Genomic DNA, 288,358 nt, shown 5'->3' on the forward strand with positions numbered 1-288,358 from the left:
AAATGAGAGTTATACCAAGCCATAATTACAGTATGTTGGCAACGATTTTAAAAACCTCCGCAGCAAGAAACGCCAAAGTTCTATACTTAAAGGCTATTGAAATTGTTGCCAATACCAACTTGGCTTCATTTGACTATACATATTATAATTAAGAGTTTTGAATGATTCACGGTTATTTTCATTAGACTTATATTGACCGGGATATAGACCGTGATTACCTTTTTGATTTTTTTTTTTTTTTTTTTTTTTGCGTCGAAATATCGGGAGCTCGACAAAAATCAAAAAGGTAATCACGGTCTATATCCCGGTCAATATAAGTCATATTATAATTAATTATCAGATTAAAAAGAATTATAAGTGGACACTGGAAATCACGGTAGACGATTTGTAAACAATAAAAATAAATGAAATACGTTTAAGTAAGAACACCTATGTACTTCATTTCAGATATTTATTTCGCATTTATAAGTTATAACTCCTATAATTAGATGTAAACTAACGCACCTACCCTTCTGTGGAGCCACTGTACTAGGGCGGCGCTCTAGAATTCACCGTTGTTCGTGAAAGGGAACCGAAAACACTTTGCACAATAAACATAATTTATAATGAATTAAAAAGGGGATACTTATTTCACTAGGTATTTTGTAATAATTATAATCATAGTAGGTACATGTGTTTTAAGATTTTGCAACTTGTACAATATCTGGATGCCAAAACCGAGTACTTAGCGAGGTATAAATTTCAATGATGTACCGTAAGCCTTCACCACTTGCACTTTCTAAATTAAATTTTACATGGTTTGTATACAATCCACCATCGACAACAGCTACGCTTCCTGTTTTGTCGGGAGACAGATCTTGACACGCAATTCCCGTGATGTTGGTGCCTTCTGGATACACAAGCTCTTCCGTTTTCTGTCGTTTCAAGAATATTATTCCATGTTTTTTCACTTCCACGTAAGACATTCTTGCACCGAAGTCGGTCCCCAAGAACAAATCATGGCCTAGTATAAAATAACAGTAAAAAATAATAACTTGAATTGCACAGACGTAAGCGCGTAAATGCATTTTAATAAAAGACGTTTAAATTGTGTCAAAGTTATCGAGTAACTGATAATGGGTCGAATTAAAAGAGTAGGCCAATTCGCGTAAACAATAAACAACTAATAAGGTCAGGTTTACCAAAATATTATGATATTAATTTGCAAACTGGATTGCCACTCGCACTTGATCGCAATCCGCGTATTATAGCGAACTTAGTTCTCTGTCACTTTAAGTACGCCTTAGTCCGTTTTCATATTATCCGATCCGATATCGGATGTCGGACGGACTTCAATGGATAAAATCCAAGATGGCGCCTGTAATGTATGGGATATCGGTCCGACATCCGATATCGGATCGGATAATGTGAAAACGCACTTAATAGTGCTAACGATCGCACCTCACCAAGGTCATCTTCATACTATCCTGTAAGACAGAGTGAGGAAGAGTTTTGTTTCTCGATCTCATTTACGTGACAAAAAAACCGGCCAAGTGCGAGTCGGGCTCGCGCAATAATAAACTTATTATGTCAATTTATACACCTGGTGTGCGGACGTTTGATAAAAAAAAAATTTTCATCCCTCAGTTACATGTATGGGGGCCCCACCCCCAATACTATTTAGTGTCATAATTTTGTAGCGGTTCATACAACACATATTCCCATCAAATTTCATCACTGTAGTACTTATAGTTTCCGAGTCCACAGACGGACAGACGGACAGACGGACAGACGGACAGACGGACATAAAATATTGGTTTTGGCTACGACTTTTTGAAGCTAAATGGGAGTCAAGTCTTTTAAAAAACAAGTCCTAAGGGCTCCCAAGAACAATTTTCATAATTATTCTCCACCAATGAATAAAGAATAAATGAGAAATAGTTGAAAAGAGGATCACTAGGATTACCCTTAACAATTCGTACCTACTGTTATTATCAGCATTGCAAGCGTTTAAGACGCAACAGGAGGGGTCAATTTTCCATACAAACGCTCTCGACTATTTCCTCCCTGGTTTTTGAAGCTAGGGCAATGGCAATAGCAAAAAGGTACAAAAGAAACCCTTATGGCACCGCTCTGTCCGTCTGTTACATTACTAAATATCTCGAGAAGTACTTATGTTATCGTTATGAAATTTGGAATTGTTATGATCATTGTTAACCTCTACAAATTGAAGGTATTTTTTTTAAATTAATTAATATTAATTATAGAAAATGACCAAAATGAAAGGGGCAAACTGTAAATGTCAAGTGGGGTATCGTTAGAAAGAGCTCAAATTGTACATATCAAAACAATTTTTTTATTATAATTTTTTTGTAGTGGAGAAAAAAAGAATTATAAAGGAAAATGTGTCAAAAAAATACCGTCCCCTTATCTCCAAAGTTTACCAACGAAAAATTATTAAAATTTTACGAAACATTGATTTTATGCTAAATGTTACAGGAAAAATAAAATTGTGTCTGTAATTTGGAAACTTTTTTTTTTATTAAAAAATACTTTTCAGATTTTAACTTTCAATTTAATTACTCTTGCGGATGTATAATTGTATATCGTACTTCAAATTATTACAAGAATTTACTTTAAAAAATCTCTGTTCTGAACTTAAATGCATGCTTTTCTTACAAAAATACCAAAGTCACTATGAGTGTGCCGTTCAGGTTTGAGGAGTTTGGTTCTGGCCATCATCAGCAGTTCCACTGCACCAAATGTCACTGTTCTGGACGAAAGTGCATGCTGTTCTTATAAAAATACCAAAGTCACTATAAGTATGCCGTTCAGATTTGAGGAGTTCGGTTCTGACCATCATCAGAAATTCCACTGCACCAAATGTCACTGTTCTGGATGAAAGTGCATGCTGTTCTTATAAAAATGGCAAAGTCACTATAAGCGTGCCGTTCAGATTTGAGGAGTTTGGTTCTGGCCATCATCAGCAGTTCCACTGCACCAAATGTCACTGTTCTGAACGAAAGTGCATGATGTTCTTATAAAAATACCAAAGTCACTATAAGCGTGCCGTTCAGATTTGAGGAGTTCGGTTCTGACCATCATCAGAAATTCCACTGCACCAAATGTCACTGTTCTGGACGAAAGTGCATGCTGTTCTTATAATAAGCGCGTTACAAAACACGGAGAAACTAAAAAGCCAAAAATAATAAACCTTTCAATTCAGATTTCTTATCGTATTGCAATAAGCTAAACATCCAAATTATAAACAAATCAATTATTTTTGTAGTCGGTACCAGACCTGTTCGTCGCCTTGCTATTGCCTGTTTGACCCACCCAACCATACACAGGCTGGTACCGACTCCAAAAATAATTGAATTGTTTATAATTTGGATGTTTAGCTTTTATTGCAATACGATAAGAAATCTGAATTGAAAGGTTTATTATTTTTGGCTTTTTAGTTTCTCCGTGTTTTGTAACGCGCTTATTTTTGAAGGCGGTTTTATTTTTTGTTAAAAAGTTTATTTATTTGTTGATTTTTAGTGGTTCCTAGTGATATTATATGTATCAGTCCGAATACATGTACAGTAGTGAAAGAATTATCCTTTAACTCCTAACCATTGAGGAGTTGACCTTCCATCATCAGCTCAGTTGATTTTTAGTGGTTCCTAGTGATATTATATGTATCAGTCCGAATACATGTACAGTAGTGAAATAATTATCCTTAAACTCCTAACCATTGAGGAGTTGACCTTCCATCATCAGCTCAGCCACATAAAATTATTACCATCAGACGTAAATACTGGTGTACCTTTGAAAAATATACTAAAAACATTACATGTGCCTATAACATTTGAAGAGTTCCCTCGATTTCTCCAGGATCCCATCATCAGACCCTGACTTGGTGCCAATGGGACCATCTCGGGGTTATACCGGTTCGATCAAAAAAAAAATTTTGAAAATCGGTCCACGATTCTCGGAGATATCGAGTAACATACATACAAAAAAATAATAAAAAAAAAAACATTCAGTCGAATTGAGAACCTCCTCCTTTTTTGAAGTCGGTTAAAAATGGCAAAGTCACTATAAGCGTGCCGTTCAGATTTGAGGAGTTTGGTTCTGGCCATCATCAGCAGTTCCACTGCACCAAATGTCACTGTTCTGGACGAAAGTGCATGCTGTTCTTATAAAAATACCAAAGTCACTATAAGCGTGCCGTTCAGATTTGAGGAGTTCGGTTCTGACCATCATCAGAAATTCCACTGCACCAAATGTCACTGTTCTGTACGAAAGTGCATGCTGTTCGTATAAAAATACCCAAGTCACTATAAGCGTGCCGTTCAGATTTGAAGAGTTCCGTTCTGGCCATCATCAGCAGTTCCACTGCACCAAATGTCACTGTTCCGTACCTAAATGCATGCTGTTCCTTTATTAACACAAAAATCACCATATGTATGCCTTTCAGATTTGAGGAGTTCCCTCGATTTCTCCAGGATCCCATCATCAGAACTGGGTTCTGAGAAAAATGGGACCAATCTGTATGTATATACATTCAATCAAAAAAAAAATTTTCAAAATCGGTCCAGGAACGACGGAGATATCGAGGAACAAACATAAAAAATAAAAAAAAATAAAAACATACAGACGACTTGATAACCGTCCTTCTTGAGATATGAGGCGACGGTTAAAAACCAACATACATTACAGGTCGCGAAAATTAGTTATCGAATTCACCGAGAGATGGCGGTATACCTATACTTCTAGTCAAGTCTTTAAAGTTAAATGATTATTTTAACTATTGAAAGTTTGTACGGACACGGAACCCTCGGTGGGCGAGTCCGACTCGCACTTGGCCGGTTTTTTAATTATGGCCCAATAAAAGGTGTGATATTCAAAATTGGTAACAATTAGCCAAAAAAACTAAACACAGTTTATTTATCTGTTATTCACATTCTCAAATTTCGCTCCGATTGATTAAGTTTTGGAGGAGGAAACAGTCGAGAGCGGAACCTCGATTTTAAAGATTCGTATTCCAATATCTTTTCACTGAGTTGTTTTTAATAGATATTTCTTTTCGATAAATCTAGTTAATAACATGAGTGTATTTAAACAAAATTCCCATATTTAAATAAAATCCCTTTCCATTTTAGCATTTTCGCTCCTGTTCGATCTTAAATACTTAATTATAAAGAAAAGATAGGAGTTTAAAATAATATTTTATTCTGTTATTGGCGTGTTACTACGCATTTGACTAATTATGTACAGTACCTATTATACTTTTCTTAATTGCATTGTTATCGTGTTCTAGTCATCTAGTACATTTCGGAGACCGTTACATCACAGCCTAGCTGCCTACTACTAGATACATTAGGTATTCAGTGCCGACCCAAACATTAAAAAAAAACATTTATTTTCGTAAAACGTAGTGATTCAATACTCTTTGTATTCATGTACTTACCAAAAAAAAAATTTTTTTTTCCCACCAGACGGAGTTTGAGTAAGTATTACCTAAATGAGTTGAACGTGACGTCACTTAACTCGAATTTTTATTTTATTTTTATTATAGTTACATAATTATTAGAAAATATAATAGTGCGAATTCAAATTTAGCTGATATGACTAAAAAGAAAATAGGTAGGTAGTTGTGTCCAAAATCATAAATCCGCTTTGTCTACACTGTAAAGAAAGAAAGAAGTGTTTTTAAGAATTTTTCAAGAAGGAAAAGCGGCAAATTTAGAAAGTACCTATAAGCACGAAAGTTTACGGTTCCATAGAAAATTTCAATTTTGCCTCTTTCCTAGTGACAAACTTGTTTGATCCAAGTTGACATGACCGGATATAAAATTGGCGATTCTTTTTACTTTACTGATTGATTGATTATATATTTGGTAGATATACTTTCTTATCTGTGGCAGGCTCTAGGTAGTTTAATAAAAAATAACTCTATGGTGCAGCCACATAAACTGCGTGCGCTGGCCGGTAATAAAAAAACTTAATAAGCTTTCCGATCGTCTTTGTCCCAGTATTGATTATATTTATTTAATGTTACTGATTTACATGTGATAACAATTGAATGTTATATACTAAGGGTTGCTTCCATTAAAACTGTTCCTATATTTATGTAAGTATAGTAGGCACCGATTGTACTCGTTTAAAATTAACCCGGCACTTTTTTTGAGGTTACTAGTTTTTTTTTAAATAAGTGAGGCTTGGAATTAGGTTTTTGATCGAAATTTAAGCACGCCTGTTTTGTTGCTCTTCTTCTTTTCTTTTATTCAAGACGCTTGCTGGATGTTTGGTGTTGGCGGGTGTCACGGTGAGCATGTGATGTCAAAAACTGTGTTACTGTTACCCGATGCTAATAAATAATAATTCACCTTCAGCTCCGTGGATGAAGATCAAGTTAAGGATGTAAAGGTCAGTGAAGATGTTTTTATTCGTTTAAACCTTTAGGCTCACGTACTGTTGGAATAAGACTCTGGTGCCTTAATAATCCTGTGGGTAAATTGGAAACTTCGCACTGCTGTAACTCCTAAATTAGTAGGTTTTTCAAAAATTGTATTCTATAAGAGATGCTTATTTTAATTTTTTTTTCAATTTTTCATGTTTTTCAATTAACAAACTATCAAAAATGAGAAAAAAATTGACAAAAAATATTCTGTCCTAAAATCGGCCCCCTTTTGCTATATACCCCAACTCTAGCTAGCCGTAGGTATACATGGGCATTAACATTGAAACCAAGTAGGTATCTAAGTGCGTTTCACATTATCCGATCCGATATCGGATGTCGGATCGATATCCCATACATTACAGGCGCCATTTTGGATTTTTTCTATTGAAATCCTTCCGACATCCGATATCGGATCGGATAATGTGAAAACGGCCTAATACTCAAGCATAGTTTTATAATATGAAAGATCGTCCTTTTACTAATCGTTTTATGCAGTAACAATGTCGTTTACGGAGGATTTAAAAGCCGTAACAATTAAGTAGGTAGTTCAAAACTTCTCGCTTCTCAAGCAGACAGGTAAAGTTGTTAAGAACTCTGGTACAATGCGAAGCTCCGAGTTCTTTGTTGCGCTTTAGAAGTAACTATAAAATAAGAACACCATGCAACTGACACAACTTATAGCCTCTAAGTGGCAAAGTTAACTTAGATCGTAACTTTGGCTTACTATCCTGTGTACACTGAGAGAAAATACAATATTCAGTTTTCATGATCGTTCAACAAGTTTTTTGGTTAAAATAGCGCCTACGTGCTCTTTGGTTAAAACAACAAGCTACTTGTCATTTGAATCGGCAATATATTTGAATCAACAAGTCGATTTTATAAAAACAATCTGACACATATTGTTTTAAACATACGTTTGGCTGATTCAAACGGATAAACCGCAACAAGTCGAACTTGTTAAATTCACAATGCAAATTTCTCTCAGTGTACGTAGCCGAATGCACAAACGCTCACGAAACGCTTACAATAATATGTCTTTCGTAGCTATCTACCTCTATCGCACTTGCGTAGTGGCGCGACAGAGTCGTCGGAGAAAAACCATTCGGCTACGGGGCCTGGGTGCGCAGCCGAATGGCACAAACGCTCACGAAACGAAACGCTCGTAGATATCTAGGTATCTCTATCGCTCTTGCCTATTGGTGCGACAGAGCCAAGCTACCTTTCGCGGCGTTTCGTTTTCGTTTCGCGTCGGAGAAATGTCATTCGGCTACGGCACCAGGTAAAAACATACACAAATAATAATAATATATTAATACTGACGACCGGTCTGGCGCAGTCGGTAGTAACCCTGCTTGCTAAGCCGTGGTCCTGGGTTCGAATCCGGGTAAGGGCATTGATTTGTGTGATGTTCACAGATAATTTCTGAGTCATGGATGTTTTCTATGTATACATGTAAGTATGTATTTATCTATATAAGTAAGTATATCATCGCCTAGCACCCATAGTACAAGCTTTGCTTAGTTTTGGGCTAGGTTGATCTGTGTAACGTGTCCCTCAATATTTATAAAAAAAACAAATGTAGCGATAGCGATAGCGATACGGATACGGATAATATGGGTATCGTTAGAGGGATACGGATAATCGGTCGGCGGTCTCTTACAATCAATGTGCTCTAAGATGATCGTTGTTTGCTTGCTTAAAGATTACGTTTGCGATAAGTATAAGCTAAATGTAAAAAATTTTAAGGGATAATAGAAAAAAGTACTTTTTACCCACCGATCATAGTGTCGAAATACGGGCTATGTGGGATGTTTATAAAGGTTTCCCCAGCGTATATAGAATTACCTACGCTATGGTCGATGTGTAATATTTCTACAATCATTGCAAGCAAAAGTATTATGTGCAATCGAAATAATCGCAGATAAATATACCTACAGAGAAACCTAAGGATCCAAATGAAAATCTTAATGAATACTTTTATTACGCGGGCGAAGCCGCGGGTAAAAGCTAGTATACATATATATTATACATAATACATATAAAAACCGGCCAAGAGCGTGTCGGGCCACGCTCAATGTAGGGTTCCGTAGTTTTTCGTATTTTTCTCAAAAACTACTGAACCTATCAAGTTCAAAATAATTTTCCTAGAAAGTCTTTATAAAGTTGTACTTTTGTGATTTTTTTCATATTTTTTAAACATATGGTTCAAAAGTTAGAGGGGGGGGGGACGCACTTTTTTTCCTTTAGGAGCGATTATTTCCGAAAATATTAATATTATCAAAAAACGATCTTAGTAAACCCTAATTTATTTTTAAATACCTATCCAACAATATATCACACGTTGGGGTTGGAATAAAAAATATCAGCCCCCACTTTACATGTAGGGGGTACCCTAATAAAACATTTTTTTTCCATTTTTTATTTTTGCACTTTGTTGGCGTGATTGATATACATATTGGTACCAAATTTCAGCTTTCTAGTGCTAACGGTTACTGAGATTATCCGCGGACGGACGGACGGACGGACGGACAGACAGACATGGCGAAACTATAAGGGTTCCTAGTTGACTACGGAACCCTAAAAATCAGATGAAACTTACAAGTCAATAACAACTACAATTTTCATTACCTACCTATTATTACCTTGATATTATTTAAAGGAGAAAGGGCCAACAGTGGCTATATATATGCATGTAATTATTAGAGAGCGGATTTCATGTAGCGATTTAAATATTAATATGGATATGACTAATGCAATTATTATTTTATTTCATTTTATTTTCTTTATTGGGGAAAAAAACAGATACAGACCAATAATATTTATACAGACAAGTTATAAAATCTTACTTATAGCCTACATCCTAACACAATTCCCACTAGGAGGTATGACAGTAGTTTTAGGGACAGTATTGTGATCGGAACTAATTAACAAACTTATACTAAGACTTGAACTTAACTTATAAAGCTACATAGATTGTTACCAACAGAAAAATATTAAGAAACAAATTAAGAAGTTAGTTACACAATATTATTGAATATTCTGGAGGCTTAGAACTATAATAATGAGCTTACTAAACGCTTAAATCGTATTTTAGTGTTATTGAAAATGTCAACCGAGACCAGGCGTTTGTTGTAGTTATCACACATCCTACGAAGCGGAGCTCGCACCCCAGCGTTAGTGGAAGTCATTGGAACCGCGAATAGGGACTGGTTTCGTGTCCTGTGGTTAGAAGCGCGAAAACTAATAGCTTCTAATAGCTCCGCACAGTTATAATGCCCTGTACATATATTGTACAGCACTGCAGCATCTTGTGCGTTACGTCTGCTTGCGAGCGTCTTCATATTGTACCTATCCAGAAGCTTTGCATAAGACAATGTTGTACGTTCGAGTCTGTAGTGAAGGGCCCTAAGGAAACGCTTCTGTACCGCTTCTACCGCATTTATGTAGACGGCGTAATGTGGGTTCCATACCTCTGATGCATACTCGAGGTACGGGCGCACAAGAGCATTAAAATACATGTCATGTGGTTTATAATAAGGTCTTACAATCTATTATATTACATCGCACACCACAAACTTCGCTGAATAATATTTAAAGAAATCTTTTTTTTTCTAAATAAAGGAGTTTGTAGGTATACAGGAAGCAAATTATTTTCATTTTTCTATTATTTGAGTCGTGAATTAAATAGAAGTTTTTACTGTGAAATGCGCAGAAGAAATATTAAAGAACAAGAACTTAAATAAATAAACTATTTAAAAAATTAACAAACATTTTATTATTTATTATCATCATAATGTTTGCTCAATATTCACAAAAGCATCCAAAAAGGGGTTTACTTTTATGTTCCGGTATTTTTTTTGTGTGCAGAAAAAATAATAAATTATGCGAGTCATATCCATATTAATATTTAAATCGCTTCCAGAGATCCGCTCTCTAATAATTATTATACTTATATCCTTTTCTTAGCTTAACTAACGTATCTATACTATCTATGTATTTTGAATATTTTGATTCCTTGAAATTGATTAAGGGTCGCTTGCACCAAGCCGTCTGTCACAGTTCAAGCGTTAACTGTGGTTGAGTTGAGTTGAGAACTGATGGGCCTAAGTTATAAATAGGTTTGCATTCTACTTCATACTCGTATAACTACCCATGTCGGTGATGCAAATTAATAATTTCACGCATATTAGGCAAAACGCGAATTCCCGTGCACCAATTGCGCCCTTACGTAGTAATTCAGTATTTGTGACATTATCTGGGTAAAGGGACCTTATTGTCGATGGCGCTTTCGGCGTTATGAGCGATGTTCGTGTACAAATACGACGCCGCGGGACGTAAGCGCCATAAAGTCCCTTTACCCAGGTACGTCACATTTTTCCATTCTTTACTTCTGTGGCATAGTCATTAGTCATTACCAGTGATCTCACAGTCAGGATTTCTGTTCGTAGGCGCTTTCGCTGCTAACCCATTTCTCCATGTTTTTCGGGTAGGTACCTTTGTAATGTTCAACAATTATATACTTAATAATAATAATAAGTCCAGTAAGTACCTAGACTTGGCTCACGAGATAACCGCCATGTGGGATGTTGATTCAACGATCATTGTCCCTATAGTCGTTTCAACGAACGGTCTCATAGCGAAGAGTCTCGACCAACATCTTAAGAGACTCTCGCTAGGTGGCTGGATCAAGGGCCAGATGCAGAAGGCGGTGATCTTGGACACAGCGCGGATAGTCCGACGGTTCCTCTCTCTGCAGACCTAACCACCGGCAGCTTGGGCCCTGCCCCGCTGCTGGCGGCACCCTAGGTTAGGTTTTTTATAATGTGTTTATATATTTTGTATTGTTTTGTATGTGGTTTTGTATTTTACTTTTCTAATCATATTATAAAACCTAGCCTAAGAATTAAAATGAATAAAGAGGAATAATAAGTCTAAAAAATATCTAAATTGGAAATAACTCTGTCCTAGTGTCCAATTGACTATTGGACAGAGTACCTACCGATACCTACTACCTACCCCTATTATTTGTACTAATAATTCTCTCTTCAGGCTCTCTTTCCATAAATTGATTTTCCTTGCTCATATAAAAGCGTCGTCGCACTAAAAATATTCGGTCATTTAAATGAACATGATTTAATTCAGCGATAAAGAGAAGTACCCTGTTTGGTATAAAAATTCACTCTACATAACAGGTAGCCTTCAAACATATTTCATTCAAATGAGACAAATCTCAGCAAGATCACAAGCTTACAATATTTCTGCAAAATATGTTCAGAAAGGTCAATGACATTCTGTAAAAAATATCATGCCTCCCATGGTTTCTTTTTCATTCGAGATTTTTCTAGAGCCCCTATTTCGCGGGACTAATCGAGCGTGAACTTATTCCGTCGCGCAGGTGAAATACGATGTGAATTATACGAAAATTATACAGAACAGAGGAGCTGTAAAAGAAATGCCTTTTTATTTTTATTTTACTCGCATTGATAGTACGAATAGGATTTAAGAAGATTATTTTTTGTCCCAAAATTCAATTGGAAGGAACTGCCGCATATGTTACTATTTGTACATGTAAGTATACTCTGTCAACCAAGTCTGTCAGTAAATAAGAACAAAGAAATCTATATGCATCCTTTTCTTTAGGGTGCCAAAGAAAAGGATACCTATAGTTTTCTTAGTTCTTATTTACTGACAGACTTGTTTGACAGAATATGTATAATTTATTTTTAGGGTTCCGTAATAGTCAACTAGGAACCCTTATAGTTTCGCCATGTCTGTCTGTCGGTCCGTCCGTCCGTCCGAGAATAATCTCGGTGACCGTTAGCACTAGAAAGCTGAAATTCGGTACCAATATGTACAATGTAGGTACATCAATCACGCCGACAAAGTGGTAAAATAAAAAGTGGAATAAAATGTTTTGTTAGGGTACCCCCCCCCCCCCCCCCCATACATGTAATGTGTAAAGTGGGGACTGATATTTTTTTTCATTCCAACCTCAACGTGTGATATATTGTTGGATAGGTATTTAAAAATGAATAAGTGTTTACTAAAATAATTTTTTGATAATATTAATATTTTCGGAAATAATCACTCCTAAAGGAAAAAAAAGTGTCCCCCCCCTCTAACTTTCGAACCATATATTTAAAAAATATGAAAAAATTTACAAAAATAGAGCTTTATAAAATAGAGCTTTATAATTAAAGCTGTTACTTTCTAGAAAAATTGTTTGGAACTTGATAGGTTCAGCAGTTTTTGAGAAAAATACGAGAAACTACAGAACCCCACACTGAGCGTGGCCCGACACGCTCTTGGCCGGTTTTTAAGTTTTAGTTTTGCTCTATTGAAGTAAGAACTTTTGGTCACCATTATTATTATACATATACTCTGTACTAAATATTTATCATCCAAATCGATAGAAATTATTGTCTACCCGCGACTAAATCTGTATAGATTGTACAGTACATGTAATTATAAATTTATACATAAAATTATATGTGTACCTACCTATACTCTGTCAAACAAGTCTGTCACTAAATAAGAACAAAGGAAACTATAGGTATCCTTTTCTCTAGCACCCTAAAGAAAAGGATGCGTATAGTTTTCTTTGTTCTTATTTACTGACAGACTTGTTTGACAGAGTATATATTATATCCTATCTTATCCATACACCGGTCGTTTCCTGTGACGAGCACATGAGCAAATAATACCATTTGTAATGAATTCCTCTAGGTCTGCGTCTGGAATTCAATCCTTTATTTTGTTTGTAAACATAACATTTAACACAAAGTCTAAAAGTTCTTTCGTTAATACTAGTACATTTACTGTTAGTCCCCAGAGAAGCTTAGCCAGGATTAACGCGATCCTACCGGCTTTCCAAACTCTTACAAGAAGCTAGAAATTAGGGCACCTAGTCTTAAAGCACTAAGCTAAGACACTGCACATGAATGTACGGAGGAAACCAGACACCCACTTACTCGACTGGGCGATTTTAGTAAGTACTAGTAGTATACTCTACTACGTCTACTACATATAAGTACCTACCTACCTTTAAGAGGATACGGTAGCGAAAATGCTAAAATGGAAAGGAGCCCGCCCCCCTTTCAACTTGGGAATTTTAGTTAAATAGCCAAGTGTTATTAACTAGATTTATCGAAAAAAAAATTGTCCATTAAGAACAACTCTTTGAGAATCTGAATAACAATGAGATAATCTAGTTATGTCGGACGGACCGTTTAGCATCATTGTTATTGTTACCAATCTTGAGTATCACACCTTTTTTTGCGCCACAATGAAAAAGGCCGTTTTTGGAAATTTTTGATTGGCTCTAGAGTCTTTAAAAAGCAGTAAGTATATCAAAAAAATCAAAACGGTCCGACACAGATATAACAAAAAAAAAACCGCCTTCAAAAATAAGCGCGTTACAAAACACGGAGAAACTAAAAAGCAAAAAATAATAAACCTTTGAATTCAGATTTCTTATCGTATTGCAATAATCTAAACATCCAAATTATAAACAAATCAATTATTTTTGTAGTCGGTACCAGACCTGTTCGTCGCCTTGTTATTGCCTGTTTGCCCCACCCAACCATACACAGGCTGGTACCGACTCCAAAAATAATTGATTTGTTTATAATTTGGATGTTTAGATTATTGCAATACGATAAGAAATCTGAATTCAAAGGTTTATTATTTTTTGCTTTTTAGTTTCTCCGTGTTTTGTAACGCGCTTATTTTTGAAGGCGGTTTTTTTTTTGTTAAAAAGTTAATTTATTTGTTGATTTTTAGTGGTTCCTAGTGATATTATATGTATCAGTCCGAATATATGTACAGTAGTGAAAGAATTATCCTTTAACTCCTAACCATTGAGGAGTTGACCTTCCATCATCAGCTCAGCCACATAAAATTACTACCGTCAGGCGTAAATACTGGTGTACCTTTGAAAAATACACTAAAAACATTACATGTGCCTATAACATTTGAAGAGTTCCCTCGATTTCTCCAAGATCCCATCATCAGACCCTGACTTGGTGCCAATGGGACCATCTCGGGGTTATACCCGTTCGATCAAAAAAAAAATTTTGAAAATCGGTCCACGATTCTCGGAGATATCGAGTAACATACATACAAAAAAAAAATAAAAAAAAAAATTCAGTCGAATTGAGAACCTCCTCCTTTTTTGAAGTCGGTTAAAAAATAATAACAATATGTGTTGAAAAAATCATTGCTCTATCTTCAAAAACCAGGGAGGAAATAGTCGAGAGCGTTTGTATGGAGAATTGACCCCTACCGTATCGTCTTAAGTACTACATCTCACCTAAATAGCTGTCTTATTTTAGTACCTCAGCCACCACTCAGTCACGCACACAGAGTGCTAAGCTTAATGTAGGTACCTATATTCTAAATATCTAAATAATATAATTTAGGCCTCTGCAGACGTTGCAAAACAAATCGCATGCGATTTTAGGAGGCTTAAAAAAATGGATTGATGGATCAAAAGCCGTTATACCTAAATAACATAACTTGTAACAAATGCCACTATACTATGACTCAGAAGGTGCCATGATACATATTGAGTTTGTCTCTAGAATTTCGTGTAGCAAAAAATAGGTAAGCCGAAGACTGTTGAACCCCGTTGGGAGAGACATCGAGTGCTCCCGAGTTTTGAATAAAAATACCTCTATTGCCATTATCGCGATTTGTTTTATTTTATTCATAAAAAAACATCGTTTTGGGGTTCCGTCATATCGAGTGATGATATAGTGTAACCTTCATAGTAAAAAATACTGAAAATAAATATTCTACCTTCGTCATTTACTTACTAACTTCAATAGTTAATTCATACTTTCTGTTCTGTTTCATGATTAATTAATTTTAAGACCTAAAAGCAAACGGGTAAGAAAATGGTTAGTCCAAAAACATGCTTATTTTTCAGCTGACGAGTATTTTATTGTCTTTGAATTTATCATAATTATTCATACCGGTTAAGTACCTTTTTTTCATTACACTGTTTTTGCAAATTGACGAACTCTGACTTTTTTTTTTTTTTTAGCTAGGTTCAGCCCTTATTTTGTAAGCAGCAGGCATATTGCATACAAGATTTTGTACTCTTATTTGAGATATATTTTATTTGCTACAATCTGTCATGCCCAGAACACTAAACATTAATTTAAATGCCTAGACATGTTTCAATTCGTGAGAAAAAATATTAGTAGAAAACAGACGCTAAAACTTAATAATAAAGTTTTCCTAAGCCCATGAATGCCGTAAATTAGGTTTCATAGGCATCGCCTTAAAATTTTACAAGTGCCCATTTAGTTTATTGTGACATTGCACATTTTAGCTTAACAATTTAACAACGGCAGTTTTAAATTTGTCCCGAACGTAATTACTTTTTGCGCATAGCAAAGCCTTTATGTGATCTAGCAACTGGATCGATACTGGATGACAGTTCGATTATCCAATCAGAATCAGCTGTCAACAAGGGTGTTGCCAGAATACAAATATGCACAATTTTCAGAATATTTAATTATTTAGAATTAACAATTTAAATGTAATTAATAAATCAGAAAATAGTCACTTTATTGTTGGAAAATTATATGGAATTTTGTGCACTAGGATTTTCAGTTGGTTGAAATTTATTTCTGCAGAGGACTGCTGAGGTGGTCATTTTAGATGTTATCCCCAAGCCTCTCAAGGTCGTTAGGGCTCCTGAGATCATTTCCTGCACTTGCTAGCTGTCTCCGGTCCTGTTCAGGCCTCCAGTGCCTGCTTTTATTTATCGAGTTTCATCTTCGATCCAAAAAGTGATCAGATTGATGGAGTGCTGGCGGTCAATCCTTGTGTAGCCTAAGGGCATTCTGGAGGAATATTTTCCCACCATGAATTGTAAGTAGAATATTATGGGTGTATCAGGTTGATCACATTATTGATCCTTGCCTCAGTTTAATTTGACCACGTGTGTCTATTTCCAGTCTTCTGGTGGACTATGTGGAGGGAAGGGTCGTCAGAGCTGAGAAAATGAGCTCTCTCAAGTTCCAGCTGGTAAGGAAATCAGAATAGTAATTGTCCACATTTAATAGGTTAGACCACATTCACTTTTCTAATGATGTCTTGTTTTCCTTTTCAGCTGACTGGGAATTAAAACTATATTTACAATTACAATTACCACTAAATCTGTGTTTAGGCCTACTCCAGGTTATACTGGTTATACAGACATTCAAGTAATGTCTTCTTTATAAAGGGGGCCGGTTTGTCCGGCAACTCCAATTTTACCACAAGCGTCGAATGGTGCGATAGCTTGCTTCCGGGGTCGAGCCTATCCAGGCGAAGAAGATGCGCTCAACTTGCTGATGCGTCGGTTGCGGTGGTGCTTCATTGTGTCACAGCGCCTGGGGCGACCAGCTTCAGCTCGCAGAAGGAGGGCTTACACATTGTATTAGCGGTAACTTCTGGCTTGAAGGTTGGTGCCATTTTCTTTCTTCCTGGAAGGCAAGATTACTTAGTTTAGTTAAGAAGAATTCCTATTATCTATGTTGGCACTGATAACTAGGTACTAACAGAACTTAGGAACGCTTGTAAATCATTTAGAATTGAACTATTGCACGGCCCAGCTCTACCGTCTGGCAATACATATTAAGGTGCTAGCTTAAGCTTAGAATAATGATTTACTGGCTATAACTTGCTTTGTGTCCGTTAGACAATAAAATAGTGTGTCACAATCTAACCGTTTTCTTTCCACCCAATTAGAGACCTGAAATCTTGAGGAAATCGTAGTGCACCTTATTAAGTACTTTTTTTGCTTTTTTTTCGTGGCGGACGATCCGCCAAAGTTTTAAGACTCATTTTGTGTAAATTTATTGTCTGGTGCTTTCCCATACTTTCCCCCTTGCCGGGCTGGGAAAAGCGACCATGACATTGGCGCCCAACGTGGGGTTGCAGACTGTCTCAATTTGATTTTGATATTGAGCACAGGAAGGGCTCCGACAATGTCGTACCTGACGCGTTATCCAGGCTCATGAAGGTTGACGCCGTGGACCAGGTGAATCCTAGCGACGTGGTCGATGATTGGTATGACAGGACATTTAAGGGTTGTGAAACGTTTCCGGCAAATTTCCCAAACTATTGTATAAGGGGAGGGAAATTGTACCGTTTAAGTAAAAATAAGTACAATCTTTTGCGAGAATTTGACTGGAAGGAGGTAGTGCGTAAGGGTGATAGGAAGGCTATTTTACATGCCAATCATTGCGAACCGACCGCGGCTCATTTTGGAGTTTTTAAGACTCACAGGCGGTTGTCGTTGACATACTTTTGGCCAGGTATGTACAAAGACGTCGTCGACTTTGTGAAGGCCTGCGATACCTGTGCAGCCTATAAACATTCACAGAAGTCGACTCCGGGTCTGATGGGACAGCCAAAAGTATGTGATCGACCAATGTTAGTTTTGAGCATTGACTTGGTAGGTCCTCTTCCGCGCTCTCGTGCAGGATTTACTTATTTGTTTGTGGTCACGTGTTGCTTCTCAAAGTATACGCTTCTGTTTCCGCTTCGCCGCGCAACCAGCGCGTTGGTGGCGAAGACTTTTGAGCATCATGTGATTTTAAAGCATGGTGTACCCGAAACCGTAATTACTGATAACGGAGTACAGTTTACGGGATCGGAGTTTAGGCAATTGATGAAGCGTTACAACGTACCTAAAGTCTTTTACGGGCCTCGATATACTCCTCAGGTAAACTTGGTGGAGCGTTATAATAAAACGGTCATGACAGCGGTAGCTTCGTATGTAGAGGAGAACCATAGAACTTGGGATGAAAAACTGCACCAAATTCAGTTTGCAATAAACAGTGCGGTGAATGAAACCACACACGAGTCTCCTTTCTTTTTAGTACATGCGAGGGAACCGGTGATCAACGGATCGTTTTACAAAGATGTCGATAAAGATTACGAACCAGGTATGCCTAGGGAGGAATATGCGGGTAATTTCGGGATACTGAAGGATATTTTCCATCAGGTTAGGTTACGGTTGTTGAAAGCACACGAGACAAATGCTAGGTACTATAATTTGAGAAGACGTCCTGAACAATTTTCAGTAGGCGATCTAGTTTGGAAACGTAATTACGTGCAGAGTGATGCACAGAATTTTAGGATGGCGAAACTCGCCCCTAAATATGTTAAGTGTAGAGTAAAGGCAGTATTGTCGCCTTTAGTCTACGAGTTAGAAAATTTAGATGGTCACTGTATAGGATCATGGCACATTAAAGACCTGAAGGGAAAGGTAACAGCTACCGGTTAAGTGATCGGTGGACGTGCGGCCCGGGGTACAGGGTACTCCTCGCCGCACCGCCACCGTTGACGAACCAACGGAGCTTGTACTGGATAGTATGGTTGTATTTTAGCAATAGTGTTAAATATTGCAAAGTCATATTTAATCACCAACTGCTAGTGACGTGGCGAACAGGTACGGCTGTTTCACCACTCAGTATGTAAGAGGAAGTATGCAACGAATTGAGAGAGATGTATGAATGGTGCTATGCAACCATATAGCTCAACTTTGGTCTGGAGCGAAGTCTTTAATGTGAACAATTTTGCTGTCGTGCGTAGTCACGCAGAATTTTGTGGTTATCGTGCTTGTTATTTTTTGTGTAGCCAATACTCTGCAGTGTCCCGTGCATGTGTGGATTGGCGGTTTAGTTTTTTTTGATGTGATAGGGAGAGGGTTTATTTTGAGGTATGGCAGGGCGCGCACTGCATACCACGGACGTTGGTTGGCGTTTCGTTGTGTTGGATTTGGTCCGGTTTATGTTCCTCTCAGCTCACGGTAACAGGCACGTAACACTTTTGGTTCAGCTAACTGGGTTTAGCTGATGTATAATTTAGTAATTTGAAATATAAATTTTTGGTTTAGCTAATTAGGATTAGCAATTATGTAATTTAGGAATTTGGAATGAGATTTCGTTTTAAGGCACTCTAGTTTATCGAGTAAACTAGCAGTAGGAATTGCATGATTTTAATTTCGCCCGGTCTAGTAGAGTTGTTTTTAAGAATGCTGATCATCGGTCCTGGCGCGGTTGGTTTTGCGTTTTTCCAGCGCAACCGTGAAGTTGTGCTGGTAAAACCAAGGATATGGTTACTGGTTTGTTGGTTCATTTGGCAGTGGGGAATTTTCCGAATGGTTCGGATGCCACACTGGTTTTAGTGTTGCGTGGGTTCGAAATAATATAAAATTCAAAATTTAAGGATGTTTTAGAGGGATGGTTTTTTGGTATGGTTTTGTGAGGTTGTAAGTTTTGGCATTTCTTTTGGCAATATTTCGTAACCTGCGGCATCACAGGTTTACTTTTGTGTGTTTCTCCCATACTCGGTATGGTCGAGGTGTGTTCGTTTTTTTTTCTTATTTTTTCATTTCTTTTGTGACACATTGTTAGTTTAGTCGCTGAGGACAGCGAGCGTTTTACCCTTGGTAAAACGCTACAGCAGGGAGAGGGGTATTGTGACATTGCACATTTTAGCTTAACAATTTAACAACGGCAGTTTTAAATTTGTCCCGAACGTAATTACTTTTTGCGCATAGCAAAGCCTTTATGTGATCTAGCAACTGGATCGATACTGGATGACAGTTCGATTATCCAATCAGAATCAGCTGTCAACAAAGGGTGTTGCCAGAATACAAATATGCACAATTTTCAGAATATTTAATTATTTAGAATTAACAATTTAAATGTAATTAATAAATCAGAAAATAGTCACTTTATTGTTGGAAAATTATATGGAATTTTGTGCACTAGGATTTTCAGTTGGTTGAAATTTATTTCTGCAGAGGACTGCTGAGGTGGTCATTTTAGATGTTATCCCCAAGCCTCTCAAGGTCGTTAGGGCTCCTGAGATCATTTCCTGCACTTGCTAGCTGTCTCCGGTCCTGTTCAGGCCTCCAGTGCCTGCTTTTATTTATCGAGTTTCATCTTCGATCCAAAAAGTGATCAGATTGATGGAGTGCTGGCGGTCAATCCTTGTGTAGCCTAAGGGCATTCTGGAGGAATATTTTCCCACCATGAATTGTAAGTAGAATATTATGGGTGTATCAGGTTGATCACATTATTGATCCTTGCCTCAGTTTAATTTGACCACGTGTGTCTATTTCCAGTCTTCTGGTGGACTATGTGGAGGGAAGGGTCGTCAGAGCTGAGAAAATGAGCTCTCTCAAGTTCCAGCTGGTAAGGAAATCAGAATAGTAATTGTCCACATTTAATAGGTTAGACCACATTCACTTTTCTAATGATGTCTTGTTTTCCTTTTCAGCTGACTGGGAATTAAAACTATATTTACAATTACAATTACCACTAAATCTGTGTTTAGGCCTACTCCAGGTTATACTGGTTATACAGACATTCAAGTAATGTCTTCTTTATAAAGGGGGCCGGTTTGTCCGGCAACTCCAATTTTACCACAAGCGTCGAATGGTGCGATAGCTTGCTTCCGGGGTCGAGCCTATCCAGGCGAAGAAGATGCGCTCAACTTGCTGATGCGTCGGTTGCGGTGGTGCTTCATTGTGTCACAGCGCCTGGGGCGACCAGCTTCAGCTCGCAGAAGGAGGGCTTACACATTGTATTAGCGGTAACTTCTGGCTTGAAGGTTGGTGCCATTTTCTTTCTTCCTGGAAGGCAAGATTACTTAGTTTAGTTAAGAAGAATTCCTATTATCTATGTTGGCACTGATAACTAGGTACTAACAGAACTTAGGAACGCTTGTAAATCATTTAGAATTGAACTATTGCACGGCCCAGCTACTGGGGACGCTATTGCACAACACCCTGCATTTTATGATTAAGCACTGAGACTTGGCACAGGTTGTTCCTTGGGTGGCCCTGAGTAGATAAAGATCGGGAGGCATTGAGAGCCCCCTTAATTTAGGAGGGAAGAGGGGGAAGGCTGGCGCCGCCGCGCTTCCTTTGAAACCATATTTCTCTAAAACTATACAAAATAGGGCATGCGATATATCATTTTCGGATAAATGAAGAACGAAGAATTCATTTTTGGCACAAAAAAAATGTATTTTAGAACAAAAATATAAAATAAAATGGGAAAATCTGAAAACGAGATTTTTTTTTATACATATTATTGCACATTTTATGAAAACTGTAATGGTTTTTTCTAAATAAAAAATATCATTTAATAGCTACATTTATCTAGTTTTAGAAAATGTATAATTTGTTATAGAAATATATTATAGGACGAGTGATAAAAAATAACTTACATCGCCCGATAGGGTGATTTGAATGCTCATTTCAATAAGTTTTGTCAATGATTTCAGGTATAATCACTATTTTTAACACACGAAAGCCGTAATCATTGTAGTTTATGGCTATTTTAGTGATTAATGTACTTAGAATAAAAAAAAATACAAAAATTTTAAAAAATATTAAAAATGTGATAAATTTTTTTAACATTATCCTATTTTGTTCTTTCTACACAATATATATCTAAAAGCAATAAATATCAACAAAAAGCCACATTTATACAGTTTATAAAAATATATAGTTTGTTATATAAATATATTACGAAACGCGAGATAAAAAATAATGAAAATGAAAATTTTAATGTACGGGTCAGCTTGCATTATTCGATGAGGTGAGGTAAAGGTACTACCCGCTATGCAGTGGAGTTCGTCTAGTAATACAGAAATATACTTATTCTAATAACGTTTACACATGTAAGTATATCACGACCCAGTACAGAAAATTGTAAAAGTCCTATAATATAGTTTATTTTGATTGTAAAATAAAATTGCATGTGACTTATATTGCAAAAAAAATGTCTTAATCACGTTCTCCTCTCCTAAAGCAGTTCTGCATGCATAGGCTTGAAGATTTTTTAGTTTACTAGCAGAATTTAGTTACTTCCTTTGGGCCCCCTTAAATCGGTTTTACCCATCCATAAAAGATAAAATAAAAATCGTCATATTCTTCCTTTCAGTATCAATGACAGTTAGTTATTGCGCAATAGTGCCATAAAAAATAAACTGGATTCGTATTAGCATTAATGATTTTTGAACTAAGACATTGCTTTTGTACAAAGGAGAACCTCAAAAAATGGTCTGACTAGACGAAAACATGTGTATCGGGGCTAGTACTCAAGGCTCTCAAAAAGTGTAGCTATTTTGAGTTATTCAAATAAAACAACATGAATAGTCTGAATTTAATTATGTATATATCACAACATCCACTGCATAAGCACATCAGCTCCGAACATTTAATTTAAAAAGTCTTTTTTTACGGTTGCACCTTACGCGGAACTGTTTTTTTACACCTGCATCCGACAATTTCGAGGCATATTTCTGCAGCAACAGGCAACGTTGCGGGCAAGTAGGCTCCCAAATCCCAATTGTTACAGACTTTCGTCCAGCCACAAGTAGCAAATAATGGCAAATTTTGAATTGGGTTTAGTTGACCCCATACATGGACACCTTGATATACCTATAACCCTTACAAAAATGGTGTAAGGCAGCTTTTGTCGGTGAAATGCTGTTAATTTGGCGGTCTTTTTTGGTTAATAACTATTTTCGGCACTCGTTAACCAAAGTACATGACGCAGATCTGGAATAATAAATATGTCAAGTAAGAATTATCCATAAATTATGCAAATCATATAGATAACTACTATTTCACAAGATGTATGTATTAGGATCAGATGTATATATGTGACCTATCATATCAATCGATCATTTCATGTAATATAAATAGTTAAATTCAGACTATATAGGAGTATGTTGTTTAATTTGAAGTACTCTAAATAACTACACTTTTTGAGAGCTTTGAGTACCTTTACCTCACCTCATCGAATCATACAAGCTGACCCGTACCGTACATCAAGGTCGCCCTGCCACGTCACTTTCATTATTTTTTATCTCGCGTTTCGTAATATATTTATGTAACAAACTATATATTTTTATAAACTACATAAATGTGGCTTTTTATTCATATTTATTGCTTTTAGATATACATTGTATAGAAAGAACAAAATAGGATAATGTTATAAAAAAGTTATCACATTTATTTTTTTAATTTTTGTATTTTTTTTATTTTAAGTACATTAATCACAAAAATAGCCATAAAAGACAATGATTACGGCTTTCGTGTGTTAAATAGTGATTATACCTGAAATCATTGACAAAACTTATTGAAATGAGCATTCAAATCACCCTATCGGGCGATGTAAATTATTTTTTATCACTCGTCGTATAATATATTTCTAGAACAAATTATACATTTTCTTAAACAAGATAAATGTAGCTATTAAATAATATTTTTTATTTAGAAAAAACCATTACAGTTTTCATAAAATGTGCAATAATATGTATAAAAAAAAAATCTTGTTTTCAGATTTTCCCATTTTATTTTGTATTTTTGTTCTAAAATACATTTTTTTGTTCCAAAAATGAATTCCTCGTCCTTCATTTATCCGAAAATGATATATCGCATGCCCTATTTTGTATAGTTTTAGAGAAATATGGTTTCAAAGGAAGCGCGGAGGCGCCAGCCTTCCCCCCCTCCTCCCTCCTAAATTAAGGGGGGCTCTCGATGCCTCCCGATCTTTATCTACTCAGGGCCACCCAATGAACAACTGTGCCAAGTCTCAGTGCTTAATCATAAAATGCAGGGTTCCCATACAAGACATAGCAATAGCGTCCCCAGTAAGCTCTACCGTCTGGCAATACATATTAAGGTGCTATCTTAAGCTTAGAATAATGATTTACTGGCTATAACTTGCTTTGTGTCCGTTAGACAATAAAATAGTGTGTCACAATCTAACCGTTTTCTTTCCACCCAATTAGAGACCTGAAATCTTGAGGAAATCGTAGTGCACCTTATTAAGTACTTTTTTTGCTTTTTTTTCGTGGCGGACGATCCGCCAAAGTTTTAAGACTCATTTTGTGTAAATTTATTGTCTGGTGCTTTCCCATACTTTCCCCCTTGCCGGGCTGGGAAAAGCGACCATGACATTTATACCTTTCTTATATACTCAGTTAAAAATGATAGATAATGACAAACAATTATTACCAAAGTATTAAGACATGGAATTATATTCAGATATCTACTTAAATGATGTAGGTACTTACTGATTACCATTAGTGTTGAATTTTGAATCATGCAGAATGACCAATCATTTAAACCTGAAATTGTCAATCGAAAAGTGATATTAGCTTATTACAAATATTCTTAATTTCGTAATTAATTTACCTTTCACAATAAGACGCAATAACCTTTACTTCTTTACAAACTTTATAAACCAACTCAATTACTTCGGTTGACTATTGTACAAGGAAAACGAAGTATAGAATTCTATGATTAAGCCAAAAGTACCTACTGCTTTATACGCACTCTCAACTCTTTCCACATGTTCATTTTTAGTCCCATTTTAGATATATTTAAGTGCAATATTACTTCATGGCAAACGGAGAAATTGTTCATTTTAGGTTTGTTTGTTTTTAGATGATGGTATCTAAGTATAGGTACGAAATGATTTTGTATAGCAGTGCGTGCATGACTGTGTATGCATTTCTTAACATAGAAATGTCATTGTTCACAGATAACTGAATCTGGCAAAGGAGACTGTTGACTGCTCGTATCCATAACAAAATTGAGATCATATTCGTAACCAGTTATTCGTAATCAGTCAGTTTGCGGGAAAAAACCACGGTCACAACACGCGAGACTCGTAAAGGCTCAGAATACTCGGTGTCATGGTTGTGAAGATTTATAACACCTTTCCGAAATAGGTATTTCCGTAACAGAACCCAGCTACTGAGACAATATTTGTAAGTACGAGTAAACTTAAGAAAATGCTAATTGGGTTAGCTTGTTACATTTAGTGAATTTATGGGAAGGTACTGATGTCCCAATTTTTTTATCTGGATTAACCGCATGTAAAACGACTAGTAAATAAAGAACGTACCCGATTTTACAAAGTCTCATTAGTAATAAGAAATGGTACTCGGGATAAAATATACCTAAATAAATCTAAGGAATTGTAATTTAGCATTTAATCAAGTGACACATACTGATACAGTATACTGAGTGAAATGTACGCCCTATAAGAAATATGCTGAATAGTAAGGTTATTGTATTGTGTACTGAAATATCCATAGGTGCAACGTACTGATTATTATTGTGCTGTATAATATTTTTAAATTCACATAAAACGCCCAATTGAAAAAATTTCCAATACGTGAAACAATGATTAAACCATACCAATAAATCAGACTTTTAACACCAGTCTTTTTCTTTATGATGGAATTACGACGGTTTGCTTTTATACATTAATAACGGAAATATGCGAATAAATTATTGAATCGGAAATCCGTTTATGAATACAAATGAATTTAAAATGAGCTATTGTATTCAATTGCGGTTCTATGCAGTTTAAAGGAATGTTTTCTGAAATTGTAACATTATTATACTTAATGAATGAGAGCTACTTTATACTTATAGCCTAGGATTTAGTTTTCCTTAAAAGAGAGCCATATGTCATCGTGAATAGTTTGGGATTATCTGGCTGTGACAGACGAACATGACTGATCAAACGGTTCTGTTTTTTCGTTCTAGCTACGGAATCCTAAAAACCGGCCAAGAGCGTGTCGGGCCACGCTCAGTGTAGGGTTCCGTAGTTTTCCGTATTTTTCTCAAAAACTACTGAACCTATCAAGTTCAAAATAATTTTCCTAGAAAGTCTTTATAAAGTTCTACTTTATAAAGACTTTCTAGTGTGATTTTTTTCATATTTTTTAAACATATGGTTCAAAAGTTAGAGGGGGGGGGACGCACTTTTTTTTCCTTTAGGAGCGATTATTTCTGAAACTATTAATATTATCAAAAAACGATCTTAGTAAACCCTTATTCATTTTTAAATACCTATCCAACAATATATCACACGTTGGGGTTGGAATGAAAAAAAATATCAGCCCCCACTTTACATGTAGGGGGGGTACCCTAATAAAACATTTTTTTCCATTTTTTATTTTTGCACTTTGTTGCCGTGAGTGGTATACATATTGGTACCAAATTTCAGCTTTCTAGTGCTAACGGTTACTGAGATTATCCGCGGACGGACGGACGGACGGACGGACGGACGGACGGACGGACGGACGGACGGACGGACGGACGGACGGACGGACGGACGGACGGACGGACAGACAGACATGGCGAAACTATAAGGGTTCCTAGTTGACTACGGAACCCTAAAAACTGCTACCCCTAAAAGTACCTGCTCTAAAATAATTTCATACAAAACATGAATATCGAGTTGAATCAAATTTCCAACTATTTAGAGACAAGCTGAACTAGATATGTTCTATTTGATTACATGTTATATGCTTGGAAGTTATACTTACGAGTAATTTAACTACGTATGTCTTTGTATAAGTATATTTATAACGAGGTGAGGCTCTTTAAGAAGCGGGTTACGGGTTACCTGCCATCAACTGTGCTCTTTGTGATTTTGAAAACACTACTACAGTGTTTACGTAAGTAGTTAAGTACAGTGTAATCTGGATGTAAGTTTCAATCAAAAACTTTTCATAACCATTTTTACCTTTTTTTGTTCCCTTAGGGTAGAACCAAAAATATAAATTAAATAACTTTTCTTATATTTTACTATATGTATTACCTTTTCATGAAGTTTTCAAGTTCCTTACTTGAAATAAAATGTGATCTCCATACAAACTTTCATCCCCATTTTAACCCTCCAGGGCTGACAATTTTAAAATTAGTTCTTATCTTCTTTAAGACCTTACCCCACATGTTATCAGTAACATAACATTAGGTACTTGTAGTTGTTCACTATAATCGAAACACTGATTTTTGTACGAAGTCACAAGTGTAAAGGCCATTAAGATGATCACAAATTTTTTTAATATTTATACACTCATATTTACAAATCAACAACTATACATTATATTCTCGCCAAACTGCAAAGGTTTGATGGCGAGATTATTCTACATACTTATTAAATATTTACAGTTAAATCACTTTTTCAAAACACGCTTACAAAGACGGGGCACCATATTACTTCAAACAAGCACGCGTCTCCAACTAGTGCGTTATCATCAGCAATCTGGTTAATTTTGCGTAAACAATTTTCAGCACAGAAATGATTTATGTACGCCCGCGTTACAAATGACTAGGATAGGATGTGCACAGACTACACATAGCAATCAGACTTTTCATAGATGATTTTCAAAAATAAAATAAAAGTAAAAATAAAATTGTAAGCCAAAACATTATTTTCGCCACCAGTAAAATATACCTACCCATAATGTACTCATATTATATTTAGTTAAAGCACAACGACTAAAACAACAATTACAATTAAATATCTTACTTTTAGGGCGACCATAGATATAAATCATTCTCAAAATAATCTTCTGTGGACAGTCAATTAAAATTCACCCGAGAAAATTGAAGAGAAAATCATTTATGTCTGAAAGAAATGTTATTAAAAGTTACAGCGACCGAAATCTCAAAGTGGTTCTTTCTAAATCTCAAGGCCATCTTATTGTTAGGTGAAAATCCCTACTTTACTTTTACAAGCTTTTGCAATATCGCAACGATCCTTAAAACAAAGAAAATGAAAACCATTTCATGGAATTGTAATTTTAAATTTATCTTAGAGCATTCAAATCAGCCGCAATATAAAATTCTAATACACTGTCTCTTAATCGTTGTAGTATTTGTCTATAAACTAAGAAAGAGAGATTAGGTGCCTACTAATTTGTCTGCCCATACCCTGTTCTCTAAAATTTAATTATAGGAGAATTATACGCGTACAGATTTGGTTCGGGCCAAAGCTAATTACACTGGAAGCGGTTTAGCTACGCCGATATAACGAACCCGAAATTCAAGAGAACCTGTAATTACAATCTTATGTTCCTATGGTCTGTTTTTAGGAACTCCGAGCGTTGTAACTGGCGAGAGCGGAACGGATTTTATAGTAGGTAAAACTAGCTTTTTCCCGCGGCTTCGCTTCGGCGAAATGCTTCATATAAACGACCACCCCCATTTCGCGGAAGTGGGGGGTTAGGAAGAGACAAAAAGTAGCCTATGTCACTCTTCATCTCTTCAACTATCTCCACTTAAAAAAATCACAATTCTTCACTCCGTTTTGCCATGAAAGATGAACAAACAAACAGACACACACACTTTCCTATTTATAATGTAAGTATGAATACAAGCGAACACTGTCAGTGATTTTGTATGTAAAATCTCTAATACGTATACGATGCATAAATGCATATTGTTCAGAACGTACTAATTCGAAGGGTAAAAAGCGATGCTTTTCCGCACACAGTGCGTGTATAAATTTTAATACTACCTACTTTTAGTACTTTTCTGCACGTACAAACTACCGCTAATAAAGAATTTTGCTGTACCGTCTTTTTTGCTTTTGTCACATATTCTTCATACTTTCGTTAGTTCGTTAGTATTTATTACGAGTAGATATGTTTGACCAATATTTGTGGTTTGTTTTTCTCTTACTCCGATTCATGTGTTATTCGTCCTATCATCCAAGTTCATAATATATGAAATTAGGTCTATAAAAACATAGATCCTGCCATTTATGTCACGAGAATCATTTACAATTCCAAAGATGACTAATTACGTTTTAATAAAATCGTTATCCTGGTCACGAAATCCAATATTAAAAATCCTCAAAGAAATTCCAGGCATTACAAACCGTTTGCTTTACAAGGGTAAAAGCCGATGTGAAAAAAGTTGGCCTCAGAATGTGCCCGCATGACGGTTTTGCGTTGAAATAAAATTAATTACAGTAATTAGAAACGCAGAGTCCGACATGAGCCAGGCCCCGTAGCCGAATGGCATTTCTCCGACGCCAAACGAAAGCGATACGCCGCTGGCTCTGTCGCGCCAATACGCAAGCGCGATAGAGATAGATATCTACTAGCGCCTCGTTTCGTGAGCGTTTCGTGAGCGTTAGTGCCATTCGGCTAGCCACCCTGAGCTTAATATTTAATAGGTGCGAAAATGTCGTGCACATCTGAGTCGCTAATTTTATTCAAAAACATTACGTTTCGTTTTCGAATAAATTGCTTTACATAAGCTGTTTCTAGAATGTCCCGATTGGCACGCTGTTTTATCTCGAAATGTTTAATGCAAATGAAAAACAAGAAAACAAACTAACTTATAATTAACTTTAGTTACCTTAACACACTATGTACTTTGTTTAGTATCTACACTCAAAGTGGAAATACAGACACCGACCCTGAAGATCTTCTTGGACTACGGTCAGACTAAGTTTTTATTTCAACTTTAAAGCAAATAGACGCACACTTTGGATAACACCCGTCATGTATAACAAAAAATATTTTTTTTTACATATTTTTTAAACCTTCGTAACTCATGACTGACACGACTGACTGAGCAGTTTAGCGTGAGACGCAGGGTGAAATGGCGTCACACGTAATAGTGCTGGTGTTGCCAAATTATTATTCTGGCATTAATTGCCATTGGCGCCAGGGGTGAGACTAGTATTAACATACTCAACCTTTTTTCAAGCCAATGAGCTGAAACTATTGTTGAAGTTGATCGAACACCAAATATCTTTCCCAGTATTTGATTTCGCTCTTGTACTTTTTGAGAAAAATCCATTCGAGAATATGCTCGTTGCTCTTTTATCGACTATCGTTTCATGTCACTTTTAATTAACTACTAGCTGTAAATAAAGTGACGACCATACCTTTGTAACAAAGGGCTACAAAATTCCAGCTTTCCAGCAAGCACGTAGAATAACAAGCCTAAAAGGGGATGGGTCATAGGTATTAGTCATATAAAATGAACCTGAAAACGCGAGCGTAGCGTGTGAAATTTTTTCCAGTGATGCTGATGGCCTGATAGCGCAATTTGATAAACGTCCAAGATTTGAGGTTTTTATACAGGATGAGACCGTTTTCGGTCGCTATACGACTTAATGACCCGGAGTCCAAAGTTTAAAGTTAAGTTTTAATTAGTGTAGTAATTTACTCGTTTTTAGGGTTCCGTAGTCAACTAGGAACCCTTATAGTTTCGCCATGTCTGTCGGTGCGTCCGTCCGTCCGTCCGTCCGCGGATAATCTCAGTAACCGTAAGCACTAGAAAGCTGAAATTTGGTACCAATATGTATAATCAATCACGCCAACAAAGTGCAAAAACAAAAAATGGAAAAAAATGTTTTATTAGGGTACCCCCCCTACATGTAGGTAAAGTGGGGGCTGATATTTTTTTTCATTCCAACCTCAACGTGTGATATATTGTTGGATAGGTATTTAAAAATGAATAAGGGTTTACTAAGATCGTTTTTTGATAATATTAATATTTTTGGAAATAATCACTCCTAAAGGAAAAAAAGTGCGTCCCCCCCTCTTACTTTTGAACCATATGTTTAAAAAATATGAAAAAAATCACAAAAGTAGAACTATATAAAGAATTTCTAGGAAAATTGTTTTGAACTTGATAGGTTAAGTAGTTTTTGAGAAAAATACGGAAAACTACGGAACCCTACACTGAGCGTGGCCCGACACGCTCTTGGCCGGTTTTTTTATAATTCGAAGGATTTATCAATTTTTCATGTTACTACTCGTAGTAACATGAAAAATTTAGCGATAAAGCTTAAATTAACTACGCCTGGTCTGAGGCTATTTTATTTACTGGCTCATATATATGTCGCAGGGAAATGGCCAAAACAGAGATCTGATCAAATCTCTAAGGGATATGATCAAATCACGCAGGATGTCAAAATGGCGAATCCATTTCATCATTTCTCTGGAAGGGCTCGGGATTCTGAGACCTATTTTAGAAAAAAAAGTTTTTGAATCTTTTTTCGCGAAAATACGCAATCATCACATAAGACTCAAACATTATTCAATGCTTACAGTCAAGTTTACTTAGCAATTATTTACAAATATAGAGAAACTCATACATATATTACAAGCTGTGTCAGAATAATCATAATCTATTGGATTTTCGCATTTCGTTTTCCCCTTGGAGTGGATGGTAAATATTCCAGAATGTTCCATCGCTTGTCGTAAATTAAGTTGGATGTTTGTATATATTTAGGACTTTACGATCCGACTAGAACAGGAAATCAAGTAAAGAAATTGCTTAGCAAATAACAAGCAAAAACGAGTATATTTAAAAATTAATATGATTTAAATAATTCATCATCATCCTCCTTGCGTTATCCCGGCATTTGCCACGGCTCATGGGAGCCTGGGGTCCGCTTTGACAACTAATCCCAAGATTTGGCATAGGCACTAGTTTTACGAAAGCGACTGCCATCTGACCTCGAACCTCCAACTCGAAGGGTAACTATACCTTATTGGAATTAGTCCGGTTTCCTCACGATGTTTTCCTTCACTGAAAAGCGACTGGAAAATATCAAATGACATTTCGCACATAAGTTCCTAACAACTTACCGCTAGGCTATCAGCGCTTCATAATATGATTTCAATAATTATCAGTCAGAAAAGAACGAAAATTAGTAAGTATATTAAATTGTAAATATTAAAATTAAAGATGTTGCTGCTCGTAAAATTAAATGAAATAGGAAAGGTTTCCAATTATGTTTATAATTATAACCTAATAATAGGCTACTAGACTCGTATCGAATTTAGCACATCAAGTTATTGTTTTCTGTAGTATTTTACTTAAGAAATCAATATTTATAGCTTGCGGGCATTAAAAGTGCGTGATGACTGCGTATTTTTAATTAAAGATGTATGTTTTTTTTAATTATGGACTCCGAAAACGGTGTTGGCCAATGGAGTGACGTCACATAATTCAAATCAACTATGGAAATTAGAGGTATTAATCTAATCTCCATAGAAGCAACCTCTATTGTATTAAAATTCATAGTCGTTGCTCGGCTGTGACAATGTCAAATATTTTTTTCTAAATCGACTTACGTCATGTCATAGATATTCTATAGATTAATATGGCTGATGTTGTTTTTGCCTGATCACGTAAAAGTAAACTTTAAATTATTTTTTTGCGGGTTTTTCAGTCGTAATAAAATATGGTACTATTTTTGTTCGTTTAATTAGACAGTAATTAATAATATAAGACATACTTTGAAAAAGGGTCAAGTAGCCTACTATTGACATGGTGTAACACGAGGAATCCGCACCTATAGGTAATTTTAACAGCATGTATCCCTGATCACATTTTGAGACTAAAATGTCAGATAAACTTTTTAGGGTTCCGTAGTCAACTAGAAACCCTTATAGTTTCGCCATGTCTGTCTGTCCGTCCGTCCATCCGCGGATAATCTCAGTGACCGTTAGGACTGGAAAGCTGACCAATATGTATATCAATCACGCCGACGAAGTGCGAAAATAAAAAGTGGATTTTTTTTTATAGAAGTTTACTAAAATCATTTTTGATTATGCTCATATTTTCGGAAATAATCGCTCCTGAAGTAAAAAAATGAGTCCCCCCCCTTATAACTTTTGAACCATAAGTTTAAAAATATGAAAAAAATCACAAAAGTAGAATTTTATAAAGACTTTCTAGGAAAATATTTTGAACTTGATAGGTTGAACAATTTCGGAAAAAAATACGGGAAACTACGGAACCCTACACTGAGCGTGGCCCGACACGCTCTTGGCCATTTTTTTTCGCCCAGATTTGCCTAGTCAATTTTTTAATTTCCTCGGCCTCAGAAATGCGTTACAAATTATAGTACGCCACTGACAAATAAATAGGCTAGTTTCCTTTTTTTTCGGGGCTCGTTGGGCTAGTCAAATCAGAATTAGATAATGTATTAAAAAGGGACGGATATATGCCAGTTATTTCTCTTTTTGGTAGGGTGGAGGTTTCTTACAAATGACACGCGAATTTTTTCAAAACTAGTGTTGCTAGCCCGAACTGTCAAAACGATTTGACAAATAAATAGGCTAGTTTCCTACTAGTCAAATCGGCTTCTTTTTAAGAACTGTCAAAACGATTTGCTAATATGGAACTACTATGAAATACTGAGAAAGTGACGTCACGGTCAATTCATTTACTTTAAATCTTTCTCTTTGACTTATTAAATAGAAATTATGTGTAAACATAACTACTGTCCATGTTTTTCTTCTAATTATGTGGTGCTTTATTTTGTGCACTGCATAAAATATTTTATTTTAAGTATAGGAAACTAGCCTATTAACAACCTGCCTGATGGTAAGCAGTCTCCGTAACCTATGGACGCCCGCAACTCCCGTTTACACTTTGTTTCACGTTTAACTCTGGCAACTTTACTCACCTACATAATATAAAAGCACCTAACTTTTTCGAACCAGAGCTTTGGTTAAACAATTTGAGGAGTGCCTTAGCTTCTCCAATATCAGATTAAAATAAACTTAAGATAACAGTACTTATATTCTAGTCTTTTAGACAACAAAATTCGGAAACAAAAATTTTAAGAGAAAATTATACGAAAGGAAGAAATACCTCTACAATGGATTTCTGTAGAAAGTGAGCTACAAAATGAACAATATAATTAAGAGAAGAAATTAACTGCTCAGCGTCAATGACTTCCATAATTGTATGTACAAGTAATTCAGTTTATTTAAGCGTTACCTACTAACACTTTTTGGAACCGTTGAGTGAATGATGGCAGTTCCTAGCCATCTCATTAGTATCTGCACGGGTAGCATGGTCGCGCGATAGACGATAAAATATCAGGCCGTTCCTATCGTACTATTAGTAAGTGCGACAGGGACGGCCAGATATTTTATCATTTATCGCGCGACCATACTTGCCTGCCTGGACTGCATCACAAATGGAAACAGGATCTCTTATAACTTAAGGAACTTTCAAGCAGTAAATTCATTAAAAAAATGTAAAAACAATTCCAAACATTTGTCCCTATCGCTCTATCAACTACAACATAAATTAATTTACCTACTCAATTATACGTACACAATAATAGTAGATTGATTCTCTTAAACGACACATAGAGGGTTTTTAATCAATACCAGAATTAAAAATATGATCACGAATCCTTTGGAAATGTGTCATGATCATATTTCATTATCAGTGCTAGTCGTTGCACATCACAGTTTAATTTGTGAGTCTATATTAAGAGTAGTCGATGGTGCCAAGGGGAGTCGGAAACTCGTCTTTAACAAGTTGTCCAAGGTGTCAGATGCAGCTGCTTCCTGACGTCACGCGAAATTAGTACAAATGGAAAACTTTTCTAAATTAAGACATATACACGTGTATTCCAAAAATAACTCTGGACTACTTCACAATAACCGCTTTCACGATTTCAACTTTCACGATTTTTTTGACATAATTATAACTGCAAACGGGACTTGATGATATTTTTAACCGCCGCCTCAAATCTCAAGGAAGGTGGTTCTCAATTCGTCTGTACGTTGTTTTAATGTTTGTTCCTTGATATCTCCGTCGTTACTGCACCGATTTCGAATTTTTTTTTATTGAATGTATATGCATTATGCATATTAGTCCCATTTCCATCAGAACCCGGTTCTGATAATGGGATCCTGGAGAAATCGAGGGAACTCCTCAAATCTGAAAGGTATACCTATCAGCATACATTTACGTACGGAACAGTGACATTTGGTGCAGTGGAACTGCTGATGAAGATCATAACGGAACTCCTTAAATCTGAACGGCACGCTTATAATGACTTTGGTATTTTTATAAGAACAGCTGAAAGGTATACCTATGGTGATTTTTGTGTATTTATAAAAACAGCTTGCGTTCAAATGTGATGAACGCATCACATTTGGTGCAATGGAACTTCTGATGATGATCAGAACGGAACTTCTCAAACCTGAACGGCACATTTATACGACTTTCGTATTTTTATAAGAACAGCATGCATTTAAGTTCGGAACAGTGACATTTATTTATTTGTTAGGAGATTTGTTCTCTTTGTTACGCTTACATATTGACTTTTAAAGTCAAATTTTGTCAAGCTCACTTTCTTATAATCGGATTTCGATTTATGAGGAATTGAGGAAACTCCTCAAACCTTAACGGTATACATATATTCATTTGTGTTTCCACCAAATAATCAAAGATTTACATTACAAGCAGTTTTAAAAAATACCTACACATTTCTACATAATCCAACATTCGCAAGTTCGCAACCAGAACCCCAAAACCGGCGGTTTTTTTTCTTAAAAATTATCTCTGAAACGTTCGTTTCGTACCTATTTGTCAAATCAGTTCAGTCTACGCCCGTACTTCTTGTACTGATTTATGTTTTGAATATGCCTTCTAGGGGTTCTATAAATCTCATTTTTAGGGTTCCGTACCAAAAAGGTACAAAAGGAACCCTATGGCGCCGCTCTGTCCATCCATCTGTCTGTCTGTCTGTCTGTCTGTCTTATTATTAAATATCTCGAGAACTACTTATGCTATCGCTTTGAAATTTGGAATACTTATGAACATCATTAACCTTTACAAATTGAAAGTATAATTTTTTTTTAATTTATTAATATTAATTACAGAAAATGGCCAAAATGAAAGGGGGGGCAAACTGAAAATTTCAATTTGTAGAGGTTAATTAAATTTTATAATATTTTGGTTGTGGTTAGTTAGGTTAGGTTAATTAAAAATTTACAAAGGACAGCATGCATGGCTATAACGGGTGCGTTCAGAACGACGCCAACAGCAGCATTGGAGGTACTATTGGATCTCCCGCCGCTACATCGAGTGATACAGTCTGAGGCACTGAAATCGCTACACCGGCTGGCTTTAATTTAACAGGCCTCTGGAGCGATAGCATGCCGAAGACTTAACACACAAGCATGGAATACAACAATTCTATGGGAAGGCTGATGAGTATGGGCTGCGACAAAATGCAACCGAAATTAATCTTCCACAAAAACTTCAAAACCAAAGTCCATACTAGAGCCGAATGGAAGGAGGCACCCACCCCTGATGACAACACCATCATCTGGTATACAGACGGGTCCAAGATGGCATCTGGTACGGGCGCAGGCATTTATGCAAATGACTACAGAGGTAGTATCAGCATGGGCAATTATGCCACGGTCTTTCAAGCCGAGACATATGCAATAATTGCCTGTGTACATGAGAATATAGACAAATCCAAGGTAAGACTATCTATATACTCAGCGACAGTCTAGCGGCACTCAAAGCCTTCACATCGCCCAGAGTTGCCTCTAAACTGGTATTAAACGGCATCCAAGCTCTTAACAAGCTTGGAAGGCAAAACAAGGTGCAACTGGTATGGATACCGGGGCACGAAGGCTTCATTGGCAATGAAAACGCTGATGAACTTGCCAAGGCCGGATCTGAAGACAACTTCATAGGTCCGGAACCTTATGTGGGTCTTTCACAAGGAACCATCAGAACGGCTATGAAAGACCAAACAAAGGCTAGTCACCAAAAAGAGTGGGATGCCCTGGTTGGTCTGAATCATAATCATAATCATAATCATAATCTTTATTTGCTTTTTAAAAAGTGTTAACATAATAGGTGTTACATAATTTTTGTGTCCCAACTTTTTAGCCGGTTTTGACAGCATGCAAAATATATTAGGTACTACCTACTAACTAAAATTACATTAAATTCCCTTAATTACTTACATATTAAACTATTCTATTATAATACATATGTACAATATTTACAGCGTAAGGTTCTCTATATTACTTTCAACAAATTCCTTTACCGAGTAGTACATTTTTACCATCAGCCATTTGAATAACATTTTTTTAAATTTAATATATGGTAGGTCTGTTATATCCTGTGGTAGCTTATTGTAGATAGTGACACACATAGAGTAGCAGTTACTTTTGAAAGCAGCAGTTCTTTGCTGTTTAGGTACAACAAGTCTGTTGGTATTCCTAGTATTTCTAGGGAATACTTCCTTGGCTGTCTTGAACAAGTTCATATTCAATTTGACAAATTTACATGCTTCAAAAATATAGAGACAAGGTAGAGGCAGTACATTTAATTCGGAGAATAGAGGTTTACAGGATGTCATCTGGCATACTCCGCATATGGCACGAATACATTTTTTTTGGCAGATGAAAGCCCTTTGTACATCAACCCCATTCCCCCACACAATCAGTCCATATCGAAGCACGGACTCCACGTAGCCGTGATAGGCCATCAGGGCCGTTTTTTTATCTGTTGTTGTGCGTAGTCTATGCATGACAAAAACAAACCTGTTTATTTTATTACATACATGTTCGATATGTCCATTCCATTTTAAATCTGCGTTAACAATTAAGCCCAAGAATTTTATAAGATTATCATTTTTCAAGGTATGTCCATTATAATTAATATTCAATGTCAAATTATTAAAATTCATATAATTAGTTTTAGATATATTTATTAGCATATTGTTATATTGCATCCAGTTAATTACTTCAGTTATAGTGTTGTTTACATTACATTCATGATTAGTTACAGTTTCAGTCGATGCTGATGATCGAGATGTCGTCAGCAAACAGAATACATTTGTGAGACGTCACCTCCGGCAAATCATTGATATACATTAAAAACAGCAGTGGACCTAGGACACTACCTTGAGGAACTCCAAAGCGATTGAATTTATAATCAGATTTAAATACTTCGGTTTCCTGTAGGCCATTCACGCGCTTAACTTCTACACATTGCTGTCTGTTTTCCAGATAAGATCTTATCCATTGCAATGCTGGCCCTCTAATGCCGTAACTCTCTAATTTGGCCAAAAGTAAGTCATGGGCAACAAAGTCAAATGCTTTGGACATGTCGAAAAATAGGACAGTAGTAAGACTGCTGTCATCGCGGTGAGTAGAAATCTCGCGTATCATGTTAAAAACTGCGAGTGTAGTAGACTTACATTTTTGGAAACCGTGCTGTTCTGGTGCAATAGCGTTAAATTTATGAAAGAATTCACTTAGCCTTAAATACATTGCTTTCTCAAATAATTTAGATATAATAGGAAGGATCGTAATTGGGCGGTAATTTCCAATATCTTGCCTTTCGCCATTTTTAAAAATTGGAATGACAGTGGCCTTTTTTAATTTGGATGGAAATATTCCTGACTCTAGGGAACAGTTAATCAAATATGTTAGGATAGGAGCTAGTTCACTACAGCATTTTTTGATAATACATGTGGCCATACCATCATACCCTTCTGTTTTAGAATTCTTAAGGGAGGCAATAATTTTTTGGACCTCTATTTCACTAAAAGGTTTTAGAAATATAGAATTCATTACTTTATTACCATTAAGCGTGTTCGAGGTTTTATAATTTAGCTTATTCGAGGCTTCAATAAAAAAATTATTAAAAGTGTTAGCGATATTAATGGGATCGGTGATAGTAAGATTGTTAAATTTAATGGTATCATTCAAAGCTCTTTATGCAGAGGGTAGACTCTGGATGGAGCAAAAACTAGGGTAGCTAGGCAAAAGACAACTCCAAATTATAACGGGGGTGTTCACAGGCCATTACGGGGTCAAAGGAATTTTGGCCAAGATGGGACACGCCGACAACACTGATTGTCGCATGTGTGGTGAAGAGGAAGAGACCGTCAGACATTTAATGTGTGAATGTCACGCCCTCGCCAGACAAAGAATGAAGAACTTTGGAGCAGGCTACCTGGCACCGAAGGATTTCAGAGAGCTACCCATGAGCCTCATCATCCGATACGTGGAGATGGTCGAGAAGCTCCGGAATAGCTGAAGGATCTTAGGATCGTAGGGGGTAATTGCACAAAAGATCCCGATGGGTCGAAGTGTATCCGTAAGGGCCCCCGCAGTTTTAAGATAAGATAAGATAATTAAAAATTTTATAATATTTTGGTTGTGGAAAAAAATGTTTTTTGAAGGAAAATGTAAAAAAAATACCGTTCCCCCCCCTTATCTCCGAAGTTTACCAAAATAAATTTATGAAATTTTCACCAAAAATGGCTATTATAATGAATATTACAGGAAAAAAAAATCGTATACGTATCTTGAAAACTTTTTTTTTATTTATAAAAAACCTTTCAGATTTACATTTTCAATTTCAACACCCTTGCGGGTGTTTATTGCACCTGTATTTTTCAACAAAATAACAATGAAATTACCTGCTTTAAAATAAAATCAAAATGGTTAAAATCGGTTCGCGCAATAAACAATTATCCCATAAAAATCATCTTCCATACTAGCTCGCGCGCATTAGTTTACTCAATTTGCCGATAGATGTCGCTGTACGTTGAACGCTCATTTTTCCTACATCGCGTTTTTCCTGATATAATGAGGTTGGTTCAGGAGCGTACTTGCGACATGTCGTAAGTCGTAAACTAAGTATTGAAGTCGAATAGTCTTGATTTTATTTGGACGTTGTCTAACAATAAAATTGTATATTCAAATATTACTTGTTATGTGGGAAATTGAGTCTTGAGAGATTTAGTCAAGTCTGTAGAGTTCTATGAATAACATTTTGATGATTCATCTATTGTAAGCTCGGTGAGCGAGTCCGACTCGCACTTGACCGGTTTTTTATGATAAAGGAAGCAAACGAGCAGACGGATTGCATGTGTGGTACCTAAACAGTTACCACCGCAACATTAGAACAGTTGGAAGTGCGCTGGCGCCGTTTAATTGAGTACCTACACTCTTTCCTCGCTTACATTTGAGTTACATTTCAACTTAGTTCTAAAATGCCAATCCGTAGGATCATCTTTTTCCTTAGTGCATACCAAAGAGGATCGAGTATTATAGAGAGTTACTGTCAGAGTAAAATGTGTAATCACAGTGCATAGACTGCCATCTCTCGACACAAGCTTAAAACTTTTGAACCTCAGTTTTGACAATTTGGCCCATATTGTTAGCTTGATGTGTGTTAAAATGTCATATACAGTGAAACTTGGATAAGTGAGACTTCAAGGGACGACAAAATTTATCTCACTTAAAGAGGTATTCCACTTATTCAGGGTCTCAGTTAGATAGGTATAATATAAAGTTTGTCTCACTTACAGAGGGTATCACTAATAGAGGCCAGAATAGGGGGATGTGTCAGTTATAGAGGTGATAAGGTGTTTTTCATATAGTTATTATTAGTTGCATGCTAAAAGAAAAGGTAAATAAGCCTTGTCTTTAAATAATATACATAAGACTTTAATGTCATTGTGTCATAGAAATTTTATACTATGAAAGTTATTTTTTTTTTATAAATAATTTTTATGTTACAAAACGAAATTTTAGTTTTAATTACTTAAAATAACCAAGAAAACCCTTAAACTCACCTAAACACAAAGAATCAATCGCGTAATTTACAGATGGGCCAAGAATTATTAAAAATATGGAAATAGATTTTCAATAGTGTCCAAGTTATAGAGGTCATAGATTGACTGTATCTCAGATACAGAGGTAAATTTCTATAAAATTCTTAACAAACAATTAAGTGAATATAAATTTCAAATATAGTCTCAGTAACAGAGGTAAAATACACATTACACACTCTGTCTCACTAATAGAGGGAAATGTGACAAAAAATCGAAAAGGCTAATCTCAGTTATAGATGTCTGTTTTGTCTCACTAACAGAGGTAAATAGGTGCGAAAGTGTCGGGACCGCAACTTGGGTCCCAGCTCAAGAGGTTTCTCACTTATCCAGGTCCCACTTAACCAGGTTTCACTGTATTAATAATAGCGCCATCTCTTTGGTGCATACAAAGGTTTCTTAAAGGTGGTGGTGATTTACTTTTTAATATGATTGAAACGCATAAACGCATTGAAACATTGCATATAGGTACGCAGAAATGCACTGTTAAAATTGCCCTAGTCCTATATATTATTTAAAAGAATCCTTTCACATGCTCGTTTTTCAATTCCACACTCGCCGTTAAAATATTACCATTGGTTGGTGGTTGGTGGTTGGTTGGGTTTGGTGGTTTCATGTTAAAGAAATGATACGTCAATGCTGATTCATTGAGTGTGAAGGACTTTCTTATATTTCACAGTTCACACACACAGAATGTGTGTAAATTTGTGGAATACGCCGTATTGCATTACGGTTCCTCGTATTTCGGTTCCACGTTGATCAGCCGTTTTGCACGTTTGTAAAACACGAATTGATATTGACGTACTTTTATTGAAGCCGATATAATTGAACTTGGTTTAAATACGAAGACTATCTGGTGCACTAGTTTTTCATTACAGTCATGTTATGTCTATGATAGTGGCCATGGGTTTGTAATTAATTTTAACACTTAGGTATACATGCTTTCTAGCTTTTACGTTCGTTTTTTTTGCGGCAGGTGTAAACTATTTAAAAAGTTTAATTAAATAACCATATCTCTTAAAGATTTTACTGAAGCAATTAGCTTACCAAGTTACTTATAACAGTTTAAAACTTAAATTTAATTAGTCGTATTTAAAACACAGCGAAGTAATTAATTCGATATCGCTGTAAGTTGGTTATAATAACTTGGTCAACTAATAATTACAATAGGACCAAGTTCGGAATACAATAACAAGGGCCCACTAAAAACAACGTATCACACGCAAAAAGCAGTTCAATAAAACTTGTACGTCTAATTTCCTTCTAATAAGTTCCGCCATTCGCCACAGGGGGCGCCACGGACACTACGCACAGTCGTAGCGCGATCGCCGCAGCCGGGCCACGTAACGCCGCTACGCCGTAGTACGTTTACGTAGTTCACGTTAAACTCTTTAACGTTACCGACTTTGTTGTGATTGTGAGTGGGTGTATACTGTGGGATTTTAGTGGTCTGTGAGTGGTTTTAACTGTTTAGTGAGTGTGCGAATGTTTGGACTCGGTAAGTCGACCAATTTTCATATTTAAACTTTATATAAAACTTTCTGCTATTCTTCAAAGTGTTATTTATGAAATTTGGATTTTTATAACTTAGTTTTGGAGTCTTAAAAAGGACTAAAGTATGAAAGAAATATTAAAGAGAGTTAGTGACAATGATAGGTGTTTATATATGTGAGTTGTGATTAGTTTAAAAAATCTAGTTCTAGATTATAAGATAATCTATCTATGCTATGCCCTAACAGGGTGTCATGTAACGTGTACCCATTTTTATGTATACTTATGTGAAAGCATGAATAAATGAATATGAATATGAATATCTTTTTTCTTAGTCATGGGAGACTCGAGAAAACATTTATAAATTACATGTCAATATTTTAAATGCACTGGTAGGTAATTATAAATTATTAATAATTTTCTTAGTCATTAAATTAAACTATAATTATATACGCTATCTATCATTCGATAGAAAAATCACTCATTTACCTACTTTTTGAATAAAATAACTGTGATATTGGTGGTAATTGACAATGAAAAGCCGAAAGCTAGTGGCCTTAAAAACGTTTTTCCACCGAGGCGGCGTTGAGGCGGGCGTGACTAAATTGAAATTGGATATAGTAAAGTTGGCGACCAAACTATTATTATCACGGATGGGATGACATTTTTCGCTCCATTTCCATTATTTTTACCGTGAAAATTTTAGAGGGTATGATTATAATTTTGAGTACAAGGAGGGTGCGGTCTGTTAGGGTTGGTAACGTGCTTGTAACCCCTCTGGCGTTACAGACGTTGAAGGGTTACAGAGACTGATTATGATTATCAAAAGACAGTTTGCGGCCGCGTTTGTTGAGCGTATTAAGGATTCAAGTAAAGGAAAAAAAAGTATAAGTGCGGCACATACGAGGGACGTTCAAAAAGTAATGAGAATGGATATGTTCCTGTATCTTGATTTAATTTTTCTTAACTTGTCCATGTAGCAGTACTCATTAAAGTGAAATTGCATAATTCAAATTTTTACTACTTTCATTTGTTTTTCTTTGATATGTAAATAATTGACACAAGGGGGGGGATGAAAATTGTCAGTAAAATAAGAGCATGTTTACATGAATATTTGACATGTCGTGAGTTCATTTCTGACATGAATATCAAAAATAATCATACTTTAAATTAAGCTGGGTTTATCCATGTTCACGATTTTTACAGATTATCACGAAAATTGAGAATATAGATTGGAAACAAAATTACATTAGTATTAAAGAAGAACATACAATTATTTTAATATTAAAAAAATGATTGGTTACAATAAGAACATTTTAAACAAACAAATAATAATGTTTTTGGCCTTCAAAATGACAGTCGACAGGGCCGAACCCTCAAATTGCCGAGGGTGCTGCTCAAGTTAGTGTATTTAAAGCTACAAGTGACATACCTAATATTGAAGGTAATATAAGGATCATTAATATTTTATACCCAACCCTTAAATAAAATTGTAAAATAATCGCTACTCTGAAGTATAATGAAGTGAAGTGCTTACTGACATGGTATTTAGACTATCGTTAAGATTTTAATTTTTAAAGGGGGCAAAAAAAATAATTTAAAAAATTAAATATGTAAATAAATCACAAAAGAGTTACTTTTAATTATAAAAATATAAGGATACTTACATTCTTATGTTTTAATACTCATTATCATTACTTATTGAACGCCCCTCGTATGAGTAGCTTTTATCATCACTCAAAATAATGGTTTGAAATTTAATTTCAGTTTAATAAACTAGGCTTTAAAAATACACAATAAATGAAAAATAATCCCAGCTAGGAAGAAAGCAAATTTTCGAATTGGTGCCGCGAACAATACATACATACATACAATCACGCCTGTATCCCATAGAGAGTTAGGCAGAGCACATGAAACTAAAAGCCAAAGCTGTGCTACTCTTGGCAAAATAAGGGGTTGAAAGAAAACGAAACTGTGACATTGCAGTGACAGGTGGCCACTGGCCAGCCTCTCGCCTACGCCACAATTTAACCCATATCCCACGGTCGCCTTCTACGACACCCACGGGAAGAAAGGGGGTGGTGAAATTCTTTGCCACATAGGCAACAATAGTTTTTACTTATACATGTATGCGATCCCTACCTTCGAATCGTCAGCTTTTTCCTGCGCGTAAAATCTTGAGCTACTTATAATTATTTGACCCTGAATTGATCAGTATCAGCACAAACTACTATCGATAGCTGAAAATAGAACTAAATTAGAATTACAAAAGGTTTATTTGGCCCGGGTTCATCTTATCAGCCTTGAAAGGGATCAGTGCTGTATAAGTATGATTCGGAGCTTTCAGCGTCTCCGCCCACATACGCCTGTATAAGCGATGACTGCATGCCTTTTCAGTATTCCAAATAATTTTGCACTCGAGCAGAAGAAATTAAATTTAAAAATTGATACTGTAGCAGAATAGGCTATTCTTTTATCTGCATTTAGAAGAGAGTGTATGAGGTAAAATCCTGAAGGGTTATTGATAATTTATTTTAACCAGAGGAAAGCTTTAACAACAAAAGGTAACGGCGGATGTAGACTGGTAGTTAATTGAGAAAAACCTTATAGTTTATTCTGAAAGGATTTAATAGAATACGTCCATTTAGCGAATTTTTATATTCTAGGTACTAACAAAGGTTTTGAAGGCTGATAGATTTCGAAATTAATTGATATGTATTTATGCAAAGGGGTTTCCATTTTCATCAAAATATATGCGTCAAAAAGACAAATCTAAGGCTTTATTGCGTGAACAAGTGAGCATTCAGGTCGAGTATATGACTAGTACTAGTTTATAAACATCATGTAAACATTTGACGAAAAACATGAACCTTTTTATCTACCTATTATGTTGCACGAATAACAAATATAGAGTATAAAATTACAACAATTGTTTTTCTCCATAACCTAACCATATTTTCTCTGTTTTTTTATTTTTTCATGTAGATAACTTAGAGCAAGATTTCTACTACGAGTATTTACGGTTTCGGTACGTCCTGATTACATTAAATATGATCCTAAGAAAATATCCGATTTACCAAAGAAATACGTAAGTACCTATTTACATTGTGCGATACCATTTTGTTAAAAAATACAGATGCTGTCTGAGAAAATATCGTACTTATTTTAAAAAGAAAGATCATGAATGGAAATAATCATTTGGGGGAAATTTTTTCAAAGTTCCAACATTTTTTTTTGATTTGGAAATTTTTATATGGTTTCCACTCTTAATCGCGAGTTCTTTCAATCCTAATAGGAGAAAAAAAGTGTCACAAATTTTTCATATAGGTACATTTTGTATGGTGGTAACGGAATGGAAGGTTCGAAAAATGTATAGAAGTCTTGGGTCATTTTTTATTATCCTATCAGTAGCAATAGCGTGAAAAATACTTATGTTACAAAAAAAGTGAGGTGGAAAAATTTTAAAAATATGGTCCATTCACGGTTTCATTAAATACGAGTATCTAGATACTATTTTAACTCTTTTAACTGCTGCATTTTTGTAGTTGAATCGTAGCTCATTTCTTTAATTTTTAAAAAAATTAACATTAGCCCCTTTATTCATAAACGTACACTAAAGTTATCAAGCCGATAAATTTTGTTTGTCCCTTTCTATCACACCAATACGTCGGAAAGGGACAAACGGACCTATTCCTAAATATGTATACATAATGAGTATAAAACATGTATTTAGACAAGTGTAGTTTATCAAAAAGGATCGAGTATTATAGCAGTGCATAGACTGCCATCTCTTGACACAGGCTTAAAACTTTTGAACCTCAGTTTTGACAATTTGGCCCATATTCTTAGCTTGATATGTTTTAAAATGTCAAATATTAATATTAGCGCCATCATAGCTTAGCGTACCCCAAAGGTGTAATGCCATCTAGGCCACCGTACCTTTTTCTGTACGGTAATGAGGTACGTTTTTTTCTTAGACTTTATCTGTCTATATGTCTTTGAGTTTATTTAGAGTATGTTGCTAACCAAGGTTTGAATTAACAAAATAATGCTTCATACTCCCAACTATCTGTCTAACCGCCTGTTATATTGGCTAGCAAGACGTCCCTTGGCATTTCCACACATCCATTTGAATCTAAGAGAAGTTCCACACGAACTTTCGTCTCCTATCTATAATCCCATAGGAAATGGTGGAATCTTGAGCGTTTGTGAGAACTGTCAAACCACTAGGATTAAATACTCGTAAATTTTACCACTGTTTAATGGTCCAATAAGATAACACTTACACTTAAACTAAACAATAATGTATTACGAGTAAATCAATAGAGGTATTACTGGTAGAAAAGCTTGACTACAGTTTGTTTCCTTCTAGACGTTATGTTTCTCGGAAAAATCTTAACACCGCGATCTAGCTCTTTTGACACTCGGTACAGCGACATCTATATGGAAATTTGGCAACTAAAAGTAACAGAATGCAAATGTACTAAGAAATACATAACGTATGCGGAATGAAATCTGGACAAAATTCAATGTCTTATAAAATTAATATAACATAGTTTATTTTTGATATCTTTCGTGATTTTAATTATGTATTGAATATCGATAAATAAAAGAGTTAGTTTTCGTCAATGTGAAGCTTCTAACAGAACTTGTGATACTTTATGTCCATCGGTGTCGACAAAACCAATGTTAGTATTTTTTAAGGTACAAATTTATCTTCCATGTGATAACTTTTTAAAGAAGCTTCGTATGCTCGACATTTTTCACATTCTTGTCCGTAGGATCATTAGTGTTCTCAAAATAATAGTTTTCTAGTCATGAAATTCCATTTACTCGACATATTATTAGTCATTCATAAACCCAGAAATGCAAAAACAGCTGTTTTTTACATTTTTTGACTTAACGGCGTAGCAGCATTTTCAAAGTTTTTTATTTTATTTTTGAAGACTATAGGTCTAACTTTTTTTGAATGTGTATCGATACTCATGTCTTCAAGATAATTTTTATCACTTTCGCTGTCCCATTCGAATGCTGTCTCGAGCTCTCTGTAAGATTTTGTGCCTTAGGGGGCCGACATTTCTTTTAATCAAATCTCTCCCAGAAAACTTGCCAATGCTGTAATGTTTTCTTGAACCACGCTTTGTTGCGGTAGTTTTTGTAAAGAAAAAGGACGCAAAAATATTATAAATTGACTGTTAGCTTCTAACCCTTCCTACAAAACTTTCCTCGCGCTTTTGCATTCGGTCACAGAAAATTGGTATGTAGAAATTACAAACAGTTTCGCTAGGTCGTCCTTCTCGATTGACCATCATTTCGAGAAAAGGAATCCAATACTCATGAAACTTACCAGTTTAAATGACAGATATGTTAACTTTAATCTGGCATTTATACATTATTTTAGTTTATTTATTTACTTACTCTGTACGATATCAAAACTTTGTCCAGATTTCATTCCGCATACGTTATTACATACTGAGGTCAGACAACCAGTGAGTGAAATACAATCATTTTGGCTAACACGGGGAAAACTGTATAATAATTATATATACTCATTCAATTAAAAACGAGTGTTATCTATCGAATTTTTATTACTTACTAAAAACCGTGTTTATAAAATTGGTATAAAAGGAGCAAAATCAAATATTTATGGGTAAAGTGTAGATTGTATCCTGAACAAAGCGAAAATAGAATTTCAAACGAGCGAGACGGATTAAAGTGTCTTCTTAAAATAGTTTTTAGATTAATTTTATTTATTTTAAGAGTTAGTTTAAGGTTTTATCCGTTTATGTATTCGTAATAACATGTTATTTTTTAATCTCAACAGAAACAAATAGCTACCTTTATATTACCAAAGAGGATCAAGTAATAGAGAGTTACTGTAAAAGTAAAATATGTAAAATACAGCTGATTGTGTTAAAATGTCAAATATTAATATTACATTTACCCGAGCGTCTCCCAAACGTCAAACGGTGTAACGCCATCTAGGCCACCGTACCTTTATCTCTATGGCTTTGAGGTACGTTTCTTTCATAGAATTTATCCGTCTATACGGAGTTACATAATATGTCTTTGATATTACGTATATGGCTCCATTCCCACCCCTTTATTGAATACTTGAAATCTAAAGTTTTGGGTCCATAAAGGGTACCCAATTGTTACATCCTAGCTTTTAGGATCCATCTTATGATCTAAACTTTCTGGACGCGTGAAAAGATATTATGTTTTGAACAATAAAGTTAAGGGTTTTATACACACAGTAACAACTCTCAAGACTTAATATTAAAGACGTAGGGCCCATTTAGACGGTACGAGAACTCGCATACGAGTTTTATTACATTGCTGTATTTGATGGATGTGCACAATTGTTTGTAACATCAACAGCCCGCAAAGTGATTAAAATCGCATGCGAGTTCGCACGCCGTCTAAATCAGGCCTTAATCTCAAAGCGGGATAACGTTATGACAACAAAAAAAGATTAATTATTACAGGAAAATAAGCACATTCACGTTTTTAACAGCCTTTCGCGCACGCAAAATATCTTATCAACGTGCAGCCAGCGGAAGTAATTTAAATTAGGCAAGATGTTTCCTTAAATAATGTTAAATATTAGGCAGTTATTACACTTTCACGGCGTCGCCACGGGAGCGGCTGATCCAGAGATTACTGTGATAACCGTATTAACCGTATAAACTTATGAGATGTCACAGTAACATTTTTGCAATCAAAAACGTGGCTTTGAAAGACCGCTATTGTATCGCTGTTACATCATTCTTCGAATACGCATTTTTGAATATGAATATATCCTGCGTACGTGTTTTTATTTTTATTTGCATAATAAATAACCTAGGTTCAATACTCAGCAGCATCATTTTTGTTAACTAAGATTCTACACAGCTAATTATTACATTATGAAAAAATTTAAGCTGAAACTAAGCATTGAATACAGATCATATTTTTTTCTATATGTCTCTATATATAAAATCGTAGTAAGTATATTTTCTCATTGCTGACATACGAGTTTAAACGTTTCTCATTTCTTATATCGGTAAAGCTAAGAATACAAGCCATCAGATAAACATTTTGCCCTAAAACATCCTCATTTTTCCTCTATAAGTGATTCAATGTTGAATTGTTTACATGGTTCGCAAAAAGGACAGTTTTCTATTATTCGCATTAATATAAAAAAGGGAATATCTTCTTTGCTCGCACTGAGGGCCCCAGCGGTTTCCAGTTTGCCGCTCCCCCGGTTTTTCCACTCTGCGGGAATCATGAGGGATAAGTAATTAGGTCCAGACTGGCTATAAAAAGGACTTGACTTTTGTTTTAGTTTACCTACATGGTGGTCCAATTACCCAGTTAAAAACGATCATACGAGTACGATTAAACGTTCTCCTTACGCCATTTTTCTCTAAAATGAAGTGTCATGAGGCCATGACACCGTTTGTCTATGTTCTACTCGTATCATGCGAAGGTATGTTTGGCTTATTTTGCACCTTTATACCTTTTCCGAATAAAAACGAGTTTTTGATGGGTTCTTCAGTAATGCAATTAGTAACATAATCGTAGCAGAATTGTAACGTAATAGCAACCCTGAACTGCAATTCTGAGCAAAATCAGAATCCGAAGAATTTATTTACTTAGGTTTAAAGCAAATTAGCAGACAAGACGATCTAGTTTACTCTCCTATCTAAGGCCGTACACTAGCATCTCAAACGTCGGTGTCTAGTAAAATCTATAGACGCTGCTCAAAGCAACGTTGACGTAACTGTGCTTTAAGCACTCTGCAACAAGATAATTATCAAGTCGACGCTGAAAAGACACTAGTGTAGAGTAACCTTAACCTTTGACACTTTATAAATATACACACTAAAGAAAAAACTAACCAAGTCCACTGGTGGCCGAGCAGGGGATCGAACCCGGGTCTTCAGCTTACGCGGCTAGTAGTCTAGAACCCAATAAAATGTTGTGGCGTTTAGAAAAAAACAAAAAAGGATTTCAAGAAGCCTATTTAGATTGAATATTATCAGGGGAAATATTTACCTTCACTCGGCGCCTAAACTCACGTTCAACGAAATTAATAGCTTGGATGTTTGAACTGCGCGAGGATGCTGTTTGGCAATTTGGAGGTTATTAAATTTGTATGAGAGATAAAATGGCGCAAGGTGCGTGGGAGTTTGCAAATACAAAAAGGTTAAAAGGATTAAAAATTTATCTCTTTGAGACGAAAAAATAATATGAAATATTGCACAATGTTTTGAGTTAAGAGGATATGGGAGTTGAGCCCCTACTAACATAATATAACGTCTGTGTCTGTGATTTCATACTCTACTGTTTCCTCCTCCAAAAAGAATAAGTACCAAATTGTTAAGTTTAGGAAATAGTCGAATCATTTGTATAGAAAAGTTACTTCTGTTATCTTTTAAATAACGATAAAAAAATAAAATACAAAGTCTACTGCATACGTTGCGATATTCAGGCAATGGTACTGATTTTTAGGCTAACCATTTTAATTTTTATATTACCCATAAATTCGTATGAGGACCTACCTTTATTTTGAGAATATGAGCTTGAAACTTCGTGTAAAGACTATAAAGGTAAAATTACAATGGAAAGAAACAAATTTCAGCGTTTTTGGATTTTTATCCTTTAAGAGAATTAAAATGAGGCTGGCTGAAGTTTGTATGGGGAATAAGTTTTATTTCAAGTTACAGGCTTGAAACTTGGTAAAAAGGTACTTCAGAAGGGCAAAAACTAGTAGCTTGATAAACTTTGTCAAAATTCTGAAATTAAACCACTAATACACATATGACTATTTCATTAAGTACTGAGTTATATCGAACTTCAAAAAGCTAATGCACGAATATGGTGAGTGCTACAAAAAAAATGCATATATTCTTTTTTGTCTAAAATTTAATAAGATTTAATTCTTTCATAGACACTTTTTCCCTAACTCTGATACTTTTCTGAAAAATTAAGAAAAACCGTAAAACGGGACCTATTTCGTGCTAAAAGGGGTGTTGCGTCAGGGGGACGGTAGGGGACGCTAGTGTGCGCAAAGCACCTTACCCTAAGGTACCATACTACATTAAAACTTTGCTGGATTTAATTTTTTTTAATTTCCCATACATTCGAACACAACTTGTTATATAGGTAAAGACAACCGCACTTTTGATCAAGTGCGATAGGATAAGTAAATCGCGCCACAATAACGACCCAAATGCTGCAAAGGTTATTTCCTGAACATATAATGTTCTAGCCCGAGAATATTAAAAATAATAGTAAAACATATTCGTACAACGTAATTCTATTCTTTATTCGAGCACTGGTAGCCGAGAAACAAAACATAATCGTTATGTCGACGGTAAAACAAATGAAGGCAATCACCGTGGAACATCCATCACACGAGTCAAGATTACACCTCTCGCAGTTCCATCGAATGCTTGAGTTTTCGGCTTTTTTCGAGGCGTGTATGTAGAAAATTACATATGTTATCGTGAACATATTTCATGGATAAGATTTCTTTGTTACTGCAAATACATACATAACAAGCTTTTGCAAATATATACATAACATTTTTTAAGACACGTTTCTTGTGACTCCTTTCCATTGACATACGGCTCGATTCCCCAGTGACATACAGTACGATTAACATCAGTTAACGATTCGGGTTTTATATCTATCTTGATCGCACTTATGCGATCCCAATAAGAGACGAAGCTTAAGGGTAAAAGCTGAATCGGTAACTGATTTTAATCGAAGTGAAATGCGACTATTTAAAACCCACCAACACCACGACTACAGCCACTAGAAAAAAAAAACTATTGAGGCACAATGCGAAAATTAAATACTATGAGATCGAGGTGATCTGCGATTCAGTAAATTACTACAATAGTTTTATGCTTTTGGGGTTACAGGTCTAACAAATCTTTTAATCGCACTGTCCGGTCAGTGAAGTTTCTTTAAACACAAATGTCAGTTTTGACTCTGTTATACTTATTATAATATTTATACATACAAATATACTATTTTTTCATGTGAGTTTTAGGTTAAACCGGCCAGTGTTTACCGCCAACCAACCAATAAAACCAAACACGTTCGGTGGCTTAGGCTGTAAATACATTGTACAAAATAGAGTCCATTAATGAGTTCATTTATTTTGCATTGTAGTGCCAGTGATGTTATTCTGCAACGTTCGTTGTTCATTGCTTACTATAGTAGTATTTTCACACCTCATGCTCGACAAAGTCGGATTATATGTCATTAGAACTTCACGGAAAGCATGACATTATATCCCTTGTCAACAACCGTGATATAATGTTGTATGAAAATTCATTATTACACACGGCGCAATAATGTAATTGCCAAATAATTGCACCTTATTGCTATGACGATAAAGTCTAATTTCGTTAAGCCGTAATGCCCGCGGCGGGCATGGCCAACTCGATTTTCAAAAACTGAAGCCGCGACCGACTCGATTTTCATTTGACGCACGATCTTCATTTGTTGAAATGCTGTCAGAAACGAGTTGTGACAAGTTGCGGCGGTATCATTTTATAGCTCCATTTCAAGAATAATAGCGAAAATGTCTAGTGATGAAATAAAATGTTGTTTTTTCTTGTCTCGCATAAGGTGAGAAAAGTAGAGTATATACCTCGGGAATAAAACTGTTTTTGTCTTGGGCGCTTGAATCCCTCACTGCACTCAGGACTATTCTAGTTCTATAACTATTCATTCTATAACTATTCAGGACTATTCTAGTTCTATAACTCCCTCGCTACGCTCGGGAGTAAAACTGGGAGTCCTTTGTTACGTTCAGGATTCAATGTCGCGCTCGTAACATAAAACAGTGTTTTATTCCCTTGGTGTATAATCTACTATTAAATACGTACCTATTTAGTATAAATCTAATGGTTTTAGACCATTAATCTCTTTAGAGTTGAACCGATTTTATTTAATTGTATGGCGTATTTTACAATAAACATTTCAAACTATGTAGCTAAACAATTACAAGTCCACCCAACTCAGGGTCCCGTGCCACGAGCGTGTGTCAGGTGTTAATTTAAACAGATCTTCCCGGGGGCCGTTGAACTGATGCATTTTCGTAACAAGATAGAAATTATACGAAAATGGGTCGTTACCACAGTATTTATTACTATAAGTGATTAAATTTAATCACTTATATAGATCATATATGCAATACCCGAAAAAGATGTAACTATCTACATTCTACAAAAAATATTTTTCCCTTACATTTCCTTACCTAAATCAAGTTTATTTATTATTCCACTTCGTTGAGCAAATTTTTGCGACGCTTCAATTGATCTTCCCACTAAACAACTTAACAAGTTTATAAATTGATGTGCGCCCAAGGCAGGTTCGATCAAAGAAAAATCCAGTTTAAACCGGTGAAAACCGCCAGCGACCGGCTCGGGCCCAATATAGATAGGCGTGTTTACACAAAGCTGCGGTTTTGCTCCGATTTATTTGCGGCTCGTATACTCCCAACTGGCAGAAAGTTAAAATCTGTATACCTGCTATATTTTTCGGCAACTTGTATCATACCTAGTGGCAAAAAGGAGGGTTTCTTCTTAGCAAATTCTTCATTTCTGTGATTTTAAAAAGGGTTTTGGAGCGTATATGAAATTCTTTCACCTTGTCAAACATATTACCAGACTTAGAATAAATTTAAAAGTGGAAAATGTCTGCCCTGGGTGAAGCCTAGTGGCATCGATTGCAGACGTTTCTGCTAATCAGAAGTTAAAAAATATTACCAGACTGTCCTCATTAGCACATCAAACGCTAATATTTTACTGCGACTTTTTCAAATGTCAAGTCACGCTTCAACAAAAGTCGGTATTGTGCCGTATATCGTCAGAAATAACAAAATAAGTAATAGTACATTACGATACAAGTGCGTAAAAAAACGAAACGAGTGGCGATAAATTAAAACACGACCGAAGGAAGTGTTTTAAATCGACACGAGTTGCGGATTTCCTTTTCGCACGTGTATCGTACGACGTTTTTCAGTACAGATGGCCTTCCGAAGTTTCGACCTGGCATATAATGAACCACTTCTCGCACTAGTGTGTAAAAAAAACACCACCTGTACTGAAAACGATTTTACTCACCCACGATACGTAGTGCAGAGTCAATGTCCTATACATATAGTACCTACTTATACTTGTACAAAAACGATTACTGTATAAAAATATAATATCAAGATAGTAAAAAAGACGCAGTAGAAAAACGCAGCGACATTTTTCTCGACCTAAGTGAGGTTTTTTCTCTAAAAATGCTTTTCTGTAAAAACCAGGCTTTTGTTAGCTTTGGAAGGTTTCCAATAACGTGACAATTGCACTCGATGTAATATAGCTGAATACGGTGCTGCCACTGTATGTCTTTTATATGATTACATTGCTTTCTGAGAGATATCTGCACAATCGTACGGACATTGGATAATAATGGAGCGACAAGTCGCTATTAGGCATATAACATTAACAAATTTTCATTACGATTTAATACTTGTATAAAAAAAGTCTGTTTTCATATGGATTAATGTTCAATTTGCTACCAATGTGGCTCGTGTAGATTAAGTATAGTTTGAAGGCCTCGATTATGCGGTTCATTTTAAGATCAAATTGCAATACTTACATGAGGTAAAAAAAAAACAGCTTTCAGTAGATACCTCGGTATGGTGGTTTTTTCTCGCACTAGTTAGCAAAGTAGTCAAAAGGCCATATTACATACTGAGAAACGTCGTACGATACCCATGCGAAGAAGGAATTCGTAACCCGTATCGATTTAAAAACGTAATGTACTATTTCGTTTTCGACGCAGATATCGATTGTTTGTTTTCATACGAATAGTTGGCATTTGTTGCATTCAGATTTCTTTAGTTAGCAAAGCTATTTCCATATAATATTCAAGAACATTAGATAGTACAAATATAAAACATTACTTGTTATTCACCTACTAGACTAAATTGGCACAAGAAGTAATTGTCTTCTTTAGGTAATATTTCACATAATAAACCAATATTTATTGATTTTGGACATTAAAAGTGTACGATAAGTGCACTCAAAGTAATAAGTAGTCGCTTAGTAACTTATTTTTTTTTAATATTTTGTCCACCGAAAACGCTGTCGGGCGTGTAAATAGTGAAGTCATAGTAAACGAACCACCAAAACAATCACTGACATAATGACCTTTACTTGTGCCTCGTACTTAAAGTGTAGTTAAATGTCAGATAGTGTTGTTTTTGTACTGAATGACTTCATTCACAGATAATCTATAGATGACATGACTGATGTTGTTTCTGCCTGATTACGTAAAACGGGAGAAGCTCAAAAAATGGTCTTACTCAGAACTAGTTCGGAAAAGGTATCAAGTAATCGTATGTAGGTATGGAGCGTGCTTTATGTACTAAAACGCAGATAGAATAGGTAAATAAAACGTGTGTTGTCAGTTTGAACTAGAATTTCAACACATATCATCAATTCTCGGCTCTATTTTGTGCCGTGTTGCACCACGATGCGCCACGCTGCAGTTTTATCAAAATTGATGGTTTCATGAACCGCCATAAGTGGGTTACGGCTGTTTGCACCGGAGAGTTATCGCACAGTTAACGGGATTATGCAAAAGGGAACTATGATACTCTATTGTGCAATGGTTTGCCTATAATTAGACTATGTTTGAAAAGAAAACAGTCACAAAATTATAAGACTCTGTCCGCACAGACTCGGAGTTGCTTGCAGGCATCGCATTGTGAATAGTTAGGTACGCTGTGGTACATTATTAGCTTTATTCGTCGCAATCATCTTAGCCCAATATAAAAAGGTGAATGTAAATATGATTTTAATATAAGGCACATGCAGTGCGTCTGCCTTCTGGGCACCCGACCTACCTACTTATTAATTTCTCCTTCACAAAAAAATATTATGTCCCTGTTCCCTGATTACCCAATGATTGACTGATATTACAATGTTTTTTTGCATTAAGTCCTCTATCTTTCTTTATTTTTGTAATAAAAGCACAAGTAAACTTAATACATAAATGGAATTGAAACGTCCGAATAGTTCAACTTAAATAACAAAACTCGCCAGCCTAACTCAATTAGTAAAGTCTAAACAAAATAAATACCTGAATTTACCTCGTCAAATTCTATATTGAATTTTGGGAAACTTTATTTTCTCAGGAGAAAAGTGATTAGCCGAGGGATTGGGGAATGCTCATAAATTAGAACGGATAAAAACAAGTCTCCGAGGTGCCTAAAGGTTGATTATTTATTCAATGTTGTAATCAATTTACCGTATTTGCATTACAGGCCTGTAATTTGACACAGGTTCGTTTTGTCACGTACCGTTTGGAATATTTGCGATTCCTTGTGGGTGTGGAATTGTGGATATAGAATAATAATAAGCTAGGTCTACATAAATGTAAATGAAGTTCAATACCTATGACCTAGATTCCTTCATTCAATGCTCTGCCACGAGGCGGTTTTTTAGTACATATGGGGGTACACACTTACGGCTCTGCATAAAAAAGCCTGCTCCCAAGGTGTTACAGACAGCACCATAGTTAAGCTCTAGCTAGCAAACTTACTGAGAAACTCCTTGAACAAACACAACACTTATAAGGAGGACCTAGTGTCATTCCTGCGTTATACTGTAGTTTTCCCTTACAGAGAACCATACTACTTCGCATTTCCCGGTTGACCTATCCTGCCGATTTAGAATGATATTCGCTGTGCTGTGTAAACCTTGCCACACGAAGCTGAATGGCGTTTTATACTCCATACTTTTCTTTCCCCACACCGGCAATTAAAGATACAAAGAAAAAAAGATGAAAATAGTATTTTTCTACTCGTCGACTTTAGGACACCACAGACATATAAACAATTAGGACACCACAAAACAGACTAAACTATAAGTGCTGACTTTTCAGTGTTGGATAGTCTTTGACACTTATAGTCAACTATAATTATTTCATTACACTTCACTTTAGTTAACTCAAACAAATTCAAAAATAGAACTTCATACAACTTCTGTACTAATTTGCGATACCTGGCAATTTTTTCTGCATCTGTAACACATTTTTTTATCTATCGCGTTATCGACCAATCACAGGCGGTTATTACAAACAATTGGTTGCCAAGTAATTCGATGTTGATACAACGGTGAACGACGCCATTAACATTAATTTTAACTTGAATGATGACATTTGATGACATCCATTGATGATGAAGATGATGACTCATAGAAAAAGTATTGTATATAATAGTGATATAATTAAGCTTTTCACTCTCGTACCGTACTATTAGGCCACTCAGCAAGCTTCGTGGCCTAAACACGGTACTCGACTGAAAAGCTTTGTATTATAGGATTGTATAAAATACTATTTATACAATCGTGATATAATACAAAGCTTTCAACATCGAATTACCTGGCAACCAATTGTTTGTAATAACCGTCTCTGATTGGTCGATAACGAGAAAGATTAAAAAAAATGTGTTTCAGATGCTGAAAAATTTTCCAGTATCGCAAATTTGTATAGAACTTGTATGAAGTTCTATTTTTGATTTTTTTTCAGTTAACTAAAGTGAAGTGTAATGAAATATTATAGTTGACTAAGTATCAAAGACTATCCAAGACAGAAAAACTGACAAAAGTCAGCACGTATAGTTTAGTCTGTGGTGTCCTAATTGTCAGATTAAGGTCGACGAGTAGAAAAAAAGTTGTAAACTAGTGACCGGACGCATCGCCACCCAACACAAACCGAGATTACCACGCGGCTTATTTTTTTTGAATGGATCAGAGCCTTCCCTTTAATTTCATCACAAAAAAAATCACATCAATATCGTTGAGAGTAAAATGAGACGACTGCTGCATAAAAGAGAAACTGAATAGGTACATACGAGTACATCAGGCTTTTTTAACTAACGAGATTCTGAATTTAGAAATAAAAATTTAAATTCAGAAATGTTAACATATAGGAAAAACTATAAATATTAAACTTCTTCATATTCAGGCAGTTCAAGCATGGTCGCGTGCTCGCGTGATAATCGATATAACGACCGACCGTCCGACCGTCCGTATGAAATTTTAGTTGAAGTTATTTAAAATAGGTATTTACACTATTACAATAAAAGTATGTCTGACTCAAATTTCATGTGAGACTAATTGGCATATCTCAGTCATATTTACTTAATCATTAAATTTACTTCAGTATAAAAATGAAAAAAAAAAATCACACCTTTCGTATTTTATTAGATCCTTCTCAAAAGATTTGAGAAAAGGTTGAGCTTTCCTAGACTACATTTTATCACAGGTAGGTTGATAGGTTCACGGTCTGAATAATAAATGTGAAGTTTATGCAACGTTCCAAAATATAGCGACATACAATATAAGGTCCTAATTTATTAGTTGCAGATATTTTAACACATGATACTTTACATTAAAATAATTAACTTTAAATATAAATTAAGAAATCTTTTCATGTAACTTTTTTGATTTCATTTTCCTAACAAAAAAATTAATTATAATTTCGTCTAAAAAAAAATCATCATGTGCATTATCACATGTCACACTGTCTGTCATTTCAACAATTGTTTGTTGTAAATGTCGTAAAGGTTCGGCGGGAAAACTGCACATGTCATTGAAGTGGCCAGTTACAGTTAAGTGGTACGTAAAAGAGGTACTAGAATCTGTTCAACGAGTTTTCATTTAATAATCACATAAACAGGGTGTTTTTACGTAGCAAATTTGTTTTTCCGTTTTGTCCAAAAAAACATCGTAAAAGCTATAATGTTTCACGGTTTAATATACTCCAGAGACAGAGTACTATCAGCTGTAAAAATATCTGCATCTAATAAATTAGGACCTTATATATTTTATACTTGCATATCTTCTTTTATGGATTCCTCCTAGTTGACGTAAAGGAACATTGCAGGATGGTATTTCACAGTTAATAATTTTTCATCACACCCGCACTTTAAATGTACTATTGCACGCATGCGGAGCGTGAGTTATAGAAAAATCGTTCTCCCAAGAGAATAATGAAATTTCTTGTACCGTACTTAACTTTTTTACATCTATTTACATATTTGTTACATTGCGAGTGTGATGAAAAACATTGTGTGTAACTCGGGGAGTATGAATATTACAAACTCGAGTCTTTAAATCGCTCCGGCAAGCCGTCGCGATTTTACTTACTCTCGTTAGTAATATTCAACTTACTCCCCTTGTTGCACAATGTACTATTTCGCCACACCGACTGCCAGTGCCAAAGGCTCTCTTGATACCTCAAAAATGATTGATAATGTTCCATTTTATCCACAAGAGCGCAAAGTAATTTGAAAAAAAAAATTACTTGATGCGGAATTGACGTTTAAATGAGGAATTTCAACCATAAATTGATGAATTGGATTTGGCTTGATGTTTTACAGTTAATATTATTATTTTCCTCGTGTTGGTGTTATACAACAATCCGGTCAACATACGGCACACCGTACGCATAACCTATGACGTCATGATTTCATGAACATAAGACTTGTTTTAATGATACAACTTTTTAAAATTATTGTTTAAAAGTTGTAAAATATATCTAAATAAGTAAGGTTCAATGTCAGTGGCAAAACTTTCGTATGTAAATGAAAACTAAACTAATACTCGTATTTCTTGTTATCTTGTCAGGCATGCAAATTGGAGATTGATCTCAATGTCTCAAGATAACGACGCGAGGGATTAGTTTTGTATACAACTTTTAAGTTAATAAATATATAAATTAGGTATTAGTTTTCTAAGTAACTGTAAGTAAGCAGTTTTTAAGAGCTTACTTATCCACCCCTGAGAAAATTTGTTATTATCGCCACCATTTATAAATACGTGAAAGCGTCATCTCCACCAACGTTAAACATCTTTGACATTTTAAAATATCCCTGGTGCCGTAGCCGAATGGCATTTCTGCGACGCGAAACGAAAACGAAACGCCGCGAAAGATAGTCTGGCTCTATCGCGCCAATACGCACGAACGATAGAGATAGATATCTACGAGCGTTTCGTTTCGTGAGCGTTTGTGCCATTCGGCTACGTACTAGGGCTCTGGATACACGTGATTCACGCCGAACCGTAGCTACGTGATCTTAACACCGGCGGTACTAAGATCACGAATTTCACGAACACGGCAAGGTACGTACCTCGTACGCACGTACGTACGTACTTGCCTTAGCGCCCGGATTCACGTGACACGCCGCGGGCCGTGACACGCCGCCGCCCGAACTAAGTTCGTGTGCAGAGTACTTATCGTACGTTTTGTAGATTTAACTCGCCCGGGAGAAAACCAAATCATGACTATTATTGAATTATCACTTAATACCTATACTTAATACTGGACGAAATTTTTTTTACATATGAATTAAACTTATATTTATGTTTTGCTTCGATTTTTATACAATACATATAACTAGCGGCCCTCCCCGGCTACGCACGGGGATTATGATAAAAATTGTTATAATAAGTTATCCGTAAAAGATAGACATATGCCATTGCGGACTTTTTTGTAGACCTATTAGAGAGACACAATTTTCCAATACATTATTTTGATATAGCTCAAACGGTTTCGGCAGCGTTTTCGATTAAAGCTCTCAGCCAGCGGGATTTTGTCCAACTCGATTAGAAAATATCGTCATATTTCAACCAATTCAAACAAAACTTTAACAAATTATATACCTGAACTTTCCTCAAGAATTACTCTATTCATAAGTGAAAACCATATGAAAACCCGTTCAGTTTTTGAGTTTATCACGAACACACAGACAGACGCGGCTCCCCGGGAGTTTATTTTATAAGAGAAGATTAAGTGATTTACGGCGTTATTCTGTTTCCGATTTTATTGAAATTAAAACTAGCAAACTGTCCGATGCCTTACACTATCTATATACCTGTATGGTAAATGTCAACCTGTGTTACGTTACGTCTTAATATTGTTTATTTCTTGACATGTGCCGTCAGAATCCTCAAATACTTGACACTAACTTAAAACTGTATGTGGTGACAGTTTAGTATAGTATGGAGTAACTATTGTCCCAGAGCTGTAAGAAGTGTAAGAACCTCTTTTTCACACATGACAGCGTCCACAAAACGTAAAATCCTGTAATAATGGTTAAAAAAATCAAGTACTTAAAATAGTATTTTATACAATCGCGATATAATACAAAGCTTTTCAGTCGAGTACCATGTTTAGGCCACGAAGCTTTGCTGAGTGGCCTAACAGTACGGTACGAGAGTGAAAAACTTAATTATATCACTATTGTATACAATACTTTTTCTACGAGTCATCATCTTCATCATCAATGGACGGAAATATCATCATTCATGCAAGTTTAAATTAATGTTAATAGCGTCGTTCACCGTTGTATCAACATCGAATTACCTAGTAACCAATTATTTGTAACAACCGTCTCTGATTGGCCGATAACGCCACAAATAAAAAAAATGTATTTCAGATGCAGAAAAATTTGCCAGGTATCGCAAATTAGTATATAAGTTGTATGATGTTCTATTTTTGAAATTATTACAGTTAACTTAAAGTCAACTATAATGAGATTAAGTACATATATTATTATAGTTGAGTCGGAACTGCCATAGAGTATCCAACACTGAAAAGTTAGCACTTATAGTTTAGTCTGTGGTGTCCTAATTGACAGATTACAATCGACGAGTAGAAAAATAATATTTCCCTTACTTTAAACATAATCTAAAACATGTTACATTTTTGCGGATCTTCGTTAGTAAGTATTTTACGATATTAATTTATAACGCAAGATTTACTTATTAAACCATTTATCATTAATTTTTATTTTTAAACTAGTGCTGTGGCAGAGTGTAATTTCGATTCAAATGACATTTCAGTAAGTTGATAGAAATCGTATATTTGTTTAAGCGCCTCCTTGTCCATAGGGCCTAATCGATTCAACCAATTCGAAAATTAATCGTTAGATTTGGCAAACGATACGCCTTAGCCACATCGCAACATATGTACTTCAAAACAAATGTGTCAAAAATGTGAACTTACGGATCCGGGACAATAGTTCTGATGAAATTCAGCAACACGACGCTTAGCCATATATTTCTGGTCAAGCATTATTATGTTATTCTTAAGGTTTTCACATTTATTCTTTCATTTATTATGTATGAAAATGAAAACCTACCAAGTGGCTTTAATTAATTAATATTTAAGCTTGCTCTTATGTAAGCATATAACGTAATCTTAAATGTAAACAAGACAAACAGGAGTGTAGGTGAACAAAAGAGCAAGTTTATGATGACTATTATACTCCAGGCAAAAAATATGCACACATGTGCGCGGGGCCACGGCTAAGACAAAAAAAATGACAGCTGCAGTTCTTATCAGTTTCGGTACATTAAATAATACATTTAGATAGTATATTCCTTTATAGCACTGTATTGTTTGACGAACGAGCTCAGCTATCTTACTGTGGTGGTATTTTGCAAATAATAAGCGCAGTTCCACCACGTGGTAATAAAGACAGTAAAATTTACGAGCAGCCTTTTGTACGTGAAGCTGAGTGAAGTGAGTGATGTGTTATTTTTACATTTTAGGATTTTTTATTTAATCTGGATGAGGCAGTTTAGAATTTTAGTTTATTTCAATTAGTCACTTGTAAGATCCCAGTTGATCAACACTTGAAGGCCTTGACATTTTACTTTAGCGGTGAATTTAAAAGTTATTGTCTTGTTGTTTTGTTAATTTTTTGTATTGTTACTGTTAATGTTTGAAACTCTTAACAACGAAGAAAAGTTTGATGTGGAGATATGCCACCAGAGTCGGAGATTCAACTTTATGTAGTCTCTGCAAGGATCGGACAAACAATGAGTTTCCGTGTCGTCATGGTACTACAGGATCTATCGCGAGGCATTTGACGTCAGTTCATTTGAAATCTGCTGTTACTGTTACGACATCAAACGAGTAAGTCAATTTTTTAAATAGGTGTAATCCATAATAAGTAAATGAAAGCAGCAAAGGTCTAAGTTTAAATACCATGAAAAAATAATTTTAAAGTTATTGCATGTAAATAGTATAACGAAGCTCACTTTATTAAGCAGTGCCTATTTATTATTTTTGAAACAATATATCAGTCATAAAACAGTGTTTACATCTTAATAAAATGATAATCCTGCGCCTTGAACCCTCTTAAAGTAGACTTTTTTTACTACCATCAATCTTATTACTATATAACGTAATTACACTAATTACCTAATTAAATAGTGGCTATAACAGTTAAGTAAGTTCGCGTAAAATGTATAACATAATTATTAACTAGGTATGTGTTAAAATTACGTTTCCGTGGATGTCATCCTATCGTCACATTCTTAATTTTTATACTAAATTGACAAATGTCTTACTCCTTGCATCAATAATTGAATGGTACCGTGAATACTTATCTTCCTATTAAATCTTATTAATCAGAGGGTAACTAGAGAGTTTTTGTCAACGAACATTGCAGACACATAATAAGCAGATTCAAGGGTATCACGGTGCACGGTTAAGCCCATATTACCACGTTAACGCATGGTATTTTTCAACCACAACCACTCAACAGATAAGCTTAACAAAGGATAAGGTATAGTCATGGTATAGTGCCATTTTAATAAACATAAAAGTAATATTTTAGTGAAAGTATAAGCATTTTTGAATTTGTACTCGAAGCGTCGGTTGTAGCGTAGAGACAATGCTATTATTATTATTGTTAGCTATAGTGGGCCTTTGTGTGTCACGTCGACCAAGAGAGATCTATTGTGACGGCCTTTGTGGTTAGATAACCTTACTTATGCCCGTTGAATCCAGGAAATTCCAGATTCTTTGGGCTGTAAGGTCTTGTACCTCATAGGGTTGCAGTACCTGCCGCCCTAAGTAGATACTTCTCTTTGACATTAGTGGACCGCAGGAACAAAGGATGTGCATTGCAGTCTCCTCCGTTTCCTGGCAGAACCTGCATGTCGCCTCTTGTTTCAACCCCAATTGAAACATGTGTTTGTTCAGCTTGCAGTGTCCAGTCAATATTCTGGATACCGCGCAGATTTTGTGTCTTTTGAGCCCTATGAGCTCTTTAGCATATCTGCTGTTGAACGGTTTTATTAGGGCTTTCGAGTGTTCTTGTCCTCTCACGAACTTCCACCCATCGATTGCCCTTCTTTTTTCCAGGTTATTTAGCAGAGAATATGCTTCTCGTTTTGTGAATCCACAAAACGGTTCGGGGCCGATCAGGGGTGTGTCTGCGCCCTTTCTAGCGAGTTCGTCTGCTTCGTCGTTTCCGGTAATGTCGGAGTGCCCTGGTACCCATCTAAGTGTGACTTTGTTGGAGTTGGCCAGTGCGTTTAGGTTTGTTTTACAGTTCTGGACTAGCTTTGAGTTGGACTCTAGAGAATCTAGTGCCAGCAGAGCAGCTTGGCTGTCTGAGTTGATGTAGATATGTTGGTGTCTTAGGTTTCTATCCAGGTTAATCTCCACACATTTGTTAATGGCGAAGACTTCTGCCTGGAAGATTGAGGCCTGTCTGCCCATGCTGACGCTGGCCCTGAGCTTGGGTCTCTCACCATAGATCCCACATCCTACATCATTTCCTTTTTTGGAACCATCCGTGTACCATATGTGGCTTCCCTCTTCGACGTACATTTGGTCGTTAGTCCATTTGTCTCGAGGAGGTATTTCCACCGTGTACAGTTTGGTAAAGTTGCAGAGAGAGAGACAATGCTAACAGTGGTTATTTAATAATAAGTCGAATTTAGAATTATAACTGTTGAAAACCTTTGGATAGAGTAAAAAACTCAAATGACTGGAAGGAAACTTTATCTGAAACGGTTACCAAATCTAGCAGTTACCCTTACAAAAGGTTACCTACCCATATCGTTGGTATTTTTATAACCACTTCTAAATTAAGCCTATCGGAAACCCCGGATCGTTTATTTGGTTATATTTATTTATTACTTACATATTAATATTTGAAAAACCGCAGTATTGAATATAAATTTTAATTCAAAAGTAATTAAGATATAACCTCACGATACCTACATGTTTATTCATAACTTATAGAGACTGCATCCGATCTTATCTTCTCTCATGAAACGCCGCTGGCGGACCGAACGGGCGTGTCACGTGGATTCGTACGTACGTACGGACGGATCTACGAACGTACGTACCCTAATTTCACGTGATTTATTTTCACGTGACGAACGAACCAGAAATCCGTTGCCGTGTATCACGGCAACGTGCGTACGGCTACGTGTTCACGATACACGGTCACGACCGGGAGCGCTACTACGTACCCTGGGGCCTGGTGGTAGTGGTGGTGGCCTTGGTGCTATTAAAGCCGTCACAGGGTTAGCTTCGACCGACTTACGAAACGGTACTAAAGGAAACGTCTTAGTTTCAATGAAGTTTGACATTTAAAATAACATTTGCAACGGTAAGGCTGTCAAAATCTTTGCCATCTTCGTATCAACTATGAACCTGTCTCGCTTCTAGGAATCGATTAAGCTTTGACTACGTTCTGGAATTCTGTACATTTTGTGACTCCGCTCTATTAAATTCCTCACACCAAACGGTTATCCGCATTACGTCGGCCCATTAAGCGTACGTCAAAACACAAGACGTCCATTAACGATATTCTGCGCTGCGAGATAATCTTCGCGTTGCCTCCCTCTATCTCGAAGGAATGAATGACCCATAACATACAAGGAAAATAAGTCTGCAAGGATGTAAGCGCATTATGACACTACTTTCTCAGAATGTGTACACTATTCCCCTTCATTTAGATTTGCTACTTGATTCATGTCTTCACATATTTACCTATAGGTTAAATTAGGTTAGGTATAATTATTATTATATACACGATGAAATAATAAGGACCGTCCATACTTTGCATAGGGACTTTTGAGGTTACCATTATGAAGACATGAAAAAATCGATCTATTTGAAATACATTATATCAAACACGGTGTGGTTTAAATCGAAACATTGAAGCGTTAAGCATTAGGTATATTTTTGAAAGTATTTTGAGAGTCAAGGGGGCAAAGTTGTATTTTAACGCTGAGTGTGGAATTGAAAAACGAGTTGCCTATAAAATAAATAAATAAATATTGGGGACACCATACACCAAACTAAATACGTTTAAAAATTTTCTAGTTTGATGCAGTGTCGTGAATTTAGACCTATTTAGTTTACACTTAACCTTTCGTTTTAAAGATGGTCCTTGTGACTGTAGTCACAAAACTTTACATAATATTTAGACCTATTATATAAAGTTCTACCAAATAAGCATTTTATTCTCCAGCAAAATATAAGTAACTTTCAAATCTAATAAGGTTCCTATAATTTAAATCTGCTTAACAAATCTAAAAGATACCCTTCTCGTTTCGCGTCATTATCCTGGCGACGATCAGACTGACAGTGAGTAATACTTTGTTGCCACGAATGCCACGATGTAGGAATCGATTTTGAGTCCGTCGTAGGCATCACGGATGTTGGATGACTATAAGGTGTGTTGGAAGTTTTGGTATCTTTAATAGTAGGTATTTACTTAAATGTTTTATATCTAGGAAACATTTTTAAGATTAACTCTAAAACTAGCGAGTCGCTAAAAGTTGTACTTATGATACGATTCTCTTTGAAATATTTAGGTATTATCAATTTATATATGTAATTCAAGTAAAAATATAATTCAATCTTTATTTGGAACTAATACAAAAGTCAAATTAAAACGTAAATATGTCTAGGGTGCGTGTGATTTCAGATTTGTTTACACGAAAATAGATTATAATATAAGATTATAATAAAGATTGTTATATTTTTACTTGAATTACATATATAAATTGATAATACCTTATTCTTAAATAAGAGTTTTTTCATCACATTTGCTGTTTAAAGGTCTCATTGCGTCTACGTGTACTGAAGAATAACGTACTATTTTATTCCCAAGGGAGTAATGGATTTAGTTTTAAAAATTAATACAATCCGTACAATACTTCAGGCAAAGGATGTTTCAATCAGCCAAGGATTTTTTTTGCACAACCAAAATTTGACTATTAAGCTATAAAAAAATATTATACGGTATGAAAAATGCATTTTATTTATATTTTACAATTATTTCAGTGTGTTTGACATTTATTTTGTAAATTTCACGTAGATAAATCGTTATAATTTGCAATTTGGCAGGAAATTGTGACGGCCATCTCGATTTGCGCTTGACCGCGTTGCCATAGCAACGGGCAGTACAACACCGCCATTCATTGAAGGTTTTGCCTTATGATTTTTTTTCTCTGTGTTTTCCTCTCAAATGTGATGAAAAATATTGTGTGTAACTCAGGAGGTAAGGATTTTGTAAACTCGTGTCTATAACTCTCTCCAGCCTGCGGCTGTCGCGAGTTATTAACACTCGTCGACAAAATCCCCCTTACCTCCTTGTTGCACAATATACCAACAATTACAATACTACCAGGGTTTTTTGTCTGACGATACGTTTGGGTATAAGTTACGTCTGACGATAAATTAATTTACCGAAATATATGCGTATCTAGTTAGGTACTTAGGCCCAGACAAAATATCGAAAATATTTTTGCTTTGTTCGTTAAAATAAATGTATGCCTAACATTGCTTTCAAATTTGATGCCTTTTTGCCGCACTTAGTCGGCAAACTAGGTCTTACCGCCCGCCACTCTTCATTTACTAACATGAAATAAACTGCGAAGAACCCTCAGAAGCCGTTGAAATAAAATGCTTTTAGCCACCGCCGTGCTTTGAGCGTCATTAGCAAACGCAGTAATTGGGGGGGTGCGAGCGAGATGAAACATTTTCACTCGCAGACCGGTACACTATTTGTTTTTGTAGGTATTCACAATATTTATTCTTGACTTTTCACTACATGGCTGCTAAAGGTGTTATTACTATAGGTAGGTATACTTTATTTCTTAAAGACATATTTTACATGGTAAAACAGGCTGCTAAAATTACTATTTTTTTTTGAATATTCAAATTATTATCACTTTCCTCAGATCATAATATTGAAAACTCAAAAGGCTATGTGCTGTGCTGTAAAAGTTATAATTAGACGGACTTCCTTCGACCGTGTTTCATTTAAATTGATTTGTTCTTAGACTGTTTTTTGGGATCTTAAACAACGACTTTGCCCCCTTGTAAAACAAATAACTATTATTTGTTTCACTCGAGGGTTAGACAGAAGTTTATTTTTTCAAAGGCCTTTATACCCGTTACAGTTTCACGCAGCATGTGTTGTATGTATCGCCATGACAACAATATTTGCCACTTTCAGACCTTTTCTGCCATCTTTAGGTACAAATATAATAAGCGGAATGAAGTTTATAGTAATTAATTCAACTGCGTTGTGGAGATATGGCTTAAATGTGGATTTTATAGCGGTAGTGAATGGACTGGTTTTAATTGCGAAGGTAGCTTTTCGGATCTGCACATACTTCAGTCTGAGCATTTATGAAAAATCCCTAAGTGCGTTGATATCAATTTTTTTAGAACTGACTGCATAAGTAGAATTAAAAAAAGCAGTTTATTGTACATATCTTTATCCAGTCACCAAAAACATTATAAGAATAAAAAAACCTTTGTCGCTATTTATTATAGCCTCAGCGTTGACTAAAATTTGTGACTGCCTATGCAGATTCGTTTTTTATCCTTTGCATTTTTCTATACCTTACAAGATAAAACCTTTTTTTTTTGGTTAGAATTTGTCTAATATTACATCAGAGTCCTATAAAAATATTGTTAAATTTAATGTCATAAAAATTCAAATAATATTATAATAAATATATAACTTATATCTAATATCTGAATTACAAAGTTCTATTTTGTATGAAGGCTATTTGATGTGCTACGTATGTTCGATATTGTAACAGGTACCGTATTATACATTATCCACGGCTAATCCTTCTCACTACAATTTGAAATCGCTAAACACCTTTCATCTCGGGCCTCAAAGCGTGCGTTTCACGGCTGCCTTTTACCCCTTGGTATTATTAGAGGGTTTGCTCAAGGGCAGATATTAGATTAAATGTGGCATGACAAGTTAAAAGAGATCCTATTGGTGGAAAGGTATTGATGTGGGTTGTGTGTATGAAAACAAATGTAATTCGAATCTCATTGTTACGAGTATCTAAATATCTAATAAGTATAAAACTATTGGTTTATGATCAGGACTTAACTTGATTCGCAAACGTGATGTAGCAACATAGACTTTCTGGCAAACCACATTTTTTAGTAGTCTTTTGAACAATGCGCCAAGCGGGACATTTCGGAAATACATTTTATTTAAACTAAAATTTGCAAACGAAACGTTTCGTTTTCTAATAAAATATATTATTATCAGGGTTCAGGAGTAATGTAAAGAGGTCAAGGTGGCTAGCCGAATGGCACAATCGCTCACGAAACGCTCACGAAACGAAGCGCTAGTAGATATCTATCTCTATCGCGCTTGCGTATTGGCGCGACAGAGCCAGCGGCGTATCGCTTTCGTTTGGCGTCGGAGAAATGCCATTCGGCTACGGGGCCTGGTGCCCTATTATATGGAAAATTGGGTATTAAAGATAAGATTTTAAACACAAAATCATTAAATAGTATACGTTTGTATTGTATAGGCACGAGTATTTATAATATACCTATATGATAATATGTATTTTACTAGGTACTACATTTTCGACTTCCTCCTATATACAGGGTTACTTTTTAGTCAGTTAACAAACTTCGTATAAATGATCGCTAAGGTAAATGAAATATACGTTTTGTTTTATTTTTATCCCATCTCAAATAAAAAAAAAGAAAATTGCACCCAAATTATTCCACAAAAACAGTAGAAAACTTGGTCACCCTAGTTACTGACGGCAGCGGCGGAGGCGAGGAGTGAGCGGGGCACTCGCGCGCGGCCAGTGGCAGCGCTTGCGCAGGGGTGGGGAGAGGCGGGTGGGCGGGGAGCTGAGCGGCGTCGGCAGGGTTCAAAGATGGCAGCTTTTGTTCTTAGCCGCGCCGGTTTTACAGCGATTCCAAATTTTCCTTCATACTTTCACGGGCTTAGGACCGTCAAAGCCCATGTCGATAGTCAATAAAAAACATTTAACATTTTAAGACAAATTAATTCACAGAAGAAGTCGATAAAGTGAAAAACGACATGTGCTTAGGCGTATTTAAAAATTGGACGTTTGATTTAGGTACTTACAAATGGAGTCCATTTCTCCTCACTTAACTCACTTACACTAATTGTATTTTAATAATTGGTCAAAATGCAGTCCATTTTGCTGCAAGCACAGTCTAGCGCGTTTTAGGACATTTCCACTAATGTTCCTTAAAACAAGATGTTCGTTTTTCACTTCATTAAATGCTAAAATAATTCAATTTCCACAGCTAAACGTGGTGCTCCACGACCTTGAGCATGCGCAGGCACTGCAAACTGTCCATGGTCCAGTAGATTCTGACTCGCCGACAAAATTGTTTGCAGCACAGAGAACCTCCTATAGAGTGGCAGTCTGGCAGTCTTGTATATTTGGTTCGCGATACGAGTCACCACTGTTTGGGGTGCGAGGAGCGGGCGGGGAATGTGTTAAGCGCGCTGTGATTGGCCGTTTCAAGGACGGCGGGCAGTCGCGCCAGATGAAAAGGGACAGAAGTATGACTGTCCCTCTACTGACGCGTAAGTGGCCAATGTAAGTTGACCTATGCCGGCTCTGAATAAATTATAAATATGACTTATTTGTGGAATGTAATGCCGTCTGTTTTTAAATTTGAGCTTCTTGTTACCTTTCCACACCATTTCACACTACAGGTGGACATCTTTAAGGCATCAAAATACCCTTTTCCAATTTTTTTGTGCGAAAAACACGCGCTGCTTTCGGGTCTGTTACTTGGTCGTTACTGATCGGGCACGGCGAGCGCCCGCGCTTATATCAGTGCAAATACTAGGAAGGCTGGCCACCGCGAGTCGTCTTGTAATAGATGTCTATAGGGGTTGGTCTGTGGTTTGCAGACATGGGAGATGAACTCAAATGAATGAACCCAAAATCAGCTGTGTGTAGGGTGTCCGTAATTTGTAAAAATTATGAGGAATCAAAATAAAAAAATAATAAATCTTAAAAATAATGTTTTTTTATTGAAATGGTTTCTATTAACGATACTGAATTCAGGGTTTTTTTTTGTAAGGTGACTAAAAAATAACCCTGTATGAGTATCTTCCTCCCACACGCATCACCACCTCGTTTTCACCATTCGTCAAATTAGGTATACCCATCGCTGACAGTATCTCATTTCGCTCACTCGCTTCAATTATTATTGACGAGTGTCGGATAAAAACGAGTGAAGCCTCTGAAAATATTTATTTCACCTGTCATTCACAATCACAACCATTCCTAAAATTCATTGTGGTAGGTAAAAACCTAAGATTTCACGCTTCAAATTATATCGGCAAATATTAGACAGTTCTCGGAAACACAAGTGTCTACCTTTTATTTATTTTAAGGGTCCCCCCACATCTAGCGTTTCGCGAGCGTCGCGTCGGGCCAACTGTATGGGCAAAGCGTCGACGCGGCGTCTTTTTCCATACAGTTGGCCCGACGCTACGCTCGCGAGACGCTAGATGTGGGGGGACCATAAAGGTCCTAGGCACTTCATATTAGCATACATAAGTGATATGTATTCGATACTTTAATATGAACGTCGGAATCGACCATAAAATTTCAAATCTTGCCAAGTATTCGTGCTATAAAGAACACTCACTCTCAAATAAATCAGAACATAGCTCAATAATACTGGAATTCAAGAGTTACTGTCCTTACAATTTAGCCGATTTTGGAGATATTTATTTCCTCTTAGTTTCCTTATATTTGCAGCTATTATTCGGAGAAATTAGATATTTGCCGCCTGCCAGCGCCTGTCAGTGGCGCCATAATTATAATAAACACAAAATACTCTTTGATATGGATTTACCCGTGTCCATACGATAAAATATACATAGGTACTTTGACAATTTTGTAAGAAATGCCTTGCTTAATTGAATCAAAATTGGAACCTCCACATTTTATTTGTGAAGATTTCAAAGGGAACCTAAAAGGTAAGTACATACTTTTCAGCAATTACTTACCTACTGACAAATTTAGATTAGAATCCTTGAACATGTACCTATATCAAGCAAAATATATAATTTTAATGAGACGAAGCAGAAAAGATGGCGCACTGCCTAAGGCAAGTTTCTAGTTAAATTATAATTAAATTTCTGCTAGAGCCCCGCTGAGCTACCATGAAATGAGATCTCGTGAATAGTAATTTGCCATCTCTCACTTTTTGTTCCCATTTAGATGGCAAGCAAGCAAACAGTGACTGTTAATAAGCTCTTATAGTCGCTTATGGACGTCTGCGACTTCAAAGATAAATTGATATTTAATTATAACTTTTTTTAAAGAACGTACTGTGGTCTTTTGGTAGTTCATAAAATGGGAGTCCGGAAACAATTGAGGCGTAATCGTAAAGACCGTCGTACCAACGGCGAGCGTATTACTCGTAAAGTATTTACCTACATTTATTAACAACTGGTGACCTGCCCCGGGTTTTCACGGGAAATTTGTATATGTAAGTACATATACTTTAACCTTTTCTTATATTACTCAAAATCATCTATATATTCAAAAAATTGCATCAAACTCCGTAGATAGACAGAGGGAAGCGTTTTATTCTATGCAGAGATTAATAAAATAAGTCGCCTTGAGTACAGTAATAAACTATTTATAATAGATGTACATGATATTACAATTATTGAATATTGAGTATCTACTCGTATCTCTATTAAAAAACGAACTTTAAAAAAATCAAGAATTGTTTCTTAAAGATTTAAACAAGTTTCCTGTCTTGTTAATAAATTATTAATTACTTTTTCACTGCAGGAACGGTTTTGTTCTTTGCATTCCCATAGTAGCACCGCGATATCTGAGAGACTTATTTTTACTGCTTTAGCGGTTTCGTGGTTACATCCAGAAGCCCCTTACTCTTAAAGGATTGATAACGGGTAATGAACCTGCTGATAAGGTTTGGATCCCTTATTTAAAGTAACGTTATATGCCTCTTTGAATTTTATACTATGATAAAATTGATAAATAGTGTTAAGGTATTTGTGATTGTGATATAGCCAGTAATTAATAGGTTTTTGTTATACAAGGGGGCAAAGTTGTATTTTAACGCCGAGTTTGGAATTGAAAAACGAGCCAGTGAAAGGATTCTATAGTTGAACCACGAGCGAAGCGAGTGGTTCGAGAATAGAATCTTGAACTTGCGAGTTTTTTAACACACGAGAAGTAAAATACATTTGCATCCGAGTGTAACACAACACTTTTCCCCTCACTATAGCGAGGAAAGTACAACGCAAAAAATGCTTTTATCACTGCTTCCAGCAGTTCCACAGGTGGTAAATCATCTTTATTACTAGATTTACCTACTTTTATCAATTTTAAAGCAGTTAATTTGACTTTATTCAAGGTCAAATTACAATACCCACTAGTGGATAAAATGTGTTTTTACCCGCTGGTATTAAAGGACAAAACACGGATTTCCGAGGTAGTGAGAGGAAAATAATTTTGTGCAAGTTTTAAAGTAATGAAAGGTACCAAATTGTCGGGTTTCAATATAGATTTCAGTACAGATGGTGTTTTTTTACGCACTAGTGCGAGAAGTGGTTCATTATATGCCAGGTCGAAACTTCGGATGGCCATCTGTACTAAAAAACGTCGTACGATACACGTGCGAAAAGGAAATTCGTAACTCGTGTCGATTTAAAACACTCCCTTCGGTCGTGTTTTAATTTATCGCCACTCGTTTCAAACTTCCTTTTTTACGCACTTGTATCGTAATGTACTATTATTATATAAATTGCAGCTTTAAGAAAATTAAGTCATTTGACAATCGATTGAAAACAACAAAGTATTTAAGTAAAGGAATAACAACACGACATGAACAGTTTTATTGGCAGAGCCAGTACCTACGTAACTAGGTTAAGCAACTACCGATTTACTCGAAAATTTCGACTTATAAATCCTGGTGCCTAAGTAAATAGTTTGTCAGTCAAAAAATAAATACAATTTCACATTTCGCAGGGACCACAATAGGTACTTGATTTCCTCGCATTTATTTGTCTAGCCGGCCTTAGCCAAATGACAATCGTAGACGCCAATCGAAACGTAGTCTGGCTTTGTCGCGCCAATACGGTAGCCAAATTGTATAAGCGCTTACGATAACGATATTATCGTAAGCATTTGTACATTTGGCTACATAGTAGGTACCTAAGTATAAACTTACAAGGTTCGTACGTAGCAAATTTCTAGGAATTTTCACAAATATTTGTCGGGAAACTCATAGTTGGGTAGCAAGCCCTAAAGTTAGGAATATAAGTTGAGTTCAAGTAGCGAGTGTATTACGCCGAAGTTTAGCGCGTGTCTCACTGCAGTTAGTCCCGGTCCCGGAAGTTCGGAACGACACACGGATGTGTGTAAGTAGAAATCAATATCGTATTTGCAAAGTTACATACTATTTAAACTTGTTACTCGCTTGTCTGACCTTGTGATAAGATATTACTGTTAATTTGCTCAATATGCAGAGAAAGTTAACTGAAGAATTGACATAAATTGCTGCCGTAATATCGCTCAATTTGTTTCCTTTTTCTTTTTTTCTATTCTTTGCAATTTTCTTTTTTTTTGTATAAATGCAAATGATTCAGTATTCTGATGTACAAGAAAATCATTTTTCATCACACTTGCTCATCAGTAAGTGTGCAATTGCAAGCAGGAATAGCGGATAGAAAAAAACTTTTTGAAATGGTTAAGAAATTTCTGAAAGGTACCATAATTTTTTTTTTTAACTATTTACATATCTTTTTGCAAGAGTGATGAAAAGATCATTATTGTGTGTAAATAGCAGAGGCGTAGGAATATCGCATACTATATAGTTTGTATCATATAAGTTGCGCCCTATATGTTCTATGAACTAAGTACCTATTATGGCCAATTATGACAATCCTTTGCAGGAAATAGAAATGAACTTAATACTTTTCATAGTTTAGCTAGTTTAGTTTTCTCCTGAGTGTACTGCTACATGATTCACTTTTGAAAACAATTGGGAAGATTCATTCCCCCGTTCTTCTTTAGAATGGTCCCTTTTAGCTAGGAATAAAATAAAATGCATCGGTAAGAATGAGCACTGCATTCAAGGGCTATCGGAAACAGAACCTCCTCGTCGCGGACTCAGGCCCGCTTGAATATACTAATTCGCGTACCTAGTTTTTTAAATAAATAGTTCCCATTTTCATTTATCGCGCGGCCTGAGTAGTATTAGCGCTTAGACAATAGACATGTATGTAGATGCATTCGGATGCAAAACGCAAAGCTTTGCGCCGGTAATATTGCTGCAACGCATAGTCATCTAAGTATTCCCCGTCGGGTCGGGATCGAGTGAAGTGGATGGATGGAGGAACCATTATTCCTCATAGAAAAATTAAAGCCAACTCAAATGACATTTAGATAGAAGATAGTGCCTATTATATTCGCTGTTGTCTGAAATAAATAGAAGTCGCGGTGTCCTTATGCTTCCTAGTCCCGCAGAATATATTCTTACATTCAATTGCTCCAAATAAAGTGCAGGAATACAATAAGCAGTGCAGTGAAGGGCTTTTCACTGAGAATTCTTTATTGTGGGCACACTGTGGGTGTAGGGTTGTAAATTTATTTTATTTTAAAGTTTTGGTATCTAAAATCAGAATAGTGTCTAAAATCAGAATTAGAAAACCCAAATAAGATTTTTTTTTATACCCTGGTACGTAGCCGAATGGCACAAACGCTCACGAAACGAAACGTTCTCTGTCGCTCTTGCATATTGGCGCGACAGAGCTAGACTACCTTTCGCGGCGTTTCGTTTTCGTTTCGCGTCGCAGAAATGCTATTCGGCTACGGCACCTCGGCATTGAAAGGAAGCAATACTTTTACTCTAAGACCAAATTAAATTATTTCATAGGATATTTTTTCTTCGGTAATTGTGTCATATACTTGAAAATTTCGACCCTTGCCGCCGTGACCGGTTGGCCGAGTAGTTCAGGCATCCGTGGCTATAACGGAGTACACTGGTTCGAATCCAGCATTGGACACTTGGAGGCCTTGGTCATTTTTTCTTTGTATATGATATTTATTTCAGTTTATAACGATACTTTTATTCCATAAATGAGGTGAAAATAAATGTATTACTTAAATAATAAACAACACGACCTATTATGTTAATGTACCTACTATGAGGTTTAAGCGTGTACACGATTTGCGTTCAATTTTCTAATGGTTTGTTTCCACTCCTGTCATTCATAATTATTAATTACACTATGCGAATATGACAGCGGTTGTATGATTAAAATGATAAATTGTACTAGAATAATTACTTTTCGGGTTATTCCATCTAAGTTTATTAAATGTTGCATGTAGGTTTTATACAGACTTGACAAAAAATTGGGAACACACTTTCTAAGTTTCTACTCGATTTTCGAATCGTTTTATATGTAGTAGCAGATTTTGGAATTTTTGGAATAACAGATATGGAATAATTATGCAGTTTTTTTTCACCTAATCTGCTGCGCTTTATATTTTTATAAAAAATGCTTTGTATTAGGGTTCTGTTAGAATTTTCAGTGGAACATGACTCATGAATTCTCATATTTGGAGTAAATACCAAATGGTATCAAACTGCTATCAATTTCTCATCATAGCACATCACTACTTCGATGAATCAAAGCCCGATACGTTCAAAGAATACTTTAGCTGGCTTTCAAGATTCTATTGACTGCTGGAGATTTGGTGCAAAAGGGATTTCTATTAAATCGGTTCGGTGTCTATTCCTATCAAGCAGAAATACATTTTATCTAAAGCTTTCAGTAAATTTGGAAATGGTTATGGCATGACTTGTCGATAACTCTTCCTTTTATAGTAAAGTGTATATCATATCAAACACTTATATTCGTTCAATTTGAGCCCCTTTGTATTTATTAAGTTTCTAAATAAGTATATCATAATTATAAACATCTATTTTATACTAGTATTGAAAACTAGAGGTCTAAAATTAAGGCAACACACTATACCTAATCATAAAATTGTTTGAATGTCTGTTTTATAATTAAAAATGATTTTAATAGTTTTTATTTATTTATTACACTTGAATTGAACTTTCTGATTATTCAACCTTTTAAGTAAGTTGTAGGTAACTATTTATTAATTTTACCATTTATTTGTCCATAATGTTATCATGGTTTAACACGGGCAACACAATTCCACGCAATTTAGATACCATTGCCGCGTTTGCTCCGTAGTTAGTTGGTGCGCATGGAACAAGCGCAGCAATGGTATGTAGATTGCTTGGAATTGTATTGCCCGTGTAAGAGTATACAATTAGACTAGTCAGAATCAGAACCTGTCAATTTAAGTCGTCTGATGGTGGAGCTAACTTAAGTAACTTACCACTAACTATTCTCAATACCAATAAATCAATTTAAATACATATATCAATTCGTAGAAACGAATTGATTAAAAGTAATAGGTATTTACATAGCTCGATAAGGGCTAAATACACAGAGCATTAATTATTTAAATTTAACTGGCCTAGTTCTATTCGTGCTTCCATTTTCAGTATTAGTCAATCTAACCATTTCGAAGTGAATTACCTTGACAACCATGTTGTTTCAGGTGGGTGAAACCAGAACTACTGTTCTGGCTCGCTAAACAAGTACTAAGTGAGGGCTGTTCTGCACTACTCGACTGCATTGGTAAGTTTGTGTTGTGGTAGTTAGTCCAAATTGTTGAAACTGATTTAAATTTCTAACCATCCCTGTTTTAAGTGTGTTGATATATAGAGAATGTGTGTATCATAATTTATGAAGCGCGACGTCGGAATCATTGGATACGTTTAGCGTTTACTTGTTAAGGGGCGTGCCTGCGCCAATGACCTTCGATTTGAACCCAATGATATTATGGTAGCTTGTAAAGCCTATCATATTAACAGCATCGTCTTTAAGCAAAATAGTATCTCATAATTACTTCACAGCTCGTTGTTTCTATGATATTTGGCATAAAAGTTGACCAATTTTAGGCAAAAAGTTGTTTTCATTACTTTAAAATAAAAATCTGTCTTGAATCTTTAGGAAAGGGAAAGGTAAATCCAAATATGTCAATTTCATGTATGTAAAACCCTTCACTAAAATCAAATTTCGAAAAAAGTGGTTTGTTAGACTACACTATGTTTAAAAATAAATAAAAAAATAAGCATTTATTTTTTTCTAAATATGGCTCCTACAAATAGTGATAAAAGATGGAAAAACCCATGGCTGTTTGTTTTATAATCTGTAGTGCAAATTTAGGGATTTCAACTCAAAACTTGTCAAAAATCGAGGAAGACCGTGTGGAGCCCTTAACTTTACTGTTCTAAGTCATTTTCTAGCGTGGTGACCTAGCCAAGATGATATGAAAGAAAAATATACATATTTTAATTTCTATGATCTCCAAACGGAGATGACAGAAAGTAACACGTGTGTACTTTCATTTATTATTTGTAACAGAAATTTTGTAGGCTTCCCGTTGAGCTCACAAACACATTTCAATAAATGTATTTTAAAATAAATATGACCATGTAGTGAGCGTAGGCTGCGTATGTGGTATTGTTTCAGCCCGTATACGATCCACAGTAGGGACGTATTCCGTTAGTCCTTATACCGCTTCTCCGAGTGAGGTAGATTTATCACAACCAAAGAGGATCGAGTATTATAAAGAGTTACTGTCAAAGTAAAATGTGTAATCACAGCGCATAGACTGCCATCACAGACTTAAAACTATTGAACCTCAGTTTTGACAATTTGGCCCATATTGTTAACTTAACCGTGGGGCCCTGGTGCTCTAAGTCTCTTCAAGGACCTGTCGAAGAGACTGAGAGACGCCACCGGAGACCGAAGAGCTGGCAGCTTCCTCGCTCAGCGCATTAGCTTGACAATCCAGCGAGGAAATGCTGCCAGCGTCTTCGGTACCATGCCACAGGGGCCGTTTTTAGATTTATTTTAGTTTAATTTTAGATTTATTTAGTTTAATTTTTATTTTAAGTTTAATGTTAGTATAACTTTAGATTTATTTAATTGAACATTAGTAATTATAAGAAAATAGTAGCTTATATTAGATTTTTACTTAATATGTGTTAAAATGTCAAATATTAATATTAGCGCCATCTAGCCGAGCGTTCCCCAAAGGTGTAACGCCATCTTAGGTCACCGTACCTTTTTCTCTATGGCTTTGACGTACGTTTTTTTTCTTAGATTTTATCCGTCTACACGGAGTTACATAATATGTCTTTGGCACAACTCTCCCCTCAAATCACTGTCTTACTGTGTAGAAACAGACTCCCCAACACACTTATTCACACGACACTACAACCAATCCTTTTGACAGTTGTAAAGAAGAAACTGATTTCACGTGATATTTCAGAGTTAGAAGCAAAAAAGATGCCATTTAAAAAAAAGTGTGATTCAAAATAATTGATATTGTAACGTTCGGTCGCTATTTAATTCGTGTATACGTGTCCGTATGAACGTACTTAGTATTAGCATACATAATTGAATAAGGGATGTACACTTTCGTACCTATTTAAGGTTTTTCCAAACGTTTTATTTCATGGTTTTCACAATTGTGCTTCAAAAATTCAGCGCTCTTCAAAAAATAATACGAGTTGGTATAATCATTTCCGGCATCTTCGTTTTACGACTCTGGGCGTAAAAATGACGGGTGCCATTAAAAAGTCTAGAGAATATAATTACCTTTGCTACAAAACTCTCCTGACTTTGCATTTAGGATAATACCTGGAAGTTTGTAAGTATACTTAAAGTATGTAGGCATTTTGTAAGATAAGTTATATGCCGCCTTGGGGTATTTATAATAAAGTTGTAATTTTCCCACAGAATTGGTGACTATTTTGTAGCAGGTTTAGTCAGCCCGTTTTACTTGGATTAAGTGCACAACAGTAAATTTATGGCGAACTTGGTTTTTTAAAAACAGGCTACGTTGATTAATAAGAGCAACGCTGGCGAGCTCTTAACAGCAAACACACCGATTTTAGCAGCGTGCAGGTGCTATACCGGTTAGCATTCCGCATGTCAGCAAAACTACTATTGGCATGGAAAATCTACACACATAAATAAACACGGCTCTATTACCACAAGAGGCATAGCATGAAACTGCTCAAATGTCGGTACCTTATGCTCTGTAGCAATTAAGATGTTGAAAGAAAACGAAATTGTGATCAGCGACATGTTGGTAGCCCATCCGATCGCTCATACCATTACTGAAACCATTTCCCACAATCGACTTAGTACGACACCCACGAGAAAATATTATAATATGTTCTTTATTCAGAAACTAACCCGAAACCCACGGGGAAATATTATAATATGTTCTTTATTCAGAAACTAACCTTCGACAATGACAGATCCAATACAGAACCATTTATTACAATCAGAGAAGTTTTTAGGTGTAGGTACACAAATACTAAACGTTGAACTTCAGTATTAATCATAACTTTCCGTAACACGATTATTTGTTTTCTCCTTGATAAAAAGCAAGTTCAATGTTATATCTGAAAAAGTTATTCCGAACAATGCTCTGAAACTTGTTATGTACCTTGATGCGTGGCAGCTTCCGAGACGTATTAGTTTTCTTTTACGTCAAGGCTATAAACGCTTAAATAGATCTCCAATAATGCCCCTATTCAATGTCGTGGAAGAGGCAATAGGATATTGCGAAAACTTTGCTCAAATGGCGCCACTTCCACATTGAAGAGCGTCTACCGCAAACCTTGTTCGACATGTTGCGGGCCTCTTTGTTGCAACTGTTAATTCCCATCTAAGTTTGACGGAAGCAACACATCAAACGTGGTTCGAGGTAGGTCATGTGCAGGGTCCGTAACTTTCATGCCGATGACATCAATTTGAAGTCACGCTACATATAGAATGATTCAAATAGTTCTATTGTAATAATTAATCATTATTCATTAATCAATTTAATCGTTTACAAATGATTTCAAAAGTAAGTTATTCATACGTGGAATAATTAATACCTACTCGATACGTGAAACGAAAAGGAAACAATTTGTTTTGTTTTTGTAATTTATTGAAATATGGTAACATTGGTAACAAAATTCAATTCAATTCAATTCAAAATATCTTTATTCATGTAGGCCTAGTTACAAGCTCTTATGAATAGTTCATTACATATATATTATGATCTTAATCTAACCTAATTATCAGAGCAATTTATTGTTGTAAATTATTGTTCATAATAATATTGAGTCTATAATATACAATTTCATATAAAAATAATCGTTAAACAAAAAATATATAATTAGGTATATGTATATATAAAAATACATGTCTAGAATATTTCTAGGAAAAATCCAATGTCCAAAAAAATACAATATTAATTTCATCAACAATAATAATAATAATAAACGTAAAAATAAGAAACCATTTCGAATAACAATTAATCCCACGTTGTTTTATCATTCATGTAGTCTTGTGTTGTATAATAAGCTTTGGAAATGAGTACACGCTTTACATGATTCTTAAATTTATTAATTGACAAGTCAGTAATATGATTCGGAAGTTTATTATAAAATCGAACACAATTACCCATGAATGATTTTTTAATTTTACAGAGCCGTGTGAAGGGCACCGCGAGTTTATGTTTATTTCTAGTATTTATATTATGTACATCACAGTTTTTCTTAAAATTACAAATGTTTTTATGTACATACATAATATTCTCATAAATATATTGACAATGCACTGTCATTATATTAATGTCCTTAAATTTATCTCTAAGTGAGTCTCTATGGTTCATTTTATATATTGCTCGAATAGCCCTCTTCTGCAGAATAAATATGGTATTTATCTCTGAAGCACTGCCCCAAAGTAAAATACCATATGACATAATGCTGTGAAAGTAACTAAAATAAACTAATCGAGCTGTTTTCACGTCTGTTAACTGACGGATCTTGCTCACTGCAAAAGCTGCAGAACTAAGTCTATTCGAGAGGTTAACAATATGGGGACCCCACTGAAGTTTAGAATCTAAAGTTATACCAAGAAAAACTGTACTATCTACCAGTTCTAATTCCTCATCCTTCACAACGACACTTGTTTGCTCATTCCTTACGTTACTATTAGTGACAAACTTAATACATTTAGTCTTTTTTTCATTTAATAATAAATTATTAGCATTGAACCAGTTCACTACTTTAGAGATAGCATTGTTTACATCACTGTGAGCTTGTTGCTGTCGTTTGAGTTTGAAAATAAGTGAGGTGTCGTCTGCAAACAATACTATATCATGGTGGGTCTTTACAAGGAATGGCAAGTCATTTATGTAGATAAGGAACAGGAAAGGCCCCAATATTGATCCCTGTGGTACACCCATAGAGACCAATGACCCAGTTGATCTCTGTCCATTGACATCTACCCTTTGTATTCTACCATTTAAGTAGGACTTGAGTAAATCTAGTGCTGATCCTCTGACTCCATAATAATGTAGTTTCCTGATCAATGTTTCATGACAAACACAGTCGAAGGCCTTAGATAAATCACAAAAGATACCTAAAGCATCTTGTGAATCCTCCCAGGCATCGAAAATATGCTTAATTAGCTCAACACCAGCATCGGTTGTCGAGCGACCCCGTGTGAAGCCAAATTGCTTATTATGCATTAAATTATTAACGTTAAAATGTCGTACTAATTGAGAAAGAACTAATTTTTCAAATATTTTACTGAAAGTTGGCAGCACAGATATTGGTCTAAAGTTAGTGGGGTCAGAGTGGCTGCCGGATTTAAATAAAGGAGTTATTTTGCTATGTTTCATTAGATCAGGAAACTCGCCGCAGTCAACACTGTTGTTGAATATAACTGCTAAGTCAGGCGCTACAATCTCAACTAAGGATTTTACGGCATGGACGGAGACCCCCAGAGGTCACTAGTTTTTTTGACATTAATTGATTTAAATGCCTTTACTATATCTGAGTTACAAACATGTTCAAAATAAAGGTCTCTACAACACTCAGGAACGTTTTCCTCTAATAATGTGACGGCAGATAAGGGTGATGAATTTAAATCCTTAGTTGTGAATGCTGGTATCTCGGTGAAAAATTTTTCGAACTCTGTTGCTACTTCAAAATTGGAATCTATAATTTTGTTATCAATATTCAGTTTAATATCTTTTACTGCGTGTTTCGAGCGACCAGTTTCCACATTAATTACTTTCCACGTTGCTTTAATAATGTCAGAGCTATTTTTTATTTTATTACTAAGATAATTTCGCTTAGCGATATGACAATCTATCTTGAACTTCTTCGAATATTGCTTAACATGTTCTTTAAATTCATCACTCGTATTAAACCGCCGTTCTTCATACAAGGCATACAATGCACGTCTTCGTTGATGTAACTCTGCAGTAGCCCACTCACTAAAAACTGATGCACCACTAACTACGACCGATTTTGAAGTAAATATTGCATTATAATGTTGCAGAAAAGTGTGAAAGAATGAATTATACATACTATTAGGACTCATATCGGAAGACAGGGAGGGTAGCGCCTGAACCAAACTTTGCTTCATTCGTTCCACGCGGTCGGAGGTTACTGGTACAAAAGTTATTTGTTTTCTCAAAGTATTTTTCCTTAATGTCTCAAATACTATCAATTGGCCTAAATGGTCTGATTCTAAGTTGCTAATTACATCTTTAGTAGTAGGAAAAATATCAGTGAAAATATTATCTATACAGGTGGCACTAGTGGCAGTCACTCTAGTAGGCTCCATAAAAATATGATTGAGATTACATGATTTGAAAAGATTCAACAATCTGATACTTATTGTTGAATTTTCCAAGATATTTACATTAAAGTCGCCGCATATAAGTATTTTTTTACTAGAAGATGATATTTTAAGTAGCACAGATTCCATAATTTTTTCAAAAGTTTCAAAATTACTTAATGGCGGCCTATACACACAGACAACAATAAATTGCTCCAATTCTACAGCACTTAGTTCTATAGTCCGTTCAACAGACATGGAAACTATTTAATAAAACGTACGTATAAAAAATATCATTTAATTCAATCATTTAATTTACTTTTCAAGTATCAAGTAGGTATTAATTATTTCACATATGAATAGATTAGTAGGAAGTGATGATTAGAATGATTTATGAATAATGATTAATTATTAAATAAGACTCTTGAATCATCCTATATGCAGCGTGACGTCAAATTTATGTCATCGGCATGAAAGTTACGGGCCCTGGTCATGTGTAAACAAATCGCCTTGACAAATAGTTAAATGTCACAGAGATACCTTTTCAAGACACCGTTTAAAGTCATAGTATGTATACGTTATTGCATGTATGTTGAAGTGCGGTACTTCTCGTATTCAAACAATGTTTCTAAGCTATGAATAAAAAGGCAATGTGATATGATATGGATTATGGCATCCTTCTGTTAGAGACGTGTCTACCTTCAAAAACATTCCCTCTTTCTACAAAAACGTCAGTTCTGACACCGATAATATGTATAAGTCTGTTGCATATCGTAGCCATGTAGATATAATTATTGTTTTTACGTATATTAAGTCGTGAGTTTACACGAAGACGATGCGTTGAAGTTCTGGAGACGGAATTATTTGTTTCTGTGTTATTAGTCAGTAATTAACGTTGTCAAGAATGTAATCCATTACTCACTCAGGCAATAAACAGTGACATCACCTGTTTCTCACAACTCTGCAACAGGAGGTAAAACTATAATGTTAGTAACATTAGTTCAACGTCGTAATTGAAATGAAACCTTAACGTTGTGTGCAAACCCCTAGTTTGAAACCCCCGAGCTTTTGTCAAAGACTACGTCTGTGCACGTGTTTATAGGTGAGAACTGGTGCCATGTGTGGTGGAACATAGTGCCACGAGCCTCAGTTTGAGTGACATACATAGCACATAATACAGTAAATAATTATTAGAAAATGCTCTGTGCACGGTTCTCCTTTTGATTTCAGTTAAATGTGACACGTCGTTAAGCTAGTTAAAAGGCATAGCATTCTCATAATAAAATGTATTATCTATGAAAACGAAAAAAATGTTTATTTTTTCATTTACCTAATGAACTAAGTCGTGTGACCCATTTATAATTTTGTTATATCTTAAGCAACGAAAGAGGATTCCGTTTAACATTACGTGACACAGTTCTCGCTTCTTTGTTAAAACGTAGAGAATTTCGGCGCAGGCACTCGTAGTACCAAGGTGTAAGTTCCTCATTATGGAGGCGTTAATTAATCTGTTAAAAGGGTCGCATGGAGTTATGTAATATCTATCTAAAACAACACAGGAAGCATTATTATGGATGCGTTTTGCACTCAATTTAAATACTCCTTACAAAATATCTCGTTGCTCTTAGTTTGCTAAAATATTTTACCACAATTCTGACAAAATAAGAAAAAAATCTCATATTTTCATATAACTCTAATGACTTGACTAGAAGACAAAAGTATAGGCACATAAGCAACCCTTTCGTCAGTTGCCGTTAAATGTTCTAAACTATATTTTATAAATCTAGAGAAGAGAAGATAAATTATGTAGAGAGATGAATCGATTACAAACTTTACTTTGTTATCGAAATGCAATATTTTATTTATTTATTATTATTTATTTTATTATGAAACAAACAGTCATCTAATCAAATACGGTCGTATGTTTTCTTAATTTTCTTGGGGTTGGAAGGTCAGATGGCAGTCGCTTTCGTAAAACTAGTGCCTACGCCAAATCTTGGGATTAGTTATCAAAGCGGACCCCAGGCTCCCATGAGCCGTGGCAAATGCCGGGATAACGCAAGGAGGATGATGATGTTTTCTTAATTTTAGACTTACAGTTTCCAATATTGGTTTAAAGTTATTAATTACACAATGTGGCACGAGAATAACAATGTGGTACACAATTTAAATGATTATCTTAATGATAATTTAACTGACATAAATTGTGTATGTACAAATTTCAAAAGTATCTTTAGTGTGGTAAAGAGTTAATCCTAATCCTAATCACGGAATCACAATCAGATAAAGTCCTAATCACGGAACATAGCTAATGGAGATGAGGTAGAGTATAACGGGTCAAAAGGATCTCTTTAATTACGAGTAACAACACCTACAATTTCAATTTAGATGCCATCAACTTTCAAATAGTACTCACGGTAGTAGAATAGAATAGAAAAGAATAAACGTTTATTCGTGAACACATACGTGACAAAATACACATAATAACAACAAGACAGAAAGGTAGCATGCACGGTATAACCAGTTATGAATTTAAATTTTGTTAAAGTTCCATGAATGTCTCTACGTGTTGGCTTCGGCTCCGCGCATGGCTTCAAAACATTCGGAACACCATTGTTGCATAGTGGGAAAGACAAAAAATACATTTGAACGTGGTATGGATCTGTTTATTTTATAATTTAATTCTTAGAGTAATAAGAATTACTTAGTAATAATGAATGTTTATGTTTCTGACGTGTAATGTATAAATATGCAATATCAATAAATATGAATATGAATATGAATATGAATATAGGGTCGAAAATTCGGATCGAGAAATAAATATTTTTAAGGCATACCATTTAGTCAAATAACATTTTTGTCCATGCTCAATACGACTTCTACAAACTAAGATGCTTTAATTGCAAACGAACCGTTTATTTCTATAATAAACAATAGTGGTAGTTTTTATACGTGGTCCATTTAGCTCAACCATACTCTCCTTAGTTATACCGAAGTTTATGATAAACACAGAAGAAAAACTGGTAAACAATAAACAACAGTAATTTCCGCCAACTGTGTAAGAGAATAAACACTTTGTTGACTTTTAATTCCGCTTTGGCGTTTTCCGTTTTTGCCAAGTTTTGAGGCGTTAATTTTCAGCAAGACGTTTTAGGAGCCAGTACTATATTCATTTATGTATTTTCTCATGGACGTTGACTATATTAGGAGTGCTACTTAATCTTAAAAAAAAACTTCTTGAAATAATTTAAAATGCCTTTAAAATATTTACAACCATAGTGCATTATATAAAGTAACTAGCTTTTGCCCGCGGCTTCGCTCGCATTAGAAAGAGACAAAAAGTAGCCTATGTCACTCTCCATCCCTTTCACTATCTCTACCTAAAAAATCACGTCAATTCGTCGCTCCGTTGTGCCGTGAAAGACGGACAAATAAACAGACACACACACTTTCCCATTTATAATATTAGTATGGATTCCTATCATGAGCAGAGTTCCGTTTTAATCATCATTACAGTTCCACTTCATCAAATGCCTAAGCCTTTAATGTAAGTCCTTGATTTCTGATAAAAATGCAAAAACTACTATACGTACGTATGCCTTTAAGATTAAAGAAGTTTTCTCGATTCCTCATGGATTCCATCATCAGATCTGAGTCTTTACAAAACGGGACTAATCTGTATGTACAAATATATATTACACCGTATACCTATCAGTAAAAAAAAGTAAATCGGTCCATAAATGACGGAGATATCGAGAGACAAACATTAAAGAAACAACAATCGTATTTATTACCTCCTCGTTTTGAGATTTGGAAGTCGGTTCAAACTACCAATCATTCTCGCAAAAAGTACTTAGCCTACAGGTTGTATGCTAATAACACGTAATTAGAATAATTGGCCAATCGCTTGCGCTCAATAGGTAACGAAACGCCAATGCCTTTCCCGCGCTAATATGGATTAAAATTTTAAAAACCCCCGACCGCGACATAGTAGACCGATTTTCATGAAATATGGCTAAGAACACTCCCGACTAACTCAGCTTTCAGACAAAAAAAACGAAATCTAAATCGGTTCATCCGATCGGGAGCTAAGATGCCGCAGACAGGCACACACGCAGACAGACAGACACGTCAAACTTATAACACCCCGTCGTTTTTGCGTCGGGGGTTATAAATTGTAGGTATAGGGCTAAATTAAATAGCGCCATCGATAGGGCTAAGTTAAATAGCGCCATCGAAATTGCAAAACGCGCGACGCACGCTGGTTACAAAATAGTAAAATAGGTGGTGTCTACGATGCAAGTCGCCCGACCCATAGTGTAGTTTGCTTTTATCTTGAAACGTGACCAAGGAACCCTCAAGGTGCTAAAGCAACTCGGAGCGGAAGTTTCCCTAGAACAAAACAGCATAGGACGCCTGGGAAGCGTGAATTTGTAATGAAAAATACCCTTTTTAGGTCACAGTTTCTTGGGCTAACGGGTTTAGCTCCACGTAGATAAAAACAACCTATAGATAACCTAACCACAAAATTTAAATTTTGAAAAAAACCCCCGACATAGTGGAAAGATTTTCATGAAACATGGCTAAGAACACTCCCGACTAACTCAGCTTTCAAACAAAAAAAAAAAACTAAATCGGTTCATCCGTTCGGGAGCTACGATGCCACAGATAGACACACACCTCAAACTTGGAGCATTAATAATTTTCTGCGTTTTAAAAATTAAAAATAGGTATTTTCAGTTTAACTTTTTTTCAGCTTACCTGCTTAATTGCCAGTGACAGCAAGATAAATACATAGACTAATATCAAATCGCAATCAGATTAGTAAAAGTGGAATGGTTTGACAGGCCTTAAGGCAGGTATAAGTTTCTACGAACGGTTTGAGAAAACAGGCTTTCGTCAACCAGCACTTTGGATAGTTTCGCATTGGTTCCATGGCAAAAGATGTGTCAATGATGCCTCCTTAGGGATAGTATGATTATTTGCCTCTACCGCCTGTTAAGTCAGTAAATCTACATAATTCCCGGAAGGCATTGATACCTTCATGCCAAGTCATTGAAGGCTTGAAAGGTAAAAGTGACCTTTTGATATGCATTCTTTCAAAGGAGCGGAGCTGGCTTCGACCTTTTCAAAACGAACAAGATCATTAAACCTAATTGATGTGACCATTCAAAACTTGAAGGATCCTAGTTTTAATAGAAAGGGTCTTTGTCCTCAAATTGCTTAGTATTTAGGCTTTTCATTATGAATAATCTCTGGAAAGCCACCCTGAGGGCAGACAGAACAATATACGGAGCTTGTATGAGGTTATTAAATGAGATTCTGGGGGTGGTAGACTGCTAAGCCTGTTCTATTTATTATAAACGCTCATATAAGCCACGCTAGCCAGTATTAAATATATTAGAAGCATGATGTAAAAAAACATAAAAGAATATCTCCTAGACTATATTATGTGGTCACAAAAAATAAAATAGATTGTGATTTGTGATTTAATCTCATGGTTGGAGTTAAACAATACTGCCTACACCAAGCGTGGCCTGCGTAGGTGGATGTAGCGTTAAACATGCTTTACTTTCTGGTTGGACAATGTTGGCAGAAAAACATGTACATATTGTTTTTTTTTGCTATTGATCCTATTTAATTTGAGAATACGGATAAGTACAATTAAAAATTCTATTGCCCGTATGGTGACGGGTTAAGAATTTCACCACCCCCTTTCTTCCCGTGGGTGTCGTAGTCGACTGTGGGATATGGGTTGAATTGTGGCGTAGCGTAGGCGAGAGGCTGGCAACCTGTCACTGCAATGTCACAATTTCGTTTTATTTCAACCCCTTTTTGCCAAGAGTGGCACTGAAACTTGAGTAGTTCGTGCTCTGCCTACCCCTTTATGGGATACAGGTGTGATTTTATGTATGTTTTATGTATGTAAAAATTTTATAGTCCCAAACACAAAAGGATGGAACTAAGGAGTTCCTCCTTGCCTCCACCGGCGCACTGCCGGCTCTAGCAATTACACTAAAGCTTGTTATGTAAAAACTCCCATTGACTCGCCATCCCTTTGAAACTACTAGATACATATTTTAGTTAAATACGCATTTAAGACGCTACGGGAGCGAAAAACCTAAAATGGAAAGGAGCCCCCCCCCTCTTTCAATTTGGGAATTACAGTTAAATATACTAGTGTTATTAACTACTATAAGTAGAAAAAGAAATTGTCCATTAAGAACAACTCAGTTAAAAGATATTGCGAAAAAATCTTTAAAATCGAGGTTCCGCTCTCGACTGTTTCCTCCTTCAAAACTTAACCAAACGGAACGAAATTTGAGAATCTGAACAACAATGAAATAATCTGTGTCGGACTGTTTAGTTTTTTTGGCTAATTGTTACCAATCTTGAGTATCACACCTTTTTTTGTGCCATAATGAAAAAGGCCGTTTTTGGAAATTTTGATTGGCTCTAGCGTCTTTAAAAATAAAAATAAAAAAATAAATAAAAACGGTCCGACACAGATAAAAATCATAATAATAATCTGTATTATGGCCAGATGCAGAAGGCGGTGATCTTGGACACAGCGCGGATAGTTCGACGGTTCCTCTCTCTGCAGCCCTAACCACCGGCAGCTTGGGCCCTGCCCCGCTGCTGGCGGCACCCTAGGTTAGGTTTTTTATAATATGTTTATATGTTTTTATATTGTTTTGAATTTACTTTTATACTCATGTTTTTATATTGTTTTAAATTTACTTTTATACTCATATTGTAAAAAACCTAGCTTAAGAAAAGAGATAAATAAATGAAATAATCTGTATTAAAAAAAATATTGCTCTATCTTCAAAAACCAGAAAGGAAATAGTCGAAATCGTTTGTATGGAGAGTTGACCCCTCCTGTATCGTCTTAATTAATCTAATGTATTTCGCTGACTAACCCTCTCATTAATAAATAAAACTTACATCTTCATTCGTTATATTGATTTCATTGGAATTAATACTACTCACTTCAAGTCAGTGACTGGCAAGAGGCTGCGTAGGATCGGGACAGGTGGCGATCTCTCATTTCGGAGGCCAGCGGGCCGATTTTTGAGTCTCACGCGTTCGAATTCAGAAAATTGTCACTGAACATAATAATCAAGTCACCGTTTTCAACCGGTATTTTAGTGACAAAATCCCGTATGCGAGATTCAAAAATCGCCCTCCAGGATTCACTTTGTATCGTTGAGCCAAAATAGCTAGTTAAGTTAGTTACTTATCCCTTTTCACCCCTTTATAATTCATAGTGACAAATAAATATTCTCTCTAATTCTGGGTCTAATTCAGGGTTATCATAAAGCGACAAAGTGGGCATATTTTATAGGAATTATAGACAACGACTACGCAACACAAAATATAGCATCCATTTAAGTTTCATCCTTGACATAGCACTCGGCGTAGTCCGACTCTAGTGCCTCAATATTACTTTTGGCAATTCGTTCATCCCCTACTGCGTAGGACCACGCGTTAGATTTACGATAGTGAGTTCGGGCGCCTTTGTTACGTGCGGGTAAATAAATTCTGTATGAATAGGCAAAGTTCGGTATCAGGTATAACAAGGTTGGATATAAGGTTACTGTTTTGCATTCTGCGCAGAATTTTAATATATATAAAAGGGTACATGAGAATTAATATTTTGATAACAAACTATATTGTATTTCTAAAAGTTGTTATCAGTTTAGGTAAAATAAATTAACTTTTGACCGCCATATTGATATATTAATATCAGTTTATATATAAGACAAAGGTCTGATTTGGTTTTTATTGTGTATAAAATATCCAAATTCTGATTTGCGTTGTGAAATTTTGTATTGGTTAACGCTTGAAAAATTCACGGCGTCCAAAAGGTTAAGTAACGTTTACTCTGTGCGAATAATATTATTAAGGTACAGCGGGTCCATTTTTTACAATTTTTTTATATACCTATGGTAGGCGTGTTCAGTGGATACATGTAGGACTCAACATCATAGTGTAATAATGGAAAACATGGATCAGTTACAATTGTCCCCCAGTTGAGATTTGCCCCGCTGTACATTACCTTTTATTTATTTAACGACAAATAATAATCTGGAGAGCATTAATGTTTAAGTCAACATTTATTTAGAAAATTGGAGAGAATATACCATGAATATTTATTTTACAATTATGTAATCAGTAATTTTATGAGATTAATTGTATTGAGTAATAACTTCGGTTGATGAATTAATAATATAATCGAGGAGGTAACGGTATGGCAGCTTGACTCCTTTAGATTGACCGACAATATTTATTTTTCCCCTCACTGGCTCGGAAACACGTGTTTTGTCCTTTACCAGCGGGTAAAAACATTTTATCCACTAGTGGGTAAAGTTTTACATAGGGCAGTGACAGGTTGCCAGCCTCTCGCCTACGCCACAATTTAACCCATATCCCACAGTCGCCTTCTACGACACCCACGGGAAGGAACAAAATAAAGTCAAATTAACTGTTGTTGTTTCTAAACCTCAACTTCAACTATAGAATCTTGCTCGTTTTTAAATTCCACACTCGGCGTTAAACAACTTTGCCCCCTTGTATAACAAATAACTATTACGAGGGGGCAAAGTTGTTGTTTAATCGCTTGAGTATCACAACAAGACGAGGAAAATACTGAATGTAAAACATCAAACTAAACCAAATCAATCGGAGATAATACATTATTTTTACTCAGTTAAATAAATAATGCAGTGTCACATGTCACACAAAAATACCAGATAATAATATTATATCAGATATCATATAATGCAATACCCTAAGTGAATCACGTTGTGTTCCTACCGGTGAGTAAGGCTGCCAGAGCTCAACGAGGGTGCGCTATGCTGATAACGGGAGGACTTGCGGAACTAATTTGTTCCGTCTATTGTCCTTTGAGTCGTCGGCAACCCGAACCCTCCTTAGAGCTTGTACACTCCTTTTTGCTGTGTACTTAACACAGCAAAAGGGAATGTACATTTGTACAAGTTTCTAATGGGGTGGCAACGCGCATGGGGCACTCTTTGAGTTGCAGGCGTCCATAGGTTACGGTGACCGCTTTTCATCAGGCGGGCCGTATGTTTGTTTGCCACCGACGTAGTATTAAAAAAAACATCGTTTTAATCCAGTGTACGAGTAGCAAAATATAACCTAAAAGTTTTGTAACTGGCTATCCGACAACTGGGTGAAATTAAAAACGTAAGCGAGGAAGCGTTTTAAAAACCCTTTGGGGTGAACGTGTGAAGTGCAAGCTTGCATGCAGTTCCTTCAGTTACAAATAATCACACGTCTGGCAGCCAGCCAAGATCGACACCGCCGTCAGATGGGGATCGGTTGCGGCTCACTGGGAACTTTGTGCGGTTGGTGGGACTTGCTAAATTGTGCGGGTGTTTTTTTGATTCCGTTGACGTAGTATGATGTTTCAATTGGTTTCTTGAAGTACAAAGCACTGCACATCGGCTATAAGCTTTAAACCCACCATCCCAATATTCCCATTTTTTTAAAATGAGCATGTTATATGCGCCTGTCCGGGCAAACAGCTTCGAGCTACAGGCCGTCTGAGAACAGTCCCCCGTCACATGGCACTTTCAAGAAAGAACCCGCGTGTCATCGGCCCTACTTACTACGAACACTTACCTGCCAATCTTAGGAATGAGCCATATGACGAAGCATTTAAGCGCAAATTGAGAAACCTTTTGTTAGATAACCCTCTGTACTCTGTAAATGAGTACATGGAACTGAATTTGTGATAGCATGCATTTGATTACACTGACTTCGGATTTTATTTCATTTCTTAATTTTATTGTGTTTTGTGTATTTCTATTTGTAAATGACGACCCTTATTGGGAGAAAATATTCATTTTATTATTTTTAATTTATAATGTAATTTTCGACGATCATGATGAGAAGATAAACATAACTTTGGCATGAAATAAAGAAATCTAAATCTAAATCTATAGGAATGCTACTTCTATTTGTTTTATTTCACGTATAAATTTGACTGTAAGGTAGGATGTGCACGTTGTAGTGTCGATTTGCGCTGTCGGAATAGGGGCTCAATTCGGCATGGCGAATTTGACGTTTCACGTTGACTCTCAAATGATAGTGGATTGGATCACGGGTTGTCGAATACGTGCAGCTGTCATCTGGATTGGTACTAGGTTGGGACTAGAGCTCAGGCAATGTACCGGATAAAATTTTTGTAACATTTATTTTTGATGGAGTATTTTTTAAGTTTTGAGTATTTTAAAAGAACGGACTTCTATCTTTGAAATAAATAACATATGACATTTTTATCACCTCGTATCTCCATTTTCACTGTTACTTGAAGTAAAATGTTTTTTTGCTAATAGACGGTCGTCGTCGTGCCAGCTACACCAAAAAATATTAAAAAAAAATATTGCTTAAAAATATGTTAGTTGATTAATCTCTTTGACTCAAAACTTCGCGATACGTCCGAGCCTTTCTAACAAAAAGATAAAATATTCACAAATAACACCTATTTGTAGAAATCCTAAGCACGGCAAACGATTAAATTCCCTTTTTTGGGTCAAACTTGTAATACTGGCAATACTTTTGGTACACACTTTTGGTTTGCATTTTGCTAACGTGTCACGACTCTAGTATTGATTCTACTTTGATTTTACTCTTGTGTCAAAGTGACAGAATGAGATTGCAATTCGAATCATCATATCATTACAAAGATATGAATTGCGTAATTTTACACGAATTTAATCTCTCATGGCCTGACAATACGAACCAAGGCATGCGTTCTCCTGAATGGCACAGTATATAGACTTTTTTGTCGATGGGTATGGCCGCCATGTTTGGTTTATGACACTTAGACGGGGATTTTGTCGTACCAAAGAGTAAATTGCAAGTTTTTTTCGGCACAACTTGGTTCCTCTACTCGTCGCAAGATGGCGTTGGCATTATTAAAATAAACAAGAATGACGTGCATTTGCGTCGGTGTAGACCCATCATGAAAACGTAGATATGATAATTTTATATTTAAAAAAAAGCTAACGTGACATAAATTTGACAAATGTCTAAAAGAAATATAGTATCTTCTGTGTAATATCTTCTTCCGTGCACGTGTGATTTATTGTTTAGTCAATTTAAATATCACTCTAAGTAAGAACTGTTAGACAAAACACTCGTAGCATAATTGTATATTTCAATATATCACAGCCATACATTTTTATATTCTTTCAGGTGATTCAGCTTACCCACAGAGGCAAACACTACTGATGGATGCACTGACTTTTGGATGCACCTGTAGGATCTCCAGAAGCTCGTTATACCGCTTTACAAGTTCGAGCCCGCAACTGTATAGAGCGGTGTTTTGGGCGACTAAAAATCAGTTGGTAGTGTTTGTCGTCAATGGAGAAACTGCACTACAAGCCAGCAGCGGCAGCTAAGATCGTTAAAACGTGTTGTGTGCTTGACAATATAGCTAACAAAGCGAATTGTGAACTGCCTCCGCTGAACCGACACGAAGAACAGGAGCAGCAGCAGGAGCAGAGATTAGCGGCGGAGTTTGACGCCCGTCAGCAGAATGCTGATATTTATTTGGCAATGGCTCCTGACAGGTGTTGGCTAAACAAAGAGCTGCAGCTGGGTCGCGCTGCTCGTCAAGCGCTTGTCCGGCAGTTAGCAAATTATGTAAGTAGTTATGGTAGGTCTATTTCAGTTTATAGTTAAGGTGAGCCAAAAAAGCTATATTTTAAGTTCACATCTTAACCATTAGTATAATTATCATTAATTTCATTACAGAACCCATTTTTTCCTAACTTTTGTGTCGTCATGGGAGTGTCGTAAATTAGGTTTCGGGGCTGCTGATTTCAAAATTAATGTTCAATTTGGAATCTGACATTTGACACAAATTCGTCATGGGTATTGCTATATTATATTAGTATAATCAAGAACCATTTAATACTGGACTGACATAGCCCATACAAAAAAGCGTACCCCTAAAATAAGCTCAATTTTCGACATCCGATATCGGATCGGATAAAAACGGACTAAGACAATATATACTGTATCCCATCAAAAACAAAACTTGTAAAAACACCAAGTCTTCGCAACTCAGTTTGTTCGCGCCCTTTTCATTCATTATCATTCATATCGTCCATCCCGTTCGCTCTTCCTTATGATAGGTTCAACCTCATTTTTATTTGTCGTGTCACCCGCCTTTTTGCCGACCTTCTTAAAAAATATAAGAAAATACGTCAATCTGCTAAACTAAAAGACATTCGATGTCAATGTGAAAAAATATCCGCAACGACGAATAAAGTTATAATTATTAATTAAATAAATAACGATTCGCGAGTGTACACAAGAAAGAGTGAACCAAGTAAATATTCGAAAGGGTGGCCACCCGCTGAACTGTCGAGAAAACAACAGCAGTAAGTTCGGCACGCATCAATTACCATAATTTTATTTTTCCGTTTTATTTTATTTTATATTACAATAGTTCGTCAGGAACTACGTAATCGCTGGTCCTTCAACACAGTTCTTCTGGCGTAAAAAAGAGTTGAGATCCCTGTAATACCAAGTCGGTTAATTTATTCAGTCCCTAATACTTAAAGGACCTTCTGCCATAAATTATTACGTAGTTTACTAATAGCTATACTTTCGTATTTTGCATTTCTCATGATGCGTCGAATAGCATTCAAATGTATAAGATGACAACTCGACTCGACGCCGCTCGATTCCGCATATGTGGAAGCCAGGCTTTATGGAAAAAGTAGGTTTTTGTGACAACTACCAATAAGATTTTGCCAGGGAGACTAGAGATAAGGAGGAAAGTCTGTCGAAGTAGAACAGTCGCAAAAATGACCGGCTGAGCCTTTATAATTGCAGTTACAAATATCTCCGCTTGGAGCGCATGTCTCGCTCAATGATCAGCGATGTGAGATGACATTAGACGTTCTTTTCTCTAGGCTAATTTCGTCAGACTGAGCAAGTCAAGACGTAGTCCCGTGGTAGTGCGCTGGCTTCGTACGCAGATGTTCTCGGGTTCAATTCTGACAGCGATCTTTCTGTTTTTTTTTTTATACATTTATTTTCTTTTTGTGTATTTTATTTGTGTTTATTTATTGTTTTATTCATACAAATGTTAACTTAAGCCCTTTTACATTGTTTGCCCCATCTTAGGATTCTTCAGTAATGTTGTAAGTCTTGCAAATGAAATTTAAAAAAGTTGTAACAAAACAAAAAAATATTTTTGGACATTAAAAAAATAAAATAATTCAAGAAAAATATTAGTAGAAAATAATAATAAAGGTCTCACCAGGATTTGAACCCGGGACCCCTTGCTCCGTAGGCGGGGTCACTCACTACCGAGAAGGCAAAGAGATTGTCAAATCCTTATGCACCTGCGATTGCAGCGCCACCTATCTTTTCTTTTATATGTGCACTTCTGATACTTAAAGAGGTTGCTCCTTTATTTCTATTCTTCATGGATTTTGCACATTCAAAAATCTTTAAATAATACTCAACTCGTTTCGGTCGCACTCGTACAAATATAGGATTGGTGCGAGCGAGACGGAGATTGATTGTCAACATGATATCTATCATAATCATAAACACTATTCGAAATGGCCTCATTTAAAATATAAATTTGAAATATATTGAAAGTAATATTACTAATCATTGACGTCACGCTCAAAATGAAAGCGATAGAAAATTTGATAGTATGGTACTCTTTTGGATGACTGTCAATTGTCATAATTCAAAATAAGAGCGATGCCGATGGCTTGCGTTGTAAGTAAACAGGGACTGAAACATGACACGGGCCCCTAGCGTCATCTATATACTTTTTACTGTATCATTTGTAATGCCGTTGAACTACCGCGTGCGTATTTTTAGGGTTCCGTAGTCAACTAGGAACCCTTATAGTTTCGCCATGTCTGTCTGTCCGTCCGTCCGTCCGTCCGTCCGTCCGCGGATAATCTCAGTAACCGTTAGCACTAGAAAGCTGAAATTTGGTACCAATATGTATATCAATCACGCCAACAAAGTGCAAAAATAAAAAATGGAAAAAAATGTTTTATTAGGGTACCCCCCCTACATGTAAAGTGGGGGCTGATATTTTTTTTCATTCCAACCCCAACGTGTGATATATTGTTGGATAGGTATTAAAAAATGAATAAGGGTTTACTAAGATCGCTTTTTGATAATATTAATATTTTCGTAAATAATCGCTCCTAAAGGAAAAAAATGTGCGTCCCCCCTCTAACTTTTGAACCATATGTTTAAAAAATATGAAAAAAATGACAAAAGTAGAACTTTATAAATACTTTCTAGGAAAATTGTTTTGAACTTGATAGGTTCAGTAGTTTTTGAGAAAAATACAGAAAACTACGGAACCCTACACTGAGCGTGGCCCGACACGCTCTTGGCCGGTTTTTTTTAACACGTTCACTGCGAAACAGGTCATTCTGACCCTGTTCTGGACTTCCCCCTGGTGCGGCGACAGAAATGCGCAACTTTACCCTGGTGCGAAGCCCATAATATATCATTGTTATATTTTATTATTTTTATATAGTCAAGTATACGTTTATATTTATCATTTTACACTCTATTTGACAGCATATAAATTAATAAACAGGTCACATATGTCCTGTTCGCACCAGTCTTAGACTTTTGTTATTCAGTGCGGAACAGGGCCTTTAATGACCTGTTACGCACGACCTTGTATAGCACTGGAGCAAAGTGCAAAATGCATTAGTGTTTTTACCATATTATCAATCCACACGTTATTTTGTGGTGAAAAAATGTGTTTCGATTGTTTTAAATGAAATTCGTTAAATACAATATAACGCTTTTATACGCAAAACGCTTACAATTTTGCTAAATATTATTACGTAAAAATATATTGTAAAAAGTTCAAATTGCTTGATGCAAAATATTTACTAAAATTTCTAAAAATCGTTTTTTAAATAATGTTAAGAGCAAAGTTAAAAGTTTTGGTTGTATATAAAAATCTGGTTACATTAAAGGTAAAGAAAGTAAGAATTGGATCGATATATTAGTTCGTTTATTTTCCTCATCACTACTAAATCATCGACATTTTTACCTGTGCCCGTTCTGGCTGTGCGGCACAAGTCAATTTTGACCTGTTAATTAATTCGTCTATAAAATCTAAACGAACAGTCATCAACTTCGGCGAAGACAGTATTGTGTAGATTAGTTATTAGACTAAATATTGTTTCAATAAAATTTAATAAATATGTATCTGTTAAAGGTATTTTAGGTAAAATATGAAACCCTCCTTACAAGCTGTAATTGACTTGTACCGCACAGAGAGAAAGCTCAATACAGGACTCTCATGGGTTGTAACGCACTGAGAGCGAGTTCACAAAATCCGGCTCCGCAGTGAACGTGTTAAATAACGACATTTTTATTCAAATGACACTCTTAGTGACATCTATTCTAGCGACATAGATTGACGGCTGCCAGCTGGGGTACGGTATTTAGTATGGACTCTGCTGGTCCTGTATTAAATGGTTCTTGGTATAATGTAAAATACCCCAATATGGACAAATCCTTAAAAAGTCGTTGGATAAGTTCGGTTCGGTACAAAACTTTTTTCTCTACACTTAAATAGGTTTGTAAAAAAGTTTTCGAATAAAAGTGACGTTATTCTAAAACAAATTTAAAAAAACCGGTCAAGTGCGAGTCGGAATCCCCCACCGAGGGTTCCGTACAAACTTTCAAACTCCCCAGTTAAAATAATCTCACGTTTTCACATACCTCTAACGACTTGACTAGAAGACAAAAGTATAGGTACTAATGAGCATTATTGTGTATAGCGCCATCTCTCGGTGAATTCGCTAACTAATTTGCGCGACCATATTAGTATGATGGTTTTTCAGGGATTATTCTTTATAATGTTAACCGATTTAAACAATTTTTACTTTATTGGAAAGAATTTGATTTACGTAACATCTCGTATTAATTTGAAGTACTATATACATCCGCAAAGGTGGGTAAATTAAAAGTAAAAATCTGAAAAGTTTTTTGTGAATTAAAAAAAAGGTTTTCAAGATACAAACACGATTATATTTTTCCTGTAATATTTAGCATAAAACAAATGTTTCCTAAAATTTTCATAATTTTTCGTTGGTAAACTTCGGAGATAAGGGGGGGGGGGGGGGACGGTATTTTTTTTTACATTTTCCTTCAAAATTCTTTTTTTTTCCACAACAAAATTTTTTAAAAAAATTGTTTATTTACGTTCAATTTGAGCTCTTTCTAACGATACCCCACTTGACCTAGTAACTTGAAATTTACAGTTTGCCCCCCTTTCATTTTGGCCATGTTCTACAATTAAAATTAATAAATTAAAAAAAATTATATGTTCTATTTGTAGAGGTTCACAATGTTCACAACTATTCCAAATTTCAAGTTGATAGCATTAGTAGTTCTCGAGATATTTAGGAATGTGACAGACGGACAGACAGACGGACAGAGTCGCACCATAAGGGTTCCTGTTGTACCTTTTTGGTACGGAACCCTAAAAATTATATTGCGCTACCTCTTTCTTAGTTTGCCCCTTCTATTCGGGCCCCGTAACGCCTAGGGTTCTGTTGCCTACGTATTGACTTATTGAGGTGGCGTTCTTTTGTGACATGTCGAAACCTGCGCTGTTCTGATGTTGGAATCCATGAAGAGTTGAGGGATTTTTTAGCAACTCAAGCATTTTCTCTTGTAAATTAACACTAATTAACTTGTAAATTTATTTTTTATGTTACAGTGATTCTTCATCGGACCAAGGCCGGTTTGTCCAGGACCAATTTTCGGATCTCCTGGGCTTCCTAGAACAAGGACTAGTGATTGTTTCGAGGAGCTGTCATGGTGTTGGCTCTTGATATTTTATCGTGAAACGCAGGTATCCTTTCAATTGCTAGTTTTTCAATTCCACATTCGACGTTCAAATACAACTTTGCCCCTTGTATAACAAATAACTATTACTGCCAAGTGCCAAGCCCTTTGCACACGCCAATGGTTGGAAACTTCTGATTTATTCGTGATCATTATTATTGCAGATTTAATGATGAAGGCGCGTCGGAACCCAAACGTCAAGAATCGCCGACGTTCACAGAAGCAGCTACAATGAGCGGAGAATCTGAGAGCCAGGTAATAAGTTTAACAAAATTGAAAATATCTGTGTATCTACAATGCCAACAATAGAGGAAAAACGACTGAACCCTTTAATGCACAGCGATGTATATATGCATCATCTATTTTTGACTGTAATGACAGCATGTCAAAATACAAATTTGAATTAATCTTTGTCAAGGTCATGCATTTAAGGGTTAAATTTATAAAAATAAAAGCTTGAATTCATAAAAAAATACTGAACTGATTAGTTGAAAAGAGTTATGTCCCTTTTTTAACAGACTTTTTTTATCGAAAATAAAGGAGGTTATATAATTATTAGGGTTCATGTTTTTCTTTAACTTTACCGCCGCTCCAAATCTCAAGGAAGGGGTTCTCAATTCGTCTGTATTTTTTTTGGTTTTAGGGTTCCGTACCAAAAAGGTGCAAAAGGAACCTTTATGGTCCCACTCTGTCCGTATGTCTGTCTGTCTGTCATATTTCTAAATATCTCGAGAACTAGGTAATTTTGCTATCGATTTGAAATTTGGAACAGGTATGAACATTTTTAACTTCTAATGGCAAACTGTAAATCATGTCAAGCTACTACGTCAAGTGGGGTATCGTATGAAAAAGCTCAAATTGTACATATCAAAACTATTTTTAACCGCCGCCTCAAATCTGTCAAGGAAGGAAGGTTCTAGGGATGGTCAGAGGGCGCTGCGAGTCCTTGTATAGATTACTCATATGAGAGATAATTTCGACCTCAGCATCTGTGACCTGGGTGGCCGAGCGGAAATAGGCATCTGCCGCGATTGCAGGGTACGTTGGTTCGATTCCAGCCTCAGGCACTGGAGGCCTTGGTCACTTTTTCTTTCATATGTGTAATTTATTTCGGTTTTAAAAACTAATCAGATTTAAAATTCAATTTAACCACCCTTTCGGATTTTATCGAACAGATCGAACTACAAATGAATACGAGATTATATGTAAAAAAATCTCTTCTAAATTAAGATTAAACTATGCAAATGAGTTAACATTAAGAAATAATTATCCCTGAAAAACTAACATACTAAACAGGTCGCGCAAATTAGTTAGCGAATTCACCGATACCTATAGGTAATTATAGTCAAATCTTTAAAGTTACAGGTACATATATGAGATACATGAGATTATTTTAACTTTTGTAAGTTTGTACGGATACTACTCAGTGGGCCAGTCCGACTCGCACTTGACCGGTTTCTTTATGTTGTCGATTTCTCCGTTGTTACAGGACCGATTTCATTTTTTTTTTGATTGAATGTATATATGTATACAGATTTGAGATTAGTCCTATTTTTATCAAAACCCAGTTCTGATGATGGGATCCTGGAGAAATCAAGGCAACTCCTCGAATCTTGAAGGCATACATGTGGTGATTTTTGTGTTTTTATAAGAACAGCATGCATATACGTACGGAACAGTGACATTTGGTGCAGTGGAACTGCTGATGATGGTCAGAACGGAACTCCTCAAGTAAAGGCACACTCATAGTGACTTTGGTATTTTTATAAGAACAGCATGCATTTATGTTCAGAACAGTGGAACTCAGTGCAATGGAACTGATGATGATGGAAATGGATCAGAATGGAACTCCTCAAATCTGCACGGCACACTTACAATGAATTTGGTATTTATATGAGAATAGCTTTAATTTAAGTACATTCATAACAGTGACATTTGGTGCAGTGGAACTGCTGATGATGGTCATAAAGGAACTCCTCAAATCTGGACGACACACTTATAGTGACTTAATTTAGTATTATTATAAGAACAGTATGCATTTACGTTCAGAACAGTGGTCGCGTTAGAGCTCGCGGGTTCGAACCCCGGATCGCACTAATGAGGTTTTTGGAATTTATGTGCGAAATGTCATTTGATATTTGCCAGTAGCTTTTCGCTGAAGGACAGCATCGTGAGGAAACCGGGTAATCCTAATAAAGCCCTAATTACCCATCGGGTTGGAAGGTCAGATGGAAGTCGCTTTCGTTAAACTAGTGCCTACGCCAAATCTTGGGATTGATTGTCAAAGCAGACCCCAGGCTCCCAAAGACCATAACTTTAATTTATTCAGGTATACATATATTGGTTTTTGTGTTATTATAAGAACAGCATGCGTTTACGTACGGTCGACTACAAAGAGATGTATACACTTTTTCAGCTTCTTGCATCGTAATAAGGTGAGAAATGGATACATCTCTTTGTAGTCGACCGTACCGAACAGTGACATTTAGTGCAGTGGAACTGCTGATGATGATCAGAACGGAACTACTCAAATTTGAACGAGACACTTATTATGACTTTGGTTTTAGGATTCCGTACCTCAAAAAGGAAAAACGGAACCCTCATAGGATCACTCGTGCGCCTGTCTGTCCGTCTGTCACAGCCTATTTTCTCCAAAATTACTTGAGTTTGGGGTTGGTGCAGTGGAACTGCTTATGATGATCAGAACGAAACTTCTCAAAGACGACACAAAAGGATCTTTGTTTGCTAAGCATATTGTGTTTTTAACTCAAATTTTGTCAAACTCGATTTCTTATAGGTAGTCGGATATTGGATTCATGACGAATTGAGGGAACTCCTTAAACCTTAACGGTAGGTATACGTTATTGATGTATTCATTTGTATTTCCATCAAATAACCAGACATTGAAAGCAGTTTTAAAAAATACACATTTCTACACAACATGGAACTTGACTGTACTTAAAATAAATTATTTAATACCATGCACGAAATAAAGCATCAGATAAATATAAGGAAAACATGGATAGAAGTTATTTTTAAATACAAATTCTATTTAATTCGTCAGGTAGAAATATATAAAGTAAATGAGTTGAACGTGACGTCACTCAATTCGATTTCATATTAGCAAAACGTTAAAATTCGTTTTGACAGTTCTTAAAGGGAAGCTGATTTGACTAGGAGGCAAGTAGCCTATTCAACATTCGTAAGTACCTTTCACCAGAACTCCAAAAGCGGCGGTTTTTTAGGGTTCCGTACCAAAAAGGTACAAAAGGAACCTTTATGGTGCCGTTCCGTCCGTCTTGTGTGTCCGTCCGTCTGTCACATAACTTAATATCTCGAGAACTACTTATATTACGGCTTTTTAACCGGAGCTACAGTCCGGTCTGGGAGAAAGCGAAAGCGCAACTTGGCATGTATTAAGTGCAAAATAGCAATAGAGTGCGATGAAAAAACATTTTCCCCCTCACTAGCTCGGAAACACGTGTTTTGTCCTTTAATACCAGCGGGTAAAAACGCATTTTATCCACTAGTGGGTAAAGTAATTTGACCTTGAATAAAGTCAAATTAACTGCTTTAAAATTGATAAATGTAGGTGAATCTAGTAATAAAGATGATTTACCACCTGTGGAACTACTGGAAGCAGTGATAAACGCATTTTTTGCGTTGTAGTTTCCTCGCTATAGTGAGGGGAAAAGTTTTGTGTTACACTCGGGGGCAAATGTATTTTACTTCTCGTGTTTTAAAACACGCAAGTTTAGAGTTCTATTCTCGAACCACTCACTTCGCTCGTGGTTCAACTATAGAATCCTTTCACTTGCTCATTTTTCAATTCCACACTCGGCGTTAAAATACAACTTTGCCCCCTAGCATAACAAATAACTGTTAATTAATGTTCATTGACTATATCACCATTATTACAGGAATGCGGAGCACCTTGCTACTACTAAAATGGAGAACCCGGACCTGTTAGCGACATGGAACTGACCAGGACCGTCGTGGGCTCCTCATGTGCCACCCCGGATACCTTTTCTGATTGTGGTGTTTACAGTACAGTAGTGTACATATTCATGAAAAAAAAATTGTAGGTACTTTTTTTACATTTTTAAAAAACGCACTCTGAATGGTTTTGGAGTTTCGACTTCGTGCTAGATAAAAACCCCCAGGCAAGAGCAAACAATTTTTTTTCCTAGCCTATATTTGTGACCCACTGCAAAGGCCTCTCTTTTCTTCCGCCACCCATCACGTTTTGCCGCCTGCTTCGGCTAGCCGCAGCAAAATACGTCGAGGTCATCTCGCCTCGTTTTTTTTGGTCTACCTCTGCCCCGACTAGTCGGGTGGTGTCCAGTTAGCAAACTATACACCCTGTTTCTATTTTAAATTATATGTGTTGTATTCTTTTCTTGTACAATAAAGTGTTTACTTACTTACTTTTTTGAATTCCGTTAACTTTAAGGGAAGGTTCTTTAGATTAAATACGATTAATTTCTCAAAAAAGCTAGCGTCTTGACTGTTACGTTTACCGAGTTTGAAAAAATAATAGTTATTTGTTTTACAAGGGGGCAAAGTAGTTGTTTAACTGGACGTGCCAATATTGATACCTGAGCAAGGGAAAGATTTCAATATTGAACCGCGAGCGTAGCGAGTGGTTCAAAAAGTGGAATCTTGAGCGTTGCGAGGGTATCGAGGCACGAAGGTAAAAGGAACTTTGCCACCGACTATATATATAGAGCAGCGAAGTGGTCCAATGATAGCAACCTTCCCCTAATAACTCTTTCATTAGATTTTTATAATATTAGGTAAAAGACACGGAGACAGCCAATTTTTGGCTTCACTTTTTAACGTGCTAATTCTATAGAGGTTTCTGGGCTCTCTGGTGATTCTGTGTTTTAAACACATCTTTAGAATAAAAGCTTTACCTTATGTCAAAAAAGTATTTTATTTGAATAAAGGTATTTTGAAGATACCTATTTTGCATTTTGTATTTCAAATACCTTTTTCTAAAACTATTTTTTATTTTTATTTGAAATAGGTAAAAAACCAAAGTATTTGCATTTTGTATTTAAATACATTGCTGGAGAGCATCACTTTGTTTTTCTGTCAATAAAAAGAAGAATATAGTAACTATGTATGAAGTCCATGTAGAGGCACTGCGTTTCAATATTAAGTATCAGTGTGAGATAAGATTTTTCAAAATAATAGTCACGATATTTGTTTAATTTGATAGTCACGTGTATTTAAATTGTAGTAAGTATCTACATTAGTTCAGAGTTTATTGCTGGGTGTGGCCATACTGTAGATAGAGCTCTTTCTTGTACTGTGCCCTTAGGTTCCCCCTTTGTAATAATTGCAGTGGTTCTTCAAATCATACATGCGGTAAATAATGCGGTCGTGGCACGGAATATCTACTAGCTGAAGAAGAGTTACTGTCAAAGTAAAATGTGTAATCACAGTGCCTATACTGCTATCTCTCGACACAGGCTTAAAACTTTTGAACCACAGTTTTGAAAATTTGACCCATATTCTTAGCTTGATATGAGTTAAAGTGTAAAATACTAATATTGGCGCCATCTAGCCGAGCACCCCCAAAGGTGTAAAGCCATCTAAGCCACCGTACCTTTTTCTTTATAGTTCTGAGTTTGGCCGTTTTCTTCCTATCTGTCTATACGGAGTTATATAATTGTCTTCCCCTGTTGTAAATAGCAATAGTAACAATAGTTGTGGAGTATACAGATGTATGCGACTAAATAAATGTACAAATGTATTCTGTGACACAAACATTTAAGACATCAAATAAAGTTTAACGAAGCTTGTTCAGTTGTTTTATTGGGCATATTCTATTATATTTACGATCGAATGCAAAAGTATCTCCAAATGTGGTGTTACCATAGGTACAATATTTTGTGTTGTAGAATTAATTTGCCAGTGTAAAATACTAACGCACCAAGAGTTTGCACATTTTTGTCAATATTTTTGTAGGTAAGTGCGTACTATACTTTGTCAAACAAGTGTGTCAGTAAACAAGAACAAAGAAAACTATATGCATCCTTTTCTTTAGGGTGCTATAAAAATACAACTGTATTTGTATATCGGCAGCAATATTGTGGGCATGGCAATCACATTGAATTTTAAGCGTAGCGAGGGATTTCGATAATAGTAGGTATTGAAATGTTAACGCCCAAGATGTAAATTATTAATTATGTGACAGACATTTAAAGGTATGCAAACTCGTTGCGTTAATATTCTGTACTGACAACAAAGTTCTCGAACAGAAAATTGTCAGTTTGCTCCCTCGTAGAAAAAAAACAAAGTCCCTTTTTGTGTGGGTGAGGTAAAAAACTAATTTCCGCCTTATACAAATCAGTATTATTATCATAATACAAATCATTTATTCTTGATAAATATAAACAATACAAACACATATTTAATAGTTGTGTTTGTATGTCATTGAAATGAAAACATTGGCACAAAAAAAATAGGAATTTCAATTGCAGTTTAATGGATTTAACATGTTCAAGCTATTTTGTCAATGTGAATGAGGAGACACACTGACATGTTATCCCGCCGGGCACTGACATTTTAGGCGGCGCCTGTACGTAAGTGTAACTTGAAGTGTAATAATGGGCATGTCATTGTCGTTCATATGTGTGAGAGAGAGAAAAATATATCTTCTTCTCACTCTCACGTATTAAATTCTTTGTCTGTGCAATGGACTTATAAGGTGGCGCCATCTGTCACAAGCTTCGAGTGTGCCTCCTCATTGAATTTCAATGCAAACCCCTTGTATACTAGTGTTTGTACAGAAAGTGAGGAGTCGTGAGTCGTGGAATGTATTAGACCTAGGGTTGCAAAAAAACGGTTTTTTTTCTGGCTTGAAAAAAAAACATGAAAAAAAACCGTGAAAAAAAACAGTTTTTATTCTGGAGTATGTTTTTTTTCTAAAGTACGAAATCTCAAAATTTGCAAAGTAGTTAATACTTTTATACGGTTTTTTAGACTTAATGTTAACTATTAAACGAATTTAATCAAATAACTTTAATTTCTGGTCTTATAAAAGTAACATTTACGAAATCTGTAGTTGGTAGTTATCACTATTTACTGTTGGAAACACCACCGCCTCTCCACGCTACACGCAGCATCGGGGATTCCCCAATAAACGTTTGTATACTGAATGTTAATTGAATTAAAATGTACGTTATTGTTATTGAAACACGTTAGAACTCACGAAAAACCGTTATTGTCGTATTATTTGTTCATCTGAAAAAAAACCATATTTAGAAAAAAAACCATGGTGCTCGGTTTTTTTTCATGTTTTTTTTCACAATTCTGAAAAAAAACATTTGGTTTTTTTTCTATTTACAACCCTAATTAGACCCCATACATTTCACGACTCTTCACTTTCCGGTCAGACTCTATGAATGGCGGCTCTGTAGGAGAAAAAAAAATTCAATTTAAGTATTTTGTAAAATGTGTGAATGTACTTACGACTTGATCCGTAAGCGTGGTTTAGAAGCAACTTGAGATTGGGTGACGTGTATATACCTCCTATAATTTGTGGCGTTTATTTCATAATGTGTGGAGCTAGCATTATGTGACGTGTAGATGTCGGTTTCACAAAAATAACGCTTGTCAATAAAGCTTCATTGCTGCTAAAATTCGTTTAATAATAGTCTTTATCGACCATCACCAGTGTAACCTCTTTTTGATAGCTTGATAGCCGGTAAATGACATGTTTAGTTCCGCTACTCGCCACCGCATCGTGCACAGCGTTTCCATAGACAAAAAAGTCTAGCGACCAAATCCACATGTACCAAAAGCTGTCAACGGTAAAAAGGACACATGAATCATGTACCGTTTTGCTTAATGTAAAAAACTATAAGCCCTATTGTACTAAGATAAAGTTGATTTTAGATTCATATTTTTTTTTAATTAATACGTTTTGGTTGGCTCAAAACCAACTTGCGATCCGATCTCACATGCGACCATTATCCACAGTTGATTTTGAAATGATACCACTTGACAGTTAGATAACGGTTCGAATAGGGCCCTAGGTGAGCTTATAAACATATTCTCATTTTATAGGCACTTAAAGAGGTTTGATTTTCATACTAATTAAAAAGTTGTGCCGTATGTCGGATAAAAGTTTTATGCTGTAGATAAATATAACATGACTATATTAATTTAAATTACAACAAAAAATAAAGGCAAACAATTTTATTTTGTGTTATTAAACTAAAATATAGATTGATAGGTTATGGTGTTTTTGACGGAGTGGGAATGCAGTTACGCACGATGTGTGGGACTCGCCGTTTTTTTCCCCTACCTTAGCGAGAGGACGGAAACTTGGCCCTACCCACTAAACTCACTCCGGCGTTTCATCCTCTTTGCCGTTCGTGAGGGCTCACTGGGATCTCTGTATGTCATTCACCACAGTTGAAGGGAAGCCTGCCAGATCGGAAGGTGTGAAGGGTAGGTACCTACTTAAACAATAAACGCCCCAGTAATTTGTGCCCGGGATCAATAATTCCTGTTCCCCTAGTAGAACAATCTCCTGTCGACAAATACAGATAACAAGAGTTTGTTCTTATTAATACAGTGATTACTTTCGTGTATTGTGTTATTTCTATTCCGTTATTTAGCCAAAATTGTTTGAAATTTTATGTGAATTTCACGTTTTATTGCACACAAAGAAATTGCCACTTAGTTGTTATTAATTAGGACTGACTAGCAGACGAATTAGTGGACAGTATGGATGGTAAGTTTCAGGTTATTTAATGACCACTAGACGCTAATATAAATTTCCACAAAAGCTTTCTTGTCATTTGGAAATATTAATCTTCACATCGCCTTTGTTCTTTCCCTTGCATCATTTATAGTTATATTTTTCCCTAATGATCACGTCCTGCAATGTTCCAAGTCAGCGGTCGTAAACAACGAAAACCGCTGTGATGAAGAAACGTATTTACATAATCTCAAGAATAATCTGATTTCCGGGTGAAGGAATGTAATTCCTTGTTTTGTTTACCCCGGGGACTACGCGCAGATTGAAGTTAACAGCGAAAAGGAAGTACGCACTTACTGTTCTATTTAAACAGGTTGAGTCATTTAGGAGTCTTTGTAACTTTAAGATTCTGTTAAAATCCTTCCGACGTTCAGCGCCAGTCACTTTTAAACTCGTGTACCAAATAACAACTATTTTTACGACAAAGAAAATTCGCGTTGCTGTAACTCTGATTCCCCCCACTGAAGAATCCGAATATCTGGGTAAATTCCCACTAAGGTATAAACCAATAGACATATCGAAGTACACCATGGATCAGTTATGAAACACAAGTTTATCCTTTGCCTTGAGTATAAAATTAATAAATCAGCATATAGAGATTTTTTATACTACGTCGGTGGTCATCATACAGTCCACCTGATGGAAAGCGGTCACCGTAACCTATGGACGCCAATCAAGGAGTGTCACATGCGCGTTGCCAACCCATTAGAAACTCATACACTCCTTTTTCAGGGAATTCCGTTTTCCATTTTAATGTGAGGAAGCCGTTAATGCAAATACAACCCATTGATTAATTGTTTAACTAACACTTTGCTGTAGCTCGTCCTTGCAACGTTGCAGCTTAGCAACTGCACAGAACTACTCTCAGAACTAAACGCCCAGTAACCTGACTGTGCAATCACTTAGTTTCAATACTGAAATGAAATTACGCAAGCAAACTGCATTTGAAACGTAAATACGTAGACCTTGTTATCTCTGTGTTTATTCTGTGTTCTGGTTAATTAAAGACATTTGTAGCCTAGATCAAAATGGTGTATATATTAGTTACTTGTTCTTTTATGAAGACATGTTCAGATTAAATGTGAATCGTCACACACGTACATGGCTTCGTCCGCTTTATTTAATCATACCTATATTTATATTATGTTCTATTATGACTAATAATGGGCTAGAATTGCAAAATGAATGGATCCAGACTTTCATAATAGCAGGTTCGAAATTATTATGTTTTGCCTTATTAATAATTAAAACTAATTATGGTACAGTGGCTTAACAGCCACTGGGCAGAAAGCTTGAGTTCTCACACCGGTGTTGCCCTTGAGCCATCTTGGATGTCGCTTTTTGTGGGGGCCTATTTTGTGGGGACGAGTCACCGTCTGCCGAAAATAAAATTGGATACCGTTTTATTAGGCATGCGTCCGGTTTTTTATCCATAGCCCAGTATTTAGTCCATCACTTTCATCAAAATAGACTAGTTCATTTTAGATTCCATTAACTCTCAAATAGTCCTTACACCCTGGCGGGTGTTGCCTCTGCGTGTGTCCCATGATACGGGCAAGGGCAACATCCGCTCGGTATACCCCTTACATTTCATTAAAGTGTCGAAAGGGCCTCTGCGCGTTGGCTTCGGCCCCGCGCACGCCCCCCAAAGGTCCGGAATACCATTGTTCCGTGATGGGAAAGACATACAAAACTAATTACTGGAAGAGATCCCATTAAGGGATATTTTAACCTTCATTATATTGTACTAGCTTTCGCCCGCGGCTTCTCTCGCATTAAATTTGAAAATTACGGAATGCTCCATACGAAATTCCACCCTTCATTTTAGGGAAGCGGGGGCATAGAAAGAGGCGAAAAGTAGCCTATGTCACTCTCCATCCCTTCAGCTATCTCCACTTAAAAAATCACGTCAAAACGTCACTCTGTTTTGCCGTGAAGGACGGACAATCAAACAGACACACACACTTTCCCATTTATAATATTAGTATGGATAGTATGGATTGACTATATAACTCTTTTGTTTCTTTTATGTACACTAAAGCTTATACATACATACATATACATACTATTTCTTAAACCTCCGTTCTAAAACACAACAAAAACATTTCTCTACTAAAGATTTCAAGCTAAATGTAAGCCGCAAATAAATTACTCAAGCTCAACGTCATTTAGTTCTCACTTTTTCCACCTGGCACCCTCTCTTACAGGTGTAATTTACCGCGCATGTAAAAATAAACGGGTTGGCCAGGGTTAAAATCATTATACACTTAACCCGGATAAGGAGGGCCGTGGTTGCCTCATTTTGCTGCCAATATTGTTGCTTCGCAGGCTTTGACAATATTACACAAACTACACAAGTTCACGGTATATACGTAATAAATAAAATATGACGTAAGTATTACATGTGTAACCCATGATTGTTGTTTTGGTCTGTATGTAATGATTGTTACATGTATGTATAATATGCTAAAAATTTAGAGAATTATAACAGTACTTAGAAAGTGCCGAGTAAGCAGCGTGAGACACGCGACGTGAGTCGTATTTTGCTGAAAGGCAATGTATGAATAATAAAGCTATTACATTTACCAGTAGGCCTAGCACATGATGGCCGCGAGAGTATGTCGCCGCGAGATAGAGGACACGTCTTCTTCTAACTGTATTAATGACATAAGGACGAGTAGTCAATCTCGCGGCGACATACTCTTGCGGCAATCATGTGCTAACCCTGCTGAGTATTCATACTTATAAAAGATAAAAAAGTGACGTAAAAATGAAATTAAAAAAAAATGTACACATAGTACAATTGCCATCCCTATCCTCCATAATTGAGGGCGTTACCGCTTTTTCCAGTCAAATGCCTTTTCCGGTTAGTCTTTTCACGGGTCACATAGGGTGGCAATTTTGCAACATAATCGACGTACTCATAGGTCCGTCACTAGTGAGCACATTGAGGGCCTCGTTAACGCCAGGTCGGCCACTTTAACCATTCATAACTGTATTGGGACTGCTCCAAATGCCAAACGGAATTAGGTCGCTAGTCAGGAATTAATTTTTCATTACAAATACATACGTTGTTTATAGGATTACAAATACATACGTATTATTGACCGAAAACCAGCTGATCACCCAGCGCAGGAGTTATTTAAAAAGCACCGTATTTTGACTCTGCCCTGTGTTTACATATTAACGGCATGCAAATTCGTCCGTTCGAACCTAAAAAATTATAAAACCTACGGCGAAATAAACCATCGACCGTCGCGCAGACGTGACCTACTAGTGCCCCTTCGCCGTCGGCTAGCGAAGGCCCGTGCGATGCTGGACGTTGTCGGCCCTAATCTATACAACTGTGTACCTACTGACATAAAAGAATCACCTTCCGATGCTATATTTACAAGCAAACTCAAAAAAATGTTATTAGAGTCTGCTTATTATAACATCAACGAGTTCCTCAAAAGGAGTCGTTGTCCCGAAAATCCATAATACCTATGCTTATATATGTTATTCTGGTTGTAACACTGTAATAAAGAGTATATAAATTGTTTATGAACTGTATTACACATTGTAATGTACAAATTTTTGTTGACCTGTAACTTTGGTTATAAATTTACCAATAAAGAAATCTAAATCTAAATCTAAATCTAGGATCTGGTAATGGGTGGATTGTCGTTTGAATGAAGCAGATCTACTACTAAACATACAAATAGTTAAAAAAAGTATTCTGAAGACTAAAGGTGTTACAAGTTTGTTTACAATTTCGTTATAGATATATCTTAGGAACTGTAGTGTAGGTCATTAAAACGAATATTACAAGAATAACAAATTTAATTAAAGTAAGATCGGCCCTCGGCACTTAAGCTGAATAGATCAATAAAGATCTGGAGCTCAAGCATCGAAATAGGATACTGACTAGAGGATACCTTTTATGCCCTAATATTGTCACGGTGTAAATGAGCAATCTGAGACTTAAAATATGTAAGTGACCCCTCTTGATATGCCTAAACTATGTGCTGCTAAACATACCTTGACTTATTTATGTTTGAATACGTTATTATGGAGCTAAAAGTCGCTGAAAATGACATTTCTTGTATAGACAAAGTGAGTAGCGTCCTCCCTAAATGGGTACTAAAATTACATACCTAACCTACATTTTCCGAGATGTTAACGCTATCAATATCATAAAACGGATTCTAAAATATGTGTATGAAAAAAGAGTGGAAGGGTCAGTTGGAAGTGGAAGACCTAGGTGAACTTCTCTTGATCAAATCGGGCAAATAATAGACAACCAAAAAGGCCAGGTCAGAAGTACTCGAAACCGACGAGCGTGTATGAGAAAAGTTATGAAAGTGTGTATAGCGAAAGTGGTTTGTCAAGATCGTAGTAAATGGAAATCCGTGATCTCTACCTAACCCTCTGGAAAACAGGCGTGATTGTATGCGTGTATGTATGTATGTATTCTAAAATGTCATACTCAAAGGCTCAGGCTCAGGCGCAGGTGTCGGGTCCGTTTCTTGACAATTTTACTAAAAGTTTTGAATGATTCACGGTTATTTTCATTAGACTTATATTCCGTGATCATGATGCATGCAACTGCGTCGAAATATCGGGAGCTCGACAAAAATCAAAAAGGTAATCACGGTCTATATCCCGGTCAATATAAGTCTAATTTTACTAAAATTAGCAAAAGGGGGTTCCTCAAAAGCTTGATCAATCTGTGTAAAATTGTCCTTTAAAATTAAATCATTTATTTATAAAGTGATTATACTGATTATGTGTTCATTAATGTAATGTGTGCTGTACTTATCACTATTATTAATTAATTACTTGTAAAGCCGCCGAACTTTCTCACAAAATTGATTACCATATTTTACTTTCATAGAATTTCAACAAAATGAACAAGTATTGGAGCAAGTCGGAGAGAAGAGATCTCTGCTAACAATAATTGAAAATAGAAGGGGAAACATGTTGGGGCACCTGATACGGCACGATACTTACATAAAATCAATAATCGAAGGGCGAATAGAAAAGAGGAGAGGCAGGGGAAGACCGAGGCGTGCGTTTTTAGACCAACTTAAAGAGAAAACCAACGTAGTGACGTATCAGGACCTCAAAAAAGCGGCAGAGAAAAGAACGGAATGGCGATTACTCCACAGACAAGAGCCTGGCTCTTAAATAATATGATGATGATGAGAATTTCAAATTCAATATACAAAATAAAATTAACTTGAATTGTACAATATAGAATAAAGCTTTCGTTTTGTAAACTCGTTTGCGGGATTATAAATATTTACGTCGTTTAATTAGTCGTATCATAAACTTTTTGTTTGGATAATATGTGTTATGAAATTAAAATACATTTACATTTAAAGATGGATTTAATTTATGTACTTACTTTCATTAACTGTGCGTACGTGATTAACTGTTAGAAAATATAAGTACAACATTATATTTGATAAGATGAGAGGAGTGACTGACTGAGGAGAGCAATATGTCGTTTGATTTGGTAGTAAAGCAATGAAGTATAGAGCATCAGACGTCCAACGCTCTGTATTGGTGAAATCTGTAACTGATAACAATGTAACAATAACAATGAGGTCCATTCAATATACATGAGAACATACATTATTGATCTTACATTGTAGTGATGTAAGCTAGTAAATAATATAAGTAGATATAGAACCTAATGTATTAGGAGCCTCGTCTGCCAACAAACCATACTCTGGTTTGGCAGAAGTTAAAGTTTAGTTTTAAATTTTAGTTTTGAATAAACATTTATTTCATTTATTTCATTATTTCATTAAGTACTGATGTAATGTAATGTAAAGTAGTTAGTTATGTTTAAATTATACCTCTAAGTATGTACCTTTTTAAACAAGCACGGATGGGTCATAGTAAAATGCAGTCATATCAAACTGGAGTTGGAATTGCAGTTGTAGTTAATACAGTTACTGGCATAAATAATTGATGATTTCTGTACCTTGTCACATTAAAATCTTGTTTGAAATGTCATACGAAGTTGTCAAATGATTAAAAGCGACAAGGTACAGAAATCATCACTTATTTATGCCGGTGACTGTACATACGTACAATATTTATAAAAAGTGTTATAATTATTATTCTGCTCTGCTAGATCTCGGATGGTTTGAGCTTCCCAAGCTATAACATTAATGCAACGCTTTCATAGAAGGTGCATATTTTTTGTGTATTACATTAGACTAGACCAGAATAAGAATAATTTTATACCAACCGTGCCTTCGTACGTGAGCTGGTTTCTTAGGTAACCCTTTTCCAGTATCTTGCACACCCGACGAATATATTTTTGGCCATCCTTAGAGCCGAATAAAAAACTCGTCAAAGAAACCTTTGACAATATAGCGAAATCTTCAAACAACCTTTTCGGTTTTCAGCGTTTTAGGACCAATAATTATATATTTACATACTTAGTAATACTTACTCGTACATGTATTGTATCATAATAAGTAGGGTACTGGCGCCTAAAACGGTGGATATCGCTTAATGATTTCCCACTTTCAAAATCAAAATTTTGTAAATGTTAAAGAGCTTAAATTATTTGTCCTCGTTTGTTGGTACCATAAACAAAACGGCAACTTTATATTAAGGTGAGGCTTTGCTATACAAAGTGCTCGCGAGGAACCCGCACGCGTTTCTGAGGCAAAAAGAAAGAAAAAATGTTATATGAATTTTAAAAATTTTCGCCAAAAAAAAAAAATTTTTTTTTTTTTTTTACTTTTTTAGACGTATTTTCACATAAAAAAAATTTTTTATCCATAAAGTTGGCAATTAAAATGAGTTCCTTCATTTATTTTTCTAAAAACCAAATTATTTGGAAGTTTTTCTTGTCACATTTTGACATCTATCAATGACTACTGTGAGACTATGCTCCACAATTGCGCATCAGCGCCGTTAAGAAACCTTTTCTACTGAGTAACAATACGGAAATGTTATTTTTTAAATTGGCAATAACTCTGAAACTAGACGAAATCTAGAAAAGTTTATATGACATTTTAGTCTTAAAATGTGACCAAGAATATGCCGTTAAAGTTATATGGGTTCCTCGCGAGCACCTTGTATATAACCTAACCACAACATTTAAATTTTGTAAAAACCCCCGACATAGTAGACCGATTTTCAAAACATGACTAAGGACACTCCCGACTAATTCAGCTTTCAAACAAAAAAACTGAATCTAAATCGGTTCATCCGTTCGGGAGCTACGATGCCACAGACAGACACACACACAGACAGACAGACAAACATACAGACAGACACGTTAAACTTATCTTTTTTGCGTCGGGGGTTAAAAAATAATAATAACGATGGGTGATGAGTTGATGACCCATATACAATTCCAATAAGCAATTCAATAAGGTAAGGATTTATATTTAACCAGCGTTTGCCCGCGGCTTTTCTCGCGTTAGAAAGAGACAAAAAGTAGCCTATGTCACTCTCCATCCCTTCAACTATCTCCACTTAAAAAAATCATGTCAATTCATCGCTCCGTTTTGCCGTGAAAGACGGACAAACAAACAGACACACACACTTTCCTATGGATAAGGATATGCCTCTAAAAAGCGTTTTATTTGTTCTAAGAAATAATAATAACAAAATAAAAAAATGTTAGTAACTCTGAATCCCCAAAAAAGTTTATATGATATTTTAAGCTTGAAATACGTTGAAATAAATTTACGTTGCCATAATTATTCAGTTTCTTCATGTTTGTAAATTTAGGAAATTCGAACCAAGTGGTAATTAATTAAAACACGACCGAAGGCAGTGTTTTAAATCCACACGAGTTACGAATTCCCATTTTGCACGTGTATCGTACGTTTTACAGTACATAATTATGGCACTTTGAAGTTTCGACATAGGCACATAAAGTACGCACACAAGTGCGAGAAAGTTGCACTGCACCATTATGTAGGTACTGTAAAATAAACAACGTGTTTTTATTGATTTCCGTTAACTTCGACATGTCAGTTGGCTTATTAACATAAGCTTTGCTATATTACTCATGACTGATACACTAGTGGCAACGACTTGAAGAAGTTTTCGTACCTACATAGGTATTTAATGAATTAATAATTGTGTGACAACTTTAAGAGTATGTAATATATAAGTTAACGTCAAGTATTTGACAGCATATGTGAAAATATATAATAGGCAGTAATAAATGTCATACACATTACACACACGTTCAATCACTACCCCTAAAACCCCTAAAGTACGTTAAAGTTAAGTTAGCAGAAATCAATAAAAACAGGTTGTATACATATATTTGATTACATTGTTTCGTTCCGCATAGTTGTTCCAGTTATCGATATTACTTTACTGTTGGATCAACTAAACCGAGAGCGGGAAATAGTCGTAATACGAGCAGGTGATAGCAGGGGTAGTTTGATGCGAAGCCGATTATATCAGAGCTCACTGTCTAACTAACATGAAAGTACCGAGGGTTCCCTCTATTTGGCATACCTTTAAATCCTTTAATTGTCCGAAAAGATTTTCGCATAACAGACTTCGCATAATCGATTTTCGACGAATGATAATTTGGCAGAAAACTTATTTGTCATAATCCAAAATAATACGAATATTACTTTGTCTGAAAATAAGTTCGCATAATACTGTTTACGCCGATTGTTTTTATGAATAAAATTGATGCGCATAATTGTGTTTGGCATATTTCTTAAAATCAGAATGACCACCCATACTAAATATTGTCAAGAGAGTCGGTTAGGTTAGGTTAGAACTGCAACATCAATATATGTAGTAGTAATACCTATGATAAAAAAGTCTGCTTGGTAAATTTTGACTAAACAATGTTATGCACAAATAATTTATGCATAAAAACCATTCGGCGAATAACCTTTATGCACAAAATATATTCGGACAAATCAAAATATGCCTAGACAAATTATGCGTAACTATACTATGCCACAACAGATTATGCGAAAAATGAATTGTGAAATGAAATGTAATGAAATATATTTTATTTGCAAGAAATGTGGTACATTAGATTAGGTGGTAGGTAAACATGCATTATTATTATTATGCTCATATAGATTATGCCAAAAAGAATTCTTGATTATAAATTTATGCCAAAACAAGGGGATCCAAGTACCGAACCGTCTCTAACGCATCGAGCACAGACTCGATGAGATTTGCGTTGAACCCACGTCGCGAACTTTATCGCTGCCATACCATTCCTAAAATATTCATGAGAGCACGCCAATTTCTCTTCTTACCCTCATTTCAACTAAATCTTACATTTTTCAGAGTCTGAGAAGACTCGTTATTGCAATAGTAGCTAAACATTTATTACTTATTCGCCTACAGAATGCTTGAAATGAGGCGAAAAAATCAGTGCCCCGGGCAAAGCGTTGTATTGTTAATTTTAATAAAATAATTGACGTCCTCAAAGCTTATGTAAATTTTTTTAACTAGAATCTGTATAAATATTGATGGAAACCCTTGAATTGTGTTTATCTACAGTGCATTTTGAGAAATTTAATAATATAAATAATAAAAACTGATAAATGGTTCATCAATTAATTCATAGTTGTTATTATGACACAAATAATAGGTACAGAGTGAAATAAAAAGGACCAGCCATACGATACTTGCATATAAGTAGTAACTTTTGAGGCTATGAACAACTTTATTGGACTGGACTGGATCAATACTATAATCGCGAAAAAAATATGACGACCGCACATTACATTACTCTCTCTTGCTTGGATGTTCAATATGTTTCTATGTAGTTTATGTAGGTTTATGTAGTTTATTTTTATCGCTTCACGAATGTATGTAATTTATTTTATAGATAATCATATTTTTTTATTTTATTTTCTTGCCTTTAGTTTATATTATGTTAGGTATTTACATTTTTTTTGTTGATTTGCACTGCCCTTAACTTTTTTCTATCCACTATCTCGCTGTCTGAAGGTTCTCTGGTAGAGATCGCTCTTTAGCGATAAGACCGCCTGTTGTTAGCTACTATTTAAGTTCTTTCTTTGTTTGTTTAGCTGTTGTCGTTGTAGTAGTGCAATAAAGTATTTTATTATTATTATTTGTATGTCTGTTAGAAATTATCGGGACCATGGGGTCCCGGGCATTTGGAAGGCGTGCGTGGGGCCGAAGCCAACACGAAGAGGCCCCTTGTAAGTAATAGACAATTTACTCTAAAGGCTATGTGACACCAACCGACGATTATCCCTGTATGCACTATGGTAGTGCACCAAAGGACAATCCCCGGTTAGTGTAGGACTATTGCAAGTAAAAAGGAACAACAATGAATTGGGCTAGGTATCGGTTTGAAATTATAATGGACTGGTAACACTTGGCTATGGAAAAATACTATGGCACCTGCACTAATCATTATGTTTTTACAACATGAAAAAAAGTGGGCAGGTGGTGACTCGCCAACTCACTATATGGGTCCCCGAAAACGGCCGCTCGCACGGAGCGACAAGGTTATTATTATTGCCATATGAAAGCAGTTTGTAGCGACACTCTTTCAGGGTCAAATAAAATAGTATATTATATAACGGTAACGTTATGAAGGCTATCAAAGTTGAGTACCGCGGTTAGGCCACGAAGGCTTGCCGAGTGGCCTAAGTAAGGTACGAGACTTTTATAGCCTTCATAATGTTACGATTGTATACTATACTTTTTCTACGACAGCCACATAAATACCTATTCAAGAATAATAAAATGGGTTAGTTACTTACTTCATATAATGAATGGGAATATTTGTGTGGATCGTCGTAGCATTGAGTATTCTGTCCACAAAATGTTGATGGTGAGATATTGTTGCACAATTCTTCAAAAAATGCCAACAATGCGATTTCAGAGAAAGTTGAAACATTTTTTTGCAATTTCTATGTCATAAAACAATCATAACATTTTTGCTATGCTCTATCCGACTTTTCAGGTAACAAATTGTCAGTCACAATACAATACAATACAATACTCTTTATTGCACACCTCACATAGTTTACAAGTAATACACAAGAAACAAAGAAGAGTCACTTTGAGCGCCATAGCCTTGATTTCTTGGGGAGTATATTGTTCACCAGAATCACTCATAATTACTTAAGTTTTTGCACAACGTCGACTTAAAATAAAGTATAAAACACTAAAATAGGTCAAATAATTTTTTAAAAAGTTTACAAATGCGGGAACCAATAATGCACAGCCAGAGAATGCTCAACCCAAGAATTTACGACCCAGGAATTGGCGTCCATGATGTACGAGAGTTCTTGGGCCGTGAATTGATGGGTTGGGCATTCTCGGGCTGTACACGTTTGGTCCGGGCGATAATTCGAAGCCACTTTTTTTTTTACAGGGCGGCAGTATTGTACGACCCCGTAATTCGCGTCCAAAAAAGTGGACGCCGATTTTGGGCTGTACATTTCTGGGTCGTACATTAACCGAACTCTTCATGCCATAGACAAGAGAAATAGAAAATAAGCCGGTTTTCAATTACGAAAAATGTGGTTGCGTTCAAGAATATTTAAATGTCAAATGTAAAATTATTTGATAAACTTATGATTTTTACCTTTGTTTTGCAATATCTAATATGTAAAACGCATTTCAGTTTATTTTTTCATCTTGATTTAAATTATGAACCTAAATATTATATTATTTATTAAGAGTTATTTATTATTGCAAATGAAAACATACCTGATAAATGGAAGTTGTACTTTTAAAAATAAACTTACAGAACTCCTATATTCATATGAATACTGCTCAGCAGTTATCATATGAACCTATAGACAAATAGACTTTTCTATCGTTACTCAAATGAACTTAATTTGGATACCGCTGACAATAATCTTATTGACAGATTTAAGTGCTGGAGTAGAAAAAGTTTCTTTTAATACCACGTCGGTTTCAAACAGGTACTTATATGGTCCGAATGATGGAAAGCGGTCACCGTAACCTATGGACGCCTGCAGCTCAAGGGGTGTCACATGCGCGTTGTCGACCCATTAAGAAACTTGTACACTCCTTTTTTGAAGAACCCCAAGTTGTCAGGCTTTACTTTTTATTTCATCCTGTACTTATACAGGGTGCCCGGTAATTAATGGACAACCTTTTAACCACCAAGAGGGCACCTTATACTGGTCCAGAAAATCGACTTTAAGGTTTAGTAAAACTCGCCTGGTTTTCGAGATTTTCACACTTTTTAAAATTTTAATGGATATTAATGGACAACCTTTTAACCACCAAGAGGGCACCTCATACTGGTCCAGAAAATCGACTTTAAGGTTTAGTAAAAGTCGCCTGGTTTTTGAGATTTTCACACTTTTTAAAATTTTAGGTAGTATTAATTTTAGGCGACTTTTACTAAACCTTAATGTCGATTTTCTGGACCAGTATAAGGTGCCCTCTTGGTGGTTAAAAGGTTGTCCATTAATTACCGGGCACCCGGTATGTATTACAGGCTCTTTCTTACCTATAGTACTGTGTTTATGTGGCAGCTTGGACCCTTTAATTTTATTATTAATCAATCAGTATTCTAACAGTAGGCCCTGTTAGATGAAAGGGCCCAATCCACTATCTCGAGCCACATTATTCCGTTAGTGTGAGTGCTTTGTACGATTGTTTCCTCGATTGAACGTTTCACCGACCCACGTATCTTGGCATGTTTAGTATGTTTAAGTTTATGTTAAAAGATACACAAACAAATCTTATCATAATACATGATAGAACAAAAATATGTCCGATCAAAATTACGATTTTTATTTTATTTATGAGGCTTCTATTATTATACAATATGTGCTACAATAAAATTGTGGTCAGAAGGCACTGGTCCCACCGCGAGCTAGTAATAGAGATGGGTAGGGGTGAGTAAATACTGAGTATTTACCCGTAATTTACTCAAAGCACCGAGTAAATACTCGTATTTACTCATTTGGGTGAGTATAAACTGTTACCTAAAAATAATTTAAAAAATGAGATTTAAGTACTTAGTCGTGTTTATTTTAACTGTGTGGACATGTTTAAATGAGATTTATATTATTAGAAGCTTATGGGAGTCTTAGTTTGTCGAAAAAAGGTAATCTTTGTGAGAAAAAAATAGTGATAATGTTTAGTTAGCAGTTTTGTTTTAAGAAAGCAGGTATTTACAGTAAAAGTATGAGACTTCAATGAAATTGATGTTCTAGATAACGGCATGACGTTCGGAAGTGATTGTTAATGTGGCACTTACGACCATTTATTAAGGGTTTTCTAAAGAAAACTCAAAAATGGCTCAGCTGGTGACGTTTAAAGTACTAGTTTTGTGTTTTGTATTATATGGCCAATAATTTGACGGTTTCTGGATATTTTTCCAACAACGAATTCGAAATTTATAAAGGTATAAACATTATTTCGGCCTTAATTATCGTTTTATTCCAAAACTGTTCATATTATTAAAAAACTTTTTTAGAAACATTCAATTAATTTTTAAAGACCTATCAGATGATGTATAACACACTGGTAATTTCTGAATTTTATTTTTGTGAAAAATAGTTACATGTATGGAGAGCACGTCTTTAAAATAAAATTAATATAAATTTGATTACTTAACTTAGTAGTCGATAACAAAATACACCAATATTTCTAATTTGTATTTCCATTTCAGCACGCGAAATAGTTTATACCCATCAATTTGAGTAAAAACGAGTAAATACGGGTATTTTGAGTAAATACTGAGTATTTACTCGATATTTACTCTTGAGTATTTACTCACTACCCATCTCTAGCTAGTAAGCTATGAGCTATCGGCTATAAAAAACGAACAAAAGATAGTCGCTCCCGTGCAAATACGGAACCCTAATAAAAGAGACACGGCGATGTTTATAGTTACTCGCCCAGCGGTGAGCTATCAAAATCGCCGTGTCTCTTTTATTGGCACGGGAGTGCTTAATATCTTTTGTTCGTTTTTATAGCCGGTAGCTCATAGCTTACTAGCTTGCGGTGGGACCAGTGCCGAATGAATGGAATGAATAAATGACTTTATTGCTATAAACATGGTATACATTATTATTATTGAGTAGCAACACATGTTACAGGCAGCTCTTAAGTAAAAGTAAATGATTATGATTAATGAGGAACGAGGCATAGTCTGACCAAAAACGATGAAGTTCGAATAGTCAATACAATAAAATTAAATATAGGTACTTATTTAGATATTTGCGTTTTATTAAGTTTGATTTTATTATGCACAATGGTAGGTTAGCTATAATTTAATAATATATGTCCTTACAAATAAATAAAATAAGCCCCATAGGACCCATCATTTAATAAAAAAATATGGCCACTCACTTAATTACTACACTTACTGGTATTATTGTAAATATGTGGCGATGGAATTCTGCTTACCAACATCGTTTTTGTAAATCAGGAGCATGCCTTCCCAAATCGGTACTTTATCAGGATTCCACGTAGGGAAAGAAATCAGGGTATAAATTTGCCTCTCTTTAAGTTACAATTGATTCCAGAGTCACGTGCTCGCGCCAATGCGCCAGGACAAAAATAAAATAACTAGGTCGCGACCTCTATGTTTTCGCTACAAACCTATTAAATTATCGCAAGATATATCGACGAACGTCAAGACAATAAAACGGGACCATCGCGTTTCCTCTCGGTTACCCTCCACATATTTCACGAAACACATGTAGAATAAAACGTATTACAAATAAGATTCTATGGTTGTCTGTTGCCTGAAAAACGCGTTTTCCTCAAACTGTGAATTTATTCATGAAGAGCTTCGTTGTAGCGATTTGTCGGCGGTTACGGCTGTACGCCCGGCGGAAGAATACAAGTGGATGGCGCAGAGGCGACATTTCCACACCGAGTGGAAGTGTTTACGCGGCTTCACGGAAGGTGGGAATATTCCGCATTTTCCGCGACTTGCATTTGTTGTTGAGATAAACAGTAGCAGGTACCTGATGAAGAAAAATGTGACTACCGCGAGTTTTAATACCTACTTTATTTCGAAGAATAGCGGTATCGCGTCGGTGCATTATTGTTTGTAAGTGCGAAAAGAACGCGATATGAAATGCCATAAATGCTGCTTATAGGTACTTTGTTACTCAATAGCGTGATAGTGAAAGCTTCATGGAAATGTATGTATGTTGGTTCTAATAAATAATCTTTTAAATAGGTGCGTTGCTCTTATCCTCCATACAATAAAATGTTCCAAGATGTTCACGCCATCAAGCCTAAGACAGTCTGTTTTGCACATGCACATTTTCTTTGACACCCTGTTCTGTAATCTAAATAAAAGAAAATGTTTAATCAAACCGTCGCATTAGTTCTGCTCCAGTGAATGTTGAGTTTGCGATGGTTATCGCGCCCAAAATAGCCTCAATTGGTGGCTCAATGTTCTAAGATCATAGATAAAATCATTAACACTAGTAATCTGACTGCTCAAGTGCTCACGTAGTTAATGCTTATATAATAAATTTTATGTACATCGTTTGAAAAAAAAATGGATTTTTAGTTCACTCATTCATACTTTAAAACTGAAACGGGAAAACTTAAGTTAACAGTATTTTAGATTTAAAGGTCCGACGCAACGTTTCAGACATGGCATTACGTCTCTGGTCTCAAGGCAGACAAAGAGAGAGCATCACAAAGTGGCGACTGCGCCCTGATTCAGTATAGGTAAACGATTATTACACAGATTTCAAAAATCTTTCTTTCTTCGCCCGTTATATCAGGCTGATTAGTGCTGAAGAAGATGTTTAGTTTAAATCGTTATGCCTCTGTTTGGGCCTGGGAATGCTAAGATTGCCCGTCTATCGGGGATTAGAAATGCAAGCGGTAAATATGGAAGTGACCAGCTAGTCCCAATTCAGCGTGACGATTTTTTTCCGCAGCTACTCTAGCGAGTGATGGACTCTGTGCAGTGTTTCGGATGCAATCCATCCTTGAGATACTTTTGCACTCAAATGATCCATCATTATTTCACCGTCATTTTATTTTATCACTCCAAAATAAGTCTTCTTTTAGACCTAAATGTTGCACTCACACATGTATAACAGGGTATAACAATAAAGCTAATGTAAACAGCTATACCTATAGGTATAGCTGTTCTCACGGGATGTAAAGAGCTGTAACGCGAACGTGATAATCTAATATTGAAGGCTGAATAGATGTGTTAAGATCCTCCCATTAGCCCAGAATTTCATGAGTAATGGATTGACGAAAATGCTGACGCAAAGAAATTTGCACTGATAAATTGCTCAAAAGTAGAACTCGTTTCAACTTTATCAAATTAGTTTACGGACCATTACAGTATTCTATATTATATACCTTTATATAGTTAGTATTCACTAGTTATTGTATGACCTTATTATAATGTAACCTCTAGTTTACGGTGCATTGTTTGGATAATATGCATATTATGGATAATATCCATATGGGTAGGTAGGGTAGGTACTCGTATACTATAACCGCGTAAAATTAATACTTACTTCTATGATTTTGATTAACATCCTCGCTGTAAATAGGTTATTTGGCTTTTAAATGAAACAATTAACTATTGGATTACTTTGAATCCGTTATCTAGACTAAAATATCGACTAATTCGTATAACAATTACCTAACTACAAAATTAAAATTTTGATAAAACCTCCGACCGCGACATAGTAGACCGATTTGCATGAAACATGGCTAAGAACACTCCCGACAAACTCAGCTTTCTGACAAAAAAAACTAAATCTTAATCGGTTCATCCGTTCGGGAGCTACTTATAGCTCTAGAAACTTATAACACCCCGTCGTTTTTGCGTAGGGAGTTAAAAACAGAAAAAACAATGAATACTCCAATTTACATTTTGATAATCCTGTCAGGTAACGTATTACCTACTTTGAAGTGCTAACAGATAACAGACGGGCCGAGTAGAACGACATGAGTACCTGTGTCCTGTATTAAATCAATTAAATGTTCCTGTTATACTTCCAACATACTTACATAAATTAATTCAACCATAATATCCAACCAATCATAATATAGGCAAAAATCACAAGTCTAGAGAAAACCCATTACGTTAACCATTTTAATTTGCTAGCAAATTGATTGAAACAAATACAAACAAAGCAAATCGTTCACAAATACAAAGCCCTTTAGGAATTTGACGTCAAAAACAAGAAAATCTAAGAAGCTTGCGTTGAATGGGGATTTAATGAAGCTTCGATCTTTTATGCGAGTTCAATCTCAGCTTTATGAGCAGTCTAACGATTAATGACGAATATATTAGTCAGAAAAAGGGACATTAACCACCGATGTCGTCATTGAATACCACCTAAGGGTATGTTGTTTGATTAGCGGAGCGGGGCTAGCGAACCTCTCTCTGCATAGAAGCTGACTGTACGAGTAATATGTACCTTAATAAGTTTTAATAAATACACAAAAAATGTGCAAGCATATAAAGCTGAAATTAGTAAAAATGCTAATTAATTTTCAAACTTTTCGAGTTAAACACGATTTATTTAGGAGCTGAACGAACTCTTAGAATATAAAATAAGAACAGAACCTAAGTAAAAGTTTAGGAAACACGCCTAGGATCGTGCCTTCATGTAAGTTAGCAAATCTTGCGATTTTAATAATCATTTTTATTTTCTAATAAAAATTTTTTTCAGGCGATAACCATCTTATAATACCAATTTCTAATATTTAACCAATTTCTATTGTTTAAAATTACTGTAGATATTTTTGCTGCACATAATGAGATGTATACTACTCAGCTAAACAAATTGCGTAGGTTAACGGAGTCGAGTTCGAGTTCGTTTTTGAGGGGAGGGAAACGGAACCAACACCTCACCATGACTTCCATCCTCGTGTGAAAAATTTAACTGATGTGGAGTTTTCGGAGAATGAAGTGGAGCTTTTAGGAAAAGGGTTGAAATATAATTTCCAGCCAAAAATAACTCAGGGGACGTTAGAGAATTTGGCTGTGGATTCAGAGGTAGCGATAGTGCGGGGCCGTGGTGATTTAGATACCAAGACCATGGTGGCCAATGTTATTAAGAGTACTGTTCCGGCACAGGGTGGTGGATTTAGTTCAGATGGTTTGGCACTGAGAACTATTCAACAGAAAGTGCGAGAAAATGATTTGGTAGTTTCGAAAGCAGACAAAGGAAATTGCATTGTTATTATGGAGAAAGGAAGTTATAATCAGAAAGTTCTTGATCTGATTCAAGGTGATGGCTTTTCGAGTTTGCAGAGAGACCCAACTCCAGGATTCCAGAAAGATCTGAGACAGGCAATTAAGAACTCTATGTTTGTTTTTGAAACTGAACATCAGAAGAGCATGGTTGTGCCAATGAATCCACGAGCTCCTATTCTTTATGGGCTACCTAAGATTCATAAGGATAACATTCCAGTTCGTCCAGTGGTCTCATATTTGGGTGCACCAACTTATAATCTAGCTAAGAGGTTGAATCACATTATTAGAGAAAAGTCTCAGTTCCGGCCGAAGTTTTGTTTGAGGAATAGTTTGCAGTTAATAGAAAAGATCAAAGATATTATTATTCCAGATAATGCTGTCTTGCTTTCGTTGGATGTAGATAGTTTGTTTACGAATGTGCCGTATGGGGAGACTTTGGATATTCTAAGGGACCTTTTTGAAAAGCAACGTTTACATCCAGGGGAGGTAGATGAGTTGATAGATCTAACTGCTATATGTATGAAACATAATTATTTTAGATTCGGGGGACAGTATTATTTGCAAAGTGATGGTTTAGCCATGGGTTCTCCACTGAGTCCTTTAATGGCGGATATCTTTATGGACCACTTTGAGAACCAGCATATTGCAGGGAATGATAATATATTGTATTACTTCAGATACGTAGATGATTTGATTATTTGTTGGACGGGGAGTATGGACCTGCTGGATGAATTTGTTACTGGGCTTAATAGTAAACATCCAAAGATCAAGTTTAAGAAGGAACTAGAGCAAGACAAGTCATTGAATTTTCTAGATTTGACCATTACTAGAGTTAATAATAGCCATCAATTTCAAATTTACCGCAAGCCTACACATACTGATACAGTTATACCAGCTTCTTCTACACACCCTTGGCAGCATAGGTTGGCCGCTTTTCACTGTTATGTGCATAGGATGTTGTCTGTGCCTCTTTCTGAAGAACACTATCGAGCCGAATTGGACAATATTTACCACTTGGCAGTTTCGAACGGTTATGATAAATCAATCGTTGATGGCATCATCAGAAAGAAGCGAATGGTTATGGTTAATAATATGTTGTATGCGGCACGTCCTTCTGAACCGGTTAAGAGGTGTCAAGCGAGCATTACTTATGTTGGCAAAGTGTCAGAGGACATTTATAAGATTTTGAAGTCGAACGGCATTCCTGTGGCCTTTAGGACAAATAACACTTTGCACTCCAAGCTTTGTAACGGCAAAGATAGGATCGAGAAAGGGAAAAATCTGGGGTTTATAAGTTGAGCTGTGATGTTTGTAACAAAGTGTACGTGGGCCAAACGGGCCGCAATTTCACTACTAGGTATAAGGAGCATATGGCATCATACAGGCACAACCATCCAGAGAGATCCAATTTTGCAAAGCATTTGATAGAGAGTGACCATACTGTATCAGAGAATCGTTCTTTTGATGTTTTACATGTATGTGAGAAAGGGCTGCGTTTGGGGGTTCTGGAACAGTTGGAGATAATTAGGTACAACAATAGGGGTTAATCCTTAATGAGCAGTTGAATGTTGCGTCATCGCCGTTATTACGAATTTTTCCATCTAACTTGCTTGGTAGGGGGGGTGGACAAAGTATAAATATGGCCGACCATTCTGGGGACGATCAGTCAGTTGCGGGACTTCGGACCGTCAACATCAGCTCCTGAGGATGCCTCGTAGAGAGGCGAAACACTTGTCGAGTTTTGTATTTTTGGTGGTGGGTTGTTATATTTATTTGCGTATTTATTTTTATTTTTGCGGTGGGAGGGTGGGAAAATTAATTGCATGTAAAAAATACGCAAGTAATTATAACAGGTTAGCACTGATTGACTTGCACGTTATCTATTCGCGGATTAGCAAAGGAAAGTTCTAGTTTACGATTAACATGGATTTCCGCAAAGTAACGCCTGATTCCATCGATTATTTGAAAACGGCTAGCGTGGCCGAACAGGCACGACTTTATGTCAAACTAACCAAACAACATCGTGCAGCTGTCCAGAATGTGTGGTTTAATCAACAGTGCAAGCGTTTGAACGTTGTGCCTAATTACATTCAGTTGCGTTGTAGTAGCAATTCGAGGGCTGCTAAGTTGGCTGTTAGTAGGGCTCAGAGAATTTGGTTGAACGAAGAATCTCGCCATTGGTTTTCGGTTAGAGATAATTTGAAACTGCATCTTAAAGTGTTGTATTCTGAACTCTCATTTAAGTTGCATAATCTCGAGTTTGATATCCTAGACCAAAAGGCGAGATACTTTGCTTCTGAACTTGCACATGAGATGTATACTACTCAGCTAAACAAATTGCGTAGGTTAACGGAGTCGAGTTCGAGTTCGTTTTTGAGGGGAGGAAACGGAACCAACACCTCACCATGACTTCCATCCTCGTGTGAAAAATTTAACTGATGTGGAGTTTTCGGAGAATGAAGTGGAGCTTTTAGGAAAAGGGTTGAAATATAATTTCCAGCCAAAAATAACTCAGGGGACGTTAGAGAATTTGGCTGTGGATTCAGAGGTAGCGATAGTGCGGGGCCGTGGTGATTTAGATACCAAGACCATGGTGGCCAATGTTATTAAGAGTACTGTTCCGGCACAGGGTGGTGGATTTAGTTCAGATGGTTTGGCACTGAGAACTATTCAACAGAAAGTGCGAGAAAATGATTTGGTAGTTTCGAAAGCAGACAAAGGAAATTGCATTGTTATTATGGAGAAAGGAAGTTATAATCAGAAAGTTCTTGATCTGATTCAAGGTGATGGCTTTTCGAGTTTGCGGAGAGACCCAACTCCAGGATTCCAGAAAGATCTGAGACAGGCAATTAAGAACTCTATGTTTGTTTTTGAAACTGAACATCAGAAGAGCATGGTTGTGCCAATGAATCCACGAGCTCCTATTCTTTATGGGCTACCTAAGATTCATAAGGATAACATTCCAGTTCGTCCAGTGGTCTCATATTTGGGTGCACCAACTTATAATCTAGCTAAGAGGTTGAATCACATTATTAGAGAAAAGTCTCAGTTCCGGCCGAAGTTTTGTTTGAGGAATAGTTTGCAGTTAATAGAAAAGATCAAAGATATTATTATTCCAGATAATGCTGTCTTGCTTTCGTTGGATGTAGATAGTTTGTTTACGAATGTGCCGTATGGGGAGACTTTGGATATTCTAAGGGACCTTTTTGAAAAGCAACGTTTACATCCAGGGGAGGTAGATGAGTTGATAGATCTAACTGCTATATGTATGAAACATAATTATTTTAGATTCGGGGGACAGTATTATTTGCAAAGTGATGGTTTAGCCATGGGTTCTCCACTGAGTCCTTTAATGGCGGATATCTTTATGGACCACTTTGAGAACCAGCATATTGCAGGGAATGATAATATATTGTATTACTTCAGATACGTAGATGATTTGATTATTTGTTGGACGGGGAGTATGGACCTGCTGGATGAATTTGTTACTGGGCTTAATAGTAAACATCCAAAGATCAAGTTTAAGAAGGAACTAGAGCAAGACAAGTCATTGAATTTTCTAGATTTGACCATTACTAGAGTTAATAATAGCCATCAATTTCAAATTTACCGCAAGCCTACACATACTGATACAGTTATACCAGCTTCTTCTACACACCCTTGGCAGCATAGGTTGGCCGCTTTTCACTGTTATGTGCATAGGATGTTGTCTGTGCCTCTTTCTGAAGAACACTATCGAGCCGAATTGGACAATATTTACCACTTGGCAGTTTCGAACGGTTATGATAAATCAATCGTTGATGGCATCATCAGAAAGAAGCGAATGGTTATGGTTAACAATATGTTGTATGCGGCACGTCCTTCTGAACCGGTTAAGAGGTGTCAAGCGAGCATTACTTATGTTGGCAAAGTGTCAGAGGACATTTATAAGATTTTGAAGTCGAACGGCATTCCTGTGGCCTTTAGGACAAATAACACTTTGCACTCCAAGCTTTGTAACGGCAAAGATAGGATCGAGAAAGGGAAAAAATCTGGGGTTTATAAGTTGAGCTGTGATGTTTGTAACAAAGTGTACGTGGGCCAAACGGGCCGCAATTTCACTACTAGGTATAAGGAGCATATGGCATCATACAGGCACAACCATCCAGAGAGATCCAATTTTGCAAAGCATTTGATAGAGAGTGACCATACTGTATCAGAGAATCATTCTTTTGATGTTTTACATGTATGTGAGAAAGGGCTGCGTTTGGGGGTTCTGGAACAGTTGGAGATAATTAGGTACAACAATAGGGGGTTAATCCTTAATGAGCAGTTGAATGTTGCGTCATCGCCGTTATTACGAATTTTTCCATCTAACTTGCTTGGTAGGGGGGTGGACAAAGTATAAATATGGCCGACCATTCTGGGGACGATCAGTCAGTTGCGGGACTTCGGACCGTCAACATCAGCTCCTGAGGATGCCTCGTAGAGAGGCGAAACACGTGTCGAGTTTTGTATTTTTGGTGGTGGGTTGTTATATTTATTTGCGTATTTATTTTTATTTTTGCGGTGGGAGGGTGGGAAAATTAATTGCATGTAAAAAATACGCAAGTAATTATAACAGGTTAGCACTGATTGACTTGCACGTTATCTATTCGCGGATTAGCAAAGGAAAGTTCTAGTTTACGATTAACATGGATTTCCGCAAAGTAACGCCTGATTCCATCGATTATTTGCACATAATGCTTTATAAATCTTGAAGTCCCCGCGAGGTATTAAACCACAGCCTTATCTTCTACCATCTAAGGCCTAATCCGAAGCTCACACGCGACTAAAGCACTTCACGATCGGCTGTCTGGCGTCTGCCGAGACAGTAAACTCGAGAGACGTTTTTGAATACATGACACGGTACAGATACTGAGTGGACGAAATAGGTATCTTTTATGGTTTCACTAGTTGCGTTCAAAAAGAGGTTAGAGGCCCTACCTCTCTTATTCCTTAGTTCTCCAGAACATTCCAAACGTTCACTGTAATAATTATATCACTTCGCACTAATATGTACATAAGTAATAGGGATACAGAGAAACAGTTTAGAAAAGTTGTTTTGTCTGTATAATGATAACGCGACGGTGAATCATCGTCTGCCGAAAATAAAATTTGAGACCGTTATACAGGGTTATTTTTTAGTCACCTTACAAAAAAAAACCCTGAATTCAGTATCGTTAATAGAAACCATTTCAATAAAAAAACATTATTTTTAAGATTTATTATTTTTTTATTTTGATTCCTCATAATTTTTACAAATTACGGACACCCTACACACAGCTGATTTTGGGTTCATTCATTTGAGTTCAGCGGCGGCCGGCGCATGATTGGGTATGACGGGGGTGTGCGCGCGGCGGGGGCGGGGGAGCGCGCGCGCCGCTCGCCGCTTTACAAAAGAAACACCGCCCCTCAGTCTCACGCCGCGCTCTCTTACGGACAGTCGTTTTATGTTTTCCTCGCACGCCAGTGAGCTAACGCGAAACGATGTACTCAAACCGCGAGTTTTATGAAATGGTGAGAGTGTACGCCAGGGCTAATAACAATCTGCGAGCGGCTCGTAGGTTGTACGAGGCAGAGATTCTGCCTGTGTTAAGAAATACCGGTTTGCCTAATGCTCGTCTCCCATGTCTGCAAACCACAGACCAACCCCTATAGACATCTATTACAAGACGACTCGCGGTGGCCAGCCTTCCTAGTATTTGCACTGATATAAGCGCGGGCGCTCGCCGTGCCCGATCAGTAACGACCAAGTAACAGACCCGAAAGCAGCGCGTGTTTTTCGCACAAAAAAATTGGAAAAGGGTATTTTGATGCCTTAAAGATGTCCACCTGTAGTGTGAAATGGTGTGGAAAGGTAACAAGAAGCTCAAATTTAAAAACAGACGGCATTACATTCCACAAATAAGTCATATTTATAATTTATTCAGAGCCGGCATAGGTCAACTTACATTGGCCACTTACGCGTCAGTAGAGGGACAGTCATACTTCTGTCCCTTTTCATCTGGCGCGACTGCCCGCCGTCCTTGAAACGGCCAATCACAGCGCGCTTAACACATTCCCCGCCCGCTCCTCGCACCCCAAACAGTGGTGACTCGTATCGCGAACCAAATATACAAGACTGCCAGACTGCCACTCTATAGGAGGTTCTCTGTGCTGCAAACAATTTTGTCGGCGAGTCAGAATCTACTGGACCATGGACAGTTTGCAGTGCCTGCGCATGCTCAAGGTCGTGGAGCACCACGTTTAGCTGTGGAAATTGAATTATTTTAGCATTTAATGAAGTGAAAAACGAACATCTTGTTTTAAGGAACATTAGTGGAAATGTCCTAAAACGCGCTAGACTGTGCTTGCAGCAAAATGGACTGCATTTTGACCAATTATTAAAATACAATTAGTGTAAGTGAGTTAAGTGAGGAGAAATGGACTCCATTTGTAAGTACCTAAATCAAACGTCCAATTTTTAAATACGCCTAAGCACATGTCGTTTTTCACTTTATCGACTTCTTCTGTGAATTAATTTGTCTTAAAATGTTAAATGTTTTTTATTGACTATCGACATGGGCTTTGACGGTCCTAAGCCCGTGAAAGTATGAAGGAAAATTTGGAATCGCTGTAAAACCGGCGCGGCTAAGAACAAAAGCTGCCATCTTTGAACCCTGCCGACGCCGCTCAGCTCCCCGCCCACCCGCCTCTCCCCACCCCCTGCGTATTAGATACACGTCCGGTTATCTTATCACTTAGCACAGTACTTACTCCAATATTTTTACCCAATAGGGGGCTGGACTATTGGCCAGTAAATTTTAGTTTCCACCAACTCTTAGATAGTCCTTAAATCCGGCATCGGTCGGCCCTTAAAAGCGGGTGCTGTCTCTGCTTGTCTTCCATGACACTAGCAAGAGAAGCATCGCGGAAACGCGGTGTTCCCCTTACATTTAACTAAAAAGGCCTCTGTACTCGTATGTTGGCCTCAGCTCGGCGCACGCCTCCTAAATGGTCCGGAACATCCAGTTCTGGGAAACAACTCAGTATTATCTGATATAGCATTTATTGCTTTTATTGTGTAATTATCGTATCCAAGAAAACCATTATTAATTTATTAGCTACATAATTGTCCAATTAATTAACACGGACCACAGGGAACGGAGGAAATGTAAATACGTGACAGCTTTCCGCAACACAGTCTTGTTAGCAATGCAAATTGCCAGCCTGTCAATATGATTAATTTCATTATGAGTCCATTAAAACAATACAGGGCGATAATTCCACAAAGAGCCTTCGGGCAGGGCTAAGCGAGGGTGGATAATAATAACTCTTCCACGGAGTATCAGGAAGAAATAAGCAACTTCATGTCGATTGCAAAAAGCGTGTTATTTACCAGTAGGTAGGTAGTAATACGAGCGCATTTTGGGCCTTTGGGTTATACACAGGATATATTTTTTATATTTACAATTTTTTCTAAATATTATGATTGCTTGGCTATGTAATAACACATCAAATATCATAATTTTCGTTAATAATCATAAAATACATTATTTTTTAAGCAGCACAGCGGTGACGTCACGTGCGGGGCGATTTTATAAAAAATACAACCTTTTTAAGAAAATTGGTAAATATAATGCTTATGGAAACTTAATTTCAAAATTTACTGGGCACTATGAAATAAAACTATTAACTTAGACGAAAGGTAGAATGTTGCCAGTTTTTTGGGATCGTCGTTTATAGATGAACGTTTGTCTTTCCGCTCAATTGAGCAACCATTAAAGGCTTCGGTTTAAATTGGAAATGCACTTTAAAATAGAGTTCTGGCTCAAAAGATCTTGAGCGGAAAATTCGTAGTTTGCTTAGATGGTTCTGTTGAGTTTTTCTTTGACATTATTCTGCTAAGATTGATCCACTAAAATCTAGTGGGCGTATGGAGGTGATGGATGACCGTATCGTAGTAACTGTCACTTTTTAACCCCCGACGCAAAAACGACGGGGTGTTATAAGTTTGACGTGTCTGTCTGTCTGTCTGTGTGTGTGTCTGTCTGTGGCATCGTAGCTCCCGAACGGATGAACCGATTTAGATTTAGTTTTTTTTGTTTGAAAGCTTTAGTCGGGAGTGTTCTTAGCCATGTTTCATGAAAACCGGTCCACTATGTCGGGGGTTTATTCAAAATTTTAATTTTGTGGTTAGGTTATTAGCAGAGATCGGACGGATTTGCGACATTCTTAGTGACTTACGTCATTTTAATGACTTTTAGTATGAGATGACACACAAAAATCCGATCTCTGTTTATTAGGGTTACTCGCTACGTTTGTAACCTATAAAGTCAATTATTTTCTTTAAAGTGCATAAAAATAAAGGAATACTTTTGTTTACCGCCACATGAAACAAAATACACTCCGACATAAAAAACATTAGACGCTAAAATATAACTCCTACTTAGCATAATACGTATAGTTTAGGTACTCAGGATGTGTACGGAGTGGGTCGTCGGATTTCCGAAAAGCTCACATTGACTTTTTAATTTTTATTATAAAATCTAACGGCAACAATCGGATTTTTAAGATAAGTCAAAAACGTATATAATTTTCATCTTAATCTGTAACATATACATAGCTATATGCGATGTTGGCTTGGTGGCCCAGAATTAACTATCTCCTTTGCTTATTTACTAACTTGAAATTTAATGTAGATGCTTAAATTTTTTCTATTTGAAGAAATACAATTTTTAGCATCGATTTATTTTTTGCTAAAAACCTAAATTCACTGAAACTTGGCAGTCTCGTCGATCGGAAAAATACGATTAAATGTGGTTTGATGAACATGAAAACTCAGTTTGATACGATTTCAAAACTTTTTAATGAACAGTCAACCCATAGTCCAATATATAACTAAATTCGCATGAGTTCTAACGCCATGATTATGGGCCTGAAGACAGAACCTCAGTCTTAAAATTAGCAGGGATAATAGACATTCACGGAGTTAGTTACATCACCACTACTATTTATTGTTCCGCTCACATTAACGGCGCAGTTAATCAAAAACAAGTGGATCCCAGTTAATTGTGTGTCTGGCGTAATTTACTACGGCGAGAGGCTAAGGGAGGCAATCACAGAAGGTTTGCTGTTATGCAACAGATATCACAATGGTTTCAGGAAAATAGTAATCAAACTACTTACTTTGCTTACTTAGTTGAGCAATTTGAAATCTGCTCAGTAGCATTACTTCCGTTCATTCAATCAGGGAATTGCTTAGAGTATTCAAAATGAGACAATCTTTACGAGCTTGTCCCTCTGCCAGGCAAATCGGCCAATGGTAAACATATTGTAGAGGAAAAGACAAGACTTTGTTGCCTAATCATTTAGAACTTAAATGAGTATCAATCCCGGAATAGTCGTAAAAAGCTGGTTATGTAAGTTAAGTTAAGCTGGTAAATGGTTATACATATGACTTCATTACCTACGTTCATCATCATCATCATCGTCATATCAGCCGAAAAACGTCCACTGCTGGTCATAGGCCTCCCCCAAAGATTGCCACAATGACCTGTCCTCCGCCACCCGCATCCAGCCTACCTACGAATTATACTTTGGATAAGGGTTATTTTAGTTTTCGTACTAGGTACTTAACTTACTTTTATTTAAATTATAAGATATTTCGTGAAAGGCGTTACAGTGTAACATTATTAAACACTTTATATTTAAAGATGGTACTCCAATGCATGATAACTAGGAACGTTTCTATACCAACGATAGCACAAGGTCGTATTGATTGCGTTCAGATAATTAAGTAGAAATTTCAGATACCAACTCATAAACTATTCTAGTGATATATAGTTAATAATTACAGTTCAAATGCAGAACGCGTATACGATCTAAGTTATCGCGTAACGGCATAAAATCGCCGTCAATAGAAATTGTGAACAATGTAAACAATCCAGTCAATGTACTATCCTTATTCTAGCACTCTTTGGTTGTTTTAGGATCATCATGTGATGCACATTGACTAAATAACACAGTGTTTAGCCAGTATTTGACGAGTTATAAAGGAAATTAAACACAGTTCTAAATTTTGACTACAGGTTTGTTTACATTGTTCGCAACGCAACAGAACTTCTATTGACAGCGACATAGCAGGCCTACTGAAACTATTTCCCTTTTATTCATGCCTGTTTGCACAGGACAAGTTATTAGGCCGTTTTGTAGCACATGTAAGTAATTACCAGAAGGGACACTACGTGTATTAAGGGTCCGTCTATGCTAACTTTCTGACGTATATCACTCTTGATATATGATATGACAGGGTGCTTGCGCATGATGTCAAATCAGTAAGTAGGTACCTATTTCAGGATTAACTCTGCTTTTTGTTGGCAAATCAGTATTATTTCAGAATTAACTCTGCTTTGTCGTGCTTTGCGTGTTTGCTGCATTGCCGTGTGGAGACGGGTTAAGAATTTCACCACCCCCCTTTCTTCCCGTGGGTGTCGTAGAAGACAACTGTGGGATATGGGGTAAATTGTGACGTATTAGGCGAGAGGCTGGCAACCTGTCACTGCAAGTCAGTTTCCTTTTCTTTCCACCCCTTATTTGCCAAGAGTGGCACTGTAACTTTAGCAGTTGTATGTGCTCTGCCTACCCCTTTATGGGATAGGTACAGGCGTGATTGTATGTATTTATGTAACTCTGCTTTTGCTTAGCGAGTATTCAAATCTCCGTGTACATATACATATTATGTTTAAACACTAATTCAGTTTCTAACTGTGCTCGGAGGCTCAAAATTTGTGGGAGTTCATAAAGTTTGAATAGCTTAGATACCTCACTCTGGTTTGTATACCCGTACTAGCGTAAAACATAAACTATTAATATTTTTATGCTCTGTTTTGTTAATATGATGATGACTGTCTTCATCAAAATTAGCGTGGAAAAGTTAGTACGAACGTCATATGTTTTCATAGATTTAACATGTATGAACTCGGTTTTACTTACTTTTGCAAACGTGTCGAAAATGTAAAATTTAGGTTTGCACATTTATTTAAAAGGGGGTATAAAATATTCATAAATGTTTAGAAATAGAAAAAAGACGGGTACTGGGACGAAAGACAATATCCAGTTGATTGAGAATTTCTTCTTACCATCTATTGGATCGTCCCATTGTGGTCCAAGAGCTGGCAGGATTTTGGAGTAGGTCCTTGAGGCAACCTGGAAAGGTGCTCAGATGCTTCTCTGATCATAGCCAACATCAGGTCTGCAAGTCTGGCAGCTGGGGAGCGGGGCTTTATCGAGCTATGAATTTTTAAGGGATACCCCCATTTGCCAGAATTTCATTTGCCATAATTTTATTTGCCATCCTATTCAACAATCATAATATTGTTTCTCATAACATCTTATGCCATAATCATTGTTTACTATATTAATCTAGTGCCAGAAACTTTGTTTCCCATAAAGTCAGTTTCCATAATGTCATTTGTCAGAATCATCGAAATCCGTAATTACCACATTCCATACCATCATTTGTCATACAAATTAGCGTCCAGAAAAGTCAATTTCCATAATGTGCTTTGGCAGAATCGAAAACTACTATAATAGGTACTAGAAGGACTGGAGAATGAAACTGCTATCAGAAAGTAGGTTAGGTTAGGTTAGGTTAGAACTGTGACCCCCTGGAAAATGAAACTGCTATCAGAAAGTAGGTTAGGTTAGGTTAGAACTGCGACCCCCTGGAAAATGAAACTGCTATCAGAAAGTAGGTTAGGTTAGGTTAGAACTGTGACCCCCTGGAAAATGAAACTGCTATCAGAAAGTAGGTTAGGTTAGGTTAGAACTGTGAACCTCTGGAAAAGGAAACTGCTTGAAAAGTAGGTTAGGTTAGGTTAGAACTGTGACCCCCCGGAAAATGAAAATACTATCAGACAGTAGGTTAGGTTAGGTTAGAACTGCGACCCCTGGAAAATGAAACTGCTATCAGAAAGTATGGTTAGGTTAGGTTAGAACTGTGACCCCTGGAGAATGAAACTGCTAGAAAAGTAGGTTAGGTTAGGTTAGAACTGTGACCCCTGGAAAATGAAACTGCTATCAGAAAGTAGGTTAGGTTAGGTAATAATATGGGCAACAATTAATATGGCAATAATTGCTTATGGCGTTTGAATATTCTATGAAACCATATTATTGCACTTAATAATATGGCTAACTAATAGTATGGCATTGTATGATTATGGAAGGTAATATTCGGATAAACAACGAGTATGTCATATGATTTTTATGGTAAACAAATCATTCGGGCAAATGAAATTCAGGCAAGTTAGATTCGGGCAAATGAATATTATGTTAAATGACTGTCGGGCAAACAATAGACAACCGAATTTTTAAAGATTTAATTTTTTGAGGCCCAAAAAAGGTGTTTGAGGCAACCTGGAATTATTAAAAAGTGAAAATAGAGTTCCTCAGAAGTCGCATAGTATTTATGCCAGATCATTTGGCCGGGTCCTTCACCGTGCCAGAACGGTACAAAGTGGTAAAAAAAAAAATTCCAAAAAAGGTTCTTGAGGCAGTCTGTCATTTTTACCAGTGAAAGATGAGGGTCTAAATAGCCATGGAAAAATAATGCCATGACATGAGGTGGGGTCCGTACCCTGCCATTCGATCTTGAAAGTCAATTTTTTAGTTTTTCGTAAATAACTCATAAACGGTGGCCCACAGCAAAAAAATATGTTAAACAGAAAATATCTACATAAAATTTCCTACAAGAAAGGTTATGTACGTTTTTTCGATAGGATCAATATATAAATGGATAATTTAGTAAGAAAGTTTTTTTTAATCGATTACATGCTCCGTTTTTCGTCAATACCTCGTAAACGGTGGCCCACAGCAAAAAATTATGTTAAACAGAAAATATCTACATAAAATTTCCTATAAGAAAGGTTATATAACTTTTTTCGCTAGGATCAATTTTTTAGTTGGAAAGTATTTTTAAATAGATATTTGGGCCGTTTTTTGTTGATAACTCAAAAACGGTGGCTCACAGCCAAAAATAATGTTAGACAGAATTAATCTACATAATATTTCCTACAAGAAAGGTTCTATACGTTTTTTCGCTAGAATCAATATTTTAGTTGGAAAGTATTTTTAAATACATTTCATGGGCAGTTTTTTGTTAATAACTCGAATTCGGTGGCTCACAGCCAAAAATAATGTTAAACAGAATTAATCTACATAATATTTCCCACAAGAAAGGTTCTATAACATTTTTCGCTAGAATCAATGTTTTAGTTGGAAAGTATTTTTAAATAGATTACATGGGCCGTTTTTTGTTAATAACTCGAAATCGGTGGCTCACAGCCAAAACTAATGTTACACAAAATTAATCTACATAATATTTCCTACAAGAAGGGTTCTATAACATTTTTCGCTAGAATCAATATTTTAGTTGGAAATTATTTTTAAATAGATTTCATGGGCCGTTTTTTGTTAATAACTCGAAATCGGTGGCTCACAGCCAAAACTAATGTTACACAGAATTAATCTTCATAATATTTCCTACAAGAAAGGTTCTATAATATTTTTCGCTAGGATCAATATTTTAGTTGGGAAGTATTTTTGAATAGATTTCATGGGCCGTTTTTTGTAAATACCTCGTAAACGGTGGCCTACAGCTAAATAAAATGTTCACGAGAAAAAATCTACATAAGATTTCCTACAAGAAAGGTTCTATACGTTTTTTCGCTAGAATCAATATTTTAGTTGGAAAGTATTTTTAAATGGGCCGCTTTTTGTTGATAACTCAAAAACGGTGGCTCACAGCAAAAATAATGGTATACAGAATTAATCGTCATAATATTTCCTACAAGAAAGGTTCTATAAGATTTTTCGCTAGGATCAATATTTTAGTTGGAAAATATTTTTAAATAGATTTCATGGGCCGTTTTTTGTAAATACCTCGTAAACGGTGGCACACAGCTAAATAAAATGTTCACGAGAATAAAATCTACATAAAATTTCCTATAAGAAAGGTTCTATACGTTTTTTCGCTAGGATCAATATTTTAGTTGGAAAGTATTTTGAAATAGATTACATGGGCCGCTTTTTGTTAATAACATCAAAAACGGTGCCCCATTACCAGAAATAATATTAAACAGAAATAATCTATATAATATTTGCTACAAGAAACGTTATGTATGATTTTTCGTTAGGATCAATATTTTAGTAGGACAGTATTTTAAATAGATTACACGAGCCGTTTTTTGCAAATAACTCGAAAACGGTGGTCCACAGCTAAATCAATCTTCAACGGGAATAACAAACATAAAATTTGCTACAATAAAAGTTTTGTACGTTTTTTCGCTAGGATCTATTGATCCTAAAATTGATAATGATAACGTTAAAAAATATTATTATATTTAAATAGATTTATTTATTTATTTACACAAAGAAAATTACACAGTATGACAGTATACAAAACTAAAGCACCGTGAATTTTAAATAAACATTACAACAAGTAACACAAAATTAAATATTAAATAAACAGCAAAATCAAAACATTACATACCATAACATAACTAATAAATAACAGATGAAGGCCTAGCATCCAATCCCACACAAAACCTCATGCATTCGTCACGTATAAACGCCCATCTGCTCGCAAGAATATCAACATTAGGTGCCACGTCTAAAAACTCATTCACTATTTGCAGTGCACGAACTAGCGGTTACTTGCGGCAAAACACGGTTCGAGCGGCCGGCACCGCCAGTAGGGGTTATATGCTTTTCGTGAATGTAGGCATCACGAAAAGCATATTTCGTCACAGAGGGAACAAATAGACGGACCAGCTGGGATACTAAAACCGGGCAATCTGACTCCCCCTTCAAAATACCACATGCAACAGACATCAGCACGACATTACGCCTAACTTCTAACGAGAAGAAACCCAACGTCCCCAAAAGGAATTTTGTTGGGTACAAGAATCGGTAATACCCGCGGGTACATTTTTTTATAAAAGAAACGCAAAAATGTTTTTTTGGACCTTTTCGAGCAGCAGGATGTAGGGCGCTTCATGGGGATTCCAAACGGCTGAGGCTGTCTCAAGCTTACTTCTCATGAGGGCAGTATAAAGAAGCTTTATGTCCCTGGGATTGTCAAATTCTTTGGCGTTGCGGACAACAAACCCAAGCCTGCGGTAACAGTCTGCAGCAAGCATTGTCATGTGCTCATGAAAGTTAAGGTGGGAATCTAAAACAACCCCCAAGTCCCGTATCAATGTGACACGGGCGATGGGTTTCCACCCCAGGAGATACTGCCTACACAGGGGACTACGCGCTTTACAAAAAGTAATAACCGCACAGTTGTCAACATTGAACTGAAGTTTCAGAAGTTTGTTTACAAGACTCAATTCATAAACCCGATCAATATCACTTTGTAAAGATTGTAAGTCAGAATCTTCCTGGACCCTGTAAATTAGTTTCAGGTCGTCAGCATAGAGTAGGCATTGCGCATGCTTAGGCACCAAGGCCAGATCATTGACCATAACACCAAAGAGCAGAGGACCCAGAATAGAGCCCTGACTGACCCCGGAACGGGTGGGGTAGGCACTCGACACAAAGCATCCGTGCTGCACATATTGCCGTCTATCACGTAGATAACTAGCAAAAAGGCAAAACAGTTTAGGCGAGAAACCAATGCTGCATAATTTGCTTAAGAGTACGTCGTTATCTACGCGATCAAAGGCTTTTTTAAATCAAAGTACAGCACGTCCACCTGCATCCCTCTATCTAAGTAGCGCGAAACGGAATCAACCAAGGTTAAGAGGCCTTATTCCTAAAGAAGAGTGTTTTTTGCAAAATGTAACATTTTTCATTCAAAACTATAAAGAAACTATACTTAAGTGATTATTAAAAAACTGATAATGTTCCTAAAAGAACATATCTTAAGCTAGTTAATCATAATATAATATTTTAAAATATGTCTTTTTATACTTAAAACAAATCAGTTTTTTCGGTAGACGTTTTCAAATTTCGTAGTGGGATCACTCGTTTAGAATCGTGATTGTGCTGTTAAATATGTTATTTGGGGTAATAAATGATCACAATCCTATTTGTTATATCCAGCACGGGAAGCATGGTCGCGCGATAGACGATAAAATATCAGGCCGTCCGGATATCGCACTTACAAATAGTGCGATAGGGACGGCCTGCTATTTTATCGTCTATCGCGCGACCATGCTCCCCGTTCTGTACGAGGTAATCATAGTTTGACATTTTAAGATTTATTTGAAATGGTGGATTTAATAAATAACCTTCCGTATCTTCCCCATTTTTTCGATAAAAAGAGGTTTACATTATGTATTTTTCCTGGGATTTCTGCATTTATTGTAACTCTTAAATAATATTATCCTAAACTAGAACTTCTTGTTGACATATAAGAAAAAAATTATACATATAGGACATACCTTTCTGTCGACAGACATTTTTTTAAAGCACCTAAAATTCGAATAAAATACACTGTGTGGATACGGGCCCGCTCAGTCTGCGCCGAGCGCTCGTAGGTCGTAGACAACGGACTTGCGTTCGATCGTCCGGCGCTCCTTGCTTTCGTAAGTAGCTAGATAGTTCCGAGAAATGCTGTATACTGCGACTTAACAAATCTTGATCCCGTGGGTGGCAAACAGGCATACGGTCTTATATATAGCTGCAACCCCACTGATTTCTAACCTCTCCCTATATCTGGAGAACGGCTAAACCGATTTCGACGGTCGAAGTGTCTTTGTATAGAAGAAGCAGGGAGACATGTGGGAAAAATATGGAATCTGGTCTGCGACTCTTGGGTCAAAAAATGTTGGACGGCCTGGCTAAACGGGGGGAGATATTGGGGGGGTGCTCGACCAAATGTCATAGAGGACCCTGGGCAGTTTTTGAGGCCGCCATTTTTTTTTCAAAATGGCCGACTTGTTTTTTGTCGATTTTTCAAGTTTATCCTAGAGTGCTCAAATTTTGGTCATAGAATCTCTCTAGGGTCTAGATTAGAATGATATAAAAAAAATTTGAAAAATGCTACAAATGGGAAAAAAAAATCCACTTTGTACTGCAACTTTTAAAAAATAAAATAAAATAAAATGCATTTATTTCAGACAAACAAGGTCCATATTTTGTTAGTATAACTTAACCTAAAACATAAAACTATGGTTAACTTAAAAATAATCTTAAATAACTAACTTAGGTACTAGAGATAAGTGGAGAGAGGACCAGTGCTTGATGAGGCCACTGTCCCATCTCTCAGCAACTACGCTCAGGAGGCTGTGGCGGCTATCGCGCACCCTGCGCAGCGTCGCGGCGCAGCGCTTACGCAGCGTCGCATGGAACCCGTCCACATGCGCGTCCGCGAACATGCCGGACGCGCTGCAATGCCGCGGCAGCCGCAACAACACCCTGAACGCGTCATTATATTGTACGCGCATGGCGTTAAACGTCCTTTGCGTGTACCGAGTCCACAGGCTGCAGGTGTACAGCGATGTACAGAAAGCTCGAAATAATGTGATTTTCACTTGCGCTGTACACCTGCTAAACCTGCGAGCTATCATGTTGGCCCTGACGGCCAACGCTCTCCTCTCCCTCTCAATGTCCGCGTCATCACGGAAATCGTCGGTTACCAAGTGCCCAAGGTATTTAAATGATGAAACCCTTTTCAGCTGCATGCCATTCAAACGAATGGGTGGGATGTGTGATGGGCACTTGCTTCCCGCTTTGAACACCATAAATTCGCTTTTGGTCACATTATATTTAAGGTTATGCGCACGGGCATATACCTCACACCTCTCAATAAGCAATCTCAGACCGCCAATCGATGGGCTCAACAGTACCATGTCATCGGCATAGCTAATGTTATTGAAACAAACCCGATCAATATGACAACCGACACGTGTACTGCTGAGCTCACCAATCAGGGCATCGATATACAAATTAAAAAGCTTAGGTGAGGTTAGCCCCCCCTGCCGCACCCCGCACTCCAGACCATACTCGTCCGACAACTCACTACCCCAGCGAATACAATTTCGCTGGCCACCATACCAACATCTGAATATGCGCGTAAGTTCCATAGGAAAATGCACTTCGTCAAGCTTCTTCCACAATAAATCATAGTTAACAAGATCGAAGGCTTTGGATAGATCGAGGAAACACGCATACACAGGTGTCTTTCTTCGTGTGTAGTACTCAACGGCTTGCTTTAGACAGATGATGGCACTTTCGGTGGATAAACCAGGTCGAAAGCCGAACTGAGCATCATGTAACATTACACATTTGTCCAATTGTACATTGAGCAAGCCGTCGAGCACCCTAGCCACTATTGTCGCTAACGATATAGGCCTATAGTTAGCCTTATTGGATATGTCACCCGTTTTATTTTTGACAATAGGCACTACAATGGTTTTGGTCAAATCAGATGGCAAGTACGAGTGACATATACAAAGGTTAAAGAACATTGCCAGTATGCGGGGCAGGTGAGGTCCAGCAAACAGCAGATGCCCGACACTTAAGTGATCGTGACCGGGCGACTTTCCCCTTTTCATATCTTTTATTATTTTAAACCGTAAGAGATAGCCGGGGGGTGCTCGATCAAATGTCATACAGGAGCCCGAGTAGAAAAAAGTTGCATCAAAAAAATTCAAAATGGCCGACTTTTTTTTTTCAAGTTGGTCCGAGCGCGCTGAAATTTTGCATGCGGAGAGGTATGGGTCCCTAGAATACAAATGTCAAAAAATTTTTTTCGAAAATCCAAGATGGCCGCCGTTATGGCAAAATAATTTTTTCAAGTATCTTCGCGAGCCCGAAGGGCGAGCTTCAGGGTGGGAGGCCGAAGGCCGACCCCGCGGAGGGCCGCAGGAACGGGGCTCACCTTTAGGCTCCCACCCGGGCCAAATCAAAGTAATTTCACTGCGGGCATAAAGTGCTCCCATACAATTTCCTTACAAAAGTGTCTTAAACAAGCGTAACCGGCGGGCCGAAGGCTCAACGGTAGAGCTTCGGAGCCGAGTGAAGGCCGAAGGCCGAGCTCCGCGTAGGGCCTAAGGCCCGGAGCGTCCCTGATGGACTCGCCGGCGGTCCGGGAAGTTGGAAAAATACTTTCCAACTAAAATATTGATCCTAGCGAAAAATATTAAAGAACCTTTCTTGTAGGAAATATTATGAAGATTAATTCTGTGAAACATTAGTTTTGGCTGTGAGCCACCGATTTCGAGTTATTAACAAAAACAGCCCATGAAATCTATTCAAAAATACTTTCCAACTAAAATATTGATTCTAGCGAAAAATGTTATAGAACCTTTCTTGTAGGAAATATTATTTAGATTAATTCTGTATAACATTATTTTTGGCTGTGAGCCACCGATTTCGAGTTATTAACAAAAAACTGCCCATGAAATCTATTTAAAAATACTTTCCAACTAAAATATTGGTCCTAGCGAAAAATCTTATAGAACCTTTCTTGTAGAAAATATTATGAAGATTAATTCTGTCTCACATTATTTTTGGCTGTGAGCCACCGTTTTTGAGTTATCAACAAAAAACGGCTCAAATATCTATTTAAAAATACTTTCCAACTAAAAAATTGATCCTAGCGAAAAAAGTTATATAACCTTTCTTATAGGAAATTGTATGTAGATATTTTCTGTTTAACATATTTTTTTGCTGTGGGCCACCGTTTACGAGGTATTGACGAAAAACGGAGCATGTAATCGATTAAAAAAAACTTTCTTACTAAATTATCCATGTATATATTGATCCTATCGAAAAAACGTACATAACCTTTCTTGTAGGAAATTTTATGTAGATATTTTCTGTTTAACATATTTATTTGCTGTGGGCCACCGTTTGCGAGTTATTTACGAAAAACTAAAAAAATGACTTTCAAGATCGAATGGCAGGGTACGGACCCCACCTCATGTCATGGCATTATTTTTCCATGGCTATTTAGACCCTCATATTTCACTGGTAAAAATGACAGACTGCCTCAAGAACCTTTTTTGGAATTCTGCTTTCGTCGTCCATTCTTTCATCAGTGTAGGTGGTCTTTAAACATATTTATTTAAAAATATAACAACACCACTTTTCAAGAGTTAGCATTTATTTTTAAATAGGTGTTTGAACCCCACGGGAGTTTTATAGTTAATATTTTATTGTTTACATTTTGCTTATTTTAGCAGTGGTCGAATAAGTAAGCGCCTTATTGTGTACAAAAGGTTTAGGTACATACTTATAATTTTCAGAAATAGACGTATTACACTGGTCAAAAAGAGAAATAAAAAAACAAAGTGTGATGTAAAGCTGCATTTTTGGTATGTTATTTGGGGTCCTTGGGGGAATGTAGGACTATATTTTGCAAGCAAAAAAATGATGTGCTAACTTCGTAATTTAAAAAAAAAAGTAAAAAAATCAGACTTTTTTTGGTTTTTGCCGTTTTATTAAAAAAATATGCATTTTTGGTCAAAAGTTGCTTTGTAATGTTGAAAGCGCATTAAATTCCAAACAGTTTGACATCTTTTTTATCAATGTCCGTCAATAATTTTTTGAGATATGAAGCGTCAAAAAAAGAGCATTTTTCCCTTTCTATTAAAATATTCGTTTTGCTAATATTTTGAGACAGATATCAGCAAAACAACTCAGTCTATTACATAAATTGTAAAATAAAGATGTAGAAAATTTCACTAGCTTTCATTTAAGACCAAAAGAGTGCCAGTTATTTAAAAAATAGGATTATATCATAAGTCTAGTATAACTGGATCAGAAATAATCGGTGGATAGTAATGGCCAAATGGGTTAGTTTACATATATTTACAGGAGGCGTAGCGGAGAACGAATTATTATTATTTGGGAGCTGTTCAAGTATTACTCAGACACATATTTGCGTATATCAAATCAACATTTATTTAGTAAGTTAAGTTTACGGTCAGAAAGACAGGATCGCCGCTTGGCGGAAAAAATATTTACGAGTAGAAAACCCTCATTAAGTAATTGAATCAGATTGTTCCGAAATTCTTCTTGTACGGACTGGTTTTTAAAGCATATCACTGAGGGTCAATAACATCGATGTAATCTCACGAGCGTTGTCGTGGACGTGCCCGAATCATAGTATTCTCCGTTTAACGAAATATCAGTACATAGTATGTGTTGTATTGCACGCGCAGGTCTCTCACAGCCGCGCAGGTGTAGTCGGACCATAACTCGACAGTATACACGCTTGTACAAAAACTGAGGAACAGCTGTCTTTTAACGCTGTCACTACATTTGGCGAATCTTCTAGCCAACATGTTTGCCCTTACTGCGGTGGCTCGCCTCTGCCTTTCTATGTCCTCCTGGTCTTTTAAACTGGACAACAAGATGTGGCCAAGATATTTGACTTCGTGTACTCTCCGCAATTGAACTCCATCAAGCAAAAGAGGTGGTACATGTGTGGGCATATGTGCTGCCTCCATGAGCATAAATTCAGACTTGTCCGGATCGTATCTCATGTTATGCTGGCTGGCATATCTCTCGCATTCTGCAAGTAATTTACGCATAGCTCCCACAGATGGTGCTAGTAGGACCATATCGTCTGCATATGCGATGTGATTTATCATTTGTCCATTGATGGAGCAGCCAACCTCGGTACTGGTCAAAGCCTGCGACAGCCCATCCATGTACACGCTGAAGAGAGCCGGAGACATACTGCCTCCTTGTCTCACGCCACAGTTTAGCCCGCTGGCTGTGGACAGAGTTGACTTCCATCTTACTACGTTCTTCTGCTGGGAATACCACTTCTCCAGTATCTTAATAATTGGCGTGGGCGCTTTCCGTTCCCGTAGTTTATTCCACAGCAATTGGTGGTCAAATACAACTCAAGTGGACTTTCTATCACTACAGGAGTTGTGCCATCAAGATGCAGAACCAGGACCCTCAAAAAGGAAAAGTAAAATGTAACTAATTCTGTTTTATTTTTCTAATTTACTAAACTTTAAAATTTTACTGTATTTTATTTCTTCATTAGTAATAGTCAAATCGATGCAAAGTTAGCTTAGACAATTTTTTCAGATAAACGGATATCAAAGAAAGTAAGATCGAATAGATAGCACTTTCAACCTAAAACTTTTAGCGTAAACTATTTTACCTTAACCAATCTACCAGACTCTTGGCTTCTCTATTTATAGATTTTTTTTTGTTTACCAAAGTAACTATTCGTCTTACTGACCTTTATTTGCACTAAAACTAAAGCAAAATAAATTTTATACAATGTTATATTGCAATATATATCATATCATGAAGTATTTTGCAGATATTTGTTTAAAAATATTGGCAAAACGCTACATTTTATAAATGCGTCAAAAATTAACCTTTTTTGACGCTTCATATCTCGAAAACTATTTGATGGATATTGATAAAAAAGATGTCAAACTGTTTGAAATTTAATGCGCTTTCAACATTACAAAGCAACTTTTGACCAAAAACGCATAGTTTTTTAATAAAAAAACAAAGATCAAAAAATGTCCGATTTTTTTCCTTTTTTTTTTAAATTACGAAGTTAGCACACTTTTTTTTTGCTTGCAAAATGTAGTCTTACATTCCCCCAAGGACTCTAAATAACATACCAAAAATCCAGCTTTACATCACACTTTGTTTTTTTAGCCGATTTTCATGTAAGATTTGACCGGTGTATATAAAAAGCGAGCAAAGGCGAACTTATCCGTATAAGAGACCTTTTTGTCTTTTTTTGTGTTTTTTTTTTAATTCTCTAAAATATAATAGGAAAAAGACAAACAACATATATGATCAGATGATCACATGCATATATGCATGAAGACGACAAAGGCTACTCACGAAAGTGACGAATAAAGAATGGGTGACGAATTTAAGAAATAAAAGAAAAAAAAGGATCCAAGAGGATTTTAGCGAAGCGCGAGAATGTGGGTCATAATCATAATATAGATGTTGCGCAACTTGCGTGTAAGACTCATAAGGGGAGGGAAACCTGAAGCGCGTGCCTCTTTAAAGCAGCAAATAATGAATTAAACTTTATATTACACGTTTTGCTTAAAGACTCCCTAATTTTCGAACATTTCTGAACAAAGTGACCCAAAATTATTTACGATTAAAAATATTCTCTAATTTTTAAAGTTCTACCAGATAATGTGATACACGGTTTTTTTTTAACTAAGTACATGTAGTAACGCCTCAGAGAATTAGAATATTTGTTTTATTATCAAAACGTTCCATTTAAATTTCTTCATGTTTTTTGAAGAGCCCTTAACCGCCGTCTCTAAATCTCGACTCAGTGCTCGGGAGACGTATTAACATGTAAAGTGGTGTTTTTATCTACTCCAATTTTTTAGGAGGTTCACGCTTAATGACATGATAAAATATGAATTTGCTCGGAATATGTGGGTGTTTTCGGGGCGATTTCGATTATTTCCAGGTTTTTTCCTAGTCGGTAATATCAATAAAAATGCAGTGGTAAGGGATAAAACTGGTACTATATTGGCATAATGATCCATACTAATATTATAAATGGGAAAGTGTGTGTGTCTGTTTGTTTGTCCGTCTTTCACGGCAAAACGGAGCGACGAATTGTCGTGATTTTGTAGGTGGATATAGTTGAAGGGATGGAGAGTGACATAGGCTACTTTTTGTCTCTTTCTAACGCGAGCGAAGCCGCGGGCAAAAGCTAGTAATAAATAAATATTCGTAGTGGGTCGACATTTCTCGAGCATGCCGCCGCCCCGGAGTGTCACTCGGGCATATTATCTCTAATTGATTTCATCGATTCAACGATCATTGTCCCGATAGTCGTTTCGGCGAACGGTCTTATAGCGAAGAGTCACGACCAATATCTTGATATATGACTCTTCGCTATGAGATGCGCCAATACGCACGAGCGATAGAGATAGACATCTACGAGCGTTTCGTTTCGTGAGCGTTTGTGCCATTCGGCTACACACACTGGCCCCGTAGCCGAATGGCATTTCTCCGACGCGAAACGAAATCGAAACGCCGCAGAAAGGTAGTCTGGCTCTGTCGCGACATTACGCAAGAGCGATAGAGATAGATAGCTACGAAAGATATTATTATCGTGAGCGTTTGTGCATTCGGCCACGAACACAGAGCAGAGTTTAATTAAAACAGAGCTGGGAACTAGGTTCATCCGAATACTTATCTCAGTAAAGTCCACTTAGGTTTAAACTTTAAATGATTTAATAATATTGGCTAACAGATTCACAGATTCTCTTTTGTCCTGGTGTAAGTTAACTTAGTGGCAGTTAAAAGTGGAATGAATTTAAATCCCCTTACTTAACACAGCAAAAAGGGGTGTACAAGTTTCTAATGGGTTGGCAACGCGCATGTGACACTCCTTGAGTTGCAGGCGTCCATAGGTTACCGTGACCGCTTTCCATCAGGCGGGCCGTATTCTGGTTTGCCACCGACGTAGTAGAAAAAAAAAATTGGCTATACATAATTAGCCGTTATGAACAGTGATTGCGGGTTTGTTTGCAATGCCTCGGTACTCATATTGTGATCAACAGAATTTCAGTCCAATGTCCAGCATATAAATTGGTAACAGATAAATATAATAGTATTTTATACAATCGTGATATAATACAAAGCTTTTCAGTCGAGTACCATGTTTAGGCCACGAAGCTTGCTGAGTGGCCTAGTAAGGTACGAGAGTGAAAAGCTTAATTATATCACTATTGTATACAATACTTTTTCTACGAGTCATCATCTTCATCATCAGTGGACAGAAATATCATCATTCATGCAAGTTAAAATTAATGTTAATAGCGTCGTTCACCGTTGTATCTACATCGAATTACCTAGCAACCAATTGTTTGTAATAACCGTCTCTGATTGGCCGATAACGCGACAGATAAAAAGAAATGTGATTCAGATGCAGGAAAATTTGCCAGGTATCGCAAATTAGTATAGAAATTGTATGAAGTTCTATTTTTGAAATTATTACAGTTAACTAAAGTCAACTATAATGAGCTTATTATAATTGAGTCGGAACTGCCATAGAGTATCCAACACTGAAAAGTTAGCACTTATAGTTTAGTCTGTGGTGTCCTAATTGACAGATTACAGTCGACAAGTAGAAAAACGTACTTATAGATTTTACTCCATACATGGCTATGTAGCCCCTAATAAAACCTACCTAATAGGCTACTTAATACTAAAACGGAAAATTAACTGTTATACGGGACGATAAACATTCCCGCCTACATATTTTGAATTTGCCTTTTTTTCTAATGTAATGACGGTAATCAATAATTAAACGTACATTTCTTAAATATATTATAAATATTTACTCAACGACAATACAGTTATGTAATACAGCAAAATTGTCAAAAAATAGTTTTTTATAAAATCACTATTTTCTTCTTCGCTAAATCCGTAATATTCCGTAGTCAAAATCAAGCCAATCTTTCGCAGTACCCTAATAATTCTTAACCAACTAAAGTGCCTAATAATAAAATTAGCTCGCGTGACTTATTCTTTTCAAATAATTCTAGTGTTACAGTTACGTGGTAAAATAACTCGGAAATAAGGTTTTTTCATAAACGAGGCCAATTTTACTATTATCACAATTCATGTGTTGTGACGTCATTTCAACCTCTATTCGTTTTGATTATCGTGTTTTTGTCACCCACCCGGTGTATTATGCTTCCAATATTATCACATATTATCTACGTTATAAGATATCTGTCACTCTCACACTGACATACTTGCTAAAGCGTGACGGATACTTTATCCGCAGAGATAAGTGATAAAATTGGAAGCATAATATGCCGGCTAGTCAGCGCTGTCTATTTAATTATTTCTCGTGCTGTAAGAAATGCTTCCCGAAACTTTGTCGTACAGTTTTTTTATAGTTATCCATATTATTTGGGCCTAACCTTGATAAAAAAGTACCTACTTATCGAAGGTAAACTCTTGCGTGTGTATATTTTTGCGTGTTTGGATAACAATACATTTTACTCTTATTCTTTTATGTAACCAGTTTAGAGAATTAAGACCTAAGTTATAATAGAATCCACGTTATGGAATTTTGTTTATTTTATAATGAAATTACAGATGTGAGCTATTTGTTTTATCAATCAACATTATTCGTTTTCAAATCAAATGTACGATTATTACGAAAAGTGGACGCAGTTAGCCTGTTACACTAAAAGTTCTAATTAATAAGATACTACAAGAATTCCACTCAAGCTAAAGGGTTCCTACGCAATAACTGGAACACTTAGATACCAGACCGGCATTTCGGTTGGTATTCTCAAGTCTTCGCCTTGTTTCACGTAATAAGTAATAAGCGAGATGGGGCCCATTCAGTGTTAAGAATTAGTTATGGTTTTGACTTAGTTTTGATAAGAACTTGAACAGCGCTTTAAAAAGGTGAGTGAAAATCGTGTTAGTTTTAATAATTAAGTAGTATGAACATTGAACTAACTAAACCAAAACTTCCGTAGGTACGTTTTTCGTGATTTCTATAATAACTAGTAGATTATTACATATATGAGATCTGAGACATTTCTTAATTTACTGCCCAAAGAGTAAACACAGCTCTTTTTCTATTTGGCGGAGCCGGGAAGCAATAACTTCGTTTAGCGCAGCGGCCTTTCTGGCGGACTGATGAAAACGGAGAAAAGAATAAAGATAGTTGAACCTTTAATGAAAATGTTATTCGCATTTTTTTGTAGGGTAAACTCGCCTCATTCGGTGACATACCTAATTCGGTGAATCAACTAAAAATCGTCTTTCGGAATAGTGCTTCAAAACTTGTATCACCGAATTAGGCGTGTCACCGAATGAGCCGAGTTTACCCTACATAATTCAGAATGAGAAAACTCCAAAATGGATCCTGCGAATCGCGAGTTGGTAGTTTTTAAGTAGCGGAAGGGTTAATTACATTTGAAGCACATGACTGCTGATGGCAGACGCTTTTCAAAATAATACCCTACGGGCTACCAGTGATGTCCTTTGTTACGTTTGAAAGTCATACAAAGCGAGCGTACGCCCCAGGTCCAATTATGCAGCTGAAATGAAACGCAGGTTTAAAATTTGTGTAAAATATGCAAAGGATAATAAATTAATAATACTTAGCAAAGAGGATCGAGATATAGAGTATTACTGTCAAAGTAAAATGTGTAGTCACAGTGCCATAGACTGCCATTTCTCGACACAGGATTAAAGGACTGTCAGGCCTACGTCACTTGCTTGCGGTCGCGCGTTAAGTATTGGGTTGGCACAAAAGTAATGAGACACTTGGTTTACGTTTTATATTTTTTATTATTATTACAATACAAAAATATGTGTTGAATATTTGTTAGCGTTTACAGTTTCATTTCATGAAACAGCATGCCTTGCGAGTCCCAGAAACAACAAAGCAAAACTTTTAAGCGGTTCTTTTGACTCAGCTTCGGTTGAGTTGATGGCGTTTCTTCTCGAGGCAGCCAAAAAGCACGACGTGTATCGTTCTCATAATAAATCCATGATTCATCTCCCGTAACCAGATCAGTCAAAAACTCTTTACGTCGCGGTCGCAGCAAAAGTGATTGACGGATGGCGACACGGACTGCACTACTGGCGTCGGTAAGGATGTGCGGTACCCATCGAGCCAAAACTTTTCGATACCCAAGCTCATGCAGATGGTATTCCACAGCGTGGTGACTGCAGTTAAGTGCTTCCGCTAATTCACGAGTAGTAGCATCAGGATTCGACTGTAGTTCGCGGCGTAAATCGTCATCATTGAATGCAGGTGGTCGCCCTGAGCGTGACTGACTTTCAAGGCTCCTGTCTCCTGATTTAAAACGGTCAAACCATCTGGACACCGTGGCATGGCTTGTACTTCCAGCGCCCAATGCAGTGTTGATATTGTCAGCCGCAGCCCGCGCACTGTGGCCTAACAAGTACTCGTATAAGTAAAGTGTTCGAACTTGTCGCTCGTCCATTTTATTTCAATCTAACTAAACCAATCACGAGGGCGGCTTTATATACCCTCACATTAGAAGTACCTAGAATGTTCTACAACATACTAGAATATTATCGAAAACAATTAACTTAAGAAAGGAAATGTATAGAGTTTTGTAGAGTGTGTCATTACTTTTGTGCCAACCCAATACCTACCCGCTAGCAGTAGCCTTGAGGTAACAAGTGGCGGAGGGGCGCCACGCGCCCGCCTGTGTCGTTACGTGGCACGTGTCTTCTATTCTTCTGAGTTTTACGTAGTAGGTTATTAGTTAAATAAAGCGTAGGTATTTGTCGTTTTGCAGGCAAGTGAAGGATGGTGGTGTCCGTCATTTTTTCTTTAATATATGACATCTTAGGGGAAGGTCGCTATCATTGGACCACTTAACTTCGCTGCTCTATAATTCATAGATTTTATGTCAAAAAATATAACTAGTTTGAGAAGTTGTAATTTTTGACATCTATTTATGAATTACCTTCTTCAAAATAAAAAAAGTAAATTTAGAGAAAAATCGTGAAAAAGTTTTCAACTTTTCATAAGCTGTTGCTTTCTTTGGACCAGAGTCGCCTTCATTGGACCACAAAGTCGCCATCAATAGACTTAGGAAATTTATACCAATGGTCCAATCAAGGAAACTTATATAAATCGACAAAAAATATTTTTTTATGAAATATTTTTTACACAAATTTTATAATTAAAAAATATATACTATTTTCATATGTACTAGTTTTTTCTTACATATTGTCTATTTGCGCACAGGTGAAGTATTAATAATTCTAAAATAAAAAGGTTGCCATGATTGAACCGGTCCGATGATCTAACCCACAGGTGGTCCATTTGATTGATAGCAACTAGGTATCATATCACAAATAAAAATATTTAAAAATAGAGAAACAATTGGCTGGAAACTGCTGTTGTAAATTTGCTCATTAATAAATGTTTAAACATTATACGTCAACACACAAATTCAATTGCAAATGTATTTATACTTTCGTGATTTTATTCCTTCGCGTAATTTAACTTCAACAGCGCTCGAAACGCACTTGGACGCGTCACTCTTTTTCGAGAAGCTAGGCGTGACTGAGGTTACAAGGTGGCCCAAGGTGAAACCCAAGGTCACCTTGTACCTTACTGGATTCCGTCTAGAACGATTAGATTTTGAAATATTATAGTGGTCCAATCAAGGTGCTGGTCCAATGATCGCAACCTTCCCTATTTCGATTTTTAATTTATATATAGCAGTATGACTACTTAAAAAACACAAATCAAAATAGTTGTTAAAAATAATTTGATTTGTTCCCATAGTTGCGTAAGTGAAGGATCTATTACGTTAGTAACTTATTAATAATCTGTGATACTTAATATAATCATAGACCAAGCTAAGTTTGCAACGATTTTGATACCCCGTCTGTAAAAAAATAATTTCATCGAAGTTTGTCGTTTAATACTATTTGCACCGGTGAGGCTGTCTGACACATCATCGTCAGGCAGCAGACGTCTATGGAATTTCCCATACAATTTTTTTTACGAACGCTTTAATGGTGACAGACGGATTGATGCAACCGGCCCTAGGTTAAACATATTGTTAGTAAAGAATCAAGGCGGCGTTCACTTCGACATATACGAGTATAATATACTTATACCTGTAGGATGCGGTATATAATGTACCTAGATAGATTCATGTTTGATAAATGTTAATGAGGTTATCCTAAAATATATAATTAATGAAAAAATTGGTTTCATCTTGTTCTTTGATCCTTTCATCTCGTTCGTTCCATTTTATTACTATGTATTTTCCACTGGAAAATAATCTTATTCTGTAAAATTACTAGGTTTACCTTATAAAATGCTTTGTTCTTAACCAGATGTACAGTCCGGTCTGGCAGAAAGCATGAAACTTGGCATGTATATAGCTTATAGCTGTTTATAAGAAAATATGGAAGTAGAAACACGCCGAGGTGTCAATATTTCCCCTCTTTCCCCCCACTTTTGTATCCCTGATTTCAGTTTTTTAATATTTCCATGAAAACCGTGAAAGCTATCATCACGATGTCTAGGAGAAGTATATTTTTCATAAAATTCTCTACAATATTGTCTATGGATCAACGCATCAAGAATGCCTGGAAGAACTTCTGGTCCATGAAGGCGTTAATGAAGGGTAACCTTCCAATTGCGTTAAAACGCAGACTTGTCGACATGTGTATCCTGCCTATCCTAACCTATGGCGCCCAAACTTGGTCATTGACAGAAGCCCAAAAGTCCCGACTCAAGATTTGCCAGCGAGCAATGGAGCGCAGCATACTTGGAGTCCGTAGAATCGATCGGATAAGGCTGCTTTCAAAAAAAACGTCAAAAGAATGTAAAATTGATAGTTTTAGTCGGTGAAATACTACACTTTCCGTTATCCAATAGATTTATTTAATTCAAGTTCCAGTTAGAGCATATTATTATCTTGATTTTTATAAGACTGGATTTTTGAAAACTAATTTACTAAATTAATTATGAATTTTTCTCTAATGCACGTTTAGAAAAACGCACGTATAGAGCTGAATCAGTCGATCTTATTTGTAAAATTTGGACAATTTTGAATATTAAAACGGGTAAATTTATAATTCGTATATCCTGTACCACAATCATTTCAGACTAGATTTTTATTTTAAGTTTTTGAAAAAGAGTAAACTAGCCTAAGGCGAATTCAATTTTTTCAGAAATTACCTAAAATTAAGTGACAATTTCTTTGAAAATCTACATCACATCGAAGTAAGTTTTGTACTTAATTAATCAGCAACGTTTACTTAAATTGCTGTTATGTCTTAGTGATTATAAATTGCTATTATTGATTTTTGCCAATTTTTTGAAAACGAGCCTTCACCGGTACAATTATTACCACTTTTGGACATTTTCTCATATTTTGTTAGACCAAGTAGAAAAAGTCCTATAATGTGATATATATTTATAAACTACTCGCAAAGCCCTTTAATTTGATACCACACACGGTATGATCGAGCGCTCGGTTGCGATTTCACTATTTTTAACACGAAAGCCCTCATAAGGAACACGGAGCTGCGCTCCAAAACAGGTATCGCAGATGTTGGTGTGAAGGCAGCCAAGCTGAAGTGGGATTGGGCGGGACACGTCTGTCGGATGCATCCGGAGAGATGGGCCAAGGTAGCGACCGAATGGGTGCCACAAATTACCAGAGGCCGAGGTAGACCAAAGATGAGATGGCGGAAAGACCTGGACTCATTTTGTGGCGGCTGGCGAGAGTATGCACAGAGCCGTGACGAGTGGCGGAAAACAGGGGAGGCCTTTGTCCAGCAGTGGGACACACTATAGGCTATTAAAAAAAAAAATGTCTATGGAAGTATAAAGCTAGAACTTATAATTTTCAAACTATGCTCATTTTCCCCTAACAATATTTCTCTTTGATGACCTGAACGATAAGTAAGACTAGCGACTTTGCTCTTTTACCTGTGGCGATGTTGCTTCACAAAATTGTTCCTTGGGTGAAACTGATCCGATTTAGCTCAATAGTTATGAAATCGCACGTCACTACCCTTTGTGGGGACAAAGACAAAGGGAAAGGGCCGGTTTCCTCGGTGAAATCTATGCATTACTTCTTTTTGCTCTTAGCGACTAGGGCAAATCGTATATCATTTTCGTGTAATATAGGGACGAGTTAATCATTTCTGAAAAAATCGTTGCACCTTTTCATTCATCAGTGCATCAGTGCACAGTGAAATTGTTTTAAATGTATATCCTTGATTTAATTTAATGTAATTTGATATAAGTACCTAAGTTTTCATTGTAATTTTCTTTTCTTTCTTTCTTTTCTTTTGTGAATATGTGTATCTATGGACTAAAGTTGCCTGAAATAAATGATTTAATTTAATAATTTAATTTTCATACAAAAATAACGATTTTATAGCAAAATAATGAATTTTTATGTATTTCATTAAGTATGGAAGTTATGGCATTTACAGTTACATTGCGGCAATTATCAACAAATAAAACATAGGACAGATTAGCCAATAACCCAGTTCTGATGATGGAATCCTGGAGAAGTCAAGGGAACTCCTCAAATATTAAAGGCATAAGATATAGTGATTTTTGTGTTTCTATAAGAACAGCATGCATTTACGTTCAGAACAGTGACAAATCGTTATTTTTGTATGATAAGGTGCACGATTTTTTCAGAAATGATTAACTCGTCCTTATATTACTCGAAACGAGAATGATATACGATTTGCCCTAGTCACTAAGAGCAAAAAGAAGTAATGCATAGTTTTCACCGAGATTACAGAGCAAGACTACTTTTCTGCGGCGTTTCGGTGGCGTTTCAAGTCGCAGGAATGCCATTCGGCTACGGGGCCAGGCTAACAGTTTGTTGACGCTTTAAACGCAACCTACATTCAGGACAAATTGATGTTACAAGTAATTAATAAAAGTAAGACATACTGCTGATAAGCATTCCGGTCGTGTATTTTTAGGAAATTACTATTGTCCGTGCCAACTTTCATGGCGTCGGTCCAATTCACAGAGACTAGGCATTTTGTCCTTCATATTCATGCGAATTTGAGCTCGGCGTCAGCGTCAGTCGCAAAACGATCGCAGAATTGCGTTACCTTGCGTGCCTGTGTTTAATAATGGTAGGTAACTAAATAATTTAATTAATACTAGATACTAGAATTGTTAACCGCGCTCAGGACTCGATTATAAAACTCTTTGTTGTGTTTAGGATTCAATGTGTGATTTCGCTGTAACTATGTATATTTTGCTCCCTCGTGATATAATCTACCAATATAGTACTAATACCAACACAGTCTACTTATTCGTTTCATTAAAGCTGCATGAAACTTGGTAATGAATTCCCTTTGATCTTTCCAATATCCATAATATATCTAAGTAACATTATCGTTACTAAAACTTGAACCAGAGGTTATCTCTTAGAAACTCTGAGACTGCAAACGGTTGGCAATCAAGTGTTCCTGCAGTTTCCAATCAATATTATGTAAGAACCAAGCTCGGGAGGAGCCTTAAGGGGCAGACCTGCGCCAATGATCTTCGATTGGAATCCGTTGGTATCATGATAGTTTCTAAAGCCTATCATATTAACGGTATCTTCTTTAATCAAGATAGTATCTCATAATTACTCCACAGCTCATTGTTTCTGTGATATTTGACATCAAAGTTTAGAAATTGTTAATTTTAGGCCAAAAAACTGGTTTTTTGGTCATAACTTTTGATTTAATTAGTTTAAAATTAAAATCTCTCTTGAATTTTTAGGAAAGTCAAACATGTCGATTTCGTGTATGTAGGACTCTTCACTAAACTCAAATTTCGAAAAAAGTGATCATGTTTTTCAAAATATGTCTCTTATAAATTAAAAAATTTGATAATTTGATAAAAGATTGAAAAACCGATGGTCGTTTGTCTTATACTTAATTCTATCTGTAGTGCAGGGAGTTTCAACTCAAACCTTGTCAAAAATCGATGAAAATCGTAAAGATCCCCTTAAGAGGGGGTAGAGGAGGGAAAATTTTCAGATTCTGTCAAATTTCCCCATTACACACACAAACACTCTTCACTCACACTACTGTGACAGGTCAGTGACCCTTCATATTTTTTTAAGGTGTTATAATATTGAGTTTATAGTTAACTACTGACCTTCTTTGAGGAATTAAAAAGACAGAGAAGATAATACGTGTCATCTAGCTTTCCTTGTCTGACGTAGGTACTGTCACATATGATTTTAAAATGACGTACTGTTAATACCAGCGTAATGAAAATTTATTCCAACGAGTAAAATTACATGAAACTTCTTTTAATTTAAGCGAACTAGAATGAAATCATTTATGCACGTTCGGTTGTGTTTGTTATTTTCTTTAATAATGTGTTATATTTTTGTAGGATCAGGATCACGACTTGTGAATAAAAAAAAACTTGAAATGAGATTAGATCTCCCTTTGACATTATTGATTTACCCTATTTATTTTGAGCACAGTTTTACACTGGTATGGTTTTTCGTGTACGTACATAATTTTCTGTCAAAATTAAACGTCAACGCGGAGCGACCGGCGACACGTCTGCTTCCAATGAGCCGCTCGCGGCATCTGATCCAAAGGAGATTTCTGACAGAAATGGCGAATATATGAAAATTTTACGAAAGTATACATTTACGATATAATTACTTTGTTGTCTTTAAGAGGAAAAATATATAAAACCTCAAAAGCTCTAGTTCATTTATCTGGCTTTTAGAATCACTTAAATTTGTGACTAAACCATTGAATTTTTTTAACAAAGTTTACTAAACGCTGGCATACGTTTTTTTTCATTTTAGGTAAACTTTCCGTAGGTTTATTTATTATACTGTTAAGAACTGGAGATTCTGCATAGTCAAAAATTGTAGATATACTCTTTAAGATACTAATTACATTTATTTCATTTTATTTTATTGAAAAATGTGAACAGCATTTGATAAACGCGGACTGTCTTTTTCACGAATTTCCTACGTCCCCCTCTTAATACCTATCCACCACTAATATTATAAATGGGAAAGTGAGTGTGTCTGTTTGTTTGTCCGTCTTTCACGGCAAAACGTAGCGGCTAATTGCCGTGATTTTTTAAGTGAAGATAGTTGAATAATGGATGGAGAGTGACATAGGCTACTTTTTGTCTCTTTCTAACGCGAGCGAAGCCGCGGGCAAAAGCTAGTTTAGTTATAATGAAATAAGATTCTTTGCCAATTTATTATACGAACACACTGCAAACGCTTCTTCAAAATACTTGCCGTCTGGCTTGGCATTAAAAATAACATAAAAGTACAGCAATATTAAGTTACTAGTATACTTAATCATTTCTCTCGAGAAATGTAGTTCAGTTGTGTCACGTTTTATCTTTGCTTAGTTATTCGTTTACCAAATAATTTTTAATATTATATGTAGGTACACATGTTTTGCTTTTATTTTTTAATACTTAATGAATATTTTTAATATATGCTCCTAAGTTAGCTTGTTAAATACTTTTTATTTAAATACAAGTTTACATCGTGTTTCGCGTTTTGTATTACGTTTTAGAGAGTTAATGTTTTTTATTTTTAAATTTTCTTTTGAACTGCAAGTAACTGCACAAGGTTTACTTATTTTCTTATCGCTGTCATTTTCAAAGGTTTTACTGTGGGTATAATAAGTTGTGATAAAAAATAAATTTAATATGGTATAATATAACTTGTCCACGGGCTATTCTGGAAAGGACACAGGTAGTAACTAGGTGCCTTGTCAGTAATTTTCTTTTTTTTGGTGATCAATATCCAGAGTAAATGAGGATAACGTTTGTATGGAGAATTGGTGTGCTACTCTGCGGCGGCGCCACCATAATGAAATTCAACTAATTATATGTTAAAATGATGTTCGTAAGACGTACAGTATGTACGTATAATGTTATGACTGTACCTATAGCGTGAAACGAAATCGAAATAATGGGCTTTTATTGTGGCGCCGCCAGGGAGCATACTCTGCAGCGGCGCCACTCAGTTCTCATAGACAGAAATGACATCATCTACTTTTTTCTCATGGAAATTGATGTACCAATGCTGTTTATTATGTACGTATTGAAAAAATCACTATAACTTAGTAAATTTATGTACTTTCAGTAATTCCGCATTCCGCCTGAACGGTATGAGCTAGTATGTAAGGAGGTGTATCTACGGGTAAGCGAGAGGGAGATATGTTCCTTCCCGCTCGCTCCCGCGCTCGGCGCGTTTCGTTCTAGGTTTCAATAATTATTATTAAATTTATGCTCCTGTTATACACTTTGCTTTTCACTTCGATTGCGAGGAATTAATTATATTTTTCTCGGCAATTTACACCACGAAATTGTCGTAAAGCGAAAGAACATAATAGGTACATAAGATAACCAATTCCCGCCAACTTTTTTTCAACATGTGATCAGAGTTTCAGACGCTTGGTTTTTTGCCAAGTCAAACATTTTTTAAACGATAAGTAATCGAATCCTATTTTATTTACTTAATTTAATGATAGAAAATACGGAATTCTAATAAATTATAGCAAAAATAAAAGAACCTATCAAAGTTTTGTCACCTACACAATTTTATTGCGTGCAATATGTTTTAACTGTTTGTCTCTTGAGACCGATTACCTTAGTCTTAGGCCGGCACGGCAACAGACAGTCTTCAAATTCATAATTTGATAAAGTCATAATCAGTACAGAAATCAGATCGAGTGCACGGAGTTACACTTACATATAATTTCGCGACTGTCCACACACACTCTTGTTTTTTAAGATTATGAATTTTAAGACTGTCTGTTGCCGGCCTTAGAAGAAAATTGTACCTACTTTATGCTCTAGAATATAAAATGCGATTTTATGTCGTCTTCGCACTACATAAAGGTGCACTTTTCGAGCATGAGAAGTGAAAACGAAATTTATTTGTTATACTTAAAGTTTGTGTGTTTGTTTACTTTCGTGTCCGTAAAGTACAGAAGTCATTTGTTGGGCAATGCATTCATTTTTATAATAAGTTACCTGACACTGCTTTGAGATTACCCCTCCCAGCTCTTAAGAACTACTTAAAAAAATCATTGATGTTAAAGGCTTATTACAGAGTCGAGGACTATTTGACAGACAAACATGCATGGCCCGAACCAGAAACTACAAAAAACGAATAGCAATTAAAATAATTGTATTATGTATAGAGGACACAGTTCAGATAAGAAAGCACATCAAATATTTTATATTTTATGTTGTGTAGGTAAATTACATATTTAATGATATTGAGATTCATATTATCTTTTTCTTCTATGACAATTTGATATGTTTTCTCTGAAGAAGAACGACGTATTATTAAGCAATAATATAATTTATTGAAATTGATTTCCATAGAGTACCTAGTCTGTTCATATTCTTTGATGAATACTTTTGCATGTTAAATTGTATGTTGTTATTTAATGCATGTTAATTATAAGATGTAATGTTTTGAAAAGAAGTTGCCCGCCGAGTTTCTTGCCGGTCCCATAGTGGATACCCCCTCCCAACTGAGGGGGACTGAAATCTTCTCGAGGCTGAGGCGTAGGGTTAGAGCCGGCGTAGCTTTATTTGACGTTCATATGCGCATTGTAATATGCCTACTTGAAAAATAAATATTTCATTTTCATAAATATTTCATTTTCATTTTCATTTCATTTTCACTTATACAGAAATGCCAGCGCTGGCTACATGGCTAGCATCATGCTGATTTGGGTCCATTTCGTGATGAACAGTTTTATGTCATTTTTTTCTTTGCCATTTTATGTTTGATGTCTGTACATGTCCGTACATGTTATGTGATCGTCATGAAGCTCATGAATAAATGTCTTTTATCTTTTATATTTTTATCTTTAAAACTTTGATAGGTTCTTTTATTTTTGCTATAATTTATTAGAATTCCGTATTTTCTGTCATTAAATTAAGTAAATAAAATAAAATAGGATTCGATTACTTATCGTTTAAAAAATGTTTGACTTGGCAAAAAACCAAGCGTCTGAAACTCTGATCACATGTTGAAAAAAAAGTTGGCGGGAATTGGTTATCTTATGTACCTACCTATTATGTTCTTTCGCTTTACGACAATTTCGTGGTGTAAATTGCCGAGAAAAATATAATTAATTTCTCGCAATCGAAGTGAAAAGCAAAGTGTACAACAGGGGCATAAATTTAATAATAATTATTGAAACCTAGAACGAAACGCGCCGAGCGCGGGAGCGAGCGGGAAAGAACATATCTCCCTCTCGCTTACCCGTAGACACACCTCCTTACATACTAGCTCATACCGTTCAGGCGGAATGCGGAATTACTGAAGGTACATAAATTTACTAAGTTATAGTGATTTTTTCAATACGTACATAATAAACAGCATTGGTACATCAATTTCCATGAGAAAAAAGTAGATGATGTCATTTCTATCTATGAGAACTGAGTGGCGCCGCTGCAGAGTATGCTCCCTGGCGGCGCCACAATAAAAGCCCATTATTTCGTTTCACGCTATAGGTACAGTCATAACATTATACGTACATACTGTACGTCTTACGAACATCATTTTTACATATAATTAGTTGAATTTCATTATGGTGGCGCCGCCGCAGAGTAGCACACGAGAATTGGTCGTTACCTATCCTCTTCATAGTTCATGAATGTATAAATAAGAAAAATATTTTTCTGTCCTCCGACCGGCAAGCGACAAATTTGAGGCCAATGGCTTAGGTAATATCGTCACTACTTTTAAAAAACTTGTATCTTCTTCTGTCAATGAAAAGAAAATTGTAGTAAGTATGTATGGAATGCATATAGACTTACTGCATTTTAACTGTGAGGAGAAGCATGGGATACGAGATTTTTTAAAAGTAGTGACGATATGTAATCATATGCAGTAGCAAATGAGTTGATTGTTTAAAATTTAGCATTTTGTATCTTCTTGTTATTGTCCAATTAGTGGCACTTACTAAGATTTTAGGGACTTTGCGAAAAGTTAACTACGTAAACTAATAATGTTGAGACGGTTTCCAGGTTCGTTGGTTTCCTTAAAACAAAATAATAAAAGGCAAAACTCGTAATTTATGAAATTCAGTAAGTTTATGGAAGACGGTCTGTTAAAGGTACAAACGTTAAATTTTCTTGAGACTTATGGAGACCCTTAATTAGCCATGAGTGCTTGCGGCGGCTACACTGTCGAGAATCGCGATATGCATGCGTATATTTAAATTGTTTGAAGATGCCTATTTTTACACCATTTTCAGTAGGTTTATACACTTTATAACAGGAAAGTAGCATTTTATCTTATCTTTGTATTCATGTCAGTATTATTCATGTCTTTGTGAAGTTATAAATAAATAAAAATGGTCAAGTGCGAGTCGGACTCGCTCACCGAGGGTTCCGTACAAACTTTCAATAGTATAATCATCAAAATGTTATTCATAGAACTCTACAGATTTGACTAAATCCCTCAAGACTCAATTTCCCACATAACAAGTAATATTTTAATATACAATTTTATTGTTAGACAACGTCCAAATAAAATCAAGACTATTCGACTTCAATAGTTTACGACTTACAACATGTCGCAAGGACGCTCCTGAACCGACCTCATTATTATTATTATTATTTTTTATTATAAATGGGCTTACTCTTGACCACAGACTAGCCAAAGGCAAAGACGATTATATCGGGAAAAACGCGATGTAGGAAATGAGCATTCAACGTACAGCGACATCTATCGGCAAATTGATTGAACTAATGCGCGCGAGCTAGTATGGAAGATGATTTTTATGGAATAATTGTTTATTGCATGAACCGATTTTAACCTAACTCTATTTGAAAGCAGGTAATTTCATTGTTATTTTGTTAAAAAATACAGGTACAATAAACACCCGCAAGGGCCACGACCACCGGCGGTGGAAAGGCTGCCCTTATACTCGCCGTACATCAAGGGAGTGACGGATAAGATCGGACACTTGTTACGCCGAAGATATAGCATCAAGACGATTTTCCGTCCTCACACGCAGCTCAGGAAATGGATGCGTTCGCCAAAAGACAAGGAGCCCTTAAATGTTCCCGGGGTGTACAGGATCCCGTGTTCCTATGGGAAGTCATACATTGGAGAGACCGGCCGGAACATCTCGACAAGGCTTTCTGAACACATACGTAGTATGAAGGGCCGGGACACCCACAGCTCTGCGGTGACAGAACACGTATTGGATTCGGACACGACGCACTATGTAAGATTTGATAGGGTAACCGTACTGGCACGAGAAAAGTTCTTCGTTCAGCGGAAAATACGGGAAGCTATAGAAATTAGTCGTCATCCTAATTTCAATCGTGACAGTGGTTGGTCGGTGCCACCTAGTTGGAAAACAGTTCTAGGCACTACGTCGGTCCCCAGTGTAAACGCACCCTTAACAAGTGACGTAATAAGTTTAGTGTTGTGTGCAATCCTGCTTTTGACAAAAGTAACATAGTGGGTAGCTCCGATCTCGCCACGGTGACGTCGCCCGCGCCGCCGACCCCCCCTGCGCCTGTCCTCAGCAGCCGCGCGCACCGAGCAAGCGCCCGCAGTATGCGTCGCGCTCTCGACATGTAAAGGCGGGGTGTCGCTACTCTTGAGAAAGGTTCTCGAAATTGAACCGAAACATGTCGAACGCTATATCGACTTAATACGTGAGTAACCCGCTTAAAATATTTTTAAATATGTATGAGTCCCACGGGAGTTTTATAGTTAAAACCCGCAAGGGTGTTGAAATTGAAAATGTAAATCTAAAAGGTTTTTTATGAATAAAAAAGGTTTCAAGATACGTGTACGATTTAATTTTTTTGCTGTAATATTCATTATTATAGCCATTTTTGGTGAAAATTTCATAAACTTATGTTGGTAAACTTCGGAGATAAGGGGGGGGGGGGGTATTTTTTTTTACATTTTCCTTAAAAAACATTTTTTTCCACAACCAAAAAATTATAAAAAATAGATTTGATATGTACAGTTTGAGCTCTTTCTAACGATACCACACTTGATCTAGTTCCTTGAAATTTTCAGTTTGCTCCCCTTTCATTTTCGCCATTTTCTGCAATTCATAGTAATACATTAAAAAAAAATACTTTCAATTTGTAGATTTTCATAAGTATTCAAAATTTCAAAGCGATAGCATAAGTAGTTTTCGAGATATTTAATAATGTGACAGACAGACAGACAGACAGATGGACAGACAGACGGACAGAGCGGCGCCATAAGGGTTCCTTTTGTACCTTTTTGGTACGGAACCCTAAAAATCCCGCCACATGAAGCTTTATAAATAAATCTAGTAAATTAATATTCTGTCCTACTCAAACATGAGTTTCCCAGGGGAAATAATTGTTAGAACCGACTTTAAAATAATAAGTGAAGAATAAATTTGGATTTATGCTTATGCTAATATAATTATAGTCTCTGTCATGCCAATAACCGAATTTCATACGGTCTGCAAACGCAAATATACGCAGCCATAGTTTGACATTCCAATTAGGTTAATTCTGTATAATTATACTAGTACGGAAACCACCAGTTAGACATTGAAATGTACGCGAATGTGTACGTTTACGGAGGAACTTTTAGTTTTAGAATAGAAAATAAGTTATGAAGACTTCAGCGAATATGTCGTTTTGAAACTGCTAAGGTCGTCGTAGTCTATGAAAATATTATGTGTGCTGCAGTGACTGGTTTCACTGACGTAAGATAAACTTTATGGCGCCCTGATAAATATGCAAATTCGCTCTATTTCAGTTATTCATTTCATAATATGCCTAACGACAGAGGAAAATAATTTCCTTTAAGGTCGAATTACAAGTATCAGCACAAAAAATGTATTTCCAACGAATCGTAACAAAGAATAAAGAGTCTAATTTAGAAAACTCAGCTCACGATAAAACCTCTACGAAATGGGCACGTGAGCAAAACTCGCAAGAAAGGTATTATACGGCGACGAAAATAACGATGAACCTTTTCCGGTATCGTTTAAAAATATAGGCTGATGGCTGGTACACAACGGGTGTTAAGACGATCTACATTTTCTTGATCGCAATATGGTCATATAATTAGACCAGTTAACAAAGAAACGACTAACATCAAAATACCTGTTTATTCAACTGCTCATTTTATAACAACAAAAATTAAATAAAAATTAACACATTTACGCTGCTTCAATGTTCAATGTACACACAAAAACAAGAAATATCCTTCCCTACTTTCTGAATTGAGCAAAAGGTTTATTGTTTCAAACATTAAATTTACATCGAGTCCGGTCGTCTACCTACCGTTCTGGGCCATAATTTTTAGACAAAGAATTTTTATTGCATTTATACCTAACTCCTCCTCGTTTACTACCTACACTTTTTTTATTTCAGCCATTCGGTTGCTTGGACCAAAAATGTGCCCTTTGTGTTACGGATAGCTTTTCTGTGAGGATTTAATTAATGACTATTTCACGTAGACCCCGAGGTATGAACAGGTTTCTATCACCAATCGCCTCCCGGGCGTTTTGTTGGTGAGTTGAAGTTGAATAGCAGCCGCCGAAACATGTAAAAACATATAAAATCAGTCAATCAGATGATAGTAAAAACAAATTTATAGCAGAGTTTAGGTTAAAAACATCGCGACATGCCTTTACTCGGCTGTGTAAAGTTCCATGTAGGAACTTTGCTTCGTTCGGTCTAGGAAATTGAATATTGAGCTGAAAACGCGGTTTTACGGCGGTCGCCTACTTCCATCGTAGCGCAAAGTTAACCTTCCTTACATAAGCTTTATTTCCCTAGCACCTTATCCAAATTAACCAGTTAACCGCTGGTGGTTCACGATAATTCAGTAGCCAATAGAACCAACCGCGTCCGTACCGCTCCCGTCCCGCGAGGCAGATAAAGGATAATATATATAGCGGTATTCGCACATCGCGTACGCATTGCGGTATTATGCAGAGAACACGCTTCCTTTTAGGGTACTGAGGAGATCGGGTGCAAAAATATTCTAGCCCATAATATGATTCGGCTGACTCATTTGAAACGCGTTTAACATATCAAGGATGGTTTATGCATATATGCATTCTCAATTTGTATTTAACAGAGTATATTTTACACCCTAGTCGTATTATAAGATTTACTTATTTTGGAGCTACATACACATACTCCATTTAATGTCTACTAAATACTTTATGTTACGGCATCACAAATATCATAATACAGAGGGTAGTAAATTAATTTTAAGAAAAAAAAATATTCAATACTATAAGCACTTTCTTTGATACATATACCTATATAGGATTTCTTCAGTAGTGAGGCAATCGCAATAATACCGACAGTCATGACGAACTGTATACGCATCTAATGTAAACAAACAGGATTCTGCACTGCATTGTAATTATTTAATGGGTATAAATGTCACCTAAAACTATATAGCTTATACGGAACCAATATGGGTGAACTGTCCAAGAATTCTTTCGTTACAGTACAGCAGTTAAAAACTTCAGCGGTCGTTTGTAGAAATACCGCGCTCATTCTAACCAAAGACTTTGGGTAGATGTACATTCCGTAGAACTTTAAATTGTGTTTGCCATGGAAACGACTCCAAAAATCCACCGTTTATTCCGCATACAAAGAAAAGAAAACCCTATTAGTAAATTAATAATTGAATGCTATGTTTAATGTGGGAAAACAAGTAATTTTGTTGTTGGCAATGTAACGCAACTTGATATGGTTTAAATTTTTTTTGACTCTAAATTAAAAACCATGCGTAAGTTTAAGAAAATAAATCTTTTTAGCAGCTGGAAGCGTACAAAAGCATGTCGTGTAGCTGTAGTCATTTAGATCAAAATGGATTGGTATTATTTAACCCGTTTAATGCAAACAACAATGATGATAATCTCAACAGGCTGCATTATTTTTTTATTAAAACAATATATATTAATAAAATTACCTTTATAACCGTTATACAACTGGTTCACACTGTCGTTACCGCGCTGAATAGCCAATGAAAACTACACCACACCAAATATGATTCGGACTCCTAATTGCATACCTTCTGTCCCTCAGATCCTTAATGAATTGCTTTGCCTCCAAACCCCAAGACTGAAAGACACACATAAAGCGTTTTGAGAGCGTAGCGTTAGCGGAGCGCAATGATAGCGATGCGCCGGACGAACGCTGGCGTTCCGCTCGCAATCCGCGCGCATTCCGCTCGCAATCCGCGCTCGTTAGTTCCCGCCGGCGTATGCTGGGCGCAACGCCAGCGTTCGTCAGGCGCACCGCTATCATTGCGCTCCACTAACGCTCCGCCTACGCTCTCAAAACGCGCATTTGTGACCGAGCTTTTATACTCTGCGGCTGATTCAGCGGACCTATCGGAATGTTGACATGTCACATCCCATAAGACATATATGTAGGTACCACCACACCACAATAAAGTTTAAATCTTATGCAGGTACACAAAAATACCTATACACATACAGTTATCTGGACCAGATCTCGGAAAATAACGAAAGTATTTACGTGATTTCCCAAATTGTTAAAATATTTACTAGTAAATACTGTCCTAAAATCGCAGTAGGAATTCACGAGTCTCTTAAACAGTGACGAAAACGCTTTCAGCGTAATATGTTTTTCGCGGAGCTCAAACTTTTTGCTCCACACATTATTTGGTCCACGTTTTTCACTGGCAACCGGAAAACTTTTCACTGAGCTTTGCGTATCGTGATTTTTTAGTTCTCTCTGAATAGATGGAATGTGAATGGATGCAAACTGCGTGAAAACTTGTAAAATGGTGCGGGTTTTAGAACTCTTTTGGCAGAGCTGGTCATTATTTATGTGTACATTTATGAATTGCTGTTCAACTTACTGTGTAGTAGTACAACTTGGGTACTATAAGCTGCATGTTCTTTTGCTGCTGATAGTACCAATAAATAAATAAATATCTAATTTTCCTTTGTTTTGTTACAGATTTAAAGAACCGAAGAGGAAATAATGGTAAGATTTGTCACACAAATAAAATTATAAGTACCTAATTGTAATTTGTATATGCATCACAATTAGATAATTGTTTTGTAGGTCAATTCCTGTGGTTTCTAGTGCAGAATGTTTAAAGGAATTGTAAACAATAAGTTCCTATATCCAAGCGATAATTTCGAAGAGAAATATTGCAATCTACCATCGATCATCGGAGTAGACGTAACCGGTGTCGGGTGAATGATGAAGACAGGTTACACACATTTTCCTTTCAAAATCTGTTAAGGCACCAGACTGACATCGTATTTATATGACAAAATGTGAAAATGTGTAGGTATGGATGTAAGTTCCCTCATATTTTTTGTCACGCTAATGGATTTGTTTAAATGAAACCACAATATCATCATCCTCCTTACGTTATCCCGGCATTCGCCGCGGCCTGGGGTCCGCTTTGACATCTAATCCCGATTTGGCATAGGCACTAGTTTTACGAAAGCGATTGCCATCTAGTAACTAGGCCTTATTGGAATTAGTCCGATTTCCTCACGATGTTTTCCTTCACCGAAAAGCGACTGGCAAATATCAAATGACATTTCGCAAATAAGTTCCGAAAAACTCATTGGTAGGTACGAGCCGGGGTTCGAACCCGAAATGAAACCACAATATAATAATAAAATAATCGATTTCATATAACTTTCAATTCGACTATCAGGAGGTCAATACGCAGACAACGATTTTGCGCTAGATTTAGGACGGCCAACGAACACATTAAATAATGACGCGAGACTGCCGACCTTTCTTAGTGCTGTACCGTTTTTGTAATCCACTTAGGATGCTACTGAAGTTCAGATCTCGAAACAAAATAAAACGATACAGAATCCGTCCACAAATCCTCAGATCAAAAGGCCATAAATAATAACTGTCTCCAATTTTAACGCAAAATGTCGCCCGATCTAATCTCACAAATGCAATAAAATTAATGAAAACCCGGGCATTAGCATTCAGTATTCGTAGGACGCCCCTAATATTTGGAAAGTGTCCAATCCGAGCAAGTCTTTTTCTGTGAAATATTTGTCTTCAGCGATATTGAGTTTATTGTTTATTTTACTGATTCTTTGTTTGACGGTAATTGGTCATGATTTACAAGTTAAAATTCTATAGGCATGGTTCGAAAGTAAATGTACCTGTTTTTTTTTCTTTGCAATAATAATTATGTTTGTTATAATAAGGTTTTAAAGTGAATTCAAAATAATAAAAAAGCACGATACAGATGGGCTGCCAGTGCAACTCTACTGTAACTCATACGAGTACAAGCAATATTTGAGATTTGGTTAGTTTTGGTAACTTATTTTACTGCTGGGTAAACAATACATTCCTATTATGTATACCAAGCTAAGTGTGTTAAGCGAGACATGTCTGCGTTTCAAATCGACCATCAAGGCTGGGAAACCTTAGCTGAAGACCGTGGTCAATGGCGAAAGCGTGTTGTGGAGGGGAGAAGGCTATGCGACGAAGCATGGTTTAATGATTTAGATAGTAAAAGGTGTCGCAGAAAGCAAACCGAGACTGGAACCTCAGGTGGTATGAAGTTTTCTCTGCCAAAAATATGGTAGGTCGTGCCGCTCGCGAATCGGCCTCCACAGTCACCAAACCCATTGTCGAAGCAGCAATGTTTAAATCGTCTGCAATAGACGCAAAGGCCTGTGATGATGATGATGATGATGATGATGATGATGATACCAAGCTAATGAAAGTCAAGCACACTTGACAGGTCAGGGTACGTAGCCGAATGGCACAAACGCTCACGAAACACTCACGAAACGCTCGTAGATATCTATCTCTATCGCTCTTGCGTATTGGCGCGACAGAGCCAGACTACCTTTCGCGGCGTTTCGTTTTCGTTTTGCAACGCAGAAATGCCATTCGGCTACGGCATCTGGCAACGCCGCCGTCTGTATAACAACTTCCATGACAAAAATTACATGAACTGTAGGTAACGAAGATTAACAAGATCCATTAATTATCAGCAACAATTCCAATTTGCCTGGAATTTAACGAAATTACGTATCAAGACGGTGATTTTGTTTTCTTGGGCTAATGAAGACTTAAATCACCTAATAGTACGAAAGCCTTGGTGTAATTTAGATCAGAGAGCCAATAGCGAACATTATTTATTTATTTAATCAAAAAGTAACACAGCATTACAGTTTACACCAAGGCACTGTGAAACTACAAAATACAAAACATGACTCACAAAAAAAAATACCTAAGACATACAAAAAATAACAAATTAAACATTAGATTTGGGCAATATTATTGGGAGATATTATGGCAATATTCTGCTGTGAGATTGTAGCCCTATCCAAACGAAATAAATAGTATTCACTGTTCACAATCGTTCACTACAAAGACTTTGAATTTCTTCTAAAAGGTTTAAATTCTGCTATGCTTGAGAAAATATAATTAAAACACTCCTCAATAAAGATGCAAGCGCTTTCAAAACCGTTCCAGAAAAAGCAACCAAGAACGCGACGTATCGCAAAGTGAAAAGTTTGAGATTAGTTTACCTTAAAGTTACTGTTGATAGAAGGTATGTAGGAGTTCCGATTAAATTTACTTGTTTGTGAACTTAGTCTAGCTATCTTTTTACTGCTGAAATGGACGCGAGAGAACGTTGTTTTTAGCTACGTTAGAGGAATGCTGTCAAAGTTTGCAATGAATCGATCTCAATATAATAAGGTCTAGAAATTGTGTAATTTTAAAGAACTTTGAACATGAAAACTCGTTTTTAACCCTTTTATATGCACTGCACGTATAGCGCCCGCAATCTATGCAACAATAGGATAAAATAATTATTATCTGATTGCTGTTTCGGGAAATGTAAAATCACGCCAGTATTACCAAACCGGGAAGGCAGAGCACACGAAACTCCTCAAGTTTCAGTGCCACCTCTTAGCAATTGTGTTTGGATACTATTTTAACCCATATCCCACAGTCGACTTCTACAACACCCACATGACGAAGCGGTTGGTGAAATTCTTAACCGTCACGTGTTTACATCGTCTTCCAATTATTCTACTAAGCATTAATTTGGAATAGTTAATATAGTTATATTTGGATTTTTTGAGAAAACCTTCCTCCTTGCGTCCTGTAAAAAGATAAAGTTCCACATTAACATCAAAACGTATTGAATACATAAACCTATTCAAATCGCACGTTCGCGTATCTTGCTACCTAAATAGGTAGGTAGGTGAAATCGAATTGTTACAGGCGTATCGGTGTGTCGCAACCCATTAATTCCCGAACAAACCTGCATCGGGCCGTAAATACTCGGCCGCCATACGGGAGGCCGATTCAAACTCACATTTTAGGTACGCGATAGGATGAGGCGCTTTTGAGGAAAGCCAGCACTCAATTAATCATTTATTTTCACCAAACAACTGGTAAAGGCTTACTTTGCTATTCGAAAACAGATAGCAAAATTGCATTTTATCCACAAGAGTGCAAAGTAATTTAATACAAATTTTAATTTAATATCTTGAGCTGCCAGGTAGAATTTACCTATAAATTATAAATTTGAATTAAAAGTATTGAATAAATTCATAGATTTGATTTAGTTTGACGTTTTATAGTCAGTATTTTGTTCGTGTTGGTGTGGTGAACAATTATGTGTTTTACTCGGGGGCAATGTTTGTTTACCCTTCGTGCCTTGAAACCCTCGCAACGCTCAAGATTCCACTTCTCGAACCACTCGCTACGCTCGTTTCTCTTTCGCTTTCTCGGGTATCGATATTGGCGTGCGGTTAAACATTTACTACAGGCAAACTGAACATCTTTCATGACCAACCATTTCACCATGTTGTTACCAATACAAGTAGATACCTAATAAATTACTTCTGAAGCAAGAAATATTTATTTTCATGCTGTAAGTCTTTATCTTTCTATCTCTCTCTCTTTCTTGTACTGACATATTAGCACGTTCAAGTTTAGGTAGAGATAGTAAGTTTCACACAGGTCAATGAATTGAATGAATATGTCGTTGTGGTTATTGTTAATTTTTGTCAATATCAAAACCATGTTCGAGGTAGTCGTAAAGTATGAGTGAGGCTAAACTTTACTGATGGTGTTGGGAGCAATAACCGTTAGAACGATATTTATTTGATCGATGAAGGCAGTTTTTTCCCTGACCCATGACTGATCTCTGTTTTTATCAATTTTTTTTGGGATTTTTAAGTTTATATTTCAATTTATATTGCCGCTAAATCTTAAATTAACTATATGCAGTTTTCTTAGGTTCCTGTCGGAGTACCTAAGAGCCCAAAAATAATATATTTTCAGAGTAAAATTTTTATTAAAGATATTGCTTGACTTTGATATTATAACAGATGTTCGAATCGGCCTCCGGGACATTCGCGCTTGCGGTGTGGCTCCGTGCATTAGTGGTCAATTATTACAAGTTGGAACGTTGATGAACACTGGGCCACGCTGAAGTGATTCGTCAATGCGGCGGAAATGATTTATAAAATTGTAAATTGCTGGTTTATTGTGTACATGCATGTTATTTATCTTAACAAACGTAGGGTTCGTCACTGCACAGTTTAATAGATGTTATTTTATACTGCATATATTTAACATTTATAATACATATTACGTAAAGCAGAATACATGCCTATTTCCCATCACGGGGCAATAGTGATCAATGTGATCAGGACATTTGTTTGTTATAATTATAAGTAGTTCTGTATCGAATAAGCGATGACGTATAACTTCTCAAGAATGTTACCTATTTTTTAAAATAAATAAAGCTCCCATGTTATTAAATAATAAAAATCTCTTTCAGCACTATTTCCTGCAAATTGCCGTTGGTAGCACTCTAGCCACCTTACTAAGCTATCTCAGTCTGCATTACACTAATATGAAGTTATGTTTGCCGTGGGCAAAGCACCCACAACATAGCAAGCCAAGTATTATAAGTATTTTAGAGATCTCTGGACTTAATGTCAGGGATATCGTTCATATAATTGAGGTTACAGTTTAAGATATCGGATATTGGTTGGATATCACGTATCGTGGTACTTTTAAGGTTAGCGCTCCGATCGTATTTTTAACCGACTTCAAAAAAGGAGGAGGTTCTCAATTCGACTGAATGTTTTTTTATTATTTTATTTTTTATTTTTTTTTGTATGTATGTTACTCGATATCTCCGAGAATCGTGGACCGATTTTCAAAATTTTTTTTTTGATCGAACGGGTATAACCCCGAGATGGTCCCATTGGCACCAAGTCGGGGTCTGATGATGGGATCTTGGAGAAATCGAGGGAACCCTTCAAATGTTATAGGCACATGTAATGTTTTTTGTGTCATTTTCAAAGGTACACCAGTATTTGCGCCTGATGGTAATAATTTTATGTGGCTGAGCTGATGATGGAAGGTCAACTCCTCAACGGTTAGGAGTTAAAGGACAATTCTTTCACTACTGTACATATATTCGGACTGATACATATAATATCACTAGGAACCACTAAAAATCAACAAATAAATTAACTTTTTAACAAAAAAATAAAACCGCCTTCAAAAAAAGCGTGTTACAAAACACGGAGAAACTAAAAAGCCAAAAATAATAAACCTTCGAATTCAGATTTCTTATCGGATTGCAATAATCTAAACATCCAAATTATAAACAAATCAATTATTTTTGGAGTCGGGGCCAGCCTGCGTATGGTTGGGTGGGGCAAACAGGAAATAGCAAGGCGACGAACAGGTCTGGTACCGACTACAAAAATAGTTGATTTGTTTATAATTTGGATGTTTAGATTATTGCAATCCGATAAGAAATCTGAATTCGAAGGTTTATTATTTTTGGCTTTTTAGTTTCTCCGTGTTTTGTAACACGCTTTTTTTGAAGGCGGTTTTATTTTTTTGTTAAAAAGTTATTTTATATCTTTTTAATATCTTGCAAGAACCCCGTCTTCGCAGGTGAAGGCCTCCTCCCGATTTTTCCACTCGTCTCTATCTTGGGCTATTTGCATCCAATTTTGACCGGCTATACTTTTGATTTCGTCTTCCCATCTAGTAACAGGTTTACCTCTGCCCCGTTTTCCTAGTGGCCCTTTCCATGACGTCACATTTTTAGTCCAGCGCTGGTCTGGTACTCGTGAAACGTGTCCCGCCCACTTCCACTTTAGTTGTTTGGCGTGTCTGAGTGCGTCTTTGGCCTTTGTAAAGTTTCTTATCTTGGTATGCCTTATTTTTTGGATTTTTTGATGCCGACCATACTTCGTTCCATTCCCCTTTGACAAGTTCTTATTTTATCTTTGACTTTTTTTGTGAACTTCCATGTTTGACAGCCGTAAGTTAGACATGGTAGTAGACACGAGTTCATAATTCTAGTTTTTAGGCTTATGGGCATGTTACTCTTGACGATTTCTTTCAAGTTCCAATATTTGTTCCACGTGCTGTGTATTCTCCTTTCAATTTCCAGTTCGTTGTTTGTCTTGTTGAAACTTATTTGTTTTCCGAGGTATATGTACATACATACAACATACATACATACAATCACGCCTGTATCCCATAAAGGGGTAGGCAGAACACATGAAACTACTAAAGCTTCAGTGCCACTCTTGGCAAATAAGGGGTTGAAAGAAAACGAAACTGTGACATTGCAGTGACAGGTTGCCAGCCTCTCGCCTACGCCACAATTTAACCCATATCCCATAGTCGCCTTCTACGACACCCACGGGAAGAAAGGGGGTGGTGAAATTCTTAACCCGTCACCACACAGGTAAGGAGGAGGGAGGTATATGTATTGTTTAGTATAGTTTAAGGGCTTATTTCCTACTGTTATTGTTTTCTCTGTACTGTTTGTCATTACCATAGTTTTAGCTAGGTTCATTTCAAGACCTACTTTAATACTTTCTCTATGTAGAGCTTCCACCATAATTTGAAGTTGAGATCCCGTTTCAGCCAGAACGACGAGATCGTCTGCAAAACGTAGGTGACTTAAGTATTTGCCTTTTATATTTATACCATAGTATTTCCAGTCTAGCTGTCCCATAATTAACTCTAGGATGGCTATAAATATTTTTGGGGAGAGAGGATCTCCCTGTCTTACGCCTCTCTTTATGGGGAAGCTCGGACCCGTCTTTTCTAGTCTTACTCTCCCTGTGCTGTTTTTGTAGAGGCACTTGAGGAGTTCTATGTAATGGTGTTCTACTCCCTGATTTCCCAGCGCTTCCCATATGCTTTTGTGTGAAACCGTGTCAAAAGCTTTCTGGTAATCTACATAGGCAATGTACAGTGGTCTCCGTCTCTCTTGGTATTTTTCTATTACTAGTTCCAGTGTGTGTGGATGTGAAATGGACACATATGGCACAGTAAATAAGAGTTTTGAATGATTCACGGTTTTAGTCGAGCTCCCGATATTTTCGACGCAGTTGCATGCATCATGATCACGGAAAACTGACGAAGGCGCTGTCTACGCAACTTTGACATCACCCGTCTTCGTCAGTTTTGCATGCAACTGCGTCAAAATATCGGGAGCTCAACTAAAATCAAAAAGGTAATCATGATCTATATCCCGGTCAATATAAGTCTAACTACAGTAAATATTTTAAAACGTGAAAAATGTTTCGATTATAACATCGTAGAATTTACTATTTTTCATACAACGTGCCTACGTCATAGCATTGTCATTTGCTAAATACTTTGACATTCTACTTTTACAAATACATAGTAGTCAATGAAGACGACGTGAGATTTTAGTTATATTTTTAACATTAACTAAAATAGGTAAAAAAAATCCTTACCAAAAAGCATTTCCCAGCGAATATGTGGCACCCAGTAATTGCTTACTGTGTTTCATCTCTCATACGTGTTCATTTTTAAATCAAGTTAGCGGCTCTATCTCAAACGAAATTCGAATTTATAACTAAACTGGTAGGAGCTATTGCGATGCGCGGCAATAGAAGTGTAGGTAATGCCATCTCACATACAGTCACTGATTGGAATCGAAAATAGAGGTAGACTCAATTTAAAAAAAGTTTCGGATACTGATTGGTGCTTTTTGAAATTGAAAACCTTTTCATTATGTTTCGGATATTTTAATATATTGAAACGTTCTTGCTATAATAATAGCGCAAAAAAGCGCTGGTGGCCCAGTGGTAAGAGCGTGCGACTTTCAATCCGAAGGTCGCGGGTTCAAACTGCGGGTCTTATATGATGTGCGAAATGTCGTTTGATATTTGCTAGTTGCTTTTCGGTGATGGAAAACATCGTGAGGAAACCGGACTTATTCCAATAAGGCCTAGTTACCCTTCGGGTTGGGAGGTCAGATGGCACTCGCTTTCGTAAAACTAGTGCCTATGCCAAAACTTGGTATTAGTTGTCAAAGCGGACCCCAGGCTCCCATGAGCCGCGGCGAATGCCGGGATAAACGCAAGGAGGATGATGATGTTCTTGGTATAATAGCGATTTTCAATTTGGTTTATCTATTATTATTTTTTTTTTCCTCCTTGCGTTATCCCGGCATTTTGCCGCGGCTCATGGGAGCCTGGGGTCCGCTTTGACAACTAATCCCAAGATTTGGCGTAGGCACTAGTTTTACGAAAGCGACTGACATCTGATCTTCCAACCCGGAGGGTAACCAGGCCTTATTGGGATTAGTCCGGTTTCCTCACGATGTTTTCCTTCACCGAAAAGCGACTGGCAAATATCAAATGACATTTCGCACATAAGTTCCGAAAAACTCATTGGTACGAGCCGGGGTTCGAACCCGCGACCTCCGGATCGAAAGTCGCACGCTCTTACCGCTAGGCCACCAGCGCTTTGTTTATCTATTATTTATAATGTTTTTTTATTTATTTGTAGGATGAACCCCGGCTAGACAGATGAAGTCTATGGCCCCTCAGCGTTGGGGCTGACACCATGACGCCGGCTGGCCTCCTGGTCTTCAGCTCGCTGCTCACGAGGACGCTCTGTGTGATCGCGCCACAAATACCAGGTAATTCGCTTTAAGCTGATATGGGTACTAGTACTTATATTACTATGAGAGTATGTGAATAAATAATAAATAAATATTACAGGACATTCTTACACAGATTGACTTCCCACGGTAAGCTCAAGAAGGCTTGTGTTGTGGGTATTCAGACAACGATATATAAATACATAGAAAACATCTCAGGCACAAATGTATGTGCTCATCACACAAACAAATGCCCTTACCGTGATTCGAACCCGGGACCGAGGCTTGACAGAATAAGAGACTGCTTATATTTCAGCAATACAAAATTACAAGTCAAAATATACTACATATTTGGAGGGCCACGCACTGAAGCTGTTTGGTTGAACTCGTTAATTTTCGTGATATATATATATTTTTATTGCATAAACTATACAATATAATATTCAATTTTCGGTACAAGCTTTTATTGTTGACTGCAAACAACCTTTTCCCTCAGCCAAATAATTAGGTAATATACACTTATTGATTGATTATTGAGTAAAACTATTTTTCCCCATTTCATAAACTCAAACAGGCTGTATGATGTTGATACGCAATAATATGTCATCCCACATCTATTTTGCAATAAGATGTCAACTGAAAAATTTGACGGTTAATGTTGACATTTTATTGCAAAATGCATGTAGGATTACACATTATTTTGTAATATCAGCATCCGTATCTGCGCTTGTTATGCCTATAGGTATATACCTATAACTATACCTAGATATTTTTCTACCACGAACGTCAAGTTGTAAGTGCTTGACAAAATAAAAACATCGACAATCCTGTTATCAATAAAATAGCCTTACATAAGGTTAACAATTAATAACCTCTAACCTAATAATAACCTCTAAAATCTTGAATAATAATGTAAGAACTTATATAAACTGTTATAATATGGTTAATTTTATTATTATTGTCCATTTATTTTCAAACATGTGACATTTTTGTAAAACATTCATGTTATATACCTACCTACACCTAAATTTAAGCCTGTATTCCCTGTTAAGATATCTAGTTTAGGAGTCGTGAATCAAACACGGGCTGCGAGCTGAGACTGGTTTATTCTATGTGAATGTAATCCTACCCACATAATGTACAATTATACAAGTACCTACATTTCCAAAACGGGGTAGGCAGAGAACATGAAACTACTCAAGATCCCGTGCCACGGCAATAATTAATGACACATTATAATGTAAGTTATCGATAAACTAAATATCGAAAGGAAGTCACTAGTGTCACTTCGTTAGTGTTAGAAAAATATCTAGGTATAACTATACAGGGTGTAAACCTAATACGGGCGAACCTCTTAACGGTGGTGAGTATAGGACATAAAAAATGGAATTAGATAACTTTTACTTAAAATTGAAATATTTTTTTTATCCATACAAATTAATTCGGCCCGCAACGTAATGCAAACACACTCGCGTTAAACGCTCGTTGACAGTTGTCATTGATTGTCACCGCAACCACGTTTACAGTACATTGCTGCTGGGAAATTTTTCAAAAATTAATTATGGGCTGAAAATTAAGAGTAACTCAAAACCACCTCTTAATTAATGATAACAATATTGAATTATATGCCTGGTTTCATTTATCGCCCTTATTACGTTTACGCACTGTATAATTATAACCCATGGGCCTTCTGAAATAAAGTATAACTCTCCATAGGTCACACATAACAATTATGCTATTGAGTGGCTATTGATAACATTTTAATAGGAAGGGTGAACTAACCTAAAGTTTGTAACCATAAATTTCTTCCACTAAAATGTTGTTTTATTAGATATTTTATGGTTGATATGATGAACAGTGTTATATATGGATATTGGTTAACGGGGATATTGGTTACCGGCCCTTACTCTAATTTGTGTATCAAACTAACGGGATATTAAAACGATTATTAGTTTATCGTTATTAATTAACCTCAGTTATACCCAATAATCTAGTATAAATAATTGTGTATCGAAATTGTGTTACATATCATTAAAATACTATTATGATACTTAACTAACATTATTATTAAGATACCGATATAACAGTTAAACAATTTACCTCCCTCTGCAGATGATTGTACATAATGTACATGAACAATATGAATATGCTTAAACTTATATACATAAAATATGTATTAGGCGAGCAGAATCCATTCATGCAACATAAAATATATTGTAAACGGCAAAGTTTTCTTTTGTATCCCCTGAATGTTTAATACTCTTAGGTCCAGGATTAGTTCACACGTATTACTACTTTAAGTTTACCCATTTTAAAGCAGCTGAAGTTTAAAAGGAAACCGTTAGTTTTCAAACTACATCCTGTAAATTTAACTTCACGGAGAATGATGGCGTGAAGCCAAATGTAGTCTGGAATAAATTGGCTCCGATTAATTAAAATCTACACCGGACGATATAAATTGCGAGGATTTCTGACACTTTCCGATTCGCGCTATAAAAATATTTTTGTTCAAGTGGATTGTACTTTTTTAACCGCCTTCCAAATCTAAAGGAAGGGGTTATCAAGTCGTCTGTATGTTTTTTTTTTTTTTTAATGTTTGTTCCTCGATATCTCCGTCGTTACTAGACCGATTTTTTTTTTTTTTTTTTATTGAATGTATATGCATACAGATTGGTCGCATTTTTCTCAGAACCCAATTCTGATGATGGGATCCTGGAGAAATCGAGGGAACTCCTCAAATCTGAAAGGCATATATATGGTGATTTTTGTGTTTTTAAAGGAACAGCATGCATTTACGTACGGAACAGTGACATTTGGTGCAGTGGATCTCCTGATGATGGTCAGAATGGAACTCCTCAAATCTGAACGGCACACTTATAGTGACTTTGGTATTTTTATAAGAACAGCATGCACTTACGTCCCGAACAGTGATATTTGGTGCAGTGGAATTGCTGATGATGGTCAGAACGGAACTCCTCAAATCTGAACGGCACACTTATAGTGACTGGTATTTTTATAAGAACAGCATGCACTTACGTCCAGAACAGTGACATTTGGTGCAGTGGAACTGCTGATGAAGAGTGAGCCGCCCCTGGTTAGAGTTCCGTTCTGATAATCATTCTCATCTGTATGTACTTCAGAATCATCCAGATTTCAAAATTGGTTCAGAAATGACGGAGATATCGAATAACAAACATTAATTACAACATATAAACTTACAACTAAACACTTATACTAAAAATCTTATAAATAAAAACTTATACTACGTATCTACAAATAAAAAATTTGGCTCAAATCGTCGCCAGTGGGTAAGGTGCCCAGAAGGCTGGCCGCATTGCCCCGCTGGATAGCTACACTTATCCGCTGAGCGAAATACTGGCCAGCCCTCTGGTCACCAGATGCGTCTATGAGGCGCTTGGACAGCTCCTCATAAAGGCGACGCGCACTAGGCCCCCACGGCCCCAAGGTTTCAACCCCAAACGCCGCAAATATGTAGCTACTTCCGAGGTTGGCATACTTGCGACGTTTGAGGTCTTCAGCCGAGGATGCAGCCGCACCAGCACCAACTTTAGTGCTTGGAATATGGGACGGAGCTAGGGTGTCTACACATGTAGCATCCCAGACGAGTGGCCGACCCATACTCCAAGGCACCAGCGTCATCCCATCAGGCCGCTTTCCATCAACCCTGGCCAGGCCGTTGGGTTCGAGGACGGCCGGCACTTTTGCGCTAGCAAGGGCCCTCCGGATGACGTCGTTGAGGCTAGCGTGGCGAGGAATTCTCCCGGCACTTCGGCTGCATGAGAGGCCGTGGTGGCCAAGACTGTCTACCGTAGCTCCACACTGGCAGCGATGAGGCACATTTGCTGATGCCCCTATTCTGAGACAGGTGGCTAATCGGAATGTGGTGTTGTCCAGCAATGTTCCTATTGTGGTGGATGGGAGTGTATGTAGCCACAGACCTGACTCCCATTCCGCGGTAGCGAGAAGGCGAGCCCGATCTGCCGAATCAAGAGCCGTCTCTAGGAGGCGGTCCCTTGTTAGACGGCAGAGAGGCCCGTCCCACTGCTTTTGCGAACATGGGTTAACAGGCAGGTCTATGTTTGGGCATGTTAGCTGCCAAACATTCTTGGCCTCGGTACAGTGTGCAGCCTCTAGGACCCCAATGGAAGGGGCTAAAATTTTCCTGATGAGGTTTTGAGCACCGTGTACAGAAGCCAAGAACGCAGGCAGCGCCACACTAGAAATTTTACGGATGCCCAAGCCGCCTAACCTGATGGGTAGGCTAGCCTGGGTCCATGATCTTTCGCTAAAGGAAATGTTAAAGATGGTGGTGAGTGTTTCCAAAACTAAATTGTCCAAATTTGAGATCAGAGAAGGATGCTTCCAGAAATGTGAGCCGCGAAGTATGTATGTAAATTTGGGTACAAATAAACAGTGTTTTATGATGCAATATGCCGAATGTATGTTGATATTAGCCAGACGGTGTGACGACGCTTTAAAAATTTCGATTTTCTTGTCTATGAAACGATGAAACGATTGGTCCATGATGGGACAACCAAGGAGTTGAAGCGTTTCTTTATTAATAATTTTGATTCCTGGAGCTACTTGTTCGAACTGTTGTAATATGTGATCTTTGCTAGGGCAGGTCTCTGTAACAAAGAGTTCACATTTTGAAAAGTTAAGGGATAAGCCGATAAGTTGTAGATCAGTTTTTAATTTCAATAAATCATCTAGAACTGAAATCGCTTCACCTCCGAGGGTGCCGTCATCTAGGTACCATATGTTCAATTTAGAATTTAGGTTTTTAAGTATGGGATGAATGGCGAGACTGAATATTGCTGGACCGAGAGGGTCGCCTTGTTGACAACCTACGGAAGAAAACAAAGGGTCAGTTTGGTAAAACAATTTAGAAGGGGAACTGTAGCACTGCCAGAGAAAGTTATAGGTAGAAGGAATTTTATCTTTAATTTGTGTCAACAAGGCGCCCCTGTCTACTGAATTAAAAGCGTTGGAGATATCCACCTTCAGAAGAACCTCTCCTGCTTGGCGCTCAATATAGGTCCGTACGGCATGGACAGCGGCTTCGCAGCCGCTTTTGGACCCGAAACCGAGCTGCACAGGCTGAAGTTCGGGAGCTAGGTCTTTAAGTATAGAGCGACATGCAATTTTTGCTGCAAGGCGGCGCAAAGTGGAGCCAACCGCTATGGGCCGGATGCCGCCATCTTTTTTAGTTAAGGCGCATAGGTTTGCACCATATAAGATGTTTGTGATCTCTAGAGGGACTTGACCAGCAAGCATGATGTTTACAAGAGCCGTCAAGTCCCTCAAGAGATTTTCCTTGGTATCACCGCAGCCACAGTACAAAAGGTCCTTGAGGTGTTGTGGAGATAAACCGTCAAGGGCTCCTGCTGAACCATTGGGAAAAGAAAGAATGGCTCCAAGAACATCCTCGGTGGATGCAATTAGAGTGGGATCATCAGGTTGAGGGGGAACTGGAAGATCCAGGTTCGGGTCTGAAGGTGGATGTTTAGCGTGAAGAGCTGCGAGAGTGTCTGAATTGACCGGCGCCACTGCATCGTCAGAAAACAAAAGACGGGCAGCTCCTTTGATGTCTCCGTCAGAGATTTTGCTTTCCACTTTTTTAAACAAATTTCCGCTAGGGCGCTTTAAACTATCCGCAGGGTGATTATTTGTATTGTCACTGCAGCAATTTTGTTTTATAATTTTTGTAAGTGATTTACATTCTTTACTCTTATCAGGTTTAATATGGAGGACTTTGAACGTAAACATCAAAAGGTTCTCCCAACTGTGGACGGAATTGTTCGAAATAATTTGTTTGATTATCTCAGAGAAAAATTTTGCCACAGTCACGCGTGCACCACGCGGTACGCGTTTTAGAACTGGCAGCGTGGTTTTTGCGTCACTTAAAGTCTTCCAAAAGGGTGTATTTATATTTTGGGTATCAGAGGCAGTGACCTGTGGCGTGGCGGCGACGTTAGGCTGTGGTGACGTAGGTGCAGGCTGGCTGTGGCTGTTTTTTTGATGTTTTTTACTAATGTGAATGTTGAGGCCCCTGGAGCCTTTAAAGTAGTTGGGTTTTGTGCATTCTGGGCAACGAACATAGCTTTCTGACGATGCAGCAGGTGGAGCAGAGTTAGAAAGAGGCATTAGCAAATAACTGGTCTTAAAAATAATATATATAAAATGCTTAAAACTAAACTAAATATAAAACTAAACAGCACTTAAATATATAATTAACTAAAAGTGTAAAGAATAAAAATTAAGTCTTGATTCCCTGCCGTGGGCCCAGGCGCAGCGGCAGCGGGCCTGGGCCCCCGCTGTGTGCTGCAGTGCAGTTGCAGGGGTTCTTTTAGGCAGAAAGGTCACTTCTGTCGATTCGAGGTAGGTACTTCCACTTCCAACTTATATAGATTGGATTTAAATCGCAAGCACACCACTTGAGCAGGTACACTTCAAAAATGAGATTTACAGCTTTGTATACTCGCTATAAACACTAATTATTTATCAATTAATGTATTTGTTGTGATAGGGGCTTTGACGGCTGTCATTGCGAACCGGGAGCATTTCGTTCTCGTTGTGACGCTTTTTCTGGGTATAAATGCAGTTTTGTCTGAAATATACTATCGACGTATGTTTTAGCAATCTGGCACACATTTGCTATTCCAAAATATCAGGAGTAAGATAGGTAAAAATAAATTTTCAATCCGGACGTTTTCAAAGCTTGTGTTTTGACAAGAACGTTGACGTTGAACATTAATAAATATACAGACGAATTGATAACATAATCCAACATTTGAAAGTATTTATCACTAGAACCCCAAAGGAAGGCGGTTTTTTTTTCTTAAAAATTATTATGAGCTTAACTCTTTGAAAAGAGGTCTTCTCAGTTTAAAATGTCTACGGTAAGATTAATTATAAGTCAAATTCAATTGAATAACTCTGTCTGCCCTTAGCAATGACGTCTGCTCACCTGTCAATTATCATGAAACTACTTGAGTTGTTCTATGTAACACTTACAATAAAGTAATTGGGTAATTCAATTGTGGAATATAATAAACAATAGGTAATCTTAACTTGGTACTTGAGTACCTTTCATTGTTTGCAAATTATACTTACAATTTAGCTACAACTAATTGAATCTATTCAATTTAGAACTGATTTAATATTGTATCATTTGTGTCTTAGATAAAATAATGAATAACGACTGATGGGGCAAATAGAGCCAGGTTGCATCAACCACAGTTAACAGGCATATCAACGTCATCAAGCGGAACCATACAATAAAATTTAACGATGACGACGGTTGGGAATCCTTTGAGAATATTACAAAAATATGTAATCTACTCTTTTATTAGTCAGTATTTTCTTCTGACTTGCTCCAGCCCCAAGAAAGGATCGGTTCTCTGAACTTAATAATTGCATATCAACATCTGCCTATAATAAATTGAACGGTCCACAGACTTCAGCACGGGCGAGAAGAAGGTAGTCAACGGGCCGTTCTGGCATGAGGTCATCACGGAGCTGTACGAGGACCACGAGGATGACGTGTCGACCACGACGACGGAGCCGTTGCCCATCTTTGAGGACGACGCCTCCACTAACAACGTGACGGCGCAGCTCGGGAGCCGGGTCCACTTGCACTGCAGGGTGCACGACTTGGGGGAGAAAACTGTAAGTAGACAGAAGATAGTCAATGGGGCGTTCTGATCATCACAGAGCTGTAAGGGGACCAAGAGGATGACGTGTCGACCGCGACGATGGAGCCGTTGCCCATCTTCGAGGACGATACCTCCACTAACAACGTGACGGCGCAGCTCGGGAGCCGGGTTCACTTGCACTGCAGGGTGCACGACTTGGAGGAGAAAACTGTAAGTAGACATAAGATAGTGAATAAGGCATTTTGATCATCACAGAGCTGTATAGGGACCACGATGACGTGTCGACCACGACGACGGAGCCGCTGCCCATCTTCGAGGACGACGCCTCCACTAACAACGTGACGGCGCAGCTCGGGAGCCGGGTCCACTTGCACTGCAGGGTGCACGACTTGGGGGAGAAAACTGTAAGTAGACCAGAGCTTAGTAAAGACACGTCAAGAGTACAATGGTTCACGCCTCGTAGCGTGTTACTTACCACTATTGGTATTGGTACCTAACCAACGTCAAAATCACTTACGGTAATATCGTAATGGTTCCGTATTGGCGCGATACCCAGTGTCAACAAACGAGGGCACGCTTGGCTTTTAGGATAGATACTTTTCACGTTTTCTCAGTACTTAATCATTTTCTTTGATATGACATTGGTGGTATGTTAATACCATTATATTTTTATATAAGGATATCTAAACGTAATGCTCTTTCAGATATCATGGGTAAAACGGCGCGACGATGAGCTCCACCTGCTTTCATTCGGCCGTCACACATACTCCGCGGACTCTCGCTACTCGCTTGCCTTCGAGCACCCGAACAACTGGCGCTTGCTCATTCAGTATGTGAGCGAGCGGGACGAAGGATTCTACGAGTGCCAGATATCGACGCATCCGCCGTTGGTGCGAAGAGTACACTTATCTGTCGTCGGTGAGTGATCTCGCATGGTTTTAGTGTTGTGTTTTCTAGCGTGTCTCCATTTTCTATGGTGATTATTCTCCAATGCAAACGATTTCCCATAAATAAACAGGGACTTCCTCATAAAATATAATTGGAACCAGCAATATTGAAGGATTTTGCACGCTGCGCGTTCTAAGAATGCAGGTTTTTGTTTTAAATATAGGTTGCAAACGAACAGACGGGCGCTTGATGTTAAGCGATTAACGTTACCAAAATACATCAATGAATGTTGAAGAGTCGTACAAAATTCAATGAAAATATTTTTTCGCTCAATAGGTATAATCAACACTATTTTGCAGAAAAGACGTTTTCACCTAATTATTATTTTGCGTGAATCACACGGTTATTTTTCGGCAGGTTATTGTTAGGCGCAACGAGGTTAAGGGGCGGGCGTGCAGTCGTGATAAAAACATTGAGTAATTATTACTTCGTATAGAGGAGCTATAGCAAACAACGAACGTGTCACAGCCTGTAAGCTGAAGGCGGGGTGAGGGGGCGGGGTGTGAACCAATGGCCTGCTTCCGTAACGTCGCAAGCGCTACGATTTTACTCGGCGCTTACGACCTTTCGGTCGCGATGATGAGCCCTGCATAGAGTGCATAGATTAGAAGTCGTAGTATAGAAGTGACATGGGTTTACATGGGCATTTTTTAATTTATGACTTTCAATTAGCGTGAGTTGTTAACAAAAAACATAAATCGCTGTTAGTTTTGTAATGATAATCAAGCTTGAAATCTGTATTTAAAACTAAACTTTTTTCACGTTCTGAATTTAGATTATAGCTTAGTATAATTCACGATGTTTTTATTGAAATTCCATGCTTAATTATCATTGCAAAACCGACAGCGATTTAACTTTTTTTAACAACTCTGTGAGTTCCAATTTTTTCAAATGCCCACATTTTTTAAAGCTGTATACGGACTGAGCGTACATGTGTACACGTAGCCGCAACTGGATATTAGTTATTTATGTGACATTTGCATAATGGTAGGCATTAAAAGATGAGTGTTGTTTTTGTTGTGTTAATAAGATAACATGAGTGTTTTAATGCCTAATTATCCACATATAACTTTATCTACATCCATGTATGTATGGGCGCGGGTTTATCGTCCCATAGAAAATTTGAATTTCGCGCGTTTTTATACTCTCATAATTTGCTTGACCGTCTACCTACCCAAATTCATTCAGGCAGGTTAGGTACTGCACTTACATTTACATACTCACATGAAATTCGACACGCGTACTTATTGAGAATCTGTTATAGACCGACATGTCGGAAAACTGTGCAATTCTGACAATAATAATTAAATAACCTTTTTTGCGTCGATAAATATATATAATTTAATGTATGATAGGAAACTTGAACTAACTTGCGATATTGTCACGTCTGCTTTTGTTGCATTTTTTACTCTTTGGTTTCAACGAAACATGGCCGCCGCAACATGGCGCTTCGGCATGAGTTTATATTGATACATTTTTTTAAAAGTAAGCGTGTTTAAACAAAAATGCAGTAAACCTACGTATGAAAAGTCACTCCTTAGCTTTTGTTAGATTTTCCTGAGCAGTCTGTGCAGTACCTCACTACACATGACGGCATTATTTAGACGAAATATTTTTCATTGCGATACATCAATCTACCACAGCCGTTCGGCACAGACTAAGCGCGTGTGTGCTGATCAGCTCTAAGTGTTGTTACACAAAATCAAGTTGAGGTGCCCTCTCTAGTTAACATAATTACTCAAAGGATAAAAACAACAAACATGGTGTTTGGCGATCAACGAGTAATGACGAATCAACGAATAAGTGTACAATATAACACTTTAAGTTCTCGCGCTTTGTACACTTATTTAAAGTCACACACAGGTCGAACGCGATTAATTAACATTATTTTTACCTTTTTTCCCAACGTAAAAAACAACGTAAAAATAATGTTAATTAATCGCGTTCGACCTGTGTGTGACTTTAAATAAGTGTACAATGTTCGAAAGTATTTATTTCATTTATTTTATTTCATTTATTTATTCAACATTACACGTCTTGTTCATTACAAAAGATGTTAATAATTATAGGTAGTCAGTACATGACACCCTGTCAGGGCACAAAATGTTGATAAGTAAGAGGGTACACTGGTACAACAGCAACACCCATAATAGGGATTATTAATAGACAGTTATTTATATTTTAACAGCGTTATCAATAGTACTTACAATTTCAACAAAACTTATTAAACTAGTTCATGCGTTAAAGCAATATAGGTAGGTATGTCAAAAAAAACGTAAATTATGTAAATTAAGTGAATCAGTAGGTAAACAATGCAATGTCATTTCTTAATATTCCTATTTATACGTAATAAGTCGCATGCTGCAGTATTCATTTCAGTATTTGAAATGTCTATAAAATGCTATCATAATAAATTTTGAAAGCAACCGCAGCTACAAAGATTACTGTAAATTTAGTAACCACAAATTAATTTTTTTTAGGGTTCCGTACCTCAAAAAGGAAAAACGGAACCCTTATAGGATCACTCGTGTGTCTGTCTGTCCGTCTGTCACAGCCATTTTTCTCCAAAACTACTGAACCGATTAACTTGAAATTTGGCACACATGTTAACTTGTGACCCAAAGACGGACATGTAATTTAAATTAAGAAAATTTAATTATAGGGGCCAATATTGGGGGGTAAAAGTGAAAATTAAAAATCAAAGTTTTTTGAACTATATTGTGTTACAATCATATCAAATGAAAGAGCTTTTTATAAGTATTTCAAAAATTTTTTTTTTAATAATTTTAAGTAAAGAAATTTTCATGTAATTTACCCCCCCCCCCTTATCTCCGAAACTACTAAGCGTAAAATTTTCAGAAAAATACACGAGATAGCCTTCAATCTATAGATTACAGGAAAACCTATTAAAATTCTACAGTCAAGCGTAAGTCGGACTTAAAAGAAAAAACTCAAATTACGAATTTCACTCAAAGGAGTTACCAAATCTCTTGAAATTGTGCGAGCGCGTTTGAATATTACATATAAATTCATTTCTGTTCCGTTTTTTGTAGAAATTGTTCAAAATATCGATTATTCGCCAAAATGACTTAAGTGCCAACAAAAAAGAAAGCGCTTAAGCCCTTCTTGTGGTATACGGAACCCTTGCAACGCGAGTACAACTCGCACTTGGCCGGTCTTTTATTAAGGACATTTGACTGTGACATCTGAGGTTAAGCCAAGTATAGTATAGTAACATGAATATTTTTTCAGTACAGATGTTGTATTTTTACGCACTAGTGCGAGAAGTAATTCATTGTATGCCAGGTCGAAACTTCGGATAGCCATCTGTACTGAAAAACGTCGTACGATACTCGTGCGAAAAGGAAATTCGCAACTCGTGTCGATTTAAAACACTATTCGGTCGTGTTTTAATTTGTCGCCACTCGTTTCGAACTTCCTTTTTTACGCACTTGTATCGTTATGTACTATTTCAGTACAGATGATGCTTTTTTTACGCACTAGTGCGAGAACTGGTCACTTTTTGTCAGGGCGAAACTTCGGAGGGTAATCTGTACTGAAAAACGTAGTACGAGACACGTGAGAAAAGAAAATTCGTAACTCGTGTCGAATGCGCACTCCCTTTTTTTTATGGGATAGGAGGCAAACGAGCAGACAGGTCGCCTGATGGTAAGCGATCACTCGCCCATGGACACCCAAATCACCAGAAGTGTTGGAGGTGCGTCGCCGGCCTTTAAGATGGGTGTACGCCGGCCTTCGTGTTTTAGTCGTGTTTTAATTTATCGCCACTCGTTTCGAAATTCCTTTTTTTCGCATATTTGTATCGTAATGTACTTATTCCCTATATGATATCAGTTTTAAGGACTTTTGCAGCTTCTGTTTTTGTATTAAACAAAAGTCACGTATTAGGTGAGATGCAATCTTTATGACGTCACGAAGATAAGAGCAATCACGAAGCTTTTATAAAAACTGGATATCTGCCTTAGAGCCAAGTTTTGGTGCACGGCAGTACGATACTACTCTTTATTAAATATACTGTGACGACACGAAACATGAAGGACGTTACTTTATAACTGACTGCTTTCTTATTCCGGGAAAAATTGTGTGAAGTACATCAAACAACTTCATCAATCAATCAGCCCGAATAATGACTGGTAGAAAATGTCATAAGTCCGCCTTCGTACGTACATAGCTACATACAGTTTATATAAATAATGAGTTAAAGTGACAGATTACTGCCTAAACAGAATGACGTAGATGGAGTAGATACACCTACCTTGAATATATAAATAAGATACGTAATAATTAGCATAAGCGAAACACCAAAAAATGGAAATTTCAAGCACGTGGGGCTCCACCAAGGCTCAAGCAAGGAATAAAACTGGGGATTTCAGATATCCAAACAAAGTTACGCAGTCAAATATTGAGTTCGGGCATCACCCTTTCCTATTAGCAAGCTTTAATAAGTTTTTTTGCAAAAATTTCATTTTTGGAACAAGCTTTTATCGCCGACTGTACTGTACCTTTCTGTCAACAGTCAACACTGCTCTCCGAGACGTTTCTAAAAACCCCTTACGCCGTGTCTTACGTGGGCGACGGTCGCGCGACGTCGCGTCTCATACTTCCATATCGATAAGGTTTGATTTCGTATGCGTCGCATCGCCGTCGCGCGACCATCGCGCGACCGTCGCCCACGCAAGCCACGGCGTTACTCGATGGGGATACGACGTTTCATAACGCGACGCTCCATCATATCAGATCAGCTCCATGATACCATAATATTGCATTGTCACGTGATTTACATTATGTGTGCAAAATTTCAGCTGGGTCTTTAGCTTCTACGTTTTGACCCAAACTAACATACTAACAAGGCAAGTTGAATAAAAGCTTGTAAAAACATGGTGTTTGTTGTGCACTAACCTAAAAAACCCCGCGGCATTTTGTTCATTTTGTTAATAATTCTTATACCAGTACGGCGAGCTTATATCGTTTCCTTTTACGTCCATTGAAACCTTTTTCCTTCTATTTGGTACAAACACCATATAACTGTATTTTATACGAGCGTCGGTTTACTAGTTTCGGATAGCTTTGTGGTTATGTACGTAAACAAAGAAATTGGGGTTACCGCTATTCGCTACAACACGCTTAACTAAGATATCCTATGCTAGAATTACAGTTTCTTTAGGGAAGGGTTCGAATTTACCCCCGTTAGCTTAACCCTAACCTGATGACAACTTCTCAGAAAAGTTGGTTTGATTTTAGTAACATGCCTAGATCGACAGCTGCGAATTTATCTATGATATTACAGTCGCAGAATTTAATTTCCGACCGATTTTGTACCTTGTCATAGTGACAATGGCGCGAGGTATCTAGTCAGCGACCATCATGTCCATGGTCACTTTGACAGTGTACGAAGTGGGTCGGAAATTATATTTTACTGTAAGTATAAGTACCTACCTACTTATTAGTCCGTCAGTGGATGTACTGTAAAAATAAGAACGTAAGGTCAATCAACGAAAGAGCAACTTTGTGATTAGTAATCAGTCGACGAACAAGTAATCACTGATTGCTTATTACTTGTCCCTGTTTGACAATATACGGTGAATGAAATACCATTATCTAAATAAAACGTATGTAAGTAATAAATACCTATTTATGAGTCGGGTCTAACTTTTGTTTTATCAGGAATTTAACTCTTCCATCTCACTCATAAAACTCATATAACCGTTGAAAAAACAACCACCAAGTTCTCCCATAATGCTTGCATATTTTATATCAGCGTAACGCCAACATTTGCATGCATGAGAAAACGATATACGTCATATATCTTGTATATGCTCCCACGATACTGTGCCAAGCTCAACGTTAGGTATACGCGTTGCCAAAATGTCCAAATACGAGTATGTACAATTAATTGTACATGCCTGCGGGCTCATCTTTTTGTTATTAGATTGCCATTCGCGGTTTGAGAATCGTCTACCAAATAAAGAGTTGACTAATATATAATACATTTTTTTAAATAATAAATGGGCTTACTTTTGGCTAAAGTCTAGCCAAAGGTAAAGACGTGGCCTACGATAGATAGATGGTGGATTTGAAGCCAAAGCCGTCAACTACAACTTACTCAAATTATGTTTTGTTCAATCTCAAGTCGTAATTATTTGTCATAGAACTGAAACTTATTCAAAGAATATTAAGTTACGTTTCATTTACGTAATAAAAACTAAACACAAACGATATTTATTTTATAAAAACAAATTTCACTTTGCATAGTGATGTGGAAAATTGAAAATCAAAGCTTTTATCTTGTTTGATAATATTTCCATTTTGAATGTATATACGTAAATAATTCAAGTTTTGTCTAATTTTTACGTTTACTTTTTTTACCACAAATACAATTTAGTTTTTACTTAATTTTTTACATAAGTAATTAACTTATCTATAAATTTGTTTATAATATTACATTTGTAAATGTAGGCAGTGACATAATTACCAAAAACTGACGAATTAAAATTAGTAAGTAAGCTAAGTATGTATGTACCTATATAAGCTTCGAACAATCGTAATAATATGTTTAGAAATGTTACAAATACTATTTAGCTGTTGTTAGTTTTAACCAAATTTTTGACTTATTTAACGTTTCTGTACCCAAAAGCCCTGATCAATGTATGCGTAATATAATAAAGAAACTTGCTAAATTGTATACATATATATGACGGAGACTGTTCAAACATGGCGACGTGTAAATGAGTGGTAGTAGCGGATTACCCTGCCTTTTCATGCAAACCCGCTGAATAAAATAAATACACTGTTTTTGTTTCCTAAGCTTAACTTCTTTTTGCTACCTATGTGATTTGAGTCTTGATTGTCAGGACCACTCAAATTAGTCTAGTTTGATGATGGATTTAAAAACTCTCCTAGTTACCAACTACATGGTTGAGTAATAAATGTAGGTACATACCTACATTTTAACGCATGATACATATGTATCATGATTTATGATTAATGTTGTAGTGCGCAACTCCATACTTTAATTAGGTTTAAAATATTCCCTGAAGTGGCAGATCGCCGTATCGCGTTCAGTTGTTTTATTTAATAATGAAACTGAAATTCCATGTACGCAATTACTGAAAAAATACACATATACTACTATGCCCCTCGAATAAATATACGTTTTGAGTTTCTGTCGCAAGCTTTGCTTTTAATCATTACAATATTTGTCTACAGTACCAAAAGTGGAAATAATTGACGAGCGAGGTCGTCCGCTTCAAGACAAGTTCTACAAAGAGGGCTCCATCATAGAGCTCCGTTGCATCGTGAGCGAGGTCCCGCAGCCCACTAGGCAGGTCAACTGGAAGCATGGGGCCAGGCTGCTCAACTACGACACCAAGAGAGGAGGCATCAGGTCGGTCCCACACTTATACTTGTTCTACTAGGGGAGGTGCATAAAGAGCGATGTCTCATAGCCCACCAGGCAACTGGAAGCATGGAGCCAGGCTGCTCAACTACGACACCAAGAGAGGAGGCATCAGGTCGGTCCCACACTTCTACTTGTTCTACTAGGGGAGGTGCATAAAGAGCGATATCTCTCAGTCCACCAGGCAGGTAAACTGGAAGCATGGAGCCTGGTTTCCCAACTACGACACCAAAAGAGTGCTTTATTAGGTCTGTCTGTGTTAACCTATCCCACAATTCACAGGTTGAATTTTCATAACTGTTAATATTTTATGGACGGGTATGATAAAATAAACCAGCCTATATCATATCGTAACTAACTTGAAAAAAAGGCATTCCATACATACTTACTAATTTTTTTCTTCATTTGCAGAAGTTTTTTTTAACGTAGTGACGATATTTCGTTCAGTATTAACTACTAATTAATTATTAACTAATTTACCAGATTAATTTATAGAAAATGAATTAGAAAGACTATCTATGTAGAAGATTGTCTGTGTAGGTAACTTAATTAGCTTTCACGTGGCAGAAATGAGCCTAATATTTATATATAGTACATTGCCATAAGGTAATTGCTTAAAAACGTAAGAATAAATGGCCGCATATACGACCTCCAAAAAGCTAAAAGAAACCTTGATGTTTCTAAGTAGGTACCCGGTTTGAATCACACTACGTTGTAAACAGTCAAGCGCCCCGGGCAATTTTATGTTGTTGTTTATGTAAGTATGTAAAAAGAAATGCCAAAGGTAAAGCGAAAAATGTGACTTTTCTCAATAGGTATATTTTTTAAGGATTATGTTATTGAAAATTGTATTACTATATTCTGTTATACTTACATGGCATTTTGTGCGTTAAATGTGTTTCTAGTGCAATAATAACAAAAGGTCTAGGTTGCATTTAATTCAGGCCTGCAGTCAATAATTTAGTTAGTACCTATATAAAACGACCTAAGTGCATTATAATTATTATAATAAGCTATAGACCTTACAAGTTGAAAGTTTCAAACGAAAAAAAATCGATGGAAAATCAGGAACACTTAAAGTTAATACTTTACTGCGATAATATCAATCAAATTTCGTTCGAAATTGGCTCTATGTCATCACATTCATCGTGTAATTCGTGTATCGATATACTTAGTAGATAATTATTAAAGTGTTACATCTATTGTTTATTTCTCAACATGAGATTAAATACTCGCTCACTGTTTGGAGTAAAACTTTCCGTCACTTGAAAATCAAAGCTTCTTTGTGAAAAAAAATGTTTACAAAGAGGCGGTCAAATAAATTGATTTATTTCATACTGGAATATTAGATTCGCAACGAGACATAATTGGATCCATTTTTTCATACTGTCGTCAAAAATATAGTTACACAGATTGCAATTTAACGTTTCTATTTAATCAAACTTCACGCTGCAATGAATAAAAAATAGTAAAGGTATTCGGAGAAATTCACTCCGAAAAACAGTAACAAGGGTCGTCCGTCAAACGGTTCAATATATCCAATTACGTACTTCAGGCCTTTACACAATAAAAAACTGGTATTTTTGTAAATATGACAAAACTAACTTTTTTGGTGACGGTCATAGTATTCAGAGCTTGAATTGAGCACTTATTGAAATATGTCTGGTCTAATATTGGAAATGGTCACCCTTTATTTATTTATACCTACATGTGTAAGTGTCACGAAACCGATTTGGAGAAAAAAAAAAACTAGAGGTATCACCGATCCAATTTATAATCTCATTTCGTCATTGTATTGTAGAATCTCCCGAAGGCTGAAAATTTCAATACTCTATTTTCAGTTAGTACTTTTTTTGCAGCTTGTCACCATTCAGTACTCACTCAATCTCAATCCATGCACTTCAGTGCCTTTCTAATTCCGAACTTAAATTGAAAATGTATTGTATTGTACACGTTACAACTTCGATGCGGGAGTTGGAGTAAAGTCAGTGCATTGTTTGAAGCACAAATGCCAGCAACATCCATTGTTCCTGCTAAAGATGGAACTGACATGTTTGCTATATATGGATGCGTTCGCGTTCTTTATACTTGAGTGTGCTGGTTGTGTGTGTGGAAACAGCGAACTGTTTACAGTCGAGTTCATAAATATGTGTACATTTTTTCACCTTATTGCAACCAGTTAAGATGAAGAAATGTACACATATTTATGAACTCGACTGTACTACACAGACGTAAGGTCGTAAAGTTGGAATTTGCATTGAGAAAAATACGCTTTGCAAATAAGTTGAATATATTCAGAAATGAAAGATATATTACTATCCGAGCGTCGTAGTTGTATAAAGGTTTATGTTACTTGCATCGCAACAGCTCTATTAAGAAGTTAAAATTAAACTAGTTTTTATCAAAAATACGAGTTAAGGTACAGCGGGGTAAATCTCGACAGGGGACCAAATGTAAGTGGTCCATTTTTTCCATGTTATACAATGTTTGCATTGTTAAATAGAGTGTCCGCCGGTTAAATATGATAGACGTGTTCAGTGGATACATGTAGAACTCAACATCACAGTGGAAATAACCTAACCACAAAAACAAAATTTTGAAAAAAACCCCGACCGCGACATAGTAGACCGATTTTCATGAAACATGGCTAAGAACACTCCCGATTAACTCAGCTTTCAGACAAAAAAAAACTAAATCGGTTCATCCGTTCGGGAGCTACGATGTCACAGACAGACACACACACAGACAGACAAACAGACAGACAGACAGACACGTCAAACTTATAACACCCCGTCGTTTTTGCGTCCAGGTACAATTATGTAGAAATGTATGATATACATCGACGGTCCCAAGTAACACTGTCGGATCTACAAAATCGTCATTTTCATTTTATTGCATTAATGATCTTAAAACATCCAAATTTATAATATGACATTTTCAGAATTTTACATTTCTCTCTATTTTCCGAAATAATATGTCACAAGAACGTCGTATCTTACACAGCGTCTTGTTTACAATGTCGGATGTCGCGTTGTAACAATGTTAGCGGGAGCGCGGGTAGGGCGACGCGGTCGTTTGTGCCACTACCCACAATATTGTATGGATAACCGCCGACTTCGCGAGCTCACACACTCTAAACACAAACCACAACATCTAGCTGTCGTATTTCACCACTATAGAAGAAAATGCACAACACAGGTAATTTAGTCGTAAATGACACATGCGACCCATATTATTACCTATTGTCCAATAAAAAAAGGCGTTAGTGACACATACGACCATTTTATATGAACCATGTCCAAACAAAAAAGTAGTATGTGACACATCCGACAAAATCGTTTAATAATTTCCTAGCAAGAATGTCGGTTGTACTATTTCTGAGGTTTCCTCAAGTATTTTCTTATTTTTACTTATGCACATCTTAAGAGTACCTAAAAATAGTAACTATTCCTAAATTTTATAACTTAACCTTTCGTATGCGTCTGTCAAAAAATTGTCATTAATATATTAGTCATAATAACTACATGTTAAAGTTGAAACAATATGGAGCAGATCTGCTCCTAAGCATACGAGAGGTTAATATCATAATTTGACAATTTTATAGAGCAAAAACCTGTTTGCAAAACTTTGATTGGCTCTGCTGGAAAGTAGTCATTTCGCAAATCCGACAGTGTTACTTGGGACCGGCGACATATAATTTCAAGGTAACTGAAGTTCCACGTGGTTAAAGTGGCCAATTACTTTGTGTGGGCCGATAATTCTAGCAATCACCCTATTATATTACTCCTCCAACGCAAGGCCCCGTCATGCTCTAGTTTCTTGTTAAGATCAAGAAGATAATTATAATACTCGCTTTATATTCGTAACAACACAAACAGTTTGTATTGTGTTAGCCTATGAAATTCCCCTGTTCATTTAACTTATCTGAAATTAAATTTATGGGGTGCTAACTGCCTTCATTCTGTGTTTGGATTGCCTTAAAGATTTATTGCGGGTCATACAAATTACTTTAAGAGTTAAGCACTTGAGGTCGGCACCTCGTACAAAATATTTAAGAGTACATGGATTCTAAATTATACTTCTACTGATTAAGTACCTGTAAAATACTTAAATGTTCAGTATAAAATATAATTATGAAAATTGGCCAAATCTACTATTGGCCGAGACGGGAATCGAAGCCGCATCTTCAGGTTACGCGACTAACGTCCTTGCTACAAGACCACTCGACCACTCGGTGGACTTGGTGGTCGCCTTTTCTTTAGTGTAAGTATGCAATTTATTCCAGTTTATGCTTTGTAGGGATGCCGACGTCCGCCGCACCGCTAAGATAACATGTTTTAACATTTCAACAGTGAGGTCTAACGAAATCGAATAGGGTATGAAACAACCCCTTAATTTATCTGTTAAGGCGTTTAATTAACACCAGCCTGAGCATTTATTTAACACGGTGTAAGCTCTGTAGTAATTTGTCATCTTTGGAATTAATGATTACCTACAGTTTATATTTACGAGAATTACGAGTTTTCCAAGAGTAAGTAAATAAAAACAATTACCACTGTTAATTACTGACTGTTTATGTACATTCGTATTCGTTACATAACAACTATATCTAAATATATAAAAGAAGAAGCTGACTGACTGACTGACTGACTGACTGACTGACTGACTGACTGACTGACTGACTGACTGACTGACTGACTGACTGACTGACTGACTGACTGACTGACTGACTGACATATCAACGCACAGCCGAAACCGCTGGTCCTAGAGATTTCAAATTTGGCACGTAGGTTCCTTATATAGTGTAGAGGAGCACTAAGAAAGGATTTTTCAAAATTCACCTCCTAAGGGGGTCAAATGGGGGTTCAAAGTTTGTATGGGGAAACAAGATTAAATTGACTATTTTATTCGAAACTTCACAGGAAGATTCCTTAAGACATATGACTGACTACGTGTTTCAGGTTTTTTGAAAATTTAACCCCTAAAATGGTGAAAAGGGGGTGATAAAGTCAAAAAATCTATATGGGTATCGTTTTTATGGTTTATCGGGTCGCTGATCACGATAAATACAACGTTTTTAAAATCTAACGAGGCGGAAGTGAAATACCTTCTCCCCTGTTGTAGTGCAATGGGGTTTAAATATCAAAAAAATATATAAAAGAAGATATTGACTGACTGACTGATATATCAACACACAGCCGAAACCGCTGGTCCTAGAGATTTCAAATTTGGCACGTAGGTTCCTTATATGGTGTAGAGGAGCACTAAGAAAGGATTTTCCACAATTCACCTCCTAAGGGGGTCAAATGGGGGTTCAAAGTTTGTATGGGGAAACAAGATTAGTTTGACTATTTTATTCGAAACTTCACAGGAAGATTCCTTAAGACATATGACTGAATACGTGTTTCAGGTTTTTTGAAAATTTAACCCCTAAAAGGGTGAAAAGGGGGTGATAAAGTCAAAAAATCTATATGGGTATCGTTTTTATGGTTTATCGGGTCGCTGATCACGATAAATACAACGTTTTTAAAATCTAACGAGGCGGAAGTGAAATACCTTCTCCCCTGTTGTGGTGCAATGGGATTTAAATATATAAAAGAAGATATTGACTGACTGATTGATATATCAACACACAGCCGAAACCGCTGGTCCTAGAGATTTCAAATTTGGCACATAGGTTCCTTATATGGCGTAGAGGAGCACTAAGAAAGGATTTTTCAAAATTCTCCTCTTAAAAGGGTGAAATGGGGGTTCAAAGTTTGTATGGGGAAACAAGATTAGTTTGACTATTTTATTCGAAACTTCACAGGAGGATTCCTAAAGACATATTATGACTATTTAGTCATTGTATTGTATTTACATGTTTCAGGTTTTTTGAAAATTTGACCCCTAAAGGGGTGCAAAGGGGGTAAAGTCAAAAACACAATATGGGTATCGTTTTTATGGTTTATCGGGTCGCTGATCATCATAAATACAACGATTTTAAAATCTAATGAGGTGGAAAAGAAATTTTCTCCCCTGTTGTTGTGCAATGGGGTTAAAATATCCAAAATAGCCATAAGTATAGCTTTAGTTTTTATCTTTACTTCTGGTTCAAGAGATTTCAAATTGACACGGAAGTTCCTTAGAGGAGCACTAAGAAAGGATTTTTCAAAGTTCACCTCCTAGCATGATAATTTGACAGGGGCAAGGACAGGGACAGGGCCAGGGACAGGGACAGGGACAGGGACAGGGACAGGGACAGGGACAGGGACAGGGACAGGGACAGGGACAGGGACAGGGACAGGGACAGGGACAGGGACAGGGACAGGGACAGGGACAGGGACAGGGACAGGGACAGGGACAGGGACAGGGACAGGGACAGGGACAGGGACAGGGACAGGGACAGGGACAGGGACAGGGACAGGGACAGGGACAGGGACAGGGACAGGGACAGGGACAGGGACAGGGACAGGGACAGGGACGGGACGGGACGGGACGGGACGGGACGGGACGGGACGGGACGGGACGGGACGGGACGGGAACGGGTAGGGGTAGGGGTAGGGGTAGGGGTAGGGGTAGGGGTTGGGGTTGGGATTGGGATTGGGATTGGGATTGGGATTGGGATTGGGATTGGGATTGGGATTGGGATTGGGATTGGGATTGGGATTGGGATTGGGATTGGGATTGGGATTGGGGTTGGGGTTGGGGTTGGGGTTGGGATTGGGATTGGGATTGGGATTGGGATTGGGATTGGGATTGGGATTGGGATTGGGATTGGGATTGGGATTGGGATTGGGTTTGGGACTGGGACTGGGACTGGGACTGGGACTGGGACTGGGACTGGGACTGGGACTGGGACTGGGACTGGGACTGGGACTGGGACTGGGACTGGGACTGGGACTGGGACTGGGACTGGGACTGGGACTGGGACTGGGACTGGGACTGGGACTGGGACTGGGACTGGGACTGGGACTGGGACTGGGACTGAGATTGGGATTGGGATTGGGATTGGGATTGGGATTGGGATTGGGATTGGGATTGGGATAGGGATCTGGATCGGGATCGGGATCGGGATCGGGATAGGGATAGGGATAGGGATAGAAATAGGGATAGGGATAGGGATAGAAATATGGATAAAAATAGGGGACGGGGACGGGGATAGGGATAGGGGAGGGACGGGGACAGAGACGGGACGGGAACGGGGACGGGGACAAAGATAGAGATAGGGACGAGGACAAAGATAGAGATAGGGACGGGGCAATCGGTCGGCAATCGATATCTAGGCAGTGTAAAATGCAGGTGGCTCAGTGGGAAGGTATTAGTAAGTAGGCATCGGCGAGTATCCTGCATCCGTAATAACTATTACATTCAATGTGCTGTAAGAAGATCGTTGTTTGCTTGCCTTTTATATGTTTACGTTATGTTTGTATAAGCAAAATGTACTTTTTACCCTACCGACCATAGCGTCGAGATACTGGCTATGTGGGTTGTATGTAGTTTCCCCAGTATAAATATTTATAAAGGTAAAATACATACATATTCGTACCTACTACTTGCTACTACCTACGCTGTGGTCGCTGTGTAACAATTCTACAATCATTGCAAGAATTTCTTTAAAAACAATAGGTGTAAGGTACAGTCAGCCAAAACCGGACCGTACAGCAAATAGATCAGTTACAATGGCCCTCCAGTCGAGAATTGCCCCGCTTTACCTTAATCGAAATAATCGCGGACAGATGTACCTACAAAGAAACCTACGGATCCAAATGAAAATCTTATTTTTTGTAAACGTTTCAATAAGAATACTTTTATTACGCGAGCGAAGCCGCGGGTAAAAGCTAGTTATATATATACTTTGTCATCATCTTTTCAGTTTGTTCATTGACACCAAATATTAATTATAAAAGTAAATATACAAAATTATAGATTTAAGTTCCGAAGTAAAATCAAGAAGGCTTGTGGTGTGGTACTGAGACAACAAGCACTTAAATAAATAGAAAACACCCAGGACTCAACAAAACGTGCGTAAATAATAGTATACACGATGCTATAAATAGTATAATGATATAGAATGATCAGACCTATATACCTAACATTATCCTAACCCACATAAGTTTCGTCGATACTCATAACCGATATCGTTGTACATCTGAGTACATATTGTTTTATACGGGACAAACAACATTTTATGATTTATTTACGTCGTTAAGAAAATAACCTAGACCTAGGAGCGTGTTTACCCTTGTTAGAAGGTGACCTTGATGAAATAATTTATTAGTTAAATGGCATTGAAGTGATCAAATACGATAACAACCTTAAAAAAAATCTAGAATAATATGTAATATGCTAGGTAATCACGATACTGTTGATTTAATCAACAATTCTAATATTTAAGTCTCATTAAAAATAGCTTAGTTGTATTAATACTACTGTCATATAATCAGTATAATTATAGATGTCACATACACAATAGTATTTTATACAATCGTGATATAATACAAAGCTTTTCAGTCGAGTACCATGTTTAGGCCACAAAGCTTGCTGAGTGGCCTAATAGTACGGTACGAGAGTGAAAAGCTTAATTATATCACTATTGTATACAATACTTTTTCTATGAGTCATCATCTTCAACATCAGTGGACGAAAAATATCATTATTCAAGTTGAATTAGTGTTAATGGCGTCGTTCACCGTTGCATCAACATCGAATTACTTGGCAACCAATTGTTTGTAATAACCGTCTGTGCAGATTGGTCGATAACGCGATAGATTAAAAAAAAATGTGTTTCAGATGCAGACAATTTTACCAGGTATCGCAAATTAGTATAGAACTTGTATGAAGTTCTATTTTTGAAATTTTTTCAGTTAACTAAAGTGAAGTGTAATGAAATATTATAGTTTACTAAGTGTCAAAGACTATCCAACACTGAAAAGTCAGCACGTATAATTTAGTCTGTGGTGTCCTAATTGACAGATTAAAGTCGACGAGTAGAAAAAGAAAACTGAAAGCCTTCTTTAGTAGTTACCGAATGGGGTAGATGTCCAGGACGTTTAGTTAGCTGAAGCCGCCGGTTCTTTTCCGCCCAGGGTACGTAGCCGAATGGCACAAACGCTCACGAAACGCTCATGAAACGAAACGCTCGTAGATATCTATCTCTATCGCTCTTGCGTGTTGGCGCGACAGAGCCAGACTACCTTTCGCGGCGTTTCGTTTTCGTTTCGCATCGCAGAAATGCCATTCGGCTACGACACCTGAGCCCTAGACCTAGCCTAGCCGCTAGGTACTATGGTTTCCTATAATGTTATGTATAATTTTATTGATACAGTATAAATACATTGAACAAATGAACAGTACCTATAAATGTTCGGCCTTAGTCTGAGAACTGAAATGAATGAAATTAAATTGAATACCTTCCGGAATCCCACACCTGAGTGGATAAAACCATTTTATGTTAAACTCTATTGTCTAACCCTGTTCATAAGATCTATTATCTCGATTGAAAATAGTTGTCATGTATTTTTGCCTGGACACAGAGAATAGAAAACCTAGTGATTTACTGTTATGTGAAAGAGTATCATTCTGCTAAGTAAGCGGGCTGATTTTTTCTATTTTGTTCTCGATGTCACCTTTTTATTTTTGAATATTTTTATACTCAGAATCATGAGCACTTTCAGATCGCAAAAGGAGAAAAAGAGCCCCAATATTTTTCCGACTAAGTTAAGATCTCTTATATAACTTGAAAGGTCCAGATTGGACCACTGACGCATGCCTATAGCGCTCGGCCATCTGATCACGGTGGCAAGGGTCGAAATGTTACAAGTGCAAGTACATAATATACCTATGACAAAAGATTTCTGTGAAATTAATTTAGATATAAGCTGAACTTCGTTTTATTCTAAATTCGCGCGTGTAATCAGAGTACGCGCACCAATAGGTTTGCGAACCTAAAAAAGCCAAAAATATAGCCCTATCAGTAAGGTTTATCGGATCAGATACTGAGAGTGAGAAAGCATTTTTTTTTAATGCTTAAAATCTAAGTTTTGTGATTTTTCGTTTTCTAACTTCCTTTCAGCTTTTCCACTTAATTGTATTTAAATGTAAGTCTTTTCAACATAAAACACATTATTATCTTGTTGGAAGTAGGTGCTGTTTTCTAGCTACAAGTGAAAATCTGCAAAAAGAAAAAAAAATGTCGACCTCGTATTGTACACGCTTTAGATTCAAAATACGAGTAAGATATTTAAATTATTTCTAAATTCCAGGAAAATAGTTCATCCACGTGATTCTGATTTTATTGGCCTACGGGCGACAAGTTGGCTTTATGAATAACAACAACCTCTGTATACCCTTTTCACGATGACATCTTGTTATTACGTGCTTTTATTTTAGGAAAGGTAAATATACCTTTCGTGGAGGTTATAGGTACAATTAAGTTCACGAAAGCCACTGATGAAAGTAATGAAGGAAAAACGATTACCTATTTAATTGTTTTAATGATACACGTAATTACGCAATAATGGTTCTGAAAATTGTTTCTATTCTAATTTTAAAAATTGATTTCATAAAGAGTAAGTCAAACTTTTAAAGTTTGTTCATTAAATTTTACTGCCTCACTGAGCAACCATTATGGCCAACCATTCTCGTCAGTTTAGCCTGTTGCCTGATCCCGGACCGACAATATCTCCAGCCTTTTCTGAGGCCTCGTGATCTCTACTAGTAGAGGGGCAAAACACCGAATTTGTATTTTTGGTGGTGGTTTTGTTGTATTATTTGCGAATTTATTTTAGGAACATTAATTGCATGTAAAATTCGCAAGTAAAAAATATAACTGATTGACTAGCACGTACTTGTATCACGTTATTAGTTCGCGGATTAGCAAAGTAATCTTCTTGGTTTTGATTATCATGAATTTTCGCAAAGTAACCCCAGATCTGATCCTATGGATTAATTCAATGATAGACATCGAAATAAACTTTCTTCGCAAATATGCCATTGTAAAGAATCTTCAGCAATTTAGGTTGCATGGTTTGATTGGTTCTTAACATTGTAGTTTATAGTTTGAGTGGCGTTTATCGTCCGCAACTCCGTAAATCTAAACTACTGGACACAGGACGTCTTCGTAAAATTGCGATAGTTGTTAAAAATCATCAAAGAGCTTGTTTACATCTTTATTTCATGGTCCTCTATCATTTCTCTGTCTTGGATTGTCTCATTATTTTTTTCTAAGTTTCAATTCGTCCAATCGTCTTTATTATTCGTTATTCGTCGTCATCGCCGTGGGATCCCCCACAATAATTTTCTTATCCATCCCACAGGCCTGACACTAATTAGCACAAGGAAACCAACAAAGTGTTCTTAGTCGGTTTATAAGTTCTCTCACAAATTTGTTTGCTGATAAATTTTAAATAAAAGCGTAATTATACTTTAAAATGTGATATAAACGATCGAATATATAGATCGTGATTTTATAGAATCCTTGATTACGGACCGACTAGATATACTAGGAATTTATTCTATGTTTACATGAGAACTGTTATTGACCCACTGACATACAAACTCATAAACAAACATACCATAAAATCGGTTGCTACACCAAATACAAGATATGACATGGTTCCTTCGACTGCCAGTACTGTGGGTCTTATAGAATAGGCATAAATAACTTGATTCTATCAAATATCACATTATCGTAATATGTCAACAAGTATCAAAATGAGCCGAGTTAAGATAATTTTTAAGAAAAAAAAACCGCCTTCCTTTGGGGTTCTGGTGATAAATACTTTCAAATGTTGGATTATGTTATCAATTCGTCTGTATATTTTTTAATGTTTGTTATTCGATATCTCCGTCATTTCTGAACCAATTTTGAAATTTGGATGATTGTGAAGTACTTACAGATGAGAATGATTATCAGAACGGAACTCTAACCAGGGGCGGCTCACTCTTCATCAGCAGTTCCACTGCACCAAATGTCACTGTTCTGCATGCTGTTCTTATAAAAATACCAAAGTCACTATAAGTATGCCGTTCAGATTTGAGGAGTTCCATTCTGACCATCATCAGGAGTTCCACTGCACCAAATGTCACTGTTCCGTACGTAAATGCATGCTGTTCCTTTAAAAACACAAAAATCACCATATATATGCCTTTCAGATTTGAGGAGTTCCCTCGATTTCTCCAGGATCCCACCACCAGAACTGGGTTCTGAGAAAAATGGGACCAATCTGTATGCATATACATTCAATCAAAAAAAAAATTTCATAATCGGTCCAGTAACGACGGAGATATCGAGGAACATTAAAAAAAAATACAGACGAATTGAGAACCCCTTCCCTTGAGATTTGGAAGGCGGTTAAAAAAGGAAAAACAACTCATATTATGATCAAATAAAAAGTTACGCATAAAGAGTGGGGAACGAAAACAGAATGCCACGAGTTTATGAACTTGACAAATCCAGCGTAAGCCAAGTCTTTGCCTTTGGCTAGCCTGTGGCCAAGAATAAGCCCATTTATAATAATAATAATAAAAAACGTGTGGTGACGGGTTAAGAATTTCACCACCCCCTTTCTTCCCGTGGGTGTCGTAGAAGGCGACTGTGGGATATGGGTTAAATTGTGGCGTAGGCGAGAGGCTGGCAACCTGTCACTGCAATGTCACAGTTTCGTTTTCTTTCAACCCCTTATTTTCCAAGAGTGGCACTGAAACCTGAGTAGTTTCATGTGCTCTGCCTACCCCTTCATGGGACACAGGCGTGATTGTATGTATGTATGTATGTATGTAATAATAAAAAAAACGAAGCTGAAAGTTTCCATCAAAGAAGAGTTCTTTTCAACATTCTAATGAAAATCGTTTTTATGTTACGGCGCAATTTCATTAGTCGATAACTCGTTCGGTATACAGCATACGGGGAGCCCCCGCAGGCGAGGTAACAACCAATGAAACTGGTGCAATTTAATTGGTCGTTATGCAGCATACGGGGACTCCCCGCAGGCGAGATAACAACCAATGAAAGTTATTATTACTATTTTAAATTCCCCGAATGCGGGCCCTGTGGCACACGTTCCAGAAATCTCTCGTACCCCGAATGCGGACCCTATCGGCTAATGAAATTGCGTCATTATTCACCACAATTTTTATTCAACTACACAATATAAGATCTTAACCAATGTGTTTGTGTACAGTGTGAAAACCGAGGCGACAGCGAACGGAGCGCTGTCGCGGCTGTACATCGCCAACGCGAACCGGCAAGACTCCGGCAACTACACCTGCTCGCTCGCAGACGTCGCCGCTTCTGCCGTCTCCGTGCACGTGCTCAGAGGTAACTACTTCTAGAACAAAGTAGCTGCAGGGCATAGAGGAATAACTAAGGGAAGAGTTGTAACTCCATTACATCAGTAAATGCGGGTTATTTGTACAGGCATAGTTAAGTGACATCTAGCGACAATCACGCGTCAACTAGCGTAAATTATCAGTACTGCTACTTGTCAATAGATGTCGCGACGAACGAAAAGTCTAATGCTCACCAATTTTTAGCTAATATTACAATAGTATTAATCAGTATTCTGTTTTAAATTCCTTCTGCTTGTAATATAAGTTGTAAATTGTTCTAATATTAAATTTTTGGCAGACGAGACACAGTTGCCACTTAGTATCGAGTAGTAGTACTGATAATTCACGCTATTTGACGCGTGATTGTCGCTAGATGTCACTTAACTATGCCTATACAAATAACCCGCATTTACTGATGTATGGAGTTACAACTCTTCCCTTACTTATTCCTCTATGCTGCAGGGCTAGCATATGATAGATGGAAGATTATGTCGCCGCGGCATAGACTATCCGTCCCACATCCATCCTTATGTCAGTAAAAAACATGTGCTCTATGCCGCAATGATACTGTTGCGACAATGTGCTCTATGCCGCAATGATACTGGGCTTCCAGCCAAACGTACAATTCTTGACGCTCAGTGGCAAACGATACGCATTTGGCTCTCTCTCTCTGGCGATAGAGAGGAAAACTACGAAACGTCAACGATTGCGCGCTTGGCTAGAACGCCTCGGCCAGGTTCCAGAAAAAGTATTGGATGATTTAAGAATAAGTATTGGGTTAGAATCGACAGCACTTTCTATCTATAGCCATTTTTTTACTATATCTGGGCTTACTCATGACCAAAAACAAGCCGAGGCGAAGATAAGCTAAGCCATTATAAAAGATATTCCAAATTACCTCACGTTAGAAGATTTATTTCTTCCTTGTATGAATGCGCGTATTGCGCGTAATGTACTGGATAAAAAGAATTGAATCTAGTGATGAACAAACACAAACATATATTAATATGTGAATTAGGTATTCTGCTTCTTTTTTACAAAAAAAAACCTAGTTATAAGTTTGATCTTCCTCCTCTGTTACGATCTACTACTATATAGGATAAGACAGGGCATCAGCATATGGAATCAACTGTAGAAATAACTGTTCCCATGCTTTGACATTTGTGTACATTTTTGGAGGACTATCACAGTATCTTTATCACTGCTGATTGTATCACTAGTTTGGAACACGCCAAACATAAGTTACTATCCAACAAGCGACTGTACTGTTGTGTTGTGTGAGTACACTGCTGGGAACTGTGAAATGAATCCAACGATTCCTACATAAGTTGGATATTATGCTCAATATATTCCGATAGATTTTTATAGATTTTTTTGGTTATAGTGGCAGCTCTGAATAGTCTGACTCAACTATGTAACGTCACTTCCCCTTTAAACTATTTTTAAGAATATTTACTAAAAATAAGGAAAAAAATATTAAAAAATATATTTTTGTGATCTACAGAAGTATATCTCGAAATGGTTTTCGATTTAGGGACATTGAAAATTTTGAAACGTTGTCAATTCTAATGTCGTGCAATGTTCATTTTTACTCGTAACTCAAGAGACGAGACGAGAGGATCGCCAATTCGCCACGAATCAGACTACCTAACGAAATATTCCCAAATCCTTCGGTGACTGTCACTTGCCACGCTAAAAATGCCGATTGGATCGAAGGCATCTCCCGCATATTAACACTTTCGCTACCAAGAACCCGACTGTCGGGTACACCGCTCGTAGAAGCGTAGCCGATTACATGGGTTTCCCCGTATGTAGCGAAAATGTCGTAGCGCCGCGTAGAGCCCGGTTTCGAAAGTGTTAATATAAGCATGTTTGCAAGTATTTTTATCGTAGGAATTTGTATTTTCCCGGCCTGTCGAATTTACGATGAAGCCTCCCCCGGCTTAGGCAATATTCGCAGAATGTTTGAGAAAGTTCTTCACTGTGATTTTTTCAGACATGATTTGGGTGCTGAAAAGAGAACCGAGTATCTTAAATAATTTGGATTTCACCGAGCAGATTATTTAATCTGATTTAAATGTGATATCCAGATTATTATATTATACCGTAGTTTTAGTTTAAATGGTCCAAGTGCGTGTCGAACTACGCATATCAGGGTTCCGTAGGTAATTTAAAATTATTCAACCTCTAATATTCAGTTCTTTATTTTTTTTTTCATATTTTTTGTATTACTAGTTCAAGTGTTAGAAGTTAGAAGAAACAATTTGATAAGAAATATTTTTAACGGTTATTTATGAAAAAAAAAACAGTTTATGGAAAATATTGGGTTGTTATTAACTCTATTAAGGGACTAAGCTCTTGCCATTATCTCCACTGAGTTAGATATTTTTGAATTTAAATCCGATGTAACAAGTGTGTTTGCTTCATCCTACAGACTTTATACATAAATGGAACATACGGCTCCGAACAAAGGGTATAGGTAGACCCCGCAGAGGACACGGATTTCCGTCTGCTTTGCTCAAGGAAAGCTCTTTCGCTTCATTGACTTGGTTGTCTAAATACATATATGTATACAAATACATATAATATTATTCTTGTTACGAGTAAGTAAATGGTATTAAGTATATAGCTCTTATCCGATCTGTTATTCTAATCTTTAATGCTACCTACTGTATTTTAAAAAGAGAACATAATAATAGTTATTTGTTATACAAGGGGGCAAAGTTGTATTTTAACACCGAGTGTGGAATTGAAAAACGAGCAAGTGAAAGGATTCTATAGTTGAACCACGAGCGAAGCGAGTGGTTTGAGAATAGAATCCGGAACTTGCGAGTTTTTTAACACACGAGAAGTAAAATACATTTGCACCCGAGTGTAACACAAAACTTTTCCCCTCACTATAGCGAGGAAACTACAACGCAAAAGATGCGTTTATCACTGCTTCCAGTAGTTCCACAGGTGGTAAATCATCTTTATTACTAGATTCACCTACTTTTATCAATTTTAAAGCAGTTAATTTGACTTTATTCAAGGTCAAATTACTTTACCCACTAGTGGATAAAATGCGTTTTTACCCGCTGCTATTAAAGGACAAAACTCGTGTTTCCGAGCTAGTGAGGGGAAAAATACATTTAAGCCAGGTTCGGCCATTACAAACTTTTATCTGGGCTCTAAATTTACTACCCTTCACGTAAATCTGAAACTCTGTAAAAACCTTTTTTATAAGTACGGTGAATGCTATTAGCTCTTGAATTTATAATAAGTAGTGTAATATTTAGTGGTATTTGGGTAGAAAATGGAGAGCCATTGATTGAATGATTGAGCCAAAAGAAAGTAATCACATGTATAAAAATTGAGGAATATGTGGAACAGCAACTTTAATATTCCTAAGTCATTAGATATTAATCTACCGACTGAATTATTTATAATTAGAAAACACAATCTCCCTAATGAGAGTGCCACTACTAGACGGTTGATGTACTTAAATTATTCGGCCAATTTGACTTCTTCTGTGGGTATTTTAAAATTGGCGTCGGGAGTCGGGGCGAGTGCAATTCAAGTATGTGCACTGACAATATGGACTATATCTGCAGGGTACAGCTATATTCTTCATTCATATCTGTTTATTTTCTTGATAAAAATGTTAAATGATGCTGGCTGCCTTATTCCTGTCGTGATTACGAAGTTCATAGATATTAGCGAGGAAATAAAACTAACAGTTTGGAATCCAATTATTTTTAGATATGTAACAATCATTACCGCTACAATATTTAATCTACGTAGCTGGGTAGTACCTCCTTTGCTACAAAAATGTCGATTTGTATTACCTACTTGCACCAGTAATGTTTGATAGTGTCTGATTCCAAACGTCTCAATTACTTAATCTTACGTAATTTTACTATTAAACATTTGAAAACATCAGGCATTTTTAACAAGTTGACACGTCTGCAAAATCAGAATAAAAGCGGAATAAATACTGCCTTTGGTGGAACTCTGCTAAGAGAGCCACCAATACCTTACCCTAAGCCGCAAATATTTCCACCATAATATCAATTGGACTGCTACTAGCGACATCTACCGCAAGTCCGTTATATTTCTTAAATTTATTATGGGAATAAATTTAAAAGTGGAAAATGACTGCCTTGGATGACACTTGAACTCACGTCCTCTGGATCGTTACTCCAGCGCTCTGCCAACTGAGCCACCAGAGCCCATGGCCACAGCCAGAGGCCGTGAGTTCAAGTCTCACCCAAGGCAGACATTTTATACTTTTAAATTTATTCTAAGCCTAGTGGCATCGATTGCAGACGTTTCTACTAATCAGAAGTTAAAATTTTATTCTGGGAATTAAATTTATTCAGAAAAGACTTTATCTTCGGATCAGTAGCCAATCAAAAAAAGAAAACAATAATACAAACGCCATGGCAATAATCGTCGATAAGCGACTTCGAAGGAAGATATCACCAATACATCTAAAAACATTAGGTACCTACGTCGTGTACTCCTACCTACTCTGAAAAGAGTCATTATTCGCTTCATCGGTTCCGTGATATCGAAGAATGCTTAAATAGGTCAGATATATGAAAGACGCTCGGCGAGATTGAAAATTGATTCTGCATTCACAGATCTTTGATTTTTAGGATTTGATGGTATTTACACCGTTTTATGAGCAGCTTGTGAAGCGCTACGAACGACAAGCCATATTTTTTATGATTATAGAGAAATTTACGATGTACCTAATACATACGAAATAAGTGTGCCATTTGGATGATCAATGCCTTACGTTTGTGATATGATATCTATTACTGCTTCATCAGCATCACAATAACTGCAAAGGAATTTGATAAACATAATTGACAGCTCCAATGACCGCGGCCGCATTAGTACATTGTCAAAAGTAATACAGCTTTCGTATTCCTATTATTTTTAGAAGTACTGATTTGTCGGATTTTCAATTTCAAGTGGAATTTATTATAATAAAATGAAAATATTTATAATACTACTGAGGCCCACGGTAAGCTCAAGAAGGCTTGTGTTGTGGGTACTCAGACAACGTATATATAATATATAAATACTTATATACATGATCGACTCAGGAACAAATAACTGTGCTCATCACACAAATAAATGCCCTTACCGGGATTCGAACCCGGGACCGCGGCGCAGCAGGCAGGGTCACTACCGACTGCGCCAGACCGGTCGTCACTGCGCCAGACCGGTCGTCAAACAAACAAACAAACAAATTTATTATAATAAAATGAAAATATTTATAATACTAAACATGCGTGATCGTTGATCGCAATACATAGCTATATTTAAAAAACTTTAATCATCTTTTCAGTTCAACCAGTATTCATTGCATGATATTTTTAATAAATATCGCTGCCGATATCCATTGATAAAATAATTAGCGATTGTTTAGTGAAGTTTGTAGGAAGTATTCTAGCGATGGAAACGTCATATTTTTCATATTTTTTAATTTATTCATTGTCATGTGGTGTCTTATCTAGAGTGACTAAAATTAAATATCTTGGTGTTGTCATTGACGATAAGTTGCAATGGGGTCCTCACATATCTACTACTGCCAATAGAATCCGAAAACTAATATTTATATTTAAAAACTTGCGAATGGTAGCTGACCATCATCTTTTACTACAGACATATGATGCACTATGCCAAAGTGTCCTAAGTTATTGCATATGTTCTTGGGGCGGTGCATCCAAATCACATCTGGTTGAGCTTGAACGTGCACAACGAGCAGTTTTAAAAGTCATGTTCCATCTTCCATTTAGATACCCTACTGATTTACTTTTCACCATGACAGAAGTATTAAGTGTACGCAAACTCTTTATTTATCAAATATTACGAAGATATCACCGACTTATAGCTCCTACTATAACATTAAGTAATAAACGAATAGCTCACTATCCAGTTCCGCGCTGTAATAGTGCATGGTCTAAAAGGCATTTTTCATTTATGGCTCCATACTTGTACAATAAAGCTAACAAGACTCTTAATATTAATAACATGAGTAACTTTCAACTAAAAAACAAAATTAAAACTTGGTTAAAAACATTAAATTATAACGATACAGAATTATTACTACAAATCATTGTCTAGAAAAGTCTCAAATAACACACGCGCACGTCAACACACACAAACACACACATTTCAAAAATCACACATACACATTACTCACACACGCGCGCACACACACATCCTATTTTTCTTTCATTTATATAAAATTTAACTTTAGTTATAGGTGAGATTTAATATATAAATATATATATATATATATTTTTTTTTTTTCAAAATGTGTAAAATATTGTAACCTTACACCTGATTGTAAACGGGAAGAAACTGGCTCTTGAGACACAGGGAGACCTACTTTGAGAGCCAGGGACCAATTTTGTATATACACGTAACCTTATAGTTGCAATAAAGAATATTTTATTTTTTATTTTTTTATGTATTACGCAGTATTCAGCCACAGTAAACAAACTGAAAGGAATAGTGGACGTAGTGCCACTCGACTGTAACAAATGCTACAGTTTTGTACTATTCGTCCACTTGTTCAGTGATTGTTCCGCGTATTGACTCAACATAACTCCATAAGCCGCTGAATAGGAAATCTTTTTATGTGTAGGTCTGCAAACAAATGATTCAATGATCTGCTATTCCGATGAACATTACACTTACTTTCACTACGAATTGTTTCGTAGAGAATAATCTGTTGTACAATTTAAAAGTTGAAACCTAATGAATCATCGAAACATGTCTGAAATTACTTACCTTGCATGGAGCTTTTTTTACTCGCACCAGTGCGCGCACCGCATTTTATTTTTGTTATTTGGATATGTAGATGTCGCAGATGATACGGAAACTACATTAGATTGCTCCGTAATTTTTTGACATTTTAAACTTTATTATTGTTCAAAATTAGCCCTGATGATGTCCTTACGTAAAATAGCAATAAATATAATAAGAAAGTATAAAATGTAGTCTATCCAAGCATGCTTCAAATCCTACTGATAAAATTGTTTACTGACTTGGGCCACATTGAATATTCATTGATTTTTAAAACATAAGCAATTTATTTCCATGACACCGGAAACAATGACAATCAAAAATTAATTATGGAAATACATGAAAGTTGCGAATTTTTAGTAGGCGAGTTGTATTTATTGGTGTCAAGGGGGCAATAACGTCGCGGAGTATGAATTCGCAGAGTATAAAGGGAACGAGCTATTTTCGCCTCGACAGTTAATTTGAGACGTGATTTACTGTCGTGTTTAAATTAAGTACATATATTATTCTGAGAAATTGCACCAGAACTGTTCTGTTAATAATTACTTCACTGGTTACCACAATAAACCGTGGAATTATCTTATTTCCTTGTTTCGATAGAAGCCGTTTGTGGCAGGCAGCTTTCATATGTAGGTAACATGGCGGTTCACCGCCCGCAGCAACATTCCTTTGAATACCGCGAATAGGCCGTGGTTTCGAGTTTAACCTTTGTGGTTTTGAGTGTGTACAAAATTTAATGTTTTGCATATTAAAATGTAAATATGTAGTTGCCGTTGACGCGGTTGACCGCTAGCGAGTGCATTAAATCTGTTAATTGTTCACAGGCGAGAATCCTCTGGCGATGCAGCGAGGCGGGTCGGTGGCGTTCTCGCATCCAACGCTGACGCTGCTGGCCGCGCTCGCCAGCTGACACTTGGCCGGCGCGTGGTGGACGCGCGCCGTGTGACCTCACACCTCTATGATTATCGCTAGGACTATCGTGGTTCATGGTTGGAATTAACTTCCTTTCATTTTATGGTCATCACAAAGTTCATTACGGTCACTGATGCCGGAAAATTACTGCTGTAGCAAAATTACTGTACACGTGCGAGCTACTTAGCATAGGTATGCGATTATCCTCGAGATATCAAGAAGTCGTAAATTGTGTAAATTCTGATAGAAAAGTGATGGGTTTAATTTCAAAGCAAATAACACACTGGTCACATTGTCAATTTTATTATGAACAATTTAATTGTTCACATGTAAATACGATTGAAAATAATTACGAATAAAACAATGGTTAAAATAAAACCCAACGAAACAATGGCATACCAAAACTGTGTGTGAGTTCGTTAAACTTCGGCGCAATTTTTCCTATATAAATTTTACTCAAACGATTTATTAATTAAATAAATTGTTGTATTTGTTTATTTTTTCCATAGAACTGTTTCCTGCTAGAGCTGAGTGAACTGATGTTTGGGACGTGCTCATTATTTTGATACGAGGCGAATTTGCACCTACTGCAGTGACCTGCATCGCCTGCATTGATGCGAAATAAAAATAAAATCTAGCATTACTCGTAATACTCGTACACATGTATAACAACAGAATTGAAGCTGAACTATATCTTTTTATGAATATATCCGTTATATTGTGTTCTATGGTTATATCAGCAGCTGAGCGCAAGTGCAGCTGTGTTATGCTTTGAGTAGTCACATTCAATCGTATGTTTGCTGGCGAAATCCGATAAGTTGAGCAATCTGGTTGTTTTAATTCGAACTATGTGTAATTTCCACAATGTTCTTATTTCAAATAAAAAATATCTCAATTTCTCGGGTTTATATTATAGGTAGATGCCTGGGTGCGTAGCCGAATGGCACAAACGCTCACGAAACGAAACGCTCGTAGATATCGATCTCTAGCGCTCTTGCGTATTGGCTACGTGCACGACAATTACGCCCACTGGCATGTGAACTTGAAGTGGAAAATGTCAAAAAATGACATGTAAATAAACATATATTTTAACGATTTTTCGTTAATTTTAAATAAATCCAATAACAAGAGCTACTATTTCAAGTGTAATTTAGGTAGATCGATTATACAGACATGCATAATAATAATAAAAACCAGTTTCCAAAGCATTACTCACGGTATAAACTTCCAACCCCATACCACAGAAAGAGGCAATAAATTGGTGCTGGCAGGGCATATAAGGAATCTTGAAGAACATAGGAGTAATGGTGGAAGTTCTACGAACGAGTGATATGGTATTCGCTAAACCTTCGTCCCGTTAATTCCATATAGTCCAAAGTAAAACAAGTCTAAACGTAAGCACCTAGTCATGTCCGCGGCCGTAGAAATATCCGACACGGGCCTATTCCCAGGCCAGGCCTGAATCTTTAAGCATAATCTTTTACGGTAGGAAAAATACTAACAGCGTATTAAACAATATTAGGTGAACAAAGCTATAAATATAATTTATTATAATGTTTTGTTTTGACATAACACTTACGTTTTCTTTTCACGGTAGCTATCCATTTAGCTCTTTGATCCAATTTCCAGTGTGTTCTAAGAAAAGCATAGAACGTGCAACGACTATTTATGCCATTATTTTTACAATTAACAATGAAACAACGTTGGTGCCCCATATCAAACATTACACATTGTATTATATTTTATGAGTTTTGATAGATGACAACCACAATCAGTGTCGATTTTGACCACCGCAAGCACTGCGATCGCTTTGCTTACCCCCTCCATGCACTTCGCACGAAGCCAATTGGCGCAACAGAGCCTGACTACCTTTCGCGGCCTTTCGTTTTCGTTTCGCGTCGTAGAAATGCCATTCGGCTACGGGGCCTGAAGAGGAAACTGACTCCCCCTCGTAGCGGGGCTCCGACGAAAAAAATATTTTTACAATCAACGACATGTTGTCACGATCTGCAAAATTGTATGACCGGTAGCCGAGATAATAATAGGTATAGATATGATATGAACTTGCGAATTGAATTCCAATCATGTAAACTTTCTTGTAATATATCTCTTTTAAATATACATATTTACCTAGTGTCAGAAAACCATGTTCGTTGAATATAAATTTGAAATTCATCAAAAATCAATGTATGGGCAGTGGACGTTTTCAAATTATTTGCACATCATGTAATTTTCAACTCTGAAATAATGTCATCTGCATAAGCATATATTAAAATCTAAATGTCATTGCCAAAAATGATATTTAGGGCAGTTACAAACTACCGTACTTTTACGAGCGTACACGGTTGTTTCAGCGTTACAAGTTTTTTTTTAATACCACGTCGGTGGCAAACAGGTATACGGCCCGCCAGATGGAAAGCGGTCACCGTAATCAAGGGGTGTCACATGCGCGTTGCCGACCCATTAGAATTCTTTTCCCTCAATTTGATTTTTACGAGCTCATTCGTCGCGCGCACATTTTTTCCCTACGCCTGTACGTGCATAATAATAGTAATATAATACTCGTATTATGCTGTATGAGCAGTAGGTACGCTCGTGTTAAACGTTAATTTGTAACCGCCGTTATTGGACGTGATTTATCCACGATATTCCTTGTTTTGTTTATACGACAAAGTTTTACTAATAATCAATCCATGATTATTTTTGATATTGGTTAATAAATTGTACCTAACTATGCGGATATTGTGTTGTGTAAATAATGAAAAATGTAGATATATAGTTCAATACCTTACAACTTTTATATTACGATTATTTGAATTCGTTTTCATAAAAAAATATTTTAGTTTGCCTATATATCACCTTTTTTTTCATCTCTAAGTGAATAGGAAACTAATTCTTGTTTCAACGCATTATAGTACCTACCATATTAAATATTATTAGTTTTTTTTTACACAATTTATAATTATTTTTTATCAAAACTCATTGCAGTTCGTGTTACATTGAAATATAACTTTAATCTGGTTTTTAATTAATTGTTTGTCATTAAAAATTCAATACTACAGTTTGCAGTAGGAGCCTACCGACTGCCTTTTTTGAAGTTCAAAATAAAAGATTTATAACCTTGTTAAAAATCATGTTCATTCCATATTAAAATTTCCTATTTGATGTTTTATGCTACATGCATCAGCAATTAAAATACGTACATTGTTGGTATCCACGTTAAATAAACAGTTAGATACACAACATCTTATCTCCATCAACCATTCAATTGTAAATAGTACCTTACTGTGTGTGTGTGGATTGAGTGAGCACCTTCCGAAAATAAAAAAAAATATGCTGATCATTTAGTAAAAGTTCTAAAACAATTGTAAAACGAATCTCTGAATTTGTAAAAAGATAAATCAAAAGATACAGCCATTAACATGTGCTCACTCAGTTCTCACAAACTACCAACGAAAACAGTGAATATATTCATTTAACATATAATATTTATATACTAACATTTAGTAAAAAATAGGCCAACCTACCTCTATAAATATTAGATCACCTAGTGACGTATTAAATTTTTTACAAATAGTTTCTTATGCTCACTCAATCCACACACTTTTGAAAAGCCGAATTTTGATGAAAAACATAAGATTTAGACCGCTATTATATGTGTATAGTTTAGTAAAAGTGAAATGGGAATTTGTAAAATACAAAACGAACCACTAACGTGTCAGGTTTTTTTATAATAAATTTTTGTAAGTGCTCACTCAGTCCACACGTTTTGAGAAAGTTAAAAATGTAAATATCTTACGATTTGTAGCACCTAAGACACTCGAAAGTACTTCAACATTTAGTAAAAATTTTTACTAAATATCCACCATCTAATATTTTATATTCGTTGTCTAGTTTTAAAGATATTCAGACATAACTTTTCTCATACAAATGTATCAAGTAGGGTGACTACACTATGTCGGCTCCTGATTTTCCCCACCTTCCCATTGTCATATTGAGATTGGGGAGTTTCGTTCGTTCAATTTTGATAATATTAAACTAATACCATATTAATTATCCATCTGCAAACTGTTTTTAGGTTATGTTCTTGGCCTAGTGATGATGTGTATTGTGTAATTTTTATCGACGTCAGGATAATAACCATATCGACATGCATGCATTAAAAAGGACATGAATGATAATTGGTAAGAAACAAAGAATATAATACTTCACTAGTAAGAAACCAGAACCGGGTAATCTAATCGCGCTAACAGATGAGCGTACCGGATTTGTAAGTGGGAGCGAGAAATAGTTATTCTTTTCTCGCTCCCACTTACAAATCCGGTAAACTATTATCAAAATTGAACGAAACTCCCCAATCTCAATATGACAATGGGAAGGTGGGGAAAATCAGGAGCCGACATAGTGTGGTCACCCTACTTGATACATTTGTATGAAAAAAGTTATGTCTGAATATCTTTAAAACCAGACAACGAATATAAAATATTAGATGGTGGATATTTAGTAAAAATTTTTACTAAATGTTGAAGTACTTTCGAGTGTCTTAGGTGCTACAAATCGTAAGATATTTACATTTTTAACTTTCTCAAAACGTGTGGACTGAGTGAGCACTTACAAAAATTTATTATAAAAAAACCTGACACGTTAGTGGTTCGTTTTGTATTTTACAAATTCCCATTTCACTTTTACTAAACTATACACATATAATAGCGGTCTAAATCTTATGTTTTTCATCAAAATTCGGCTTTTCAAAAGTGTGTGGATTGAGTGAGCATAAGAAACTATTTGTAAAAAATTTAATACGTCACTAGGTGATCTAATATTTATAGAGGTAGGTTGGCCTATTTTTTACTAAATGTTAGTATATAAATATTAAATGTTAAGTGAATATATTCACTGTTTTCGTTGGTAGTTTGTGAGAACTGAGTGAGCACATGTTAATGGCTGTATCTTTTGATTTATCTTTTTACAAATTCAGAGATTCGTTTTACAATTGTTTTAGAACTTTTACTAAATGATCAGCATATTTTTTTTTATTTTCGGAAGGTGCTCACTCAATCCACACACACACTACCTTACTTACTACGAAGGGTTAAAGCCCGAAGTTTCAGACAACCGAATAATAACCCAATGAGCTGGTGTACGATGCAACATGCTTCTTGCTTCCCTTTTCGTGCTTGCTCTAATTATTTCCGTACATTTATAAACTTATGTTTTAGCGTAATAAAATATTATTTAACATGCATGGCCTTAAGTATTCATAATTGTATATTCGGATAAATAATTTATTATTATAATTTCATAAAGTATCTACTACTGTTAATAAGGAAAATAAAGCGGTGTTGTTTATTATAATAATGAAAAATAAACGTTTTAAATAATTAATTTTGTTTCATTTTACGTTTGTATTTCTACATAATATCTCATTATAATGATAATGATATTATTAATTTTTTGGTAGGTGTACCGTGATTCATAAGTTGTTTACACGGGCATAATGTGATATTAATTTATTCGTCAGTAGGTTTATTCATTACCAATTCAACTACCCATTGGGACTCATAAAGCCTAAAAAAGTGTAAGCTGAGGTCGGGTCGCGGTGAGTCGGTCTTGACACCTTTTTCTATTTTTTTCGCCAAATCTTAATATCTAGAATAGTTATGTAATAATGATATTATAAATATAAATGAATAAATCAATATAAATATCAAGGTATGGGACGAAAATCAGAATTAGGTATATCATTTTCACATTTAATTTGTAAAAAAATGTGATATTATTCGAATCAATCTCCAGGCCTTAATCCCTTAATAAATCAAAACGTTTTTCACTAGTGGGAAGACTCATGGTAGGGCCCTTTGATATTACTTTTTAGTTTGGATCGTGTCTGGAATATACCCGAGCTGCTTGAGTATCGATTACGCCCACCACATTACAAATTCCTTCGAAGTTGGCTGCTGAAAAGTATCTCGAATTGTGAAGAGCTCTAGTAAACTTATCTAGTTTTAGGTACATAAATAAAATAGGTTTTAAAAGTTTAAGTACGCATAACAAAATATCTACAGACCTACTTAAGTAGTACTTGCCTGTATAAATACATTACATATACCTAGGTACTATCAGCTGCAAAAGTGCATGGCGAATTTATTAATGAATTCATTCATAATTTCTCCATACAATTTTGCAGCCCACTGTACACATTTGGTTGTAATTATGAACATTTATCTCAGACGATGTCGCTGGCACTATTGTTCCTTAGGTCAAACAACGCTGATCGTGGTCCGAAGCTGAGATAATATATGTACATATTTCCGTGACTGCTCCGCAAAAAAGGGAGAAAGGGTCGGATCAGGTCTCCAGATCCGAAACAAGGCGTAGTAGGATATCTATAAAAAAAAATAATTGAGTATTATAACAATACAACCAAGGCAGGCATCCATATATGAATGGCACTAACTATCAGTAATTTTCTTGCTCATGAATCATGAGTCATGATCTGGAGCCCATTTCTCGAAGCTACAAGTTACATTTTACAAGTGGTAGTCAATGTGACTAATATGACAAGTTGGAAAGAGACTTCCGCTTGCAAGTAACTTTTAACTGTCAGTTTTGAGAAATGGGCCCGATGTCTAAATAGACATCATCATTTGAAAACTGTTTCAACTCTGACAAACGATTCAGTTGAACATTAGAAAATTCGTACACGAAAACCCCATAAAAACGGGCTTCCTGGCATGTAATTTTGATGCAAAGTTGCCCATTTTCAATTCTGTGAGTTTTAATTGACAAACGCTCTTCACTAATTGCGAACCAATCGTTCAATCAAAGACTAATCGGTATACATACAGTTGACTGGGCTAGATTATCGACTGGCTAATAGCTCGTTTGGTCGATAGACGATTTGAACTTCATTTCTCGATCGTTGAGCTTCATTGCCGACCGATCTGGCGTAGTCAGTAGTGGCTCTGCCTGCTAAGCCGCGGTCCTGGATTCGAATCCTGGTAAGGGCATTTATTTGTGTGATGACATGAGCATTATAAATGGGAAAGTGTGTGTGTCTGTTTGTTTGTCCGTCCTTCACGGCAAAACGGAGCGACGAAATGACGTGATTTTTTAAGTGGAGATAGTTGAAGGGATGGAGAGTGACATAGGCTACTTTTTGTGTCTTTCTAACGCGAGCGAAGCCGCGGGCAAAAGCTAGTATTATATATATCGTTGTCTGAGTACCTACAACACAAAACTTCTTGAGGACTTCTGTGGGACTCAAGCTTTGTAAGAATGTCCTATAATATTTTTATTTTATTTTATTTTTTTATTGCGTTATCACTTATAACTTAGATTCGGCCCAATACATGTGGGTATGGTTGATTAAATGTTCTTGGTTTTACAACGAGGAAATATTGGCGTTTAATCGATTGTGCTAATAAGAAGTTATTTTCCCCCTTGTAAAACAAACACTACTAACTATTCCATATTAGTTCCCATGAGAACGGAAGAAGAAATAAATTGGTATCATTATTGCTATCATATTTTTCCTTATCATACGCTGTCTCCATCTGGTTGAGAAATGACAAAAGTTTGATGAACACAATTAGAGTTATAGAAAGGTTATGTTAAAATACTTACTATAATTTGGTGATTATAGTTTTTGTAATTAAATTAAAATGCAGGGCTCCAGTTCTTTGGAGATAGTTTTTGCTAAGGTATCACAGATCAGTTTGCAAGTAAGTAATTGTTAATCAGTTACTATTGGGTTGGCACAAAAGTAATGAGACACTTGGTTTACGTTTTATATTTTTTATTATTATTACAATACAAAAAGCTTAGTCGATGATGTAATCACCATTAGCATCTATGACTTCTTGCCAACGATCCGGCAAAGTTTGGATGCCTTTCGCCCAGAACTCTGATGGCTGTGCCTCGAAAAAGTTGTTCAACTCCACCTGTACATCATGGAAATCATTGAATTGTTTACCCCGCAAATGTCGTTTCAGGGCTCTAAACAAACGAAAGTCTGATGGTGCGAGGTCTGACGAATAAGGTGGGTGGGGTATCGTCTCCCAGCCCAAGTTCTGCAGCTGTTGGCGAACGGTAGAAGCGACATGAGGTCGAGCGTTATCATGTAGTAAAATTACAGTGGCTCGTCTTCGTCGTTTTTTCTTGATAGCAGAAGATATTTCGGTGAGCTGTGTTGTTCATATTTGTTAGCGTTTACAGTTTCATTGTGTAATAGTTCATGAAACAGCATGCCTTGGGAGTCCCAGAAACAACAAAGCAAAACTTTTAAGCGGTTCTTTTGACTCAGCTTCGGTTGAGTTGGTGGCGTTTCTTCTCGAGGCAGCCAAAAAGCACGACGTGTATCGTTCTCATAATAAATCCATGATTCATCTCCCGTAACCAGATCAGTCAAAAACTCTTTACGTCGGGGTCGCAGCAAAAGTGATTGACAGATGGCGACACGGACTGCACGACTGGCGTCGGTAAGGATGTGCGGTACTCATCAAGCTCATGCAGATGGTATCCCACAGCGTGGTGACTGCAGTTAAGTGCTTCCGCTAATTCACGAGTAGTAGCATCAGGATTCGACTGTAGTTCGCGGCGTAAATCGTCATCATTGAATGCAGGTGGTCGCCCTGAGCGTGACTAACTTTTAAGGCTCCTGTCTCCTGATTTAAAACGGTCAAAACATCTATGGCTTGTACTTCCAGCGCCCAATGCAGTGTTGATATTGTCAGCCGCAGTCCGCGCACTGTGGCCTAACAAGTACTCGTATAAGTAAAGTGTTCGAACTTGTCGCTCGTCCATTTTATTTCAATGTAACTAAACCAATCACGAGGGCGGCTTTATATACCCTCACATTAGAAGTACCTAGAATGTTCTACAACATACTAGAATATTATCGAAAACAATTAACTTAAGAAAGGAAATGTATAGAGTTTTGTAGAGTGTGTCATTACTTTTGTGCCAACCCAATACTTTAGCCATCTTGAGCTTTCTGTGAAACACAGTAAATCTGTGTAAGAAGTCTTACAATACTTACAGATTACTTTTATTTAGATATTTAGAATTAAACACTGGTTCGCATGGGTCCTCAACAAGTCTCGGCCTATCAGCGTAGCACACTAGTTGGATAAACTTTATTGCATCGATGCGTCCCTATCGCACTTAATACAAATAGTGCGAAAAAGGACGGCCTGACGTTAAAAGTTAGTAAGAAAATAAACGTTATGTGTATAATAGACTACGATACAAGTGCGGCAAAGAGGAAGATCGAAACGAGTGGTATGTTAGTATGTATTTATTATAACCATTATAAGTAAGTGTATCGTCGCCTAGCATCCGTAGTAAGTACAAGCTATGCTAAGTTTGTATTCCCCTCCCAAAAGAAAAGGAAAATGTGTGTAAATATGTAGTGTGAGTACAACACCTCACCCTATACATATATAAGTAGCGTAAAAGCTGTAATTGTAGAAACAATAAAACTATATTCGATACAAGCGAGTTCCCCTTTAGTCCCCACATCACATGGCGACCCTGCCAGGATCCGAACTTGGAATTTTCTGATACAAAATGCACAAACACTCACGGAACGCTCACGATAATATCTCTTTCGTAGCTACGAAAGAGATATTATCGTGAGGAATACATACCTTCGCCTGGTAAAGAATATAATAAGACAAAATCGAGTATGACAGTTAGTTACTTGGCCAGGCGATGGGATAACCGTAACCCACATTTTTATTTCTGGTTTAAAGGAATATCTCCGACTTTCGTAAATGCAATTTTTACAAGGCGTTCAATACGATTGTAACAGTATATACAGTACGTATGAAGACACGCTAGTTCTTTGGGGCCTGGTAAAGGGTATTGTATTTTATCTAGGTATTAAGTTTTAGGGTTAGTGTAAAGGATGTAGATAGCTATCTATCTCTATCGATTTTGCGTATTGGCGCGACAGAGCCAGACTACATTTCTGCGGCGTTTCGGTGGCGTTTCGCGTTGCAGAAATGCCATTCGGCTACGGGGACAGTTAGTACATACAATGATGAATAGTGTGTCTGCCACGGTGTGGGGCTACAGCTGGATATAAGAACGCAAGATTTTCTTATAGAGGTAGCATTACTTTGTTAGTAAAACACGTCCTAAATTGTAAGTATAAATGAAATAAACTTTTAAATTATGGATAGACGTCGATGACCATCGTAAGTATTGTACATTATTTAAATATTATTTGGACCTTATTTTGACATTGTTGGCACAACTCATTTTAAATTCAATACTAGGGAGTGTGATATACAAGCACGTATCAGCACTATATTATGCAATTATCGAAATCTTAGTGTAAGTTTAGTGAAAGACACGAAAAAATACTAATTTTTAACCCTTTACCAGGCGAAGGTATGTATTCCTCCTACACCTTATATCGGTTACCGTAGTCAGGTTTTAACTCCAAACCTCCTACAAAATATTTTGTGAATCCCTGAAAATAGTATTTTATGATCTACATTCACAACATGCTTCTAAATCGCGTAATATATCTTTGGCAGTCGTTTAAATTCACTTGAACGCTAATTTCAGTAAACTACGGAGAAATTCGAACACTTTCCTTAATTTCTATGAAACAGAAGTACATAGGTCGAACAATTTTTTGACATTTTGTAGATTTTGAATGTTGAAAGGTAATGTAATCGTAAACATTGCTAGCCTAGGAACCATCCGGTCTTGCTACTACTGGGAAAACAAAAGAAATCATTAAAAAATACATACGTTTAGATCCACAGCGCAGGCTTCGTCATATAACAGAGTGTCCATCCACCTAAGGTTTCGTCAAAATAAAACATTACCATAACATACATTATCCGCAACACGCATCGTCAAAACTCAAGCACACAAAAAAAAAAAAAAAGGCAAACACAATACCCTTAATAAAAACCTTATATCCCAACCCGGTCAGTACCCGGAACAAACGTCCCCAAAATACCAGCCGCGTTGCCGCGCTGTATAGCCAACGATATACGTTGTACCAGGTACGAACCCGATCTAGGATCGCAACCCCTATCCCGCAAGCGTCTACCCAGGGCCTTCACAAAATCCTTGGCTTCGGCGCACCAGGGACCAGCCGACTCAACCGCAACAGGGACAAAATCGTACACCGGCTTCAAGTTCGAGTACTTGGTATGCTTTTGCCTTGCCGCGTACTCCGCCGCCCCGCCCGCCGCACGCGTAGTCTGTGCCAGATGTGATGGAGCAAACGTGCTCACACACGTAGCATCCCACAACAGACTACGACCTTTAGCCCACGGAACGAGAGTGAGACCGTCAGGCCTCTTTCCATCCGTACGACTAAGGCCCTGGGGCTCCAACACGCACGGCAGGTTCGCCGACACCATCGCCCTGCGAACGATATCATTAATCGCATGATGTCGAGGAAACCTACCAGCACACCGCGCACAACTCAGCCCATGGTGCCCATTTGCCTCCACCGTTACACCACAGACACATGGATGAGGCTCACACACAGTACACCCGAGCCTTAACGCAGCACCAATCCTCAAGGAGTCGTTATCCAACAACGTACCCAAGTGCGATGATGGTAAGGCGTGTAGCCAGGCCCCCGACTCGGGCGCTACTGCCGCCTTTAACCGAGCCAACTCAACCCCCGATGCGCTCTCCAGCAACTGTTCGTATGCCTGATGGCACAAAAGGTCATCCCACGATCTCTGAGCTCCGAGGTTGTCCGGTCTGGCCCCGCTGGAATAGCGAACAGCCCACTCATCCAATGCGCTACCCACAAAAGGCATGTGCATATCGATCTCACGAACTGACAAAATACGCGCAACCAGACCCTGAGACGCGTGTGAAGATGCAAGAAAAGCTACAAGTCCCACATCCTGCATGCGACGCACCCCCAACCCGCCATGCCGAATGGGAAGAGTAGCCTGCAACCACTGGGATTCCTCAAACCGGACATTCAGGATGGACTCCAGACCGCTTTGGAGCACCTCATCGAATCTCATCACAACCTGCATATGCATCCAAGTCGGCGCCGTTCTCAAAGTGTATGTTACGCGTGGGATTGATAAACAGTTACGTAACAACACCAAAGATACATGCGCCGAGACATGCTGCAAGTGCTTCATAGACTCTGAAAGCGCCACGGTTTTGTCCTGAACCACCTGATTAACCCCCTCCGAAAAAATCGGCGCCCCAAGGAGCACTAAAGATGACTTCTCCACCAACCTTAAGCCAGGCAAAACATCTTCAAAATCGGCTACCAACCCCCTAGTTTCCGGACCACAAAGAAACAACTCGCACTTCTCAGCATTCACCTGCAAGCCAACAGCCGATAACGCTTGCACTAGCTTCCTCACATCCCCCAACACGACATCCGGCGCTCCACCCAACGTACCATCATCCAAATACCAGACGTTTAAAGGACTGGCTAGCGAACGGATGACACCTTGCATGGCTAAACAAAAAAGGAGAGGGCCCAACGGATCGCCCTGCTGAGCACCTACCTGTGATGCAATCGGATCAGTCCCATAAAAGAGATTACTTGTGGAAGAATAACATTGGTGAAGGAACGGAAATAACGATGGTACCCTATCCTTAACTTCCCTCAAAATTACATCCCTCTCCACAGAATTGAAAGCGTTTCTAATATCCACTTTCAGTATCACACTAGAAACGTTCTCCGGAGCCATGGCATATGACCGCACTGCATGGATAGCTGCCTCACACCCCAAAGGCGTTCCGAATCCAACCTGACATGGCTGAAGATATTTCGCCATCTCCTCCTTAACTGCACAACAAGAAAGTTTGGAAACAAGGCGTCGCAACGTATTCCCAACAGCAAAAAACTGGGAAAATAACTTAATTCTATAACAGTACTTTTTATGTCACCAAAAATTAAGTTTGGTAATTTGAAATAGTTTTTTTAGTTAAGCCACCAAAATTTGTGACAAAAACCGTATAATAGAATAAAAAAAAAATATTTTAATTCACTAAAAATCAGGCGAAAATGGAATCAGGACTTTTGTTTTAAATTCGACTACTTAAATTTATGACCTTTATAACACATTAAGAAACCACCTATTTTTGTGAATGATACTTCGTAGTAGCAAAAAGCGGACTAATTAAATCAGTTATGACACAAGCAATAAAAGGACAAGTGAAGTTATGGTTGTTTTGTATATACATTATGTGTTGAAACACTATGAAAACTGAAACCACCCCAAAAACAAGACGGATGTTCAATATTTTACTAGCTCGGAATAACATTCACGGCAAAAATTACATAAGCAAAAAAATTGGAACAGACTTTTCGTTAGGATCATAATAAAGAAGAATAAAAATTAATCCACCTTTAAATGCTCGCCAAGAAGCGCTAAAACCACATACGTACACGTACTGAAATAAGTATTTTCATATTCTTCTTGCCTACAAACTCTCTACCACTGACGATGTAATTTCCTGCATTATTTCAAAAGTGACTCATGTGTTCAACCGCATTTTCAATATATCATGGTATAATAATATATTTCGTCGCCACTACTATCGCTTCAATAGCTCAGGTTGTACTAGCGTAACGTAAAATGACGGACGGTCCTGATGTCGTGGGTTCGATCCCCGGCAGTCGAAATGAACTTTTTTTGGTTTTTATTTTTTTTTTGTTTTTTTTTTACCGCCTTTTTACCCCCTTTATTTAAAATATTGTTTTTTTTGTTGTTGTATATAACATTTTATTTAATGCTGTGAGTAATTTAGGTACAGTCAAGATATTTAATTCCCTAGCCATTTTAAAATGTTATTAGACACATGTAATGCAATAAGGTCGAAAACTGTATTTCAGTATTAGTATTGATTGAAGGTAACCTAAGGTTCAACATCGTTCCTCCCCGCAACCGCAATAAGGATTACAAATGTACAGTGACAGTTGTCCGGTATGACTCATAGATTTATATATTATTATTAAGCTAGATTGAGTTGTTAGGCCAAAAAGTGTGTCCACATGAGAGGGTAAAGTTGGGGCTGGTGTCCCTCTCGCACTTATTGCCACTGTCAAAATTATTTGAATGACGTCATCACTGTCATTATTTAGGGATACCAGTCAATATTCAAAGTTACTACCAAATCTACTAATACCGAAATTAAAGGTTTTTTTAATTGCGCAAATCTTTGGTTTTATGGCTTCATAATAATGACTTACCAATTCGCTACAAGGTATTAATATCCTTGCCTCGATATAATACAAAAATAATTTAAGAAGTTTATTAACTTAGTTATCATACAGGTAAAAACACTACTACTATAGTAATCTCTTTAACACTGGTCACACGTGCGAGAGGGACACCAGCCCCAACTTTGACCCTCTCATGTGGATACACTTTTACTATCCTAATAAGAACATTTTTCTGCACCGGTGATAAAGTTCAATTTATTATGGCAAAAAAAGTGTGAGCTCAGTCCCTATTGAAAGTCCATGGTATGACTCAATGAAAAATTGGCTAAATAGTAATCGGAAAACAAGCAAAAAGGGTAGAATATATTTCTATAAGTTATTTCGTTGGATTACATTACAAAATGAATGTATAATACTCGTTGTAATTGTAAAGATTTAAATAAATAATTTTATTAGTTCAAATTAATGACCGTCAAGGAACAAAAACTAATTGAGTCGCTATTAGACCGTTTTCACATTATCCGATCCGATAACGGATGTCGGAAGGATATCAATAGATGAATCCAAGATTCCGCCTGTAATGTATGGGATATCGGTCCGACATCCGATATCGGTTCGGATAATGCGAAAACGCACTTAGGTCTACATTTTACACTTTTGAAAACCAAGATTAATTAGAGTCAGTTGTATGGTCGGTATGTAGTGTAAATAAAAAGTCGAAAAGTAGTAGGTTCTTTCTATACTTTTTGCTATGTATTTTATATTTCAATAGGCAGGCTTCTGTACCCATATTACAGTACTTTCAATATGTGCTATCCTATAATTAAATTCGTACACTCGCGTAGACACTTCTAATATTATTTGAATGGCATTACCAACATTAAATCTCCTTTTGAAAATAAATTTTAAAGAATATCCCACTATCAGATCAGAGCCACTGGTATTTAATTTAAAACAAATGCCTATAATAAATAAATCCGATTAACCTTTGGGTTGTCTGCTGTCGAATTTAATTATTTTCATAGAAAATATTTTAATTTGTATCCTTCCAGCTCGAGATTCTTGGAAGCCCTGTAAATTTTTCTTTGTGACAACTAGATATGACATGTCAGGAAATTTACACATAGGTACATACATTACATACATTTATTGTAATAAACGTAGTACAAGTGACCAAGATAAAGATGATACAGTAGGGTATTTTTAAAGTTTATGTAATGAAGAAGTAAAATTGCGGCCTTTTTTAGGTATTTCTATACTTATTATATATTGGTAGCGGCTCCATTCGTTCAATATCCGTTCGCAATTCATTTTGACATTTAAGTCATTTGAGCATATTATGACAAAAGGTATTTTGATAAAGAGTTTTTAGTGTGTCACAGTTCTATTTGCAATTTTGATACTTAGGTCTTTATACACTAAGTTGGTTATGGCATGAACGATTTTTTTCCTAAGCAGATAAGAAGTTAACGTTATTAGCATCAACAAGAATGGTATAAATGCAATTTAGACCCAGGTTTTTAAAACATTTTTGTTATGAATTGTGCGTCCTTGTATTTAATGTCATTGCAGTAGCTTGTACTTATCAACTTATAATATAAGTAAAACATTTAAAAAAATGAATTAAAAAAGCTGTAATATCCGCACCTACGTATGCGACGACTGAGATTTGAACCCGTGACCTGTGGCTTGTAAGTCTAACGATAATCGCCGGGGCTATACCTGGCCGTGACATATGGGTCGAAATTAGACTTTGCATAGCTTTCGCGTGTTTGTAACAAGCGTTGCTTCAACGATTCTGAAGAATGGAAGAATACATTTCACAAGATGACGGAGATCTGTCAAATGGTAGAAGAGAAAAACGTGAGATAGATGTATGTACTGACAAGTATATACTCTTTTCGACGACTGTCAAATCGCATGCCTAAAATAAATATGTAATTTTTTAAATTACTTTGGACTTTTTTATCGGTGGGAAACGTCTGTTTTTAATCTACCTAAAATATTACTTATGTAGAAATAGGCATGTAATGAGGAGGAACACTCAAAGGATACGACAGATGGCGCCACCCTATTAGTCCGTGAGACGTGAGAGCGAGAAGCTGATAATTATGTTTTTTTCTCTCTCTCTCACATATGAATGACAGTGACATGCCTAGACTCTTGCATAGGCGCCGCCTGGCGGGGTAAAATGTCAGTGTGCCTCCTCATTTACGTTAATGTGTAATAGAAGAACAGAATAAAAAGCATGCGACACGGCTCATCACCTACTCTCGGCCCAGTTTCACTGGCGTGGTGGTTTGCCATATGAATTCCTAAATGTAAGACACTAAGGTCCAAACCAAACCACGCAAAAAATGTAAATATATTATTAAATTAATACTTTAATAAAGGTCAAACTTATTGGGTGGATTATCATGCTGTTAATATTGTTAAATAGGGACAGTAAAAGTCAACCTCGTACTATTATCTGTTACTAATTTGCCCGGTCAAATATTTAGATTTTTTTATTTCCATATAAATATATTGGTGGTTTTTATATGCTAAATATCTGAAATATTATGTGCTATTCATTTCTGCTTAAAAATATCTGTTGTTATATTTGCTCTAGAGCACGTTAGAAAAATTCAAAAATTCTATATCATTAAAAAAAGTCTTATTTCCCGTCATATATTTAGGTGGCTTCGGGTTGTAAACCTTAAAACTGATTTTTTTTTACATGTGTCCACCATTAAATTACTGTGAGGTATTTTGCCGAAAGAAAACGCTTATTTTTTGGGCGTAGTTTTTTTTAATATCTTCCATTCCAAACTATTGGTGGATTCGAAAATATAGGTTTTTTAAATTGCGATTAAACGCTGTATATGAAAAAAAACTACTGTTGTAGAATTATTTTCAAAAATATCGCACCGTTCTTAGGCTATAAATATTTACGCATTATTGTGTATGACCAGAATTAGGATGTGGGTTGACATTATCCCATGGCCTTATTAGAGTTTAACTGTGTGGGGAGCTAAGCTATTCTTCCCATGGCCCAGTAAATTGTCTTGTCTTGTCATGTCATAAAAACTCACTTTAGTAATAAAACTGTTTTTGTGTTCAACCTAGAGTGAATTCATGTACCTAGCTATAAAATCTCCTTTTAAAGACTTTCCCTGAAAATTTTCTTCTTGAAGATAGTATCATAAAAATTAATAATTGTGTTGCTTTTAACCAAAAAATAATGAGGTAAGTATTTATCCCATTGCCTGTCTAGGTGTGAGACTCTGTTACATATATATATATATATATATATATTCATATTCATATTCATATTCATTTATTTCGTAAATGCACAGATACATTACACGTCAACAGTTACAGTTCATATATTAAAATTTAGAATAATAATTAAACTTTAAATTTTTGAATTGAATTTAAGAGATCATAATACAATATTAAAAGTAATTAGAATAATAATTGGATACATTACATAAATGTATATATATATATATATATATATATATATATATATATATATATCATAGTTACAAAAAATAAATACGTACCGAGAATGCCTTTAAACGAAAACTCGTATTTTTGATAAACCCTGTATACTTAAAAATAAATAACAAAGAGACTCAAAATCTAATCGGGCCATGGGAATAATAGTTCCCACACAGGCAAATTCCAGCTAGGCAATGGGATATAGAGTCATCCCACATCCTAATTCTGGTTATATCACAAGGACGCAGGAGTATTTAGCAAAATATATGATTATATTACCTGACAATCATTAAGATCATGAAAATACCAAAAAATGGTTCGATATATCTCCTTGTGTTATTCTTAAATTCAGTAGTGTTCGGATTTGTAAACAAACCACTAACATCACTGGTCAAGTGAATTTAAACGACTGCCAAAGATATATTATGCGATTTAGAAGCGTGTTGTGAATGTAGATCATAAAATACTATTTTCAGGGATTCGCAAAATATTTTGTAGGAGGTTTGGAGTTAAAACCTGACTACGGTAACCGATATAAGGTGTGGGAGGAATACATACCTTCGCCTGGTAAAGAATATAATAAGACAAAATCGAGTATGACAGTTAGTTACTTGGCCAGGCGATGGGATAACCGTAACCCACATTTTTATTTCTGGTTTAAAGGAATATCTCCGACTTTCGTAAATGCATTTTTTACAAGGCGTTCAATACGATTGTAACAGTATATACAGTACGTATGAAGACACGCTAGTTCTTTGGGGCCTGGTAAAGGGTATTGTATTTTATCTAGGTATTAAGTTTTAGGGTTAGTGTAAAGGATGTATGTAATAATTCGTTTTTCATTTTATATATAATCGTGTATGTCTATATTTTGGAGACCAGAGCCAAAAGTACAATCATTCACGCTTCGTAGCGTTCGTTTGTATTAGTGCGACAAAAACGGTTGACTATGGACCGTGAACGACTGTATTCTTGGCTACTGGTCCTGCTGTTAGTATCAGTAGTTAATATCGGCATAAAAATTTAAACATACAATTAACATACATAAAATCATAAATGTTCGTGCTTAATTAAACATTCTAGTGGTATAGTTTCCTCGGTTTTTAATAAATTTCAATGTCAACAGTACATTAACCTGTAGAAAAATAGGTGGATTCAAAGGTCAGTAAGACATGCAAAGGTAAAATGTTATAAATGGTTCTAACTGAATAATTTTGTGTTTTAATAATATCCAGCATTTATAACGAAGTTTTAAAATTGTTTCAGCTATCGAGAAAATATGGTGAAATTACAAGAGTTGATGGCGGCAGATGTAGTCTGGCATTGTCGCGCCAATACGCAAGAGCGATAGAGATAGATATACGAAAGAGATATTATTGTGAGCGTTTCATGAGCTTTTGTGCATTCGGCTACGCACACTGGGTTGACTACGAAGAGTAAGAACTGGATGGAACTATTGACAGTTTTATTAGGAACACTTTTTGTGATTTTGATAATGGTTAGGGCTGTTTTTATAAGTACTATTTAAGTATGTAATGCGGTTAGTAAGCATATTTATGATGCACAGAGATAAGATGAAAACCACCTCACCTAAGTGTAGGTATACCTAAGTATACAATTTTTTTACCAGACGAGTATTGGTTACATACATTGACGACGGCTGCAGCAGCATTTTTGAATTTGTGTACCTATTTTTTTATGTAAGTACCTATGCCGATTACAACATAAGTTAAAAAAAAACATTTCATTTATCAAAAAAAACCCTTTCAGCAACCAAGTTTCGAGCTCAGAAGTAATAAAAACATCGCGGAACGATAAAACACGTAACAAATCATAATTTCCAAGTTGTATATAAAAGTTTCACACGAGATATCGTATCGTTACCAACTGAAAAGTCGCTGTTTCGTGATATATGGCCTATGCCGCGACTGTCGATAAAACTCTAAACAAACTCTACCTTGAATTTCTTGTTTACGTTTACGTTTACCGCACATTTACGATATTTATATGGAAAATGCTTTATATTGCGTGTAAATGTAGCTGGAACTATATAGTGAATTTAGCCGAAACCAGTGAAAGGAAAATTCTGAACGAAATTCAGGAATTTTAACATTTTTAGTCATTATGGTTCTGTAACATTGGGGATCTTATTTTCCTACTTTTTTTATGCTTACTAGTATACTTATTTTTCTGTGCTCTTAAGGTCGTAAATAAATCATTAAGTTCTTACATCTGTGTTGTACGATGTATCCATTATTTATCTGCAAACACATTTTTTTATACGAACCAGTTATATTATCTTAAAATCAAAATCATTTCTTAGAGTGTTGGATTCTACCTACAGTAGAAGAAAATAATAATTGTGAAATCTGTATTCATTTATTAAAGGCTTCATTAAAAATGCAAAAGGAAAGCCGGTAAAATCCGATGTTTCGACGAGATTTTAATGGCTCTTCAGAAGGCATCTAAAGGACAACAATTCGCTCAAGTAGGCATTCGTAAACGATTTCACGGTTTCACCTTGCCATGTCGTTTGCGCCAAATGAAGGAGGATTTGCAATTTGTTCTGCTATATGGCTATAAAAACAGCGATGGAAATCTGAAAATCGTAGTCGCATTTCCTCAATACTTTGGGCGGATGATAACATGCCAAAAGGGATCGTTTCTTCAGCGTTTTGGTTCACTTCCGATTCGAGCGTATTTATAAAGTTGATACGTACCTACCTGCTAGAATAATCCTAGTAATCCTTAAATCACGATTTTGTTCATAAAATCACGAAATAAAAGCGGAATTCTGAATCTAAATCATACTTAAGAAAACCTTGTAACCGTATACGCGTATACTTACGTAGTATTCATACTATTCCATCTATAAACGCTAAAGTTATAATCAGAGATCGGATTTTTGTGCGTCATCTCATACTGAAAGTCATTAAAATGACGTAAGTCACTAAGAATGTCGCAAATCCGTCCGATCTCTGGTTATAATCGCTAGTGGAATAGCCCAACGCGTGATCACCCTAACATTCTTTTAAAAGCGTTGATTGAATTGCCCGTCAGGAGATGCGATAATCTTCCACGATCGAAAGACTCTAATTTTTATGGCACAACCATTAAATAAGGCTGAAATTCGTCACTTGAACTGTCACAAAAAATGTCTAACGACATGACAAAGCTACTACTGTTACCAGTGACATACAAAAGGTAGTTATTTTGTTTCTTATTTTATTTTTAAAACTTAATGGCATGATTTTTGTACAAGGTCTATGTACACGGCCCGCATACGTAGTTAAACAGCCTTAGGATTTACCTTACCAGCTAGGTGCAGGCCCTAAAAGGAGGGGCAAACCAAGAAAGTGGTGGCGCAATATCATCGCCGAAGATTTAGATGCGTGTGGGATAACGGAAGTGGACGGCGAAACCTAGGAAAGCGGACCCCGTCACAGTATGATGATCGCTGTCTACGAATATTTATATTATATTCATAGATAATAGTCCTGACTCTTGACCAACACGACTCTTACTAGGTGGCTGGATGAAATGTGCAGGAACAGGTTTCCCCTAGTTATGGCACGTCTTCATCATCATACTGTCCTGGCCGATTTCAACCACGGCGACTGTTTAAGACTGGATATTAGAGCCACGTTCGTGAGCTCTCAAGTGACTGACATACCCAATCTTAGCAGTAAATGTGCGACCACAATTATATTATAGTTGATGACCGCAGGTCAGGTCTTAAATTCGTCACGTTTAAAATCGACGTCCATTCGTCTTTGTTCTTCGAAGGCCTGCACTTTTGTTCTAACTGTATGCCTTCTCTCACTGTATCACTCCACGTCTTTATACACGGATGATGAGTAGGTAGGTAGATAAGGTAGGATTCATTCATATTAAGAATAGCCCTAGATTTAGCTTATGCCATCAAATGAATAAATACTAATAAAAATTGATAAAATAACACACATTATTCAATCCATTCAGATCAGATTCAGATCCCTTAAATTCATTCTGAGCGACAATGATTGACATCGAGACGAACTCGATTAAAGTTACGATATAATATCCTATTTCCAGTACCCACAGGCTTGAATTTTAGAGGAAAACAGAGAATGATTAGAAGTTTTAGGTGATACACCCGAGTTTTATTACCATTGAAACATGGTTTTTGTAATTTAAATCCCCAGGGATCAACGTAGGTACTCCATTTCACGGTATGTGGTCACTAAAATTAGAACGAATACTATTTCAGGTGTTCTTTTGATTTTTCAACGCAGCGCAAAATTTGGTGTCGTATTTTTAGATTCGTACTAAACATCGAGATTCAACGAATGCGCTCGCTAGTTGTTTATTTTTACTACACCACTCTGTGCATGCCTCCGGCCATGATTGGATTTCGGCTTCTCACGAAGGTTAAGCTGAATAAAATTGAGCCATTTATGTCAAAAAGACAAGGGAGCAAAATGTAATTTTCAAGGCAAGGACGTTTATGAAATCCGCTACAGAGTATTACTATGTTCCAAAAAAAAACGCGATATGTGAGTGTGTTTAGTACCTAAAACGTCCCACTTTGTCGGTTACCATTAAGGCGAGATTTGCTTGTATCTTTATATGAATAAACTGACAAAGCGGCTCTATAGCAATCGACAAACTGGGACGTTTTCCCGTGTACACTCACATATACTGGAGACCTATCGGAAGACCTGACACAACTTTACGAAAAAGCTGCCAAGTGATTAATTCTCGGAATTAAGATTTATGACCTCTACGATTCAATAACTAAATATTCATTGCAATAAATAAGTAAAATAACATTCATCGAACTAATCCGAGCAGATCTTCAGCCTCACCGCCATGTTCTCAATAACATTCTAATAAAACACAATCAATGCTAAACCGACCCAGCTCACGATCGACTTGATCCCAATTTGCCCAATAAGGACCCTTGTAGGGATAATTTTGATACGTTAATCCATCCTCGGATGGACATTTCCTTAGGGATGAATGCAATTACATTGAGGGTAAAGGATACAGTGAATTAGAAGAAATTCGTATTACTTACGTTACAATTGTTTTTATTATACGTGTAATACGATACTAAAGTCACGTTAAAAATATCACTATTTTATTAAATAACTGAAGCCGAGGCCCAGCCAGAAACATTTAAAAATATAAAATAATACCATTATATCCATTATAATGTAATTATGTCAGTATTTTTTCTAATTACCTTCATAAAACGTAATAATAAGTGTCTTGTTCTAACAATCTCAACCACAATTTAACTTTTTTAAGGATTTGTTTTGTTTTACGTTAATTATTCTTGAATTTGATCACAACGAAATTTTCTTTTTTATAATTTTGTTAGTTCTCGATCGTGTCTTGTGTAAAAATAATGTATTGTATTTTTTATTTTTGTTCTCCCATTTTAAATAGCCTCCAGACATCAACATGCTTTGATATAAGTACAATGCTTCTTTGTTTTTAGGGTTCCGTAGTCAACTAGGAACCCTTATAGTTTCGCCATGTCTGTCTGTCCGTCCGTCCGTCCGTCCGTCCGTCCGCGGATAATCTCAGTAACCGTTAGCACTAGAAAGCTGAAATTTGGTACCAATATGTATATCAATTACGCCAACAAAGTGCAAAAATAAAAAATGGGAAAAAATGTTTTATTAGGGTACCCCCCCTACATGTAAAGTGGGGGCTGATATTTTATTTCATTCCAACCCCAACGTGTGATATATTGTTGGATAGGTATTTAAAAATGAATACGGGTTTACTAAGATCGTTTTTTGATAATATTAATATTTTCGGAAATAATCGCTCCTAAAGGAAAAAAAAAAGCGTCCCCCCCCCTCTAACTTTTGAACCATATGTTTAAAAAATATGGAAAAAATCACAAAAGTAGAACTTTATAAAAACTTTCTAGGAAAATTGTTTTGAACTTGAAAGTTTCAGTAGTTTTTGAGAAAAATACGGAAAACTACGGAACCCTACACTGAGCGTGGCCCGACACGCTCTTGGCCGGTTTTTTATCTTAAAGAGAAACTATTTGGCGATGTCATACATGTTTCTAAGGTATTCGTATGCCTGTTTATCTCAAGATTCTCAAGACAGCGAGAAATCAAAGTACCTAGTATTCTTAAGACATTGGCTTTTGTAATTGGTAAAAAATTCATTACACGGAGTCTAGGCGCCGCTAGCACTTAATGTTATGTCTGGTGATGGGATAAACGCGATAATAAATAAATAAATATTCGGGACACCTTACACAGATCAACTTAGCCCCAAACTAAGCAAAGCTTGTACTATGGGAGCTAAGCGACGATATACATACTAATTACTTATATACACAGAAAACATCCATGACTCAGGAAAGGGTGTTTCATATTTGTATGGGAAAAATAAAATTGTGATATTTTTTTCTGACTTCGCTCGGCTTTCGGTTCTAGCTTATCTTAAACGCATATATACCAAATTTCAAGTGATTTGGACGTTGTTTAGAGGTCGCGCTTGATGAACAGTTTGAAAGAAAGTCACTAAAAAGTAATGTTATTCAATTTTATTACCAAATAAAACAATAGAGTAGTTGTAAATTATTTTAAAGTAAAAGTAAATTTATTAAACTTAAAATACAACAGTTGTAACATCCATTCTTGATAAAAGAAAGTCATCATCATCATAATTTAGCTTACAAATGTAAGCCGCAACCTTATCTTCTGTTCGCTTAAGTAGGGTAAGTAGTAACGCATTTTCTGTGATGTTCGACACCGATGTTTTGCTCTTTATCTTTGACTGGAGCGTTAATTTTTATTATTAAATATATTCTCCTCTTTGCGGTATCATAGACTATTGTCAGACTATCGACCAAGTCTCTGGTGTTAGGGCTACAATAATCGCTAACATCCTGGACATTAAATAGTTCGAAAACAAAAATCACAAAGGTAAGTACGGTCTATGTCCCGGTAAATATACTTAAGTCAAATAACGATCTTGTTTTCTTCTTTGTCGTTACACTCTTGGCAGAGTGGTAGTCGTCACATCAGGGGTGGTAGCAAGCTTAACAATGCATGGCCACTCCTTACGCATTCGTAGAGTGGGCCACTGAATGCAGCCTTGACTTGGCCGGTCCATAGCATCTGAACCTTGTCCAGGACACTCCTAGCTTTCTTCTGCAGCACCACATTTCTAGGACATCTATCTTCTTTCCCCTTGAAGTCCATGTCTCAGCACCGTAAAGAAGTATGGGAAAATTGGGAGATACTAATGCCCTGACAAGTCGCATTTTAGTGGTATTTGTGATGTTTCTTTTTCTCCATATTTTCCTGAGCCAGTCCATGGCGGACCTGGTGATAGCCATGTGCCGCTTGATTTCTTCCACCTATCCTGTTATTAGTGCCCTGAGAGGGCCGATAGACCACTGCTTCATGCCAAAAACAGGACAAAAAATCAACAAAACTTGTTCCTTAGAAGGAAGTCGAGCGTCCAAAAAATGACCATAAGGAACTATGCCTAGAAACTAAATGTCACGACTACTACTCATTTTTAAAAAAGAACTTGCTTCAATATAAACACTACTCATCAAAATCACTTTTAAACCACCTCCTACAAAAAGTTACATAAGTTTTGTTCCTAGCCTCTCCTGCGCCCATAGTAACTTCTTCAGACAAAAGTTGCCACAGAGCGCGACCTCTAAATATTGTCCGATTTCCCTGATTTTTGGTATATGGGCTCTGTATAGGTGTAGAACCAAGAAGAAAAGCGAAGTCAAAGATAAATCAAAATTTTGGAAAAATGAAACACCCTAAGTAAACCTATAAGGATTCCGTTTTTTACTATTTTGTTTCGGAACCCTAAAAAAATTAACAAACATTGCTCAGTTAACAACGTTATATATTTTGCAAGAGAGCTTAGTCTACATTTTGAGCGGAGCCGAGATTCATTAAATATGGACGCGATTTTGAGAGCTTCGATGAACTTTGTTGGATTTGCAGTTCGGTGGTTAAGTGTAGGATAGATCAACAGCGGATTTTAATCATTTAGGAGGCTAGAGGTAGTTTGTATCAATACCTGATTTTTTAAGTAAGCAAGTGAGCAGACAAATCGCTTGATGGTGAGATTGGTGAGCTATTGCCGATATAGATACCCGCAACACCAAAGGATATTTTAGGTACTACTACTTGAGACAAAGTTTATGTACTGAGTTACGCAAAACCCTATGTAAATATGGATGAGTATCGGCCAGTAAAATTATAACACCATTTACATAAAATCAAGATATTTTAATAGGCAATGAAAACATTCGTCCCCTTACTGCAAATACCGACTATGTGCAAAAAAGTGATTTTGAGATATTGCGATTTTAATATTTGAAGGTACGATTTCATATGATAACATGAAAAAAAATACTATTTGTATACAGCATTCTACAGCCCGTATTGTCTTGTTTAATACTTAATCGTAAAAAATATCCAGGCTGTATTTGATTGCCGATAAAACAACGATTTAAAAAAAATAGTAGCAAACTTAGTTGGTTTTTCCTGTAGAAATAAAAATGTGTATATTTATCTTATTTATACATATAAAGCAGTGTTTCCCTTTGATTAAGCTTTGCTTTTCATATATTTTACTTATGATTTGTAAAAAAATAAAAAATATACAAAAGTTTTGAACTTATTTCAAAATATATTAAATATTCTCACAAACATAGGCGGTTTTAGCTGCAGGAAATATAGCTGCTCTAATTTTATGTTACAAAACTTCACTTATCATTGTTAATTAAAGTGGTACATTTGTAATAAAAAGTTTTTTAACATTACTAACCATTAATAATACTTTATTTGAGGTTTTGAAGGGTTATTCTCAAAAAAAAATTTTTGAAAAAAATCCTCTTCAACCGGTTTTAGGAGATTTTTCACAAAATACTTTAACCGATTTCAGTAAAATTTAACAAAAAGTAACGCAATACCATTCTCTTGAAATCACAAAGAGAATTTTACAAATCGGTTAATGCGTTTTTGGGTAATAGCATAATATGCATAGGTACTTACTACATACTAGTTCACTGTCTCAGCAATCCGAAGTCCGCCATAATTTATGTTCAAAATTTCACTATCTACACTGTTACATTTAATATAGGTAAATAGTTTTTGTACGCTCAATAACCTGAAGTAATAGTTTATTTAAAGTTTTGTAGTAATCATTTACGCCAAAGTCACTAAAATGTAGGCGTAGATGAGGTAATAAGTTAGAAAAAGTAATGTGTAACGGTAATTACATAGGTTTCTGGGGCGATTTAAAGCAATCAAGTTTGCAATATTCTTACGCCCCCAGTTACACGCAGTGTTTTTCATCACACTAGCAATAAAAAGAATAAAAAGTATTCACGGTAGTCCAAAATACAAATTTGAACACTCCCTTGGGAAAAATACGCCTCCTGATACGCCTGCGTGCGATTGCACACTTACTGCGCAAGAGTGATAAAGAGTTATTAAACGACATGTTCATCGCTGGTGGAATTAGATACAAACACATCTGTAACACGGCTGACAATGCTAGATAAACTATAACTGAACTTAAGCCTGGTGCCCACTAAGCTCGCCGAGTCGAATCTCATTAATTCGCCTTTTGCATTTCTTATGAAACTACGTCCATTAGCGACGCGTCGAATCGGTTTGATCGTTCATTGTAAATGTATGCAAGGCTAGATTCGACGCGGCTCGACTCCACCTAAGTGTCCTGAAGGCTTTATGCAGCCTTTGTGACAGAGATTTCATACCTAAAGAGTACCATGGGTGGTTTCAATCACTTAATACTGCAGTTGGTGAAGTGGTACACAGTTGTGACATCTGAAGTCTACTCGTACCGTAGGTATGCTAGTAAGTAAAGTAAAGTTTATTCTATGTTAACTGTGTACATAAGATGGTATGATATACAGAAAATACAGTATCAACAGTTGCCCATTTCATATCATCTACAATATCAATATCATCTAATTACGTCTACAATACAGTTACTTTGGCGCAGTGAATTTAGTTTCGTAGGCCAAAATATTCCACTTCGAGTTGTTAACAATGATACATGTTATGCGATTACTCACAGACGTCTGAACCGATTTGTATTATTTATCGTAATTCAAAGATTAATTTAAGGTTATTTGCCAACCAGCTTAGGTTACCAAATTTAAATTAGTATAAATTAACTTTGCACTAATGCAATCCACAAGATTTTGTGGATAAAATGCAACTCTCTCGTCCGTTTTTGAAGAACTAAGAGAGCCTTTACCAGTCGGTGAAGTGGCAAAAAAAGATTTGATTTAAATGTAACACTGTAATTAGTAACGGTCATCGAAGTTATGAAACATAAATTTAAACTAAATTCGATTCCTGTAGCTTAAACCGTTTGTGTTATTGTATTTTTAACCGACTTCAAAAAAAAGGAAGAGGTTCTGAGCGCACGCTAATCACGAGAACATCATGCGAAAAACGAAGCTTAATTTAATAAAGAAGAGAAATATACAAACATTTATTTCTACAGGAAAAACCAACTAAGTAGGTATTCGACTGTTTCATTAAATCGTATTTGATTGTCAACTAAATACATTCTGAATATATATACGACAATGTAGTAAACAAAAAAATACAGGTTCTAAAATGCCATACACATAACGTACATTTCTTCATGTTTTCATATAAAACTTGCCTTCTAACTTTAAAACCGCATTATCTCAAAATCGCCTATTTACACATAGTCGGTATTTGCAGTAATAGACCGTTATCCTTTCCTTCGTCACATTACATGCAAAACCAAAAATTCACAACGTATATAATAAAATTGAGCTAAGCAACACGTCGACAAGGACTTCCGGTTCGAACGCCATCTTAGCGGTTTCGTGTCGTGAATAATTTATTTTTCTTTTACTCATTAATATTGTTTAAAGTGTTATATCGATAGCTTATTATGCAGTAAACTAATGTTGTAGTGAGAAGCTGTTGAAGAATTAATCTCGAAACGCGTTTAGCCTCTTTTTTGTCGTCAACGGCCGGTAGTCCACGTCTTGTAAAATCTAGCTATCAATTTACAAGTGCTAACTCACCGTACACTATCGTACTTACCGTACAAAAATTATTAATAATTAGCTCATATCACCTTGACACTGGCGAAATAGCCCCAATATGGACTGAAGCCATTTAATTTTAAAGAACTAAACTAACACGTCGACAATACTTTTAAATATTACGAAAATCATAGTGAACGACATTATGGTAATACCTAATCGGTTCTACTTACCGTATACACATTTTACGTACGGTCTATAGTAGGTACTTGAACATGAGACCTCCAGCCATAATGAGGATTAAGAGTTTTAAACCGCGATAGAGCATGCAGCCTCATATGCAATCAGTGTCATCTAGAATCCTGCTTACATGCTTCGATCGCACGAAGCTAAGAAGGAAAAAAATATTACAGGTTACAAAGCTAGTTAAGAAAATCAAGTCTTCATTTTAAACAAGCTCCTGTAAGCAATTCCGAATTGAGAAACTTCTGAATCTCTGCAAGTATTTATAAAATTTACAAACTTATTATAACATTGAATTTATGTATTGAAAATAGGGTGTGCAAACCGGTTAACCGGTTAACCGAAAAACCGGTTAACCGAGACTTTTTGGCCTCTGTTAAAAACCGGTTTTTATAATCTCTAACCGGTTAATAACCGAAACCGTATTTATTTCTCAAAATTTGGAAAATTTGCCATAAAAAGGTTCAAAAATACGTAATTATTTAATGATTTGTATTAATCAAGTTTATTTATTACTTTTCATTGACAACATTATTATCTGTAATGATTTTATTTTAAAAATTAGTCCCGAGTCTACTGAATTATACATTTTATACAATACAGTAGAGTCCGGTTAGTTTATTACGACGACTCCGCATAGACCTAACGTCCAACCTCTTACAACGACATAAGCACAGGTATTTATTTGGTTTTCGTATGTGATAGTATGAAAGTACATCCGTTTATTACGACTCCGATTTTAACGACCAGCCGCTTTTTACGACACATTTTATACAGAATCCGTCCGTCAAGTCCGGTTGCAACGACGAGCGACAAAGTTTTTAGTTTTACTAGTAAATTGAGGAAAAAAAAGCTACTTCCACCCGAGCACGGCGCCCTGTCTTGCCTACAACAAGTAGCAAGATTACATTGTGGCCATGTAACTTTTTGGAGTTTTGCTTTTAAAATTTTAACATTTTGTTCGCCTCGGGTCTAATCTTATTAGCTAAATAGAACCCAGTTTGTATTTTTCGATTGCGTATAAACTAGCTTTACTTACAAATGATGAGCAAGCACACATACTAAAAATGACTTTTTCTAACTAATCTAGTCACAATAAAATAAGGTATTAATACTTTGATAATAATACCCTGTAAATAAACCTATTGATTGAAATGTTTTAGTAATAGAGATGAGAATATTATTTTTAATTAAAAGAAATGAAATTCCTTTTGTACGACACGCGACATCCGGTTAGTACGACGTAATATCAGCTGGCCCTTGAGCGTCGTTGTAACCGGAGTCTACCGTATATTTCAAACTATATTTTTAAAAGAAAGGTAAAATGGAGATCTTGGTTTTCTTACATCAATAGGCTACTAGACTCGTATCGAATTTAGCACATCAAGTTATTGTTTTCTGTAGTATTTGACTCAAGAAATCAATATTTATAGCTTGCGGGCATTAAAAGTGCGTGATGACTGCGTATTTTTAATTAAAGATGTGTGTATGTTTTTTTTTAATTATGGACTCCGAAAACGGTGTTGGCCAATGGAGTGACGTCACATAATTCAGATCAACTATGGAAATTAGAGGTAGTAATCAGATCTCTACAGAAGCAACCTCTATTGTATTAAAATTCATAGTCGTTGACGCGTGTGACAATGTGAAAATTTTTTTTCTGAATAGACTGACGTCATGTCATAGATATTCTATAGATTAATATGGCTGATGTTGTTTTTGCCTGATCACGTAAAAGTAAACTTTAAATAATTTTTTTGCGGGTTTTTAAGTCGTAATAAAATGTGGTACTATTTTTTTTCGTTTAATTAGACAGTAATTAATAATATAAGACATACTTTGAAAAAGGGTCAAGTAGCCTATTGCTTGTATTACTAGGGGCTCTGGGAGCTGTAAACCTTCGCCACATGCCTAGAAAACGCAAAACTGACGTCACATTCAAACCACACAAGCCTTTTTTTGCAATTTCCTCATTTTACAAAATTTCCAAAAACTGGATAAAAATGATCTTCATCGTGCAAGTAATACCTGCTACGATATCATCAACATCAGAATTTTTAAAGGTAATGGTAATTGTTACGTAGTACGGCCATTTACTAAAAATCCTCAAAACCGGTTAATAACCGGTTAACCGGTTTTGAAGGAAAAGTCTCGGTTATTAACCGGTTTTTTAAGTTAACCGGTTTTTGCAAACCCTAATTGAAAACACATCTGTGAATTTCATAAAATAATTCTTGTTTCATACTTTTTAGAGCACTTATAGTAGTCGGGTTTTAGTTTTTGAACTTATTTTTTAATTAACTTATTTTGGGGTTACTATTTTATTTATTAAATATGAGGATGCCGAAGGCGCCCGGCTTAGGACAGCGTGCATCGGGCTTCGCCCGACTTTCCACGTGCGTTGGGCTTCACCCGACACTTTAAGTATGAGGGCGCCGAAGGCGCCCGCCTTGGGAGCGTGCGTCGGGTTTCGCCCGACATTTTGAGTTACAGGGCGCCGAATGCGCCCGGTTTAGGACTGCGTGCGTCGGGCTTCGCCCAACACTTTAAGTTAGAGGGCGCCGAAGGCGCCCGGCTTAGGACAGCGCCGCTTGCGTTGCCGTAGTCGGGTAATGAGTGCCCTTACCGGGATTCGAGCCCGGGACCGCGGCTTAGCAGGCAGGGTCACTACACGTTAGTCCAGACCGGTCGTAAGTTGTCTAAATGTTCCGAGTCGTAGAAGCATTATTGCTGCAACACCATTGATGTTTTTTTTTAAATTAAATAATATTAAATTAAATACTTACCTGTGAATTATAGAAACGACGTTTAAAGTTCTTAATTACCACAGTCACTCGTCTAATTAATTATTTTACTATCGTACTCAGATTAATTATAACACTAGATAGTGTTTCCGAACATCCTAGTGCAGCCATGCCAAGTGCGAATTTTTTTCGCACTTGTGTGATTGTATCCGAACGGCCCTTGCAGTACTCAATCTCAAGTCGTTCTAAAAACATCTCCCGAAAAAAACATTAATTTGCGAGCAATATTGTAGTTTGTGTCGAGAATTGATGTTATAACACAACATAATATAATAAAAATAAACCGCCCGATATTACATTCCACGTGAAAGTATAGAGTTTAAGGTGATATTTTTACGAAATAGTAAATACTCAAATTGAAATTTTCATCGTCCGCCATTTCTTATAAATGTTGCCAGGCCAATGATTTTTTTCTGCCAAATGATGTTTAAAATATAAGTAACAACAATTTTAGGTTATTTGTATGTATATTTAATGAAATACATTTTAAAATGAAAAAATATTTTTCTAAGTTTTAACCTTTTAACCGCCAGAAATTTTTGATCGAGCGTGCTCGTGTCGCCACCGACAGGTATTGTACCACGCAGAGTAAGGTTGGCATAGTTATGGGAGTTATAAATGGGCTGTAACAACCAAATCAGATCTTTGTCTTATTTATCAGACTATGGCGGAATGAGCTGGATATGTGATGTCTTATATATCAGACTCTGGCGGTTAAAGGGTTAAAGACAACAGTTTGTTGTTTTATCGAAATTCTAATTCTAGCTAAGAATTATATCATAATGTTTCTTCATTTTAGATTTTCTACTAATCCGCTTCTGTCTGCGAAACGTACGAATGTCATGGTACTTGTATTTCAGTCAGTCTCAGTACAAGAAGTACTGAAATTACGAAAAATACGAAGGAAAATCTTTTCACACTACTACAACTTTCGATATTTTCACAGTTTTATTTAATGTGTAAATATCGCGCTAATAATCAATGTTAATAAATTAAAATAAAATTTGTTTACACATGAATGCATGTACGTGGGAGCTAGAAAAGAATAACTCTTTCTCGCTCCCAATTACAGGATAGTAATTGGATGACTTTGATGCGGCAGGGTCCTCGTACGGTCATGTGTTAGCACTATAATAACACTCCCAATTCGTAGATGTTAAAAACAAATTGATAGCATAAGTAGAACAGTTCTTAAGATATTTAGAAATGTGACAGACAGACAGACGGCCAGAGTCGCACCATATCAAAAGGGTTCCTGTTGTACCCGGTTACTTTAGATACCTAATAGTTAACTAAACAGAAATTGATCTGTATAGGCACTCAATATGTATATTTTTAAAATAAATTCATTTCAACCATTACTTACAACATTTCCATGGAACACGCACTAAAAATAATTAGTAATTAATTATTATAACCAAATACAACGACTTTGTAAAAATCCCAACTTCGAGTGAAATCATTTTTCTCTGGCAACATTTTTTATATGCATGTGTGCGTGGGGTTAGCGTAAAACAGACGCGTTCCACGCACACATCGATCGGGTTTTGGCTTCATTGTTGGCCGATGAGTTGTATGGAAACTATCTTTCTATGTGTAATATTTCTATGCTATCGTAGTTCTTAAACGTTTTCATCACTTTGACGCATGTCATGTTATATAAGTGTCATGATAATTATGAGTCTAGGTCTATGCCAAATCTAAAAAGGTAACGAACATTGTTTACATTTTTTACATTTATTTCTAATAGGGAACTTGACGGTACTTAAAATAAAATATTTTATTCTATTCACGAAATAAAGCATTAGATAAATATAAGAAAAACATGGATAGTAGTTATTTTGAAATCCAATTTCTATTAAATAAGTCAGGTAGAAATATACAGCGTGTGTATTCCATACGGGCGAATATATTAATAACGATTAGTACCGGACCTAAGGAGCCTAACTACATGCTTAAGTTGGATGGCGTACATTGCTGCTTGGTTAGATTTAAAAATAATAATTAATAACACGTTTTAACAAAATGATTATCCTATATGATTCGTACGATCAGATACTATAACTGGATAAATTATTCGCCCGTATGGAATCCACATGCTGTATAAAGTAACTGAGTTGACCGTGACGTCACTCAATTCCATTTCGTATTAATTCCATATTAGCAAGACGTTGAAATTCGTTTTGACAATTTTTAAAAAGAAGCTGATTTGACTAGGAGGCAAGTAGCCTAATTTATAGGATAAGTCGGACGCTACTATAAAATTTATAAATTTTAATAATTATTAATTGGATACATTTTATGGAGAAAATGTAGTGTTTGTCTGCAAAGTAAACGTAGGTATGGCATTAGTTTTGTTTTTGAGCTCATACTTCTTTCCGATGATAATAGGGAATGACTGTACTTAAAATAAAATATTTTATACCATTCACGAAATAAAAAATCAAATAATTATAAGAAAAATATGGACAGAAGTTATTTAAAAATCCAATTTCTATTTAATAAGTCAGGTAGAAATATATAAAGTAACTGAGTTGATCATAACGTCACTCAACTCGATTTCATATTAATTCCATATTAGCAAGTCAGTAATATTCGTTTTGACAGTTCTTAAAAAGAAGCTGATTTGACTAGGAGGCAAGTAGCCTATTGTAAGCAGGCTCAATAGGCTACTTGCCTCCTAGTCAAATCAGCTTCTTTTTAAGAACTGTCAAAACGAATTTGAACGACTTGCTAATATGGAATTTATATGAAATCGAATTGAGTGACGTAACGGTCTCAGTTAATTTATATATTTCTACCTGACTTATTAAATATAAATTGGATTTAAAAATAACTTCTGTCCATGTTTTTCTGTTTAATTTTACTGAGGTACAACTTACAATGAATACCTTTTTTTAAGCTTTTAACTTGACGAACATCAGCTCACTCTCTGAAAACAATCAGGTCGGAGTAAAGTTCCTTTTCCGTTGTCGTTTCTATTCTTGTTTCTGTTTGTTTCTTTGATTGCTCATCTTCAATTATAGTCTTTATCCAATCGTAGTAAGTAAATACATTAGTATACACTCCAGGAATATCTCCTAGTCCGCAAGGTTTTGGACCAAAGCTCACTATGCCAGCCAACTCTGTAGTTTTCCCTTTTAGCAACATAAGGGGACCTCCCGAGTCGCCTTGGCAGGAGTCTCTGTTCTTACTGCCGGCGCAAAGCTGCCCTTCAAACAGCTGAAGATGTTTGAACCGCGTTTGGTTGTACAAATGTCTGCAAAGCTGAAAATCATGGCTTTTGTTAGTCCTTGGACTCCTTGGGGTATTGGAATCGTAGGTGAGGGACAAATTCTGAGCATTGGGCGGTGTTACAAGTTACGACCAAGTTACCATTTCGAGGTTGTTTCTCCATCTTCGATGGATGATTAATTCCTTTTTCTCTCAAATATGCATCGTGATATTGATAGTTTATATAGTTTGGTACATCATGATAATTGTTATTTTTTTTAACCCCCGACGCAAAAACGACGGGGTATAAGTTTGACGTGTCTGTCTGTCTGTCTGTTTGTCTGTCTGTCTGTGTATGTGTCTGTGTGTGTCATCGTAGCTCCCGAACGGATGAACCGATATAAATATTTGTTTTTTTTTTTTATTTTTTTGTCTGAAAGCTGAGTTAGTCGGGAGTGTTCTTAGCCATGTTTCATGAAAATCGGTCTACTATGTCGCGGTAGGGGGTTTTTTCAAAATTTTAATTTTGTGGTTGATTTACTTATATTGAAAGTTTAGCAAAGGAACATACAATTTATAGAAATTCTAATCCAAATTATAATTATATACTTACCAATGTTCATTTTTCTTGCTTTTAAGCTAAAAAAGCTACAATTGATCCAATGCAATAATGACTTATATCCTGTTAACTTTGATATCTTTCTGATCGTACGATTTGTTTGATAGTTTTAAGTATATACGTACTTAGTACGTCAGTACTTACATAAAAGTCTACATAAGGTACGTGAACCCGTCGCAACACGTTACTTGTTGTCACGGTTGCGTTCACCGCTCCCCACCCAGCTACCGTCATGTACAGCTTCTTTGGTGCCTTCTGTACGATGTCGATGGATGGCATGCAAATCGGACGGACGAAATCTGAAATCGTTAAGTATTATTAATTTTAAATTGCAATAAAATGAATTATAAAGTATTATGAGTTAGCAATGAACACAGAATGAAGAATTTTATCTTGTCTTTTTATGCGCAGAATGGAACTTAGATACCGCAAATGGAATGTGTCTAGCAAGCGAATGTCGCCCTTGTACATGCCCTTCTACAAGCACTACGTCTCCGAAGCATACAAAAGTATCGGAAGAACCATGGCTCTGCACACTGACAATGACTGAATGTAAGACGAAACTGTACAAATGAATATGATTTACAATGGAATACATGAATATGAATAAATAAATATTGGGGACACCTTACACAGATCAACTTAGCCCCAAACTAAGCAAAGCTTGTACTATGGGTGCTAAGCGACCATATACACACTTACATAAATAGATAAATACATACTTATATACATAGAAAACATCCATGACTCAGGAACAAATATCTGTGCTCATCACAAAAATAAATGTCCTTACCGGGATTCGAACCCAGGACCGCGGCTTAGCAGGCAGGGTCAGTACCGACTGAGTCAGACCGGTCGTCATGAATATGAACTTCGTCCGCAGCTTTAGATCATGCGGTCCTCAGACACGATGCATTAATCGCACGAAAGTGGACGCGGCCTTAGCAATCCTAGATGGGATCTCAGAGGCTAACCCGTTGTCCTTTCTGATCAGGCTCCTAAGATATTTGAAAGAGGACACTTTTGCTAGGGGCTGCTGCTTGTATTTCTCTGCAGTGCTTGAGGACTCGCTTCTTGAGTGCTTTGGACAAGTGGAATTGAGTGTTCATTCTGACCGAAATGTATTTGATTTGTCACGATTCAAGTCAAAGTCAAAAATGAAAAAGCTCTCCGTACTCGAGATTCTCTATGCCAACGCTCTTCAATCCTACATGGATGCTCTGTAAAAGTCGTGCCTTAGATTTGGTTAAGTAATAATTATATCCAAAACCCAAGTGTTAAAACAACCAGCCCGTAATTGGTTATGATATAAGCCAACTGTATCTTAATCTTTTTTGAATGTAAAGGTCATCACGGTAGCGGTTGCGATATATATTTTAGCCTAAACATTGTATCGGCCATTCAAAGTTATTAATTTAGTTAATCTTTAGGTATCGCACAAACATGATACCATAATATTGTCTTTACTTACCGCGATAGTTACTCATGAAATAAAACTATGGAAACGGTAATCCGTTACGCCCGTTCACCCGCCTGCCCGGGTCACCCGTTGACCACTAATGCAGTTAAGTGTTCGAAACGTCGTCGGGATGAATTTTATTGTACATTCATTATAGACGATTTAATCCGTTTCCATAGTTTTATTTCATAATACCATAAGGCAAACATTAAGATTAAATTTGATGTTTGTAAAAGCACATTCTTCAAATTAAATTATATTTGGGTAATGTCAATTATGTGTGGGCCAATAACAATAGCAATCACCCTGCCCATTTACTAAAAATTACCTGTGTACGGAGCCATTTTGGCAAGCTTTATCAAGACTATGTCATTGTGACGATCATTGTTTCTACTATTATAGTCGGGATGCACTGTAAATTTCTCGATAGGTATGGAAATCGCTCCGTCAGTACAAATTTGTCCGTCAGCAGCATCTACACAGTCCGGCCCATCGTTGTTGACGTCATAGTCTCCTACACGTACATTTACTCTGAAATTGATAATTATAAATATTTAGACATGTCAAAATACAAATAGTTATATTAACACGTCACAGGATGATTTTTTATTGAGAAACAAATAACATAACAACTATAAATAAGCTTAGAAATAATAATAAATAAAATAAATTAGATTAAATTAAAATAACTTATAAATGTCACCGTAAAATTGTAAAAACCGTTAGTTTATAATTTCACTAGCGAGATAATGAACTAACGAAATATTGTGAACCGCAACGTACAGTTCATAATTTGACGGATTATTTTTACGTTAGATTATAATCTAACGAAGCGAAACCGTCAAATTGTAAACTGTTATGGCGTCGGAACGAAGCTAGCGCTCTGATTGGTCGGTTTTATAGTAGATCGTTCTGTGGCCATAGAGTGACTGACACAAATAGACACTGCAATCACAGATGTCAATCAAAAACCTCATTAATTTTTTTTCATCAAAATTAGATATATTGTTTAAGGAAATGGCCGAACTCGCCAAATAAACAAAATTATCAGTTACTTTGCTTGTTATGTGGCGGCTTAATTGGTATATTTCTTGCGATTTAATATTCAGTTTTGACAGTTTACAATTTGACAGTTTCGCTTCGTTAGATTATAATCTAACGTAAAAATAATCCGTCAAATTGTGAACTGTACGTTACGGTTCACAATATTTCGTTAGTTCATAATCTCGCTAGTGAAATTATAAACTAACGGTTTTTACAATTTTACGGTGACATAAATAAAAAAACTCGCCCAAGTCGCTGCCACCGGGCAGTGTGCCCAGAAGGCTGGCCGCATTGCCACGTTGGATGGCAATGCTAATGCGTTGAGTAAAATATTGGCCAGCCCTCTGGTCAGCTGTGACGTCAATAAGACGCGCCGCTAGTTCTTTGTACATCTGACTCGCGCTTGGCCCCCATGGCCCCAGTTTTTCTACACCAAATGCCGCAAAAATGTAACTGCTGCCAAGGGTAGTATATTTGCGGCGCTTGAGGTCTTCGGCCACAGACGCCGCATGACCAGCACCACCAGATGGCGCAAGTGTGTCAAGTTGTCAACACACGTGGCATCCCACACCAGAGGCCGACCCAACTACAAATTACATGAGATATTATTGAAGGTAACGCGTTTAGTCACTATAAATAAACGATCTCATCCGACGCGCCCTTTGCACCGCCTCCCTACCTGTGACTTTGAAGCCGTCAGGCCTGTCTGCCACTGATGGCAAGAGACCTGACGGTTGCACTCTTGTGCCTTGGAGTCTTGGCCGGCCTTTAGCGTGGGACCAGGGGCGGCTCACTCCGCGATTCTATCGCCGTGCTACAAGTACGTGCCGGCGGCCGCGAGTTTGCGGCCTAATCAGGGGTGGCGCGCGTTCTCACGGAACGCACGTTCGCACTTTCTATTGTTATTTTACGTCGCGAGTTTTTTCTAAGGTTCATATGCGATGTCCGCGTGTGGAATAGCTAACAATGCTGAGTTAAATAGACATCATTAATAAAATATGTACCATAGGACATTCTTACACAGATCTACTATTGATTAAGTCCCACGGAAAAGTTCAATAAGGCTTGTGATGTTAGAACTTAAACCAAAATACTGTACCTATATATATCTAGAAAATACCCAAGAATTAAATATAATAGTATAAAATTTTATCTGAGTAATTAATTCGTTTTAATCCATAGGCAACCCTATCATCCGACGCTGCGCACGTGCGGCTGGTTTCTTTGTAAAAAAAATGTAGGCATTTAAAAAGGCGGCATTTCGTGAACATCAAAGCAGTGGGCCTTCTGTACTTGTACTATTATATATTCTGTGGTGGGACGCTACCAGCGTCGATACGCTAGCACCGTCCTACGTTGAAGCATCGGCCCGGAAACCCGGGACTGCCGCAGAACAGGCCCAGGCCCCGTAGCCGAATGGCATTTCTCCGACGCCAAACGAAAGCGATACGCCGCTGGCTCTGTCGCGCCAATACGCAAGCGCGATAGAGATAGATTTTCGTGAGCGTTTCGTGAGCGATTGTGCCATTCGGCTAGCCACCCTGGGTGGCCACCCTGGGTGGCTCCGAATGGCGCTCAAACGCTCACGAAACGAAGCGCTAGTAGATATCTATCTCTATCGCGCTTGCGTATTGGCGCGACAGAGCCAGCGGCGTATCGCTTTCGTTTGGCGTCGGAGAAATGCCATTCGGCTACGGGGCCAGTTTTGAAACGGCGCAAATATGCGTTTTTAACAAATCGTTATGAATTTGCGGCGCTTGCCATCGAGACGCTGGGCCCGTGGTCGACGGACAATAAACAGTTTATAAAAGAAGTGTCGGTCAGACTAATCGGTGTCTCGGGGGAGTACAGGACAGGGTCTTTCTTTGCCCAAAAATTAAGTTTAGCGGTGCAAAGGGGCAACGCCGCCAGCATCCTGGGTTCACTTCCAGAGGTCGGTTCTCTAGGTGAGATTTTTTATATTTAGTTTTAGCATAAACTATATTTGTTGTTGTGTATAGTTAGTATATTTATATTTATTGTTATATTAATAGTTTAGTCACTTGAAAAAATATATCTAAACCCGCTTTTATGTTCATAATATTAGAGTCATGTAGATGTAACTGAACGCTATTGGACCTGAAATAATTGTAAGAACTAAAACAGTTTAATAGAAATATCAGTAACTAGTTAACATATTTGTAACTATTTATTTAAAATTGAATAACAATAGTTCGGCGTTAAAATACAACATTTCACCCTTGTACAAAGTTGTATTTTAACGCCGAGTGTGGAACTGAAAAACGAGTAAGTGAAAGGATTCTATAGTTGAAAATAAAATCCTAAACTTAGCGAGTTTTTCAACACACGAGAAGTAAAATACATTGCACCCGTGTGTAACACAAAAGTTTTCCCCTCACTATAGCGAGGAAAGTACAACCAGGCCTGGGTGGCTAGCCGAATGGCACAATCGCTCACGAAACGCTCACGAAACGAAGCGCTAGTAGATATCTATCTCTATCGCGCTTGCGTATTGGCGCGACAGAGCCAGCGGCGTATCGCTTTCGTTTGGGCCAGGCCCCGTAGCCGAATGGCATTTCTCCGACGCCAAACGAAAGCGATACGCCGCTGGCTCTGTCGCGCCAATACGCAAGCGCGATAGAGATAGATATCTACTAGCGCTTCGTTTCGTGAGCGTTTCGTGAGCGATTGTGCCATTCGGCTAGCCACCCTGTCCCACTCGCGCGTGTAGGTATCGAATCGTAAGCACCCCTCACAGGTGGCAATCAGTAGGGCCTCACGGGCGAGGTGACGCACGCGCGAGAGGTGCTCGTCGCATACCTACGTACTGATTCGACCGCTGTCACAGAATTGATACGAGTATTAATAATCTGATAACAATAAACAAAAAAAAGGCCAAAGAAATATTGTGCAGTGTTTAGCTGTCTTAACACGGATTGCGAACCAAATTTAACTTTATTTAAGCTCCCTAAGGACGATGAAAGGTAAGAACTGTTTTTAAATTGTTATTATTATTATAGGTTTACATCCAATTACCATTACTTATCATTATATGATTATACTAAATAGGTTTAATACTTCTAAGTAAAAACTCCCAACTAGTTACACGCGAATTTATTAAAATTAAACCTACATACCACTAAGACATATCGTCCCAAATGTCCCAATCGGTAGCATCACTCAAGAGGAATTTGCATAAGTCATGGCTATCCAATGAATTGTGTACTGGTTGAGTAATAATTATTTAATTTAATTATATTGTTGTATATATTTGTATTATATATATATATATATATATATATATATATATATATATATATATATATATATATATATGTGTCGGAGCCGGTAGCTCTACGAAAGCATCAGGGGCCTGGCACCAGCTCCATGGTGGACGGAAACGGTGGGCATATCACACACACACACAAGTGACACAAGTCCAATAAATGTTTATGCAATAAATTATGTAACTGGTAACGAATATTACTAAATCACAACGACAGTTAATTAAGTTCCAAATCACAAAGAAATCACACCAAGTCAATCAAGTTCAATTAACATCACTAAGTTATCAGAAACGGAAACGAATCCGTGGGTCAAGTGGTACAAGTCGGTACTTAAAGCGCACACGTAATCTCACGGCACGGTTCTGGTATAGCGCGCGGTCGCGCGTCGATATTCAACCATGTCCCAAATCTTAATGCCCTCTTGGCACCTCAAGGAATGCTTATAATAAACAACTAATTTCATTACGTACCACATCGGACCCACGGCTACGTTCGGCGGTGTTTATAATATCCGCCCCGTCTCAAAGAACAAAGATATCACTGTGACAATTCCGCTAATGCTGTTAATGTAAACATTGGACCAGGAATGTGGGCCACCTTCACGGGCCTCAGCCACTATAGGGTTACAGGTGCCTTGCGCCGACACGGCGATCCTGACTGTCACACGTCCCAGTGTGCCCAATAAAATCACAGGCTTTCAAAAGAAGTACAATTTTAATCACTCAATCTGCTCGGCTATCTTGCCATCAAGTCACAACTATGACAGAAAGTTAAGTTCCCAAAATCCATGCCACAACTTATAATCAAGTTGTCAATAGTATCAAAACCAATATTCACATAAAACACAGATCAGAAACAGCCCAAAATCGAATTTCACAAATTCGACCCAAATCAATTGTCTCAACATCAGTTCATCACGCATATGTGATATTAATGGCCACACGCCAAAACAAACCATAAAGCAACCGTAATCCTCCTGCTTGTCACTACCACCGCGCAGTCTCCGTACCAGCTACACTGGGTTAGGAATATGACCTACGGCTACGGCCAGCAACCAAGGCAGTAGATAACGTTGCAAAACACAATGCCAACCATGTGACATCAAAACTCAGAAACTCGGCATCCATGTGTATCGTCACACCTCGCCGACACGGGCTGATCCTGACTGTTCACTAATTTCATCAACAGATGATCATTAACCATATTTCATGAGAACGTAACAATCTGACATCGTAGCGCCACATCGCACGCACCTATTAGTGCATATTTTGTTGTTATCAATGCATAAAAATCAATTTGTGTCGAAGAATCGAAGAAATCAACAAGAAGTATCAATTTGTATCGAAGGAAATTAATAAGGTATCTTAAATTGACTTTAAAACTTCAAATAGACTTAAGTTGATTTCCTTTGTGATTTCGTAAATGCATTCAATATCAATTCAGAGCGTAGATTTCATCTCAATTGCTATACTCACAAATAACTATCTACGCTTCTTCATAATTTGTTTTTACACTGCTGCTTAAATAGCCTTCATACTGCTGTTCAAGTGCTATTCATCCACACAATTTTTTTATATTTTTTTTAACATTTAGCATGACTAGGTTATCATAATCACCAAATGAATGTCACGATGGTCAGTAGTATTCTTCAATATGCTATAAACAATTCACTGGGATTATAATTCTACAACAATAACCTTAATTACTGTATTAAAAGAGCTCAACACCATACCCCATTTCTCTTCATTGCTTCCTTGCTCTTCATTGCTATCTTGAATAGAATTCTTAATTTTGAGCATTATGCGCTCAAGCATACTACGCCAGTGCTATATTATACCATATATACGGGGAAAATTTGTCTTCGTAACTCAATTTAAGTTTATTTGCTAGCCATCGGCCATAAACTAATATTGTGATAATAAAGCTTCTACAGTCTCACATGACCAATATTCAAGTAATACCTAAGTAATAGGTAATAACATTCTTTTTTTTTTGTCATCGAACACACACGATGTCACAACGAAGCTTATCCGGACTAAATTTTCTTCTTCAAGTTCAATTTAAATATATCTTCCAATTAATAATACATTATCATTGTTTATTCAGGAAACGGCAAAAACTTGTTATGTCCAAGAATCATGTTTAGGTAGGTACTTTATTGCTTCAGCCAAAATGTGAAGTAATCGAATGTGCTTTATCAAAAAAAATAACTAAATGAACTGAAATGAAATGGTCAACACTGTCAACAGTGTATCTAATTCATTTTTGATAAGAAACATAAGATTTCGAAGTATATTTAGAAGATATGTACTGTACAAGTACAGTACTGTAACTTATTTTTTTATTTTTTTTTTAGATTATGAATGTTCAGTTCAGGGTCTCCTAATTAATTGTTAAAAATCTCTGGCTCTTGTATTTTGCTTCAACAGAAATACTAACAGGACCCATTCGTGTACCGTTTCTATAAACAATAACATAAGTGCTCGATTATACTTTACTTGTACAGAAGCCTCATCAGCTACGAACTCTTACAACAACAACAACATTTGTAACTCGTGATAGTCGTGATGTAAAATGTCGGCATTGTAAGAAAAGCTGTAAATAACTGGCTTTTCTTCTTTCATCATATTTTCTTCCTGTGGTTGTGGTCTAAAACGACGTATTTTGTTGCTTTTACAAAAACAACCATCACACTATAAAGTTACTGATCCAACCAGTACAGTAGCAATATTCTCCAGCAACATAAATGTCTAAAGGACAAGGGCTTGCTAAACCCAACAGACGTTATTTGATGACGCCATTAGAATAAAATAGCTCTTTGTTCGTTAACAGATAGGTACATTATAATTTTGTCATTTTTTTTCAACTCTCCAGAAACGCACCACTGTACCTTAATATTGTTGTTTCAAGTTTATTGTCTTCTTTAACAGAACTGACAGTGAAATCAAAAGCTTAAAGACTTGCAAAAACTTTTAGGTAAACCAGGACATGTTATTAGTTTCGTAAACCTTGTTTAAAGTTTCTAAACTTTAAATTATTTATTTAGCAATTAAATAGTCCACAAGGGGCACTTTACACGTCATACGTCAAAACTGACCACGTCTATAATACATCAAACATCAACCAGTTCATTCAAATTAGCCAAAAATTGTTTCACTTTTCCCAACATATAATTTGTTCAGCCAACTCTGGTCTACCAGATATTAAGGCAATAAACCAATCCAACGGATATCTTAAAAAAAAACGACACATTAACCCAACAAAAAGATTAAAGATGCATTGACAAACTATTCATTCTCAAAATCATATTCAGTTTTAATCAAAATTCAAATGCGTATACCTACTACGCTAACGCTCTGCATTCTCTGCTCAATGGTTGTACCTATTTACTCGCAATCTACCCAAGATTGCCACTTTTTTTTTTTAAATGTTACTTGAGATTATCTCGCTTGCCATCACACTACAGGCTGGCCGACTCGGTCGCCATCTCATACAGACTGGACAACTCTGTCGCCACCTGAGCCGAGACTAGCCAAGCGACTCTCTCACATATACGACTCACCAACCGGAGTCAAACACAATTAACACAACCAAATCTGGCAACAACGACACCACAAATGCCAATGCCAACACATATCATAAAGAATGCAAGCCTTCTATTTTATGTGGACTATATAATGTCCCTTTCTCTAAAAATTATCGAAACAAAGTTTGTCATTGTCTCCTTAATAAATGAAATAGTTCTTAAATCAAACCTCAGTTGATCCTGTTTCATGGTTTTAATAATTGCCACATCTTTATAAATCAAAAGATAAGAATCCATTTCTTTTCATTGAGCATTTAGCAAATTGCATGAAACTAACCATAACCAAAATGATCTATCGATGATTCATGAATATCTTGATACTACTTATTTCTTTTTTTTTTTTTAATGAAAATGTTATCAAAGAAGTTCAACTAAATATGTCACGTCACTTGACGACCCGATAATCAAATCAAACAAATTCTCATCACGACAGTACAGTGGGTGCTTCACTGAACATCAGGTACTATCATGTGGTAATGTCTTTTCCACCGAGATGTAGATAACACATTAGACTGCATCATTTTCGCTGTTAATTTATAAGCATACAAAAGCTTGATACCTTTAATCAAGTATTCAACGAAAGCAATTATGATTTGGCTCAAGATTTCGCTATCCAGATTACTTGACAAAAAAAAACACATTTTCTTAATAGTGGTTTCTCACCGGCTAGGCTCTTCTAATTACAACACTAAACAATGTGTAGTTCAAATACAGTAAACTTTAATTACCTCTTATAGTAATTAATACTCAGCATCTCTATCAGAAAACTTCAAAAAAAACTTCTCAAAATCAGGTCAACAAAATGGGCAAATTTTTTTTTTGTTGTATGGTACCAAATTTGGCATGTCCTACCTCTTCTGACAAAGATTGCACAAATTCTATATCACTTTTTTACAGGCGTTTGATATTTATGCATAAATAAATAAATTGTCTTTCAGAAATTATTAGTTTTGAATGAATATTAGTCATATTTTTAGTAAAAACTTCTGTTTGAAGTCAACAAAAGTGTTGTTTTTCCCATGTCCTACCATGAAGTACTTATGTTTCATAGGCGTTAAAATATTATTTTTGTATCATAACAATATGTTTTTATTTACTTAAATATTTCTTTGTACATTAATTTCTAATTTAAACAACGCTTTATCTATCAAAAATAGTTTTAGAATACTAAAAAATCATTTCAAACATAAACCACAAAAAGTAGCTCTGTGGAAAATCCTACTGAGTTACGGAGAAATTTCGTCAATATTTACTTATTTTACTACTAAAGTGGTAGGTTATTTTTTATTCTGGCAACATAATAATGTCTTGCCGTGTACGCCATATTGGTTATTTGTTGTCAGTCGCACGCCACAACTCGTGAAGGAAGTATTTGTTCGAGCGTGTTTTAGAGGTCCGTTTCTGAGTTCCACATAGTGACTACGTTTTCGAAGGTGTATTGTATATTTTATTAAGAAACTACCTGTTCATATTACTAGTTAGTTTATCTATTTTAATAATATATAACGTTTATGGGAAGAGTTTGTATAATTTAATTTACAATCAGAATTTTGTTTCTCAAAGGCGTAACCGTTACGTTCCATTGAGAAATATTGTTTCTCAGTGTGTAACGACCCGATGTCCTCGCCTCTTACAAATCTATGTATATAATTATTTGAATAATCTGACTTTGTTTCTTTTAGACAATTGTCTATGTTAATGTTGTGTTGTATGATTTCATAATAAGTAATATTCTAATCAAATAGTTACACTATTTGAATACAGTATTTGTAAAATTAAATATGCTTAGAAACAAAAATTCCAGGAAATTGAAAATAACAATTCTCGGAATTTGGGCACGCACATTTCGCACAACGATCACTGTTGCTACCCGCAGCACAAGGCCACGCTGGGGAGATCACACGATAGAAAAATAATAATTATTCCCGGAATTCAAACGTACATAATTTACAAAGATCAACATTTCTAAAACTGTTGCCAAAAGCGTTATTATCGAGGAAAGCAGTAAATCGGGATAAAAATATGAAAGTTAGCGTAATTTACAAAATCAAACATTCCTTACACTATTGCCGTAAGCGTTGTTATCGAGGAAAGCGGAACTTTGGACGAAAAACTTCAACCAATGAGACGCTAGAGAATCGCGTCCCGGGCGTTTGGGGAGCGTCACCAAGAACAGCGCATGCGTCATATTCGGGGAATAAAACTCTGAGCGCAGCGTCAGATGGGGTCATTAGGTTCGGGAACGTTGAAGACATAACATTAAAAGAATAGGTAATTTGATTCGAGAAGCTTGAAGAAGTACTTTGTGACTACGGAGGAGGCTGGAGCTAAGGTTTGCATAGTTCAGAATAAGGAGGTTTAGTGAGTAAGCCAATAGAACAGTTATGAAGAATGAAGGAGCTAGCCATCGAAGGCGACATAAAGAAGACCTTCTGACATTAAGAAAACAGGTATTAATTATTCTTTAATAATTTTAGTGCGCAAGTGAACTACATAATTAATTACGTGACGGTTTTCATTGGCATTTTTATGTGTGTTATTTAAATAATACTATATAGTTCGTGTGGCATAAACTAAAGAACCCCGCTTTAAGTACGTAATTGCAATAAAACTATTTTAGCTACATACCTTTTTACATTTACAATCCATCGGGACACTAGCTTGCTTTTATAGTGTAAATATTTCACTAACCAATTCACTAAGACACAAACACAGTTTATAACACAATGCTTATTGCTTTCCATTATTTTTCACATACACAAAAAGTTAATAAAGTGTTGATAATTTAAAGATCTACTCTACATCCCGGCTCTGTGACAAGTCTACAAAGTACGTAAGATTAGATCTTCGCGGTTATAATTTTAGTTCATTATTACACTGTTATTGCAAGTATACTTTCACCACGTAGTTTAAGTATTTGCCTATCGTTATGTATCAATTACAAACAATTTAGATTAAAAAGGCATCGCGTTAAACCGAGCGAAAATGACCATGCGAATTATTCCCGTGACGTAACGTTACTGATTCGGTACTAGCCACGCCGCGGGCCGGCGAGTGTTGGGATTTGACCTTCAAGTTTCAAAATGGCGGATTGTTGCGACTCGCGATGACGCGACACTTAGTCGCGAATTCTGTACTTTCGATATTCTATTTAACGTACTAATATATATTCTGTGAATTAATCCAATATCCTGTTTCAATGCGATCTAGTAGTTGTTTTAATATTTACTGTGTATATGAATAGTGATTTCTTAGTGTATTCCTAAAAGTTGAAAATAATTTGGATTGCACGTTCGACGCGACGCGAGGCGGACGGCCATTTTAAATTACACTGTGTCTATTGGTGGATAACTGAGCGCGTCGGGATCAACTTATACTGGGCGTGTTGTTACTATGTTTACTTGAATTATGTGTACATTAAGTAAGTGTCATTCAATTAAACGTATTTTTTATACTACGTCGGTGGCAAACAAGCATACGGCTCGCCTGATGTAAAGCGGTTGTTAAAAGAGAACGCTTTAGCGTTGGTAATTAGGTAAATTATTTGATTTGATTTGATTTGATTTACAATTAAGCAGTTTTACTTTTGATTATGAATTATAGCAAGACTGAGCAATCTTGATACTGTAGTATAAATTTAATGATGATAAATAAATAAATATTATTGGACATTCTTACAGAAATTGACTGAGTGTAAAGTAAAGAAGTGAGTGATATTTTTTGTTTAGTGTTCTGAATTACGGTTTGATAAAAGAAGTGACTTTACGATGTTTTCCTAAGGAAATAACTATATTATGATATCATGAGATTAGATGATTATTTTGTTTATTATGTATTTTGATTACTATTTGAGTACACATAGTATATTTAATGTGAACAAATGTTACTCGTCAATATAAACAACGAATACGATGAGTTAACACAGACTTATTGCATTACTCAAATATAATGAATATGGGGAATTATGTCACAAATATTATATATAACATGTACAAATGTTACTCGTCAATATAAACAACAAATACGATGAGTTAACACAGACTTATTGCATTACTCAAATACAATGAATATGGGGAATTATGTCCCAAATGATATATTTAATGTGTACAAATGTTACTCATCAATATAAACCACAAATACGATGAGTTAACACAGACTTATTGCATTACTCAAATACAATGAATATGGGGAATTATGTCCCAAATGATATATTTAATGTGTACAAATGTTACTCGTCAATATAAACAACAAATACGATGAGTTAACATAGACTTATTGCATTATTGAAATATAATGAGTATGGGGAATTATGTCACAAATATTATATATAACATGTACAAATGTTACTCATCAATATAAACAACAAATACGATGAGTTAACACAGACTTATTGCATTACTGAAATATATTGAATATAGGGAATTATGTCACAAATAATATATTTAATGTGTACCAATGTTACTCGTCAATATTAACAACAAATTAGATGAGTTAACATAGACTTATTGCATTACTGAAATATGATGAATACACTATGCAACATATTACTAAAAGTTCTTTATGGGGAATTATGTCCCAAATAATATATTTAATGTGAACAAATGTTACTCATCAATATTAACGAGAAGTTAGATGAGTTAACATAGAATTATTGCATTACTGAAATATAATGAATATATTATGCATCATATTCCTAAAAAGTCCATATGTGGACAATCCTCTCTCATGTATGTTGAATAACATCATTGGTATAATTTTACCATCTATACTATTTTCTTTTCTATATTATTATTAGCTGTTTCTACTTAGAAGATTTTGAATATTTGATTGAAATTAATTTTGATAATATTTTTTAACATTTATGAAATATCAGTTCATTTTGATGGCACGAAGTAAGATCTTTATTATTTCTTCACTGCTGTTTGATATGAAATATCAGTTCATTTTGATGGCACGAAGTAAGATCTATGTTATTTCTTCGCTGCTGTTTGACATAATGTTCAGGTGGACATTTTATGGTTTAAGTGCACTAACCGAGCGGAACGCAGAGTTAGGAGTCATACTGTATAATAGAAACAGTCGATTCACGCAACTTATACCTAATGAATTGTATTCCTGACTAAGGTCATATTAAGGCTAAGGCCTATTACAATTATTACCTAAGGGTAAAAATGATCTACGGATCTGCCATCAAAGCTTACAGTCTGACTAAGGTCATATTAAGGCTAAGGCCTAATACAATTATTACCTAAGGGTAAAAATGATCTACGGATCTGCCATCAAAGCTTACAGTCTGACTAAGGTCATATTAAGGCTAAGGCCTATTACAATTATTACCTAAGGGTAAAAATGATCTACGGATCTGCCATCAAGGCTTACAGTTTGACTAAGGTCATGTTAAGGCTAAGGCCTATTGCATTTATTACCTAAGGGTATAAATTGATCTACGGATCTGCCATCAAAGCTTACAGCTTTTGGGAATGGGTTATGGGATTAGCTTAGAGTGAAATGAAGTAGGTAGGGGTTTCTGGTGAATACTTGACGTTTCAATCATCGGAATACCATTAGGAATTGTGAAACGTTTTCTAGCCATTCGCTGAGTCTTATACTCCTAGGAATAGGGAGGTAGGGATTAGGAAGCCCAATCAAGGGACTTTCCCACAGTGATTGGTTTAGGGAGACTCCATACCCCACCTAGTATAGGAAGCGTTAGTTTTAGCATTCAGATTTTATTAGATTAAATTCCATAACTTTAGAGTCACTTCGGCTTATCCGACGCTTCTCGTGCGACAGGAGTCACAAGTAGGAGTTGGGGATTTTTACCAAAAACCTTTTTTATGTTTATGTATTTATTATCTACATCGTTGCACCTGGAAGGACTACAAGGACCACTGTTTCTACTCTAGCTGAGCTACTGCTATTGTCAACCAACTCCAACGACTGACGAGAGTTCCAGTATCCAGATTCTCCAGTATAGTACAAATACATGAATGATTACTTAACTAAATTATCGTTTTGTTTGTTATATTACATTGATTAAAACATGTTCTTTGTTACTTTGCTTCCGTTATTTATCTACTTCTTATAATAACCTAACTTTAATATAATCTAACTTTCTAATCTAAAACTTTATAGATCTAAAACTTTATAGTAAATTACCTTTAATTAATTATCTTAGTTTCATTAAATTACAGTTTTGTAAGGCATGCAACTCTCCTCCTTGTTAAAGAACCAGGGGTTACTACGCACAACTACGGGGTCCCACCACTTACTAGACGATCACATCACTTTTATGGCCAAACGTTTAAATGCAAGACAGAGACAGATAGTTAAAGTAGAGTTCCTTGAGATTTAGGTTAGTTATTGGGTAAATGGGTCTTTGGGTCGAGGGGGCTTTTACAAGTGGATGAAAAAGTAACTCAGTGGAACGATAAAGCCGCGTTATAAGTACACATTTATATTTTCATATCATATTACATTAAAAAAAATATCGTCACTCTTTTATATGGAAATTTAATTATTTTCATGAATGTGATGCAATATACAAAGAAAACAAATTACTAAATTAAGGGCCTCAATTTTCATACGTGAGGCATAAAATGAGTCCAAAAAGTTAATATTTTGAAGACACTGAATATGTACACTTTTTCTGAAAAGGGCTTAGTTAATTTTTTATTTTTGTATTTGAGATATTAACATCCACGTAAAAAACAGTTTGCTTAATTGTTTGACGTAGTTAAATTAGCTCCATGTTAATCGCACCATTAGTTTTATGTTACGTTCCACTGAGAAATTGTCCTAGCATTTTCTTAAATGTAAATTTAAATTTTTATAAGATTTTGTTAGCCTTACCTACCTGTGAGTATGATATTATATAAATTTAACATCTTCTTTACATTTAATAGGAGTTTATAGTTAATTTTTCTACAGATTTTTATGTTTTTACGAAAAAGTTTTGAAGTTTTTTGACCACAATGTCACTCAGTGGATATGTAAAAGTGATTTTTAGAGGGTTCTTTTGTGTTTATTCTACTGCTTTTTTTTAATTTAAGTTCATTTTGTTTTGATTTCTAATATTAATAAAAGATTTCACATATATACGTCTTTTTTTCTTATTTTTATACATTAGTAAGTTTGTAACTCAGTGGATCACCCAGCTCCAGAAACACCGATTAAAGTTAATTTTTTTCTCAGTTCTTACAAAAATGCTATTAATTTCATTGAATTTTATGTAGATGAATGACTAATGAACACGAAAAAACAATTATTATCATGCAAACTAACAACATTTATAAAAACACAAGTTTTTCAAAACGCTACAACAAAATAAAAATCCGCCCAAATATCGTTGAAACCATTTAAATGACATGGTCAAGGTTCTGATAAAACATACATTAATCTCTATGGTATCTAAAACAAAAACAAATGAATAATCCGTTCATGTAATAAGATCTCAGTCATAAAACATTATTCCGTAGGTTCGTCGCATAATGTAATCGACATCAAATAATTACGTTCGATGCTATATCGACTTTCTGTTAACATAAGAGTTAACACTTCATATCATATTATCAAAAACATTGAAACTCAACAAAACAACACACAAAAGTGTATAAAGGCTTAATGTCTATTACTTATCTTGTCATCCCAATAGATAAACGATTGCTGTGCAGTCTGGATAAATTCGTACTGCACCACAGTGTCCGCAGTCAAAGTTGCTGCACTCTGCAACCATCGCGCGACTAAATATCGCAGCACTTATTCCGCTTCCGGGAAGTAATCAAACCAATTGCAGGTGTAATATTTCCAACATATAACATTTCAACAGGTATTTTTCTTATTTTAGAGAATTCCCATCCTAATAGGTTGCATCTTCCATACGGTAGATCCTCAAATGACGAACAAAACAACCTCCAATCGATTTTCAATCAAATTCCAATACATTGTTGATTTCGGAATTTCCACAACTTTCCAGAATTTTCCTCTTTTACGATCCCACTTCTGATGTCGGAGCCGGTAGCTCTACGAAAGCATCAGGGGCCTGGCACCAGCTCCATGGTGGGCGGAAACGGTGGGCATATCACACACACACACAAGTGACACAAGTCCAATAAATGTTTATGCAATAAATTATGTAACTGGTAACGAATATTACTAAATCACAACGACAGTTAATTAAGTTCCAAATCACAAAGAAATCACACCAAGTCAATCAAAGCTTTAACATCACTAAGTTATCAGAAACGGAAACTAATCCGTGGGTCAAGTGGTACAAGTCGGTACTTAAAGCGCACACGTAATCTCACGGCACGGTTCTGGGATAGCGCGCGGTCGCGCGTCGATATTCAACCATGTCCCAATCTTAATGCCCTCTTGGCACCTCAAGGAATGCTTATAATAAACAACTAATTTCATTACGTACCACATCGGACCCACGGCTACGTTCGGCGGTGTTTATAATATCCGCCCCGTCTCAAAGAACAAAGATATCACTGTGACAATTCCGCTAATGCTGTTAATGTAAACATTGGACCAGGAATGTGGGCCACCTTCACGGGCCTCAGCCACTATAGGGTTACAGGTGCCTTGCGCCGACATATATATATATATATATATATATATATATATATATATGAGTTAAAAGTCCTAAACCAATTCGATGTCACATTAAACTAGTGTATTATCTTTAAGGAATGATTCGACCGTGTAATAGCATTTTTCTAATAGTAGGCATTTCAGTTTAGAGTTGAACAATTTATCAGTGTGTTCGAATTTAATAGTATTGGGGAGTTTGTTAAAGATTTGAATACATTTATAGTGTGGTCCTTTTTATACATAGCTAAGTTGGATTTAGGTATTAACAGCTTATTCCTATATTGACTTCTGGTTTTCCTCTCAATTCGCTCAAAGGTTGACTGAGATCCCTTATAGGGATAAGTTCGCCTTTGTACACCATAACTATACTGTATTTCTATGTCCTAACTTGTCTTATGTACAATAAAGTGTTTACATACATACATATCTTAGGTTTATTCGAGCTAAAGTAGAGCAATATAAAAAAGGTACTAGTTAAATATTAAGATTATATTGGGTTGGTAAGAAAGTAATGAGCGAATCATAACCAATATTGTAATTTTTATTTAATTTATTATTTTAATCAATTATCAAAAATATAACGGCCTTCGTTACCTACTATTTGTCTCTATCGTTCTGGTAAAGAATGAATAGCATCGGCGAAGAAGTTCTTAGGTTTAGATTCAAAAAACTCAGCTATGTACTGTCGTAGATGGGCTTGATCATCGAACTTTTTTTCATTCAAGGCATTGCTTAGCGATTTGAACAATGCGTAATCCGTAGGTGCCAAGTCTGGAAAGTACGGTGGATGAGGTATCACTTTCCAACCTAGCTCCAATAGCTTTAGCCGAGTCACTTTTGCAATGTGTGGGCGAGCATTGTCGTGTAAGAAAAAAACTTTAGCATGCTGTGGACGATTCTGACAGATTTTTTGGTTTAAATTTTCAAGCTGATTACAGTATACTGATGCGGTAACAGTCATTCCACTTGGTAGGAGTTCCCAGTGAATAATACCATGAATATCCCACCAAACGGACAGCATAACTTTTTTTGGGTGAGGCTCTGTTTTTGGTGCCTCTATTCCTTTTTCGTTTGGAGCTAGCCACTGACGTTTGCGTGTGTGATTTATATATAAGACCCATTTTTCATCTCCAGTGATAAGATGGTCCAACCAGTTGAATGTGCGGCGAAAAGACAGAAGTTGTATGCAGATATCGGCATGGCGGTTTAGTTGATCTCTATCAAGTTCGTGTGGTACCTATCCAAACACTGTATATGTAGTTTTTTCCCAACTCGTGTAAATGTGTTTCTATGATGACATGAGAGCAGCCTAACTCGGTAGCAAGAGTACGACTCGTTAGCCTCGGATCTCCTTCAATTAAGGTTTTTAATTTGGCTACATCAATCTTCACCGGTCGACCAGACTTAGGTTGATCTGATAATGAAAAGTCGCCACTACGAAACCGCTGGAACCATCGTTTCGCCGTGGCCTCAGACACAACTTCAGGAGCAACACGCTGACATATATTACGCACTGCTTCGGCGGCTGAATGGCCAGACTGAAATTCATATAGTAAGCAATGCCTTACATGCACTTTTAATTCGTCCATTTTCTTCCTTATATTAGCTCGGCGACAGCTAGTGAATGACTGACGAGAAACTGTGCGACTCGCCCTTTATATACTTTCGACCATAGAAGATTCTAGAACTCTCTCAAAAATTTTATGTGGAATTCAATCGATCGCTCATTACTTTCTTACCAACCCAATATTATTTTTTAAAAGGAGACTACCCTACATCGTCAGAAAAGGTACGAGTTACGCGATAGAAAGAGAGCGCGCTGCTAATACGTCAATATAATTGTAGGCATTTAGCTTTGCGCGGTCGGAATTTCAACTTAATAGTATCGTAGCGCGAGTCGTAATTTCTTTAGATGGGCTGTTGGAGTGTCTGACTGTCTGTACTTGTACTAATATGTATTCTGTGGTACAACGCAAAAATGCATTGATCACTGCTTCCAGGTAGTTCCACAGGTGGTAAATCATCTTCATCACTATTCACACATTTTTATTAATTTTAATGCAGAAAATTTGATTAGATGCAGAAACTTTATCCACTAGTGAATAAAATGCGTTTTTACCCGCTGGCATAATAAGGACAAAACATGTGTTTCCGAGCTAGTGAGGAGGAAAAAGTTTTTACTGTGCCTACTCGCAAATTTGTGTTAATAATTTAAATCGTACCTAATCTATAAGGATACGTTAAACGGCTCGCATCCTATTTCAGTGACATTTCGGACCATTGAGGCTATATTAATTCAACTGATCAAATTACGCAATGTATTGAAACTCAAATGATAGAACCTTGTAGAATTATTAGTAAAATAATTATATTTCTTGTGGTGTTTAAGTCATAGTTTTTTACTCACGGCCTGCCGATCTTCAATGCCAATTCAGAAAAGCATTTAGCACCAGAAAGCGCGTATTTCCCGCTGATGAGGACGGCACTGCAAAGCAGCTTGATTGTACCATCCTTTTTGCGATATTCCACGCTGCCCATCCATGGGTATTCCCCGATTTGAGCTATGGAGCCACCTGTTTAACAAATTTACTTTTTTATTAACATAGGTATGTTGTAGCTATCGGGTAGAATTAAGATAAAGGTAGATTATCGTCTCCGCCACATCCACATGCTTAGCGATAAGTGTGTGAATATTATCTTACACGCGAGGTAAATACACCATACCCATCCTACTCTAACTAATACAGTTAGAATCGGACGGGTAGTCTACCTCGTGGGCGAGAAAGGATATGCGTTGCGGTAAAGGCTAAAATAGGTGTAATTCTTTGTCAGAGCCTTAGACAAACGTGATTTCAGAGTACAATAGGTGAGGACAAGTCTAGTTGAAGCCGTATAGTTTTTGTTGTATTGCTGTACTTGCAGAAAAGTAAAAAATAAAACCGCCTTCAAAAAAAGCGTGTTACAAAACACGGAAAAACTAAAAAGCCAAAAATAATAAACCTTCGAATTCAGATTTCTTATCGGATTGCAATAATCTAAACATCCAAATTATAAACAAATCAATTATTTTTGTAGTCGGTACCAGACCTGTTCGTCGCCTTGCTATTTCCTGTTTGCCCCACCCAACCATACGCAGGCTGGCCCCGACTCCAAAAATAATTGATTTGTTTATAATTTGGATGTTTAGATTATTGCAATCCGATAAGAAATCTGAATTCGAAGGTTTATTATTTTTGGCTTTTTAGTTTCTCCGTGTTTTGTAACACGCTTTTTTTGAAGGCGGTTTTATTTTTTGTTAAAAAGTTAATTTATTTGTTGATTTTTAGTGGTTCCTAGTGATATTATATGTATCAGTCCGAATATGTGTACAGTAGTGAAAGAATTATCCTTTAACTCCTAACCGTTGAGGAGTTGACCTTCCATCATCAGCTCAGCCACATAAAATTATTACCATCAGGCGTAAATACTGGTGTACCTTTGAAAAATACACTAAGAACATTACATGTGCCTATAACATTTGAAGAGTTCCCTCGATTTCTCCAAGATCCCATCATCAGACCCCGACTTGGTGCCAATGGGACCATCTCGGGGTTAGACCCGTTCGATCAAAAAATCTTCGTTCGATGAAAATCGGTCCACGATCCTCGGAGATATCGAGTAACATACATACAAAAAAAAAATCTGTCGAATTGAGAACCTCCTCCTTTTTTGATTAAAAATAAGAACATTCCTTAAAGAGTTAAGGGAAAGGAAGTTCCAAGGTATTTTTTCTATAAAGTCATCTCTCATTTGGATAAATAAAATGTACATATTAATGCATTTAATATAATATCCTTAAGACAACCAGGTGGGGAGTGGTTATTAGGAACTGTGACATCTTAAAATCGGAAATGCAAGGGCAAAGGCCCGTATGGACGTACAGTACGAGTAAATATCATGAGTTTTTAATACGTCCGTTAGGTACTCGATACTTAAATATCCATAAAAATTACAATCATTATTTATCAATTTCCGCTACCTTAAGGTTGTCTGGAAGAAATCGCTCTTTACCGATAAGACCGCCTGTTGTTTATCTTTGTTCGTGTTGCTTCCTTGTTTTGTATTGTTGTATTTTATCATAAATCTTATACTTTTAAACGAGCAATTCTTGTATATTTATTTATTTATTTATTTATTTATATATATATTTATATCCACTGACGATCTCGGAAACCGCTCTAACGATTTCGCAGAAATTTGTTATGTGGGGGTTTTTGGGGGTGAAAAATCGGTCTAACTTATCCTTAGGTCCCGGAAAACGCGAATTTTCGAGTTTTCATGCGTTTTTCTTCGCGCGCCATCTCGTGTGCAGTAGTTGTACTGTTAAGACAGAATTCTTTCGGTCGATGTAAGTACTATTTATTGCAAACACTAGATGGCGACACAGGTCAAGGCTAAAACGAATAGAAAATACACTATTTGAGTTTTTGTGGCGAAATGCGCGCCATCTCGTGTGGAGTAGTTGTGTTGTTAAGGCTGAGAATTCTTTCGCTCGATGTAGGTACTATTCATTTTTGAACTAGATGGCGACACATGTCAAGGATACGAAACAGAACCGAGCGAAGCTCGGTTGCCCAGATATTTAAATATAACAAGATCATACCATCCCATACATTAAAATGCGACCGCCTACGAACGCGCTTACACTCCATCACACATAGATGGCGCCACAAAAAATGCCTTGTTGCCACCGATTATTTGTAGATTGGCATTAAGTGTCAATTCCGAGCCGTAAATCTATGTCAAAAGTGATACTTAACGCCATCTACAAGTATAATCGAAAGCTACAAGACATTTTTTTGTGGCGCCATCTATGTGTGGTGGAGTGTAAGCGCGGTCTTAGGCCGTCGCATTTTAATGTATGGGATGGTTATGATATTGTTATATTTAATTTATGATTCTACCAAGGTGTGCAATATAGAGTATTTGTATTGTATTGTATTGTAATTATATGGAGACGATGGGGAAAGTGAGCAGTGTCGAGTACGTTACTCGTACATAGGTATTAAAACACTTTTAAGTGTCACACTTAAAAGTTATAATAAATATAAAACAGACTATAACATTCACTCAGAAAGGTAAATTTTATGGTCTTTGGTAATAAGATATAGACGGGGTGGGGTCGTCCCAAGACTATGAGACATATAGGAAAAGTACCTTAGATAGGATACCTATATAAGATGTTATTTTCTTAACTTGGGACATCCTCTGTCATCACTTACTTGTTACGTTTCCTCGAACGGCGCGACCACAGCATCCACTGTCTGGTTTAGGTGGTAAATCAGACAATTCACAATTTTCTGAATAAACTAAAACAATAGGAATGAACAAAATAAATATATAAAATAACATTTTATTCATTAATTACTAAAAACAGCACATGAAATTGTAAGCTTCTATTTAACCTTAGAAATTATTAGCCGTGTGAAATTGTATTTAAACGTAGTAAGGAATATTATTATATATATATATATAAAATAATAAGGAAGAAAAAGTAATCTAACTATTTCCTAACTTAAAATTAACTTATAAGTAAAAAATGCTCCCCAAGTCGTCACTGTGTGTTATGGTGCCCTTCTAAGGCTGGTAGCATTACCCCTTTGGATAGCCAGACTTAACCTCTGGCCGAAGTAACTGCCAGCTCTCTGGTCACCAGCATCCACTAGGCTCTGGGATATCTCTTTGAAAAGAGATTTCGCGTTGGGCCCCCACGGTCCCAAAGTTTCGACACCGAACGGCGCAATATGTTAAAATTGATAACATTAAGTAGAGAGGTACATAATAATATACACGTGTATTTATAATGAGCATAAAACATCGTTTGCGTAGGTAGGACGTGTGCTTAGACACTGATTTCAGCGTGGGAATTAGAGTATATTTCACTGATCCAAATTGACGGGCATAATTGGCGTAAGCCTGAGGGGTTAAAAATAAAACCTTTGAGCTACTTTACACCGGCATAGAATATGTATGAGTTAGCGAAATACGTTTTAATACACACAACAATAATAATAAATATAGCAACTACATACCTAAATCACTTAAAATAAACACAACGGATATGACTAAAAACCAGTTCATGGTCACAGAACACGTCCAATGTCCATCCAGGAGACGATTAAACTTGCAAAACAAAGTATTTACTTAGTTTCTCGATACGTACAAAACCTGCTCTGCCTTACAAACGTACTGGTTCTATATTCTTAAGTGTCAAGGCGCTAGCCAACGTTACGATCGCTTATGCTTCGTAAGCCTCTCCCTACTGCTCCTCTGTTGCGCGACAGAGCCAGACTGCTTTTTGAAAGCCACGTAGCGTCCACGATTGTCACCTCAGCAAGGCCGGCAGGATATAAAAAGTGTGAATGCATGCTAAGGCCCTAGTAGTAAGATATTTTTCTTAACACGTTTACTGTCCAACTTTGAATTATAAATGTTACATCTTTGTAATAAAACTTGTTTTGACTCTTATGTACCTACGGGCACTAGATAGTGAAATAATATCAGCAGAACGTAAACTTGTTATAAAACATCGTTAGTTCCATAATGGTTCAAGATAAAATATATCATTAGTTTATGAGTTGTAGGGCTATTTAATAAGGAATATAATTGTTAAAAAATAATACTCGTTTACGATGCGAGTCAGAAAGTTATAAATAAGTATTCTTTTCCTAGATATCTTGTCATAAGTTGACTCTTAGTTGGTTGAGTATTAGCATAGTTACCAAAATATAAAGTGATTGATGATAAAATATACCTATAGATGAGTTACCATGAGTTTTTAATAAGTACTCCCCAAAAAAATCGACACGAAAACGGCTTTCACCGACCAACAATCGCTCGTTAGTGTGAACATGCGGACAACGACGTGTATCTAGGTTACGCCGTGGCTTGCGTGGGCGACGGTCGCGCGATGGTCGCGCGACGGCGATGCGACGCATACGAAATCAAACCTTATCGATATGGAAGTATGAGACGCGACGGCGACGGTCGCGCGACCGTCGCCCACGCAAGACACGGCGTTAGCGTCTTCGTACTAACGAGCGATTTTTGGTTGGCTAGCTAGAGCCGATTCCGCACCGATGTTTGAGGAAACCCTTACCAGCGTAAGCGATTGCGACGTTGGCTAGACATCCTGGACCCGGGAGCACTAAAGGATGGGGCGTGTCGCGGTCAGTCATCCTTCAGCTTTTTGCTCCGAGCTCTTTGTGCGAGTGATCGCGACAGACGACAGAATAATGAGCCTTTTATAACCGCTGGAAGGCCATTGTTTGACATGTTAAATTTCTTTGTAAATAATATATCTACCTACATACATACAAAATAAATTAATATGAATATGAATATCAATGTAAAATTAAAATGGGTTACATTAATAAAAAGCGGTCAACTCCTCCCGAAACTCATCATCATCCTCCTTGCGTTATCCCGGCGTTTGCCGCGGCTCATGGGAGCCTGGGGTCCGCTGCGACAACTAATCCCAAGATTTGGCATAGGCACTAGTTTTACGAAAGCGACTGCCATCTGACCTTCCAACCCGAAGGGTAACTAGGCCTTATTGGAATTAGTCCGGTTTCCTCACGATGTTTTCCTTCACCGAAAAGCGACTGGCAAATATCAAATGACATTTCGCACATAAGTTTGGAAAAACTCATTGGTACGAGCCGGGGTTCGAACCCGCCCCCGAAACTAAACTCCTCCTCCCGAACTCCTCCCGAAACTAAATTTACAAAATTTTTTTACAAAGGGGCAAGGTTAATGTTTAACCACACGTGCTAATATCGAACCACGAGCACATCGAGTAGTTAGGGAAGTTTTGAGTCACGAAAGCTACACAATTTTTGCCACCTAAATTTTCACACACACACACACACAGTTACGTAATATTATTCGTAAATAAAAGTAAGAAACAAATGATTTTTGTATTTTTTTGGTGTTTGGTATTTTCAGTTTTCAATAAATATAAAATGTGACTTTGTAAACTTTCTGACAAAAAAAATTATGGCCAGCAATGTACAGCAATTTATGTCCTGGAATAAAAAACGCTTAGCGAAGCCTAAATTGTTTGTGTTGTTCCCTATTTTACCTGTCCTTAGCTATCGAAGTCCTTTCTTTCCGTTTCATTTTGCATTTATCTTCATCATTAAGAAAGAGCAATGACAGCTCATAAGTATTTAGCGATGTAATTAATAACAATTAAATAATAAATAAATAAATATTGGGGACACCTTACACAGATCAACTTAGCCCCAAACTAAGCAAAGCTTGTACTATGGGTGCTAGGCGACGATATACATACTTAATACATATATACATATAATAGATAAATACATACTTATATACATAGAAAACATCCATGACTCAGGAACAAATATCACACAAGAAAATATTGGTGCACTTTGGCTATTACAAGTGGGTCTCTTGACCCATAGTTCCGGAAATGCTAGTATAATAATAGTTTTAGGTACAAAGGAGAAGCGTCCGTGCAATTAGTCAGTTCGTGCCAATCTGCAAGCTCTATATTGCTTATAGAAGCACGAGTGCGGGTCGTAGTTTTACATTATCTGGGTGCGTAGCCGAATGGCACAAATGCTCACGAAACGAAACGCTAGTAAATATCTATCTCTATCGCTCTAGCGTATTGGCGCGATAGAGCCAGACTACCTTTCGCGGCGTTTCGTTTTCGTTTCGCGTCGGAGAAATGCCATTCGGCTACGGCATCCAAATATTTCCCTTCAGTTCGCATATAGACACTTTAAAATTACCAAACTAGGTTAACCAGGTGGCCGATAAAGTCAGATAAAAGTATACTCCCTTTCGTACATATGCGAGGGGGTATACCTTTCTTTGCTATAAACCTGTACTATAAACCGAAATGGATACCATACACCAAAATACAGTGTTAAGTTCACTGGTGACAAAGCTGTGGGAATCGACACACGGATATTTAGCTTACGCGGCTAACGTTCTTACCTTACCTCTACACCACCTATTAAAGAGCTATGTAAGCTAAAGCATGCTCAGTGTGCGTAGCCGAATGCACAAACGCTCACGAAACGCTGAAATAATAATATATCTCTTTCGTAGCTATCTATCTCTATCGCTCTTGCGTATGGTTGCGGCAGAGCCAGGCTACATTTCTGCGGCGTTTCGGTGGCGTTTCGCGTCTCAGAAATGCCATTCGGCTACGGGGCCTGTTATGCTTTTTTTTCTGCTCCCGAACTGTTATTCGTCATTTACAGGGTCGTGCATACATCTTTAAAACCCTACATAAAAGTTTATTCCCTAAAGCTAGCGTCCGCCGGCTTTCCACGCATGCGCGCAGTATCGAAAAAACTGAAAACGCATTGTTTGTAACCATGGCAACGTATTGTCATAACGATACTGCGCGCGTGCGCGGGAAGGCTTTGGGCAGCTGAGCTGACAGTGCAAACCTTTGCGTCAAAATACAGGAAATAGTGTGAATTTCACGAAAGTTATTCAAGAATACTATTGAAAACTAAATGCATGGTCGTAGAAAAAGTATTGTATGCAACGGTGTTTAACTGAATCAAAAAATACTCGTGGCGTCTTAATAACAATTTTCGGCTTCGCCTCAAATTGTTACCCACGCCACTCTTCTTTTTTGACCTCCTTTAAACGCCTGTTGCATAAAATACTATACTATCTCGGTCAAGCAAATGAAATATTTAGCCACTGAAGTATGTCTGAGTTTCACGGCGTTATTATTAATTAGATTTCGATCAGGAATAAAAACTTCGTTTGAGGAATGAGCATTTTTGAGCCAGGATAATTCGCTCTAAAGTAAAGAGGATCAAGTATTACAGAGAGTTACTATCAAAGTAAAATGTGAAATCACAGTGCATAGACTGCCATCTCTCGACACAAGCTTAAAACTTTTGAACCTCAGTTTTGAAAATTTGGTCCATATTCTTAGCTTGATATGTGATAAAATGTCAAATATTAATATTAACGCCATCTAGCTGAGCGTACCTCAAAGGTGTAGTGCCATCTAGGCCACTGTACCTTTTTCTGTATGGTACTGAGGTACGTTTTCTTCTTAGACTTTATCTGTCTATACGGAGTTATATAATTATGTTTTTGCTTTAAACTAAATCTCTCAGTTTCATGAAGGCGATTGGAATGAATCAACGCAGATGCTGCGGTCGGTCCGATTACACATTTGGTTATGACCAGGCAGCCTTGTTTGAGAATGTTATATGCACTGATTGTGCTGAAAATTATCAAAATATTAAATACTTGTTACCTTTGAAATAACAATGTCATGCAACATTTATCACACACGATCTGCCTCGGCTTCGCACGGGAAGTAAAGCATAAAGTAAGTATATTAAGTTTTCCTTGACATAATTAAATTACTGAAAGGAGAATGGGCACTTTTGTATGGGAGGTGTCCCATGGCTATATAAAGATTAGAGATATCTTGTTTGAAAGCTCTTAACTGTAGTATTAATTCGTTGTATGGGATCAACCTCAGATGACTTGCATAGATCAAGATATAAAAAAAAGTAGATCACTTAAGTAGTTAATTTTCCTAATACATGCGATATGACGAAGAGCACCATATTTTATTTAAAACATTAAGTATAATGCTCTTTTTTTTATTATCAAATGGGGTTTTTAATTTATTTATTTATAACACTTAAATAAAAATTTGGTACAATAAATATTATAAACTAGGCAATAAAAAATAATAATAATAAAACTAAAAATCTAAGTCTAAAGAGGGACCCTGAGGCATAGTGCCCAAGATGCTGGCAGCATTTCCTCGCTGAATCGCAATACTTATACGTTGAGCGAGGAAGCTGCCAGCTCTTTTATCCCCCGTAGTCTCAGTCAGCCGCTTCGCCAAGTCCCTGTATAAAATCTGGGCGCCCGGACCCCACGGACCGAGGGTCTCGACGCCAAAAGCAACAAAGTTGTAATTGGCGTCGAGACCTCCGTATTTACGTCTTTTATTCGTCTCTGCAGCCTCTGCAGCCGCGCCCGCTTTCTTTGTGGTACCATGAAGATGAGACGGGGCCAGTGTGTCCACACAGGTTGCATCCCACACCAGCACTCGTCCCATCCTCCACGGTATCAGCGACATTCCGTCGTAATGCTCTTTGTTTTTGCTATTAACGCTAACGATAAATTATTTTAAGGAGTTTATTTTAAAGTTCAAAGAAATCGCCATACTCTAAATTATCCTGCTGTTCAACGGAATGAGAGTGTATACTCATGCCATAATGTTTCACAATAAAGGTATTTTTATAAGCTATTTTTTGTATAATGTAGCTGAGGTCAAACGCTTGCAGGAATCGTAATAAAACCATTAAATGAGTTAATCAACGGTAACTAATTACGTCTTGATTCCCCTACTTATCGCTAGATGTCACTGGAAACTAGTTTTTACTAGTTTTTAGATCCAGGTGAATTTAATAAGTACAATTTTTGTACTAAATACCGTTGACCGACTCTCAAAGGGTTTTATTTTTACGCTTATATCACAGGCGGCTTTAATTACGACTGTAGGTCTTCAGAATAGCCTATCGCTGCTCGACACTTCTTACCACATAGGTCGCATATGATTGTGAACACGTTGAGTCTCTGAAGACGAGACAAGGTCATCGGATCGATGACGCTTATTTCCCCTATGTTTTAGCAAAAACGATTTAATACTGGACTGACATAGCCGATACAAAAAAGCGTACCCCTGAATGTATGGGCCTTTTAGGCTTTTAACTAGATGGCGCTGTTCGCAGCCTGGATGTGGCCGAAATCATATTTTCCCTAAATAATTTTGCATGTTTTTATGTTTTATAAGAACAAATGACATATTTCTTTATTTTAAAACCATGATATCACGTCAATACACATTTTGAAAAATATAAAGTATACATCATCAGTGTAGTTATGATAGTATTTAATAGGTGGCGCTAAAAATCAAGGTACGATTCTGTATGAAGTAGGTATGTAAATCCTATATAAATAATCCTTGGTTTTAGGTTTTCAGACCACCTTTCGTCATATTTCCACAAATTTGAAATAAAACCTTAACAAATAATATAAGTATTATACATAAACCTTCCTCAATAATCAGTATAATCACTCTATTATAGGTACCCAATTATCTAAAAAGCTTCTCAACAGACAAAATACGTAAGCAAATTTCCTTATTTATAATATCGGCGAGGCTCTGCTAATTCATAACAGTTCATTAAATAAACTCATTTATCTAGCTAAGAATCCATTTTTTTATCTCTCGAGAAGCCATTTATCTTAAGGGAGGGAAATCCTTCTTCCCTAATTAATTTACTGCCATCAAGATGTACAGCGGTTGTATTGCGGACTTTTTGACGCGCTGAGTAGTGTAACTAGGCAGGAATTTCTTTGCTTTTCACGTTAAAGGAAAAAGTCTCACTGTTATCGAGTTATTCAAAAATATTACTACTCAAGCAAGGGAAATTATTTATTTATTATTTATTTATTTAATCAAAAAGTAACACAGCATTACAGTTTACACCAAGGCACTGTGAAACTACAAAATACAAAACAAGACATAAACGATAAATTATAAAAAAATAATACAAATTATTGTCCCAGAGCTGTAAGAACCTCTTTTTGACACATGACAGCGTCCACAAAACGTAAACTCGCGCAACCTAATGAAATTTTAAATAAAATCCTGTAAGAATATTTAAAAAAATCAAGTACTTAAAAACAATATTTCGCTTACTTTAAACATAATCTAACACATGTTACATTTTTGCGGATCTTCGTTAGTGAGTATTTTACATTATTAATTTATCACGCAGGATTTACTTATTATGTCATTTATCATTCATTTTTATTTTTAAACTAGTGCTGTGTCAGAGTCTGTCATTTCGATTCAAATGACATTTCAGTAAGTTGATAGAAATCGTATACAGGGTGTAAACCTAATACGGGCGAACCTCTTAACGGTGGTGAGTATAGGACATAAAAAATGGAATTAGATAACTTTTACTTAAAATTGAAATATTTTTTTTATCCATACAAAATAATTCGACCCGCAACGTAATGCAAACACACTCGCGTTAAACACTCGTTGACAGTTGTCATTGATTGTCATCGCAACCACGTTTACAGTACATTGCTGCTGGGAATTTTTTCAAAAATTCATTATGGGGTGAAAATTGAGAGTAACTCAAAAATACCTCTTAATTAATGATAGCAATATTGAATTATATACCTGGTTTCATTTATCGCCCTTATTAGGTTTACGCGCTGTATTTGTTTAAGCGCCTCCTTGTACATAGGGCCTAATTGATTCAACCAATTCGAAATTAATCGTTAGATTTGGCAAACGATACATACGTCTTAGCCACATCGCAACATACTTCAAAACAAATGTGTCAAAAATGTGAACTTAAAAATCCGGAACAATAATCATTAGATTTGGGCAACGACGTAACAGCGTGGCTCCGTCGCGTCGTCTGAAATATTCTAATATTGAAACACGAGCATAAATAGCGAGTATTGGACCAATAAATAAGTATTATTTTTGAAGCTCTATAACATTAGTGAATGCACTAGTTTCTTAGATAAATTAATTTTAATTGACGTTCTCTTAACCCTTAAGTACTATTCATTTTTGAACTAGATGGCGACACATGTCAAGGATACGAAACAGAACCGAGCGAAGCTCGGTTGCCCAGATATATTGCTATATAAATGTCAAGAAACATACAATTTTTTCGTAGAAAATGAACATAAAAGTATTGTCTACACTTCGTGTGCCCTTTTTGTACGTTGTGACCCCGAAACTAGACCTCCTTCGTAATGTTGACACCGAATATCCCGGTACTCTTGGAGACAGTAAGGGGAATGTCCTGGAATTTAGGCGCTATGTTATGTCAAATGGGGTTTTATATGCAGAAAATGTGCAAAACTTCTTACTGGGGTTCACCTAGATGAGATTATGTTTACTCCACTCGGATACCTGTTCAAGAGAGGCATCGATTTGAGACACAAGTTGCATTCTGATTTCCAAAACCTGCTCACGATAGGCATTTGCACGACCTGTGTACTGGCTGTCACCTGTGCTGTCATACGCATAGCAATAGATATTGCTAGTTTCTAGCTTATCATTGATATGAAGGATAAACAGGGTCGGTGATAGGATAGATCCTTGGGGTACACCTCCGTTAATGGGCCGGATTTCTGAGTATTGATCGTCGATGAAAACTGAAATGCTTTGCCCAGGTAGAAAGCTGGCGACCCACGTGCAAAGCCTTTCTGGGAGCCCGTACGAGGGTAGCTTGGGGAGATGCGTCTTATGATAAACTCTATCAAAAGCCTTAGGTAGCGATATCTAGGCTAACTGCCAGTGCCTCTCCCTTGTTCTCAATGGCGGCGGCCCAACTATTAGTATACCAAAAGATCACCAGCGCCACGACCATGGTGGAAGCCGTATTGTCGGTCACTATAATCTGGTGTTCTTCAGGTATGCCAAGAGCTGGTTATTAATCACTTACTTCATTGCCTTGGAGAGAAGAGAGGTTCTCTCCTCTGGGCCTCAATGGGCCGACAGTGTGTAGGGTTTGTACGATCACCCTTCTTTGCGGTTGGATGGACTCAAGCAGTCTTTCAGGATGACGAGCATTTACCTGAGCAGTATGAATGCCAAAAAACGCGAATTAAAACTGGGGTAAGCTCCCCAGCGCACGTTTTCAGCATAATAGCTGGAATACCATCAGGCCCATTGGACTTATTGACACCGAAGGCAAAAAGTGCACGCCTAACTACACTTTGAGTGAAGCGAACCTCGGATGAGAGTATTGAGAATTTTTTTCTTGGATGAATGATGGTGGATGAATCTACTGTTAGCAAGTATTTTTGGGGAAGTGGGAAGACTCATGAGGAAAAGGGGTCTGTATCCTCGCTGTAGGACCTTCCTGATGCACATCCATCGCGGTTCAACACGGTAACGCAGCAAGAATACGGGTAGGTACTTTTGCATCGGGATGTTCGTAATTAGGTTAGAGTTGGCTATTCATTTTTTTTTATTTAGACGCCATATTAAAGTAATTTAATTTAGCTTTGTGCTCTTTTGTCAAATAAATATTTTTGTATAAGGTCCACCGATTAATTGGCAATGTTCGTCACACCGAACATGCAACCCTGGAATTCAAACACTGCGTAGCTGGCAGTGTTCGCCACACCGAACATGCAACAAACCTACTATTTCACTATGAAGATGGCAGTGTTCGATATCACGAACATGACTTTTTAAGTGCCATTGTCACTAAATTAAGACCTACACTAAACTAGAAACTCTTTAGTACGATTAATTACCTCATTGGTAACCGATAAATGTCGTTTTTATTAATGTGACAAAATAAAAATCTAATATAATGTCATAAATAACTTGATGATACTTCGCGGTTGCCGTCTTGCCGCGATTTTGCGTGCACTGCTGACATACGAATATTGTGACAGTAGTGAAATAATTTTCTACCAATTAAAACAATACAAAGCTACAATTTGAGTCGAATGAAACATAAACAAAGATGAAAATGTGACCAGTAGATTTTTTTGAAATGTATGTTCGCCACAGCGAACACTGTCCAATTAAGGGTTAAAGTTAATAGAAATCAATAACATTTTCTTCCTATGAAGTTAGTCTATTAATACATAATTGTATGATTACAGAATTAATAATAAAACTAATGCACGAATTGGAGACTTCCTATAAAATCGAAGTTTGACAGCAGTTCAGTTCAGGGTGAAATTGTTTTGGCACTTTATAGGGTTCCGTATCCAAAATGCCTAAATCGAAAATCTTAACATAATAATTATGTAGTTTCGTCGTCTCCGTTCGTCTGTCTGTCCGTTTGTATGTCACAGCCATTTAAATTTCTCCATGACGTGACGTGACGTACTTACGTTATCGAGTAACGTAAAAAAAACTCGTGGTAGCTACACTGATGAGAATCGAATGCGACAATGATTGACATTTTAATTTGTAAAAAAAAAACACTTTTTTTTTCAAATACACTTGCATTATGAGTAGGTAAGGTTAGCTTAGTAATACGGATAAGTATGTCTGGCCTTCCCTTTTGGCCTGTTTAAACAATGATCGATGTTTATTGAGAGTTCAATACGTCTGCCACAAATCGTGAGTAGCAAGTAGCAAAAGTATGAACTCGCAAAATCTACCTGTGACAATGAGTAAAAAGGCAAAATGGATGTTCAGA

The 288,358-nt window shown here is 36.6% G+C and overlaps 4 protein-coding genes, 1 long non-coding RNA gene and 1 other non-coding gene across 9 annotated transcripts; 3 read left to right on the forward strand and 3 right to left on the reverse strand.

The window, feature by feature from the left end:
- Positions 1-15,912: 15,912 nt before the first annotated feature.
- On the forward strand, positions 15,913-17,145 carry LOC125241605. The gene is made up of 2 exons (XR_007178750.1): positions 15,913-16,312; positions 16,399-17,145. It is a non-coding gene; the product is annotated as an uncharacterized LOC125241605 (long non-coding RNA).
- Positions 17,146-42,030: 24,885 nt separating this feature from the next.
- LOC125236258 (lachesin-like) lies at positions 42,031-219,555 on the forward strand. Of its 3 annotated transcripts, XM_048142958.1 has the most exons (9): positions 42,031-42,202; positions 77,976-78,055; positions 172,472-172,498; positions 181,343-181,475; positions 188,917-189,128; positions 189,820-190,033; positions 197,291-197,468; positions 210,644-210,780; positions 218,423-219,555. In XM_048142958.1, the coding sequence occupies exons 4-9, from the start codon at positions 181,400-181,402 to the stop codon at positions 218,506-218,508; spliced, it is 903 nt and encodes a 300-aa protein (XP_047998915.1). In that variant the 5' UTR covers positions 42,031-42,202; positions 77,976-78,055; positions 172,472-172,498; positions 181,343-181,399; the 3' UTR covers positions 218,509-219,555. The 3 variants fall into 3 exon arrangements, with proteins under 3 accessions (XP_047998915.1, XP_047998933.1, XP_047998924.1); XM_048142976.1 differs by lacking the exons at positions 42,031-42,202; positions 77,976-78,055 and adding an exon at positions 160,549-160,621; XM_048142967.1 differs by lacking the exons at positions 42,031-42,202; positions 77,976-78,055 and adding an exon at positions 160,549-160,617.
- LOC125238917 lies at positions 64,027-64,887 on the reverse strand. Its single transcript, XM_048146412.1, has one exon. The coding sequence runs from the start codon at positions 64,885-64,887 to the stop codon at positions 64,027-64,029; it is 861 nt and encodes a 286-aa protein (XP_048002369.1).
- Positions 94,195-105,041, forward strand: LOC125236268. 2 transcript variants are annotated; one of them, XM_048142987.1, is made up of 2 exons: positions 94,195-95,803; positions 104,950-105,041. In XM_048142987.1, the coding sequence occupies exons 1-2, from the start codon at positions 95,522-95,524 to the stop codon at positions 104,974-104,976; spliced, it is 309 nt and encodes a 102-aa protein (XP_047998944.1). In that variant the 5' UTR covers positions 94,195-95,521; the 3' UTR covers positions 104,977-105,041. The 2 variants fall into 2 exon arrangements, with proteins under 2 accessions (XP_047998944.1, XP_047998954.1); XM_048142997.1 differs by lacking the exon at positions 104,950-105,041 and adding an exon at positions 100,902-100,925.
- On the reverse strand, positions 214,930-215,002 carry Trnav-aac. Its single transcript has one exon. It is a non-coding gene; the product is annotated as a tRNA-Val (tRNA).
- A 33,452-nt stretch (positions 219,556-253,007) lies between the features above and the next one.
- On the reverse strand, positions 253,008-278,278 carry LOC125242068 (phenoloxidase-activating enzyme-like). The gene is made up of 6 exons (XM_048150773.1): positions 278,153-278,278; positions 277,343-277,429; positions 274,489-274,654; positions 255,898-256,100; positions 254,255-254,409; positions 253,008-253,545 (listed from the first exon to the last, which is right to left on the reverse strand). Exons 1-6 carry the CDS (start codon positions 278,199-278,201, stop codon positions 253,204-253,206), a joined length of 1,002 nt encoding a protein of 333 aa, XP_048006730.1. The 5' UTR covers positions 278,202-278,278; the 3' UTR covers positions 253,008-253,203.
- Between the last annotated feature and the right edge of the window lie 10,080 nt (positions 278,279-288,358).

This window comes from Leguminivora glycinivorella, chromosome 2 (assembly GCF_023078275.1).
Source record: "Leguminivora glycinivorella isolate SPB_JAAS2020 chromosome 2, LegGlyc_1.1, whole genome shotgun sequence".
NCBI lineage: Eukaryota > Metazoa > Arthropoda > Insecta > Lepidoptera > Tortricidae > Leguminivora > Leguminivora glycinivorella.

What these genes read in the sequence shown, in the direction of transcription:
- LOC125238917 (XM_048146412.1), bottom strand. Translation starts at nt 64,887, where the DNA reads ATGTACGTCGAAGAGGGAAGCCACATATGGTACACGGATGGTTCCAAA.
- LOC125236268 (XM_048142987.1), top strand. Translation starts at nt 95,522, where the DNA reads ATGGAGAAACTGCACTACAAGCCAGCAGCGGCAGCTAAGATCGTTAAA. An exon ending in TCCGGCAGTTAGCAAATTAT is followed by an intron (nt 95,804 to 104,949) that starts GTAAGTAGTTAT and finishes CCATTATTACAG; the next exon opens with GAATGCGGAGCACCTTGCTA.
- LOC125236258 (XM_048142958.1), top strand. Translation starts at nt 181,400, where the DNA reads ATGACGCCGGCTGGCCTCCTGGTCTTCAGCTCGCTGCTCACGAGGACG. An exon ending in ACGACTTGGGGGAGAAAACT is followed by an intron (nt 189,129 to 189,819) that starts GTAAGTAGACAG and finishes ATGCTCTTTCAG; the next exon opens with ATATCATGGGTAAAACGGCG. An exon ending in AGTACACTTATCTGTCGTCG is followed by an intron (nt 190,034 to 197,290) that starts GTGAGTGATCTC and finishes ATTTGTCTACAG; the next exon opens with TACCAAAAGTGGAAATAATT.
- LOC125242068 (XM_048150773.1), bottom strand. Translation starts at nt 278,201, where the DNA reads ATGAACTGGTTTTTAGTCATATCCGTTGTGTTTATTTTAAGTGATTTA. An exon ending in GTTTATTTTAAGTGATTTAG is followed by an intron (nt 277,430 to 278,152) that starts GTATGTAGTTGC and finishes CTATTGTTTTAG; the next exon opens with TTTATTCAGAAAATTGTGAA. An exon ending in TACCTTATGTAGACTTTTAT is followed by an intron (nt 253,546 to 254,254) that starts GTAAGTACTGAC and finishes CATGATTTTCAG; the next exon opens with CTTTGCAGACATTTGTACAA.